The sequence below is a fragment of the Syngnathus typhle genome, linkage group LG5, assembly GCF_033458585.1.
Source record: "Syngnathus typhle isolate RoL2023-S1 ecotype Sweden linkage group LG5, RoL_Styp_1.0, whole genome shotgun sequence".
Classification (NCBI taxonomy): domain Eukaryota; kingdom Metazoa; phylum Chordata; class Actinopteri; order Syngnathiformes; family Syngnathidae; genus Syngnathus; species Syngnathus typhle.
The window spans coordinates 1132213-1420570 of record NC_083742.1 but is presented as its reverse complement, the minus strand read 5'-3'; the positions used below and the strand labels follow the sequence as shown (position 1 = coordinate 1420570).

Here is a 288358-nt window from a genome sequence, read left to right as displayed (position 1 = left end):
AATCAATAAATCCATCAGAATCTTCTTCTTCCGTGTCACTTGAAAAAAAAAACAACAACAGCTGTTTACGCCGGAAATACTACGTGCGCCGCTGATGTCAGACTAGATCAGGGGTGGGCAAACTTTTTGACTTGCGGGCGTCAAATCTGTGATAAAATCACGTGACTGCAAAGCCAGTAAGAGGAGGGGGGGGGCAGAAAGGCCTATAAAAAAGCCACCACAGACAACTGCGAGGCTTCTCTCTCCCAACGAGCAATAATACGTGAAGAAGCCCGCAAGAGTTCCAAGACCTTTTCCAACCTCAGGAATCTTAGTGTAAAACGCAAGATCGCTTGCTTGGATTAACTTGGATCTACTCAAAGAATTGGACTTGACGACATTTCACATGAGGGGGACGGATTTTTCTGTGTTTAAGCCGGGGGGAGGACAGCCATGGGGGCGAACGCCGGTCCCCTCGAGGCAAACTTATTTCCCAAATTTGAATTTTAGAAATAAAAGCGAACTGATCACTCGACTTTATTTCCACCAAAAATAGCATGCAACTTTTAGCTACCGTTTCTTACTCTACTGTTTTTTGTTTTATAATTAAAAGGACTCCGTGACTGAATGATTTTATTTGAACGGGTATCAGTGAGTGAAATTCAAAGTCAAAAAGTCAAAGTCTGCTTTATTGTCAACGTCTTCACATGCCGAGACACACAAACAGATTGAAATTACGTTTTCCCTATCCCACGGTGACAAGACATATTACACGATAGACATATAAAATATAAAATATAAAAAACAAGAAGGCACAAACAATAAATAATAAGAGTAATAATAAATAATAAATAAACAGATAACACAACAAATAAGAGCCAGTGTGCATACAGACAGTAAAAGTACAGGACGCTACGCAGAACGGGGAAGGGAGTTCAGGATCCTGACAGCCTGGAGTATGAAGCTGTTTGAGAGTCAGGTGGTGCGGGAGCGCAGGCTTCTGTACCTCTTCCCAGAGGACAGAAGCTCGAACAAAGAGTGAGCGGGGTGACTCACATCACTCACAATCGTGGTCGCCTTGCGGGTGAGATGGGAGGTGTAAATGTCTTTCAAGGAGGGGAGCGAAGCACCAATAATCTTACCAGCCGTGTTCACTATGCGCTGCAGGGCCTTCAAGTTGTAGTCAGTGCAGCCGCCACCCCAAACAGCAATACAGCTGGAGAGGACGCTCTCAATGGTGCCGCGGTAAAATGTAGTCATGACGGCCGGAGGAGCGCTCGCTCGCCTGAGTTTCCGCAGGAAGTACAGGCGGCGCTGGGCTTTCTTTGTCAGTGATGCGGTGTTGGTGGACCAGGAGAGATCCTCACTGATGTGCACCCCCAGGAACTTGGCGCTGCTCACTCTCTCCACCACAGCACCGTCGATGGTCAGCGGCAGGTGTTGGGTGTGACCCTTCCGGAAGTCCACAACAATCTCCTTGGTCTTGTCGACGTTCAGCAGGAGGTTGTTGTCCCTGCACCACGTGGTCAGAAGGTCAACCTCCAGCCTGTATTGAGTCTCGTCTCCCTTGGTGATGAGACCCACCAGAGTCGTGTCGTCAGCAAACTTCACTATACGGTTGTCGCTGTAGGTTGCAGTGCAGTCATGCGTCAGGAGGGTGAAGAGCAGCGGACTGAGCACACAGCCTTGGGGGGCCCCCGTGCTCAGCGTGATGCTGGCGGAGATTTTGTCGCCAACACGTACTACCTGTGGCCTCTGACAGAGGAAGTCCAGTAGTAATTGTTCAAGTTGTTGGAGGAATTAAGATTTTTAATTCTATTTCATACTTTTTCAATAAATGTGGCTTTGTATAATCATTTAATTCATTGTGCGCTAATTTGTATGGCATATGCGATCGACTGTTTAATTTTGATTTGACAATTCGATTCGGTTACAGGTACTTATGGTATAAAATCGTACCGTGATAAATACAATTAGTACCGTTTTTTTCCGTGTATAATAAGCAAAATGCAACTAATTTATTGTCCTAAAATCTGGAGTGCGCATTATACATGGGTACAATTTAAAAAAATATATATATATATTTATTTTTATTTTTTTTTAAGAAAATCATGGTACAACAAAACCAACAACAGGACTGACCGACAAAGTCGTGGAACAAAAAGACATTACCAAAGACAGGAACAGAAACCAAACAGACATCATGACAGTAACACATGCAATGATCCGACGGTGAGCGAGGGGCAGACAGGACTATAATACAAAACACGTTACATTGATTGAGGTGACACAGGAAGGGAGGGGCGACGCGAACAGAAACTATGGCAACCTAGACACATAGCAAAACTGGGGACGAGACATGACAAATCTCCCTCGAAATAAAACTTGAAATCACCTTTCTTCTTGTTTGTTGTCAATCGCGCATCGCGATCACCTGCTCGTTTGCTGTCACAATGTACCCTACACAAATCCGAAACATTTGTTGCGGCTCCGAGTCACGACGAGGGGCAAGTTTTGGTTTCCAAGGGTGTTTTTATTCCTCTTCAACTTCTCTCCCATATAGAGATCGAAATTACGTTTTCTCTATCCCACGGTGACAAGACATATTACACGATAGACATACAAGTAAACAACGCAATATAAAAAACAAGAAGGCACAAACAATAAATAATAAGAGTAATAATAAATAATAAATAAATTATGTGATAGTTATTTGATATATACTTTATAAATTGTAATATGGGTCTGTGGAATATTTAGACGTCATCGGCGCGGCGCATACGCGGCATCGTTTCCATAAAGGACGATTGATGGATTTAATGAATTGGAGTGACACAGATGGTTTTATAAACGTGTTATTTATGTAATAGTTATTTGAAAAACTCTGAATGTTACATCAGGCCCGTTCTCAGCTCTTCGTTTGTGTTTATGACACGTTAGCATACCTATCGTTTAGCCTGTTGTTGCTACGACCACCAATGGCTCTATTGCGACTGAAACACCAGCACGCGACAAGAATTCTGATATGTCAATATTCAGTTGACAAGTCTAGAAACTTAAACCCTTAAGTTCCAGTAACACTTGGAGAGAATAGTGGTTATATGAAAACATGTACTTATGATGAATCTATCTCTCTCTAAAGCAGTGCTTCTCAATTATTTTCTGTTACGCCCCCCCCTAGCAAGAAGAAAACTATTCGCGCCCCCCCCTCCCCACCGTGACTATCCTAACTTGTCTTGTAAGTCGTAAAATGTTGCACTGTCTCAAACGTCACAGAAGTAACAATGAGAGCGCCACTGCCCCCTGCTGGGAAGATGCGCAATTACACTTTATTCTAGTACTGCAAAACAAAAGCCTGTTCCCCAGGATCACACGCGCCCCCCCAGGTATAGCACGGCGCCCCACTATTTGAGAAGCACTGCTCTAAAGACAATGGGTTGAAAAAGTAGATGTACTGTTCAGTTGTAAAAAGACAAAACGTGTACAACACTTATTTTGTGATGAATATGTTTATTCAATATTGCATTAATGATGCTGTGCATTCGCCATGTAATTAATTTTTCATCTATGTGAATCTTTTGTACATACTGGAAATTTGTGATTTCATCATTTCATCCAACCATCCATTCATTTTCTATACCGCTTGTCCCCACGGGGACGCGGACGTGCTGGACAGCACAGCAGTCATCGGGCAGCAGGTAGGGGACACCCTGAACCGGTTGCCAGCCAATCGCAGGGCACATAGAAACGAACAACTACTCACGCTTAGGGACAATTTGGAGTGCTCAATCGGCCTACCAAGCATGATTTTGGGATGTGGGAGGAAACCGGAATGCCCGGAGAAAACCCAACCTCATAATGTAAACAAGTTAATTGGTTTTGTGATAAAAGATAAGAAGGTAGGGCTGTGTCTGTGTTTTGTTCTGTTGCTTTTCACAAGCGACAATCTTTTTTAGGCGAGCCGAGGTGATGACGCACGCCATCAAGTAAACTCCATCCATCTTCTACCGCTTATCCTGGGTTGGGTTGCGGGGGCAGCAGCTTTAGAAGCGACGCCCAGACCTCCCTCTCCCCAGCCACTTCGTCAAGTTCATCCCGGGGGATCTCAAGGCATTCCCAGGCCAGCTGAGACACAGTCTCTCCACTGCGTCCTGGGTCGTCACCGGGGTCTGCTGCTGGTGAGAGGTGTCAAGGAGGCATCCTAATGAGATGCCTGAGCCATCTCATCTGGCTCCTCTCAACGTCAAGGAGCAGCACGGGAGGCACGGAACGTGGTCCACTTAGACTCAATGTCCCCCCGCCTACCCCAGGATGTGGGAAATGCTCTGTTGGAGGTGGAAGTTAGACCCAGCTCTGTCCGAGTCACGTGTCGTTGGGTCCTTGGGCAGGACACTTAACACACCTTACCTCCAGTGCCACTCAAACTGTTAGATGGAGGTCGGAGGGGCACTGGCAGCCACGCCTCAGCCAGCCTGTCTCAGGACAGCTGTGACTACACATGAAGATTTCCACCACTAGTGTGAATGGGTGTGCTTTGAGTACAATAGTGAAGCGTCTTTTAGTGTTCAATTTATTTATTCTACTAGTGAACATTTGGGCATCAGTAATTAACTAGGTAAATCAAAAGAGCCTTTTGACTACCGTTTTTTTCCATGTATAATGCGCAAAATTTAACTAATTTATTGTCCTAAAATCTGGGGTGCGCATTATACATGGGTACAATTATTATTATTTTTTTTTTTTTTATCCGGATATCATACGGAGACCGCCTGCTGTTCACTTCAAACACGCTCCATACGAACACAATGCTCTCGTATCAAACGCTTGCTCGATCACCTGCTCGTTTGCTGTCACAATGTACCTTACACAAATCCGAAACATTTCTTCGCTATTGAGTTTGCTAGCGCATGCGCAGTGATACTGACCGGCAGAATAACATCCTGTTGTTTCCAAGGATGATCTTTTTTCTGAAATAATTTTACGTTTACGGACTTAAGTAGGAGTCAAAATTTGGGTGCCTATTATACATGGGTACAGGCTTTTTTCCAGCATCAACATGCCATTTATAGGGTGCGTATTATACATGGGGCGCATTATACATGGAAAAAAACGGTATTTTACTAGTGAGCAGGTCGGCAACATGGCTATAACCAAACAGGCGTTAACATGGAACCCACAAGGCAAAAGAAGCAGAGGGAGACCCAAAAACAGCTGGAGAAGGAGCACAGAGCTGGACGTCAAGAAGATGGGACTGTCGTGGAAACAGCTGGAGAAAATGGCACAAGACAGACAAGGGTAGAAACTCTTCATCGATGGCAAATTATGCTAAAGGCCGCTATTGTAGCATCCTGTGCATCCATAACACCTCAGCAATGCCTCAGGCTGATTGCCTCCATGCCACGCTGCATTGATGCAGTAATCCGTGCAAAAGGAATCCCAACCAAGTAATGAGTGCATTAATGGACATTTTCAAATGTTCGATTTTGTTCTGCTGTTTTAAATCTTTTTTTTAACTTGGTCTGAGGAAAAATTATAATATTTTGAGATAGGATATTTGAGTTTTCTTAAACTGTATGCCATAATCAGCAATATTAAAATAATAAAAGGCTTGCGATATTTCAGTTGATTTGTAATGAATCCAGAATGTATGACATTTTTGTTTTTTTAATTGCATTACAGAAAATAAAGAACTTTATCACAATATTCAAATTTTCTGAGACAGTCCTGTATACTGTAGATCCAGAATACGAACGTCTCTTTAGACATCAGGTGACCAACATTTGCACTTATGTGATAGAACTGTATTGAAAAAAATATGTCAGTGCTACAAATCCCTCCTGAAAAAAAACTCAGAAGAGATGTAACGGTATTTTGGAAGATAAAGGCGATACACTTACTGACACCCAGTTTTTGGGCGGAGTATGCTTGATTTTACGCATCAGCCCACATAGTCATTTAAATATCTCAAAAATCAACAAGTAGAAAAAAACCACCCTAAAACAGGCATTCAAGGGTATGCATGAATCAAAACTAACCCAGGTAAATATTAGCTCGTGATAAAACTATGGGTTCTTCCCATTGTCATTTGAATCCCTCAATCAAAACAAATAATTCCATTTCAAACACACTCACACTATTGTTCAGAGAAGTCCAGACTCTTGCCCCCGTTAATAAATTAGACTGCCATCAAATTGACTGAAACAAATTGCACGGCCCAAGGGATACAATGGCATCATAGTGGTTCGTCTATTGTTGAAGTGCCCCTGGTACCAAGATATCAAAAATTCCCCTTGTACGATTGTTAAAGTATGAAAACTAAGTAACTTAAATGTATTTTGTGTTCAGGTTAAAATATCTAAATGCTTCTCCTGTGAGTAAATTGCAAGCATTTCAGACAATTTTGATGAGCAATCCTGCCCAACTCCAGGAAATGAATGATTTCATAGAGATATCACCAGAGGCGTAGCCAAGCCGGGGCGAGCCGGGGCGGCGCCCCGGTTAGGACTCCGTGCGCCCCGGTTGAAAAAAATCGAGCTTTTTCGATTCTTCATTTTCATGCCGTTTTTTTCTTTCGGTCTTGCGCGAATGTGCTTGCGCTATTCTATGTGCGCGATGTTATCCATTCACCGTTTGCTTAGCCGCATCCCTGGAAGCCTAATCGGGCGTAAAAAATTAGGCGGAACGGCCCTGGAGCTCCAGCTGGAGGTCCGCAAAAAGCTCCATAATCGGTTAAAAATGCTTAGCCGGGTCCCTGGAAGCCTAATCGGGCGTAAAAAGTTAGGCGGAACGGCCCTGGAGCTCCTGCTGGAGGTCCGAAAATAGCTCCATAATCTGTTAAAAATGCTTAGCCGCGTACCTGGGAGCCTAATCGGGCGTAAAAAGTTAGGCGGAACGCCCCTGGAGCTCAAGCTGGAAGTCCGCAAAAAGCTCCATAATCGGTTAAAAATGCTTAGCCGCGGCCCTGGAAGCCTAATCGGGCGTAAAAAGTTAGGCGGAGCGGCCCTGGAGCTCCAGCCGGAAGTCCGCAAAAAGCTCCATAATCTGTTAAAAATAATTAGCCGCGGCCCTGGAAGCCCAATCGGGCGTAAAAAGTTAGGCGGAACGGCCCTGGAGCTCCAGCTGGAGGTCTGCAAAAAGCTCCATAATCGGTTAAAAATGCTTAGCCGCGTCCCTGGAAGCCTAATCGGGCGTAAAAAGTTAGGCGGAACGGCCCTGGAGCTCCAGCTGGAGGTCCGCAAAAAGCTCCATAATCAGTTAAAAATGCTTACCCGCGGCCCTGGAAGCCTAATCGGGCGTAAAAAGGTAGGCGGAACGGCCCTGGAGCTCCAGCAGGTAGTCCGGAAAAAGCTCCATAATCGGTTAAAAATGCTTAGCCGCGGCCCTGGAAGCCTAATCGGTCGTAAAAAGTTAGGCGGAACGGCCCTGGAGCTCCAGCTGGAGGTCTGCAAAAAGCTCCATAATCGGTTAAAAATGCTTAGCCGCGGCCCTGGAAGCCTAATCGGTCGTAAAAAGTTAGGCGGAACGGCCCTGGAGCTCCAGCTGGAAGTCCGCAAAAAGCTCCATAATCGGTTAAAAATGCTTAGCCGCGGCCCTTGAAGCCTAATCGGGCGTAAAAAGTTAGGCGGAAAGGCCCTGGAGCTCCAGCTGGAAGTCCGCAAAAAGCTCCATAACCTGTTAAAAATGCTTAGCAGTGGCCCTGGAAGCCTAATCGGGCGTAAAAAGTTAGGCGTAAAAATGGAAGACCAGCGGGCCGTCGAAAATGCTTAGCCGAGGCTCTGGAAGCCTTGCCGGGCATTGCTCGCGGCAGCCGGGGTAGCTCTGAGGTACCAGGGGTACGCGCTTAGGGACCGCTGAGGTACCAGGGGAGAGAGCTGGGGTACCAGGGGAAAGCGCTGAGGTACCAGGGGGAAGCTCTGAGGTACCAGGGGAATGCGTTTAGGTACCAGGGGTAGATGCAGTACCAGCTTTGGTCTGTTGGTGCGCCAGAGTACGATGAGTTGGTCCCCCTAGTTACTGTACTCATCCACTTTACCCCCTAATCGCAAAATATAATCGGCACGTATATGCAGAAGACATTTTCTTCTTTTTGAAAATTTTTCTAAGTGCCAGCGGATGCTGGCACACGAACTGTCCGAGCTACAACGGTTCCCCGGTCGGACAGCGACGGTGAAAAAGCGGTCCTGGAGGTCCGATCAAATTTTGCGAATATTTACTAAGTGTCACCGAGGGCTGACACGCAAGCTGTCCGAGTGGCGACGGTTCCCCGGTCGGATCTGAACGGCGAAGATTCGGCCTCTCCACCACGGAGGTTGGTGAGAATTTCGGAATATTTTCTAAGTGCGAGCGTGGGCTGCCGCACAATCTGTCTGAATTGCGACGGTTCCCCTGTCGGATCCGAATCGCGAAAATTCGGCCTCTCCACCAAGGAAGTCGGTGATAATTGCGGAATATTTTCTAAGTGCGAGCGTGGGCTGCCGCACAAGCTGTCCGAGTGGCGACGGTTCCCCGGTCGGATCCGAATGGCGAAAATTCGGCCTCCCCGCCACGGAGGTCGGTGAGAATTTCGGAATATTTTCTAAGTGCGAGCGTGGGCTGCCACACAATCTGTCCGAATTGCGACGGTTCCCCGGTGGGATCCGAATCGCGAAAATTCGGCCTCTCCACCACGGAAGTTAGTGATAATTTCAGAATATTTTCTAAGTGCGAGCGTGGGCTTCCGCACAAGCTGTCCAAGTGGCGACGGTTCCCCGGTCGTATCCGAATGGCGAAAATTCGGCCTCTCCACCACGGAAGTTGGTGATAATTTCAGAATATTTTCTAATTGCGAGCGTGGGCTGCCGCACAAGCTGTCCGAATTGCGACGGTTCCCCTGTCGGATCCGAATCGCGAAAATTCGGCCTCTCCACCACAGAAGTCGGTGTTAATTTCAGAATATTTTCTAAGTGCGAGCGTGGGCTGCCGCACAAGCTGTCCGAGTGGCGACGGTTTCCCGGTCGGATCCGAATGGCGAAAATTCAGCCTCTCCACCACGGAGGTCGGTGAGAATTTCGGAATATTTTCTAAGTGCGAGCGTGGGCTGCCGCACAAGCTGTCCAAGTGGCGACGGTTCCCCGGTCGGATCCGAATAGCGAAAATTCGGCCTCTCCACCACGGAAGTTGGTGATAATTTCAGAATATTTTCGCTCCGACTCTGGCGAATATTTTCTAAGTGCCAACGGCTCTTGCGCCGTAAAGTGTCCGCTCTGGCCAGTTCCCGCGGTCGGCCGCAAATAGCGAAAAATCAGCCTCTCCCGCTGGAGCTCGCGCCAACCTTGGCGAAAAATTTCTAAGTCCCTTCAGGTACCAGGGGTTGGGATACCAGGGGTAGGTGCAGTACCAGCTTTGGTCTGTTGGTGCGCCAGAGTACGATGAGTTGGTCACCCTAGTCACTGTACTCATTACCTTTACCCCCAAATCGCAAAATATAGTCAGAACGAGTGTGGGGAACACAAGATTTTGCCCTGAGAACCAGGCGGCTGCTGTCTCTAGCGTTGTGTTCCCCCCCAAAAAGTGTCCACCTGCTCGGACAGCGAACCTAGGAGCGAGAGGCAAAGCACTCTGGAAGTGCAAGAGTGAAAATCTTTCTAAGTACAAACACTCTCGAAAATTTTTAAAGTGCTGCCTCCTTAAACACAGGCCGGGGGAACGGTTGGCAGAATCTCGTGGAGGACCGGCCGCCTCCTTAAACACAGGCCGGCGGAACGACGGGGAGGACCGGCCGCCTCCTTAAACACAGGCCGGTGGAACGGTTGGCAGAATCTCGTGGAGGACCGGCCGCCTCCTTAAACACAGGCCGGTGGAACGGTTGGCAGAATCTCGTGGAGGACCGGCCGCCTCCTTAAACACAGGCCGGTGGAACGGTTGGCAGAATCTCGTGGAGGACCGGCCGCCTCCTTAAACACAGGCCGGTGGAACGGTTGGCAGAATCGCGTGACGGCCGCCTACTCCCGGCGTCCGCACGTGAACGAACACCCCCTCCCGGGGACGGCCGTCTGCTCCCGGCCGCCATCCTTCACCCCCTCACCTTCCGGACCCCCGTCTGCCCCCGGCGGGCCTCCGAGTACCCCCCCTTCTCCCGAACTGACCGACAGGCAATGAGACCCGCCTTGGTAGGGCCCCCACCGGCCCCGGCTCGCGCCGGCGTTGGGTGGACGGTTCCTCCCCACTTGCGGGTCGCTCTCTGTGGAGGACCGGCCGCCTCACTAAACACAGGCCGGGGGAAAATCTGCGAATGTTATACATCCAAGGAAGGAGGAACCGGCCGCCTCCTTAAACACAGGCCGGGCGAAAATCTGCGAATGTTATCCATCCAAGGAGGGAGGATCAGATACCGTCGTAGTTCCGACCATAAACGATGCCGACCCGCGATCCGGCGGCGTTATTCCCATGACCCGCCGGGCAGCGCTCGGGAAACCACCAAGTCTTTGGGTTCCGGGGGGAGTATGGTTGCAAAGCTGAAACTTAAAGGAATTGACGGAAGGGCACCACCAGGAGTGGAGCCTGCGGCTTAATTTGACTCAACACGGGAAACCTCACCCGGCCCGGACACGGACAGGATTGACAGATTGACAGCTCTTTCTCGATTCCGTGGGTGGTGGTGCATGGCTGTTCTTAGTTGGTGGAGCGATTTGTCTGGTTAATTCCGATAACGAACAAGATTCCGACATGCTAAATAGTTACGCGGCCCTCGAGCGGTCGGCGGGCAACTTCTTAGAGGGACAAGTTGCGTTCAGCCACACGAGATTGAGCAATAACAGGTCTGTGATGCCCTCAGATGTCCGGGGCTGCACGCGCGCCACACTGAGCGGACCAGTGTGTGCCACATCCCCTGCCCCAAGCGCCAGCCCTGACCGCCACCCCCCGACCGCCACCCCCCGACCGCCACAAGGCGACCGCCACAAGGTGACCGACACAAGGCGACCGCCACAAGGCGACCGCCACCGGCCCCAAGCGCCAGCCCAGACCGCCACCCCCCGACCGCCACAAGGCGACCGCCACAAGGCGACCGCCACAGGGCGACCGCCACAAGGCGACCGGCCACAAGCGCCAGCCCCAACCGCCACAAGGCGACCGCCACAAGGCGACCGCCACAAGGCGACCGCCACAAGGCGACCGCCACAAGGCGACCGCCACAAGGCGACCGCCACAAGGCGACCGCCACCGGCCCCAAGCGCCAGCCCCGACCGCCACCCCCCGACCACCACAAGGCGACCGCCACCGGCCCCAAGCGCCACCGGCCGACTTCCATGCGTGTCGCGGTGTGGGCGAAACCCGAGCGCTGTCCGCCGTCCTCGTACAGGCAGCGAGATCACACGGGCCCCACGGGAGCGCCAGCCCCGACCGCCATCCCCCGACCGCCATCCCCCGACCGCCACAAGGCGACCGCCACAAAGCGACCGCCACCAGCCCCAAGCGCCACCCCCGACCGCCACCGGCCGACTGCCACCGACCGACTTCCATGCGTGTCGCGGTGTGGGCGAAACCCGAGCGCTGTCCGCCGTCCTCGTACAGGCAGCGAGATCACACGGGCCCCACAGGAGGTGGCCGGCCCCTCCGTAGAATAGGCCCGAGCCGTGGCAGCGGGCGCCCAGCAGCCTGGCAGTGCCGCTGGGGGAAAATGCAAAGTGCCAAAGCCCCCGACCGCCACAAGGCGACCGCCACAAGGCGACCGCCACAAGGCGATCGCCACAAGGCGACCGCCACAAGGGACCGCCACCGGCCCCAAGCGCCAGCCCCGAACGCCACCCCCCGACCGCCACAAGGCGACCGCCACAAGGCGACCGCCACAAGGCGACCGCCACAAGGCGACCGCCACCGGCCCCAAGCGCCAGCCTCGACTGCCACAAGGCGACCGCCACCGGCCCCAAGCGCCAGCCCCGACCGCCACCCCCCGACCGCCACAAGGCGACCGCCACAAGGCGACCGCCACAAGGCGACCGCCACAAGGCGACCGCCACAAGGCGACCGCCACCGGCCCCAAGCGCCAGCCCCGACCGCCACCCCCCCGATTGCCACAAGGCGACCGCCACAAGGCGACCGCCACCGGCCCCAAGCGCCAGCCCCGACCGCCAGCCCCGACCGCCACCCCCCGACAGCCACAAGGCGACCACCACAAAGCGACCGCCACAAAGCGACCGCCACCAGCCCCAAGCGCCACCCCCCGACCGCCACCGGCCGACCGCCACCCCCCGACCGCCACAAGGCGACCGCCACAAGGCGACCGCCACAAGGCGACCGCCACAAGGCGACCGCCACAAGGCGACCGCCACAAGGCGACCGCCACAAGGCGACCGCCACAAGGCGACCGCCACAAGGCGACCGCCACCGGCCCCAAGCGCCAGCCCTGACCGCCACCCCCCCCGACCGCCACAAGGCGACCGCCACCGGCCCCAAGCGCCAGCCCCGACCGCCACCCCCCGACCGCCACAAGGCGACCGCCACAAAGCGACCGCCACCAGCCCCAAGCGCCACCCCCCGACCGCCACCGGACGACTTCCATGCGTGTCGCGGTGTGGGCGAAACCCGAGCGCTGTCCGCCGTCCTCGTACAGGCAGCGAGATCACACGGGCCCCACGGGAGGTGGCCGGCCCCTCCGTAGAATAGGCCCGAGCCATGGCAGCGGGCGCCCAGCAGCCTGGCAGTGCCTCTGGGGGAAAATGCAAAGTGCCAAAGCCCATTCATTTACAACGGCCGGCGGTGCTTCCTTGAAAGCCAGTCCGCCCTCCGAGCTGTCCTGCCGGGCTTGAGTAGGAGACCGTGCCCGCCACCCCCCGACCGCCACAAGGCGACCGCCACAAAGCGACCGCCACCAGCCCCAAGTGCCACCCCCCGACCGCCACCGGCTGACTTCCATGCGTGTCGCGGTGTGGGCGAAACCCGAGCGCTGTCCGCCGTCCTCGTACAGGCAGCGAGATCACACGGGCCCCACGGGAGGTGGCCGGCCCCTCCGTAGAATAGGCCCGAGCCGTGGCAGCGGGCGCCCAGCAGCCTGGCAGTGCCGCTGGGGGAAAATGCAAAGTGCCAAAGCCCATTCATTTACAACGGCCGGCGGTGCTTCCTTAAAAGCCAGTCCGCCCTCCGAGCTGTCCTGCCGGGCTTGAGTAGGAGACCACGCCCGGTACTTTATGGAACCCTATTTGGCCCGCGGACCGGCTGGCGGGGCTTCCTTGAAAGCCAGTCCGCCCTCCGAGCTGTCCTGCCGGGCTTGAGTAAGAGACTGCGCCCGGTACTTTATGGAACCCTATTTGGCCCGCGGACCGGCTGTCTGAATTCAGAAACTGATCTATGCTGATCTAGGTTCAATAAACGAGGTTGTACTTCTAAGAAATTCCAAGTTATTACTGATTACTGAGTTGATTTATTACCCTGGAACTATATGTTAAAAATATAAGTTTTCTTTACATTGAAACATCTGGTTGTGGGGTCTGTGGGCGCGCGCCCCTACTGAAAATTCCTGGCTACGGCTCTGGTTATCACATAAAACCTTATTTTCATATTATTGGATGCACAGTTAATAGCCCTTTTAATTACCGTTTTTTTCCGTGTATAGTGCGCAAAATTTAACTAATTTATTGTCCTAAAATCTGGGGTGCGCATTATACATGGGTACAAAAAATTTTTAATTTTTTTTTTTTAATTTCTTTTTTTTTTTTTAAGTCCCAATGATCGTCACACACGCAGGGAGGCAATGGGTCCCATTTTTATAGTCTTTGGTATGGTCTTAACTAGGCTGGATGTAATTTTTTTTGTTGGCGTTGATTTCTCCGACTGCCCGTAAACGCACCACCGCGCTCCGTGCGGACGTGAAAAAGGCGGCTCTGTATGGGAGAGACGTTGAAGAGGAATAAAAACACCCTTGGAAACCAAAATTTGCCCCTCGTCGTGACTCGGAGCCGCAACAAATGTTTCGGATTTGTGTAGGGTACATTGTGACAGACAGCAAACGAGCAGGTGATCGAGCAAGCGTCTGATACGAGAGCATTGCGGTCGCATGGAGCGTGTTTGAAGTGAACAGCAGAGAAGAAAAAAATAAAATAAAAAAAAAATCATAAAAATTGGGTGCGTATTATACATGGGTACAGGCTTTTTTCCAGCATCAGCATGCCATTTTTAGGGTGCGTATTATACATGGGGCGCACTATACACGGAATAAAACGGTATATTTTCCCTGACTGATTTGTACGGGTAAAAAGTGATGCTAAACTTGTGGTCCTTCATAAAGAAGAAGGCTCAGGACTTAGATTTAGTATTGCTGGTCGGAGTGACCTTGAACAGAAGATAATAACTAAGTAAAATTTAAAAAGTATATCTTCAAATACCGTTTTTTTTTTCATGTATAATGCGCCCCCATGTATAATACGCACCCTAAAAATGGCATGTTGATTTATTTTATTTTTATTTTTTTTAAGTCCCAATGATCGTCACACACGCAGGGAGGCAATGGGTCCCATTTTTATAGTCTTTGGTATGGTCTTAACTAGGCTGGATGTATTTTTTTTTGTTGGCGTTGATTTCTCCGACTGCCCATGAAGGCACCACCGCGTTCAGTGCGGACATGTGAAAAAAGCGTGCGGACGTGAAAAAGGCGCCTCTGTATGGGAGAGACGTTGAAGAGGAATAAAAACACCCTTGGAAACCAAAACTTGCCCCTCGTCGTGACTCGGAGCCGCAACAAATGTTTCGGATTTGTGTAGGGTACATTGTGACAGCAAAGGAGCAGGTGATCGAGCAAGCGTCTGATACGAGAACATTGCGGTCGTATGGAGCGTGTTTGAAGTGAACAGCAGAGACGAAAGGAACAAGGCAAAGTGTTGTGAAATAAAATATTACCTGTAATACGCATTTTGTTATTTGCTGATTGAAACTGCTAATTAAACTGTGAATTGAAACTAATAGGAAGAAAACTGAACTCTCGCTCTTTATATAGCTGACGTGTCTTGTGCGTAGTGCGCATGCGCAGTGATACTGCCTCGGTATGATGTCCGGTCCGCGATGGAGATTAAAAAACAAACAATATTTGACAATAACACACCATCAAGGATTGCACCATCGCATCAAACGATGTGTCGTCAATCATGAATTTTACTGACTAAGTGTGTTGGGCAGGATGGCTGAATGCGATGCGCGATTGACAACAAACAAGAAGAAAGGTGATTTCAAGTTTTATTTTGAGGGAGATTTGTCATGTCTCGTCCCCAGTTTTGCTATGTGTCTAGGTTGCCATAGTTTCTGTTCGCGTCGCCCCTCCCTTCCTGTGTCACCTCAATCAATGTAACGTGTTTTGTATTTAAGTCCTGTCTGCCCCTCGCTCACCGTCGGATGATGTCATGATGTCTGTTTGGTTTCTGTTCCTGTCTTTGGTAATGTCACTCTGTCTTTTTTTTCCAAGTCTTTGTCGGTCAGTCCTGTTGTTGGTTTTGTTGTACCATGACTTGAAAAAAAATAATAAAAAAAATTAAAAAAGAAAATAAAAAAAATGTTGTACCCATGTATAATGCGCACCCCAAATTTTAGGACAATAAATTAGTTAAATTTTGCGCATTATACACGGAAAAAACCGGTAGCTTAAGTTGCTAAATTACCACATTCCGACAGACAGTATCAGCGTCAACTGGGTATCCACTCAAGCTCAAGAATATGTTGACATTCAGAAACAACATTAATCCAAAGCAACAGAATTTGTGCCCAGCACACCATGCCTAGTCTGTTTCATCTGATCTTCAAACATCCAGCAACTCTTGTTGTTCCTATGAGTTTAAACATTTTAAAAATATCCAACACTGGATCCTTGAGGTAACATAGGTCACTGACATTGTACTGAAACCTCCTGTGTCTTAATTTGCATAAAATTTGATCTTTACTATTGGTCAGTCCACACTAAATTATTGACCAATTTGCAATGTTAAAACTGACATACGCTTTTGACGATGCAATGTTAATGGGTGAACAAATATGACATTTTAGGGATCTTTTGAAAATTGATTTGTTTGGAGGTATGAGTCTACTGAAAACTGATTAATTTGGAGGTATGAGGATTCTGCCCGACACCAGCGATTTAAAATAAGATGGCCAAAAGTCACCAATATGGCCACCAAACAAGACAAGCATAGACTGCAACGGACAATCAGGACTGCAGAAAAGATAATCGGGACCAACCTCCCATCTATCCAATACTTGTACCTGTCCAGGACCAGGAAACGTGCAAGTAACATCTCTACAGACCCTTCTCACCCAGGTCACAGTCTGTTCGAACTATTCCCCTCCGGACGGCGTTACAGAGCGCTGTACGCCCAAACCAGCAGACACAGACACAGCCTCATCCCTTAGGCCAGGGGTGTCAAACTCATTTTGGTCTGGGGGCCGCATACAACTTAATCGGATCTCAAGGGGGCTAGACCAGATCCGAAATTACATAGAACTAACAATAAGTCCACTTTTTTTCTTTGTATTAGTGCAAAGAAGAAGACGTAAATTATAAAAATCTTTATATTAAATGAATTGTCCCTTTTACTAAATACATTATGAACAAGCTAAGAGTTTTTAAGAAAAGTATGTGCAATTTGAACAACACTTTTACATTTATTCAAGTGCAAAACTCACATAACATATATGGCATGCATAAGAAATAATGCAAAGAAAACTGACAAGAAAACTGACCAGCACTGACTTTCCCAGCAATTACAACAGCAAATATTCAGAGCAGTTTATTTTTATAGTGCAATGTTGAAAGCAGCATTCCATAGGATTTAGTCTTGCTCAGTATTTGCCCCTGAAACTTGGCATCTTTTAGCCTGCACAAGTGCATCAATATCAGGCATCATGTCCTGAGAAGCAGCCAGTTTCAGAATCTCATTTAAGTGCTTATGTGTGAGCTTTGAGAGAAGCTTTGCTTTATTAATGTTCATTACTGAGAAGACCTGCTCACAAAGGTAGGTAGTCCCAAACATGGACAACATTTTTGCAGCCAGTGCTGTCAATTTAGGATAGCCTGGTAGGAGATACTTGTAAAATGTGTCCAAGCCCACACAAGCAAATTTGTCCTTCAATTCTACATCACACTGCAAATCAATGATTTCAAGTTGCATTTCAACGGGCACATCAGGAGCTCTGACTGAATGGTGAGCGAAAAACTGCAAATTCTGTCTCAAGTTTGCTAAAGACCTGAAATTGCTTCTCAAACTCCCTCAGCAACCCTGAAATCTTGTCTTTGTACTGTGTGACTTCAGGATTAACGCTTGCTGCGCACACATCTCTGAGACAGCCAAAATGAGCAGGGTCACCGCTTGCCATCTGCGTCTCCCATAACGCGAGCTTTAACTTGAATGCACGTATGCTTTCATAATACTGTGTTACAATTTTTTTGCGTCCTTGCAACATTTTGTTCAGATTATTCAAGTGCTCTGTAATATCAACCATAGATGCAAGGTCTTGCAGCCAAAGTGGGCACTATAATTCCTTAACAGGTTTCCCTTTTTTCTCCATGAAGTCCGATTTCCCCACGTAGATCAAAGAAGCGCTTCAGCACAGCACCTCTGCTTAACCATCTTACTTCAGTGTGATATGGCAGACCATGGGTAATGTTACAGTCACTGAGAAAGCTGTCAAACTGACGATGATTGAGACCTCGGATGAAATTAACAGTTCGGACAACCACCTCCATGACGTGATCCATTTTTAGCGACTTGCAACATAATGCCTCCTGATGCAAAATACAATGAAATGTCCAAAAATCACCTCTTCCATTTGCGGCTTGTACTTTATCTCTGAACTTTGTCACAACACCTGCCTTTTTCCCGATCATTGACGGTGCACCATCAGTAGCCAGGCTTACGCCGCAGGACCAGTCCGCCCCGACTCTGTCTAGCGCTCCAACAACGGAGCGGAAAATGTCATCAGCTGTTGTGGTGTTGGTAGGCACCAACTCGAGAAACTCTTCTGTGACAGTCAAAGTCTCGTCAACTCCACGAATGAATATGGCCAGTTGAGCGACGTCCGTAATATCAGTACTCTCTTCAATTGCAATGGAAAATGCTAGAAATGCGTTTCAGTTGGCTGTCCAAGTCTGCCGATAGTTCCAAAATTCTGTCTGCCACGGTATTTCTCGTCAAGCAAATATTGGCAAAAACTTGTTGCTTCTCACGACACACAATTTCGGCAGCCTTCAGCATACAGTTTTTGACGAACTCCCCGTCACAGTATGGCTTTGACACTAATGCTATTTCACAATCTGTCCAACTCCCTCCCCCCTTCTGAGGCTTGGCAACGCCCATGCCTCACACCTTGACAAACTTTTGGCGAGGATGTGTTTTTTACTACATATGATTCTATCACCATTTAATTTGACTTTCTTTCCAAAACGCTTCTCGATTTCCCAGTTCGCACATCTTCTGCATGTGTTACTGGTTCTCCAGTTTTTCCTCTAGTTAATTATCAATCCAAGAGCAACGTTTTTTTGTCTTTTAGCATTCAACTTACCGTTTTTTTCCGTGTATAATGCGCGAAATTTAACTAATTTATTGTCCTAAAATTGGGGTGCGCATTATACATGGGTACAATTTTTTTTTTAATTTTTTCTTTTGAAATTTAAAAGAAATTTTTTTTTTTTTTTTTTTAAGAAAATCATGGTACAACAAAACCAACAACAGGACTGACCGACAAAGACGTGGAACAAAAAGACAGGGTGACATTACCAAAGACAGGAACAGAAACCAAACAGACATCATGACAGTAACACATGCAATGATCCTACGGTGAGCGAGGGGCAGACAGGACTAAAATACAAAACACTAGGGGTGTAAATCGCAGGTTTTGTCACGATACGATATCATATCGATACGAAGAACTACGATACGATATTTGCTGATATTTTAAAGCCTGCTGCGATTCATTCACGATATATCGCGATATAGTGCTCTACGATCGATATATATATTTTTTTAATAAAAAATATAGAACAATATCCTGATTTATAACAATTCATACGCAAAATCAACAAGGTACTGCAAACTCTTTATTTATGAAAATACAAGAGTATTGTAGTATACAAAGTGCTTATTTTAACACTGAACTTTGATGTTGTGTTTTTTCTTTAAATGTGCGGCGATATTTGTGGTCCCTGAATATTTGATCACCGCATGGCAGGATTTACAAACTGCACGTGTCTTGTCCGTTGAGCCATCTTTTCTTTGGAATTCAAAGTGCTTCCAAACGAATGACTTGAAGCCTAAAGGGGAGCAAATTTCTTTGTCTTTTTGGACACTAGCCATAGCACCAGCCCAGGAGCCGCGTACTAGTTGTCGACTCCCCTTTCACGTGCCTGCTCTGCTCACAACACAACAACGCCGCACGCACTGCTCCCGGAAAAAGGAAGCGAGCAACAATGACCTGGATTTCAAAATAAAGTCGCGTCTAATGTCCGAGGTCAAACACGGCGATATAAATCGATGTTTACGTTTAGCATCGATGCCAATAAATCGTAGAGCATTATATCGATTAATCGATGTTGTTAGAAAAATGTATATATATGTTATCATGCGTTCTCTAATCAATGCCTTACTGCAATATTACGGCAATATATGCTTGCTGTTTGGCCTTGCTGTTTTTATGATGTACCACAGAAGGACAGTTCCTTTCTAACAAAGACCACTTTGTTAGACAACATGCCTCATTGCTGTCCTGCACCCCAGATGAACCTCCAAGTGACCATTAAAGTCAGGGTTTTTCCTAACTATCTGTATCGTAGGATTAGGTTGGAATGTATATAACCAGTAATAAATAACTTAGCTTGTTGCATCCTACACAATGTCGTAAAACTTCCCTTGCTATGTTTTAACTAGAGGTCAAAGGTTTTTTCTTTTGTATCCAGTCCACTCAAACTCCTTTTCCCAGATGTTCTTATCAGTATATAAACACCTAGTGGTTTTTTGCTTATGAGACAAAGCCCACATGCCTTCCTCCTCCCCTTGGTGGCTCGTGTCTCACACTGTGGGTAGGGCAAATCCAAATAAAAAGAGCGGGAGTGCCTACAGATTTTTAGTGTGTGTAGAGATTGTCTCAAGCTATCTGTACTGTACTCCTCGCGAGAAAATACTTAATATTCTGTCTCACTTGTGGTTTGTTTGCTGTTGCTCTTCTATTCACTTGTTCAGTCAGCGAAATAAACCTGACAGAAATTGGGGGCTCGTTCCGGGATCTCAACACGCCCTGAACGGTTCCAGCGGGCTCTTCGACGCAGGCGAAAATCCTCGGCCGAGGTAAACAAAAGCCCTTTGACGGGACTGTCTCGATCAGTCCGGCTGGACACCGGGAGGGTTGACGAGATCTTCCGAGGAAGAGAATCAGCAGACCGTGAGTAGGAATATTAATTCTACTAAATAGAAACAGTTAAATTCCGCAGGGGCGGATGTGGAGCCCCCTAGCTTTCAAGCTAGTTAAATTCTGCAGCAGGAGGGGCGGACTCCTCTGTTATTAAAAAAACAAAACAAAAAAACCTTGAGAATTCTAGACCCTATCAAGTACAACTAGAAACAGTTCAATTCTGCAGGGGCGGATGTGGAGCCCCCTAACGTTTTATGTTAGTTAAATTCCGCAGCAGGAGGGGCAGACTCCTCTGTTCTTAAAAAAAAAAACGCGCGTGGTATGCTTGTGAACGGTTTGACTGAGAATGATCTCATTTGAGCGCTCCTCTATATAAACACACAGGATTGTAAACGGTGGCTTTGTGTGGGTGCAGAGACATCAACTCTTCCGGGGGAGGTGAAAGGAGACTTACCACACATTGAATTTTTAACCACTGTCCTGTGAATAAAGTTGGTTTTAGGACACTGTAGGTGCCGTTCAAACTACCAACTCCAAAATTTAGAAAAATAAACCATGGGAAACTTAAATAGTAAGCGAAAGTCCCTACCCCGACATGAACTAAAATGCAAGGATTGGAAATTAATGGAATGGGTCGACCCAGAAAATGTAAAATATCTTGACAAATGGATAACCAAAGAATAAGGAGAGTGAAGAAAAATCCAAAGAGAGCTTGTTGTTGCATAGGCAGGAAGATGATGAAACGACATCAGCGCGGCCTCGCTTGAGGGCCGTAGCTGAGGGTGTGATAGATAAAGATGAAAAGGATGATCAAATTACAAAGAAAGGCGTTGTGGGACGCCAAAGCGAACCATCCTTTCCGACTTTGTACCCCAAATTGTCAAGCGCAGATGATCCTCCAAAATATAGTGATTCGACTCATGCCATGGTGACGCGAAGCCGCGTGAAGTCAGAAGCTCCCTCTCCCTCGGCCCCCGCGGCAAGCTGCGGCCCAGGCTACACGGGAGCGGAAGTAACTGACGCTTACCCAATGATTCAAGTAGCAAATCCTCATGATGACGGGGGACCCACAATTTTAGTATACAGAACATGGACACAAGCTGATGTAAAGTCAGCTACAGAAGGAATGGCATTACCTTCTGAAGACGTTGAACAATACTGCACTGAAATAATTCAACTCATTGCTTCCTATAACTTGAGAGGTGATGAGGTGCAGCAGGTTTTTATGGCAACCTTGACCAAAGATTGGGCCAGTGTCAAGGGCGGGTGGAATCCTTTTGATGACCAAGGCCGTCCATTAGAATATAATGGGGTGCCATTGAAAACTCAAATTGACCAACTATTGGGTAGGATCAAAATAAAACTTCAACGTAGAGCAAAATTATACAGATATTGGCCGAACCAAACAAAAAGAGGATGAGTTGTTTGAAGATTATAGACACAGATTGGAGAGGGTGTTCACAGCCAATAGTGGTTTGGAGCCTGGAACTGATGTCTATAACCAACAACTCAAAAATGCTCTACATGCAAATTCACAACCAGCAATCCAAAGCTGGGTTGCTAAACACATGATTACTTCCCCAACCTCTACATTTCCACAATTTATTGATCATGCTGTACACGCTGAAAAGGTTGTCAATTTAAAAAAGGGAAAAGAAAAAGGGAAAGTGGCCGCCATCTTTTTTGCAAATGATGATTCATCTGGGATGTTTTATCAAAACAGAACCTTCGAACCACGCCAGAGAGGGCGCGGTCATGAGAATTTCCGTGGCAGAGGCAGAGGAGGGTATAATCGTGGTGCGCTCGATTATGAGCCAAACGGCCAGCCCGCCCAGGGTCAGTCAAAGCGATATGACTCCCGACCTCCTCTTTGTTGGTCATGTGGCAAAGAGGGCCATACAGCAAAATACTGTCCAAATCCCCATAAGGGTCAGGCTGATCCTCCCTTATGACTAACCGATGGTCAACAGAAAATTGAAAAGACTGTCCTGGCGACAGCTCCACCTGCTGATGTAGATTTGAACATTCAGGACTTGTTGATGAACAATGTAGAGAAACCTGTGATAACTTTGACGGTAAATGGGACTCCCATAACGTTTTTGGGTGACTCAGGCGCGTGTGTGACCACATGTCGCGACATACCCGCTGATGTGTGAGAAGGAGGAAAGACTTTCTGGGTGAGAGCAGCAAATGGTGTGACAACTCCAGTACCCCAGTCTCGTCCAGTCTGGATACGGGACCCAGAAGGGGGAAGCTGTTGCATTCCCATTTTGCTGATGCCCAATTGCCCTGTTAATTTGCTAGGGAGAGATGCTCTCACTGCACTTAGTCTTTCCCTTGTGCCCATTAATGACAAAATCGTTGTCAAAAGGCGACATCAATTACAGATTTTTGCCAGTTTCATTGCTACTATTTCTATTCATTGGATTTGACTGATGCAGAGGTTGTGGAGTTTGGAACCCCTCTTTTAGCCCAGGCAGGCACCCTGTTGCGCTGCCCTCAACAGGCCATGGACCCAACCAACCTGCACGTAACCATGTGGCATAAAAACACGCCTGGTCCAGATCACAACTACAAGAACATGCTTGAGGCTGTTACGCCTGCCTCCTTGAAGACATCTTTCCTCCTGCATGATGGTGAAAGCCGTGCCTGTGTTGTCATAGGGCCGGCTCCCTCTGAGGTGCAGAAATTGCTCATGTCTCCCACTCCGCTCCACATCTCATTGTTTCGGCCTTTTACGGCCACATGGCAGAGTTTGGGATTTATGGCCAGAGATGCACTGGCGGCTTCTGATTGGACTCAAGTTGGGCCTGACTCCTTTTTATAGTCCTTCTACTAAGTTTTTTAAACAAAACATGAACCAGGTCCTGTCATTTGTTAGTGGAGTTCACGTTGACTCCTGTTCTGAGAAAGCATCCTCATTTTGACATTATGTGCTGTCATCAGATGACGAGCAAAAAGGTGTTCTTAGTGCTTCTATGTGTTCTTATATGTTGTGCGTCATCCTTTTGTGCTGGTGTGTGTGTGCGTGTGCGCGTGCGCGCAGAGGATCCTCATGAATGGGTGTGTGTATGAGTGCGAGTGAGATGTGTGTTCTATGGAAGAAATCAGTAATGGAGAATGTTCTGGAGGCTGTTGAGCAATAATAGGGAAATTGAGAAGTGGACGATGATGTGTTTAAGTTGGTTGGAGAAACTAAGACGAGCAGTGTGTGGCAGTAGAGAAAATAAGACGTGTGTGGCAGACAGTGACTAGAATGGTGGCTTGATAGGACGAGAATGAGACAGCAAATGTTGTGTAGAAGACTGAAAGATGTTGAAGGTGAACATGATGAAGGGGGCAACGGCAAAGTTGGCCTGCCCTTTGAGAAGGTGAAACTGATAAGCGTGCCTGCGCTCGCGCGTTGTCGCGGGGCGGGGCTGTCCGCGTGGGCCTCTGCTATGCTCGTGTGGGCGGTGGGCCGGCATCATGGTTGTTGCAGGAAATGGCCAGCCTGTGACCAATCAACATTGATGCTGCGCCTCCACCCCTCGCACGAGGGGTGCTGTGGCTGCAGGCGAAACAGGGAAAGTGTGAGTTTCTCAGAGAATGTTTGACTATTTGAAGCAGGGTGATGCTTAAGGAAGATGTGACAATATTTGCATGAAGGATAAAAGGCACTGATGAGAAAACAAAAGTATAACCAAAACGTCAAAACAGAGGATGACGTTTGCGCAGCGTTCTTTGTTTGTATTGTTTGTGAGCTGTGTCTCTGCTGTAAGTTTTTGTGTTGTCTGTGTGCTGTCAGTGTTATGTGTTAAAATTGGCTAATGTAGGTGCACAAAAGAATTTGCTAGATTGTAGTCTATATGATTTGCACCGCAAAACAAAAGCAATTTTGTGAAAATAAGAAGAAAAGAAAGGCAAGCAATTTTTTGTGGGCAGGAACTGGTCCACACTGCATTAATGCCTATCCCTGATGAAACCAAATTTGAGAGATGGAAAGAACTTGCTTTCTGGAATTGGATGAAGCAAAATTATTAAACATTTCAAAGCTAAATTTAGAAGAAATAGTCGATTGGTTGTGTAAAGACTACACAAGTTTTTATATTTGAGGATAAGAGAGTGATTGAGTTAGTTAAAGCTAAGAAACAACAAGAATTGTCTATTATATTAATTTACTGGCGGTTATTTTGTTAGTTTTTATCTTTATCTTGATTGGTTTGACACCTGGAGGGAGGAAAGATTAGGATGTGGAACACGGGTTGAGACAACCAGTTACACACGCAAAACATGTGTGCACTGGGACACTGAGAAGCATTTTGAAAGGTGTGTCAAAATTAAATGAAGATGAAATCATATGTAGTAATACAACGCTTTACTACATATGGATTCTCTAAATCGTACAATTGAGTAAAATAAAACATACTTTTTGACTTTTGTTCAAATTACTAAGATTCTTGTGATAAACGATGAGAAACTGATTGAAAAGAAACTACAAGAAACTACAACTAAGCTAGTTGTGGAAGCAGTCCAATTGCCACGACAAATAGCTATGTGCACGTGTGCAGGGCACGCACGAGACTGATAAGGTGTCAAGAGGTAACAAGCTTGCAGACGGAACTGCATAGCTGCAGTGCAAAAGACGCTTCAAATTTTATACACACAAGAAGCGGATTGAATTACTGAAACATTTTTAAAGATGTGCAGCGACAAAGTCCATAGATTTAAATTCAATCATGGACAAAAAGAGGGGCAAGAGTAGAGAATGGCATCTATAAATGACCAGAAGACAGACCTATCCTACCAAAGAACCTATACCAATTGGCAGCAATATTGAGCCATAGTGCGTGTCACATGGCTCAAGAGGAGGGATAGTGGGGCAGGTCAGTCAGCTTTATACAACATACGGATTTGATTCATATTCAAAACATTTAAAAAAAAAATGAAAATAAATAAAACAATTGTAGAGCTTGTTTAACATGTGCTAAACACAATCCACAGGGTTATAATGCCTGGTCATAATAGATGCATTCTCAAAATGGTTTGATTTGGTTTAAACAAAAACACTGAATGCCTTAACAGTGGCAAAAACGTTATGTAAAAATAATAATAATAATAATAATACCGAGATATGGGATTTTGAAAATTTATTCTCGTGACAGAACTGGTATAAAGTGTGAAAATGTGCATGGGAAAAATGGAAGATCATGGACAAAATGTTTAGACCTGGTCAAACTGTACATAAATATTACAAGTACTGTGGGTTTAACCCCGTATGAAAAATTGTTTGGGCGACAATATAGATTACCATGTTTTAAAACCAAGTGGGAAACTAAGGATGATTCAAATTTGGCATTTACATTTTATATTTATAATTAATATTTTAAAGGCAAAAAGAACAAAGCACGTTCTCATTAAGAGCATTGAAAACAAAACGCTGGTGTTCTTCCAAGGGGGAAGGGCCACATTGAATATTGATAATTACATCAACTGCCATTAAAATAGCAGAAAGGTCAGTTGAGGTAGTCCATGCAAATTACAAAAGGGTAATTTCTTTTGAGGTAACGTTCAATCGGGAAAAAGTGACCCAAAGGGAGCCTTACCTCTTAGAGAAATGCCGGGAACAAGAAAATGGAACAATGACGTTATTGCATGTAAGGTGGCTATCTTTGTTGCCACTTTGTTAACTTCAGCAATATGGTATTTGTGGGAACTAAGTCATAATGAGTAGGGGAGAGATGAGTGAACAACTTATATTGATCACTCCAAAAAATTTTTTTGTAATTATGCTGCATTGTAGCAATTTAAAAGATCAATTTGACCTTTGCAGGATGATCTGCTGTGTCAGATCTGGATGGTAATATTTTATTTCACAACACTTTGCCTTGTTCCTTTTGTCTCTGCTGTTCACTTCAAACACGCTCCATACGACCGCAATGCTCTCGTATCAGACGCTTGCTCGATCACCTGCTCGTCTGCTGTCACAATGTACCTTACACATTTCCGAAACATTTGTTGCGGCTCCGAGTCACGACGAGGGGCAAGTTTTGGTTTCCAAGGGTGTTGTTGTTCCTCTTCAACGTCTCTCCCATACAGAGCCGCCTTTTTCACGTCCGCACGCCTTTTTCACATGTCCGCACTGATCGCGGTGGTGCCTTTACGGGCACTCGGAGAAATCAACGCCAACAAAAAAATTTACATCCAGCCTAGTCAAGACCATACCAAAGACTATAAAAATAGGACCCATTGCCTCCCTGCGTTTGTGACGATCATTGGGAAAAAAAATAATAATAATAATAATTTGGGTGCGTATTATACATGGGTACAGGCTTTTTTCCAGCATCAACATGCCATTTTTGCGTATTATACATGGGGGCGCATTATACACGGAAAAAAACGGTACTCAAAATCACTCTTTCTTCAAAGTCGCTCTACTAATTTTCTATAGTAGTCTCCAACAACTTCAACCATTCAACCTGTATTTTCCTTTCATTCAGGTCAATCATTCATTTATGCTCATTTGCATCTCACACACAGTCTCCAAAAAGAAGTATTTCCATCACATTGGTCCCAATTTATCCAAGCTCTCCACACAACATTCATATTCCATTTTACACTCCTGATAGAACAATCCACCAATCCAAAAAAAACTAAGCACAAAAAAACTGCTGGCACAATAATCAGAATATTTTTCTTTGTTTTTTAAATTTAAAGAACTCAATCTCTCGGATCTAACTCACATTTAGAAGTTTGTATAATCTTATAACACAACCAATCAATTATTCCTATTAAATGCAGCATTGCAATGTCTTAAATTCATAATTTTGCTTCTTCCAATTCCTGAAAGCATGTCCTGTCGTTTCTTTCCGAATTTCTCATGAGGGCTTGACACTAGTGTGGGTCAGTTTCTGCCCGCAAACAGATTTTTCTCTTTTCCTCTCATTTTTATTTTTCAAAATGGTTTCTGTTTTGCGGTGCAAATTGGATAGACCAAAGTCTAATTGCCCTAAATGTTTAGCCAATTTCATCATTTTAACACATAGGCACACACATGCACAGCTCTCGCACGCAAAGGGTGGGGCCCTGGCACCAATGATTCGTCACAGGCTGGCCATTTCCTGCAGTCGATCATGAGCTGGTTCACGCCCACCCACGCGAGGACAGCACATTCTAGTTCTTTATTTATTTTTAGAAGCAAGTTGTATTTCTTTACCACTTGATTTGCAAATTTTAACTTTAGTGTGGACACACAATTTGATCCCTGGTCATTTGTCATTCCGTAATCTGACAATGAATCTAACCCAAAAGTAACACGTGTTTTTTTCTTTTAATGTGTGGTGAATTTTCTTCGATGTTCTGCTGGTCTCCAAGATCAAACGGTGGATAGGTGGCTGGCTCAGGGAAGGAAAACTTCAGTGACACACGGCTGATTGGGGAAAGATTTTATTCAACTTATGTCAGAATTTTTGACGTCATATGATGGCCCCGCGGATGGCAGCCACGGTGAGTCACTCTCTGTTTCTTTGTCTTATTTTGTGTGTTTTCTGTGTCCATCTCGGATCACTTTTACCTGAGAAGCGCTGTTAAACATCGGACAGTCTTCTTCTGGTATTTTCTCTCCTCTTCTCTCTGATTTAGACTGTTTGTCGGAGATTCTAGCCGGAGCGGCGGTGCTATACAAGCTAGCGCGACGACGGCGCGGAAAACGAGCCGGAGCCCTCGTAAAGCTGAGGCAGAGAGGGTTCCGTTCTGCCCTACCGTCAATTCATCTGGCGAATGTCCGCTCCCTGGCGAACAAGATGGACGAACTGCTGCTCCTCACTTCAAGGAACACGGACTTCAGCAGATCCGCCACGCTGTGTTTTGTTGAAACGTGGCTCAGCGAACGAACCCCCCACCACGCCGTGGGGTTAGCGGGGTTTTCGGCTAACGCATGCAGATTGCAGCGCGGAGCTCTCCGGAAAATCAAAGGGAAGTGGTCTCTGTTTCTACATTAATGAACGTTGGTGTACTGATGTCACGGTGTTGAAAGAGTTTTGCAGCCCTCTCCTAGAAACACTTTTCATAAACTGCCGGCCGTTCTATTCACCACGGGAGTTCTCCTCGATCGTCATGGCGGCTGTTTACATTCCACCACACGCACGTGCGAGTGAAGCCACGCAGATGCTGGCTGACCAGGTAACAGACATGGAGAAACTTCCACCAAATTCACTAATCATTGTTCTAGGAGATCTTAACAGGGTGAACCTCGCACACGAACTCCCCAGATACAGACAGCAGGTAACGTGTCCCACCAGAGGGGCACAGACTCTGGAGCACTGCTACACCGTGATTAAGGATGTAAACCACTCTGTGGCTCGTGCAGCTTTAGGACTCTCAGACCACTGTCTAGTTCATCTGATCCCGGCCTACAGGCAGAAACTAAAAACTTCCAAGCCTGTGGTGAGGACTGTGAGGAAGTGGACAGTGGAGTCAAGGCAGGACCTCCAAGCCTGCTTTGACTGCACCGATTGGGGAGTTTTCGAAGCTGCAACTTCAGACCTGCATGAACTCACTGAGACTGTCACGTCATACATCAGTTTACGTGAGGATCTGTGTGTGCAGACTAAGAGCTTCTGCACGTACAACAACGACAAACCTTGGTTTACACCGAACCTCAGGAGGCTGCGCAAAGTCAAGGAGGAGGCCTACAGGAGCGGCGACCGCGACCTGTTCAAGCAGACTAGAAACACACTGAACCGAGAGGTCAGGAAAGCCAGGAGGTGTTACGGGGAGAGCCTGAAGAGACACCTCTGCCAATCGTGATCCCTCAACAGTCTGGAAAGGTCTGCAGAGCATCACGGGCTTCAAGAAACGAACCGCCCGTCCTGTGGAGAGCCCAAGGCTTGCCTGAATTCAAAGCGACATTGTTAAATGCCATTGACTCTGTGGCGCCGTTATGTCTGAAAACTCGCCGTAGAGTGCCTACTCCGTGGTTCACAGATGAAACGCGTACGCTTAAGCAATTATGTAGAAAGCATCAGCGCAGATGGCGTCTAACCAAACTTGAGGTTTTCCATCAGGCATGGCAGGATAGCCTCCTGAAATATAAAGATGCGCTTATTTTAGTAAAAACTCGGTATTTTTCGCAAGTTTTTAATCTCAATAAAAACAATCCGAAACACCTATTTGATACAGTGGCAAAGCTGACTCTGCGCCAGCCGACCCCCGATAGTTCCTTCCACTCAGCTGACGAGTTCATGAAATTTTTTGCTCAAAAGATTGAATCCATTAGGGATGAGATCAAGAATACCATTCCAATCGCTCGGTCGAGCCCGCCGTTTACCAACGCTGATGATCATGCAACAACCCTCTCAACTTTTAAAAGCGTGTCTCTTGAAAGGCTTACACAATTGGTTAGTGCGGCTAAACAAACAACATGTTTACTCGACCCTCTTCCAGCCAAACTACTTAAAGAATTATTTCAAATTTTAGGACCGTCCGTCTTAAATATAATCAATCTGTCTGTCTCCTCTGGGATAGTGCCAACAGCCTTTAAAACCGCTATCATTAAACCGTTACTTAAGCGACCAAATCTTGACCCGGACTGTCTCAGTAATTATAGGCCAGTTTCAAACCTCCCATTCATAGCAAAACTTCTTGAGAAAGTAGTAGCGCAGCAGCTTATTGATTACATGGTCGCCAATAATCGATATGACACTTTTCAGTCTGGTTTTAGAGCTAATCATTCCACTGAGACAGCACTTGCTAAAGTGACTAACGATCTCCTCGTAGCTATGGATTCGAACACTTTGTCTGTACTGTTACTACTCGATCTTAGTGCCGCCTTCGACACTGTAGACTTCGATATTTTATTAGGGCGTCTTAAAAGTTGTGTTGGTATTTCAGGGTCAGCACTAGGCTGGTTCCATTCCTATCTATCAAACAGGACGCACCGAGTGGTCCATGGCAATGCGTCCTCGGAGCTCTATAATGTTACGTGTGGTGTCCCACAGGGATCGGTTCTCGGACCAATTATTTTTAATATTTATATGATTCCGCTTGGGGACATAATACGTAAATATAATTTTAGTTTTCACTGCTATGCGGATGACACCCAATTATATATGCCGTTATCGATGACAGATCAGCGGGATTGTTGTAATCTTGAGGCGTGCTTTGCGGAGATCAAGCAATGGATGTCTCTCAACTTCCTTCGTCTTAACCCAGATAAAACTGAGATGTTGATAATTGGTCCAACTCGTTATCAACACTTATTCAAGGAAACGGCTATAACTATAGATAACCGTACTATCACTCAAAGCGATACTGTAACTAATCTCGGGGTAATATTTGACCAAACTCTCTCCTTTCAAAAGCACATCAAAAATATAACCAGAATTGCGTTTTTTCACCTTCGTAATATTGCAAAGATTCGTCCGATCCTCTCGACCGGTGATGCGGAAACTATTATACATGCGTTCGTCACGTCGCGCCTGGACTACTGTAATGTACTATTTTCGGGTCTTCCTAAGTCCCGCATCAAAAGTCTGCAGTTAGTACAAAATGCTGCTGCAAGGCTGCTCTCTCGGACAAAAGAAAATTTGATCACATTACCCCAATACTAGCCAACTTACATTGGCTCCCGATCCATTTAAGATGTGACTTCAAGGTTCTTCTATCAACCTATAAATCACTGCATGGCTTAGCGCCTTCATATCTCGTCGACCTAGTTGTTCCTTATGGTCCGTCTCGTAACCTTCGTTCGCAAAACGCTACCCTTTTAGCGACACCGAGGGCCAAGAAAATGTCTGCAGGGTCTAGAGCATTTTCTATTCGGGCTCCAGAGCTTTGGAATGCCCTACCAATGGATATTAGGACTGCTACCTCAGTAGAAACATTTAAGACACGTTTAAAGACACATTTCTATGACATGGCCTTTAACTAACCTGTAGTGGCCGATTCGGCTGGAGTTTGTTTTCTCTCCCTCTCCACCTCGCCCCTCCTCGGCCGGGGAGGTGGTTAGGTGGCACCCATGCTGACAGAGGTTATCTGGATTCTCGTGGGCCAATTCAGGATGGGGGAACTGCAGCTCAACCTCCTCGAAGACACTGCCAGGACAATTGAGGGCTCCTTCGGCAGCCCTCTGCTCTGACATGGACATCCACTTTTTATTTCATTGATTTTCATGTTGTATCATTTGTGCCCTCTCTGCATCCATTTCAACCTGGTGATCCTGAAAGGGGGATCCTTCCATCTGTGGTCCCTTCTCAAGGTTTCTCATTTTCCCCCGGTAGGGGTTTTTAAGTTTTTCCTTGTCCTTTTGGGAGCTTAAGATCAGGGGATGCTTTGAGAATAATTGTCAATTTCTGTCTATGTGAAGCCCTTTGAGACTGCTTGTGATTTAGGGTTATACAAATAAACTTGACTTGACTAACCAGCTAAACAGGTTCTACTGCAGGTTTGATCGGTCCTCCCACACAACGGGACTTCCTGCAGCACAATCTACATACTCACCTCTCCCCACAACTGCTCTGTCCACACCTCTATCAACATTGTCACCCACTCTCTCTCTTGCAGAGGCCACGCCCGCACTCCAGATCCGCGAGGAGGAAGTGCGCCAGATGTTCCGGAGACAAAAGACCAGGAAGGCACCGGGCCCAGACGGCGTGTCACCTTCCTGCTTGAAAATCTGCGCTGAGCAGCTGGCGCCCACCTTTGCACGGATCTTCAGTTCTCTGGAGCTGTGTGAGGTGCCCTCGTGCTTCAAGAGCTCCACCATCGTTCCAGTGGCCAAGAAACCCGCCATCACAGGTTTGAATGACTATAGACCTGTCGCACTGACATCTGTGGTCATGAAATCTTTCGAGAGGTTAGTGCTGACCCACCTGAAGGATGTCAAGGGCCCCCTGCTTGACCCCCTCCAATTTGCCTACCGGGCAAACAGGTATGTGGATGATGCGGTCAACATGGGACTACACTACATCCTGCACCACCTGGACACCCCAGGAACGTACGCCAGGATTCTGTTCGTGGACTTCAGCTCGGCGTTCAACACCATCGCTCCTGACATCCTCCAACAGAAGCTCATCCAGCTTGCGGTGCCTGCCTCCACCTGTCAGTGGATCACCAGCTTCCTGACCAACAGGTGCAGGCGTGTGAGGCTGGGGGGCATCACATCTGACACCCGGACCACCAATACTGGAGCCCCTCAGGGGTGCGTCCTTTCCCCAGTGCTCTTCTCCCTCTACACCAATGATTTCTCCTCAGGTGACTCTCCTGTGAAGCTCCTGAAGTATGCAGACGACACCACTCTCATCGGACTGATCCAGGACGGTGATGAGACTGCGTACAGACAGGAGGTGGAGCGGCTGGTCCACTGGTGCAGCCAAAACCACCTGGAGCTGAACCCGCTCAAGACCGTGGAAACGACAGTGGACTTCAGGCGTGACCCTTCACCACTTTTACCCCTCACTATCCGCAGTAATACTATTCTCTCCACAGACACCTTCAAGTTCCTGGGAACCACAATCTCTGACGACGACACTCTCTTGACCAATGTCCATGTTTCCCACAGTTCCAACAGTTGTCTGAATCTTATGGGGGTTTTGATTTGAATCGTGGCTTGCGACCTTGTTGGCGTCTAACTCTTCCTCTGCCCCTTCAGGAACTTTGGAAGAAGACCGTTGTATCTTCATCCAGATCATTATCTAGATCAGGGATCTCAAACTCCAGTCCTCGGGGGCCGCATTCCTACATGTTTTCCAAGTTTCCCTCGTTAAACACACCTGATTCAAATGATCAGTTCATCCTCACGTTCTGCAGGAGCCTGATAATTGAATCAGGTGTGTTTAACGAGGGAAACTTGGAAAACATGTAGAAATGCGGCGCCCGAGGACTGGAGTTTGAGACCCCTGATCTAGATGAAATACATCAGAACTTTCGCCTTTTTTGATCACTTTGTCAGCGTCTCTGCCCCACTGCATGGTTGTTGTGTAACTTGTAACACAAGCAGTGTCCGCTTCCACCAAGTGTTTCCTCACCCAGTTGCCTAATTCAAGGGGGAAACCAATGAGGAGCGCATTTTTAAGATGTTGCTGATAAGCACTCTCAGCTGCATCATTGAATGGGATGCCACTGTGCAACCTAAATTGTTTTTCAAATCTTAATTGAATGGGGGCCTCATCACTTTTTATCTTTCTATTCTTTGTCTTTTGAATTTGTTCTCTTCTCTCTTGTAAAGCTTTACCACACTCAAGCACATTGCACTTATCTATATATACATATATGTATATATATATATATATATATATATATATATATATATATATATTTTTTTTTTTTCTTTAGATAAATACAAAAGCAACTTAAACAACTTCAGAGCATGTTACGGTATCCCGTCAATATTTTGTCCTTATACATTTTTTTTAAACTTAGGTAAGGTACTACAGTTCTTTAGTTCTTCACTGCTGGTGTTCCATAATTCCACACCTTTAACTGTTATACAATGTAACTTTAAGTTTGTTCTCACCAAATCTCTTTTAAACATAAGTGTTCCTCTTAAATAATAGGTACTTTCCCTCCACTCAAACAACCTCTGGATACTGTTTGGCAATTGGTTATTTTTTATTTTGTACATGAGTTGGATGGTTTTAAAGTCGACTAGGTCGTTGTATTTCAGTGAGTTCAGTTTAATAAAGAGAGGGTTAGATGGTTCTCTATAATCAGCATTATTTACAAGTCGTATTGCTTTTTTTTGAAGAATGAAGAAGCAGTACAAGGAATATAATGATGACTGATTTATAAGGTATTTCACTTTATATAATACTGCTAGTGATTTTGAAATTTTTGATTTGATATACATTATATGTGGTTTCCAACTTAATTTATTATCCATAAGCGCTCCAAGAAATTTTACTTCATTTACTCTTTCTATTTCTATATCATTTATTGTAACAATTTTGTCTATGTTAGTCCGACAGTTTCCAAATACCGTTTTTTTTTCATGTATAATGCGCAAAATTTAACTAATTTATTGTCCTAAAATCTGGGGTGCGCATTATACATGGGTACAAAAAAAACTTTTTTTTTTTTTTTTTTTTTAAATCCGGATATCATACGGAGGCCGCCATTACAGATGCGCTTTCTTCTCTGCTGTTCACTTCAAACACACTCCATACGAACACAATGCTCTCGTATCAGACGCTTGCGAGATCACCTGCTCGTTTGCTGTCACAATGTACCCTACACAAATCCGAAACATTTCTTCGCTATTGAGTATGCTAGCGCAGTGGTCCCCAACCACCGGGCCGCGGACCGGTACCATCCGTGGGTCACTTGGTACTGGGCCGCACAGAAAAAAAAAAAATTATCGACGATCAATTAATTCAGGTCAAGACACTCGTCCCGGTCACGTGACATGTTTCCCCAGTCGAGCCTGCAAAGCTAATATGTGGCGACAGGCTAACTAACCAGGCAATGAAGCATTCAAAACTGCTTCAGCACATGGAGACCAAGCATCCTGCAATAAAAGACAAACCTTAATCACTTCAGGTGTCATTGTCTCCGATTACGTCTAGATGGGACCGGCTCGTTTCTGAGAAACAAACTCAGTGCTCCCACTAATTCAACGTAATGGTGAGTTTTATTTTTGTCATTTGTACTTGTTTTTATGTCAGTCGTATCATTTTATTTCATCGTATTTATATATTTATTATAAATGTATTATTTATATAAATGTATATTTTATTTGTATAAATGCCGGTCCGCGAAGATATTTCTGACATGTAACCGGTCCGTGGCGCAAAAAAGGTTGGGGACCACTGTGCTAGCGCATGCTCAGTGATACTGACCAGCAGAATAACATCCGGTTGTTCCCAAAGATGATCTTTTTTCTGAAATCATTTTACGTTCACGGACTTAAGTAGGAGTCAAAATTTGGGTGCGTATTATACATGGGTACAGGCTTTTTTCCAGCATCAACATGCCATTTTTAGGGTGCGTATTATACATGGGGGGGGGGGCATTATACATGGAGGAAAACAGTATAATATACTTTGTTTTACTTAAATTTAGTGTAAGTTTATTTGTGTCAAACCAACTCTGTAATGTCTCCATTTCAATACCCACAGTATCCAGTAGTTGATCCAGGTCATCCCCACTACAAAGCAGGTTTGTGTCATCTGCAAAAACTACGACCTTGAGTAACCTGGAGACCTTGCACATGTCATTGACATACAAAATAAATAACAAGGGGCCTAATATTGAGCCCTGAGGAACCTCACACTTTACCTGCTTTAGTTTTGATTTACAGTCCATAAGTCACATATTGATTCCTGTTTGATAAATAACTGTTTAACCAAGTGAGTGACATACCTTGTATCCCATATCTTTCAAGTTTTATTAACAGTATTTCATAATTTACAGTATCAAAAGCTTTCTTAAGATCCAAGAAAAGACCTACAACATATCGTTTATTTTCAAAAGCTGTTATTTCAGCTACGAAATCTAACAAAGCTAGTGTGGTGGTCCTATTTTTCCAAAATCCATACTGTTGGTCACACAGAATATTTTGTTTTGTAATAAAATCATCAAGCCTTTTATAAAATATTTTTTCTGATATTTTGGAGAATTGTGGGAGTAGAGATATTGGCCTGTAATTTGAGAATGTGTTTGTCCCCAGCTTTATATATCGGAAAAATTTTAGCAGTTTTCCTTTCACTCGGAAAAACACCATTTGTCAGAGATTGGTTGCAGATATGTGTCAGGGGTTTCACCACACATTCAATAATATTTTTAACAAGTGACATATCTATCCCATTACAGTCAGTTGACTTTTTACCTTTAAATTCTCTAACAATTTCTATTACCGTTTTTTTCCGTGTATAATGCGCGAAATCTAACTAATTTATTGTCCTAAAATCTGGGGTGCGCATTATACATGGGTACGATTTTTTTTAAATTTTATTTTTATTTTTTTATTTTTAAGAAAATCATGGTAAAACAAAACCAACAACAGGACTGACCGACAAAGACGTGGAACAAAAAGACAGGGTGACATTACCAAAGACAGGAACAAAAACCAAACAGACATCATGACAGTAACACATGCAATGATCCGACGGTGAGCGAGGGGCAGACAGGACTTAAATACAAAACACGTTACATTGATTGAGGTGACACAGGAAGGGAGGGGCGACGCGAACAGAAACTATGGCAACCTAGACACATAGCAAAACTGGGGACGAGACATGACAAATCTCCCTCGAAATAAAACTTGAAATCACCTTTCTTCTTGTTTGTTGTCAATCGCGCATCGCATTCAGCCATCCTGCCCAACACACTTAGTCAGTAAAATTCATATATGACGACACATCGTTTGATGCGATGGTGCAATCCTTGATGGTGTGTTATTGTCAAATATTGTTTGTTTTTTAATCTCCATCGCGGACCGGACATCATACCGAGGCAGTATCACTGCGCATGCGCACTATGGATCCGATGCGAATAGTCCTCTTCTCCTCTTGACTGACAATGAATATGATAGTTTAATACAATCAGCAAATAACAAAATGCGTATTACAGGTAATATTTTATTTCACAACACTTGTTCCTTTCGTCTCTGCTGTTCACTTCAAACACACCGCAATGCTCTCATATCAGACGCTTGCTCGATCACCTGCTCGTTTGCTGTCACAATGTACCCTACACAAATCCGAAACATTTGTTGCGGCTCCGAGTAACGACGAGGGGCAAGTTTTGGTTTCCAAGGGTGTTTTTATTCCTCTTCAACGTCTCTCCCATACAGAGCCGCCTTTTTCACGTCCGCACGCCTTTTTCACATGTCAGCACTGATCGCGGTGATGCCTTTACGAGCAGTCGGAGAAATCAACGCCAACAAAAAAAAATTACATCCAGCCTAGTTAAGACCATACCAAAGACTATAAAAATGGGATCCATTGCCTCCCTGAGTGTGTGACGATCATTGGGTCTTTAAAAAAAAAATTGGGTGCGTATTATACATGGGTACAGGCTTTTTTCCAGCATCAACATGCCATTTTTAGGGTGCGTATTATACATGGGGGCGCATTATACACAGAAAAAAAACGGTATTTCCTTCTCATTCGTTCCCCTTAGAACAGGGGTGGGCAAACTACGGCCCGCGGGCCACATCCGGCCCACGGGACCGTTTAATCCGGCCCGCCAACCCTGAACAAATTGTATTATTAAACTTTTTTTTTTTTTTGGTCATTTTGCCTGCAATGACTGCGTTTTCCCAGTAGATGGCGAAGCGCTCGCCTGCGCATTTACTACCGGAAGCCGTGTCAGAAAGCTCGGTGCACACTCACAAGTGCGTGTACGTACGTACTCAGTAGTACGGACTTGGCGCACTCTCGCTCTATTCGTATCAGTCCCGAATTTAGAGCGTGGGCTTTGACGACAGCATTCTTATAATTCGCGCGCTGAGCTTTCGGATGCAGTTTTGCGCTAAAGCCACCCACAAACCTTCCCCTGGAATCCTTCCATTAAAATGAGTTGCCCGAAAAAAAGAAGTGAGTGCCGAATGTTAAAAAAAGAGTGGCCAATTTGGCTCGACGTACGCGGCGTGACGTTCAGCCACATCAACATCAACCCGTCACAGATCAAGGTAAACGGACCAACACCTCGGATCTCGCCTAAGAATTGCCACAACAAAATTTACTCCAGACTTTGACGCACTAGCAAAAAAGGGAGACCAACAACACTGTTCCCACTGAAAATGAACGGGAGGCTCTCAAGTTTATTGTAAAAAAATGCATTTTGAATATGATTTGTACACATAGCAGGGATTGAAACTAGCGACCATTCTCATTTTCAAACAATGCAGGATGCTCAAGGACATTGATGCACCACTTATTTGCGACTAATCTTAACCTGTAAAGTTCTTAAGGCTTACTTTAAGGAGGTGTTTCCCGTTTCCTCACCTCTGTTACCAGGTGTTTGCGAGTTAAAACTCTGCTCTGATTTTCAGATACCCCTCACCGTGTTGCTGTTTTGATTACTTTATTTGGATGTATGCTTTCACCGATTCTTCAAGATGATATATTTGGTCAGAATGTTTGCCGTTTGATGTGATCTCATAAGATAAACCTCTTTCATTAATCTGACCTGCAGGCACTGAAGTGATGGCGATTGTTATTCATAATGACAGTGTCGTATTTTATGAGAATCACTGATAGCAGTTTTTTAGTGAATTATTATTTTTTTAATGCTGTTAATAAATGCATTTGTTTTCAAAAAAACTTGTTTGGAATATCCATGCTTTACTACCTACTAAAGGCCAAGATCTTTTATGCAATGACCTTTACAGGTCGCTTATATGACTTCACACAACGCCTACGTCCATCTGCTCCTGGTCCGGGCCTCCGGCCCAAATTTAGAACCCAGTTCGGCCCCCGAGTCAAAAAGTTTGCCCACCCCTGCGCTATGATCTTTAGTTTTGAATTTGTAGCATGTGTTTTCTCTACATGCTTCTCTACTTTCTCTAGACCTCCCCCTTCTTCTCTAGCTCTCTGTAAATTTTGGTTTTCTCTTGCCTGCCTACTGTTAGGCCCAGTCTCATCATCTTCCTACCTGCAATACAGTGCTTTCTGAGCTCTCTCTCTCTCTCTCTCCTACATCATCAGATGCCTTCTTTAATTTCTTTAAGATTTCTTTTTGTTGTTTCGTTTATGGCACCTCTAAGTCCTAATAATTCGGTTGTTTTTAATTGTCCCTCAAATTTATATTTTTTAACCCCTTTATCGAAATTTTTTAAGTCGGTCGGGATCCTGCCTTTCAATTATTTTCCAATCTTTACATTTTAGAGTATCTCAGATATTAGTTTTACTCTTCCCGTTCCCCATTTTAATCAATTTGGTCCCAACTGTAAAACCATAGGGGTTTCTAAAGTCGGGTGTTTCCAGTGGGATAACGAAAAGATCCTGCGGTGATTCTCACTTCTACCAGCGTTCTGGTGGAGAATCCTTGCCTATTGCGTCCACAGAACCACGTTATGTGTTCCCCACTGCTTTAATATGGAATACTATATCTAGTGATACGTATTCCCATTCACAGTCTCAATCATACAGTATTGCGTGACTTTCGGTTTAACTTCCTGTTTCCCGCGGACTACGCTAACCCTTTTAAACGGACTTCTCCGCCGGACACCTTTGTCCTTTTATTTAAATGGACCTTTCCGTTTAGTTACTTCTCCGTTGAGTAACTTTTATTTAAACGGACCTTTCCGTTTTGGTACCTTTAGAACGGACCTTTCCGTTCTGTCCTAGGACTTTTATAGGGCACGACGAGCCCTCGGCCGCTCATTCTTTTAAAAAACAAAACAAAACAAACTCACCCTCTGGTTCTCCTCACCTCTGCAGCTCTGTTTGCCTTCAACCTTTGGGTCCCAGCTGACGGAGCAGACAGCCAGCCCTTGAAAAGGATTCTAGGAACCCACCTAGGGAGGTCCTGCCACGCGCAGTCTTTCTGGATCTCCGCTGCCGCCCGCTGGAATCCTCAGGTGTATTGGCATCCGGCTCGAAGGACCAAATAAATGTCAGGTCTAAATACCATCAGACCACACGCTGGCAGGAAGAGGAGAAAAGAACCAGAACAGGTTTACTCGCGAGGAGAACGATAGAGAGAGGAAACTCAGTTACAATCTCCATCAATTCTGAGTTCTCCCTCCACGTGCTCCTCTATTTAATGTTTTGGTTGCCCTGGTTACAGAGGCGTTGCTACACTAAAGGGAGGGGAGATTGTGTCTGTAGCAACGCTGATTAGCAAAAGAATGTAGTGTGGTGTGATTTAGCACTTCATTGTCGGCCCGTGACCCCCGCAGAGTTTGTCCATCTGTTCTTCTCCAGTTGTTGGCCGAGTCGTCCGCGAGCGAGATCAGATAACTTCAATTGCCGCTTTCCTGTGGAACAATGCAACTAAACCTTGGCTAGACTTTATCTACTTAGTAAATTAACACGCAATAAGAATGAGTGACTTGTCCTAAACACTTGAACAAACATTGAGTAAATATGGGATAACTTGTAACCATCTATGAACCAAACCTACAGTTAACTAAAAGGAATGAAGTTTCTTTCAACCAAATAAGAACATTTCGCCTATGCAAATAAGCTCTGCTCATTGTTAGTGAAGGTTTCTTACAGGAACAAAAACACACAGATAACATAAGGACAGGAAGGATACAATCCACAGGGATCAAAAGAAATCCCTGTCACTAAAGAGAAAGAACCTAGATGAAAGGAAAGCCATAAACTCATAAATGACAAGGCTTTACTTAAATTATTCCAACAGAAGTAATATTTTATTTCACAACACTTTGCCTTGTTCCTTTCGTCTCTGCTGTTCACTTCAAACACATTCCATACGAACGCAATGCTCTTGTATCAGACGCTTGCTCGGTCACCTGCTCGTTTGCTGTCACAATGTACCCTACACAAATCCGAAACATTTGTTGCGGCTCCGAGTCACGACGAGGGGCAAGTTTTGGTTTCCAAGGGTGTTTTTATTCCTCTTCAACTTCTCTCCCATACAGAGCCGCCTTTTTCACATGTCTGCACGCCTTTTTCACATGTCCGCACTTTTCATTTTAACTTAACTGATCGCGGTGGTGCCTTTACGGGCAGTAGGAGAAATCAACGCCAACAAAAAGAAAATACATCCAGCCTAGTTAAGACCATACCAAAGACTATAAAAATGGGACCCATTGCCTCCCTGCTTGGCAGTCAGCATTAAGGGTTGAAATTGGGGGGTTAGATCACCAAATGATTCCCGAGCGCGGTGCCGCTGCTGCTCACTGCTCCCCTCTCCCCCAGGGGATGGATCAAAATCACACGAGGATGGGTCAAATGTAGAGGACAAATTTCACCACTCCCAGATGCGTGTGTGACGATTATTGGGACTTAAAAAAATAAATAAATAAAATTTGGATGCGTATTATACATGGGTACAGGCTTTTTCCCAGCATTGACATGCCATTTTTAGGGCGCATTATACATGGCAAAAAACGGTGTTTGGTACTCCAGCTGCACTGCTGCTCAGAGTAAAACAATCCAAGGGGTCATCAACACAGCACAGAAGATCATTGGCTGACCTCTCCCCACACTGGAAGACCTACACAGAACCCTCTGTCTCAAAAAAACACAGAACATTCTGAAGGACACTTCCCACCCTGGCCACTCCCTTTTTGAACTGTTGCCATCAGGCAGACGCTACAGGGCAATTAGGTCAAGGACTAGCAGATTCGCCAACAGTTTTTACCCTACAGCGGTAGTTGCATTGAATGCAGCTAAACGTAAATGATTATGTCTGTGTATGTTTTTCTGTGGGTTTTAGCTTGTATTTTATTTATTTTTTTATCTTTTTATTCTATTTATTTTTTATCTCATGCGCGGATCGGTTGGCATTTTTTAAATTTCGTTGTACATGTGACAATGATAAATAAAGATCTATTCTATTCTATTCAATTCTATTCTATTCTAAATAATTCTTTAAGTACCGTATTGGCCTGAATATAAGACGACCTTGATTATAAGACGACCCCCTCTTTTTCAAGACTCAAGTTTGTAAAAATACTTTTTGAACACCAATTTTCATACAGAAAATAATTACAGTACATCTGAAGCAAATGATAACAATATATTCGAGAGAAAAAGCATGTTATTTTCCCTCATTCAAATTGTGCAAAAATTGTGTATCACATCTTAATATCTGAACATTTAAATATGTAAATTAAACTGCAATCACATGTGTAAATGAATGGCTTCTGGTTTTTGAAATGTAAATTAACCTACGGTTTCTGTTGGGGAGCCTGAGGACTGTATATGGTTATGCTCTTTTTGCTCCCGGGTGAACACAGGAGGGAAGACGTGGTTCAGTTTTGATTGCTTTACTGAATTATTGGCAAAAAAGTAACCGGCACTGTGGCTCATACAGGCAAACAGGCAAACTGGCAAAAGGATATAGGCACATGTTTGGTCGTTAGGATGTGAGAGCAGGTGTGTGTAGTGTACATGGGTGAGTCTTTGGGTGTGTGAATGTGATTCTTGTGTGTGATTATTACATGAAGCGTGTGAAGGGTGTGTGGTGTGTGTGTGTGTGTGCGTGTGGTTCTGCAACAGACAGAAATACAGCACGTAAGTCAACGCTCAACTTCTGATGTCACACAACAGTAGTAGACGGCACACATTAACGTTACTAACTGCGTGTAACGGTTCCGCTATACTAAATAACCATATAAATGAAATACTCTCAACAACACACCAAACATAAGTCATCGAGACAACAAAATACATTTGCTGGTGACCGTGAGTCACCGTGCCGCTGCGTAACGGCTACTCATATGATGCAAGGCAAACTTATAGGAGCGTGCCGGACCTGTCCATCAAATGGCGCGCACACCAAGCAAACCGCGATCGGACAAACGGCACAAGATTCAAGAGTTTGCCATGTTTGAGCGTGCCAAACAAGGAATTTGACTTCGGTAAATCACAGTTCAACATTTAGGTGACTAACAACACTCAGGACATGTGAAAAATGGCAAATATTCTCAAACATCCCCTGATCTTAAACTCCCAAAAGGGCAAGGAAAAACCCAAAACTCACAACAGTGGATAGTGGTACAAATGAAATGTATGTACTCATCTTGTGTCAAAGATGCACACGATCACAGCAACATACGCAGTCGATACCAGCAACCTTTGACTTACCGCTGCGCACAAGCTCCAACAATCGTGATAAGCTGAGGTAACTCACGCAAGACTTAAGGCAGGGTGATGTAATGTTCCAACATTTTAACATCAACATAGGAACCTTTCTAACAGCTATTTTATTTTATTTTTCTTCTTTGTGACAGGGGTTCGCTTTGGCCTGGGGAGTTAAGTTCAGCATTCGCTTTAAAGATATCTGGCGCGTCTAGCGTTGTGAATGGGTATAATATCTAGACCTCGAATGTAAGACAACCCCCACTTTTCAGTCTTATTTCAATGACAAAAACATCATCTTATATTTGCGCCAATACGGTACTCACTCATTAACGAGTACTGCTTTCGTGTGAAGTGATCTAATATTCATAAAACCGAGTTTGAGTCTAATTGGTAGATCAGAGTTCGTATTCAAGGATTTTTAAACGAAATAAGAGTAAGATTGTGTTGTCTTGGCCCGGCATTATAGTCAAACCTTGGTTTTCGACCACAATCCGTTCCAGAAGGCGGTTCGAGAAGTGAATCGTTCGAATTCCGAATCTATTTTTCCCATTACAAATAATGGAAAAAATGTAATCCGTTTCAAGACTAAAAAAACATCAAGCATTTTTTCATTAAGTATTTTTGTCTGATTGCGCAACTGCAGTGCACCGCCGACCGGGCAACCGTAGCGCGCCGCCGACCGCGCAATCGTACCGCGCTGGTTGCATTATTGTGACAGAGCCGTCGCTGAAATTTAGAAAATATTTTTAAAATCCTGATGTACTTTCCAAAATCTCAGTGGACCTCAGTGCGCAGGGAGCTTAATTTGGTCCGATCGCGCAACTGCACCGCGCCGGGCGCTCACTGTCTCATTGCTTCAAGAGCATCTTTGTATTTTAGGATGGCTTTACTGCTCCCACTTGCTTTCTTTGGAGGCATGATTAGGGGTCAATACATTCCTCAATGTAACGAAAATACAATAACAACGAACGGAGTCAGTCGGCATCCGGGTCGCGTGGTCGAGTTTTTTCGGGTCCTCTCGGTTCATCTCATGAGGTTCGACCTACGAGTTTTTGTTCGACAACCGAAGCAAAAAAAAAAAAACGCAATTTTTTTCGTCGATTTCCGATTTGTTCGAGAACCTGGACGTTCGAAAACCGAGGTTTGACTTTATCTCTAAAATGTTTATTAGCGCGGCGGGAAGATACGACCATAGGAATTTGATAGTTAATACTCGAGCAAATTTTTTTCATTTTCCTGTTGAAAAAATGGATAAACTGGGCTAAATAGTGACAAATGGACCTGTTTCGCTTTTATGTCCTTTTAATGATGGAAAACCTTTGTTACTTATGCCCCAGCTCTCTGCAGGTCATTGGCCAGTTTAGTTCTGGGTTTTTTGCTCACTGTTCTAATGATAATTTCATTGCACAGGGTTATCTTGCATGGACCCCAAGCCCTTTTATGTAATACATATATTTCACTATATTTTGCAAATTCAAGCTCTGAAAATCCTAAAATGTGATTTTTTTCCATTCTGTCTCTCACAGTTAGTGTACTCTGTGGTGCAAATTGCAGAACTCTCTCCTCATTTTAAGTGGGAGAACTTGGACATCTTGTCTCTTGCAGTTGATATGTAGCTATGATGAAAATTACAGACCTTTGTCAGAATTTTAAGTGGTAAACATTACACAATCGGTGGCTGAATTAATACTATTTTACCCCACTGTACACGTTACTAAATGAGTAGGAAGAAGTATTGACACCTTTAATGTTCCCCACACGCTGAGCACGGGGGCCCCACAAGGCTGCGTGCTCAGTCCGCTGCTCTTCACCCTACTGACGCATGACTGCACTGCGACCTACAGCACCAACCGCATGGTGAAATTTGCTGAATACACGACTCTGGTGGGTCTCATCACCAAGGGCGATGAGACTCTATACAGGTTGGAGGTTGACCTTCTGACCACGTGGTGCAAGGACAACAACCTCCTGCTGAACGTCAACAAGACCAAGGAGATTGTTGTTGACTTCCGAAAGGGTCACACCCAACACCTGCTGCTGACCATCGACGGTGCTGTGGTGGAGAGAGTGAGCAGCAGTTCCTGGGGGTGGACATCAGTGAGGATGTCTCCTGGTCCACCAACACCGCATCACTGGCGAAGAAGGCCCAGCGCCACCTGTACTTCCTGCGGAAACTCAGGCGAGCGTGCGCCCTTCCGGTTGTCATGACTACATTTTACCGTGGCACCATTGAGAGCGTCCTCTCCAGTTGTATTGCTGTTTGGGGTGGTAGCTGCACTGACTACAACATGAAGGCCCTCCAGCGCGTAGTGAACACGGCTGGTAAGATTATTGGTGCTTCACTCTCCTCCTTGAAAGACATTTACACCTCCCATCTCACCCGCAAGGCGACCACGATTGAAACACGACGGGACGATGGCCTGCTGCAGGGAAGTGTTAAAGATGTCTGTGAAGACACCCGTCAGCTCCCCAGCGTGGTCCTTCAGCGCTCGACCCGGGATGTTGTCAAGGCCCGCCGCCTTACGGATGTTGATGCAGGCAAGCGCCCTCGTCACGCTGTCGGCAGAGAGGCACAGGGGCAGCTCGTGTGAAGGGGGAGTGGCCTTCAGCGGGCAAGTGCTGTTCTGAGCGTCGAAACGAGCAAAGAAGCAGTTAAGGTCATTGAGCAGACTGACGTCGCCTTCACAGCTCTGCGGCGCGGGCTTGTAGTTCGTGATGGTCTGAATGCCCTGCCAAAGGCTCCGTGCTTCCCTGCTGTCCTTGAAGTGGGTGGAAATTTTGCAAAAGAACGCCCTCTTCGCTTCCTTGATGCCCCGGGACAGGTCGGCCCTCGCAGTCCTCAAGCCAGCCTCATCCCCCGCTCTAAAGGCTTTGTCCCGGGCCCTCAGCAGCCTGAAGACAGCCCGTCAGCCATGGCTCCTGGTTAGCCCGAGTGACGATGGATTTCGAGAGTCACATCATCAATGCACTTCGTGATGTAGGAGGAAACAGAGTCAGTATACTCCTCAATGTCTGTCCGATCGTCGCAAGTGGCAGCCCTCCTAAACATGTCCCAGTCAGTAGAGCCAAAGCAGTCACGAAGCGCATCAGTGGCACCCTCAGGCCACACCCGTACCCGCTTGCGAACCGGTCTGGATGCTCTAACCATTTGTCTGTATGCGGGCAAAAGCATAACAGTGATATGGTCAGAAAGTCCAAGATGGGGGAGGGGGGCGGCTTCGAAAGCTCCTTTATGCGAAGAGTAGACCAGGTCCAGGAAGCTGTCGTCACGTGTGGGAAAATTAACATGCTGGTGAAGCCTCGGAAAAACAGACTTCAGGTTAGCATGATTAAAATCCCCAGCGAAGATGGTGAAACCGTCAGGGTGCGCTGTCTGTTGTTCACTGACAGCCTGGAGCAGTTCAATAAGAGCCGCGATCCTGTCGCCTTCGATGTTGGAAGGCGGGATGTAAACCGCAATTAGCAGAATCGCGGTAAATTCCCTTGGCAGGTAAAAAGGACGGCACTTAATGATCACAAACTCCGGCAGTGGCGAGCAGTGCTTGCATACCACTACAGAGTCCCGGCACCATTCGTCACGGATGTAGACGCATATTCCACCTCCACGAGATTTTCCCCCTTGTACAATGGCCCGGTCCGCCCGATAGCACGCTAGCCGCTCCAGATGTACAGCAGAGTCTGGAATGTTGACGGTCAACCAAGTCTCAGTGAACACGAGTACACAGCAGTCACGCACTGTCCGGTTTGTAGATCGCAGCAGGCGAATGTAATCCATTTTGTTGTCCAGCGATCGAACATTCGCCAGAAGAATGGAAGGCACGGCCGGGCGAGCTGGGTTGGCCGCCAGCCTGGCCCGGACGCCCCCGCGCTTGCCCCTCTTCAGCCTCCTCGCACACCGCTTCCGACGCTTCCCAACTGGGGGATGAATAGCAGACGAGTCTGGCGACGCTGCAGGACGTAGCAGACCGAGCTCCTTTAATGTCCCCGCATCAAAGTCCAGAACTCAACAAAACTCGCTTTCGCCAATGTCGAGCAGAACCTGCCTGCCGTACTTGTAGCACGACTCAGTACGACGAGACGAACATGTATGTGAAGTGATCAACTATACTAAGAATAACAATAACATGTGAAGTGGTCAACTATACTTTTAAGTAAGAAATGTGTTAATGATCAAGTAAAAATTTGTGAAAAAAACATATATAAGTCGCCCCCCCACCCAAACTAGGAAAAAAACTGCGACTTATAGTCCGGAAAGTACGGTATTTCAGAAAAAATATCATCTTTGGGAACAACCGGATGTTATTCTGCCGGTCAGTATCACTGCGCATGCGCTAGCAAACTCGATAGCGAAGAAATGTTTCGGATTTGTGTAGGGTACATTGTGACAGCAAACGAGCAGGTGATCGAGCAAGCGTCTGATACGAGAGCATTTGTGTTCGTATGGAGCGTGTTTGAAGTAAACAGCAGAGAAGAAAGGAACAAGGCAAAGTGTTGTGAAATAAAATATTACCTGTAATACCCATTGTTATTTGCTGATTGAAACTGCTAATTAAACTGTGAATTGAAACTACCGTATTTTCCGGACTATAAGGCCCACCTAAAAACCTAAAATCTTCTCAAAAGCTGACAGTGCGCCTTATAGTCCGGTGCGCCTTATATATGGACCAAATTCCTAAATTTAAACTGCCCCGAAGCATTGTGTCATGAAATCAAGCATAAGTGGCCTGCTGAAGACTATGAATCATGAATCAAAAAGACTATGGATCATTATTTTATGATTATAAAGTAATTTGTTGCATCTGAAGTTGAAATAAGAAAGATAAAATGGAGAATGATTTGATTTGGATTCAAAATCTGACATGATGCATTAATGGTGCGCCTTATATAAGGATTAAGTTTTAAAATGGGCCATTCATTGAAGGTGCGCCTTATAGTCCGGTGCGCCTTATAGTCCGGAAAATACAGTAATAGGTAGAGAACTGAACTCTAGCTCTTTATATAGCTGACGTGTCTTGCGCATCCGTTCTGCACATACTGTCATGGCGGCCTCCGTATGATATCCAGTCTGCGATGGAGATTAAAAAACAAACAATATTTGACAATAACACACCATCAAGGATTGCATCATCGCATCAAACGATGTGTCGTCAGTTATGAATTTTACTGACTAAGTGTGTTGGGCAGGATGGCTGAATGCGATGCGCGATTGACAACAAACAAGAAGAAAGGTGTGATTTCAAGTTTTATTTCGAGGGAGATTTTCTTAAAAAATTGTTGTACCCATGCATAATGCGGACCCCAGATTTTAGGACACTAAATTAGTTACATTTTGCGCATTATGCATTGTTGGAATAATTTAAGTAAAGCCTTGTCATTTACGAGTTTATGGCTTTCCTTTTATCTAGGTTCTTTCTCTTTAGTGACAGGGATGTCTTTTGATCCCTGTCAGCCATATGTATCCTTCCTGTCCTTATGTTATCTGTGTGTTTTTGTTCCTGTAAGAGGCCTTCACTAACAATGAGCAGAGCATATTTGCATAGGCGAATTGTTCTTATTTGGTTGAAAGAAACTTCATTCCTTTTAGTTAACTGTAGGTTTGGTTCATAGATTGTTGTTGATCAGAACTGTTTGTCTTTATTAAGTGTTAAACAGGTTGAAGTGGTTGCGTACAAGTTATCCCATATTTACTCAATGTTTGTTCAAGTGTTTAGGACAAGTCACTCATTGTTATTGCGTGTTAATTTACTAAGTAGATAAAGTCTAGCAAAGGTCTAGTTGCATTGTTCCACAGGAAAGCGGCAATTGAAGTTATCTGATCTCACTCGCGGACGACTCGGCCAACAACTGGAGAAGAACAGATGGACAAACTCTGCGGGGGTCACGGGCCGACAATGAAGTGCTAATTCACACCACACTACATTCTTTTGCTAATCAGCGTTGCTACAGACACAATCTCCCCTCCCTTTAGTGTAGCAACGCCTCTGTAACCAGGGCAACCAAAACATTAAATAGAGGAGCATGTGGAGGGAGAACTCAGAATTGATGGAGATTGTAACTGAGTTTCCGCTCTCTATCGTTCTCCTCGCGAGTAAACCTGTTCTGGTTCTTTTCTCCTCTTCCTTCCAGCGTGTGGTTAAATGACTGATGGTATTTAGACCTGACATGCATGGAAAATAACGGTATATTATGCATGTATATATTATGCAATGTACAAAAAACTATTGCATTTATGAAAATGAAATCAACGAACTGCTGCAGAGAACACAGAATTTTATTTCTGCATGTAACAAAAAGCATTTTATACTTGGTTGATGCTTAATTTCAAATACAATACCCGGTGTCTATTTGAGTCCTCGTATTTAAGAAATAAAAATCCAAACTTACCCAACCCACTGAACAAAAAATGCAAACAGCCTGCAGTCCTCTTATTTATGAGATAAAAATCCAAATTTATCCAAATATTATCCACCAGCACTGAACGAACAATGCAAACCAAAAAAATGCGCAGTCTGCTTCTGTCCCATCGCGTGTACTGTAGTGTGCAGCCAGTTGTCCTCCTGAATAAAAAAAAAGGACTACTTCCCTTAATATATAGTTATCACGCTGGTAGTGTGCTGGAAAAACGCCGGCTGCCAGACGTGAGGGACGCCAGGAATTCGATTGTCGCACATCGGCGGATGTGACGCATATTTCGGCGGTAGAAATATTGAAAACGTTTAATTTTAATGTTACAAGTTTACCATAATCTTCAAATTCAGAATTATATTTTAAAATTAACAAACACAAATAAAATTACATTTTTATAAAATACTCATTGTTAGGGTTTGCAGAATATCTTCATCGTATGATTATGTTGGAATGTAACCTGTAATAATTTAATTAGTTTGTCCTGTCTAGACAAAATTAGTTTACCACTGATTGACTAAACGCAGAGGAAGCAATCAAAGTTGCTTTGTTTACAGAAAGTCGTAAAAGGCCCCCTGCTATGCTTTGATCAGCAGCCCAACCTGTGTATTCCCAAACCCCCACTTTCAACCCCACTCTGTTTCTCTCAATAAATAAGCACCTGACGAGGCCTGAGTCAGACTTCATTCGACCATCGCTGTAAGCACAGCGACGAGTGAACTCTCCGCCTGCAGGTGCCTAAAACGACTAACTTGACTCCAGTGTGGTTCTTGCAAAATAAGTTAGAGTGAGCAACACCCTAACATTTTGGTGCCGAAACCCGGGACCCTCATACCCGCCATCTGGCTGACGGAGGAGGACGTGCTGCATTGTCGACAAGCCAGCGCCCTTTAGGGGGATCTGGAAAAGAAAGTCCTGGGAAGAGAATTTCTTCGCTGGGCCAGCATCTTAGGTCTGCCTTCGTCTGCCAGTGGTGGATTGACGGGTCCAAATTAAGATGGGAAATAAGAACGGTAGATCTTTAGCTCTTGAAGAAGATGAGAAGTTCATGGCGAGTAAATGTCTTAATTGTATGCAATACATGCCGAAGTGGAAGAAAAAGTATGGAGTAGAAGGGAAGTTGAAAGTTGAAGTGTGGAAGATAGTGGCCGATGTTTTGGAGGAGAGTGTGAATAGGAAGTCAAAGGGACTGAAAAAGAAAAGTAAAGAGTAAGAATTGATTTGTGCTAGAATGTGGTTGAATGCTTCACAAGAGAGAAGAGAACAAATCCAAAAGACAGGAGATGGAAAGATAAAAAGTGATGAGACCACCATTCAATTAAGACTTGGAAAAGAATTCTGGGTGCACAGTGGCATCCCATTCAATGATGCAGCTGAGAGTGCTTATCAGCAACATCTTAGAAATGCGCTCCTCACTGTTTCACCCCCCGACTTAGGCAACTGGGTGAGGAAACACTTGGTGGAAGCAGACCCTGCTTGTGTTGTGACGATCGAGAAAGGCAAATGTTCTGATGTATTTCATCTAGATGATGATAATGATCTAAATGAAGATGCAAAGATCTTCTTCCGAAGCTCCCAAAGGGGCAGAGGAAGAGGTAGAGGCCAGCAAGGTCGCAGGCCACCATATAATTCGAAACCCCCATCGGGTTCTGACAACTGTTGGAACTGTGGGAGACGAGGACACTTGGCAAGAGCGTGTCGTTTTGCAAGACAAAACCAATCAAGGGGTGGGGGAAGGGGCAGAGGAAAAGTCACATTTACAGCATGACAAGCTTCCTCCACTTTGACCCCTCATGCTCATGCAGAGAAAGAAGTAACAGATGTCCATATGACAGCAGAACATGTCATTGTCAGATTATTAGAACGTATTTTAGATTATTAGAGCTCTTGTCCATACGAGAAGTATGGCAATGCTGTTGTATGCCCAATGACAAATGACCAGAGATCAAATTGTGTGTGTACACTGAAGTTAAAATTTGCAAATCAAATTGTGTGTGTACACTGAAGTTAAAATTTGCAAATCGAGTGGTAAATAAATGCAACTTGCTTCGAGAAGATAAATGAAAAATTAGAATGTGCTGTCCTCGCGTGCGTGGGAGGGACTAGCTCATGATCGACCACAGGAAATGGCCAGCCTGTGACGAATCATTGGTGCTGGGATCTACCTTACGGGCGCGAGAGCTGTGCATGTGTGTTAAAATGATGAAAATTGGCTAAACTTTTAGTATAAAGAAATTTGCTAGACTGTGGTCTATCCAATTTGCACCGCAGAACAGAAACAATTGAAGGATAAGAATGAGAGGAAAAGTGAGAAATCTGTTTGCGAGCAGAAATTGATCCACACTAGTGCGTGTTAAGTAAGAAATGACAGAACATGCTTTCAGGACTTGGAAGAATCAAAATTGTGAATTTAAGACATTGACATTTAGTAGAAATAGTTGACTGGTTGTGTTATAAGATTATACAAACTTCTACATGCGAGCTGAACCTGAGAGATTGAGTTCTTCAAATTTAAAAACAAAGAAAGAAATCCTGATTAATTTGCCAGCAGTTTTTTTTGTGTTGAGTTTGTTTTTGGATCGGTGTATTGTTCTATCAGGAACCTTGAGTTGAAAATGGTATGTGAATGTTGTGTGGAGTGCTTGGATGAATTGGGACCAATGTGACGGAAAGACTCCTTTTTGGAGACTGTGTGTGAGATGCAAATGAGCATTGATGACTGAATGCCTGACTGAAAGGAAAATACAGCTTGAGTGGTTGAAGTTGTTGGAGGCTACCATGGAAAATTAGTCGAGCGACTTTGAAGGAAGAGTGATTTTGAGTAGATAGGTAGATCTTTATTTGTCATTGTAACACGTGCAACGAAATCTAAGTTAAATGCTAAAAAAAAAAAAACTGGAGAACCAGTAACACATGCAGAAGATGTGTGAAGTGGGATATTGAGAAGCGTTTTGGAAAGGAAGTCAAATTAAATGATGGACTCATATGTAGTAAAGAACACATTCTCCCAAAAAGGTTTGTCAAGGTGTGAGGCATGGGCGATGCCAAGCCTCAGAAGGGGGGAGTGAGTAGGACAGATAGTGAAAGATAGTAAAAATACAACACTTTACGACATATGGATTCTCTAACACATTTGGCGTCATGCTATTACGTTAAAATTTTCTCGAGCTTTTCTAACTTGTGCTGTAAACAATTGGAAGATGATTGAAAAATGACTAAAGAAGCTATGAGGAAGTGCTGTACGTGTTTGGAAGGGCACGCGCTTAGGCTAATCAACATTTGTTTGACTGATCAAAGGAACCATTTGCTACAGGACTTAACATCCATTCCCCCAGCCCAGATCCGACAAAGACCAGAGAATCTCCTCTAAAACAGGAGGCAATAAATGGGATAACCCCTGTCATAAATGGTCTTTGGTTAGGGGGAATCATTAGGAAGTGCTCAAACTCTTCTCGCAAACACCCCTATCTACCCAGTTCAAAAGGGCAATAGAATTGACTACAAGAGTTGCAAAGAACAGGCGAAGAACAGTCCTTGACCCGGCATTTGCGTTTGGCGGTCGTCGATGTGGTTCCAGGACCTGCGTCGCGTCTTGAGGTTTGTCATTTGTAAAATTTGGCCGTTGTAATCCTCCCAAATGGAAATAAATGATTTGGGCTTTTGTTGTAATTGGTTTGTGGAAGGATTGCAGGAGCTTGCGACTCCGGTGTCTCACCTGTGCCTTCCTGCCTTCCATTGTCTCCACTGAGGCTGGACTGTAGCAGGGGGAGTGTGGTATTGTGGTGTGAAAAGGCTGTGGGAGACGGCTCCTGTGGTGTTGCACATGGACCGTTCTGTTCCATTGTCTCCACGGATGTTGGAAGGTGGGACAGAGGTTGAGATGTGATGGTGAATGAATGGGTGCCTTTGTGTCTGTTAGTTTGTACGTGTGTGCGCGCATATGAATGGCCTAGGTAGGTTGATGTGGAGGCGACGTGATCACAATTGAAGATAAGATCCCTCTCGCCTGTAAGTGTAGTACAAATCGAGATGAATAGGATTTGATGATTACTCAGGGGCACCATTGACGTCAAATGGTTCAATGGAGAAGGCCCGTTTCCTGTGGCTGGACAAGACAGGACCATCTAGTCCAGCTGGGATGGGTATGATAATGTGTCCGAGACACCTTGCTGGTCCTTTTCGCTCCCCAACGACGCTACTGACACATTACGTGAATGTGTCAAAACGGTGGGGTAGTAGAATGATTTCATCTACTGTAAGATTCAATGTTTTGTCAAATGTAATTGTTTTTGGAGTCTTAACAGGACACGTAAGAATTCAACACACAGTGATGGGAGGAGCGGAAGAAACATCTCGAATGAGCCCATCTCACATGCCGTCCGGCTGGCCGGCAAAGGAGGATCGTGGTATCATCTGTCCCAGTGCGCCCCAGTGAAGGGTTCCTGCAAGGAACCAGATCAGCCATCGACAGTCCCCGCCCCAGTTCATACAGAGGCAGAATAATCCTCTTCCCCCTTGGTGGCCAGGTAGTCCACCCTGAGCCACTGAAGACAACTACCACGCAGCAGACATTCCCAAATTCTCCCCGGACGGAGCAGATCTGCGAAGGGGGTGAGAATCGTGCTCACCCTCCACCAGTGGGCGTGCCAAGCCCCCAACGGCTGAACAATCACGAGCAGTTTTTTATCTTGATTGATAACAGTCTGGTCGCCTAAGGCAGAGGGACCGTGTAACTCTTTTCCTGCACATAATCTGGCCGCAGGTTTTTTGAGTTGCACATACTTTGGACTGGAGTATTGAGGAAAAACCTCATCTTCACTGGAAGTTATTGCTTTCATTGTATTTTCTTACTTATGTTTGATTGATCGAGGTTGACATAATCATATGATAAAACAGGAGGGATATGTTAGGGTTTGCAGAATATCTTCATCGTATGATTATGTTGGAATGTAACCTGTAATAATTTAATTAGTTTGTCCTGTCTAGACAAAATTAGTTTACCACTGATTGACTAAACGCAGAGGAAGCAATCAAAGTTGCTTTGTTTACAGAAAGTCGTAAAAGGCCCCCTGCTATGCTTTGATCAGCAGCCCAACCTGTGTATTCCCAAACCCCCACTTTCAACCCCACTCTGTTTCTCTCAATAAATAAGCACCTGACGAGGCCTGAGTCAGACTTCATTCGACCATCGCTGTAAGCACAGCGACGAGTGAACTCTCCGCCTGCAGGTGCCTAAAACGACTAACTTGACTCCAGTGTGGTTATTGCAAAAAAAGTTAGAGTGAGCAACACCCTAACATTCATTACCGTAATTTTCTGACTATAAGTCGCCCCGGAGTATAAATCGCACCAGCCATAAAATGCCCAAAAAAGTGAAAAAAAACATACAAGTCGCTCCGGAGTATAAGTCTCATTTTGGGGGGCAATTTATTTGACAAAATCCAACACCAAGAACAGTCATGAACAAGCAACAACAGGCTAAACGATAGGTATGCTAACGTGACATAAACACAAATTAAGAGCTGAGAACGGCCCTGACGTAAAATTCAGAGTTATTCAAAAAACTATTACATAAATAACACGTTTATAAAACCATCTGCGGCACTCCAATTCATTAAATCCATCAATCGTCCTTTGTCAACAATGCGTTCGGCCGCTGACGGCTCTTGCACTTCAAAATATTCCACAGGCCCATATAACGATATATAAATTATATATCAAACAACTATTATATAAGCAATAATGTTATCAAACCATCTGTGCACTCTAAATCATTAAATCCATCGATCAAATTCCTCGTCCTTTGTCAACATTGCCGCGCGTGCGCCCTGACGTCAGCCTCGTCGTTATTCCACAGATCTACTATACAACTATATTGTAGCGTTAACAAAGTTCAAGGAAAGACGTGGGTTTGGTAAACGGCTGTTTATTTAACAAAACAAACTTACAGGCGTGTGGCGGCGTGGACTTTCAGCCACGGAAGTGGAAGAGAGCTCCATAGAATAGGACCGGGCGTGCGTAAAAGCCATGACCGAGCCCCATCCACCGTCCTCGGACAGCCACCCGGCTGAGCACCGGCCCTCGATTTCCATCCACGGTGGTGAAAGACAGCTCGGTAGAGTAGGAGCGGGCGTGCGTAAAAGCATTGTCCGAGCCTGATCCACCGTCCCTGGACTGCAACCCGGCCGAGCGCCGGCCCCCGACTTCAATCCACGGAAGTGAAAGAGAGTTCCGTCGAGTCAATCTTTGTCCTTTATGTAAACAACCGCCGCGCTGCTGACGCGCCGTCGCGCAGCTGACGTCAGCTGATGTCAGATGGTCAGATGGTTTTGGCTGCACCAGTGGACCAGCCGCTCCACCTTCTGTCTGTACGCCGTCTCATCACCATCCTGGATCAGTCTGATGTGAGTGGTGTCGTCTGCATACTTCAGGAGCTTCACAGGAGAGTCACCTGAGAAGAAATAATTGGTGTAGAGAGAGAAGAGCAGTGGGGATAGGACGCACCCCTGAGGGGCTCCAGTATTGATGGTCCGGGTGTCAGATGTGATGCCCTCAAAGCCTCACACGCTCTCTCCTGTTGGTCAGGAAGCTGGTGATCCACTGACAGGTGGAGGCAGGCACCGCAAGCTGGATGAGCTTCTGTTGGAGGATGTCAGGAGCGATTGTGTTGAACGTCGAGCTGAAGTCCACGAACAGGATCCTTGCGTACGTTCCTGGGGTGTCCAGGTGGTGCAGGATGTAGTGCCGTCCCAGGCCCGTGACCTCCTTCAGGTGGTTCAGCACTAACCTCTCGAAACATTTCATGACCACATATGTCAGTGCGACGGGTCTATAGTCATTCAAACCTGTGATGGCGGGCTTCTTGGCCACTAGAACGATGGTGGAGCTCTTGAAGCACGAGGGCACCTCACACAGCTCCAGAGAACGGTTGAAGATCCATGCAAAGGTGGGCGCCAGCTGCTCAGCGCAGACTTTCAAGCTGGAAGGTGACACGGCGTCTGGGCCCGGTGCCTTCCTGGTCTTTTGTCTCCGGAACATCTGGCGCACTTCCTCCTCGCGGATATGGAGTGCGGGCGCGGCCTCTGCAAGAGAGAGAGTATGTGACAACGATGATAGAGGTGTGGACAGAGCAGTTGTGGGGAGAGGTGAGTATGTAGATTGTGCTGCAGGAAGTCCCGTTGTGTGGAAGGACCGATCAAACCTGCGGTAGAACTTGTTTAGCTGGTTAGCAAGCCTTGGGCTCTCCACAGGACGGGGGGTTCGTTTCTTGTAGCCCGTGATGCTCTGCAGACCTTTCCACACTGTTGAGGGATCAGGATTGGCAGAGAGGTGTCTCTTCAGGTTCTCCCCGTAACACCTCCTGGCTTTCCTGACCTCTCGGTTCAGTGTGTTTCTGGTCTGCCTGAACAGGTCGCGGTCGCCACTCCTGTAGGCCTCCTCCTTGACTTTGCGCAGCCTCCTGAGGTTCGGTGTAAACCAAGGTTTGTCGTTGTTGTACGTGGAGAAGGTCTTAGTCTGCACACAGATCCTCACAAAAACTGATGTATGATGCGACAGTGTCAGTGAGTTCATGCAAGTCTGAAGTTGCAGCTTCGAAAACTCCCCAATCGGTGCAGTCAAAGCAGGCTTGGAGGTCCTGCCTTGACTCCACTGTCCACTTCCTCACAGTCCTCACCACAGGCTTAGAAGTTTTTAGTTTCTGCCTGTAGGCCGGGATCAGATGAACTAGACAGTGGTCCGAGAGTCCTAAAGCTGCACGAGCCGCAGAGTGGTATGCATCCTTGATCACGGTGTAGCAGTGGTCCAGAGTCTGTGCCCCTCTGGTGGGACACGTTACGTGCTGTCTGTATCCGGGGAGTTCGTGTGCGAGATTCGCCCTGTTGAGATTACCCAGAACAATTAGTGAATTTGGTAGAAGTTTCTCCATGTCTGTTACCTGGTGAACGAGCATCTGCGGGGCTTCACTCGCACATGCGTGTGGTGAAATGTAAACAGCCGCCATGACGACCGAGGAAAACTCCCGTGGTGAATAGAATGGCCGGCAGTTTATGAAAAGTGTTTCTAGGAGAGGGCTGCAAAACTCTTTCAACACCGTGACATCAGTACACCAACGTTCATAAATGTAGAAACAGAGACCACCTCCCTTTGATTTTTTGGAGAGATCCGCGCTGCGATCTGCCCGCGTTAGCCGAAACCCCGCTAGCTCCACGGCGTGGTGGGGGGTTCATTCGCTGAGCCACGTTTCCACAAAGCACAGCGCGGCGGATCTGCTGAAGTCTGTGTTCCTTGAAGTGAGGAGCAGCAGTTTGTCCATCTTGTTCGCCAGGGAGCGGACATTCGCCAGATGAATTGACGGTAGGGCAGAACGGAACCCTCTCTGCCTCAGCCTTACGAGTGCTCCGGCTTGCTTTCTGCGCCGCCGTCGTCGCGCTAGCTTGTACAGCACCGCCGCTCCGGCTAGAATCTCCGACAAACAGTCTGAATCGGAGAGAACAGGAGCGAAAATACCAGAAGAAGACTGTCCGATGTTTAACAGCGCTTCTCTGGTAAAAGTAATCCGGGATGGACAGCAGAGGACACAGAAAACACACAAAATAAGACAAAGAAACAGAGAGCGACTCACCGTGGCTGCCATCCGCGGCACCCTCATATGACGTCTTTTTATAAAACGATAAATAAACTAACTATAATATAAACTACCGTTTTTTTCCGTGTATAGTGCGCCCCCATGTATAGTACGCACCCTAAGAATGGCATGCTGATGCTGGAAAAAAGCTTGTACCCATGTATAATACGCACCCAATTTTTATTAATTTTTTTAAATTTCTTTTTTGATTTTTATTTTTTTTTTTTAAGTCCCAATGATCGTCACACACGCAGGGAGGCAATGGGTCCCATTTTTATAGTCTTTGGTATGGTCTTAACTAGGCTGGATGTAATTTTTTTTGTTGGCGTTGATTTCTCCGACTGCCCGTAAACGCACCACCGCGCTCCGTGCGCGCACGGGAAAGAGGCGGCTCTGTATGGGAGAGACGTTGAAGAGGAATAAAAACACCCTTGGAAACCAAAACTTGCCCCTCGTCGTGACTCGGAGCCGCAACAAATGTTTCGGATTTGCGTAGGGTACATTGTGACAGACAGCAAACTAGCAGGTGATCGAGCGAGCGTCTGATACAAGAGCAGTGCGGTCGTATGGAGCGTGTTTGAAATGAACAGCAGAGACGAAAGAAACAAGGCAAAGTGTTGTGAAATAAAATATTACCTGTAATACGCATTTTGTTATTTGCTGATTGAAACTGCTACTTAAACTGTGAATTGAAACTAATAGGAAGAAAACATATCTCGCTCTTAATATAGCTGACGTGTCTTGCGCATACGTTCTGCGCATCTGTAATGGCGGCCTCCGTATGACGTCCGGTCCGCGATGGAGATTAAAAACAAACAATATTTGACAATTACACACCATCAAGGATTGCACCATCGCATCAAACGATGTGTCGTCAATTATGGATTTTTTTGACTAAGTGTGTTGGGCAGGATGGCTGAATGCGATGCGCGATTGACAACAAACAAGAAGAAAGGTGAGTTTTATTTCGGGGGAGATTTGTCATGTCTCGTCCCCAGTTTTGCTATGTGTCTAGGTTGCCATAGTTTCTGTTCGCGTCGCCCCTCTCTTCCTGTGTCACCTCAATCGATGTAACGTGTTTTGTATTTAAGTCCTGTCTGCCCCTCGCTCACCGTTGGATCATTGCATGTGTTACTGTCATTCTGTTCCTGTCTTTGGTAATGTCACCCTGTCTTTTTGTTCCACGACTTTGTCGGTCAATCCTGTTGTTGGTTTTGTTGTACCATGACTTTCTTTTTAAAAAAAAAAAAAAAAAAAAATTTTTTTTTTGTACCCATGTATAATACGCACCCCAGATTTTAGGACAATAAATTAGTTAAATTTTGCGCACTATACACGGAAAAAAACGGTAATAATAAAAATACTATAATATATCCATCCATCCATCTATTGTCTGAACCGCTTCGTCGCCACGGGGGTCGCGGGTGTGCTGGAGCCTATCCCAGCCCTCATCGGGCAGTAGGCGGGGGACACCCTGAACCGGTTGCCAGCCAATCGCAGGGCACACAGAGACAAACAACCATTTGCACTCGCACTCACACCTAGGGACAATTTGGAGTCTTCAATCGGCCTACTAAGCATGTTTTTGGGATGTGGGAGGAAACCGGAGAAAACCCACGCGGGCCCGGGGAGAACATGCAAACTCCACACAGGGAGGGCCGGAGGTGGAATCGAACCCGCACCCTCCTAACTGTGAGGCGGACGTGCTACAACTATAATATAAACAAAAATTTGATCAAACTCTCTGCATCACTCCAAATCATTAAATCCATCGATCGAATTGTTCGTCCTTAATGTAAACAACGGCGTGTGGCGCGCCGCTGACGTTGGACTTGTCGTCAGTTGCAGCTCAAATTATTCCACAGGCCCATATAACAATATGTAAACTATATGAAATAACAATAATATAAACAACAATTTTATCGAACCATCCATGTCACTCCAAATCATTAAATCCATCGGAATCTTCGTTTTGTGTCACTTAAATAAATAAAAAAAACAGCTGTTGACGTAAGACTAGATATATCAAATAAATGTAATATAAACAACAATTTTAACGAACCAATCCGTGTCACTCCAAATCATTAAATCCATCGGAATCTTCATCCGCTGTGTAGCAAAAAAACCAGCTGTTGACGTCAGTTGCGGCTCCAATTATTCCACAGATCTACGTTATTGCAGCATTACCAAAGTACCAGGCAACACGTGGGTTTGGTAACCGGCTCTTTATTTTACAAAACAAGAGCTCAACATATGAGCCAACACAGTGCTATGAGCAAGCGCCCTGGATCGCGCTTCCCGTCCCCCCCCCCCTTCACGGCCTTGCTAGATAATCGGAAACTACGGAAATATAACAACATAAACGTTCCTACTCTAAATATATATCAAATAACTATAACATAAATAACAAGTTTATCGAACCATCTGTGTCACTCCAAATCATAAAATCTCCTGACTCCGGAAGTCAGTAAATGGAACTCATTGTCAGTGAGGCTCCAGTTATTCCACAGCCATCATGTGATTTAAAGTGAAAATAACATGTGAAGTGATCAACTATCCTAGTAAGTAAGTAAAGTGTTAATGATCAAGTAAAATGTGAATTATTACACATATAAGTCGCCCCTGAGTATAAGTCGCCTCCCCACCCAAACCATGAAAAAAAACGCAATTTATAGTCCGAAAAATACGGTATATTGTGGAAATCATACGACATATCTGCAAAAAATACTTTTCCTTTCATTTAAAGTTACCATTTATAACAGAATAAACGGCTACAATAAGTACAAAGACGAATTTTCAGCTTTTCAGAGGTTTCTTTACTGTATAATTGACATCAATGTGCAATGCTCTCATAGACTTCAAATCTGTACTGGATACCATTTTCTTCTTGCAGGCCATGTGGCACTCCTGGAAACCTGTAAGAAAAATAAAACTTACTGCACTTAGGATTTCATATCGATTTTAAAATCCAACTAATCTTTATAACTATGAATCAGAACTTGTGTAAAAATATCTAGAAATACTATATTTTATTCTACATTTTATGTACTATATTGAGAAATAGTTTCAACTTCCGTCTGACTGCAGAGGCTTCATATAAGAAATCAAATTTTATTGCAGTTCCATGTTTTTACTGAATGTTTCCGTGTTTTTACTGAACATGACATGCAAAAGTCAATTGCAGTGTGGAAAAATTTAAATGTTTGTCTTTAAACTGCTTGAGCCACTTGGCAGCTATGACCTCAGAAAAATGCTTCCTGTAGTTGCAGACTAGACCTCGGTTCTTTTCAGAAAGCATGGTCAAGCCAAATAGTAAAACGCTGACCAACTTTGAGAGTCAGTATTTTCTTCCATTTACAATAGGTTACCAGATTTCACTGCTTACAATGTTGCAGACAAACTGCAGAGATAAAATAAATTGACTAAATTGACTTTTTTAAATAAACTTTGCTTTACTGTACCATAAACACATTCAGAAATACTAAGTCTAGACTGAAATTCATATTTGTTTGAAATTGTTCCACTGAAAAATGGCCAGGTCATTCTTGGAAACAAGATTTTTAATCTCAATGAGTTTTTTATCTGGTTAAATAAATGAAGGAAATTCATTTTTTCTACATACAAATAATAATATGGAGTGTTTTAGAAGTCTTGGCCACATTGAAGATGTAAAAAACTATTAAGAATACAAAAATGCTTGTGAGAAATTTTGAACGCTTGCAATCTCTAGTACTTTATGGAATGTTTAAAGCTGTTCAATGTGAGCACCATTGGCCAGATGCAAAATGCGTGTTCTGGTTGAGTGAATGCCATAACTGGATGTTAACGTCATATGATGGCGCCGCGGATGGCAGCCACGGTGAGTCGCTCTCTGTTTATTTGTCTTATTTTGTGTGTTTTCTGTGTCTTCTGCTGTCCATCCCGGATTACTTTTACCAGAGAAGCTCTGTTAAACATCGGACAGACTTCTTCTGGTATTTTCTCTCCTGTTCTCTCCGATTCAGACTGTCTGTCGGAGATTCTAGCCGGAGCGGCGGTGCTGTACAAGCTAGCGCGACGACGGCGGCGCGGTAAGCGAGCCGGCGCACTCGTAAGGCTGAGGCAGAAAGGGTTCCGTTCTGCCCTACCGTCAATTCATCTGGCGAATGTTCGCTCCCTGGCGAACAAGATGGATGAACTGCTGCTCCTCACTTCAAGGAACACGGACTTCAGCAGATCCGCTGCGCTGTGCTTTGTGGAAACGTGGCTTAGTGAACGAACCCCCCACCACGCCGCGGAGCTAGCCGGGTTCAGGCTAATGCGAGCAGATCGCAGCGCGGAGCTCTCCGGAAAAATCAAAGGGAGGTGGTGTCTGTTTCTACATTAATGAACGTTGGTGTACTGATGTCACGGTGTTGAAAGAGTTTTGCAGCCCTCTCCTAGAAACACTTTTCATAAACTGCGGGCCGTTCTATTCACCACGGGAGTTCTCCTCGATCGTCATGGCGGCTGTTTACATCCCACCACACGCACGTGCGAGTGAAGCCACGCAGATGCTGGCTGACCAGGTAAGCGTCCTGCGTACAGACAGGAGGTGGAGCGGCTGGTCCACTGGTGCAGTCGAAACCATCTGGAGCTGAACCCGCTCAAGACCGTGGAGATGACAGTGGATTTCAGGCAAGACCCTTCACCACTTTTACCCGTCACTATCCGCGGTAATACTATTCTCTCCACAGACACCTTCAAGTTCCTGGGAACCACAATCTCTCGGGACCTGAAATGGACCGGCCACATAGACTCTGTCCGGAAGAAGGCCCAGCAGAGGCTGTACTTCCTGAGACAGCTCAAGAAGTTCAACCTGCCGCGAGAGCTTCTGAAGACCTTCTACACTGCCATCATCCAGTCTGTCCTCTGCACCTCCATCACTGTCTGGTTTGGATCGGCCTCCAAATCAATCAGAACTGCAGAAAAGATCATTGGAATCAACCTCCCATCTATCCAAGACTTGTAACTGTCCAGGACCAGGAATCGGGCAAGGAACATCTCTACAGATCCTTCTCACCCAGGTTGCAGTCTGTTTGAACTACTCCCCTCCGGACGGCGTTATAGAGCTCGGTACGCCAAAACCAGCAGACACAGAGACAGCTTCTTCCCCTAGGCTGTTGCTCTGATGAACTCACACCACTCAGAGTGTCAGAGACATTACTGTGGAATAACATCCTGCTCTTCACACCTTTTTGAATTTGTCTACACTGTTTTTGCCATTATTCACATGTCCTGAATGTTGTTAGTCACCTAAATCAGGGGTGGGCAAACTACGGCCCGCGGGCCACATCCGGCCCACGGGACCGTTTAATCCGGCCCGCCAACCCTGAACAAATTGTATTACTAAACTTTTTTTTTGCATTTTGCCTGCAATGACTGCGTTTCCCCAGTAGATGGCGAAGCGCTCGCCTGCGCATTTACTACCGGAAGCCGTGTCAGAAAGCTCGGTGCACACTCACAAGTGCGTGTACGTACTCAGTAGTACGGACATGGCGCACTCTCGCTCTATTCTTATCAGTCCCGAATTTAGAGCGTGGGCTGTGACGACAGCATTCTTGTAATTCGCGCGCTGAGCTTTCAGATGCAGTTTTGCGCTAAAGCCACCCACAAACCTTCCCCTGGAATCCTTCCATTAAAATGAGTGGCCCGAAGAAAAGAAGTGAGTGCCGAATGTTAAAAGAGAGTGGCCAATTTGGCCCGACGTACGCGACGTGACGTTCAGCCACATCAACATCAACCCGTCACAGATCGAGGTAAACGGACCAACACCTCGCATCTCTCCTAAGAATTTCCACAACAAATTTTACTCCAGACTATGACGCACTAGCAAAAAAGGGACACCAACAACACTGTTCCCACTGAAAATGAACGGGAGGCTCTCAAGTTTATTGTAAAAAAAATGCATTTTGAATATGATTTGTACACATAGCAGGGATTGAAACTAGCGACCATTCTCATTTTCAAACAATGCAGGATGCTCAAGGACATTGATGCACCACCTATTTGCGACTAATCTTAACCTGTAAAGTTCTTAAGGCTTACTTTAAGGAAGTGTTTCCCGTTTCCTCAGCTCTGTTACCAGGTGTTTGTGAGTTAAAACTCTGCTCTGATTTTCAGATACCCCTCACCGTGTTGCTGTTTTGATTACTTTATTTAGATGTATGCTTTCACCGATTCTTCAAGAATTCAAGAATATTTGGTCAGAATGTTTGCCGTTTGATGTGATCTCATAAGATAAACATCTTTCATTAATCTGACCTGCAGGCACTGAATTGATGGAGACTGTTATTCATAATAACGTGTCGTATTTTATGAGAATCACTGATAGCAGTTTTTTAGTGAATTATTATTATTATTATTTTTAATGCTGTTAATAAATGCATTTTTTTCAAAAAACTTGTTTGGAATATCCATGCTTTACTACCTACTAAAGGCCAAAATCTTTTATGCAATGACCTTTGCAGGTCGCTTATATGACTTCAAACAAAGCCTACGTCCATCTGCTCCTGGTTCGGCCCTCCGGTCCAAATTTAGAACCCAGTTCGGCCCGCGAGTCAAAAAGTTTGCCCACCCCTGACCTAAATGTTGAACAGAGGGTGTTTTTTTACCAAAGTCAAATTCCTTGTTTGGCACGCTCAGGCATGGCGAATAAAAAACTCTTGAATCTTGAATCTTAAAAATAAGAAAATCATTGGCATTACAAAAAATAGCTTTAAAATGGTACCAGTTGTATCTTATTACCATTCTTAGTTCAGCAGATACGAGTACATGAATGGAACACCCCATATATTGCTGCTATACACAATATGAATTTAAGAAGTAAAAATAGTTAAAAAAAAAAATCATTCGTTACACTGATGTTTGTTTGTTTTATTTAGGATCCTCATTAGCTCTGGCAATGCCAGCACTACTCTTCCTGGGGTCCTTAAACCATTCTTCAGATAGTCAAATACAACACAGTCCCATTCATAACTTAACAATACTAAAATAAAAATACATAGTTACACAACACACTTAACAGACAACACAGAGCTCCCTCAGTCAATTTACATAATACATTTGTTACTCATTCAATAGTTTTTTTTTCTTTCTTTCACATACCTTACACGCCTCAACAGCCCAATAGTATATACCGTTTTTTTCCATGTATAATGCGCCCCCATGTCTAATACGCACCCTAAAGATGGCATGTCGATGCTGGAAAAAAGCCTGTACCCATGTACGTATAATACGCACCCAAATTTTGACTTTTTTTTTTTTTTTTTTTTTTTTTTAAAGTCCCAGTGATCGTCACACACGCATCTGGGTGTGGTGAAATTTGTTCTCTGCATTTGACCCATCCCCGTGTGATTTTGATCCATCCCCTGGGGGAGAGGGGAGCAGTGAGCCGCAGCGGCGCCGCGCTCGGGAATCATTTGGTGATCTAACCCCCCAATTCCAACCCTCAATGCTGAGTGCCAAGCAGGGAGGTAATGGGTCCCATTTTTATAATCTTTGGTATGACCCGGCCGGGTTACTTAAGTCCGTAAAAGTAAAATTATTTCAGAAAAAAAATCATCTTTGGGAACAACCGGATGTTATTCTGCCAGTCAGTATCACTGCGCATGCAGTAGCAAACTCGATAGCGAAGAAATATGTGAGACTCAACGAGATCACCAATATTTGATTGATGTTCCAGTTATTTATCACAATTATTTATTATTATAATAATAATATATATAATAATTATTTATTTATTATTCACAATTGTCATGGTGATCTTTCTGGTGATTTCTTAACTGGGCTGGATGTATTTGACTTTTGTTGCCGTTGATTTCTCTGACTGCCCAGAAAGGCACCACCGCGATCAGTTAGGTTTAAATGAAAAGAGAGGAAAGTGACGTCGTAAAGAACCATCCGTGACAGGATTTTCTTCAAAAATTGTTGTACCATGGTTTTCTTAAAAAGAAAAAAAAACATTTTTTTTTGTACCCATGTATAATGCGCACCTCAGATTTTAGGACAATAAATTAGTTAAATTTTGCGCATTATACATGGGAAAAAAACTGTATACTTTACCATCATAATTTCCAGATCAATCTGGGCCAGAACAAATACAGACTTGACAACAACATTATAATTTACAAAGAACTGTTTCTGTTCTAAGATGTTATACGCTTATACTTATCCTTCATTATATTTCCATAGCAAACAGATACTCTTTAATTAACTTTTTAAACACGATTTTACAATTTTTCTGTTATACTATGTGGTAATTTGTTCCATTGATTCATCGCTCTATAGGTTACTATTCGTTTAATTGCATTTGTTTTTGCTGTTGGTAGTGTAAACTTACCTCTCATAGCATGTCTAGTTTCATGGCTATTGTTAGGGTTTGCAGAATATCTTCACCGTATGATTATGTTGGAATATAACCTGTAATAATTTAACTAGGTTGTCCTGTCTAGACAAAATTAGTTTACCAAAGTGCTAAGATCTTTTCAACTTATTGACTAGCTGCAGAGGAAGCAATCAAAGTTACTTTGTTTACAGAACGTCGTAAAAGGTCCCCTGCTATGCTTTGATCAGCAGGGGACAGTCTTCACCTTATCCTGGGTGTTCACACACCCCCACTTTCAACCCCACTCTGTTTCTCTCAATAAATAAGCGCCTGACGAGGCCTGAGTCAGACTTCATTCGACCATCGCTGTAAGCACAGCGACGAGTGAACTCTCCGCCTCCAGGTGTCTAAAATGACTTGCTTGACTCCAGTGTGGTTCTTGCAAAATAAGTTAGAGTGAGCACCACCATAACATTTTGGTGCCGAAACCCGGGACCCTCATACCCGCCATCTGGCTGACGGAGGAGGACGTGCTGCATTGTCGACAAGCCAGCGTCCTTTAGGGGGACCTGGAAAAGAAAGTCCTGGGAAGAGAATTTCTTCGCTGGGCCAGCATCTTAGGTCTGCCTTCGTCTGCCAGAGGTGGATTGACGGGGTTCCGGCAATGCAACGGACCAGGGGTCAGGTAAGTTAAAAAATTGTGTGGTTGTGAAAAGGGTGCACGGGAGACAGCTTGGGTTCAAGTCCCAGTGGAAGGAACGGGCTAAGAAAAAACAGCTTCTTTTTCTTAATTGAAGGAGGGCGTAGATTCTTTTTTTTTGTCCGTTCTTCCAAGCTGTGTTAGAGGGTTTTTTACCCATACGGGAGACAGCTTGGGTTCAAGTCCCAGAGGAAGGAACAGGCTAAGAAAAGCAGAGCTTCTTTTTCGTTCATCAAAGAAGTGTGTAGATTCTTTTTTGTCTGTTTTTCCAAGCTGAGGGATCTGGCTTGGAAGAGTCCCAGTGGAAGGAACGTGCTAAGAAACACGGAGCTTCTTTTTTGTTAGTCAAAGAAGAGTGTAGATTTTTCTTTGTACGTTTTTCCGGCCAAAGAACAGCTTGGGTTAGAGTCCCAGTGGAAGGAACGGGCTAAGAAAAAAACGGAGCTTCTTTTTCTTAATTGAAGGAGGGCGTAGATTCTTTTTTTTTTTTTTGTCCGTTCTTCCAAGCTGTGTTGGAGGGTTTTACACCCATCTTGGATAGGCCTAGAAATAAAAAGCGTTGGTGTTTGTGTGGTTGAGAGAGTGCGACTGGTAGGATAAATTGACTGCAGAGAGAATTTGGTGAGAGGTCAATTTAAACCTGCATTGAGGATCCTCAAAGAAAAGAAAGACAGAATGTAAAAAAATTGTATAAACCTAAAATACCAAATTAAGATGGGAAATAGGAACGGTAGATCTCTAGCTCTTGAAGAGGATGAGAAGTTCATGGCGAGTAAATGTCTTAATTGTATGCAATACATGCCGAAGTGGAAGAAAAAGTATGGAGTAGAAGGGAAGTTGAAAGTTGAAGTGTGGAAGATAGTGGTTGATGTTTTGGAGGAGAGTGTAGATAGGATGACAAAGGGACAGAAAAAGAAAAGGAAAGAGAGAGAGTTGGATTGTGCTAGAATATGGTTGAAAGCTTCAGAAGAGAGAAGAGAACAAATTCAAGAGACAAAAAATGGAAAGATAAATAGTGATGAGACCACCATTCAATTAAGATTTGGAAAAGAATTCTGGGTGCATAGTGGCACCCCATTCGATGATGCAGCTGAGAGTTCTTATCTTCAACATCTTGGAAATGCGCTCCTCACTGTTTCACCCCCCCCCCCCCCCCGACTTAGGCAACTGGGTGAGGAAACACTTGGTGGAAGCAGACACTGCTTGTGTTGTAACGATTGAGAAAGGCAAATGTTCTGATGTATTTCATCTAGATGATGATAATGATCTAAATGGAGATGCAACGATCTTCTTCCCAAGCTCCCAAAGGGGCAGAGGAAGAGTTAGAGACCAACATGGTCGCAAGCCGCCATATAATTCAAAACCCCCATCAGGTTCTGACAACTGTTGGAATTGTGGGAAATGTGGACACTGGTCAAAAGAGTGTCGTCGTGCAAAACAGTACCAATCAAAGGGTGGAGGAAGAGGCAGAGGAAAAGCCATGTCAAGCTCCCCCCCCCCCCCTTTTTGACCGCTCATGCTAGTACGGAGACATTGTATGCTACATTTAGTGGAAATTATTGATTGGTTGTGTGGTAAGATTATGCAAACTTCTATATGTAAGCTAAATCTGAGAGATTGAGTTCTTTGAATATGAAAACAAAGAGAAAATCCTGATTAATTTGCCAGCAGTTTTTTTTTGTGTTGATTTTTTTTGGATTGGTGGATTGTTCTATCAGGAACCTTGAGTTGAAAATGGTATGTGAATGTTGTGTGGAGTGCTTGGATGAATTGGGACCAATGTGATAGAAAGACTCCTTTTTGGAAACTGTGTGTGAGATGCAAATGAGCATTGATGACTGAATGCCCGACTGAAGGGAAAATACAGGTTGAATGGTTGAAGTTGTTGGAGAATACTATGGAAAATGAGTTGAGCGACTTTGAGTAAGTTAGATGCTGGAAAAAAAAAAAAAAAAAAAAACAAATACAAACAAAAGAAAAATAAAGGTTGCTTTTGACAAGAGTTGCAAAGAACAGACGAAGAACAGTCCTTGACCCGGCATTTGCGTTTGGCGGTCGTCAATGTGGTTCCAAGACCTGCGTCTTGTGGTTTGTCATTTGTAACGTTTGGCTGTTGTGATCCTCCCAAACAGACATAAGTGATTTGTGCTTTTGTTGTTTGTTGTAATTGGTTAGTGGGAGGACTGCTGGAGCTTGCTCCTACGGTGTCTCACCTGTGCCTTCCTGCCTTCCATTGTCTCCACTTAGACTGGACTGTGGAGGGGGGAGTGTGGTATTGTGGTGTGAAAAGGGTGTAGGAGTCTGTGGTGATTGATATTGTAATTTGATTGTGGGGGAGACTGATGTAGGTGTGGGGCTCTGGACTCTGCGGGTAGCTGTTTGCTGGGTTGGCGGGGGATGGGGGACAACGTCATTGGTTTGTCCCAGTACTGGCCAGGCTGGGATAAATCAGTATTGGCAAAGGTCTAGTTGCATTGTTCCACAGGAAACCGGCAATTGAAGTTATCTGATCTCACTCGCGGACGACTCGGCCAACAACTGGAAAAGAACAGATGGACAAACTCTGCGGGGGTCACGGGCCGACAATGAAGTGCTAGTTCACACCACACTACATTCCTTAGCTAATCAACGTTGCTACAGACACAATCTTCCCACCCTTTGGTGTAGCAACGCCTCTGTAACCAGGGCAACCAAAACAGTGATGAGAGGAACAGAAGAAACATCTCAAATGACTAATGCAAAGGTTGCAGAAAAGGTGCTGTTTTTTGCTGTTTTCCGGACGTGCTGCTGTCCTTTTGGTGGCGGATCCAGGTCCAGATCACCCCAACATTCTGGCTGAAGGTTCCAAGAAGGAGGGGGACGGAGCCTGCGTCGACTGGACCCTATAAATTGGTGGAGCGCATCTCGCATGCCGTCCGGCTGGCCGGCAAAGGAGGATCGTGGTATCATCTGTCCCAGTGCGCCCCAGTGAAGAGTTCCTGCAAGGAACCAGACCAGCCATCGACAGTCCCTGCCCCAGTTCATACAGAGGCAGAATAATCCTCTTCCCCCTTGGTGGCCAGGTAGTCCACCCTGAGCCACTGAAGACAACGACCACGCAGAAGACATTCCCAAGTTCTCCCTGGACGGAGCAGATCTGCGAAGGGGGTGAGAATCGTGCTCACCCTCCACCAGTGGGCGTGCCAAGCCCCCAACGACTGAACAATCGCGAGCAATTTTTATCTTGATCGATAACATTCTGGTCGCCTAAGGCAGAGGGACCGTGTAACTCTTTTCCTGCATTTAATCTGGCCGCAGGTTTTTTAAATTACACACACAATTTGGACTGGAGTATTGAGGAAAAACCTCATCTTCACTGGAGGTTGTTGCTTTCATTGTATTTTCTTACTTATGTTTGATTGATCGAGGTTGACATAATCATATGATAAAACAGGAGGGATATGTTAGGGTTTGCAGAATATCTTCATCGTATGATTATGTTGGAATATAACCTGTAATAATTTAACTAGGTTGTCCTGTCTAGACAAAATTAGTTTACCAAAGTGCTAAGATCTTTTCAACTTATTGACTAGCTGCAGAGGAAGCAATCAAAGTTGCTTTGTTTACAGAACGTCGTAAAAGGTCCCCTGCTATGCCTTGATCAGCAGGGGACCGTCTTCACCTTATCCTGGGTGTTCACACACCCCCACTTTCAACCCCACTCTGTTTCTCTCAATAAATAAGCGCCTGACGAGGCCTGAGTCAGACTTCATTCGACCATCGCTGTAAGCACAGCGACGAGTGAACTCTCCGCCTGCAGGTGTCTAAAATGACTTGCTTGACTCCAGTGTGGTTCTTGCAAAATAAGTTAGAGTGAGCACCACCCTAACAGCTATGTCTATCGGAACTATAATATAACTTATTGTATATGATTGATGGCTTTTTTAGAATGTTTTTAAAGAAAACCATCAGTGAATAAAGTAATCTATTCTTAACCAATAGCCAGCCAAAATTATCATGCATAACTATTATGTTTGTTCTATAATTGCAATGCACGGCTGTTCTTGCTGTTCTGTTTTGCACAATTTGAAATTTTTTTATGTTTTCTTGTGATGTGTTAGACCATACCATTGGACATTAATTTAAAACCGACAAAGCTAGAAACGGTACCACTATCCTAGCTAACCTTAATGACCAGCTTAGTGACCTAGTGGTAGAGTGTCCGCTCTGAGACTGGAAGGTTGTAGGTTTAAACCCTGGCCGGCTCATACCAAAGACTATAAAAATGGGACCCATTGCCTCCCTGCTTGGCACTCAGCATTAAGGGTTGGAATTGGGGGGTTAGATCACCAAATGATTCCCGAGCGCGGTACCGCTGCTGCTCATTGCTCCCCTCTCCCCCAGGGGATGGATCAAAATCACATGGGTTAAATGCAGAGGACAAATTTCACCACACTCAGATGTGTGTGTGACGATCATTGGGACAAGTAGTTTTGTTTCTTGTACTTGTTTCACACCTACGTTATTTATTATGAGATTTACCGTAAATTTTCGGACTATAAGTCGCGTTTTTTTCATAGTTTGGGTGGGGGGCGACTTATGAGGAGCGACTTATAATGAGGAGCGACTTATATGTGAACTTTTTCAAAAATTTTCAAAAAAAAAAACAAAAGTTGATGTTTGCGTCCCATCGCTTCTCATTGTTATTCTAGTTGGTTTATTTACTACCTGTGTGAGTCCACACGCACTTGCCATAGCCTGAAGCTTATTTCTCATTGGGCACATCCCCTGCCAATCTATGTTCAAATCCCCCAGGAAATACATTTCAACACCTAAGTTGCATGCTTTTTCTTACATTTCACATACATTTTCAAGATATGAAATATTAGCGCTCGGTGGTCTATAGCAGCATCCTACTAACACGGGTTTTAGATGACGTAATTGTATTTGTATCCATAACGCTTCTACTTCTAACGGCATTAAGTAATTTCTGATTTTCATAGGCAGGTGATCCTGTATATAAAAAGCGACTCCTCCTCCAAAGGCATCTCTTCTAAATATGTTATATCCTTGTATTGTCAATGCTGAATCATCAAATGTTGAATCTAAATGTGTTTCGGATATTGTTTCTATCTTGTTTCTAACTCAGGGGTGGGCAAACTTTTTGACTCGCGGGCCGAACTGGGTTCTAAATTTGGACCGGAGGGCCGAACCAGGAGCAGATGGACGTAGTGTTTGTGTGAAGTAATATAAACGACCTGTGAAGGTCATTGCATAAAATATTTTGGCCTTTAGTAGGTAGTAAAGCATGGATATTCCAAACAGGTTTTTGGAAAACAAATGCATTTATGAACAGCATTAAAAAAAAATATGATAATTCACTAAAAAACTGCTATCAGTGATTCTCATAAAATACGACACTGTTATTATGAATAACAGTCTCCATCACTTCAGTGCCTGCAGGTCAGATTAATGAAAGATCTTATGAATGAAACTCGGACATTACTATATTTACGATCATGTGCTTCCAACTTTTCAGCCTTTTCTTCAAGTTTCTCCACTATCTTTCAGCTTCTCATTCTCTCTTTGAAGTTGCTCCTGTGAGGTCTCAAGCGTGCAATGCGCTCCTCAGCGTGAGTGAGCCTTTCGTTACATTGCTTCACTTCTGCTTTCACTGCTGCAATTTGCGGCTGGATGACATTAATTGCAGCAGTAATTTCGTCCCGTATGATCGCTCTCATAGAAATCTCCATTTTACTTCGAGTTTCGCTGAAACTATTTTCTGATGTTGCCATTGTTACCTGTAGGCACTGATTAGTCACAGGTGTGTCCTCAGATGCACAAGACCAGTCCATCGGATTTTCATTCTTTTTATTCTTCCTTCCTTTTGTCATTGTGCTACTTCAAGTCACTTTAGTTGCTATACTATTCCATGTTCTATTCCATCTTTTCTCACATCAAAATTGTTTCTATGCCAAGAATTAGTATTAGTAAAATGTATGTGGAGCTCCGCTTTTCGTGCCTCACCTGCCGCAACCGGACATGTTCTTAGTATTGTATTTTATTTACGGTTTAATAAATTAAACAGTATTTTATTTACTTTTTAATAAAGACCTTTGTTTCAGGTTCTTGGGATTAACCTACAAGAAATAACGCTCTCAAAAATTAGAAACTTGCTTCAAATGAAGTCATTGATTTGCAAAACTGCCCTGCAAAGAAAAATAATGTTTTAAGCCTTGTGTTGGAATTTATCACAACTGAAAAATGAAGTGACCAACCGCATCTTTCACATTCAAAATACATATATAACACATTTAATTTATAATGCCCTTTACAGTTCAAAGAAATCTCGAAGTGCTGACTACCATGCTCATCTTACCCAGGTAGAAGATTGTACTTGTCTGAGCAGAATTCAGGGAAGAATGTGTCACATGGAAACTGTTTCAGGACTTGCGTGACAAATAACCTTTTGGTGCCTTGGCTCAGCATCAACTCCTACAACATCATCATAAAAAGCAACAATAGCGAGTGAGACAACTTTTTACAGGTCTATTTAATACATGACATTCCACAGTGCACCACCAATAGTATTCCTAAAAAGTGAGCTGCTTGAATTAAAAAAGGTTTTCAAATTTTGACATTATTTTGGCTGTCTTATCCAATCTTCAAATCAGACAATCAACACAGTTGCATTAGAAAGACAGCTACCACTGAAGCTGGGAAATATTTGCCGGATTTAAACAAGATCTTAGAGATCTCTTAGAGAGATTGTCCCTGCTAGAGAGGACGTGTCCGCCAGCTAGAGCAGAATAGTGCGATAACCGTAGATGTGGCGGACACAGATGCGTGCTCTAGTCAGCCTGCTAGTCCAGTTAGCATTAGCCCAAAGCGGTTTGCTAACTGCGATGAGACAGTTAAAAAGCATAGTCGTCCTAAGCCATCTCGGTCCACTGGCTCTCGCACCTTGGTCATAGGTGACTCCATTACCCGAAACATCACGCTTACAAATCCAGCCACGGTAATGTGTATCCCTGGAGCCACATAGCACCAGACATAGAAGCTAATCTTGTGGGAGCTTGTTCGCAATAGGTCTAGTCAACAGCGTAGGTCCAACAACACTAGCTACTCAGTTATAGTGATACACGTTGGCTTCAATGATGCTAGGATGCGGCAATCAGAGATCACAAAGAAAAACATAGCGAGGACTTGTGATCTCGCCAGAAAGATGAGTCGGCATCGAGTATTTGTCTCTGGCCCCCTGCCTGCGAGAGGCACTGATGAGAGATTTAGTAGATTAGTCTCCCTTAATCGATGGATGGCTGGTTTCTGTAAGAAGCAGGGACTGCTGAGTGCCAAGCAGGGAGGCAATGGGTCCCATTTTTATAGTCTTTGGTATGGTCTTAACTAGGCTGGATGTAATTTTTTTTGTCGGCGTTGATTTCTCCGACTGCCCATAAACGCACCACCGCGCTTCGTGCGCGCACGGGACAGCAAACGAGCAGGTGATCGAGCAAGCGTCTGATACGAGAGCACTGCGGTCGCATGGAGCGTGTTTGAAGTGAACAGCAGAGAAGAAAGGCAAAGTGTTGTGAAATAAAATGCACAGAACGGATGCGCAAGACACGTCAGCTATATAAAGAGCGAGAGTTGTTTTCTTCCTATTAGTTTCAATTCACAGTTTAATTAGCAGTTTCAATCAGCAAATAACAAAATGCGTATTACAGGTAATATTTTATTTCACAACACTTTGCCTTGTTCCTTTGGTCTCTGCTGTTCATCCTAAAACACAAAGGCGCTCTTTAAGCAATGCGACAGTGAGCGCCCGGCGCGCTGCGGTTGCGCGACCGCACCAAATTAAGCTCCCTGCGCAGTGCGCACTGAGGTCCACTTAAATTTTAGAAAGTACATCAGGACTTTAAAAATATCTTCTAAATTTCAGCGACGGCTCTGTCACAACAATCGACCAGCCCGGTGCAGTTGGGCGGTCGGCGGCGCGCTACGGTTGAGCGTTCTCTCGCACGCTCTCTCTCTCGCTCTCTCTCGCTCTCGCACACACGCAAACCGGATATCATACGGAGGCCGCCATAACAGATGCGCAGAACGGATGAGCAAGACACGTCAGCTATATAAAGAGCGAGAGTTCAGTTCTCTACCTAAATCCGTATTACAGGTAATATTTTATTTCACAACACTTTGCCTTGTTCCTTTCTTCTCTGCTGTTCACTTCAAACACGCTCCATGCGCACGGAGCGCGGTGGTGCGTTTATGGGCAGTCGGAGAAATCAACGCCAACAAAAAAAATTACATCCAGCCTAGTTAAGACCATACCAAAGACTATAAAAATGGGACCCATTGTCTCCCTGCGTGTGTGACGATCATTGGGACTTAAAAAAAAAAAAAAAAAATTAAATTTTTTTTTTTAAAAATTCATAAAAATTGGGTGCGTATTATACATGGGTACAAGCTTTTTTCCAGCATCAGCATGCCATTTTTAGGGGTGCGTACTATACATGGGGGCGCACTATACACGGAAAAAAACGGTACATGTTTCCCGAATATTAACTATCAAATTTCTATGGTCGTATCTACCCGCCGTGCTAACAAATATTTTAGAGGTAATGTTGGGCCTAGACAACACAATCTTACTTGTATTCCGTTTAAAAATCCTCCAATAGATACGAACCCTGATGTAACGATTAGACTCAAACTCGGCTTTATGAATATTAGATCACTTCATTAAAAAGCAGTACTCGTTAATGACCTTATCCCAGAACACAATCTAAACATTTTTGATCTTTGCGAGACCTGGTTAAAACCTAATGAACTGCTGCCGCTAAATGAGGCCTCGCCTCCAAATTTTGTGAGCTCACATGTGGCGCGTCCTCGAAAAAAGGATGGGGATGTCGCCCTCATCTCTATTTCCGATCTTAGATTTAGGCCTCGTTCGATTAATGTATTTAAAACATTTGAAGTTCTCACTGTCCGATCCATAGCTTTACCGTCATTTTATCTTGCTGTTATTTACCGTCCACCAGGGGCTTACTCTGGCTTCCTGAATGAATTTTCAGAATCCGTGGCGGATCTAGTGACGAATGCGGAGACTATAATAATTATGGGCGATTTCAATATACGTATGAATTTACAGTCAGAGCTACTTACTTCGGCGTTTCAGACTTTAACTGATACGTTTGGTTTTACGCAAGCCATACAGGCAGCAACGCATAAGAATGGAAATACCTTAGATATAGTATTATCCCGAGGACTGGCAACAGTACTGCCATACACTACTGTTATGTCTGGTCATTACTTAAGAAAATTTGAAATTTCAGTTTTTTGTCAAAGACAAGAGTTCAATCAGAATTACAGCAGCCGTAATAACTCCGTAACTGCGACTGCGCTATCCGAGTTACTGTCGCCGGCAACTGCCATATTTCCCGCATATATCGGCTCTATTGATAATCTTACAAATGGATTCAATGAGACGTTGTTAAATGCCATCGACTCTGTAGCGCCACTACGTCTGAAAAAATTATGTAGAAAGCATGAGCGCAAATGGCGTTTAACCAAACTTGAGGTTTTCCATCAGGCATGGCGTGACCGCCTCCTGCAATATAAAGATGTGCTAATCTTAGCAAAATCTAATTATTTCTCGCAAGTACTGATCTCAATAAAAACAATCCTAAATAATTATTTGATACAATGGCTACCGCCCCGTGGCACTGACGCCCATCATCATGAAGTGCTTTGAGCGGCTTGTCATGGAGCACATCAGATCCATGTTGGCGACAAGATCTCCGCTAACATCACGCTGAGCACGGGGGCCCCCCAAGGCTCCGTGCTCAGTCCGCTGCTCTTCACCCTGCTGATGCATGACTGCGCTGGGACCTACAGCACCAACCGCATGGTGAAATTTGCTGACGACACGACTCTGGTGGGTCTCATCACCAAGGGCGACGAGACTCTATACAGGTTGGAGGTTGACCTTCTGACCACGTGGTGCAAGGACAACAACGTCAACAAGACCAAGGAGATTGTTGTTGACTTCCGGAAGGGTCACACCCAACACCTGCCGCTGACCATCGACGGTGCTGTGGAGGAGAGAGTGAGCAGCACCAGGTTCCTGGGGGTGCACATCAGTGAGGATCTCTCCTGGTCCACCAACACCGCATCACTGGCGAAGAAGGCCCAGCGCCGCCTGTACTTCCTGCGGAAACTCAGGCGAGCGTGTGCTCCTCCGGCCGTCATGACTAAATTTTACCGTGGCACCATTGAGAGCGTCCTCTCTAGTTGTATTGCTGTTTGGGGTGGTAGCTGCACTGACTACAACATGAAGGCCCTCCAGCGCGTAGTGAACACGGCTGGTAAGATTATTGGTGCTTCGCTCCCCTCCTTGAAAGACATTTACACCTCCCATCTCACCCGCAAGGCGACCACGATTGTGAGTGATGTGAGTCACCCTGCTCACTCTTTGTTCGATCTTCTGCCCTCTGGGAAGAGGTACAGGAGCCTGCGCTCCCGCACCACAAGACTCACCAACAGGTTCATACACCAGGCTGTTAGGATCCTGAACTCTCTCCCCCCTTCTGCGTTGCTTGTATGTATGTCGTGTACTATGTCTTGTCACCGTGGGATGGTGGAAACGTAATCTCGATTTCTTTGTGTGTCTTGGCATGTGAAGAGATTGACAATAAATCAAACTTTGACTTTGAAAGCTAACACTCCGACCCCCGATAGCTCCTTCCACTAGGGTGACGAGTTTATGAGATTTTTCGCTCAAAAGATTGAAACCATTAGGGATGACATCAAGCTGACCATTCCAATCGCTCAGTCGAGACCGCTGCTGATGATCATGCAATAACCCTCTCAAATTTTAAAAGAGTGTTCCTTGAAAGGCTTCGCAATTGGTTAGTGCGGCTAAACAAACAAGTTTACTCTACCCACTTCCACACAAACTAAAGAATTATTTCAAATCTTAGGGCCGTCCGTCTTAAATATAATTAATCTGTCTGTCTCCTCTAGGATAGTGCCAACAGCCTTTAAAACCGCTATCATTAAACCCCTACTTAAGCGACCAAATCTCGACCCGGACTGTCTCAGTAATTATAGGCCAGTTTCAAATCTCCCATTCATAGCAAAACTTCTTGAAAAAATAGAAGCGCAGCAGCTTATTGATTACATGGTCGCCAATAACTGATATGAATCTTTTCATTCTGGTTTTAGAGCTAATCATTCCACCGAGACAGCACTTGCTAAAGGGACTAATGATTTCATAGCTATGGATTCAAACACTTCATCTGTATTGTTATTACTCGATCTTAGTGCTGCTTTTGACACTGTAGACTTCGATATTTTATTAGAGCGCCTTAAAAGCTGTGTTGGTATTTCAGGGTCAGCACTAGGCTGGTTCTATTTCTATCTATCAGACAGGATGCACCGCGTGGTCCATGGCAATGGGACCTCTGAGCTCTATAATGGCACGTGTGGTGTCCCACAGGGATTGGTACTCGGACCAATTCTATTTAATAGTTATATGATTCCGCTTGGGGACATAATACGAAAATATAACATTAGTTTTCAATGTTACGCGGATGACACTCAATATGCCGTTATCGATGACAAATCCTTGGGACTGTTGTAATCTTGAGGGGTGCCTTGCGGAGCTCAAGCAATGGATGTCTCAAATTCCTTCGTCTTAACCCAGCTTGTTATCTCCTTATTTAAGGAAACCAATATAACTATGGATAACTACTATAAGTATACTACAAGTACGGCAGGCAGGTTCTGCTTGACATCGGCTAAAGCGAGTTTTGTCGAGTTCTGGACTTTGATGCGGGAACATTAAAGGAGCTCCGACTGCTACGTCCTGAAGAGTCGCCGGGCTCGTCTGCTATTCCTCCCCCGGTTGGGAAGCGTTGAAAGCGGTGTGCGAGGAGGCGAAAGAGGGGCAAACGCGGGGGCGTCCGGGCCAGGCTGGCGGCCAACCCTGCTCGCCCGGCCGTGCCTTCCATTCTTCTGGCGAATGTTCGATCGCTGGACAACAAAATGGATTACATTCGCTTGCTGCGATCTACAAACCGGACAGTGCGGGACTGCTGTGTGCTCGTGTTCACTGAGACTTGGTTGACTGTCAACATTCCGGACTCTGCTGTACATCTGGAGCGGCTAGCGTGCTATCGGGCGGACCGGGCCATTGTACAAGGGGGGAAATCTCGTGGAGGTGGAATATGAGTCTACATCCGTGACGAATGGTGCCGGGACTCTGTAGTGGTATGCAAGCACTGCTCGCCACTGGCGCAGTTCGTGATCATTAAGTGCCGTCCTTTTTACCTGCCAAGGGAATCTATCGCGATTCTGCTCGTCGCGGTTTACATCCCGCCTTCTAACATCGAAGGCGACAGGATCGCGGCTCTTAGTGAACTGTACCAGGCTGTCAGTGAACAAGAGACAGCGCACCCTGACGGTTTCACCATCTTGCTGGGGATTTTAATCATGCTAACCTGAAGTCTGTTTTTCCGAGGCTTCACCAGCATGTTAATTTTCCTACGCATGGCGACAGCTTCCTGGACCTGGTCTACTCTTTGCATAAAGGAGCTTTCAAAGCCGCCCCCATCTTGGACTTTCTGACCATATCACTGTTATGCTTTTGCCCGCATACAGACAAATGGTGAGAGCGTCCAGGCCAGTTCGCAAGCAGGTACGGGTGTGGCCTGAGGGTGCCTCTGATGCACTACGTGACTGCTTGGCTCTACTGACTGGGACATGTTTAGGGGGGCTGCCACTTGCGACGATCGGACAGACATTGAGGAATATACTGACTCTGTTTCCTTCTACATCAGGAAGTGCATTGATTATGTGACTCACTCAAAATCCTTCGTCACTCGGGCTAACCGGAAGCCATGGCTGACGGGGGCTGTCTTCAGGCTGCTGAGGGCCAGGGACAAAACCTTTAGAGCGGGGGATGAGGCTGGCTTGAGGACTGCGAGGGCTGACCTGTCCCGGGGCATCAAAGATGCAAAGAGGGCGTTCTCGTGCAAAATTACCGCCCACTTCAAGGACAGCAGGGACGCACGGAGCCTTTGGCAGGGCATTCAGACCATCACGGATTACAAGCCCGCGCCGCAGAGCTGTGAAGGTGATGTCCGTCTGCTCAATGACCTCAATCGCTTCTTTGCTCGCTTCGACGCTCAGAACAGCACTTGCCCGCTGAAGGCCACTCCCCCTTCACACGAGCTGCCCCTGTGCCTCTCCGCCGACAGCGTGAGGAGGGCGCTTGCCGCTATCAACATCCGTAAGGCGGCGGGCCCTGACAACATCCCGGGTCGAGCGCTGAAGGACTGCGCTGGTGAGCTGACGGATGTCTTCACAGACATCTTTAACACTTCCTTGCAGCAGGCCATCGTCCCGTCGTGTTTCAAAGCTGCCACCATCGTACCTGTGCCGAAGAAACCCGCTCCGTCCTGCTTCAATGACTACCGCCCCGTGGCACTTACGCCCATCATCATGAAGTGCTTTGAGCGGCTTGTCATGGAGCACATCCGATCCGTTCTCCCCCCCACCATTGACCCCTTCCAGTTTGCGTACCGAGCCAAACGGTCCTCTGAGAATGCCATCTGCTCTGCCCTCCAATCGGCCCTCACCCACCTGAAGAGAAGGGACTTGTATGTGAGATTGCTGTTTGTGGACTTCAGTTCTGCCTTCAACACCATTGTGCCACAACGCCTCATCAGCAAACTTGACACGCTGGGCCTCAGTACCTTCCTCTGCAACTGGCTACTGGACTTCCTCTGTCAGAGGCCACAGGTAGTACGTGTTGGCGACAAAATCTCCGCCAGCATCACGCTGAGCACGGGGGCCCCCCAAGGTTGCGTGCTCAGTCCGCTTCTCTTCACCCTCCTGACGCATGACTGCACTGCAACCTACAGCGACAACCGTATAGTGAAGTTTGCTGACGACACGACTCTGGTGGGTCAAGGGAGACGAGACTCAATACAGGCTGGAGGTTGACCTTCTGACCACGTGGTGCAGGGACAACAACCTCCTGCTGAACGTCGACAAGACCAAGGAGATTGTTGTGGACTTCCGGAAGGGTCACACCCAACACCTGCCGCTGACCATCGACGGTGCTGTGGTGGAGAGAGTGAGCAGCGCCAAGTTCCTGAGGGTGCACATCAGTGAGGATCTCTCCTGGTCCACCAACACCGCATCACTGGCAAAGAAAGCCCAGCACCGCCTGTACTTCCTGCGGTAACTCAGGCGAGCGAGCGCTCCTCCGGCCGTCATGACTACATTTTACCGCGCCACCATTGAGAGCGTCCTCTCCAGCTGTATTGCTGTTTGGGGTGGCAGCTGCACTGACTACAACTTGAAGGCCTTGCAGCGTGTAGTGAACACGGCTGGTAAGATTATTGGTGCTTCACTCCCCTCCTTGAAGGACATTTACACCTTCCATCTCACCCGCAAGGCGACCACGATTGTGAGTGATGTGAGTCACCCCGCTCACTCTTTGTTCGAGCTTCTGCCCTCTGGGAAGAAGTACGGAAGCCTGCGCTCCCGCACCACCAGACTCTCAAACAGCTTCATACTCCAGGCTGTTAGGACCCTGAACTCGCTTCCCCGTTCTGCGTAGCGTCCTGTACTTTTACTGTCTGTATGCACACTGGCTCTTATTTGTTGTGTTATCTGTTTATTTATTATTTATTATCACTCTTATTATTTATTGTTTGTGCCTTCTTGTTTTTTTATATTGCGTCGTTTACTTGTATGTCTATCGTGTAATATGTCTTGTCACCGTGGGATAGAGAAAACGTAATTTCGATCTCTTTGTGTGTCTCGGCATGTGAAGACGTTGACAATAAAGCAGACTTTGACTTTGACTTTTGACTTTCTATAATATGGCCTTTAACTTGTAGCGACCGATTCGTCTGGAGTTTGTGTTTTCGCTCCCTCCCCCCATCCCCCCACCCCTCCCCGGCCATCTGGATTCTCGTAGACCAATCAAGATGAGGGAACTGCAGCGGATTACCCTCCTCACAGACACTGCCATGATAATCGAGGGCACCTCCTACAGCTCTTTTCTTTGACTTGGACGTCCACTTTTTCTTAGATTTTTTTTTTATATTATGTATTTTATGTGTCCTCTCTGCATCCATTGCACCCCATTGCAGCCTAGTGATCCTCCCATCTGTGGTCCCTTCTCAAGGTTTCGCATTTTTCCCCTAGTAGTTTTTTTTTTTTTAAGTTTTTTATTGCCCTCTTGGGAGCTTAAGATCAGGGGGTGCTTTGAGAATAATTGTCAATTTGTTTTGTATATGTGAAGCCCTTTGAGACTGCTTGTGATTTAGGGCTATATAAATAAACTTGACTTGAATCTTCAACTTGTATTATAATGCTGACTTGCATGGGTCAGTATTAGGGGTGTAACGATTCATCGATACAAATCGATTAATCGATATAATGCTCTACGATTTGTTGGCATCGATGCTAAACGTAAACATCGATCTATATCGCCCGTTTTTGACCTCGGACATTAGACGTGACTTTATTTTGAAATCCAGTTCATTGTTGCTTGCTTCCTCTTTCCGGGAGCAGTGCGCGGCGTGTTGTGTTGTGAGCAGAGCAGGCACGTGAAAGGGGAGCCGACAACTACGCGGCTCCTGGGCTGGTGCTATGGCTAGTGTCCAAGAAGACGAGGAAATTCGCTCCCCTTTGGGCTTCAAGTCATTCGTTTGGAAGCACTTTGTTGATTTTGCGTATGAATTGTTATAAATCAGGATATTGTTCTATATCGATCGTGGAGCACTATATCGTGATGTATCGTGAATGAATCACAGCAGGCTTTAAGATATCGGCAAATATCGTATCGTGCTTCTTTGTATCGATATGATATCGTATCGTGTCAAAACCCGCAATTTACACCCCTAGTCAGTATCAGATTCTGATGGTATGATAACCGTGAGCAAAAAATGTTTGGTGTTTAATTTTGATACCTTTCTGTAAAAAAAACATAATTGAAGCCACAGCAATAAGAAAAATAGGATAAGTAAATTAAACCTTAGTGCAACAGTAACAGTGATTATTTCTCAGAAAATTTCAATGCTAGTTATTTGCTTCATTATAGAGTCTATAGTATTTTTTTGACACATTAATGCTTGATGGTTGCAAATCTTCATATTAAGACAGGGTTATAATATATTAACATCACTTTGAGTTAGAGTAATGAGCAGTGCGATGCCAAGCCTATGTACCCTTCATTGACTTCTCGCACCAATGACGAGAGGGAGAGAGCGTATCACTTTGCCTGCACCGAGACCCACACCGGAAAGACAGTAAAAAAAATTGAACCCATCAAATAAATATGGTTACCTTGTACAGTGAGCTACCTCCTATAACCCAGACCTGATCAGCCTGGTCTGACAGTTCAGTGTCAATCAGCCTGAGAGCTGAGCAGAAATCAGGAGCCAGATGATGGGCGCCAGTAGGGGGAACCCTGACGGTCAAGAAACATTATTGTTGAAACTGAGAAAGGTTAATTACATTTAAATGTACTATATTAAACCAAATCATTGCAATTAATCATTGCATAATTGGAGCAGCTACTTAACCCTAAACTCCTAACGCAAGGGTCACCAACATGCCACCACAGAATAAACTCCAAGGACCACGGGAATAGCTCGCTGACCTGTTCTAAAACTACTTACCCAGTGATGGGACATTGTGATTGTGACAAATTAGTTTTTGTTACAACCCAAGTCGATATCATTAATTATCGACAACATAATGATCGATCACAATTTCCTTACTGGAAATTGATGTACAGACTATAGCTAAAATTTCCAAAAACACAAAAGTGTCAGCCAGCTCAAGGCTCACCCCATACTGCGTCACAATCCCCAGTTGTTGGCTGGGAAAGACTGGGAGCACGTGACTTCCAACTAGGACGCCGACCCTTCAGATGAGTGTGGCCGTTTATAGCGCCTCCTTTTCGGATAGGCAGTGGAGGTGGTACCCCATATGCGGACTTCTCATTTCTTGCTCTTAAATCAGTCACGAAGGGGCTAATCCATGTGATATGTTAAAGTAGTCATAATTTGAGATGTTTATGTAAATTTTGGTGCCAATTGATAGCTGTTTTAGGACATTTTAAATGATAGTCCAATGAGGAAGCTGTGATCGCTTCCTTCTGTGACGTCATCAACCAAAACATGGGATGGGGTGTGTGGCCCTATTCATCATAAAAGTGGGCTTTTCTAATTATTTGTTCAAAATAAATGGATAAAATGGAAAATGCTAACCTATTAAATTTTCCTGATAAAGAAAATACAGAAATTGAGCTTGTTAATGAAAATATGAACCATCTTGACTTTACCATCACTTAAAGCAGGGGTCTCAAACTCGAGGGGCCGCTAGAGGTAGAGTCTGGGTGAGGCTGGGCCGTTTTTTCCATGTATTATGCGCCCCCATGTAAAATATGCACCCTAAAAATGGCATGTCAATGCTGGAAAAAAGCCTGTACCCATGTATAATACGCACCCAAATTTTGACTCCTACTTAAGTCCGTAAACGTAGAATTATTTCAGAAAAAGGATCATCTTTGGGAACAACCGGATGTTATTCTGTCGGTCAGTATCACTGCGCATGCAGTAGCATTCGCAATAGCGAAGAAATATGTGAGACTCTCAATGGGATCACCAATATTTGAGTAATGTTACAGTTATTTATCACAATTATTGTTAGAAAAATGTATATATATATATATATATATGTTATCATGCGTTCTCTAATCAATGCCTTACCGCAATATTACTGCAATATATGCTTGCTGTTTGGCCTTGCTGTTTTTATGATGTACCACAGAAGGACAGTTCCTTTCCAACAAAGACCACTTTGTTAGACAACATGCCTCATTGCTGTCCTGCACCCCAGATGAACCTCCAAGTGACCATTAAAGTCAGGGTTTCCCAACTATCTTGATCGTAGGATTAGGTTGGAATGTATATAACCAGTAATAAATAACTTAGCTTGTTGCATCCTACACAATGTCGTAAAACTTCTAACTTCTAAACTTGCTATGTTTTAACTAGAGGTCAAAGGTTTTTTCTTCTGTATCCAGTCCACTCAAACTCCTCTTCCCAGATGTTCTTATCAGTATGTAAACACCTAGTGATTTTTCCTTACGAGACAAAGCCCACATGCTTTCCTCCTCCCCTTTAGTGGCTTATGTCTCACACTCTGGGTAGGGCAAATCGAAATAAAAAGAGCGGGAGTGCCTACAGATATTCAGTGTGTGTAGAGATTGTTGTAAACTATCTGTACTGCACTCCTCGCGAGAAAATACTTAATATTCTTTCTCACTTGTGGTTTGTTTGCTGTTGCTCTTCTTAATAGTTATTCAGTCAGCGAAATAAACCAGTCAGCGAAATAAACCTGACAATTATTTATGATTATAATGATAATATATATAATATATATAATAATTATTTATTTATTATTCACAATTGTCAAGGTGATCGTTCTGGTGATTTCTTAACTAGGCTGGATGTATTTTTTTTTGGTGCCGTTGATTTCTCCGACTCCCCATAAAGGCACTACCGCGATCAGTTAGGTTAAAATGAAAAGAGAGGAAAGTGACGTGCGGACATGTGAAAAAGGCGGTATGGGAGAGAAGTTGAAGAGGAATAAAAACACCCTTGGAAACCAAAACTTGCCCGTCGTCGTGACTCGGAGCCGCAACAAATGTTTCGGATTTGTGTAGGGTACATTGTGACAGCAAACGAGCAGGTGATCGAGCAAGCGTCTGATACGAGAGCATTGCGTTCGTATGGAGCGTTTGAAGTGAACAGCAGAGACGAAAGGAACAAGGCAAAGTGTTGTGAAATAAAATATTACCTGTAATACTCATTTTGTTATTTGCTGATTGAAACTGACTATACTTGCAGCCTGTAACATGCACTGTTTGATGAACTCGCCGTCTTTGAATGGCTTCCCTTCTTTCGCAATCATCTCACTCACCACGTAGCTAGCTTTGATAGCAGCTTCACTCTCTTTGCTCGCTTTTTTGAAAAAATCTTGTTGCCTCTGTAGACATGTTTTAAGTTTGGCGACTCGGTCCTCTCGCTCATCCCCCAGGTATTTTCCATACTCCTTAGCATGTTTAGTTGAGTAATGACGTCTGATGTTATACTCCTTGTGCACCGCAACTTTATCCTTGCATATTAGACATGTTGGGATGCTTCTGTGTTCAACAAAAAAATATTCCGTCTCCCACTTCTCCTGAAATTGTCTGTGCTCATCGCCAATTTTTCTCTTCAGGACAGGTTTTGAAAAAGACATGACTGGGGCTGACAAAAACCGTATTGCACTAGGTGAACTGATATATTTTCCCTCCACTTGTTCATCCAAACATGTTAAAGTGACCAATTGCTATTTCGCGCTGTTGTCACGAGCCTGAGCTACAGGAGCCCACAGGTGTTAAAAAATATAAAACCCCCAGATGCATGTGAGAATAAATCCGCGGGCCGCATTAACACAAAGATTTTATTTCAGGCAGGGGGCCACAAAACATTGTCCTGAGGGCCGCAATTGGCCCGCGGGCCGCGAGTTTGAGACCCCCTGACTTAAAGGTACTGGAAAAAAAAAAAAAAAAAAAAGAGTACCGTATTTTTTGGCGTATAAGTCGCAGCTTTGTTCATAGTTTGGGTGCGGGGATACTTATACTCAGGAGCAATTTATATGTGAAATTGTTCACAAATTTTCAAAATTCAGAAATCCGCGATGTAGTGAAACCGCGCTAAACGAACCGCAATGTAGCGAAGGATTACTTGCGAATTTCAACTGCAACTGACGACGTCAGCGGTGTAGCCATTTAATGATTTGGAGTGACACAGATGGTTTGATAAAATTGTTGTTTATATTATAGCTATTTGATATATAGTTCATATCTCGTTATATGGGCCTGTGGAATAATTTGAACTGCAAGTGACGAGTCCGACGTCAGCGGCGCGGCACACACGCGGCGTTGTTTACATAAAGGACGAAGAATTAATAATCCCCTCCGTGAGTCGCCACCTTATCGTGGTGGAAGGGTTTGCGCGCCCCAATGATCCTAGGAGCCATGTTGTCTGGGGCTTCATGCCCTGGTATGGTCATCCATAGCAAAAGGGTCCTATGTGAAGGGCCAGGCAAAGCACGGCTCACAGAAGCCCCTTATGAAGAAAAACATAAATGGACTTCGTTTTCCCTTGCCCAGACGCGGGTCACCGGGGCCCCCCTCTGGAGCCAGGCCTGGAGGCGGGGCTCGAAGGCGAGCGTCTGGTGGCCGGAGCTTCGCCCATGGGGCCCGGCCGGGCACAGTCCGAAAAGGAAACGTGGGTCCCCCTTCGCATGGGCTCACCACCTGTGAGAGGGGCCAAAGGGTTTGGGTGCAGTGTAAGCTGGGCAGCCGCCAAAGGCAGGGACCTTGGCAGTCCAATCCCCGGCTGCAGAAGCTGGCTCTTGGGACATGGAATGTCACCTCTCTGGCTGGAAAGGAGCCTGAGCTGGTGTGGAAGGCAGAAAAGTTCCGACTAGATATCGTCGGACTTGCCTCCAAACAGAATTTGGGTTCCGGTACAAGCCCTCTCGAGAGGGGCTGGACTCTCTTCCACTCTGGAGTTGCTCACGGTGAGAGGCGTCAAGCAGGTGTGGGTATACTTATTGCCCCCCGGCTGGGCGCCTGCACATTGGGGTTCACCGGGGTGAACGAGAGGGTAGCCTCCCTCCGCCTTCGGGTTGGGGGTCGGGTCATGACTGTTGTTTGTGTCTATGCACCAAACAGCAGCTCAGAGCCGCATGTTTTGGACACTCGGGTGAAGAGAGGGGCGGAGCTGTCAACTGATTACCACCTGGTGGTGGGTTGGCTCCGATGGTGGGGGTAGATGCCGGTCCGACCTGGCAGGCCCAAACGTATTGTGAGGGTCTGCTGGGAATGTCTGGCAGAATCCCCTGTCAGGAAGAGCTTCATCTCTCACCTCCGGCAGAGCTTTTCCCGCATTCCGGAGGAGGCGGGGGACGATGTTCTGTGCCTCCAATGTTGAGGCAGCCGACCAGAGCTGTGGCCGTAAGGTGATTGGTGCCTGTCGTGGCGGCAATTCCCGAACCCGCTGGTGGACACCGGCGGGTAAGGGATGCCGTCAAGCTGAAGAAGGCGTCCCATCAGGCCGTTTTGGCCTGCGGGACTCCGGAGGCAGCTGACAGGTACTGGATGGCCAAGCGGAACGCGGCTTCGGCGGTTGGTGAGTTTGGCGAGGTCATGGAAAACGACTTCCGGACGGCTTCGAGGGAATTCTGGTCCACCATCCGGCGTCTCAGGAGGGGGAAGCAGTGCACCGTCAACACTGTGAACAGTGGCGATGGCGTGCTGCTGACCTTGACTCGGGACGTCGTGAGTAGGTGGGGAGAGTACTTTGAAGACCTCCTCAATTCCACAGACACACCTTCTGTTGTGGAAGCAGGGCCTGGAGACTCGAGGTGGACTCTCCAATCTCTGGGGTCGAAGTCACTGAGGTAGTTAAAACCACGGCTGTGGACTCAGTTCAGACTCGGGGACTCGGACTCGGTCGTTTTTGCCGGACTCGGTGCTGATTTTGACCGAGTCCACCGAGTCCGACAATAAAAAAAAGAGGCAAGACGCAGCCAGAGAGTGTCAGGTTACAGTCAGCGCGGTAGGAGTTGGAAGAAGCAGTAAAAACTCCACCAAACTCGCCGTAATGATCCGTGATATATGTTATATCCTTACTATTTTCCAGGTTCTTAGATAGCAAGAATAGGTCGGACAACGACGTGAATGATAACTGCTTTATTCCTTACTCACAGTGCGTTCACAGGGCATACACAGAATGCCAATTCCGGGGTTTTTCTACTACGGAATTTGAGTTAGCCCAAAATACACAACATCTCGTCCCCTCTTACAATGATCGTGCTTAGGGGTGTAAATCGCGGGTTTTGTCACAATACGATATAATATCTATACAAAGAACTACGATACGATATTTGCCGATATCTTAAAGCCTGCTGCGATTCATTCACAATATATCGCGATATAGTGCTCTACGATCAATATTTTTTTTTTTAAATAAAAAATATAGAACAATATCCTGATTTATAACAATTCATACTCAAAATCAACAAGGTACTGAAAACTCTTCATGTAGGAAATTACAAGAGTATTGCAGTATACAACGTGCTTATTTTAACATAGTGCTGACGCCGTACGACATCGGTTTTTTGCTTTCCAAATAAGGGGTCGTCACTAATTATTTGTGTTTAGATAAATGTCTGAGCTATAATGGTGCAATTAATGATTAAAACTTGAAAGTATCTGTTTATTGTATTCGTTTATGTTTAATAAAGACAAAGCCATCACAAAACTGTTGTAATTATTTAGATTTTGATCTAAATTAGCCTTGAATAAAGACTAAGCAGTCACATGAATTAACAGAAAAAATGGACAGCCGGACTCTGACTCATGGTCAAGAGGCCGGACTCGGAGCAAAAATCCGACCGAGTCCACAGCCCTGGTTAAAACAGTCCTCGGGGGCAAGGCCACAGGGGTGGATGAAATCCGCCCAGAGTTTTTAAAGGCTCTGGATGTGGGGTTGTCATGACTGACACGCCTCTACAGCATTGCGTGGACATCAGGGACGGTGCATCTGGATTGGCAGACTGGGGTAGTGGTTCCCCTCTTTAAGAAGGGGGACCAAAGGGTGTGTTTCAACTATAGGGGAATCACACTCCTCAGCCTCCCTGGTAAGGTCTATTCAGGGATGCTGGAGAGGAGGGTCCGTCAGGAGGTCGAACCTCAGATTCAGGGGGAGCAGTGTGGCTTTCGTCCTGGCCGTGGAAGAGTGGACCAGCTCTACACCCTCGGCAGGATCCTCGAGGGGGCATGGGAGTTCGCTCAACCAGTCCACATGTGTTTTGTGGACTTGGAGAAGGCGTTCGACCGTGTCCCTCGGGAAGTTCTGTGGAGGGTGCTTCGGGAGTACGGGGTGCCGAGCCAACTGATAAGGGCGGTTCGGTCCCTGTATCACCGATGCCAGAGTTTGGTCCGCATTTCCGGCAGTAAGTCGGATTTGTTCCCAGTGAGGCTTGGACTCCGCCAAAGCTGCCTTTTGTCAACGATTCTGTTCATAACTTTTATGGACAGAATTTCTAGGCGCAGTCGAGGCGTTGGGGGTGTCCTGATTGGGGACCTCAGCATTGCTTCTCTTCTTTTTGCAGACGATGTGGCTGTTAGCTTCTTCAAGTCGTGATCTCCAGCTCTCACTGGGGTGGTTCGCAGCAAAGTGTGAAGCGGTCGGGATGAGGGTCAGCAACTCCAAATCCGATGCCATGGTCCTCGGTTAAAAAAGGGTGGAATGCCCTCTCTGGATCAAGGATGAGATCCTGCCCCAAGTGAAGGAGTTCAAGTATCTTGGGGTCTTGTTCACGTGTGAGGGCAGGATGGATCGCGAGATCGACAGGCGGATCGGTGCAGCGTCGGCAGTAATGCGGACTATGTACCGGTCCGTCGTGGTGAGGAGAGAGCTGAGCCAAAAGGCAAAGCTCTCAATTTACCAGTCGATCTATGCTCCCACTCTCACCTATGGTCACGTGCTATGGGTCGTGACCGAAAGAACAAGATCCCGGATACAAGCGGCCGAAATGAGCTTTCCTCCGCACGGTGTCCGGGCTCTCCCTTAGAGATGAGGTGAGAAGCTCGGTCATCCGGGAGAGACTTGGAGTAGAGCCGCTGCTCCTCCACATTGAGAGGAGCCAGATGAAGTGGCTCGGACATCTCATCAGGATGCCTCCTGGACGCCTCCCTGGGTAGGTGTTCCGGGCATGTCCCACCGGCAGGAGACCCGTGGACGACCCAGGATGCGCTGGAGAGACTATGTCTCTCGACTGGCCTGGGAACACCTTGGGATCCCCCGGGATGAGCTGGATGAAGTGGCTGGGGAGAGTCTGGGAGTCCCTCCTAAAGCTGCTGCCCCCGTGACCCAACCCCGGATAAGCGGAAGAGGATGGATGGATGGATTTAATGATTTGGAGTGACACAGATTGTTTGATAATGTTTATATAATAGCTATTTGATATTTAGTATCTATATTGTTATATGGGACTGTGAAATAATTTGAACAGCAACTGACGACAAGTTCGACGTCAGCGGCGAGGCGCACACGCGGTGTTGTTTACATAAAAGACGAAGAATTTGAGCGATGCATTTAATGATTTGAAGTGACACAGATGGTTCGATAAAGGTGTTATTTATGTTATAATTATTTGGATAACTGTTAATGTTACATCAGGCCCGCTCTCAGTTCCTTGTTTGTGTTTATGTCACGTTAGCATACCGTATGGTTTAGCCTGTTGTTGCTGGTTCATGTCTGTTCTTGGTGTTTGATTTTGTCAAATAAATTTCCCCCAAAATGCGACTTAAACTCCGGTACGACATATATGTTTTTTTCCTTTTTATTTTGCATTTTATGGCTGAGCGGAGCGACTTTTGGTCCGAAAAATACGGTAAATATGTGCGAGTGTGTGTGCGTGCAAAACATACTTCAGTTGTCGACTGAGGACGATGTTGATCCTTTTGTTTAAAGGTCTGTTTTTTTCTGGGATGGAAAACCATGTCTTCCTGCCCATTATCACCACATTTTTCTTAGCTGCAGTAGACAACAGATTATGAAAAGACACTTCAACACAGCACTGTCTGTCATTCATAAACCTTCAAAATATTTTTAGAATTCTGTGGCATGACTTCAAATATCATTGTAATTACACTGCGTCCGTAGTTATAATACAAACTGTGTTCATAAAAGGTAAAATCTTGTCAGTTACACTTTGGTCTACTGAAATCAATCTCAGACACCTGAGCGAATTATTTTGCCAGGTGAGTACAAATGAAGGAATAAGTACTTTAGAAGAGTGCCCTGTTGAGAGGCTAAAATCAGAGGATTTGGAAAATTTAAAAATAAACTATGGATCTAAAGTTAAGAGTCTAAACCAGGGGTGGGCAAACTACGGCCCGCGGGCCACATCCGGCCCTGAATAAATTGTATTAAACATTTTTTTGGGTCATTATGCCTGCAATGACTGCGTTTCCCCAGTAGATGGGGAACCGCTCGCCTGCGCACTTACTACCGGAAGCCGTGTCAGCTCGGTGCACACTCACAAGTACGTACTCAGTAGTACGGACATGGCGCACTCGCGCTCTATTTGTATCAGTCCCGAATTAGAGCGTGGGCTGTGACGACAACATTCTTGTAATTTGCGCGCTGAGCTTTCAGATACAGTTTTACGCTAAAGCCACCCACAAACCTTTCCCTGGAATCCTTCTATTAAAATGAGTCGCCCAAGGAAAAGCAAGGTGGACACAGTGCCGAGTGTTTAAAAAAAGAGTGGCCAATTTGGCTCGACGTACGCGACGTGACGTTCAGCCACATCAACATCGACCCGTCACAGATTGCGGTAAAAGGACCAACACCTCGGATCTCTCCTAAGAATTGCCACAACAAATTTTACTCCAGACTATGACGCACTAGCAAAAAAGGGAGACCAACAACACTGTTCCCACTGAAAATGAAGGGGAGGCTCTCAAGTTTGTTGTAAAAAAATGCATTTTGAATATGATTTGTACACATAGCAGGGATTGAAACTAGCGACCATTCTCATTTTCAAACAATACAGGATGCTCAAGGACATTGATGCACCACCTGTTTGCGACTAATCTTAACCTGTAAAGTTCTTAAGGCTTACTTTAAGGAAATGTTTCCCGTTTCCTCACCTCTGTTACCAGGTGTTTGTGAGTTAAAACTCTGCTCTGATTTTCAGATACCCCTCACCGTGTTGCCGTTTTGATTACTTTATTTGGATGTATGCTTTCACCGATTCTTCAAGATGATATATTTGGTCAGAATGTTTGCCATTTGATGTGATCTCATAAGCTAAACATCTTTCATTAATCTGACCTGCAGGCACTGAAGTCTTGGAGACTGCTATTCATAATAACAGTGTCGTATTTTATGAGAATCACTGATAGCAGTTTTTTAGTGTTTTTTTTTTTTTAATGCTGTTAATAAATGCATTTGTTTTCAAAAAAAACATGTTTGGAATATCCATGCTTTACTACCTACTAAAGGCCAAAATCTTTTATGCAATGACATTTACAGGTCGCTTATATTATTTCATACAAACACTACGTCTATCTGCTCCTGGTTCGGCCCTCCGGTCCAAATTTAGAACCCAGTTCGGCCCGCGAGTCAAAAAGTTTGCCCACTCCTGGTCTAAACCATTACTCAAATAGTTAAATGGTTCTCAATTAATTTGATAATAGATTAGTTGTTGATTCATTCATTCATTTAGACACCTCTGGTATACAATCTCTAGCTTTGCCACTTTCATTGTATTCACACAGAAAACACAAATAATAATATATGATACAATTATATTGTATGTACAATGTAGTTACTTCTGCTGTTACGTCAGCCTGATTCAGAAAATATTTAAAGAGACCTCGGCTGCTATAATGCACCGAGCGCCTCTCTCTTTGTTCTCTGCTTCTACGTGTTCATATCCCTTGGGCCATCCCTTACACTTGAAGACTTTGATAGTTACCTTCCACAGATGCCGTGGCAGTCATCTTCCGAAAGTATTTGAATTCATCACTGGAAGAGAAAAGCATTTATTGGAGACATACATTAATTCAAACACATTTTTTTTAAAACAAAGTGCATAGCTTGCACCAGCTTATGCATACAAACCACATGTTTTCCTTCATAATTTCTAAAGCATCTTATTGATAAAAGGGTTTCGGGTTTAGTTTTTCTTATTTTAAAAAGCAATAATAAAAGGCAGCCCTGGTAACATTGGGCTATTGGTACGATGGGACACTGATACAATGGAAGTGGATTTTTTTCTAATGAACATCAGAAAGTCACAAAGAATCGAAGCGTGTTCTATCAAGGTATAAGTGTACTAGTAAAATTTACATCCATCCATCCATCTTCTTCCGCTTATCTGGGGTCGGGTCGCGGGGGCCGCAGCTTCAGGAGGGACTCCCAGACTTCCCTCTCCCCAGCCACTTCATCTAGCTCATCCCGGGGGATCCCAAGGCGTTCCCAGGCCAGCTGAGAGACATAGTCTCTCCAGCGCGTCCTGGGTCATCCCCGGGGTCTCCTACCGGTGGGACATGCCCGGAACACCTCCCCAGGGAGGCGTCCAGGAGGCATCTTGATGAGATGCCCGAGCCACCTCATCTGGCTCCTCTCTACATGGAGGAGCAGCGACTCTACTCCGAGTCTCTACCGGATGACCGAACTTCTCACCCTATCTCTAAGGGAGAGCCCGGACATCCTGCAGAGAAAACTCATTTCGGCCGCTTGTATCCGGGATCTCGTTCTTTCGGTCACGACCCATAGCTCGTGACCATAGGTGAGGGTAGGAGCGTAAATCGACCGGTAAATTGAGAGCTTTGCCTTTTGGCTCAGCTCTCTCTTTACCACGACGGACCGGTACAAAGTCCGCATTACTGCCGACGCTGCACCGATCCGCCTGTCGATCTCGCGCTCCATCCTCCCCTCACTCGTGAACAAGACCCCAAGATACTTAAACTCCTCCACTTGGGGCAGGATCTCATCCCCGATCCGGAGAGGGCATTCCACCCTTTTCCGATCGAGGACCATGGACTCGGATTTGGAGGTGCTGACCCTCATCCCGACCGCTTCATACTCGGCTGCGAACCGCTTCAGTGAGAGCTGGAGATCACGGCCTGAAGAAGCCAACAGCACCACGTCGTCTGCAAAAAGCAGAGACGCGATGCTGAGGTCCCCAAACCGGACACCCTCAACGCCTCGGCTGCGCCTAGAAATTCTGTCCATAAAAACTATGAACAGAATCGGTGACAAAGGGCAGCCTTGGCGGAGTCCAACCCTCACTGAGAACGAATCCGACTTACTGCCGGAAATGCGGACCAAACTCTGGCATCGGTGATACAGGGACCGAACCGCCCTTATCAGTTGGCTCGGTACCCCATACTCCCGAAGCACCCCCCACAGAACCTCCCGAGGGACACGGTCGAACGCCTTCTCCAAGTCCACAAAACACATGTGGACTGGTTGGGCGAACTCCCATGCACCCTCGAGGATCCTGCTGAGAGTGAAGATCTGGTCCACTGTTCCACGGCCAGGACGAAAGCCACACTGTTCCTCCTGAATCCGAGGTTCGACCTCCCGACGGACCCTCCTCTCCAGCACCCCTGAATAGACCTTACCAGGGAGGCTGAGGAGTGTAATTCCCCTGTAATTGGAACACACCCTCTAGTCCCCCTTCTTAAAGAGGGGAACCACCACCCTAATCTGCCAAAATTTACAATGTTACACAAAAGACAACCTGTACAAGGACACTCATCAAACATATCCAATCAGAGTTACCGTAATTTCACAACCAAAGGGTGCACCGTACTAAAAGGCGCAGTGACAGTTATGTGTGGCATTACTGTATTTCACACACATAGGGCGCACCAATTTCCCTTGTCATTATCTCATCGTTGTCACGTTGCTCTTTGGCAATGATGATCCTGGCTTTCCAGGAAGCTTGAATTGTGCCTCGTAACCATGTCTCTGTCTATGTAGAGGTACGTATTCCTCTACGTGTCACGTCCAGTCCTCTGATTGTGCCTCGTAAGCAAACCGTAAGCAAACGGGTGCCTGTATACCACGTCTCTGTAAAGCAAAGGCCAATGGCGGCAGAGGTATGTACTCCTCTACGTGTTACATCCAGTCGTCTGATTGGTTTACCGCCCCGACCGACGTAAAACGAAATGTCCTCTGATTGGTTCATCGGATGCCTGTATATTATGACTCTGTGTGGCGGAAGCCACACTAAACAATGGCGGCAAAGGTACGTACTCCTCCACGTGTTACGTCTAGTCCTCTGATAGGTTTTTTTGTCCCGATCTACGTCTACGCTTGTATATTACGGAAGCCACACAAAACAACTTTTTTAATTTGGTCCATTCAAAAGGCGCACCTTCTTAAAAGGCGCACCTTCATTTTTTGAGAAAATTAAAGGTGTGCGCCCTATGGTTGTGAAATTACAGTAATTGTAAACTGGAGCCTGAAAACCATCCCATTCACAAAAAGCAAAGGGTTAGCATTAACACATTTTTACAGACATGATACAAAATCCTCCCAGACAGCAATCATCAACCTGCAAAGTAAATACAAGATTTGCAAACAACTCAATCTGCTCCCTGGACTGCGGTTGGGGCTCCAATAAAATTATTTAAAACAACAAAACAAAGCAAATCGTCAGTTTTGTCTCCATGGTTCCAGTCGGAAGCAAATGCAAGCGTTAAACAATTGCTCACTGTCCAAGTAGGTGAGTAAATGGAATGTCTTTGGAATGTGTGTAGTGTGTGTGTGTGTGTGTGTGTGTGTGTGTGTGTGTGTGTGTGTGTGTGTGTGTGTGTGTGTGTGTGTGTGTGTGTGTGTGTGTGTGTGTGTGTCGCCCTCATTTGAAACAGAGCCGTTGTTAGAAGGCAAGCACCTTTTCATCTTGAATAGTTATATCACAAAAAATATGAAGAAAAGTAGCATTAAGGCTGGGAGATTCACTCCTTCCCTATTCCTCAATAAGTATATTTGTATCTACTTTTGTATCATGGATTTTATGCAAGTCACCCATCAAGCAAACGAAACATGGTTTTCCAAGAGTGCTCGGATGCAGGTTGTATTATACCCGATAAATAAATTTTAATAAAATGAACTTGATTAAACGTGTTACGTTTACTATTACGGCACTAGGTGAAATATTTCATTTGTCTCTCTGAAAATCATTCATGGAGCGGACACTCATTTTCCGATGGGAACAAAGTGCATCGAGCTTGCAAAAAAAGAGGGGGGGAGCGGTCGGCTAGTTCACGTGCCTCGTGAAAACGTTCTTGTTAAAACGGCTATTTTCTTTCTTTCTTTGTCTTTTGTTGTCGATTCGAAATCATTTTTATACATTCATCAAACCAACCATCATTCCTCGCGTTCACTCAATCTGTGAACACGTTTTTAATACTGCAAAGATCCGCTGGTTTTTTTTCTTCTTCACTTTAGTCTTGTGGGGTGACATGGGAACACATTTTTAACACGACAAAGATCTGCACATAGTTTTTTTCCCACTTACTTTAGTCTTGTGGGGTGCCATGGGAGATGTCCGTCTCTGCCTATTCCCAAATCTGGACACATTGCCACAATACCGTTCAATATTAGAGGCATATTATTGTAGCGACAGTTCTTCTTCTTCTGCTGCTGCTGCTGCTGCTGCTGCTGCTTCTTCTTCTTTCCTGTTTTTTGGCAGTATACCTCCGGATCTAGGGGGCGTTGCTGGGTCGAAGGTTATGACAAGATATACGGCAGTTACAGACTAAATGCTTAATGATAATAATAATGATGATGAATAAATAAAAAACGATATCCTTATATTAGCCCGTTTCTCTCGAGGAACTCAAATAACTGGCCCTGAACTTTTCCTATCACAGGCTCACATTTGCCATCAACATTTTTGCCCATTGTATGCAGCGTCTCATTCAAACAGCTGATGACCCGTCTTCTGTGAAAAGCAACGGCGGTCTGGCACCCAGCATTTAGCCACATCACCGCCACCGTGAGGATTGGTGGATTATAGGGTGAGGCCATTGTGAGTCCCTCCAAACTCGGCCCACCCAAGTTTGCTTCATGTTTTTGATGCCCTTCTAAAATGACATTGCATGTCATTGTGTGAAGGCGATGGCCTTCACACATATGTTATTCTACTCCATTCTCTATTATTATTATTACTGTTTTTCCAAGGCTTCACCAGCATGTTAATTTTCCAACACCAATTTTCCAGCTACCTGGACCTGGTCTACTCTACACATAAAGGAGCTTTCAAAGCCGACCCCCTCCCCCATCTAGGACTTTCTGACCATCTCACTGTTATGCTTTTGCCCGCATACAGACAAATGGTGAAAGCATCCAGGCCGGTTCACAAGCGGGTGCAGGTGTGGCCTGAGGGTGCCTCGGATGCGCTTCGTGACTGCTTTGGCACTACTGATTGGGACATGTTTAAGTGGGCGGCCACCTGCAACGATCGGACAGACATAGAGGAGTATACTCACTCTGTTTCCTCTTACATCACGAAGTGCATTGATGAGGTGACTCACTCGAAATCCATCGTCACTCGGGCTAACTGGAAGCCAGGACGTCCTGAAGCGTTGCCGGGCTCGTCTGCTATTCCTCCGCCGGTTGGGAAGCGTCGAAAGCGGTGTGCGAGGAGGCTGAAGAGGGGCAAACGCGGGGGCGTCCGGGCCAGGCTGGCGGCCAACCCTGCTGGCGGCCTCTTCGCATAAAGGAGCTTTCATAGCCGCCCTCCCCCCCATCTTGGCCTTTCTGACCATATCACTGTTATGCTTTTGCCCGTATACAGACAAATTGTGAGAGCATCCAGACCGGTTCAAAAGCGGGTACGGGTGTGGCCTGAGGGTGCCTCTGATGCGCTTCGTGACTGCTTTGGCTCTACTGACTGGGACATGTTTAGGAGGGCTGCCACTTACGACGATCAGACAGACATTGAGGAGTATACTGACTCTGTTTCCTTCTACATCAGGAAGTGCATTGATGATGTGACTCACTCGAAATCCATCGTCACTCGGGCTAACCGGAAGCCATGGCTGACGGGGGCTGTCTTCAGGCTGCTGAGGGCCAGGGACAAAGCCTTTAGAGCGGGGGATGAGGCTGGCTTCAGGACTGCGAGGGCTGACCTGTCCCGGGGCATCAAAGATGCAAAGAGGGCGTTCTCGTGCAAAATTACCGCCCACTTCAAGGACAGCAGGGACGCACGGAGCCTTTGGCAGGGCCTTCAGACCATCACGGATTACAAGCCCGCGCCGCAGAGCTGTGAGGGCGACGTCCGTCTGCTCAATGACCTCAACCGCTTCTTTGCTCGCTTCGACGCTCAGAACAGCACTTGCCCGCTGAAGGCCACTCCCCCTTCACACGAGCTGCCCCTGTGCCTCTCCGCCGACAGCGTGAGGAGGGCGCTTGCCGCTATCAACATCCGTAAGGCAGCGGGCCCTGACAACATCCCGGGTCGTGCGCTGAAGGACTGCGCTGGTGAGCTGACGGATGACTTCACAGACATCTTTAACACTTCCCTGCAGCAGGCCATCGTCCCGTCATGTTTCAAAGCTGCCACCATCGTACCTGTGCCGAAGAAACCTGCTCCGTCCTGCTTCAATGACTACCGCCCCGTGGCACTTACGCCCATCATCATGAAGTACTTTGAGCGGCTTGTCATGGAGCACATCCGATCCGTTCTCCCCCCACCATTGACCCCTTCCAGTTTGCGTACCGAGCCAAACGGTCCTCTGAGGATGCCATCTGTTCTGCCCTCCACTCGGCCCTCACCCACCTGGAGAGAAGGGACTCGTATGTGAGATTGCTGTTTGTGGACTTCAGTTATGCCTTTCAACACCATTGTGCCACAACGTCTCATCAGCAAACTTGACAAGCTGGGCCTCAGTACCTACCTCTGCAACTGGCTTCTGGACTTCCTCTGTCAGAGGCCACAGGTAGTACGTGTTGGCGACAAAATCTCTGCCAGCATCACGCTGAGCACAGGGGCCCCCCAAGGCTGCATGCTCAGTCTGCTGCTCTTCACCCTCCTGACGCATGACTGCACTGCAACCTACAGCGACAACCGCATTGTGAAGTTTGCTGACGACACGACTCTGGTGGGTCTCATCACCAAAGGAGACGAGACTCAATACAGGCTGGAGGCTGACCTTCTGACCATGTGGTGCAGGGACAACAACCTCCTGCTGAACGTCGACAAGACCAAGGAGATTGTAGGAATCGTGAATTAGGAATTCACTGGGGAGCCAAGGGGGCCAGCCTGCAAAAGTTTGGGAACCATTGCTGTAGACTAATCAAACTATATATAAGTGCTGTAGTAATTATGTCTCTTCTGATCAGTTATTATTTTCATTTTCTTTTTTTCAGAATGGAAAACTTCTGGACGCTCCATCAACTGCCAGCGGCGGTCACGGCCAAAGTGGTGGCCTTAAAAACCACACAAAATATTCAAAATGGGCCCAAAAAGAGGATGGCATGGTGGAGGCTGGGGCCTCCTACTGTAATACAGTGGTGGCCCTCTGTGATGGCCAATTTATTCTTTTTGAAAATGTTGCCTCCGATGTCTCTGTTGGAGGCACTTTTCAATTTATTAATTTTGGCCGGGGAAAAGAAAAAGGGGTACAACACTACCATTTATGTGCCTGGGGGATAGAGGTGATGCCAGATTTGGAGGTGAAGGGGACATCTCTGCTGTACCCTTCAAGCATTGGCAGAGCCTTGAAGGACATCCGCCACGAGGAGGGTCTCCTTTTCACGACAGACGGCATTGTCTCTGCTGTAAGATCAGTCTCTCTCTTTTCGCTCCCTCTCTTTCATGAAGTAGTGATGTTTAATCTGTCTTTCTTTTTTAGATCCGCCCCATCAGGATGGTGCTGTCACGTGGGTCGACGGTCCCATTAGGTATCTTTTATTTCCAAAAAAGTAAACTGATTGTTCTCTCTCTCTCTCTCTGTCACACTATGTGTGTGTGTGTGTGTGTGTATGTGTGTGCGTGTGTATGTGTGCGTGTGTGCGCGTGCATGCGTGTGCGTGCGTGTGCATGTGCATGTGCATGTGTGGGCGTGTGTATCTAATATTGATATAGACAAGCACAGACTGCAACGGACAATCAGGACTGCAGAAAAGATCATTGAAATCAACCTCCCATCTATCCAAGACTTGTACCTGTCCAGGACCAGGAAACGTGCAAGGAACCTCTACAGACCCTTCTCACCCAGGTTTCAGTCTGTTTGAACTACTCCCCTCCGGACGGCGTTACAGAGCTCGGTACGCCAAAACCAGCAGACACAGAGACAGCTTCTTCCCCCAGGCTGTTGCTCTGATGAACTCACACCACTCTTAGAGTCTCAGAGTCATTACTGTGCAATAACATCCTGCTCTCCACACCTTTTTTGAATTTGTCTACACTGTACTATGTGTCCTCTCTGCATCCATTGCAGCCTGGTCATCCTGCAAGAGGGACCTTCCCATCTGTGGTCTCTTCTCAAGGTTTCTTATTTCCCCTAGCTGGAGTTTTGAGTTTTTCCTTGCCCTTTTGGGAGTTTAAGATCAGGGGATGTTTGAGAATATTTGCCATTTTTCACATGTCCTGAGTGTTGTTAGTCACCTAAATGTTGAACAGAGGGTGTGATTTGCCGAAGTCAAATTCCTTGTTTGGCACGCTCAAACATGGCAAATAAAAACTCTTGAATCTTGAATATATCACACACAATCACATTTCACCTGAGTAAGGCGCCTTAGGGCATCTAGGCCTGATACCTTCCAAGCTTTTGATAGCTCACTTAATATCACCCGTGCAGAATTTGCTGACGATCATGCATATTAGAGGAGGGAAACGTCTAAACATGCAAGACACTGGTTTTGTAGGACAGGAATTTGACACCAGCTTCTTGAGTATTTCTCTAGCTTTATTGCCTTAGTAATTGTAGCTTAGATTTACATTTCAACAGCTAGTACTAATTTGACATTTTCATTATAGGATCAAATGGAAATAAAGGTTGTCAGGTGACGAGAGACCAACATTTTTCATCTAACAGTTGGACAGCGGGTGTCCCTGACGCACCTGAAAACATCGTGTTCCGGTGGCCTGGAGCTCCACTCCACGGAAAATACTGTGATAAAGGTACCTAAAGCAAGCAGTTTTTTCCCATGTGTATAAACAGAGGTATTCTAAATTGAATCAAAACTGTTATTTACTTGGGATGTATTGCTATCAGTGGCTCATCATCATCATTAAGGTTGAAGTCAGATTCATGCTTTAGGAGTTTTCTCAAAATCTGGATCACCAACTTTATAAGATTTTGTCTCAGATACAGCCCTATCAGGAAGACATACAATTTCACTTGCTTCCTTGACTGTATAAAATCATAGTGATTATGTTCATGAAATTAATCAATTTGTTTTAGGTTTTAAGTTTTCTATCTATTTTGTGGACAGACACAATGTAAATAAATGCATCACATTCCACCCACAGTTATAATGATTTTATGAGTAATTTACTGACGTTACACTTCTAAAAATTCGTAAAAATATTCTTTTTATATAATGTTTCGATGTGCGCTAACAACCTTTTTTTAATCCAAATACTAATTCTCCCCCACAAATGAAATCAATCTATCTATCTATCTATCTATCTATCTAATCTATCTATCTATCTATCTATCTATCTATCTATCTATCTATCTATCTATCTATCTATCTATCTATCTATCTATCTATCTATCTATCTATCTATCTATCTATCTATCTATCTATCTATCTATCTATCTATCTATCTATCTATCTATCTATCTATCTATCTATCTATCTATCTATCTATCTATCTATCTATCTATCTATCTATCTATCTATCTATCTATCTAGGTGGGCTCTTGTGACAGACCCCCGCACAGTAATATCAGTGTGATAGAGGACAACTTACCAACAACGTTTACAGCCGGAGTGCCTGAGAGAGCGGAGGCTTCGTGGCCGTTTGTCTACCGTCGATCATCGGACACAAAGTATGGCTGCGGATCGAGAGGTTTGTACGGCTTCGTGCACCAACCTCACCCTTCTCTTAGAGAGGTTGTCCCTGCTAGAGTGACGTATCCGCCAGTTAGAGCAGAATTGCGCGATAACAGTAGATGTGGCGGACACAGACGCGGACTGTAGTCAGCCCGCTAGCCCAGTTAGCATTAGCCCCAAGCGGCTTGCTAAGGTAAGACGCATAGCCGTCCAAAGTCATCTCGGTCTACTGGCCCTCACACTTTGGTCATAGGTGACTCCATTACCCGAAATATTACGCTTAAAAATCCAGCCACGGTAATGTATTGTTAGGGTGGTGCTCACTCTAACTTATTTTGCAAGAACCACACTGGAGACAAGTTAGTCGTTTAAGACACCTGCAGGCAGAGAGTTCACTCGTCGCTGTGCTTACAGCGATGGTCGAATGAAGTCTGACTCAGGCCTCGTCAGGTGCTTATTTATTGAGAAAAACAGTAGGGGGTTGAAAGTGGGGGGGGTGGGAACACACAGGATAGGGTGAGGCCGGTCCCCTGCTAATCAAAGCATAGCAGGGGGCCTTTTACGACTTTCTGTAAACAAAGCAACTTTGATTGCTTCCTCTGCATCTAGTCAATCAGTTGAAAAGATCTTAGCACTTTGGTCAACTACTTTTGTCTAGACAGTGTTAGGGTGGTGCTCACTCTAACTTATTTTGCAAGAACCACACAGGAGTCAAGCAAGTCATTTTAGACACCTGCAGGCGGAGAGTTCACTCGTCGCTGTGCTTACAGCGATGGTCGAATGAAGTCTGACTCAGGCCTCGTCAGGTGCTTATTTATTGAGAGAAACAGAGTGGGGTTGAAAGTGGGGGTGTGGGAACACACAGGTTGGGTGAGGCCGGTCCCCTGCTGATCAAAGCATAGCAGGGGGCCTTTTACGACTTTCTGTAAACAAAGCAACTTTGATTGCTTCCTCTGCGTCTGGTCAATCAGTTGAAAAGATCTTAGCACTTTGGTCAACTACTTTTGTCTAGCCAGGACAAGCTAGTTAAATTATTACAGGTTATATTCCAACATAATCATACGATGAAGATATTCTGCAAACCCTAACATGTATATTCCTGGGGGCAGAGCACCCGACATAGAAGCTAATCTTAGGGAGCTGACTCGCAATAGGTCTAGTCAACAGCGTAGTTCCAACACTAGCTACTCGGACATAGTGATACACGTCGGCTCCAATGATGTTAGGATGAGACAATGAGAGATCACAAAGAAAAACATTGCAAGGACTTGTGATCTCGCCAGAAAGATGAGTCGGCATCGAGTATTTGTCTCTGGCCCCCTGCCTGGGAGAGGCACTGATGAGAGGTTTAGTAGATTAGTCTCCCTTAATCGATGGATGGCTGGGTTCTGTAAAAAGCAGGGACTGTATTTTATAGATAACTGGCCCTCCTTCTGGGGCCGCCCCGACCTGCTGAGGAAGGACGGCCTTCACCCTAACCGTGAACGCGCCTTCACTCTTTCTAGGAATATAGATTATTGTTTGAGCCACTCATGACAGGTCACTTTAGAGCAGGTCGGGGCACAGGTGATTAGACCACCTGTCAGGATGGGTTTGGAGTCTGTTAAGCTAACGTTAACTAGCGCTAGGCTAGACTTCCAGCATGGACCTAGCCCCTCGTGTACACTAGAGCGTGACAGTTTGAATAGTGCTACAGTACACATAAACACACTTTCTACTGGGGTAGTAGACAAATCGAATCACTCCACCCCGACCGGTTTTGCTGATGAAACGGTGCCTGTTTCAGATAATTTTACATGTGTAACAAATATTTACTATCAAATTCCCACGGTCGTATCGTCCCACCGCGCTAACAAACATTTGAGAGGTGATGTCAGGCCTAGAGAACACAATCTTACTCGCATCTCGTTTGGAAATCCTTTGACAGATACGCACCCTGATTGACCGATTACACTTAAACTTGGTTTTACGAACATTAGATCGCTTCATACGAAAGCAGTTCTCGTTAATGACCTCATCACGGAATATAATCTAAACGTTTTTGATCTCTGCGAGACCTGGTTAAAACCTAATGAACTGCTGCCGCTTAACGAGGCCTCTTCTCCATATTTTGTGAGCTCGCATGTGGCGCGTCCTCGAAAAAAGGGTGGGTGTGTCGCCCTCATCTCAAATTCCGAGCTTAGATTTAGGCCTCGTTCGATCAACGTATTTAAAACATTTGAAGTTGTCACTGTCAGATCCACCGCTTTACCGTCATTTTATCTTGCTGTTATTTACCGTCCACCCCAGTGGCGTAGCCAGAAATCTTTCCAGTAGGGGTACGCACCCACAGGAAAAAAAATCGAACATCACCCACGCCGTTTGCTGATCGCTAAAACAACGGGAGGCAAACGGTAAATGGATAACATCGCGCACATAGAATAGCGCAAGCACATTCGCGCAAGACCGAAAGAAAAAAACGGCATGACAATGAAGAATCGAAAAAGCTCGAGTTTTTTCGACCGGGGCGCAGGGAGTCCTAACCGGGGCGCCGCCCCGGCTCGCCCCGGCTTGGCTACGCCACTGGTCCACCCGGGGCTTACTCTGGCTTCCTGGATGAATTTTCAGAATTCGTGGCTGATCTAATGACCAATGCGGATAATATAATTATCATGGGCGATTTCAACATCCACATGAGTTTATCGTCAGAGCCACTTACTTCGGCGTTTCACTTTAAGCGATACGTTTGGTTTTACGCAAGCCGTACAGGCAGCAACACATAAGAATGGAAATACCTTAGATCTGGTATTATCCCGAGGACTTGCAACCTCAAATCTAGAAGTACTGCAATACACTACTGTTTTGTCTGATCATTACTTAATAACATTTGAAATTTTAGTTCCTTGTCAAAGACAAGAGAGCAATCAGAATTATAGGAGCCGTAATGTTAACTCCATGACTGCAACTGCGCTATCTGAGTTACTGTCGCCAGCAACTGCCATATTTCCCGCATACATCAGCTCTATTGATAATCTTACAAATGAATTCAATGCGACTTTGTTAAATGCCATTGACTGGCGCCGCTACGTCTGAAAACTCGCCGTAGATTGCAACTCCGTGGTTCACAGATGAAACACGTACGCTTAAGCAATTATGTAGAAAGCATGAGCGCAGACTGCAATTAACCAAACTTGAGGTTTTTCATCACGCATGGCAGGACAGCCTCCTGAAATACTATAAAGATGCTGTCAGGTCTAAATACCATCAGACATTTATTTACACGCTGGAAACAAAGAGGAGAAGACAACCAGTATTCTTTTTGCTCGCGAGGAGAATTAGGTAGAAGGCCCAGTTCACAGTCCTCCACCAATTCTGACCTGCCCTACCATCATCTCCTCTTTTTATATTGGGTTGCCCTGGTTACAAGAGGCGTTGCTACACTAAAGGGAGGCGAGAGTGTGGCTGTAGCAACGCTGTTCAGCTAGCTAATAATGTTGTGTGGTGCGAGGCCGCATGGCCTTGGCCGATCCGTGACGCCAGGAATGCAGAGTCTGTTCTTAGATGGTTGGCAGCCTCGTTCCCGGCTGCAATCTCCAAACCTGGATGCCGTGTCCCTGTAAAACAATGCTCTCGACTTTCTTGCTACATTTCACACAATAATAATAATGAGTAAATAATCAGATACCTCTCGTGCATACACTCCAACAAACGTTAAGTAGATATGAGATAACTTGCATGAAGTCTACTTAAACAAACATTGAGTAAATATGGGATAACTAAAAAACTGTCTCGGACAAAAACAATTAACAGAGAAAGGACTTCTCTTGAACTAACAAAGAACAAAGAACAAAGGTGTTCTGTTCCTAACTAGTGAGGGGCTCTCACAGGTAAGAAAAGGAAGGGAGTATAAGGACTCCCCAAGGCTAGCTGGCAGATATGTTGACTTGAGCGAAGATATGTGACCTCCGGTTTCAGGTCGACCAGCGCTTCAGCAAAACTAATTATTCTAACATTTCCCTCCTGTTTATCACACATTTGCTCAAATCCTCACATCACCGTAAACAACCACTTCTCTCAATTTTCAGTTGTCGGATCACATTTATGAAAACAAATATGTTTACACTCAAAGGATAATGTCGCGTCGTCATCATTCAGAATCGCATGGATCGGGGAAAAGGTCCTCTAGCGCCAGTGTACGAATCCCGTCATCAACATCATTATCATCTTGTCACTCAGACATTAGGTACATCCGAGCCATCTTGTCCTCCATGGGCAATATTGCTGTAGTGATGAGACGGTTAAACAGAGCATGCAGGCAAGGAACACAACAACATCCACACAAGGTGAGTATAGCAGCAAATACTGCAACTAATATCAAAATCGAGGACACAAGGGCTTTATACTTCCCAAAAACATCCATCCATTTGTCCCACACAGATGTGTCCACACCAGACTGCTCTTTCATCCTCGCATTGAGGGGGTTGCAGGCCTGCAATCGCCCTCGTCAGGCTCCCATCAGGGGCGGTGTTGTTGGGGATAAAGTTGCAGCATTGTTCTCCGAACATTGCGCAGACCCCTCCTTTCTCAGACAACAACATATCAAGAGCAATACGGTTCTGGAATGCCATTTGGGAGGTTGTGGCTAGCTGTTCATGCACTGCCTCAAGCCCCACTTGTGTCCAATTACCCAATTTTTGGACATTGTAGTGGTCCACTACAATGTCCAAAAATTGGGCAATCCACTACTAGTGGATGTAATTTATTCTGTCTACGTTCTTGTTCACCGTTCACCAGTAGCAAATTCTTATTAATCAGGAACTCCTCTAGGGACTCCAATTGCATCAATTCCGGTCAGATCATCGTCGCCTCTCAAATTTAAAAATATTTTGGTTTTTACCAGCTTTTTTTCCAGATCTTGGCATGTTGATGCATATACAATTTCGCTTGACTACATTCTCTGAAAGCAATAGCTTCTTCTTTTTTTTTTTCTTAATGGATGTTCTATAGAATGCTCTGTCACACATTTCACAATCCAGTAGACGTGATGGATTTCACACAATCTTTGGTCAATGGTGACGGTACAACATAAAGAAATGGTCGCAAACCCATACATATGACGTATTCATTTTTTGTTTCTGTCTTTGCAGCTTGTTTTGCATTAGCAATCAATTGTTTCATACTTTCATGGCAGTCCAGATCCGACACAGCAGATCATCCTGCAAAGGTCAAATTGATCTTTTAAATTGATACAATGCAGCATAATTTTTTTTTGGGAGTGATCAATATAAGTTGCTCACTCATCTCTCCCCTTCTCATTATGACTTAGTTCCCACAAATACCATATTGCTGAAGTTAACAAAATGGCAACAAAGATAGCCACCTTACATGCAATAACGTCATTGTTGTCATGCCTCGTCCCCAGTTTTGGTTGTGTCATCGTTTCTGTGTCCGTGTGCTCGCCCCTCCCTTCCTGTGTGCCCTTGTGTAGAGTAATCACACGCACCTGCCTCTCGTTACCTGTGTTGTATTTAAGTTCTGTTTGAGTGTCACTCCCCGTCGGAGCATTGTGTGTCTGTGTGTGTCTGTGTGTAACACGTGGACCATGCATGTCTCACGGTCACGGTCACGGTCACGGTCACGGTCACGGTCACGGTCACGGTCACGGTCACGGTCACGGTCACGGTCACGGTCACGGTCACGGTCACGGTCACGGTCACGGTCACGGTCACGGTCACGGTCACGGTCACGGTCACGGTTGGTTTTGTTCCTGTCTTTTGTTTCCCAATTTAGTCTGTTAGTCTTGTTAGTTTGTTGGTTAGTCACGTCAGTTTGCCTAGTCTTTTTGAGTTTGTTGCAATAAACCTTGGTCCAAGCTGCACTTGGTCGCCCTGCTCCATTTCTCCACTCCGAAGCCGTGACAGAATGCTCCGACCATCACAGCGACCAGCGCTTGGACCTTCCAGGATCAGCTCCCGTCCGCGACCTGCAATCCACGCCCGTCGTTCGAGCAGGTTCCAGCGCCATGGGCTTCGCGGCCGCCATCAGAGTTCCTCCCGGTGCGACCGGATCCGCCGCTGCCATCGGACTTTGCTCCAGCGACGCTGGACCCACGGCCGCCGTTGGTCTTTGTGCCAGCAGCGCCAGAACCTGCGATCATCACCCGACATCTAGGAAGGCAACATGCTTGACTCGTGCCGCTGCGCACAACTCCGCCTCCCCGAATCCCGCCGATTGCGGCATGGACTCCCCGAATGCCGCCGATTGCGGATCTGTTTCCCCGAGTTGCCGCCGATTGCGGATCTGTTTTCCCGAGTGTCCGCCGATTGCGGTTTTGTTTCCCCGGGTGTCCGCCGATTGCGGTTTTGTTTCCCCGGGTGTCCGCCGATAGCGGTTTTGTTTCCCCGGGTGTCCGCCGATTGCGGCTCTGTTTCTCCGGGTGTCTGCCGATTGCGGCTCTGTTTCCCCGGGTGTCCGCCGATTGCGGCTCTGTTTCCCCGGGTGTCCGCCGATTGCGGCTCCGTTTGCCCTAGTCGCCGCCCGACTGCGGCTCTCTGCCCCTAGTCGCCGCCCCCCGAGTGCGGCTCTCTGCACCTAGTCGTCGCCCGAGTGCGGCTGTCTTTTGTTTCCCAATTTAGTCTGTTAGTCTTGTTAGTTTGTTGGTTAGTCACGTCAGTTTGCCTAGTCTTTTTGAGTTTGTTGCAATAAACCTTGGTCCAAGCTGCACTTGGTCGCCCTGCTCCATTTCTCCACTCCGAAGCCGTGACAATTGTTCCATTTTCTTGTTCCCGGCATTTCTCTAAGAGGTAAGGCTTCCTTTGGGTCACCTTTTCCGATTGAACGTTACCTCAAAAGAAATTACCCTTTTGTAATTTGCTAGGACCACCTCAACTGACCTTTCTGCTATTTTAATAGCAGTTGATGTAATTATCAATATTCGATGTAGCCCTTCCCCCTTGGAAGAACACCAGTGTTTCGTTTTCAATGCTCTTAGTGAGAACGTGCTTTGTTCTTTTTGCCTTTAAAATATTAATTATAAATATAAAATGTAAATGCCAAATTTGAATCATCCTTAGTTTCCCACTTGGTTTTAAAACATGGTAATCTATATTGTTGCCCAAACAATTTTACATACGGGGTTAAACCCACAGTACTTGTAATATTTATGTACAGTTTGACCAGGTCTAAACATTTTGTCCATTATCTTCCAGTTTCTTCCATGCACTTCTTCACACTTTATACTAATCCTGCGTTTCGGCGATGGTGTGCACAATGATTTTTAAGTCTTTATGGAACATTGTGCTTATTCTCCTCATTACTTGATTTACAAAGTGTCTCCCGTTATCATGAGAATTTATCTCCAAAATCCCATATCTCTGTATTATTTCTTTACATAACGTTTTTGCCACTGTTAAGGCATCTAGTGTTTTTGTTGTAACCAATTCAAACCATTTTGAGAATGCATCTATTATGACCAGGCAGTATAACCCTGTGGATTGTGTTTAGCGGATGTTAAACAAGCTCTACAATTTTTTTTTGTTTTTAAAATGTTTTGAATATGAATCAAATCCGTATGTTGTATAAAGCTGACTGACCTTGAACCATGTGACACGCACTATGGCTCAATATTGCTGCCCATTTGTATAGGTTCTTTGGTAGGATAGGTCTGTCTTCTGGTCATTTATAGATGCCATTCTCTACTCTTGCCCCTCTTTTCGTCCATGATTGAATTTCAGTTTATGGACTTTGTCGCTGCACATCTTTAAAAATGTGTCTGATTTAATCTGCTTCTTGCGTGTATAAAATTTGAAGTGTCTTTTGCGCTTTTGTTTTGCGTTTCTGTCCACAAGCTTGACACCTTATCAATCTCGTGTGTGTGCACTGCACACGTGCATATAGCTACTTTTTGTGGCAATTGGACTGTTTCCACAACTAGCTTAGGAAGTAAATGGATGGCCTCCCCGAATGTGGAGCAACTCAGCTAGCAAATAAGTTAAGTTAAAGTTAAAGTCCCAATAATCGTCACACACACATCTGGGTGTGGTGAAATTTGTCCTCTGCATTTAACCCATCCCTGTGTGATTTTAATCCATCCCCTGGGGGAGAGGGGAGCAGTGAGCAGCAGCGGTGCCGCGCTCGGGAATCATTTGGTGATCTAACCCCCCAATTCCAACCCTTAATGCTGAGTGCCAAGAGGGGAGGCAATGGGTCCCATTTTTATAGTCTTTGGTATGACCCGGCCGGGGTTTGAACCCACAACCTTCCAGTCTCAGGGCGGACACTCTACCACTAGGCCACTGAGCTGGAAATGATTAGACATTTTCACTTTCTTGTAGTTTCTTTAGTTACTTTTCAATCATTTTCTCATCGTTTATCACAAGAATCTTAGAAATTTGAATAAAACATAAATTTAGGTTTTATTATACTCAATTGTATGATTTAGAGCAAGGATCTCAAACTCATTTTTTTGGCAGGCCGCATTGCAGTCATAGCTTCTTTTGGAGGGCCATTATGACTGTCAACCCAAATAAATGTATGAGCACCTCATATTATATACAGTAAAAGCTACAAAACAAACTGACAAATAACTCGTTTTCAAATCAGACGAGTAAAAACTGGTCAAATATTTAAAAAAAAAGATATTAAAGGTGAAGACAATTTACAATTCTAGTAATGACACACGAATTTGATGCACAATTTGTCTTCGCGGGCCACGCAAAATAATGTGGCGGGCCGTATCTGGCCCCCGGGCCTTGAGTTTGACACCTGTGATTTAGAGAATCTATATGTAGTAAAGTGTTGTATTACTACATATGATTTCATCATCATTTAATTTGACACCCCTTTTTTAAAATGCTTTTCAGTGTCCCAGTGCACACGTTCTGCGTGTGTAACTGGTTGTCTCAACTCGTATTCCCCATCCTAATTGTTAGGGTTTGCAGAATATCTTCATCGTATGATTATGTTGGAATGTAACCTGTAATAATTTAACTAGCTTGTCCTGTCTAGACAAAAGTAGTTGACCAAAGTGCTAAGATCTTTTCAACTTATTGACTAGCTGCAGAGGAAGCAATCAAAGTTGCTTTGTTTACAGAACGTCGTAAAAGGTCCCCTGCTATGCTTTGATCAGCAGGGGACCGTCTTCACCTTATCCTGTGTGTTCCCACACACCCACTTTCAACCCCACTCTGTTTCTCTCAATAAATAAGCACCTGACGAGGCCTGAGTCAGACTTCATTCGACCATCGCTGTAAGCACAGCGACGAGTGAACTCTCCGCCTGCAGGTGTCTAAAATGACTTGCTTGACTCCAGTGTGGTTCTTGCAAAATAAGTTAGAGTGAGCACCACCCTAACATTTTGGTGCCGAAACCCGGGACCCTCATACCCGCCATCTGGCTGACGGAGGAGGACGTGCTGCATTGTCGACAAACCAGCGTCCTTTAGGGGGACCTGGAAAAGAAAGTCCTGGGAAGAGAATTTCTTCGCTGGGCCAGCATCTTAGGTTAGCCTTCGTCTGCCAGAGGTGGATTGACGGGGTTCCGGCAATGCAACGGACCAGGGGTCAGGTAAGTTAAAAATAGTGTGGTTGTGAAACGCGTAAAAGTAAAAGTGCACAAGAATAAAAATAGGCAAGACAGAAGATAAGAAGTCTTGTGGAAGGAGGGGGTGTTGTAGAGTCCCCCTCCGGATGAAGTGGCTCTTTCAAACTGTTTTATATATTTTTGTAAAATCTCACGTACCTCCGTGTACCCTCATTTGACAACCACTGTTCTAAGGGGACAACTTCGCGTTGGCAGGGCTGGGTAACTGGACAGTTGTCTTCAGTTCCCAGGGAAGGAAGGGGTGTTGTAGAGTCCCCCATCCGGATGAAGCAGCTCTTTTATTTTTAAAAGAGGAGTTCGCGTAGGCAGGGATAAGAAATTTGTGTGGTTGAGTGTGCGACTGGTAGGATAAATTGACTGCAAAGAGAATTTGGTGGGAGGTCAATTTAAACCTGCATTGAGGATCCTCAAAGAAAATAAAAAAAAGAAATAAAAAAAAATTGTATAAACCTAAAATACCAAATTAAGATGGGAAGCAAAACCGGTAAATCCCTAGCTCTTGAAGAGGATGAGAAGTTCATGGCGAGTAAATGTCTTAATTGTAGGCAATACATGCCAAAGTGGAAGAAAAAGTATGGAGTAGAAGGGAAGTTGGAAGTTGAAGTGTGGAAGATAGTGGTTGATGTTTTGGAGGAGAGTGTAGATAGGATGACAAAGGGACAGAAAAAGAAAAGGGAAGAGAGAGAGTTGAATTGTGCTAGAATGGGGTTGAAAGCTTCACAAGAGAGAAGAGAACAAATTCAAGAGACAAAAAATGGAAAGATAAAAAGTGACCACCATTCAATTAAGATTTGGAAAAGAATTCTGGGTGCATAGTGGCACCCCATTCAATGATGCAGCTGAGAGTGCTTATCTTCAACATCTTGGAAATGGGCTCCTCACTGTTTCACCCCCCGACTTAGGCAACTGGGTGAGGAAACACTTGGTGGAAGCAGGCACTGCTTGTGTTGTGACGATTGAGAAAGGCAAATGTTCTGATGTATTTCATCTAGATGATGATAATGATCTAAATGAAGATGCAACGATCTTCTTCCGAAGCTCCCAAAAGGGAAGAGGAAGAGTTAGAGACCAACAAGGCCGCAGGCCGCCATTCAATTCAAACTCCAGCTCAAATTTGGACAGTTGGAACTGTGGGAAACGGGGCCACTTGGCGAGAGCGTGTCGTCGTGCAAAACAGTACCAATCAAAGGGTGGAGGAAGAGGCAGAGGAAAAGCCAAATTTTCAACATGTCAAGCTCCCCCCCCCCCCCTTTTTGACCGTGAATGCTAATACAGAGACATTGTATGCTACATTTAATGGAAATTATTGATTGGTTGTGTTGTGAGACTATACAAACTTCTATATGCAAGCTGAATCTGAGAGATTGAGTTCTTTGAATTTGAAATCAAGGAGAAAATTCTGATTAATTTGCAAGCAGTTTTTTTTGTGTGGAGTTTTTTGGATTGGTGGATTGTTCTATCAGGAACCTTGAGGTGAAAATGGTATGTGAATGTTGTGTGGAGTGCTTGGAGGAATTGGGACCAATGTGATAGAAAGACTCCTTTTTGGAGACTGTGTGTGAGATGCAAATGAGCATTGATGACTGAATGCCCGACTGAAGGGAAAATACAGGTTGAATGGTTGAAGTTGTCGGAGACCGCTATGGACAAGTAGTTGAGTGACTTTGAAGGAAGAATGATTTTGAGTAAGTTAGATGCTAGAAAGGAAAGAAGAAAAAAACAAAACAAAAAAAAACCCAAATACAAACAAAAGAAAAATAAAGGTTGCTTTTGACAAGAGTTGCAAAGAACAGACGAAGAACAGTCCTTGACCCGGCATTTGCGTTTGGCGGTCGTTGATGTGGTTCCAAGACCTGCGTCTTGTCACAAGACTCTTGTGGTTTGTCATTTGTAACGTTTGGCTGTTGTGATCCTCCCAAACAGACATAAGTGATTTGTGCTTTTGTTGTTTGTTGTAATTGGTTAGTAGGAGGACTGCTGGAGCTTGCTCCTACGGTGATTCACCTGTGCCTTCCTGTCTTCCATTGTCTCCACTTAGACTAGACTGTGGAGGGGGGAGTGTGGTATTGTGGTGTGAAAAGGGTGTAGGAGCCGGCTCCTATGGTGATTGATATTGTAATTTGATTGTGGGGGAGACTGGTGTAGGTGTGGGGCTCTGGACTCTGCGGGTAGCTGTTTGCTGGGTTGGCGGGGGATGGGGGACGACGGCATTGGTTGTCCCAGTACTGGCCAGGCTGGAATAAATCAGTATGAAAATGCCGGGCCCCCCCCTCTTGCTTCCCTTGCTGTGGCTGCGCGCGGAGTGGGGTCGTACCCACTCCAGGGGTGGGCTGAGTGCGTGGTGGCAAGTGATATTGAAGCAGGGTGATGCTTAGGGAAGGTGTAACAATAGTTGCACGAAGGAGAAAAAGTACAACCAAAACGCCAAAAAAGAGGATGGCGTTTGCGCAGCGTTAATTGTTGGTATTGTTTGTGAGCTGTGTCTCTGCTGTTTTTGTGTTGTCTGAGTGTTGTGTTATGTGTTAAAAGAATGAAATTCGCTAATATAGGTTCACTAAGGAATTTTTGTATCTGTAGTCTATCTGATTTGCACCGCAAAACAAAACCGATTTTGTTAAGATAGGAAGGAAAAATAAAAAAGCGAGCAATTTGTTTATGGGCAGAAACTGGTCCACGCTCCTTTAATGCCTAGACTTGGTTAGACAAAATTTGAGAGATGGGAAGAACTTGCTTTCTGGAATTAGATAATGTACAATTATGAAATACCGACATTTCAAAGCTAAATTTAAAATTTGAGAATAAGAGAGCGATTGGGTTAGTTAAAGTTATGAAACTACAACAGTTAACTATTATATTATTTTACCAGCAGTTTATTTATTTATTTATTTTTTTTTGTTATTCGATTGGTGGATTGGGTTGTTACGTTGAGAAAGGAAAGGAAACGATACAAATGGGCAGCTGTATTGAGCCATGGTGTTGTCACGTGCCGTTGACACCTGGCTCAACAGGGGGGATGGAAGGGCAGTTCAGTCAGCTTTATACAACATGTGAATTTGATTCATATTCAAAACGTTTATAAAAAAAAAAATTTTTAGAGCTTGTTTAACATGTGCTTAACACAATCCACAGGGTTATAATGCCTGGTCATAATAGATGCATTCTAAAAATGGATTGAATTGGCTTCAAAATAAACACTGAATGCCTTAACAGTGGCAGAAAGGTTATGTAAAGAAATAATAGTTTGTCAACAACTGCTGTAGATGTTAAAGAATTGAATCAATATCTCGAAAATGAATGTGCATAGTTTGTCTACTGATTGTGAAATGTGCGACAGTGTTCTAAATAATATCCGTTGAAAAGAAAAAAAAAGAAAAAAGAAAAGGAACCATTGCTTTTAGAGACTGTAGTCAACCAAAATTATATATGTACCGACATGCCAAGATCTGGGAAAAAGCTGGAAAAAACAAAAACACAATATCTTTAAATTTGAGAGGCGGCGATGATCTGACTGAAATTGATGCAATTAGAGTCCCCCAGAGGAGTTCCTGATTAATAAGAATTAATTGACCAAATTGAAGCGGGATGGGAGTCCTCCATTTGCTGCTGGTGGACGATGAACAAGAACGTTGACAGGATAAATTACATCCATTGCAACATGCAGAAATTGGGCAAACGGACACAAGCGGGACTTGAGGCAGTGCACGAACAGCTAGCCATGCCTTCCCTAATGTCAATCCAGAACCGCAATGCTCTTGTTATGTTGTTGTCTGGGAAAGGAAGGGTCTGCGCAATGTTCAGGGAACAATGCTGCACCTTCATCCGGAATGACACCGCCCCTGATGGGAGCCTGACGAAGGTGATTGCAAGCTTGCAATCCCTCAACACGAGGATGAAAGAGCACAACAAGTGGATGACTGCTTTTGGGAAGTATAAAGCCCTTGTGTCCTCAATTACTGCTATACTCACCTTGTGTGGATGTTGTTGTATTCCATGTCTCTGTGCTCTGTTTAATCGTCTTATCACTACAGCAATCTCGCCCATGGACGACGAGATGGCCCGGGTATGCCTAATGTCTGAACGGCAGCATGTTGATGATAACGATGATGATGATGCAGTTTTTGCACTTGAGTTTACAGACTTTTTCCCAGATCTGTGTGTTTCCGAATAATGATGTCGCAACATTTATCCTCTTTGGTGGAAATATTTGTGCGCATACTTGTGATCCGACAACTGAAAATCAAGAGAAGTGGTTGTTTTTGGTAATGTAAAGATTTAGCAAATGTGTGATAAACAGGAGGGAAATGTTGGAATAATTTAAGTGAAGACTTGGCCTGCCAGACCTGTAGGCCTTGTCTTTACGAGTTTATGGCTTTCCTTTTATCTACGTTCTTCCTCTGTAGTGACAGGGATGTCTTTTGATCCCTGTCAGCCATATGTATCCTTCCTGTCCTTATGTTATCTGTGTGTTTTTATTCCTGTAAGAGGCCTTCACTAACAATGAGCAGATCTTATTTGCATAGGCGAAAAGTTCTTATTTGGTTGAAAGAAACTTCATTCCTTTTAGTTAACTGTAGGTTTGGTTCATAGATTGTTGTTGATCAGAACTGTTTTTCTTTGTTAAGTGTTAAGCACAGTTTGAAGTAGTTGCGTACAATTTATCCTATATTTACTCAATGTTTGTTTAAGGAACTGCATACCAGTTACCTTACATTTACTTAACATTTGTTTTAGCGTTTAGGACAAGTTACTTATTGTTATTGAGTGTTAATTTACTAAGTAGATAAAGTCTAGCAAAGGTCTAGTTGCATTGTTCCACAGGAAAACGGCAAATGAAGTTATCTGATCTCACTCGCGGACGACTCGGCCAACAACTGGAGAAGAACAGATGGACAAACTCTGCGGGGGTCACGGGCCGACAATGAAGTGCTAGTTCACACCACACTACATTCCTTAGCTAATCAACGTTGCTACAGACACAATCTTCCCTCCCTTTGGTGTAGCAACGCCTCTGTAACCAGGGCAACCAAAACAGTGATAAAAGTAGCAGAAGAAACATCTCGAATGACTAATGCAAAGGTTGCAGAAAAGGTGCTGTTTTTTGCTGTTTTCCGGACGTGCTGCTGTTCTTTCGGTGGCGGATCCAGATCGTGATTTGGTCAGCAAACTACTGCGGATACGGAAGCAAAGACCGAGGTCCAGATCACCCCAACATTCTGGCTGAAGGTGCCAAGAAGGAGGGGGACGGAGCCTGCGTCGACTGGACCCTATAAATTGGTGGAGCGCATCTCACATGCCGTCCGGCAAAGGAGATTCGTCGTCTGTCCCAGTGTGTCCCAGTGAAGGGTTCCTGCAAGGAACCAGATCAGCCATCAACAGTCCCCGCCCCCAGTTCATACAGAGGCAGAATAATCCTCTTCCCCCTTGGTGGCCAGGTAGTCCACCCTGAGCCACTGAAGACAACGACCACGCAGCAGACATTCCCAAGTTCTCCCCAGACGGAGCAGATCTGCGAAGGGGGTGAGAATCGTGCTCACCCTCCACCAGTGGGCATGCCAAGTCCCCAACGACTGAACAATCGCGAGCAATTTTCATCTTGATTGATAACATTCTGGTCGCCTAAGGCAGAGGGACCGTGTAACTCTTTTCCTTTATTTAATCTGGCCGCAGGTTTTTTAAATTACACACACAATTTGGACTGGAGTATTGAGGAAAAACCTCATCTTCACTGGAAGTTATTGCTTTCATTGTATTTTCTTACTTATGTTTGATTGATCGAGGTTGACATAATCATGTGATAAAACAGGAGGGATATGTTAGGGTTTGCAGAATATCTTCATCGTATGATTATGTTGGAATGTAACCTGTAATAATTTAACTAGCTTGTCCTGTCTAGACAAAAGTAGTTGACCAAAGTGCTAAGATCTTTTCAACTTATTGACTAGCTGCAGAGGAAGCAATCAAAGTTGCTTTGTTTACAGAACGTCGTAAAAGGTCCCCTGCTATGCTTTGATCAGCAGGGGACCGTCTTCACCTTATCCTGTGTGTTCCCACACACCCACTTTCAACCCCACTCTGTTTCTCTCAATAAATAAGCACCTGACGAGGCCTGAGTCAGACTTCATTCGACCATCGCTGTAAGCACAGCGACGAGTGAACTCACCGCCTGCAGGTGTCTAAAATGACTTGCTTGACTCCAGTGTGGTTCCTGCAAAATAAGTTAGTGAGCACCACCCTAACACTAATTTTTCTTTTCTCAAGGTGACAACCCAATCCTCTAATTGAGAAAGAAAAATCAATAAATACAACTCAACAAAATAACTGCCAATAAATTAATATAATAGTTAATAGTTGTTGTTTCTTAACTTCAACTAACTAAATCGCTCTCTTATTCTCAAATGTAAAAACTTGTATAGTCTTGACTAGAGATGCACCGATCCGATATCTGGGTTGACATAATTCACCCGGAACCTAAGTTCACGTTACATAGTTCCGGTGGGACAGTTTACACGTGTAAGACTTTCCTGTTTAGTTTAGTGTGTGTTAGGATCTCAAAGGGAAAAGAGTCTGCCCGTTGTTGAATGAGAATAATTATAAATGTCATTAAAACAACTGCCGTTGCCACCGTCGTTTGTCACTCCGCCCCGGACTCCAGTCCTTGCACACCACAATACCCTTTTTTTTTTTTTTTAATCTCATCAGTGCCTTTTATCCTTCATCCAAATGTCACATCTTCCGCATCACTCTCTGAGAAACTCACACTGTCCCTGCCCCGCCCGCAGCCATAGCACCCCCCGCGCGAGGAGGGGGCGCGGCATCAATGTTGATTGGTCACAGGCTGGCCATTTCCTGCAACAAACATGCCCGCACGAGCAAAGCACAGGCCCACGCGCACAGCCCCGCGACAACGCGCGAGCGCAGGCACGCTTATCAGTCTCACCCTCTCAAAGGGCAGGCAAACTTTGCTGTTGTGCCCTTCGCCATGTTCACATTCAACATCTTTTCAATGTCTTCTACACAACATTTGTTGTCTCTTATTCCCATCCTATCAAGCCACCGTTCTCGTAACTTTCTGCCACACACGCCTTATTTTCTCTATTGCACACACCTTGCTCATCTCAGTTTCTCAAACCAACTTAAACACATCATTGTCCACTTCTCAATTTCCCTATTATCGCTCAACAGCCTCCTGAACATTCTTCATGACTAATTTCTTTCATAGAACACACATCACAGACACCCATTCATGAGGATTCTCTGCACGCACACGCACACACACACCAGCAAAAAAGGATGACGCACATTTAAAACCACATAGATTCCACTAACACACCTTTTTGTTCGTCTTACTTTTCTGATTTATTCTTTATTTCACTTTTAGAAGCTATTTGTAATTCTTTTCCATTTATTTAGCAAATTTTAACTTCAGTGTTTCTTTATCTTACTTTATCCTTTCAACATAAATATCTCCTGTATATTTAACCTAATTTCTTTTTAATCTTGACAGCCAGGTTCCCACTTCATTACATGGAAATCTGATTTGATTTGATTTTGGCCTAGTCATAACTGTCTTTGTTCATTTGTGCAGTCACGTGCCATGTGACCATTTACCCCGCAACTCCAGCATTCTATTGGAGGTTGCACAACTCCTCTTCCTCTGCCTCTAAAGCCTTCTCTGTTGGACTATCCTCGCCCTCTCTGGCCTTTCTGTCCACTGCTTTCATTTTGGTAAAAAGTGTCACTATCCTGGTCTACCAGAAAAGTGTCTTTTGAAGCTTTCATTTGTTTTCGTTTTTGTTTGTCTATTACTACTCTTTCTGCATGGAGGGCGTGATTGATGTATTCCTCCCGCTATGATCTTCCTACCTGCAATACAGCATTTCTGGGCTTTGTCTTTCTCCCTTCACTTTCTCTCACTCCCTCTCTCTCTCTGCCTCTCTCTCTCTTACCCAAAACACTACATCATCAGATGCCTTCTTTAATTTCTTTAAGATTTCTTTTTGTTGTTTTGTTTATGGCACCTCTAAGTCCTAATAATTTGTTTGTTTCTAGTTGACCCTCAAATTTATATTTTTTAACGCATTTATCAAGACTTTTAAGTCGGTCAGGATCCTGCCTTTCAATTAATTCCAATCCTTACATTTAAGTGCATCTCGGATCTTATTTTTGGTCTGCAAGTTCCCCATTTTAATCAATTTGGTCCCAACTGTAAAACCTGTCAGGTTTATTTCGCTGACTGAATACGTGAATAGAAGAGCAACAGCAAACAAACCACAAGTGAGACAGAAATATTAAGTCTTTTCTCGCGAGGAGTGCAGTACAGATCCTTCACAACAATCTCACTACACTAAAATATCTGTATGCACTCCCGCTCTTTTTATTTGGATTTGCCCTACCCACAGTGTGAGACAAGAGCCAACTAAGGGGAGGGGGGAGGCATGTGGGCCTTGTCTCGTAAGCTTTTTTTGCTTACGAGACCAAGGCCCACATGCTCCCCCCCTCCCCCTTAGTTGGCTCTTGTCTACACACTGAGAGGTAGGGCAAATCGAAACTTACTAAAAACATAGCAAGGAAGTTTTACGACATTGTGTAGGATGCAACAAGCTAAGTTATTTATTACTGGTTATATACATTCCAACCTAATCCTACAATAAAGATAGTTAGGAAAAACCCTGACTTTAATGGTCACTTGGAGGTTCATCTGGGGTGCAAGACAGCAATGAGGCATGTTGTCTAACAAAGTGGTCATTGTCAGAAAGGAACGGTAGATGTCTTCCTTTTTGTTGAGTTGTCACTGAGTTGCCAGCTACGTCCTGTCTGACCCAGCTGTAATCTCTCTTCTATGGTACATCATAAAAACAGCAAGGCCAAACAGCGAGCATCTCTTGCAGGACTATTGGGGTAAAGCATTGATTAGAGAACGCATGATAACATATATATACATTTTTCTAACAATTCCCCCCTGTTTATCATAAGTTCTCAGAGACCATCTCATCACCTAAAATCGGCCACTTCAAAAAGATTTTCAGCCGTAGGATCATAATTCATAAGAACAAATTTACACCCGGGAGGAGATTGAGCCTTAATAATCAACGTCAGAGTCGGGAAACAAATCGGACAGGTTTACCACAGGAGCTTCAAAGATGGAGCCATCGCCAGAGCGACAACCCTCGTCAGACGCAAAGTCTTCCCCTTGGAGCAACGGAAAAGTCTCAGCCGCTGGAGAGATAGCAGTTGTAATTAACCTGTTAATTAGAGACCGGAGACACGGAATACAACAACATCCACACAAGGTCAAAACAGCAGAAAAAACGGCAAGGGAGACTAGGACCGAGGACACCAGGGTACGGTACTTTCCGAACACGTTTAGCCAGTCGTTCCAAACCTCCGTGTTCACTCCACTGTGTTCCTTCATTTTCCCATTCAAGGTCCTCAGGCCCTCAAGGGCCTGGGACAGGCTTCCATCAGCGGCAGTATTATTTGGAATAAACGTGCAGCACTGCTCACCAAACATGGCGCAGACACCACCCTCCTTTGAGAGCAGCATGTCAAGGGCCATTCGGTTCTGGAAAGCCATGAGGGAAGTTGCAGCCAGTTGGGAGTGGACCGCCCTGAAACCCGCCTCGGTCCAATTTCCAAGCCTCTGCACGTTGTAATGGATGTAGTTGATCCTGTCGACATTTTTGTTAAGAGTACACCACCAACACAGGGCGGATTCAAAACCAGCTGCTATCTGATTCACCAGCTTATACTCATCCGGTACTCCCCTGGGAACACCAATGGCATCTATGTATGTTGGATCTGTTGCGCCCAGCCATTCAGCGCTTCGCTTCGTCCTTAACCAGAATTTGGGTACCATGGATTTAACAAAAGATCCCAGATCATAAGGAGTCATGGGAATCAATTGAACAGGAAGCAAAAGGGTCACCAAAGCGCAAATTCCAGAGCTATTGAAAGGCAACCTATCATAAAGTTCGTTACTATTACACCAAAACCAAATATCACTACGAGCAATGGGTAAAAAAGGGGCAGTAACATTAATCAGGGAAGCACACATTGGTGCGGCTAGAGCACCCAGCTTCACACCGGTACCAGGCAGCTTGAAGCACGTGAAATTACCCTTAGCTACAGTGGAAGAAAAAAGGGGTTTATTTTTTGTTATGGGGGAAACGGGATAAATCCTATCCCATATAAAACAATCATGAGCAGGTGGTATGGATGAGTTCAACATTAAAACAACAGCACACTTTGGAACAACGTTTGCAGGTATAATTCTTAAAAGGGGTCTTGGTCCCATACACACAACGCAACTGGTGTTAGCCATCTTAGCGGCTTGTTCAGTCATAAGGAGCCAGTTGTTAGTCTGACCACTTATACCTGTGGAGGCCATGAAATAGCTGTCTATATCAGTGAGGCGCACACTCGTGATCTTCACCCCAACTGTTTCAGTATAATTATTCATACCGGGACGGTCGGCCACCGACATAGTTTTGTTAATGCAGATTACGACAGGGAAATGAGGATCAACACCGGAGGACCAAGCCCACAACTGAAACCCCCAACAGGAAGTGTTAAACAAAGTGGCATTTGGAGGCCGAATTTGGCCATCAGGGAGTGCAAAGGTCAAAAGGAGGCTTGTGCCTTGGTTTTTTAAAGTTACTCGCCTAGCAAAAAACACAGCCTCTTCACTGGATCCAGAGGGCCAATATTCTAACGCTTGTGTGGTGACAAGGGTGCTCCAGTCAGTGCTAACTGGATGACCAGTTAAATACCACCAATATCCGAGCCATTTGTCCCCAGTAGTGGGGTGGCCATTTTGAAAACCCTTTAAACTCTTCATAGGTAAGGTAATAGTGGAAGATGTGTTAGGAGCCACAGTGAACATTAATGAGTTATTGTAAGTCCAAGACAAAAGCCACGGTACGCAAGTCGGAGTGTGGATAATGTGAGGCGTGCAGACAACATGATCAAAAGGGGGTTGGGCGTCACGCTTACGTCTAGCAGTCTCATCCCATGAACTATATTGGTTAGTATGAGCGCTAGCCAGGTTAGTGTTTTTCTGATGAAAAGAGGTTAGAGGCCGATAGCACACAACCCATGCTACTACAGCAACACACGTGAGAACAGTCATCCAGAAGGCGCAGGCCCGCACTCTCTCAAAGGATTTATACAGTAACATCCTAATTCTAATTTTTAATCCTAACCTTTATTTTTAGATCTCCCCAGAGTCAACGCCCTGAGCTTCAGGTTGGTGTCTTGGAATTCTTCTGCTAGCTTTCGTGTCAACCCTGGATCTTGACACCAGGATCAGGCACTATTACCAGACTTTGCTCACCTTCCGTACTTAGGTTGGATCTGTGGAGATCACCTTTTTACAATGAGATAAATGAATCCACGTGTTGCGTTCAGCTATTTTCAAGGCATGAGGCGTTGTGAGCAATACCAAAAAGGGACCTTCCCACTTGGGTGAATGCCAATTCTTCTTCTTGATACTCTTGATCAAGACCCAGTCTCCCGGTACCACTTTGGGGTCTTCCTGCGGAGAAATGGGGTCATTATCAGTGTTAATGGTCTGGTTCTTGTGACGTTCTAGCATTTTCCTCATGTAATCGGCTAATGTGGCTTCTTCAGGGATGTCCCATGTGTTTTTAAACTGAGGAAGCCTATAAGGTTTTCCAAAAACGATTTCGTAGGGAGTTAGCCCCGTTGTACTTGTTATATTAATGTACATTTTGACCAAGTCTAAACACTGAGTCCATGGCCGTTTGGTTTCTTCCATACATTTCTTTAGCCTGTTTTTTATAGTTCCATTAAATCTCTCAACCAGGCCTGCAGATTGTGGTCGGTATGAGCAATGATTTTTTATATTTATGTGGAACATTCTCCCAATATTTTGTACTACCTGATTAACAAAATGTTGACCATTGTCACTATAAATTGTTTCTGGAATACCATATCTTGGAATGATATCTTTGCATAAGGCTTTTGCCACTGTGAGTGCATCAGCATGTTTGGTAGGAAAAATTTCTACCCATTTAGAAAACGCATCTATTATGACCAGACAATATTCTTTTCCTTCGCTTTTATTTAATTGGATATAATCCATATGTATTGTCTGAAACGGATATAATGGAGTCGGGAACTTCCCTCTCCGAGGTCTTAAATTACCTTGTGGATTATGTTTAGCACAGATCAAACATGCTCTACAAAATTGCTGTGAAAAACCCGCAAATCCGTATGCTGTGTAAATAGCTTCAACTTGTTTGACCATACCCCCCGTCGAGACATGGGTGACTCCATGACTCGAAATAGCAGCCCACTTAAACAAGTTCCGAGGCAAAACCGGCTTGCCCAGAGGTCACACAAAAAGGCCATCGTTGTTTTTTATTGCCCCTCGCCTCTCCCAAGAGAGCCGCTCCTGAGAGGGGCTCTGAGACTGCATGTCAAGCAGCACGTCAGAGGAGACGTGTGACATCGAACCACAATCAGTGGAAGACGAGAGGACATGGAGCAGGCCCTCTGCGGCAGCCTTGGCAGATTTATCAGCAAAAGCATTACCAAGTGAAACAGGATCAGTCCTGGTAGTGTGAGCAGCACATTTGCAGACTGCCACCCTAGCGGGCAACTGCACAGCGACCAAAAGTTGAGGCAGCAATGTAGAATGGGTAACGGGCTTGCCCGTAGAAGTTATCATGCCACGGTTGCTCCATTGTTGAGCAAAAACGTGCACCGTAGCAAAGGCATACTGGCTATCAGTCCAAATAGTGACAGACTTGTTGGCAAACATTTTGCAAGCCTCAGTGAGAGCAATGAGTTCAGCGGCCTGTGCTGACATATGGGATGGCAGTTTGACAGCTCTTAAAACCTCAGTAGCAGAGACAACGGCATACCCAGAGAGGGTCACGCCAAGTTCACTTTTCTTTGACGACCCATCAACGAAAACCACATGACTGTCAGGTAAAGGTGTGTCTTCCAGATCGGGTCGAGCCTTCGCAACTTGCTGAGCAGCATCAACACAATCATGGAATTCGCCATCGTCAGGAAGGGGAATAAGAGTAGCAGGATTGAGTGTCGTGCACCTTTCAATAGTCAAATGCGGCTGAGAAAGCAACGTAGCCATGCACGACAGATGACGTGCAGGCGACAAGAAGGTCATATTTGTTTGCAGCAAAAGAGCCGAGACCGCATGGGGAACCTTCAGAGTCAAAGGATGAAATAACACAACACTAGCACTGCTTTCCACAGCCATGGAGGCCGCCACCACGGCCCTCACACATGGCGGGAGAGCACAAGCAACACTATCCAATTTCGAAGAATAAAAGGCAATAGGTCGAAACTTTGAGCCATGCGATTGAAGCAAAACAGAGGTCATATAATGACCTTTGCAATCAACAGTTTGAACAAACGCTTTATCATAGTTAGGTAGGGCCAGAGTGGAGCTGGAGACCAGAGCCTGCTTGATTAGCACAAAAGCATCCTCAGCTTCGGGAGTCCATTTTAATTGAGTGGACATTGAGATGTTCTCTTCATACATCAATTTGGACAGAGGAGCAACAATTTGTGCATAGTCAGGTATCCAGCTTCTACAATAACCCGTGAGCCCCAAAAAAGACATCATTTGTTTCTTTGCGAGTGGTTTAGGAGCTAGCAAAATAGAGGTCTTCCTACTTTCAACTATAGTCCGACCTTGGGAACTCAGATTGTGGCCTAAATATTTTATTTCAGTTGACCACAACTGGAGTTTATTTTTGCTGACTTTGTGGCCTTCTTTTGCCAAGTGATGCAGCACTGCAAGCGTGTCTGTCTGACAAGAGGCATAATCAGGGGACGCCACCAAAATGTCATCAACATAGAGCAAAATCTGACTCCCCATTGGTGGGACAAATTTTGCCATGCTGGCTGCCATCACCTGCGAGTAAATTGTAGGGCTTTCACAGTACCCCTGAGGCAATCGGGTAAAGGTGTACCTCAAACCAGCATATGTGAAAGCAAACCAAAACTGACTTTCTTCAGCAATAGGGACAGAGAAAAAGGCATTGCTAATGTCAATTACTGAAAATATCTTCGCATCAGGTGTTAACGAATTCAACAGGGTATGCGGGTCAGGGACACAAGGTGCTCTTTGAATGACAGCATTGTTCACAGCTTGCAAATCTTGCACCAATCTCCACCCGACAGAAGGTAGTGCCTTTTTCACAGGGAAAATTGGAGTATTGCAAGGAGAATCAGGGCAAGGAATGATGACACCTGCCCTTAATAAATCAGAAATAACAGGTGCAATACCCTGCAAGGCATCGGGTTTCAATGGGTACTGTCTCACACAAGGGCGGTATTCATTTTTAGGTCTAATAACAACAGGAAGTGCTCCTTTCACTAAACCTACATCAGAGGGACCTGTCGACCAAAGTTCACTTGGAATCCCAGCGAGGATCTGCTCGTCATCGGACGACAGCACAAAATGTCAAAATGAGGATGCTTTCTCAGAACAGGAGTCAACGTGAACTCCACTAACAAATGACAGGACCTGGTTCATGTTTTGTTTAAAAAACTTAGTAGAAGGACTATAAAAGGAGTCAGGCCCAACTTGAGTCCAATCAGAAGCCACCAGTGCATCTCTGGCCATAAATCCCAAACTCTGCCATGTGGCCGTAAAAGGCCGAAACAATGAGATGTGGAGCGGAGTGGGAGACATGTGTAATTTCTGCACTTCAGAGGGAGCCGGCCCTATGACAACACAGGCACGGCTTTCACCATCATGCAGGAGGAAAGATGTCTTCAAGGAGGCAGGCGTAACAGCCTCAAGCATGTTCTCGTAGTTGTGATCAGGACCAGGCGTGTCTTTATGCCACATGGTTACGTGCAGGTTGGTTGGGTCCATCGCCTGTTCAGGGCAGCGCAACAGGGTGCCTGCCTGGGCTAAAAGAGGGGTTCCAAACTGCACAACTTCTGCATCAGTCAAATCCAATGAATAGAAATAATAGCAATGAAACTGACCAAAAATCTGTAATTGATGTCGCCTTTTGACAACGATTTTGTCATTAATGGGCACAAGGGAAAGACTAAGTGCAGTGAGAGCATCTCTTCCTAGCAAATTAACAGGGCAATTGGGCATCAGCAAAATGGGAATGCAACAACTTTCCCCTTCTGGGTCCCGTATCCAGACTGGACGAGACTGGGGTACTGGGGTTGTCACACCATTTGCCGCTCTCACCCAGAAAGTCTTTCCTCCTTCTCGCACATCAGCAGGTATGTCGCGACATGTGGTCACACACGCGCCTGAGTCACACAAAAACGTTATGGGAGTCCCATTTACCATCAAAGTTATCAAAGGTTTCTCTACATTGTTCATCAACAAGTCCTGAATGTTCAAATCTACATCAGCAGGAGGAGCTGTCGCCAGGACAGCCTTTTCAATTTTCTGTTGGCCATCGGTTAGTCATAAGGGAGGATCAGCCTGACCCTTATGGGGATTTGGACAGTATTTTGCTATATGGCCCTCTTTGCCACATGACCAACAAAGAGGAGGTCGGGAGTCATATCGCTTTGACTGACCCTGGGCGGGCTGGCAGTTTGGGTCATAATCGAGCGCACCACGATTATACCCTCCTCTGCCTCTGCCACGGAAATTCTCACGACCGCGCCCTCTCCGGCGTGGTTCGAAGGTTCTGTTTTGATAAAACACCTCAGATGAATCATCATTTGCAAAAAAGATGGCGGCCACTTTCCCCTTTTCTTTTCCCTTTTTTAAATTGACAACCTTTTCAGCGTGTATAGCATGATCAATAAATTGTGGCAATGTAGAGGTTGGGAAAGTGATCATGTGTTTAGCAACCCAGCTTTGGATTGCCGGTCGTGAATTTGCATGTAGAGCATTTTTGAGTTGTTGGTTATAGACATCAGTACCAGGCTCCAAACCACTATTGGCTTTGAACACCTACTCCAATCTGTGTCTATAATCTTCAAACAACTCATCCTCTTTTTGTTTGGTTCGGCCAATATCTGTATAATTTGCTCTACGTTGAAATTTTATTTTTATCCTACCCAATAGTTGGTCAATTTGAGTTTTCAATGCCACCCCATTATATTCTAATGGACGGCCTTGGTCATCAAAAGGATTCCACCCGCCCTTGACACTGGCCCAATCTTTGGTCAAGGTTGCCATAAAAACCTGCTGCACCTCATCACCTCTCAAGTTATAGGAAGCAATGAGTTGTATTATGTCGGTGCAGTATTGTTCAACGTCTTCAGAAGGCAATGCCATTCCTTCTGTAGCTGATTTTACATCGGCTTGTGTCCATGTTCTGTATACTAAAATTGTGGGGCCCCCGTCATCATGAGGATTTGCTACTTGAATCATTGGGTAAGCGTCAGCTACTTCCGCTCCCATGTAGCCTGGGCCGCAGCTTGCCGCGGGGGCTGAGGGAGAGGGAGCTTCTGACTTCACGCGGCTCCGCGTCACCATGGCATGAGCAGAATCACTATATTTTGGAGGATCATCTGCGCTTGACAATTTGGGGTACAAAGTTGGAAAGGATGGTTCGCTTTGGCGTCCCACAACTTCTTTCTTTGTAATTTGATCATCCTTTTCATCTTCATTTATCACACCCTCAGCTACGGCCCTCAAGCGAGGCCGCGCTGATGTTGTTTCATCATCTTCCTGCCTATGCAACAACAAGCTCTCTTTGGATTTTTCTTCACTCCCCTTATTCTTCAATTTTTCTTTCAATTGTCCACATTTTCTTTTCTCAGCTTCCAATTCCCATTGTACTATTAAATGATACCCGTCTTTATTCTTTTTATCCGCGCCACACTTGGCTTTAATTGATTGCTTTAGGTCATTTAATGATTTTGAGCTCAGCTGGCCATCAAAGTTGTAATCGGTTATCCATTTGTCAAGATATTTTACATTTTCTGGGTCGACCCATTCCATTAATTTCCAATCCTTGCATTTTAGTTTATGTCGGGGTAGGGACTTTCGCTTACTATTTAAGTTTCCCATAGTTTATTTTTCTAAATTTTGGAGTTGGTAGTTTAAATGGCACCTACAGTGTCCTAAAACCAACTTTATTCACAGGACAGTGGTAAAAAATTCAATGTGTGGTAAGTCTCCTTTCACCTCCCCCGAAAGAGTTGATGCCTCTGCACCTACACAAAGCCACCGTTTACAATCCTGTGTGTTTATATAGAGGAGCGCTCAAATGAGATCACTCTCAGTCAAACCGTACACAAGCATACCACGCGCGATTTTTGTTAATAACAGAGGAGTCTGCCCCTCCTGCTGCGGAATTTAACTAACATAAAACGTTAGGGGGCTCCACATCCGCCCCTGCAGAATTTAACTGTTTTTAGTTGTACTTGATAGGGTCTAGAATTCTCAAGGGTTTTTTTGGTTTTGTTTTTTTAATAACAGAGGAGTCCGCCCCTCCTGCTGCAGAATTTAACTAGCTTGAAAGCTAGGGGGCTCCACATCCGCCCCTGCGGAATTTAACTGTTTCTATTTAGTAGAATTAATATTCCTACTCACGGTCTGCTGATTCTCTTCCTCGGAAGATCTCGTCAACCCTCCCGGTATCCAGCCGGACTGATCGAGACAGTCCCGTCAAAGGGTTTTTGTTTACCTCGGCCGAGGATTTTCGCCTGCGTCGAAGAGTCCGCTGGACCCGCCAGGTGTGTCGAGATCCCGGAACGAGCCCCCAATTTCTGTCAGGTTTATTTCGCTGACTGAATACGTGAATAGAAGAGCAACAGCAAACAAACCACAAGTGAGACAGAAATATTAAGTCTTTTCTCGCGAGGAGTGCAGTACAGATCCTTCACAACAATCTCACTACACTAAAATATCTGTATGCACTCCCGCTCTTTTTATTTGGATTTGCCCTACCCACAGTGTGAGACAAGAGCCAACTAAGGGGAGGGGGGAGGCATGTGGGCCTTGTCTCGTAAGCAAAAAAATCACTAGGTGTTTACATACTGATAAGAACATCTGGGAAGACGAGTTTGAGTGGACTGGATACAGAAGAAAAAAACCTTTGACCTCTAGTAAAAACATAGCAAGGGAAGTTTTACGACATTGTGTAGGATGCAACAAGCTAAGTTATTTATTACTGGTTATATACATTCCAACCTAATCCTACAATAAAGATAGTTAGGAAAAACCCTGACTTTAATGGTCACTTGGAGGTTCATCTGGGGTGCAAGACAGCAATGAGGCATGTTGTCTAACAAAGTGGTCATTGTCAGAAAGGAACGGTAGATGTCTTCCTTTTTGTTGAGTTGTCACTGAGTTGCCAGCTACGTCCTGTCTGACCCAGCTGTAATCTCTCTTCTATGGTACATCATAAAAACAGCAAGGCCAAACAGCGAGCATCTCTTGCAGGACTATTGGGGTAAAGCATTGATTAGAGAACGCATGATAACATATATATACATTTTTCTAACAAAACCATAGGGGTTTCTAAAGTCGGGTGTTTCCAGTGGGATAACGAAAAGATCCTGTGGTGATTCTCACTTCTACCAGCGTTCTGGTGGAGAATCCTTGCCTATTGCGTCCACAGAACGACGTTATGTGTTCCCCACTGCTTTAATATGGAATACTATATCTAGTGATATCATCATCATCATCGGCGGTCACTCGGAACGAGTATGACGGTCTTCTTTTCAGGGTCGTCTACTTGTGGGTCCGCAGGTGGGCGTAGAGGCCGATCCGGGATCCACATATTTTTGTGCAGTGTGGGCAGGGGAAAGTGGTGGTGGGTTGTGGTCGTGCTGGAGCCAGTTTTTGTCTTTCCTTTCGGAGTTGTCGTTTGGTTTCTGCGACACGGCGGAGTTCCTTTTCGTGATGTGCTGCACCTTCTTGCACCGCTGCTCTCCAGCAGTTCCTGTTCAAGGCGATGCGCTCCCAGTCCCGAGATGTTATTTGGAATTTCTTGAGATTGGTCTTGAGGTTGTCCTTAAAACGTTTCTTTTGCCCGCCCGGGGCTCGCGGACCTCTCTCCAGCTGGGAGTATAACATCTGTTTGGGGAGGCGGGTGTCAGCCATGCGGATGAGATGTCCTGTCCATCGGAGTTGGTGCTGCATTATTAAGGTGGTGATGCTCGGTATCCTGGCTTCCTCCAGAACGCTGATGTTTGTGCGTCTGTCCTCCCATTTGATCCGGAGTATTTTCCTCAAGGTTCTCTGGTGGTGTTGTTCAAGAGCTCTTAGGTGCCTGCTGTAGGTTGTCCATGACTCTGCCCCGTAAAGTAAGGTGGGGAGAACCACAGCTTTGTAAACCAGGAGCTTGGTGTCAACCCGGAGGTCTCGGTCTTCGAAGACTCTTTTCCGGAGTCTGGCATACGCTCCACTGGCACAGCTCAGGCGATGGTTGACCTCAGAGTCAATGTCCGCTTTGGAGGAGAGAAAACAGCCGAGGTAGGGGAAATGGTGAACATATTCAAGTGCAGTGTTGTCCACATTTATGATGGGCGGAGTAGATGGCTGGTTGGGTGGGGGTTGATGTAGCACCTGGGTCTTCTTGATGTTCACGGTCAGACCCAGGGCTCTGTATGCCTTAGCAAAGGAGTTCAGGATGCCCTGGAGGTCTTCTGCAGAGTGTGCTGCTATGGCATTATCGTCTGCATACTGGAGCTCCACGACCGTGGTGGTTCTGATCTTGGTTTTGGCTTTGAACCTGTTAAGGTTGAAGAGCCTGCCATCAGTCCTGTACCATATTGGGATTCCGTGTGGTAGTTCTTTGTTGATGAGGTAGAGTATGGCGGCAATGAAGACAGAGAACAGGGTGGGTGCAATAATGCATCCCTGTTTGACCCCTGTCTCTACAGTGAAAGGCTCAGTCAAGGAGCTGTTATTGAGCACTATAGCTGTCATTCCGTCATGTAATAAACGCAGTATTCTGACGTATTTGTCCGGGCAACCATACCTCAGAAGGATGCTCCATAGGGCCTGGCGATCCACCGTGTCAAAGGCTTTTGTAAGGTCTATGAAAGCCATGAACAAAGGCTGTTTATGCTCACGGCATTTCTCCTGGAGTTGGCGTGCTGTAAAAATCATGTCTGCAGTGCCTCTAGATGGGCGAAAACCGCACTGGGATTCTGGGAGAATTTCCTCAGACAGTGGCAGTAGGCGATTGGCAAGAACACGAGCAAGTACTTTGCCAACTGTTGAAAGGAGCGAGATGCCCCTATAGTTTCCGCAATCCGCTTTGTCCCCTTTCTTGAAAATGGTCACTATCAGAGCATCCCTGTGCTCCGAGGGGAGTACTTCTTTTTCCCAGACCTTCAGAAAGAGGGAATGGAGGTTCCCATTCACACTCTCATTTACACAGTTTTACGGAATTTTCGGCTTCACGTGGACTCCGCTGACCTTTTTAGACGGACCTCTCCGTCTGACACTTCTGTCCTTTGATTTAAACGGACCTCTCCATTTTGTTACCTTTAGACGGACGTCTTCGTTCTGTAACTTTTCTTGGACACCTCTGTCCTTTTATTTCAACGGACCTCTCCGTTTTGTTACTTTAGACGGACATCTCCGTTTTATAACTTTTCTTGGACACCTCTGTCCTTTTATTTCAACGGACCTCTCCGTTTTGGTACCTTTAGAACGGACCTTTCTGTTCTGTCCTAGGACTTTTATAGGGCACGACGAGCCTTCGGCCGCACCACTCTTTTAAAAAAAAAAAAAACTCACCCTCTGGTTCTCTTCACCACTGCACCTTGGAATGCCTTCAACCTTTAGATCCCAGCTGACGAGCAGACAGCCAGCCTTTGAAAAGGATTCTAGGACCCCACCTAGCGCGGTCCTGCCGCGCGCGGTCTTTCTGGATCTCTGCTGACGCCCGCTGGAATCTTCAGGTGTATTGGCATCCGACTCGAAGGACCAATAAAATGTCAGGTCTAAATACCATCAGACATTTATTTACACGCTGGAAACAAAGAGGAGAAGACAACCAGTATTCTTTTTGCTCGCGAGGAGAATTAGGTAGAAGGCCCAGTTCACAGTCCTCCGCCAATTCTGACCTGCCCTACCATCATCTCCTCTTTCTATATTGGGTTGCCCTGGTTACAAGAGGCGTTGCTACACTAAAGGGAGGGGAGAGTGTGGCTGTAGCAACGCTGTTCAGCTAGCTAATAATGTTGTGTGGTGCGAGGCCGCATGGCCTTGGCCGATCCGTGACCCCAGGAATGCAGAGTCTGTTCTTAGATGGTTGGCAGCCTCGTTCCCGGCTGCAATCTCCAAACCTGGATGCCGTGTCCCTGTAAAACAATCCTCTCGACTTTCTTGCTACATTTCACACAATAATAATAATGAGTAAATAATCAAATGCAAGCACTGCTCGCCTCTGGCGAAGTTTGTGATCTCCAGGCTGTTGGGGTCCTGAACTCTCTCCCCCGTTGTTTACTTGTATGTTACTCGTGTACTCTGTCTCGTTACCGTGGGATGGAGGAAACGTAATTTCGATTTCTTTGTGTGTCTTTGCATGAAGGAATTGACAATAAGGCTGACTCTGACTCTGAGATACCTCTCGTGCATACAATCCAACAAACGTTAAGTAGATATGAGATAACTTGCATGAAGTCTACTTAAACAAACATTGAGTAAATATGGGATAACTAAAAAACTGTCTCGGACAAAAACAATGAACAGAGAAAGGACTTCTCTTGAACTAACAAAGAACAAAGAACAAAGGTGTTCTGTTCCTAACTAGTGAGGGCCTCTCACAGATAAGACAAGGAAGGGAGTATAAGGACTCCCCAAGGCTAGCTGGCAGATATGTTGACTTGAGCGAAGATATGTGACCTCCGGTTTCAGGTCGACCAGCGCTTCAGCAAAACTAATTATTCTAACACCGAGTTCAGCGAAGAGGGTTTGTTGGAGGTCAAATTGTGTGATAAACGCAAACTAAAATCCCTTTGAATCAGCCGACTTTGTTTGTTTTCGACATTCGCCTTAAAGGAAAATGTACTTTCGGCAGTTTGCAAACACATTTGATTAAGGCTCCGTTAGACACATATAATCATATCAATATAATTTCTAGTAGTAGTGTGGTCGCTTAATAAGTGGAAAGGAATGTGCAGGCTACATGAATTTGTTTTCTTCAAAGTATTGTGGAACAGGATGTCCAGAAAGGGAGGATATCTCAAGGCCGATGGGGAACGCGAAAAACAACTCGTCTTTGTGGTCCAGACACCTGTGCTGAGCAGGGGAAAACCCAAACGAGGAGGAGATGACCATCGACCATCGACCAATCACCACACAATCTTCTGCATGTTTGAATATTCATATTGTGTTTCTTTAAAACTAGGCAACCCGGAAGAATGTGTCGTCTTTTCTGGTCACGAAGGCACACGAGTTTTTGTGTTAAGGACCCAAGACCCAGGCGCCTGTATTAGCTTGCTTTGTCAGGATTAAACAATTGGTAAATTCGGTCTGATTGATCTACTGGTCTTCTCTTTGACAGAACGAACTCGCAAAATTGTTAGGTGCGCCAGTGTGTGGATTAGAACATAGCAATTCTTGTGTTAAGTGTTGATCACAATTTGGAGTCAGATCAATAGCTAAAATCCGTATCCTAACAGCCTCGAACACTTTGAGGTCAAAATTTGGAAAATCCCGACTTCCGACTTTCTTCCTTGAATGCAGCAATCGTCCAGCCCTTCGAGAATGAAGAACCACACGTGTTTATGACCCAGCCAATCAGTGACGATAACCCTACGTCATGGCAACGCTGTAAAATCTGACCAATCCGTGGGGTTTTAAATACGTGTCGCACTTCCTTGTTTGTTCAACACCGAAAACACGACGTTGCACTGGAATGTCTAACATTTGCGTAATATTTTAATCAGCCATGGTAAGTGGACAACGCTCACATATTTTATGTCTGAATACCTAGATTAAGTTGTAATTTAAGTGTTGCTGGAATTTTTATACGTTTTTATTTCTTTTTCTGGGAGCAAGTTCCCTGCCTTTACATACAGTTTGTGTCTGTGTGCCAATACCAATACCCAGTGGAACCTCATGTTACAAATCTGTCTCAGTGACCCCGTTTATAATCTGAAACGAGGTAATGTTTCCATTTAAATGAATGGAAATGCAATTAAAACGTTCCAGACCCCAAATAATGTTATACTTACAAAAAACACTTAAACACGTGGTGAATAAATTCAGTATCAGTGTAATGCAAATTAGAAACGAAAGAAAACACACTATTATGAAGAAAATTAAATACTTAAATTAACTGCTTATTGTTCCTTAACTTCAATCTCATTATTCTGGTCATTTCTACCCTAAAACACACAAAAAAAAGCACACCCTCAAAGTAAATTTGAACCTGCTCTTTTTTATCTTTTATATTTTCTTTTAAGTAAATTTGAACCTGCTCTTTTTTATCTTTTATATTTTCTTTTATGTATATAGCTTTAATAATGCTCTAATAACTTCATGTAAAATATTTGAATTATACTTTTGTTTTTATTTAACATAAAAATGGTAATGATGTGATCGACAAAACGGTGGCAGGCGGGCGGGGATGCTCCACTGGCACAGAATCACTGCAGTTACTTCTAGTGACTTTTGTGGTAGCATAAAAATGCTAATATTGTCCACAGAGACCATTGAAAATAATTAAATAATTATAAATCCTACATGTATGGATAGGTCTGATGCCACTGAACATTCTGAATGGTTGAAAGTAAAAAGATATTCAGAAATGACAACATATCACATTTAAAAGGCACTGCCCAACTTGGAACAAATTTTAGTATGTAAATTAAAATGTATTAAGTAAAAATAAATAAATAATATACATGTCAAGTCAAACTCAAAGTCAGCTTTATTGTCAATCTCTTCACATGTCAAGACACACAAAGAAACCGAAATTACGTTTTCTTTATCCCACGGTGACGAGACATATTACCCGATAGACATACAAGTAAACGACACAATATAAAAACAAGAAGGCACAAACAATAAATAATAAGAGTGATGAATAAATAATAAATAAACAGATAATACAATAAATAAGAGGAGCAAAACGGAGCCAGTGTGCATACAGCAGACAGTAAGCATAGCGCAAAAGTACAGGACGCTACGCAGAAAGGGGAAGCGAGTTCAGGATCCTAACAGCCTGGAGTATGAAGCTGTTGTTGAGTCTGGTGGTGCGGGAGCGCAGGCACCTATACCTCTTCCCAGAGGGCTGAAGATCAAACAAAGAGTGAGCGGAGTGACTCACATCACTCACAATCGTGGTCGCCTTGCGGGTGAGATGGGAGATGTAAATGTCTTTCAAGGAGGGGAGTGAAGCACCAATAATCTTACCAGCCATGTTCACTATGTGCTGCAGGGCCTTCAAGTTGTAGTCAGTGCAGCCGCCACCCCAAACAGCAATACAGCTGGAGAGGACGCTCTCAATGGTGCCACGGTAAAATGTAGTCAATACGGCCGGAGGAGCGCTCGCTCGCCTGAGTTTCCGCAGGAAGTACAGGCGGCGCTGGGCCTTCTTCGCCAGTGATGCGGTGTTGGTGGACCAGGAAAGATCCTCACTGATGTGCACCCCCAGGAACCTGGCGCTGCTCACTCTCTCCACCACAGCACCGTCGATGGTCAGCGGCAGGTGTTGGGTGTGACCCTTCCGGAAGTCATCAACAATCTCCTTGGTCTTGTCAACGTTCAGCAGGAGGTTGTTGTCCCTGCACCACGTGATCGGAAGGTCAACCTCCAGCCTGTATTGAGTCTCGTCTCCCTTGGTGATGAGACCCACCAGAGTCGTGTCGTGAGCAAATTTCACTATGCGGTTGTCGCTGTGAGTTGCAGTGCAGTCATGCGTCAGGAGGGTGAAGAGTAGCGGACTGAGCACGCAGCCTTGGGGGGCCTCTGTGCTCAGCGTGATGCTGGCGGAGATTTTGTCACCAACACGTACCACCTGTGGCCTCTGACAGAGGAAGTCCAGTAGCCAGTTGGAGAGGTAGGTACTGAGGTCCAGCTTGTCAAGTTTGCTGATGAGACGTTGTGGCACAATGGTGTTGAAGGCAGAACTGAAGTCCACAAACAGCAATCTCACATACGAGTCCCTTCTCTCCAGGTGGGTGAGGGCTGAGTGGAGGGCAGAGAAGATGGCATCCTCAGAGGACCGTTTGGCTCGGTACGCAAACTGGAAGGGGTCAATGGTGGGGGGGAGAACGGATCGGATGTGCTCCATGACAAGCCGTTCAAAGCACTTCATGATGATGGGCGTAAGTGCCACGGGGCGGTAGTCATTGAAGCAGGACGGAGCAGGTTTCCTTGGCACAGGTACAATGGTGGCAGCTTTGAAACACGACGGGACGATGGCCTGTTGCAGGGAAGTGTTAAAGATGTCCGTGAAGACATCCGTCAGCTCACCAGCGCAGTCCTTCAGCGCTCGACCCGGGATGTTGTCAGGGCCCGCCGCCTTACGGATGTTGATAGCGGCAAGTGCCCTCCTCACGCTGTCGGCGGAGAGGCACAAGGGCAGCTCGTGTGAAGGGGGAGTGGCCTTCAGCGGGCAAGTGCTCTTCTGAGCGTCGAAGCGAGCAAAGAAGCGGTTAAGGTCATTGAGCAGACGGACGTCTCCTTCACAGCTCTGCGGCGCGGGCTTGTAGTCCATGATGGTCTGAATGGCCTGCCAAAGGCTCCGTGCGTCCCTGCTGTCCTTGAAGTGGGCGGTAATTTTGCAAGAGAACGCCCTCTTCGCTTCTTTGATGCCCCGGGACAGGTCGGTATGTATTAGGGGTGTAATGATTCATCGATACACATCGAATAATCGATATAATGCTCTACAATTTATTGCCATCGATGCTAAACGTAAACATCGATTTATATCGCCGTGTTTGACCTCGGACATTAGACGTGACTTTATTTTGAAATCCAGTTCATTGTTGCTTGCTTCCTCTTTCCGGGCGCAGTGCACGGCGTGTTGCGTTGTGAGCAGAGCAGGCACGTGAAAGGGGAGTCGACAACTAGTATCCGGCTCCTGGGCTGGTGCTATGGCTAGTGTCCAAAAATACGAGGAAATTTGCTCCCCTTTAGGCTTCGAGTCATTCGTTTGGAAGCACTTTGGATTCCAAAGAAAAGATGGCTCAACGGACAAGACACGTGCAGTTTGTAAATCCTGCCATCCGGTGATCAAATATTCAGGGACCACAAATCTCGCCGCACATTTAAAGGAAAAACACGACATCAAAGTTCAGTGTTAAAATAAGCACAGTGTGTACTACAATACTCTTGTAATTTCCTAAATAAAGAGTTTGCAGTACCTTGTTGATTTTGCGTATGAATTGTTATAAATCAGGATATTGTTCTATATTTAAAAAAATAAAATAAAAAAATCGATCGTAGAGCACTATCGTGATGTATCGTGAATGAATCACAGCAGGCGTTAAGATATCGGCAAATATCGTATATATCGTGCTTCTTTGTATCGATGTTATTGTATCGTGACAAAACCCGCGATTTACACCCCTAGTATGTATAGGTCTGATGCCAACTGAATATTTTGAGTGGTTGAAAGTAAAAAGATATTTAGAAATTACAAAGTTATCACACTTCCAAGGCACTGCCCAACTCGGGACACGGTTTGCGCTTAAGTATTACTTTAATTGTATTTCACGAGATGAAGAAAATAGGGGTCCTTGACCAAACCGCATTAGGCAGAAAGTTGCATAGAATCGAAGCGTCTAAAATCGAGGCTTAGCTGTAGTTACTAATCCAAATGCTATTATTTTCCTTCTGCAACTTTTGATTATACTTATACTTATTTATTCAATTATTAATTTCATATGCATACTCCAGCAGGTTTGGCTACAGGAGTATGCTACCACTTTGAGCCCAAATTCAATTTAATTCTGATTCAATTCTCATTTACTCTGTGATGATTATTTTCATGCCATTTGGTAATTTGGTTTCATTCTAAATGGAAAATAAGGTTCCATGTAAACTTAATACCGTTTTTTTCCATGTATAGTGCGCCCCCATGTATAATACGCACCCTAAAAATGCCATACTGATGCTGGAAAAAAGCCTGTACCCATGTATAATACGCACCCAATTTTTATGAATTTTTTTTTTAATTTTTTTTTTTTTTTTAGTCTTTGGTATGGTCTTAACTAGGATGGATGTAATTTTTTTTGTTGGCGTTGATTTCTCCGACTGCCCGTAAACGCACCACCGCGCTCCGTGCGCGCACGGGAAAGACGCGTGCGGACGTGAAAAAGGCGGCTCTGTATGGGAGAGACGTTTAAGAGGAATAAAAACACCCTTGGAAACCAAAACTTGGCCCTCGTCGTGACTCGGAGCCGCAACAAATGTTTCGGATTTGTGTAGGGTACATTGTGACAGACAGCAAACGAGCAGGTGATCGAGCAAGCCTTGTCTGATACCAGAGCATTGCGGTCGCATGGAGCGTGTTTGAAGTGAACAGCAAAGAAAGGAACAAGGCAAAGTGTTGTGAAATAAAATATTACCTGTAATACGGATTTAGGTAGAGAACTGAACTCTCGCTCTTTATATAGCTGACGTGTCTTGCGCATCTGTAATGGCGGCCTCCGTATAATATCCGGTTTGCGTGTGTGCGCGTGTGCGTGTGTGCGAGAGAGAGCGCGAGAGAGAACGCTCAACCGTAGCGCGCCGCCGACCGCCCAACTGCACCGCGCTGGTCGCATTATTGTGACAGAGCCGTCGCTGAAATTTAGAAGATATTTTTAAAGTCCTGATGTACTTTCTAAAATTTAAGTGGACCTCAGTGCGCACTGCGCCGGGCGCTCACTGTCGCATTGCTTAAAGAGCGCCTTTGTGTTTTAGGATGAACAGCAGAGACCAAAGGAACAAGGCAGTGTTGTGAAATAAAATATTACCTGTAATACGCATTTTGTTATTTGCTGATTGAAACTGCTAATTAAACTGTGAATTGAAACTAATAGGAAGAAAACAACTCTCGCTCTTTATATAGCTGACGTGTCTTGCGCAGCCGTTCTGTGCATTTTATTTCACAACACTTTGCCTTGTTCCTTTCTTCTCTGCTGTTCACTTCAAACACGCTCCATGCGACCGCAATGCTCTCGTGTCAGACGCTTGCTCGATCACCTGCTCGTTTGCTGTCTGTCACAATGTACCCTACACAAATCCGAAACATTTGTCGCGGCTCCGAGTCACGACGAGGGGCGAGTTTTGGTTTCCAAGGGTGTTTTTATTCCTCTTCAACGTCTCTCCCATACAGAGCCGCCTTTTTCCCGTGCGCGCACGGAGCGCGGTGGTGCGTTTACGGGCAGTCGGAGAAATCAACGCCAACATAAGAAATTACATCCAGCCTAGTTAAGACCATACCAAAGACTATAAAAATGGGACCCATTGCCTCCCTGCGTGTGTGACGATCATTGGGACTATAAAAAAAAAATAAAAAAATAAAATAAAAAAAAAATTAAAAAGTTTTTTTGTACCCATGTATAATGTGCACCCCAGATTTTAGGACAATAAATTAGTTAAATTTTGCGCACTATACACGGAAAAAAACGGTATTCAATCCATATCGGACATTTGCAAAGACTTGCTTTTACTGGGGAAAAAAATAACAAGCCACATTTCCCTCTATTTTCTCACATACATGAATTGGAGTTGTCAGTCGCAACTACGGATTTCCGTCAATGAGAAAAATGAGAGAGGGGGGTTAATTTAAAAAAGGCTACACATGTATTTGTTGTGGTCTCGTTGAGGTTATCCAATTAAATCATCAGGGATTAAATTCTCAACCAATAAAGCTAGCCAGAGTCATGGTGCTAGCCAATCAGAAGTAAATCAGGGTGGGTCAGAAATATTGCCGACAATGGTCCTGTCACCTGTATGACTGAGGCCTGATCAAGTTTTTGCCTGGATGGTCTGACACAAAGGTCGGGAACCCAAAATTCTCAAAAAGCCATATTGGCCCAAAAAAACCAAAATCATACCCGTCTGGAGCCGCAAAAATCCAAAAGCCTTTTATAAGGCAACATAGACTGTCAATACATAAGCTGTATGCCTACTATTAAAATAACAAAGTAGGCTACAAATACGAAATGAACATTCATGATTAAATTATTATTATTAAATTATAGAGAGAATTACGCACCACGTGACTACTGATGTACGATAGGCCTGTTACGGCTTCAAGTTTAGCCGAACTTCCATGACAATATTAATGTGTTATGTTTTGTTGCGGCCCATTAGAGTTCACTAACCTGCATAACAGAGCTGTCTGTTCGATATCGGTCACGTCACACGACTCATCAGAGGCCATTGAGAAAGCTAGAGCTGAATTGATGTCCTTGATTTGCTGATCGGTGATATTGTTTGCCATTTTAATTACCCTTTTCTTCACTGTTTTTGCGGAGAGAGTCATGTCTTAAATTTTCTGAATGATCTGTTTTGTTTTTGAAGTCCGAAAATAGGCACTCCTGATATTTTAATGAATTAATCCTTTATGTACTCGCCATTGGTGAATGGTTTTCCGCGCTTTATCTCCCGGGCTGCAACAGAACTTGCAGTAGTAGAGTTTGGAGAGGCAATCCACTTCTTAAAACAGTTTTTTCGGTCCTCAAATTTCTCCACCAGCACTGCAATTGCACCTTTCCTCTCAGTTCCCACTGGGTGATCGGCAACAAATTTAGGATGCTTTAGCTGAAAATGTCGCTCCAAATTGCTCTTCTTGTTATATGACAATTTCTCATTGCAAATCAAACATGCAGGCAATCCTTCAGCATTGGCAATGAAAGCAAATATTTCAGTCCATTCTTTCTTAAACCCTCTGTTCTCATCAACAATCTTTCTCTTTTTGCCTTTTGAATCCATGGCCCATCACTCACACACCTGTTTGTTTACAACTTGCCTGTGCTGTGTCGCAGGCAATGTTGCAATTTTGCTATTTGGCACCATTCTGAATTTCGGTATCTTTGATATATTTAAACCATATTTGAAATAACAAAATAACAACATATTTTTCCATTTACACGCATGATTGCAAAAACCCCAGGGAGCCGCTAGGGGGGTGCTAAAGCTCCGCATGCGGCCCTGGACCTGAGGGTTGCCGACCCCTTGGCTAAGGGCATGTACACATTACAGTGATCACTTGTTTTTCGCGGGAGATGTTCCAAAACCACCCGCGAATAATGAAAATCCACAAAGTAGAAAAGATATGTATTATTTAGGAATTTAAACACCATTGTATTGAAATTTCCAACACGTGGTGTTTCTTGTTGGCCACTAGAGGGCCTGGATATATTGCGAGTCAATTAGAAGAGTGTTTTTTTTTCCCTTGCCAAGCCATGCAACGTGTCCACCTTCAGAATTACCACACTTCACTGAACCAGAGGAATCATGCATAGCGAAACCAAAGTGATTCACGGTGTCTTATGAATCTCCTGTTGCATTGTGGTGTAGTACACAATATTAAAGCTTTTTAAACCCTCCCCAATACTTTCACGCGACATAAACCTTTCCCATTCCCTTAATAACCATTTCCACACTGTTCTGTGCATGTATTGTACCTTTACAGTAAATAGAAAAACTAACACGCGTCTCGACTCCTTCTGGACCGGTTGGTGCAACTTCCCTCGTGTGTGCCAGGCTGCCGCCTCCTGCACTTGAACTCCGGCACATCCACAGTGATGAACATTGCTCATAGGCACGCCCTGCGCTGTCCCAACTCTTGGACACGGTAGTGTTTTTTTTTTCCCCATGTGCACGGCAGCCAGCCGCGCACCCTGTATTTGTCCTCAGTGAAACACATTGCTCAAAGGCATGCCCGCTCATTGTCGCTGTCCTGACTCTTTCTGCATGGAGGTGCATTTTTACTTTGTCACGTCTCCACTCTCGCCCTGCTGGCCGGCTGACGCACCGTCCGCCGCAGACCTCAGGGGCGCGCGTTGCCAGCACGGAAATATGCGTGCTAATCGGCTCTGATCACCACCCCCTGTCCCGTGTTACCCGCTAGTAGTGCGCGTATATAGACGCCGATCATCACCGGTCAGTTGCTGTTTAGTCTGCTTTGACACACACACGCCTGCCACTTGAATCTCGTTTGCCTGAGTCGCTACACAACGAGATGCCACCACGACGCATGACGCAAGCTTGCTGACCGACTCATTGATCGTCTGGTGCATCCGCTCTACTGGCATTCTAGCCTCCCTTTTCATTCTTCATTCCCTGAACAAACAGTCCATATTGCACGTTTGTCCTGCCTCATTTGTGACAGGCTGGCTGCCATGTTTCCCACGCTTGTCTTTGCTCAGAGGCATGCCCTGCACTATCAGTATGTATTTAAACCCCGTTTACCCGTCACTTTGCATTCGCAAAAGGTGAAGCATGAAGTAGTGAAGGATCACTGTACCTCTAAAATCTAAAATTTTAGACTGAAGTCATGTTATTGGCATCGGCCGATCACACTCGTGGACTATTGGCAGTGTAAAACCCTGCTTGGGACATCCCTAGTTATTATAGTAATAAGTGTCTTTTATTGCTATTACCATAATTTTAATGCTACTTAGGTTTTGGCATTCTGGGCACAGAATCAACACGGAGCGGACTCCGACACGAAACGTACACCAGGTTGCCGGGAAAACACGGAGTGGAATTTGTCAACACGGAATGGACTCACTCCAACACGGAGCGGACCCCGGGTGGCAAGGACAACACAAAGTGGATTTCACTCCAACACAGAGTGGACTGCACTTCATGTGGCACAGAAAACGCCCCCTACCTAAACACAGCCCCACAGCCACAATCAAAATGGATCTCCTCAAAATCCAAGCACTCACCCGTAAATCATCATTTATTCACGACCTCACCCTGGACAAAGGCTTAAGCACAATGTGCCTGATTGAGACCTGGCAACCACCGGATGTCTATCAATCCCTCAATGAAGCCTGTCCCTCTGGTTATAAATACATACGTAACTGCATAACATACAGCTGCAGAGGCCGTGAGAGAGCGGAGGCTTCGTGGTCGTTTGTATACCGTCGATCATCAGACACAAAGTATAGCTGCGGATCAAGAGGTTTGTACGGCTTCGTGCACCAACTACACCCTTCTCTTAGAGAGGTTGTCCCTGCTAGAGGGACGTGTCCGCCAGCGAGAGCAGAATAGTGCGATAACAGTAGATGTGGCGGACGCAGATTGTAGTCCGCCCGCTAGCCCAGTTAGCATTAGCCCCAAGCGGCTTGCTAAGGTAAGACTCATACCCGTCCAAAGTCATCTCAGTCTACTGGCCCTCGCACTTTGGTCATGGGTGACTCCATCACCCGAAATATTACGCTTAAAAATCCAGCCACGGTAATGTGTATTCCTGGGGGCAGAGCACCCGACATAGAAGACAATCTCAGGGAGCTGACTCGCAATAGGTCGAGTCAACAGCGTAGTTCCAACTAGCTACTCGGACATAGTGATACACGTCGATGCCAATGATGTTAGGATGGGACAATCAGAGATCACAAAAAAACATAGCGAGGACTTGTGATCTCGCCAGAAAGATGAGTCGGCATCGAGTATTTGTTTCTGGCCCCCTGCCTGGGAGAGGCACTGATGAGAAGTTTAGTAGATTAGTCTCCCTTAATCGATGGATGGCTGGGTTCTGTAAAAACCAGGGACTGTATTTTATAGCTAACTGACCCTCCTTCTGGGGCCGCGCCGACCTGCTGAGGAAGGACGGCCTTCATCCTAACCGTGAAGGCACCTTCACTCTTTCTAGGAATATAGATTACTGTTGAGCCACTCAAGACAGGTCACTTAAGAGCAGGCCGGGGCACAGGTGATTAGACTACCTGTTAGGATGGGTTTGCAGTCTGTTAAGTTAAAGTTAACCAGCGCTAGGCTAGACTTCCAGCATGCACATAGCTCCTTGTGTAGAGCATCACAGTTTGAATAGTGCTACAGTACACGTGAACACACTTTCTACTGGGGTAGTAGACAAATCCAATCACTCCAGCCCGACCGGTATCGCTGATGAAACAGTGCCTGTTTCATGTTTCAGATAATTTTACATGTGTAACAAATATTTACTATCAAATTCCCACGGTCGTATCGTCCCACCGTGCTAATAAACATATGAGAGGTGATGTCAGGCCTAGAGAACACAATCTTACTCGCATTTCGTTTAAAAATACTTCGATAGATACAAACCCTGATCGACCGATTACACTTAAACTCGAATGAATATTAGATCGCTTCACACGAAAGCAGTTCTCGTTAATGATCTCATCACGGAACATAATCTAAACGTTTTTGGTCTTTGCGAGACCTGGTTAAAACCTAATTAAATGCTGCCGCTTAATGAGGCCTCTCCTCCAAAATCTTGTGAGCTCGCATGTGGCGCGTCCTCGAAAAAAGGGTGGGGGTGTCGCCCTAATCTCAAATTCCGAGCTTAGATTTAGGCCTCGTTCGATTAACGTATTTAAAACATTTGAAGTTCTCACTGTCCGATCCACCGCTTTACTGTCGCTGTTATTTACCGTCCACCCAGGGCTTACTCTAGCTTCCTGGATGAATTTTCAGAATTCATGGCTGATCTAGCGACAAATGCGGATAATATAATAATCATGGGCGATTTCAATATCCACATGAATTTACCGTCAGAGCCACTTACTTCCGTTTGGTTTTACCCAAGCGGTCCAGGCAGCAATGCGTAAGAATGGAAATACCGTAGATCTGGCATTATCCCGAGGACTTGCAACCTCAAATATGACAGTACTGCCATACACTACTATTTTGTCTAATCATTACTTAACAAAATTTGAAATTTTAGTTCTTTGTCGAAGACAAGAGAGCAATCAGAATTATAGCAGCCGTAATATTAACTCCATGACTGCAACTGCGGTAGTGGACTTCAGGTGTGACCCTTCACCACTTTTACCCCTCACTATCCGCAGTAATACTATTCTCTCCACAGACACCTTCAAGTTCCTGGGAACCACAATCTCTCGGGACCTGAAATGGACCGGCCACATAGACTCTGTCCGGAAGAAGGCCCAGCAGAGGCTGTACTTCCTGAGACAGCTAAAGAAGTTCAACCTGCCGCGAGAGCTTCTGAAGACCTTCTACACTGCCATCATCCAGTCTGTCCTCTCCACCTCCATCACTGCCTAGTTTGGATCGGCCTCCAAACAAGACAAGCACAGACTGCAACGGACAATCAGGACTGCAGAAAAGATAATTAGAATCAACTTCCCATCTATCCAAGACTTGTACCTGTCCAGGACCAGGAAACGTGCAAGGAACATCTCTACAGACCCTTCTCACCCAGGTTGCAGTCTCGGTACGCCAAAACCAGCAGACACATGTGTCCTCTCTGCATCCATTGCAGCCTGGTCATCCTGGATAAGGGACCTTCCCATCTGCGGTCTCTTCTCAAGGTTTCTCATTTCCCCTAGCTGGAGTTTTGAGTTTTTCCTTGCCCTTTTGGGAGTTTAAGATCTTGGGATGTTTGAGAATACCTGTCATTTTTCAAATGTCCTGAGTGTTGTTAGTCACCTAAATGTTGAACAGAGGGTGTGATTTACCAAAGTCAAATTCCTTGTTTGGCACGCTCAAACATGGCGAATAAAAAAACTCTTGAATCTTGAATCTGAGTTACTGTCGCCGGCAACTGCCATATTTCCCGCATATATCGGCTCTATTGATAATCTTACAAATGAATTCAATGTGACATTGTTAAATGCCATCGACTCTGTGACGCCGCTACGTCTGAAAACTCGCTGTAGATTGCCTACTCCGTGGTTCACAGATGAAACGCGTACGCTTAAGCAATTATGTAGAAAGCATGAGCGCAGATGGCGTTTAACTAAACTTGAGGTTTTCCATGAGGCATGGCAGGACAGCCTCTTGAAATATAAAGATGCGCTTATCTAAGCAAAAACTCGTTATTTTTCGCAAGTCATTAATCTCAATAAAAACAATCCCAAATACCTATTTGATACAGTGGCAAAGCTAACACTACGCCAGCCGACCCCCGATAGCTCCTTCCACTCAGCTGAAGAGTTCATTAAATATTTTGCTCGAAAGATTGAATCCATTAGGGATGAGATCAAGAATACTAGGTGATGTTAACATTCATGTCGACACCCCCTGCCGCCCCCCTGCCTCTGACCTGCTGCAACTATTGGACTGCTTACACCTCACTCAACATGTAAATGTCCCCACTCACGACAAAGGGCATACACTTGACCTTGTCATCTCCTCATCGGCCATAAGCAACCTACAAGTTCACGAGGTCGGTGTGTCTGACCACAAACTTATTCAAATTCAAACGGCATTTCCCACGCCCCCACTCCAAACCCAAGCGGCAAATCTCATTCAGAAATATCAGAAACATCAACCAAGACACTATAGCACAGGACCTCCAGCTTCTCTCCTCCTCCTCTGCAACCTCTCCATCAGTCAGCAAGGCAGTGGACTATTACAATAACTTTTTAGCCAAACTTCTATGTATCCATGCCCCCATAAAAAAATTAAACAGTCACTTTTTCACGCTCAGTTCCCTGGTACAGTGAGCTGCGTCTGATGAAGTCAATTGGACGCATCCTGGAGCATTGCCTCAAAGCCTCAGGACTGACCGGGCACAAACAGGCCTTCAAAGAACATCAGAAGGCCTACTCAAAAGCCTTTGGGATTGCACGTGCTCAGTTCTACTCCAATATCATAAAAATTACCCCTGGAAATTCAAAACAGCTCTTTTCATCCATCAACCACTTTCTCAAACCCCAACTCACCACTCCAACAGAATCTTCAGAGGTAGTGTGCAATAATTTGATGACCTTCTTCACCGCTAAGGTTGACAACAGCCGCTCCCAGCTCCTCCCCTCTTCTGGCCCCTCCACTTCACCTCCACCCCCCTTCCTTCCACCCGGGACAGTCCGGTTTTCGCTCTGGCCACAGCACTGAAACAGCCCTTGTTAGGGTCACCAACGACCTTCTCATGGCTGCCGATGGAGGCTCCCCGTCACTCCTCATTCTGTTGGATCTGTCCGCTGCGTTTGACACTGTCCACCACAATATCCTCCTTAATCAATTTCCCTCCACTGGATTCTCTGGCACTGCTCTACCCTGGCTTCAGTCCTATCTCTCGAACCGGACCGAGTAAGTTTCCCTGGGAGTGAAAAAAATCCAACACACACATTGTCACCTCCGGTGTCGCCAAAGAGATTAAGTTACCATCTTAAGTCCATGGTTCTTCGTCAATTCTTTGAGCTTTGACATGGATGATGCTACTCCGAGCACATTGTAAAAAAAATTTGTAAATTAAACAGTTTAAACAGGACTTTGAATGTGTGACTGAAGCCAGGTAGTGTCAACAGAACTTCAGCAAAGCAAAGTTTGTCGGCGACTACAGATGATAAATTGCACACACTGAGGACAAACTATCAAACTGCAATTCATCGTCGTGCTCTGGAGCGAAAGAATATGTGCACCATCACTGGAAGGTCATATCCAAGAAAACCAACTTTCTTGCCATTGTGGGACTTATGGTCCTGCGCCAAGAGAGGTGTTGAAGCTCATTAGTTGTAAACGTAAAACAGGAGTATGTGCTTATAAACCGCAGGTATCAAAGTCAAGGCCTGCGGCCAGATCATTTTATTTGGCCCGTAAAAGTTAATCATGTGACAGTTTCCATGTCATCACTAAAATCTGTACTAAAATGTTTGCCATGTGTGATAAATGATATTGAGGTTTTGCAAGGTTTGTACTTTTACCATTTTTTTCAGTAACAAACAGTAATTGAACAAACTTCTATCCTTAACATCTGATTTCAAAGCTCGTAATCTATCATTTTTGAGTGTAGTATGTGATAATATGATGAGACAAACGTTTGGTTTCTTTGACAACGGTTACATGCAGTCAATAAAATAATCCTTTTAACCCTCATGGCATACATGGTTCCTTTCATAACTCTTTGAGGTTTTTCTGCTGTTCCATTATAGTTTGTCCCAGTTTTTTTATCTTTAATGCTCGCTATGCTAATAGTAATTACCAGGAGGTTGACCTCTCACTTTAACCATTTAATGTATGCCAGAAAGATTCAGACGGAACTGCGGAGCCTTCTCTGCAAGATTGCGGAAGGTCTAACAGTAGGGATGGGCGATACCAATGATTTTGGAATCGATCCGATACCAAGTATTTCCTACCCAAAATACCCGATATTTGATCCGATATCGATACCTGAAGTGTAATTTCCTGCCAAAAAAACAATTTAAATGCAGTGGCATTCTTGCTCTTGGAGAGTCATCTATTGAATTTTGTAGAAAAAAGTATTACGTCATGTACATGAATTATTAACCTTTTTAGACATTAGTGCATTAGTGGAAGATGCATATTAATAGTATAACTTTAATAAAAAGGGGCTATTCTTTACTTTTTTCTCTCTCTCTCTCTCCCTGTTGTTGGGAAAAAGTTTTGTCTTTTAGTATAATCTAAAAAGAGACATGGTACCAACAGAGATGCAGGGCTTAATCGTCATGAGCAGCAAAACTATCAATTTGTAAAGCCACTGGATACTTACATTTAATATTGTAATACTTTAATGTTTATAGGAAGTGGAGTTACAAATAAAACGTATGGCGTTCGACCACAAATTGAAAAGGGGAAAACTTTATTTATAAATGACTGACTAAAGCGTAGTAATTATTGCTTCAAATAGCACATCAACCACAAATGCTTACGATTTTTGGTTAGCACCTGATACCTGGATATGTCTTGCCTTTCTGAAACGCTGCTTCTAAGGTACTTTGGTACCTTAGCCTCGGTGTGGCTGCAGGGTTTTCCGTCGCTGCCTTAGTGTCTGCGGCACGTTTCAACTGCAGCTCTTCATGAACCGTGGGGTGAATTTTGCTTAAATGTTTTGTCAAGTTTGTGGTGTTGCCACAATATTTGTTTTGTGACATATTTCACATTTAGCCTCGTTGTTATTAAGTAAAATATAATATCCCCAAACCAGACTTCTCTTGCGTTCGGACTGGGCCGCCGCCGTGGCCATGCTTGTTTGTGTTTGTTTGGATTGGAACGGGGGGCGGAGGAGGAGGGCTTGGCTTGTGAGAAAAGGGGGCGGGAGCAGAGCAGGACACGCCGGTGCAGCAGGCGGAAGGAAAAGTAGTGCTAGCATGAGTGCAAGTCGTCAAATTGGAGCAGAAAAAAATGAGGAAAAATATAATTAAATAATTGTAAGTATCGATATTTTAGCTAGGGAGATCGATACTCAAAAATGAGCAGCCTGGATCGATATATCGATATTTTGGTATCGATCCGCCCATCCCTATCTAACAGCCACCTTCAGAATCCCTACTCTTACGTTGTTAGAAAACTAACGTATAGAATGCTAGGGCCTTCCGCCTTACATCAACCATTGATAATCACCTGTGTCGAACTTCTTTAACGCGTGTTTGTTTTTCTTCTAAGAACAAAGATATTCACACAAATCAGACTCACACCAGATCAGTTCAATTTCAACCGATCATATTAAGTCTGCGTTCGGGAGAATGCAGTACGGCACCGGGCGTTCTCCCCAAGACATGGAAAAACCGCACCCCTCCAAACAACCCACACATTTTTATACACATCACTTGGTTTCGTAACAAAAGGTGGAGACTATTAGTCTTGTCCTCTTGCGGATCTCAAAGTCAAGTTCTCCCCTCACCCAAATGGGCTGCTACATCTTGTCCAATCCTTGTTTGAATATTTTGAAAGTCCAGTTACGTCTTGTCCCATCCTTGGCAGCCCCTGGACTTCTGCTGACATCAATTTGTGTAGACAGTCTCATTTGTTCATCTCCTCGGTCCTGGTGAACTGTCTTGTGCGACGATGAACTATTGTTTTGTTGCTATGTTATCATTTTTCCATGCCAATGGCATCTGTCCACATTTCCATCCTCCATGCTTCAGAATAACACATTCATTATCAAAACATCTTCCCTATTGAACAAGTTTTTACTGCTGGTGTGTAATCTTTACACGTGCCATGTGTGTATATGCCTACTTCTGAATACTTAATAGTTACTGATCATTGTTTGACCTATATGAATTTAAGATAAATTGGACATTTTTTTAATCCAGATCTTCAACGTCTAATTCACATTGGGTGCAAAATGGCTACAGTGTGTTTTTTTCCGGAACGCCGCAAGGAAGAGAAAGTATTGGAGTCAACGAGTCACTTCACAATGGCTGCGGAACCTCGTTGGCTAGAATTTTATCTGGAGGACGCATGCATATTTTCATGACGCTGAAGAAATTACACGGCTCAGACAGAAAATCGGGTGTCAAAGAACGAGGTTGATCGGGTATATTTCAAAATGAAACTGTTTCTGTGAACTCTTTTTTTCCACATATCTACAACCTACAGTCCTAACCAGGTCTGTGGACTCGGGGACTCGGACTGGGTCGAATTCGGTCATTTTTGCGGGACTCTGACTCGGTGCTGATTTTGACCGAGTCCACCGAGTCCGACAAAAAAACATTTGTGTTTATTTTTCGTGCGTATTTGCTTCGCTTGAGTTCAATATGGTTTTTGGTCAAACGCGCATGCGTGTGAGGGGAAATCCCGCAAAGGAGGAGGGACAAACAGAGCGATTGGTTTTGCTGGCTTTTTAATGAATGGCTGTGACTAGGGGGGCCTATTAGGTCCAGAAAAGCTGACAAGATGCTTGCCAAAATGGCAAAGAGAAAATGCACAGCTAAACGAATATATGACGATGAACACAGGACGTTTTTAACAGAGTTAAAGTTGTTTTTTGTTGAACGCTATGGCAAGCCATTCTGCCTGATATGTCGGACGTCATTGGCGCATTTAAAAGCTTCAAATGGTCAGCGCCACTTCAGCTCACTTCATGCCAATATCGATAAGGACTTTGCAAAAGGGACTGAATTTCGCAAGCACAAGTTTGGAGACTTTGAAAAGTCAGGCAGAAAAATAGGTACAGTTTTTCAAAAAAATTACGAAGCACTCAGAGACTGTCACACTTGCATTGTTTCAACTGGCTTGGAACATTGCACGGGCTAAAAAGCCATACAATGAAGTGGAGTTCGTTAAAATATGCCTCAGTGAAGTTATTGAATTTTATTTTCATCATGCTGCTGAGAATGCGCGTAGGAATACTGTCCACAGCCCTGTTTGCTTGTTATGAAGACAAATTGTTGCGTGCGTCCGCGCCTGCCTGCCTGCGTGCACGTACAAGACCCACAATGCCCCGCGCGCAGCCAAGATGGACGAACCCTGGAGCAGCGAGAGAACAATGTTTTGCCTCTAGATTTGGGGGGGGAAACGGAGCGTAAGTTACGATCAATGCGGCCACGTTGAGTTGCACTTAGGCTAATGTTTACATTATGTACCAATGTCAAGGATGATTACGTCACCCAGCTTATATCATTGATGTGTTTCGATAGTTGTAGGGTCGTCACTAATTACTTGTGTTTAGATAAATGTCTGAGCTATAATGGTGTAATTAATGATTAAAACTTGAAAGTATCTTTTTATTGTATTCGTTAATTTGTTTAATAAAGACAAAGCCATCACAAAACTGTAATTATTTAGATTTTGATCTAAATTAGCCTTGAATAAAGACTAAGCAGTCACATGAATTAACAGAAAAAATGGACAGCTGGACTCCGACTCTGACTCATGCTCAAGAGGCCGGAGTCGGACTCGGTGCAAAAATTCGACTGAGTCCACAGCCCTGGTCCTAACATTTCAGCTAAGTGCATAGCTTGGCATGAATCGGACAATTAAAATGCAAAAAAGACGAGCTCAAAATAAATTATACATGACAAAACAACACTATATGAACACAAAACATACTTGTAGAAGAGCCAAAACCTTGGAAATAATGTTCCAAAAGTGTATCAATGAACAAAAGGATGGCTTTTGTTTACCAATTTACACTGTTATTGCGTGAACTCAACTCGGTACAAAAAATATAACATGCACATGAAAAGTAAGTAAGGTCTTGATTTAACAACACTGGCATGTCAAGACGCCTCGCTCACCGGGTGGCCTGGTAGGGCGGGTGGCCTGGTTTTTGAATAATTTCACATATAAGTCGCTCCTGAGTGCAAGTCTCCCCCCCACCCAAACAATGAAAAAAAACAGCGACTTATAGGCCGAAAAATACGGTAGATGTAATATGTACTTTGCGCGGGAAAGCATTTTTATTACTTTTCACACGTCCCACAAATTGAGACATTGTCCCGCATTGTTCGTGATAAGTGTAAGTTATAATCTGCCATTTATCAAATAGGGGGCGGTGCGGGCGGTTCGATCATAGAATAGAATAGAACGCCGTTAATTGTCATTTTACAACTTAGTTGTACAACGAAATTTAGATAGCTGCTCCCTTCCAAGTGACAACATACAAAATGTATAAAAGTATAAAAGGAAGTCTGAAAATAAAAGTGAAAGATCTTATTTACAGTATAGCTATTAGTGTATGAAAGAAGGTTAAAAAATCGTATTTACAGTTTGTTCAATGTGGGTATATGTATTAACATGAGGTTTGTACAGAAAGTAAATAATAAATAGTAAATACTTATTGCACCTAGTTTTTAAATGAGTGTCGGTGTTGTATTATAGCTGGTGTTTTCTCTCAGAGTTCAGAGCGGTGATGGCTCTTGGGAATAAACTGTTTTTCAGTCTGGTAGTCCTTGTTCGAATGCCTCTGTAGCGCCATTGCCTCCCTGCTTGGCACTCAGCATTAAGGGTTGAAATTGGGGGTTAGATAACCAAATGATTCCCGAGCGCGGCACCGCTGCTGCTCACTGCTCCCCTCTCCCCCGGGTGGTGGATCAAAATCACATGGGGATGGGTTAAATGCAGAGGACAAATTTCACCACACCCAGATGTGTGTGTGACTCTGATCATTGGGACTTTAGCTTTGGGACTTTTTTATTTATTAGCTTTTACAGGACTGTCTCAGAAAATTAGAATATTGTGATAAAGTTCTTTATTTTCTGTAGTGCAACTATCCATCCATCCATTTTCTGAACCGCTTATGGCATACAGCTTAAAAAAACTCAAATATCCGATCTCAAAATATTAGAATATCATGAAAAAATATACTAGTAGGGTATTCAACTAATCACTTGAATCATCTAATTAACTCAACACCGGCAAGGGTTTCCTGAGCCTTGAAAGACACTCAGCTTGGTTCAGTAAACTCAATCACAAGTATGGGGAAGACTACTGATCTGACTGCTGTACAGAGGACCATCATTGACACCCTCCATCAGGAGGGTAAGACACAAAAAGAAATTTCTCAAAGAGCAAGCTGTTCACAGAGTGCAGTCTCAAAGCACATCCACAAAAGGTCCGTTGGAAGGGGGAAATGTGGCAGGAAACGCTGCACACCCAAGAGAGATGACTGCAGCCTTAACAGCATTGTGAAGAAGAGTCGCTTCCAGAATTTGGGGGAGTTTGAAAGACAGTGGACTGAAGCTGGAGTCCTGGTATCAAAACAGACGTGTCCAGGAAATGGCCTACAATAGCCGTATTCCCATGGTCAAGCCACTTCTGAACTCAAGCCAACGGAAGAAGCGTCTGACTTGGGCTAAGGAAAAGAAGCACTGGACAGTTGCAGAGTGGTCCAAAGTCCTCTTTTCAGACGAAAGCAAGTTTTGTATTTCATTTGGAAGTCAAAGCGCCAAAGTCTGGAGAAAAGCTGGAGAGGAGAAAAATCCAAATTGCTTGAAATCCAGTGTGAAGTTCCCACAGTCAGCGATGGTTTGAGGAGCCATGTCAGCTGCTGGATTTGGTCCACTGTGTTTCATCAAGTCCAGAGTAAATGTAGATTTTAGAGCACTACATGCTTCCGTCTGCTGAAAAGCTCTATGGAGATGATGATTTCATTTTCCAGCATGATCTGGCACCTGCCCACAGTGCCAAAACCACCAGTAAATGGTGTACTGACCATGGCATTACTGTCCTCGATTGGCCTGCCAATTCCCCTGACCTGAACCCCATTAGAGAATTTGTGGGGTATTATGACGAAGAAGCTGAAAGACACCAGACCCAACAATGCAAATGAGCTCAAGGGAGCTATTGAAGCATCCTGGGCATCCATAACACCTCAGCAGTGCCACAGGCTGATTGCCTCCGTGCCACACTGCATTGGTTGCAGTAATCCGTGCAAAAGGATTCCCAACCAAGTACTGAGTGCATTAATGGACATTCTCAAATGTTTGATCTTGTTTTGCTGTTTTAAATCTTTTTTTTTTTTACTTGGTCTGAGGAAATATTCTAATATTTTGAGATAGGATGTTTGAGTTTTCTTAAGCTGTATGCCATAATCAGCAATATTAAAAAGCTTGCAATATTTCAGTTGATTTGTAATGAATCCAGAATGTATGACATTTTTGGTTTTTTAATTGCATTACAGAAAATAAGGAACTTTATCACAATATTCAAATTTTCTGAGACAGTCCTGTATATGTAGCTAAAGTATAGATACTGTAAATATGTTTTTAGAACTCTTTTGATATATGTAACAACCTTTTTATAACAAGGTACAAGTGTACATACTGTAAAAATGTTTTTAGAACTCTTTTTTATTAAGATTATTATTTTATTATAACAATTTTCTATAACAAGGTACAATACTGCAAATATGTTTTCAGGACTTTTATTATTATACATTTTTTTTTATATAAAGGTACAAATGTACCGTTTTTTCACATGTACAATGCGCAAAATTTAACTAATTTATTGTCCTAAAATCTGGGGTGCGCATTATACATGGGTACAGTTTTTTTATATATATTTTTTTTATCCGGATATCATACGGAGGCCGCCATTACAGATGCGCTTTCTTCTCTGCTGTTCACTTCAAACACGCTCCATACGAACACAATGTTCTCGTATCAGACGCTTGCTCGATCACCTGCTCGTTTGCTGTCACAATGTACCCTACACAAATCCGAAACATTTCTTCGTTATTGAGTTTGCTAGCGCATGCGCAGTGATACTGACCGGCAGAATAATATCCGGTTGTTCCCAAAGATGATCTTTTTTCTGAAATAATTTTACGTTTACGGACTTAAGTAGGAGTCAAAATTTGGGTGCGTATTATACATGGGTAAAGGCTTTTTTCCAGCATCAACATGCCAATTTTAGGGTGCGTATTATACATGTGGGCACATTATACATGGAAAGAAACCGTACGTACTGCAATTGTGTGGACACTCCTTGCCTTCTGCTGGCGTGTGGGCAACTTTTGTGCCATAATTCCTCAATTTAGATTTATTTTGAATCTGTGAATTTAAAAAAAAAATCTTTTTTGAAAAAAATCCGCGATGTATTGAATCCGCGATAATCGAACCGCGATGTAGCAAGGGATTATTGTATATTCATGTTCATAAATTTGAATACTTGCACGTTATATGAATTGTGTATATCACAGGTGTCAAACTCAAGGCCAGTGGGCCAGATATGGCCCGCCACATAATTTTATTTGGCCCGCGAAGACAAATTGTGCATCAAATTAGTGTATCATTATTAGAATTGCAAATTGTCTCCACTTTTAATACCGTACGTACTGCGATTGTGTGGACACTCCTTACCTTCTGCTGGCGTGTGGGCAACTTTTGTGCCATAATTCCTCAATTTAGAAGATTTATTTTGAATCTGTGAATTTAAAAAAAAAATCTTTTTTGAAAAAAATCCGCGATGTATTGAATCCGCGATAATCGAACCGCGATGTAGCAAGGGATTATTGTATATTCATGTTCATAAATTTGAATACTTGCACGTTATATGAATTGTGTATATCACAGGTGTCAAACTCAAGGCCAGTGGGCCAGATATGGCCCGCCACATAATTTTATTTGGCCCGCGAAGACAAATTGTGCATCAAATTAGTGTATCATTATTAGAATTGCAAATTGTCTCCACTTTTAATATCTTTTTTTGTAAATGTTTGACCAGTTTTTACTTGTCTGATTTGAAAACGAGTTATTTGTCAGTTTGTTTTGTAGCTTTTACTGTATATAATATGAAGTTTCTCATGCATTTATTTGGGTTGACCGTCATAATGGCCCTTCGAAAGCAGCTATGACTACAATGCGGCCTGCAAGAAAAAAAGAGTTTGACACCCCTGGTGTATATGAATATATGAACATATAAACTTTAATCAATGCAGTTTATGTGCATTTTTATTTTGGCTGACAGGGACATTTTGACTCTATATCCAAAGTACTTTATGCAGGATTAGTATCAAAGTCAATAATTTGGTATTGTGACAAGACTATTTGATACTCTCTCACTGCCAAAATATGACTATATCATATTGTTAGTAACTCTGTGATTCCCACTTCAACTTTCACAATAGTGTAATCTTTGTTCTTATTGTATCCATCTGTTGTCCACAGTAACACGCAACAATGCCGCAGCCCAGGATTTTGCTGGTGGTAACCGGGGATGATTTTGGTTATTGTCCCAAGAGGAATCAGGGGATTGTCGACTGCTTCAAGGCTGGAGGCATTTCCTCTGTGTCACTGCTGGTTAATGCATCTGCTGCCAAAGATGCAGCAGATTTGGCCAAAAGGTAATTTGACAGCTGCTGTAGCACTTTGGAGTTTTTTACTCAAATTATCATTAGACCTGTTTCAAATACCTAAAGCTTGATTTTACGCAGACTTTGAAGTCTAGAATTTGGGTATCGCGAACGCACGTTGTATAGAAAGAGTTGTTTTTTTAGAGGCATGTTTTAGCCGGCCTTTGTTACTATAATATAGGTCAGGCAGCCGAAGGGGTTCGTTTCCTGTCCATCACTGAGTTCTCCACACACATCAAAGCCTGTTAACATTTTATGAAAAGATAAGCAATATGCAGATGACAATATCAGGTGGATTGAGTAAGTCATTTTGATGCTATGTGAATTGGATAGAAGAGAGAATAAAGCAGCCACTACTATGTCTAGCCATGCTCTTTGATTTGTGAGTGACTATGTGGATGAGGTGCTTCCACGAACTTCCCACTTTCCGGATCAAAAACAATCCTAAATATCACTCACTGTAATAAAGGAGTCATAAAGCTCAAACAGCCGAACTACTTCTTATCAAACGCCTTTCAATTGGTCACAAAAATCCATCAATCACTATCGCTAAGGTTTGCACTCGTGTAGCTTCGTACGGTCCTGACGTCATTCATTTAAAAATCCTTGAAACTGTATTTACCATTACCATGAGCACACCGTGTCAGACAGAGAGTCAGGTGGAATTGAATCATGTCAAATCGAGGTTCAGGTGTTGTATCAAAGGTTGATAAACATTAAAATGCTATGTGAATAAAAATACATTTAAAATGTTATAAATTGATCATGGGATTTGAAACAGTAGGTCAATCTTTAAAGGCTTCGTCCAATTTATTATGGATTCCACAAATAAGAGATTTGAGTGTTATTAAAGTTATCCAAGAGGTCAAGGTGAGTCTGCAATTCACCCAAAAAGAGGTGGATGACCTGAAATCTTGCAACGACAAACAAACTGGAAAAGCCAACACAATGCAGACTGACATATTTAAAGTATGTGAAAGTTTGCTATCTATGACTGACAAACTGGAATACCTGGCAAGCTGTTAAAGATTACCGTTTTTTTCCGTGTATAGTGCGCAAAATTTAACTAGTTTATTGTCCTAAAATCTGGGGTGCGCATTATACATGGGTACAAAAAGTTTTTTAATTTTTTTTTTTTTTAATTTTTTTTTTCTTTGTTTTCTTTTTTTTAAGTCCCAATGATCGTCACACACGTAGGGAGGCAATGGGTCCCATTTTTATAGTCTTTGGTATGGTCTTAACTAGGCTGGATGTAATTTTTTTTGTTGGCGTTGATTTCTCCGACTGCCCGTAAACGCACCACCGCGCTCCGTGCGCGCACGGGACAGCAAACGAGCAGGTGATCAAGCAAGCGTCTGATACGAGAGCATTGCGGTCGCATGGAGCGTGTTTGAAGTGAACAGCAGAGAAGAAAGGCAAAGTGTTGTGAAATAAAATGCACAGAACGGATCCGCAAGACACGTCAGCTATATAAAGAGCGAGAGTTGTTTTCTTCCTATTAGTTTCAATTCACAGTTTAATTAGCAGTTTCAATCAGCAAATAACAAAATGCGTATTACAGGTAATATTTTATTTCACAACACTTTGCCTTGTTCCTTTGGTCTCTGCTGTTCATCCTAAAACACAAAGGCGCTCTTTAAGCAATGCGACAGTGAGCGCCCGGCGCGCTGCGGTTGCGCGACCGCACCAAATTAAGCTCCCTGCGCAGTGCGCACTCAGGTCCACTTAAATTTTAGAAAGTACATCAGGACTTTAAAAATATCTTCTAAATTTCAGCGACGGCTCTGTCACAATAATCAACCAGCGCGGTGCAGTTGGGCGGTCGGCGGCGCGCTACGGTTGAGCGTTCTCTCGCGCGCTCTCTCTCTCGCTCTCTCTCGCTCTCGCACACACGCAAACCGGATATCATACGGAGGCCGCCATTACAGATGCGCAGAACGGATGCGCAAGACACGTCGGCTATATAAAGAGCGAGAGTTCAGTTCTCTACCTAAATCCGTATTACAGGTAATATTTTATTTCACAACACTTTGCCTTGTTCCTTTCTTCTCTGCTGTTCACTTCAAACACGCTCCATGCGACCGCAATGCTCTCGTATCAGACGCTTGCTCGATCACCTGCTCGTTTGCTGTCCCGTGCGCGCACGGAGTGCGGTGGTGCGTTTACGGGCAGTCGGAGAAATCAACGCCAACAAAAGAAATTACATCCAGCCTAGTTAAGACCATACCAAAGACTATAAAAATGGGACCCATTGCCTCCCTGCGCGTGTGACGATCATTGGGACTTAAAAAAAAAAAAAAAATTAAATTTTTTTTTAAAAAAATTCATAAAAATTGGGTGCGTATTATACATGGGTACAAGCTTTTTTCCAGCATCAGCATGCCATTTTTAGGGGTGCGTACTATACATGGGGGCGCACTATACACGGAAAAAAACGGTATATTATGGTGAAGCAAAGTACCAAAAATAGTAATCCGAAATTGTGTGTTGCTATGTGTAATTCATGGTGTTTCTCTAGTCACTAACAATTTTGTTATTGATCTCTAGTTCCCATCAGGTCAAGCTTTAACACTATCTCCTGGTGAAATTTGGAATTGCTACATGTTTTAGCATAGCCAATTTGCCTGGGCCAAATCCAATACCCAATTACGCACCATCAGAACTATCATGCCACTTGAGACCGTGTACTGACCGACCAAGCCTGAACGCCACCAGCCCTGACCAAGCGCCCATACAACGACCGAGCCTGAATGTCGCCAGCCCGGACCAAGTGCCTGCCCAACGACCAAGCCTGAACACAGCCAGCCCTGACCGAACGACCAATTACTGACCACGAGTCCGTCTTGCTCTTGGAATTCCACGCCCGAACCCCCCATTTCCCCAATAAACAGTGTGTCGCATTTGGTTGTCTAGCTCGTTTTTTTTCTGTCACAGAATGAACTGACCAAATCACGACCACCACGCCCGGAACCTCGGGTGGGAAATCCAGAGCGATTTGACGGCGACCCACAGCCAAGGTGGGATTTACCATCATGCACCTCACCGGTAAGGCCCTCCTGTGGTGGACGTCCGAGTTCGACCAGCAAACGCCCACCTGCGCTTCCTTTGAGGCATTCACACGGAAAATGATCAGTCTTTGATGTCAGCTCCTCCGTCGCAGAGGCATCGCGGGAGCTGCTCGATTGGAGTTTGTGTAGTGCCCTCGATAGTTGATATTTTTTTATGAGAGTCTGGATGACTATCTAAAAGATGAGCTCATGTCATACGAGTTTCCCGCGTGGCTAGATGAAGCCACGGCGCTGACGACGCGCATTCAACGCCGCATCCAGAGGTGGCGAAAGTCAAGTCAAGTTTATTTGTATAGCCCTAAATAACAAGCAGTCTCATAGGTCTTCACATAGACAGAAATTGACAATTATTCTCAAAGCATCCCCTGATCTTAAGCTCCCAAAAGGGCAAGGAAAAACTTAAAAACTCCTACCGGGGGAAAATGAGAAACCTTGAGAAGGGACCACAGATGGAAGGATCCCCCTTTCAGGATCACCAGGTTGAAATGGATGCAGAGAGGGCACAAATGATACAACATGAAAATCAATGAAATAAAAAGTGGATGTCCATGTCAGAGCAGAGGGCTGCCGAAGGAGCCCTCAATTGTCCTGGCAGTGTCTTCGAGGAGGTTGAGCTGCAGTTCCCCCATCCTGAATTGGCCCACGAGAATCCAGATAACCTCTGTCAGCATGGGTGCCACCTAACCACCTCCCCGGCCGAGGAGGGGCGAGGTGGAGAGGGAGAGAAAACAAACTCCAGCCGAATCGGCCACTACAGGTTAGTTAAAGGCCATGTCATAGAAATGTGTCTTTAAACGTGTCTTAAATGTTTCTACTGAGGTAGCAGTCCTAATATCCATTGGTAGGGCATTCCAAAGCTCTGGAGCCCGAATAGAAAATGCTCTAGAGCCTGCAGACATTTTCTTGGCCCTCGGTGTCGCTAAAAGGGTAGCGTTTTGCGAACGAAGGATACCAGAAGGAACATAAGGAACAACTAGGTCGACGAGATATGAAGGCGGTAAGCCATGCAGTGATTTATAGGTTAATAGAAGAACCTAGAAGTCACATCTTAAATGGACCGGGAGCCAATGTAAGTTGGCAAGTATTGGGGTAATGTGATCAAATTTTCTTTTGTCCGAGAGAGCAGCCTTGCAGCAGCATTTTGTACTAACTGTAGACTTTTGATGCGGGACTTGGGAAGACCCGAAAATAGTACATTACAGTAGTCCAGGCGCAACGTGACGAACGCATGTATAATAGTTTCCGCATCACCGGTCGAGAGGATCGGACGAATCTTTGCAATATTACGAAGGTGAAAAAACGCAATTCTGGTTATATTCTTAATGTGCTTTTGAAAGGAGAGAGTTTGGTCAAATATTACCCCGAGATTAGTTACAGTATCGCTCTGAGTGATAGTACGGTTATCTATAGTTATAGCGGTTTCCTTGAAGTCAAAGTCAAAGTCTGCTTTATTGTCAACATCTTCACATGCCGAGACACACAGAGATCTAAATTACGTTTTCCCTATCCCACGGTGACAAGACATATTACACGATAGACATACAAGTAAACTACGCAATATAAAAAACAAGAAGGCACAAAGAGTAATAAGAGTAACAATAAATAATAAATAAATAGATAACACAACGAATAAAAGCCAGTGTGCATAGAGACAGTAAAAGTACAGGACGCTACGCAGAACGGGGAAGCGAGTTCAGGATCCTGACAGCCTGGAGTATGAAGCTGTTTGAGAGTCTGGTGGTGCGAGAGCGCAGGGTTCTGTACCTCTTCCCAGAGGGCAGAAGCTCGAACAAAGAGTGAGCTGGGTGACTCACATCACTCACATCACTGGCTTTCTTTGTCAGTGATGCGGTGTTGGTGGACCAGGAGAGATCCTCACTGATGTGCACCCCTAGGAACTTGGCGCTGCTCACTCTCTCCACCACAGCACCGTCGATGGTCAGCGGCAGGTGTTGGGTGTGACCCTTCCGGAAGTCCACAACAATATCCTTGGTCTTGTCGACGTTCAGCAGGAGGTTGTTGTCCCTGCACCACGTGGTCAGAAGGTCAACCTCCAGCCTGTATTGAGTCTCGTCTCCCTTGGTGATGAGACCTACCAGAGTCGTGTCGTCAGCAAACTTCACTATACGGTTGTCGCTGTAGGTTGCAGTGCAGTCATGCGTCAGGAGGGTGAAGAGCAGCGGATTGAGCACACAGCCTTGGGGGGCCCCCGTGCTCAGCGTGATGCTGGCGGAGATTTTGTCGCCAACACGTACTACCTGTGGCCTCTGACAGAGGAAGTCCAGTAGCCAGTTGCAGAGGTAGGTACTGAGGCCCAGCGTGTCAAGTTTGCTGATGAGGCGTTGTGGCACAATGGTGTTGAAGGCAGAACTGAAGTCCACAAACAGCAATCTCACATACGAGTCCCTTCTCTCCAGGTGGGTGAGGGCAGAGTGGAGGGCAGAGCAGTTGGCATCCTCAGAGGACCGTTTGGCTCGGTACGCAAACTGGAAGGGGTCAATGGTGGGGGGGAGAACGGATCGGATGTGCTCCATGACAAGCCGCTCAAAGCACTTCATGATGATGGGCGTAAGTGCCACGGGGCGGTAGTCATTGAAGCAGGACGGAGCGGGTTTCTTCGGCGCAGGTACGATGGTGGCAGCTTTGAAACATGACGGGACGATGGCCCGCTGCAGGGAAATGTTAAAGATGTCTGTGAAGACATCCGTCAGCTCACCAGCGCAGTCCTTCAGCGCTCGACCCGGGATGTTGTCAGGGCCCGCCGCCTTACGGATGTTGATAGCGGCAAGCGCCCTCCTCACGCTGTCGGCGGAGAGGCACAGGGGCAGCTCGTGTGAAGGGGGAGTGGCCTTCAGCGGGCAAGTGCTGTTCTGAGTGTCGAAGCGAGCAAAGAAGCGGTTGAGGTCATTGAGCAGACGGACGTCGCCTTCACAGCTCTGCGGCGCGGGCTTGTAATCCGTGATGGTCTGAATGACCTGCCAAAGGCTCCGTGCGTCCCTGCTGTCCCTGAAGTGGGCGGTAATTTTGCACGAGAACGCCTTCTTTGCATCTTTGATGCCCCGGGACAGGTCAGCCCTCGCAGTCCTCAAGCCAGCCTCATCTCCCGCTCTAAAGGCTTTGTCCCTGGCCCTCAGCAGCCTGAAGACAGCCTCCGTCAGCCATGGCTTCCGGTTAGCCCAAGTGACGATGGATTTTGAGTGAGTCACATCATCAATGCACTTCCTGATGTAGAAGGAAACAGAGTCAGTATACTCCTCAATGTCTGTCCGATCGTCGCAAGTGGCAGCCCTCCTAAATATGTCCCAGTCAGTAGAGCCAAAGCAGTCACGCAGTGCATCAGAGGCACCCTCAGGCCACACCCGTACCTGCTTGCGAACTGGCCTGGACACTCTCACCATTTGTCTGTATGCAGGCAAAAGCATAACAGTGATATGGTCAGAAAGTCCAAAATGGGGGAGGGGGGCAGCTTTGAAAGCTCCTTTATGCGAAGAGTAGACCAGGTCCAGGAAGCTGTCGCCACGCGTAGGAAAATTAACATGCTGGTGAAGCCTCGGAAAAACAGACTTCAGGTTAGCATGATTAAAATCCCCAGCGAAGATGGTGAAACCGTCAGGGTGCGCTGTCTCTTGTTCACTGACAGCCTGGTACAGTTCACTTAGAGCCGCCATCCTGTCGCCTTCGATGTTGGAAGGCGGGATGTAAACCGCGACGAGCAGAATCGCGGTAAATTCCCTTGGCAGGTAAAAAGGACGGCACTTAATGATCACGAACTCCGCCAGTGGCGAGCAGTGCTTGCATACCACTACAGAGTCCCGGCACCATTCGTCACGGATGTAGACGCATATTCCACCTCCACGAGATTTCCCCCCTTGTACAATGGCCCGGTCCGCCCGATAGCACGCTAGCCGCTCCAGATTTACAGCAGAGTCCGGAATGTTGACAGTCAACCAAGTCTCCGTGAACACCAGCACACATCAGTCCCGCACTGTCCAGTTTGTAGATCGCACTAAGCGAATGTAATCCATTTTGTTGTCCAGCGATCGAACATTCGCCAGAAGAATGGAAGGCACGGCCAGGCGAGCAGGGTTGGCCGCCAGCCTGGCCCGGACGCCCCCGCGTTTGCCCCTCTTCAGCCTCCTCGCACACCGCTTTCGACGCTTCCCAACCGGGGAGGAATAGCAGACGAGCCCGGCGACGCTTCAGGACGTAGCAGGCCGAGCTCCTTTAATGTTCCCGCATCAAAGTCTAGAACTCGACAAAACTCGCTTTGGCCGATGTCAAGCAGAACCTGCCTGCCGTACTTGTAGCACGACTCAGTACGATGAGACGAACAAAAAAAACTGCCGGACAAACACTCATTAGACGGACAAAACACCGTTTGGGCGGTACAGAGAGAGGTCGCTGCGTATGCACGCGCCGCCATCTTGAAAAAAAATAAGTGTTGATAACGAGTTGGACCAATTATCAACATCTGTTCTATCTGGGTTAAGACGAAGGAAGTTGAGAGACATCCATTGCTTGATCTCCGCAAGGCACGCCTCAAGATTACAACAATCCCGCGGATCTGTCATCGATAACGGCATATATAATTGGGTGTCATCCGCGTAGCATTGAAAACTAATATTATATTTACGTATTATGTCCCCAAGCGGAATCATATAAATATTAAAAAGAATTGATCCGAGAACCGATCCCTGTGGGACACCACACGTAACATTATAGAGCTCCGAGGACGCATTGCCATGGACCACTCGGTGCGTCCTGTTTGATAGATAGGAATGGAACCAGCCTAGTGCTGACCCTGAAATACCAACACAACTTTTAAGACGCCCTAATAAAATATCGAAGTCTACAGTGTCGAAGGCAGCACTAAGACCGAGTAGTAACAGTACAGACGAAGTGTTTGAATCCATAGCTATGAGGAGATCGTTAGTCACTTTAGCAAGTGCTGTCTCAGTGGAATGATTAGCTCTAAAACCAGACTGAAAAGTGTTATATCGATTATTGGCGACCATGTAATCAATAAGCTGCTGCGCTACTACTTTTTCAAGAAGTTTTGCTATGAATGGGAAGTTTGAAACTGGCCTATAATTACTGAGACAGTCCGGGTCGAGATTTGGTCGTTTAAGTAACGGTTTAATGATAGCGGTTTTAAAGGCTGTTGGCACTATCCCAGAGGAGACAGACAGATTGATTATATTTAAGACAGACGGTCCTAAAATTTGAAATAATTCTTTAAGTAGTTTGGCTGGACAACTTGAAGGCCCTGCAGCGCATAGTGAACACTGCTGGTAAGATTGCTGGTGCTTCGCTCCCCTCCTTGAAGGACATTTACACCTCCCATCTCACCCGCAAGGTGACCATTGTGAGTGATGCGAGTCACCCCGCTCACTCTTTGTTCGAGCTTCTGCCCTCTGGGAAGAGGTACAGAAGCCTGCGCTCCCGCACCACCAGACTCTCAAACAGCTTCATACTCCAGGCTGTTAGGATCCTGAACTCGCTCCCCCGTTCTGCGTAGCGTCCTGTACGTTTACTGTCTGTACTGTCTGTATGCACACTGGCTCTTATTTGTTGTGTTATCTGTTTATTTATTAGTGTGAAGGTGAAGACCTTCACACTATTGTTATTCCTGTCCTTTATTGTGTGAAGGCGAAGGCCTTCACACATATGTTATTCTACACCATTCTCTATTATTGTGTGAAGGCGAAGGCCTTCACACATATGTTATTCTACTCCATTTACTTTATTGTGTGAAGGCGAAGGCCTTCACACATATGTTATTCTACACCATTCTCTATTATTATTGTGTGAAGGCGAAGGCCTTCACACATATGTTATTCTACACCATTCTCTATTATTATTATTATTATTCTTCTATTTTATTCTCCACACTTTTTTGACACGTTTCATCTTCCACATAATTCATCCGATTCACTCCATTCCACTTTTCACGTATTCCAAATATTCACGACATGAGCGCTTATATTTTTCTCGTTCCGAAAATTTTCCGATTCCGCAAAATTCCCAAAATTCCGACAAATTTTTCCCCATTCATTCTTAATGGCACATTCGACATTTCACATTTACGTCGTTCCAATTTGAAATTCACATCATTCAGCACATTCTAATCACATTCGGAAGGATTCTCGACATTCCCAAAATTCCCAAATTCGAAAATTTCTCGTTTTCACGTTAAAAATTCCGACAAATTTTCACAAAATTTCGTTTTTCACCTCTAACTTCTACATTTTTCAACCGATTCAACTCGTTCCAACTTTCAACTGTTCATCTTTTGCCTACCTATTCCACAACGTCCCACTTACCAAAAACTTCACATCTTTTATTTTGAAATTCAACCAAAATTCTCTAAAATTTCGTTTTTCTACTCTAATTTCTACATTTTTCAACCGATTCAACCCATTCCAACTTTCAACTGTTCATCATTTTTCTACCGATTCCACAACTTCCCACTTACCAAAAGCTTCACATCTTTTATTTTGAAATTCACACCCAATTCCTTTTCCCTTCTCATTTCTACATTTTTCAACCGATTCAACCCATTCCAACTTTCAACTGTTCATCATTTTTCTACCTATTCCACAACTTCCCACTTACCAAAAACTTCACATCTTTTATTTTGAAATTCACACCCAATTTCCTTTTCCCTTCTCATTTCTACATTTTTCAACCGATTCAACCCATTCCAACTTTCAACTGTTCATCATTTTTCTACCTATTCCACAACTTCCCACTTACCAAAAACTTCACATATTTTATTTTGAAATTCAACCAAAATTCTCTCAAATTCCGTTTTTGTACTCTAATTTCTACATTTTTCAACCGATTCAACCCATTCCAACTTTCAACTGTTCATCATTTTTCTACCTATTCCACAACTTCCCAAATACTTCACATCTTTTATTTTGAAATTCACACCCAATTCCTTTTTCCCTTCTCATTTCTACATTTTTCAACCGATTCAACCCATTCCAACTTTCAACTGTTCATCTTTTGCCTACCTATTCCACAACTTCCCACTTACCAAAAATTCCACATTTTCAAATTTGAAATTCAACCAAATTCTCAAAAATTCAGTTTTTCTACTCTCATTTCTACATTTTTCGACCGATTCAACCCATTCCAAATTTATTCACCTTATGCTTCCCACATTCACTCCCATTCACCCCCACTTCCACTACGCTTACACATTCAACCCTTGACCCCCAATTCCAGTGTGGCGGCCATCTTGGATGACCCTCAAGTGCCCCCAATGAACCCAAAATGAACCGGAAGTGCCCCAAATCAAACCGAAAGTGACCCCAAATAGACCGGAAGTGACCTCAGGTAAACCGGAAGTGACCCCAAATCAAACCGGAAGTGACCCCAAATGTACCGGAAGTGACCTTTTTAGACCGGAAATGACCCCTAATAAACCGGAAGTGACCTCAGACGAACCGGAAGTGACCCAAATTAAACCGGAAGTGACCCAAATAAACCGGAAGTGACCCAATCAAACCGGAAGTGACCCCTTATAGACCGGAAGTGACCTCTGGTAAACCGGAAGTGACCCCAAATCAAACCGGAAGTGACCCCAAATGAACCGGAAGTGACCTTTTTAGACCGGAAATGACCCCAAATAAACCGGAAGTGACCTCAGCTAAACCGGAAGTGACCTGTTTTAAACCGGAAGTGACCCAAATAAACCGGAAGTGACCCAAACTAGACCGGAAGTGACCCGAATCAAACCGGAAGTGACCTTATTTCAACACTGAGTGGCCCAAATAGCTACATTTGCGCTAACTTTTTCGTTTTTTGTCTGATTTAACCCCTTTCAACATTTTTACCCCAAAAGTGAATCTCCTGAGGCCGTTTTTTTTGTTTTGTTCCAAACTTAGAACGATTTTGGCGCAATTGCTTTTTTTTATTTTCCCATTTATTCTCTATGGGGATTCAACATTTGCTCTAACTTCTACATTTTTTAACTGATTCAACCCGTTCCAACTTTCAACTGTAAATCTTTTGCCTACCTATTCCACAACTTCCCACTTACCAAAAATTCGAAATTCGAAATTCAACCAAATTCTCCAAAATTTCGTTTTTCTACTCTAATTTCTACATTTTCCAACCGATTCAACCCATTCCAACTTTCAACTGTTCATCTTTTGCCTACCTATTCCACAACTTCCCGCTTACCAAAAACTTCACATCTTTTATTTTGAAATTCGCCACAAATTCTCCAAATAGTCTACATTTCTCAAGTAATTCAACACGTTTCAACATCGTTCGGCAGCATTCCCCGAAGAAGTTATTCATACATTTCGCCTTCACACGCAATTTCTCCAGAAATTGCAAAATTCTAGTTATTATTATTATTCTCTACGTTTCTCCACACTTTTTTGACACGTTTCATCTTCCACATAATTCATCCGATTCACTCCATTCCACTTTTCACGTATTCCAAATATTCACGCGACGAGCGCTTGTATTTTGCTCGTTCCGAAAATTTTCCGATTCCGCAAAATTCCCAAAATTCCGACAAATTTTTCCCCATTCATTCTTAATGGCACATTCGACATTTCACATTTACGTCGTTCCAATTTGAAATTCACATCATTCAGCACATTCTAATCACATTCGGAAGGATTCTCGACATTCCCAAAATTCCCAAATTCGAAAATTTCACGTTTTCACGTTAAAAATTCCGACAAATTTTCACAAAATTTCGTTTTTCACCTCTAACTTCTACATTTTTCAACCGATTCAACTCGTTCCAACTTTCAACTGTTCATCTTTTGCCTACCTATTCCACAACGTCCCACTTACCAAAAACTTCACATCTTTTATTTTGAAATTCAACCAAAATTCTCTAAAATTTCGTTTTTCTACTCTAATTTCTACATTTTTCAACCGATTCAACCCATTCCAACTTTCAACTGTTCATTATTTTTCTACTGATTCCACAACTTCCCACTTACCAAAAGCTTCACATCTTTTATTTTGAAATTCACACCCAATTCCTTTTCCCTTCTCATTTCTACATTTTTCAACCGATTCAACCCATTCCAACTTTCAACTGTTCATCATTTTTCTACCTATTCCACAACTTCCCACTTACCAAAAACTTCACATCTTTTATTTTGAAATTCACACCCAATTCTCCAATATTTCCGTTTCTCCTTCTCATTTCTACATTTTTCAACCGATTCAACCCATTCCAACTTTCAACTGTTCATCATTTTTCTACCTATTCCACAACTTCCCACTTACCAAAAACTTCACATCTTTTATTTTGAAATTCACACCCAATTCCTTTTTCCCTTCTCATTTCTACATTTTTCAACAGATTCAACCCATTCCAAATTTATTCACTTAATTCACCTTATTCTTCCCACATTCACTCCCATTCACCCCCACTTCCACTATGCTTACACAATTCAACCCTTGACCCCCAATTCCAGTGTGGCGGCCATCTTGGATGACCCTGAAGTGCCACCAATGAACCCAGAATGAACCGGAAGTGGCCCAAATCCAACCGAAAGTGACCCCAAATAGACCGGAAGTGACCTCAGGTAAACCGGAAGTGACCCCAAATCAAACCGGAAGTTACCCCAAATGTACCGGAAGTGACCTTTTTAGACCGGAAATGACCCCTAATAAACCGGAAGTGACCTCAGACGAACCGGAAGTGACCCAAATTAAACCGGAAGTGACCCAAATAAACCGGAAGTGACCCCAAATAGACCGGAAGTGACCCCAAATAGACCGGAAGTGACCTCTGGTAAACCGGAAGTGACCCCAAATCAAACCGGAAGTGACCCCAAATGAACCGGAAGTGACCTTTTTAGACCAGAAATGACCCCAAATAAACCGGAAGTGACCTCAGCTAAACCGGAAGTGACCTGTTTTAAACCGGAAGTGACCCAAATAAACCGGAAGTGACCCAAATTAGACCGGAAATGACCCGAATCAAGCCGGAAGTGACCTTATTTCAACACTAAGTTCCCCAAATAGCTACATTTGCGCTAACGTCTTCGTTTTTTGTCCGATTTAACCCGTTTCAACATTTTTACCCCAAAAGTGAACCTCCTGAGGCCGTTTTTTTTGTTTTGTTCCAAATTTAGAAAGATTTTGGCGCAATTGCTTTTTTTTATTTTCCCATTCATTCTCTCTATGGTGATTCAACATTTGCTCTAACTTCTACATTTTTTAACTGATTCAACCCGTTCCAACTTTCAACTGTACATCTTTTGCCTACCTATTCCACAACTTCCCACTTACCAAAAATTCCAAATTCGAAATTCAACCAAATTCTCCAAAATTTCGTTTTTCTACTCTAATTTCTGCATTTTTCAACAGATTCAACCCATTTCAACTTTCAACTGTTCATATTTTGCCTACCTATTCCACAACTTCCCACTTACCAAATATTCCAAACTTCCAATTTTGAAATTCACCACAAATTCTCCAAATATTCTACATTTCTCAAGTAATTCAACACGTTTCAACATCGTTCGGCAGCATTCCCCGAAAAAGTTATTCATACATTTCGCCTTCACACGCAATTTCTCCAGAAATTGCAAAATTCTAGTTATTATTATTCTTCTATTTTATTCTCCTCACTTTTTTGTCCCGTTTCATCTTTCACATAATTCATCCGATTCACTCCATTCCACTTTTCACGTATTCCAAATATTCAGGAAAGGGGTGCTTGTATTTTTCTCATTCCGAAAATTTTCCGATTCCGCAAAATTCCCAAAATTCCGACAAATTTTTCCCCATCCATTCTTAATGGCACATTCGACATTTCACAAAATTTCGTTTTTCACCTCTAACTTCTACATTTTTCAACCGATTCAACCCATTCCAACTTTCAACTGTTCATCTTTTGCCTACCTATTCCACAACTTCCCACTTACCAAAAATTCCAAATTTTCAAATTTGAAATTCAACCAAAATTCTCTCAAATTCCGTTATTCCACTCTAATTTCTACATTTTTCAACCGATTCAACCCGTTCCAACTTTCAACTGTTCATCTTTTGCTTACCTATTCCACAACTTCCCACTTACCAAAAATTCCAAATTCTCAAATTTGAAATTCAACCAAAATTCTTCTTTTTCTACTCTAATTTCTACATTTTTCGACCGATTCAACCCATTCCACATTTATTCCCCTTATTCACCTTATGCTTACCACATTCACTCCCATTCACCCCCACTTCCACTATGATTCCCACATTCACTCCCATTCACCCCCACTTCCACTACGCTTACACAATTCAACCCTTGACCCCCAATTCCAGTGTGGCGGCCATCTTGGATTGACCCTCAAGTGCCCCCAATGAACCCAAAATGAACCGGAAGTGCCCCAAATCAAACCGAAAGTGACCCCAAATAGACCGGAAGTGACCTCAGGTAAACCGGAAGTGACCCCAAATCAAACCGGAAGTGACCCCAAATGTACCGGAAGTGACCTTTTTAGACCGGAAATGACCCCTAATAAACCGGAAGTGACCTTAGACGAACCGGAAGTGACCCAAATTAAACCGGAAGTGACCCAAATAAACCGGAAGTGACCCCAAGTAGACCGGAAGTGACCCCAAATAGACCGGAAGTGACCTCTGGTAAACCGGAAGTGACCCCAAATCAAACCGGAAGTGACCCCAAATGTACCGGAAGTGACCTTTTTAGACCGGAAATGACCCCTAATAAACCGGAAGTGACCTTAGACGAACCGGAAGTGACCCAAATTAAACCGGAAGTGACCCAAATAAACCGGAAGTGACCCCAAGTAGACCGGAAGTGACCCTAAATAGACCGGAAGTGACCTCTGGTAAACCGGAAGTGACCCCAAATCAAACCGGAAGTGACCCCAAATGTACCGGAAGTTACCTTTTTAGACCGGAAATGACCCCAAATAAACCGGAAGTGACCTCAGCTAAACCGGAAGTGACCTGTTTTAAACCGGAAGTGACCCAAATAAACCGGAAGTGACCCAAATTAGACCGGAAATGACCCGAATCAAGCCGGAAGTGACCTTATTTCAACACTAAGTGCCCCAAATAGCTACATTTGCGCTAACGTCTTCGTTTTTTGTCCGATTTAACCCGTTTCAACATTTTTACCCCAAAAGTGAACCTCCTGAGGCCGTTTTTTTTGGTTTTGTTCCAAATTTAGAAAGATTTTGGCGCAATTGCTTTTTTTTATTTTCCCATTCATTCTCTATGGGGATTCAACATTTGCTCTAACTTCTACATTTTTTAACTGATTCAACCCGTTCCAACTTTCAACTGTTCATCTTTTGCCTACCTATTCCACAACTTCCCACTTACCAACAATTCCAAATTTAAAATCCAACCAAATTCTCCAAAATTTCGTTTTTCTACTCTAACTTCTACATTTTTCTACCGACTCAACCCATTCCAACTTTCAACTGTTCATCTTTTGCCTACCTATTCCACAACTTCCCACTTACCAAATATTCCAAACTTTCAATTTTGAAATTCACCACAAATTCTCCAAATATTCTACATTTCTCAAGTAATTCAACACGTTTCAACATCGTTCGGCAGCATTCCCCGAAAAAGTTATTCATACATTTCGCCTTCACACGCAATTTCTCCAGAAATTGCAAAATTCTAGTTATTGTGTGAAGGCGAAGGCCTTCACACATATGTTATTCTACACCATTCTCTATTATTATTATTGTGTGAAGGCGAAGGCCTTCACACATATGTTATTCTACTCCATTCACTTTATTATTATTATTTTTATATTTTATTCTCCTCACTTTTTTGACACGTTTCATCTTCCACATAATTCATCCGATTCACTCCATTCCACTTTTCACGTATTCCAAATATTCACGCGACGAGCGCTTCCATTTTTCTCGTTCCGAAAATTTACCGATTCCGCAAAATTCCCAAAATTCCGACAAATTTTTCCCCATTCATTCTTAATGGCACATTCGACATTTCACATTTACGTCGTTCCAATTTGAAATTCACATCATTCAGCACATTCTAACCACATTCGGAAGGATTCTCGACATTCCCAAAATTCCCAAATTCGAAAATTTCACGTTTTCACGTTAAAAATTCCGACAAATTTTCACAAAATTTCGTTTTTCACCTCTAACTTCTACATTTTTCAACCGATTCAACTCGTTCCAACTTTCAACTGTTCATCTTTTGCCTACCTATTCCACAACGTCCCACTTACCAAAAACTTCACATCTTTTATTTTGAAATTCAACCAAAATTCTCTAAAATTTCGTTTTTCTACTCTAATTTCTACATTTTTCAACCGATTCAACCCATTCCAACTTTCAACTGTTCATTATTTTTCTACCGATTCCACAACTTCCCACTTACCAAAAGCTTCACATCTTTTATTTTGAAATTCACACCCACTTCCTTTTCCCTTCTCATTTCTACATTTTTCAACCGATTCAACCCATTCCAACTTTCAACTGTTCATCATTTTTCTACCTATTCCACAACTTCCCACTTACCAAAAACTTCACATCTTTTATTTTGAAATTCACACCCAATTTCCTTTTCCCTTCTCATTTCTACATTTTTCAACCGATTCAACCCATTCCAACTTTCAACTGTTCATCATTTTTCTACCTATTCCACAACTTCCCACTCACCAAAAACTTCACATCTTTTATTTTGAAATTCACACCCAATTTCCTTTTCCCTTCTCATTTCTACATTTTTCAACCGATTCAACCCATTCCAACTTTCAACTGTTCATCATTTTTCTACCTATTCCACAACTTCCCACTTACCAAAAACTTCACATATTTTATTTTGAAATTCAACCAAAATTCTCTCAAATTCTGTTTTTGTACTCTAATTTCTACATTTTTCAACCGATTCAACCCATTCCAACTTTCAACTGTTCATCATTTTTCTACCTATTCCACAACTTCCCAAATACCTCACATCTTTTATTTTGAAATTCACACCCGATTCCTTTTTCCCTTCTCATTTCTACATTTTTCAACCGATTCAACCCATTCCAACTTTCAACTGTTCATCATTTTTCTACCTATTCCACAACTTCCCACTTACCAAAAACTTCACATCTTTTATTTTGAAATTCACACCCAATTCCCTTTTCCCTTCTCATTTCTACATTTTTCAACCGATTCAACCCATTCCAACTTTCAACTGTTCATCATTTTTCTACCTATTCCACAACTTCCCACTTACCAAAAACTTCACATCTTTTATTTTGAAATTCACACTCAATTCCCTTTTCCCTTCTCATTTCTACATTTTTCAACCGATTCAACCCATTCCAACTTTCAACTGTTTATCATTTTTCTACCTATTTCAACACTTCCCACTTACCAAAAACTTCACATCTTTTATTTTGAAATTCACACCCAATTCCCTTTTCCTTTCTCATTTCTACATTTTTCAACCGATTCAACCCATTCCAACTTTTAACTGTTCATCATTTTTCGACCTATTCCACAACTTCCCAAAATCTTCACATCTTTTATTTTGAAATTCACACCCAATTCCTTTTTCCCTTCTCATTTCTACATTTTTCAACCGATTCAACCCATTCCAACTTTCAACTGTTCATCATTTTTCGACCTATTCCACAACTTCCCGCTTACCAAAAACTTCACATCTTTTATTTTGAAATTTGCCACAAATTCTCCAAATATTCTACATTTCTCAAGTAATTCAACACGTTTCAACATCGTTCGGCAGCATTCCCCGAAGAAGTTATTCATACATTTCGCCTTCACACGCAATTTCTCCAGAAATTGCAAAATTCTAGTTATTATTATTATTCTATTTTATTCTCCACACTTTTTTGACACGTTTCAGCTTCCACATAATTCATCCGATTCACTCCATTCCACTTTTCACGTATTCCAAATATTCACGCGACGAGCGCTTCCATTTTTCTCGTTCCGAAAATTTACCGATTCCGCAAAATTCCCCAAATTCCGACAAATTTTTCCCCATTCATTCTTAATGGCACATTCGACATTTCACATTTACGTCGTTCCAATTTGAAATTCACATCATTCAGCACATTCTAATCACATTCGGAAGGATTCTCGACATTCCCAAAATTCCCAAATTCGAAAATTTCACGTTTTCACGTTAAAAATTCCGACAAATTTCCACAAAATTTCGTTTTTCAGCTCTAACTTCTACATTTTTCAACCGATTCAACTCGTTCCAACTTTCAACTGTTCATCTTTTGCCTACCTATTCCACAACGTCCCACTTACCAAAAACTTCACATCTTTTATTTTGAAATTCAACCAAAATTCTCTAAAATTTCGTTTTTCTACTCTAATTTCTACATTTTTCAACCGATTCAACCCATTCCAACTTTCAACTGTTCATTATTTTTCTACCGATTCCACAACTTCCCACTTACCAAAAGCTTCACATCTTTTATTTTGAAATTCACACCCAATTCCTTTTCCCTTCTCATTTCTACATTTTTCAACCGATTCAACCCATTCCAACTTTCAACTGTTCATAATTTTTCTACCTATTCCACAACTTCCCACTTACCAAAAACTTCACATCTTTTATTTTGAAATTCACACCCAATTTCCTTTTCCCTTCTCATTTCTACATTTTTCAACCGATTCAACCCATTCCAACTTTCAACTGTTCATCATTTTTCTACCTATTCCACAACTTCCCACTTACCAAAAACTTCACATCTTTTATTTTGAAATTCAACCAAAATTCTCTCAAATTCCGTTTTTGTACTCTAATTTCTACATTTTTCAACCAATTCAACCCATTCCAACTTTCAACTGTTCATCATTTTTCTACCTATTCCACAACTTCCCAAAAACTTCACATCTTTTATTTTGAAATTCACACCCAATTCCTTTTTCCCTTCTCATTTCTACATTTTTCAACCGATTCAACCCATTCCAACTTTCAACTGTTCATCATTTTTCTACCTATTCCACAACTTCCCACTTACCAAAAACTTCACATCTTTTATTTTGAAATTCACACCCAATTCCCTTTTCCCTTCTCATTTCTACATTTTTCAACCGATTCAACCCATTCCAACTTTCAACTGTTCATCATTTTTCTACCTATTCCACAACTTCCCACTTACCAAAAACTTCACGTCTTTTATTTTGAAATTCACACCCAATTCCCTTTTCCCTTCTCATTTCTACATTTTTCAACCGATTCAACCCATTCCAACTTTCAACTGTTCATCATTTTTCTACCTATTCCACAACTTCCCACTTACCAAAAACTTCACATCTTTTATTTTGAAATTCACACCCAATTCCCTTTTCCCTTCTCATTTCTACATTTTTCAACCGATTCGACCCATTCCAACTTTCAACTGTTCATCATTTTTCGACCTATTCCACAACTTCCCACTTACCAAAAACTTCACATCTTTTATTTTGAAATTCGCCACAAATTCTCCAAATATTCTACATTTCTCAAGTAATTCAACACGTTTCAACATCGTTCGGCAGCATTCCCCGAAGAAGTTATTCATACATTTCGCCTTCACACGCAATTTCTCCAGAAATTGCAAAATTCTAGTTATTGTGTGAAGGCGAAGGCCTTCACACATATGTTATTCTACACCATTCTCTATTATTATTATTATTATTCTTCTATTTTATTCTCCACACTTTTTTGACACGTTTCATCTTCCACATAATTCATCCGATTCACTCCATTCCACTTTTCACGTATTCCAAATATTCACGACATGAGCGCTTATATTTTTCTCGTTCCGAAAATTTTCCGATTCCGCAAAATTCCCAAAATTCCGACAAATTTTTCCCCATTCATTCTTAATGGCACATTCGACATTTCACATTTACGTCGTTCCAATTTGAAATTCACATCATTCAGCACATTCTAATCACATTCGGAAGGATTCTCGACATTCCCAAAATTCCCAAATTCGAAAATTTCTCGTTTTCACGTTAAAAATTCCGACAAATTTTCACAAAATTTCGTTTTTCACCTCTAACTTCTACATTTTTCAACCGATTCAACTCGTTCCAACTTTCAACTGTTCATCTTTTGCCTACCTATTCCACAACGTCCCACTTACCAAAAACTTCACATCTTTTATTTTGAAATTCAACCAAAATTCTCTAAAATTTCGTTTTTCTACTCTAATTTCTACATTTTTCAACCGATTCAACCCATTCCAACTTTCAACTGTTCATCATTTTTCTACCGATTCCACAACTTCCCACTTACCAAAAGCTTCACATCTTTTATTTTGAAATTCACACCCAATTCCTTTTCCCTTCTCATTTCTACATTTTTCAACCGATTCAACCCATTCCAACTTTCAACTGTTCATCATTTTTCTACCTATTCCACAACTTCCCACTTACCAAAAACTTCACATCTTTTATTTTGAAATTCACACCCAATTTCCTTTTCCCTTCTCATTTCTACATTTTTCAACCGATTCAACCCATTCCAACTTTCAACTGTTCATCATTTTTCTACCTATTCCACAACTTCCCACTTACCAAAAACTTCACATATTTTATTTTGAAATTCAACCAAAATTCTCTCAAATTCCGTTTTTGTACTCTAATTTCTACATTTTTCAACCGATTCAACCCATTCCAACTTTCAACTGTTCATCATTTTTCTACCTATTCCACAACTTCCCAAATACTTCACATCTTTTATTTTGAAATTCACACCCAATTCCTTTTTCCCTTCTCATTTCTACATTTTTCAACCGATTCAACCCATTCCAACTTTCAACTGTTCATCTTTTGCCTACCTATTCCATAACTTCCCACTTACCAAAAATTCCACATTTTCAAATTTGAAATTCAACCAAATTCTCAAAAATTCAGTTTTTCTACTCTCATTTCTACATTTTTCGACCGATTCAACCCATTCCAAATTTATTCACCTTATGCTTCCCACATTCACTCCCATTCACCCCCACTTCCACTACGCTTACACATTCAACCCTTGACCCCCAATTCCAGTGTGGCGGCCATCTTGGATGACCCTCAAGTGCCCCCAATGAACCCAAAATGAACCGGAAGTGCCCCAAATCAAACCGAAAGTGACCCCAAATAGACCGGAAGTGACCTCAGGTAAACCGGAAGTGACCCCAAATCAAACCGGAAGTGACCCCAAATGTACCGGAAGTGACCTTTTTAGACCGGAAATGACCCCTAATAAACCGGAAGTGACCTCAGACGAACCGGAAGTGACCCAAATTAAACCGGAAGTGACCCAAATAAACCGGAAGTGACCCAATCAAACCGGAAGTGACCCCTTATAGACCGGAAGTGACCTCTGGTAAACCGGAAGTGACCCCAAATCAAACCGGAAGTGACCCCAAATGAACCGGAAGTGACCTTTTTAGACCGGAAATGACCCCAAATAAACCGGAAGTGACCTCAGCTAAACCGGAAGTGACCTGTTTTAAACCGGAAGTGACCCAAATAAACCGGAAGTGACCCAAACTAGACCGGAAGTGACCCGAATCAAACCGGAAGTGACCTTATTTCAACACTGAGTGGCCCAAATAGCTACATTTGCGCTAACTTTTTCGTTTTTTGTCTGATTTAACCCCTTTCAACATTTTTACCCCAAAAGTGAATCTCCTGAGGCCGTTTTTTTTGTTTTGTTCCAAACTTAGAACGATTTTGGCGCAATTGCTTTTTTTTATTTTCCCATTTATTCTCTATGGGGATTCAACATTTGCTCTAACTTCTACATTTTTTAACTGATTCAACCCGTTCCAACTTTCAACTGTAAATCTTTTGCCTACCTATTCCACAACTTCCCACTTACCAAAAATTCGAAATTCGAAATTCAACCAAATTCTCCAAAATTTCGTTTTTCTACTCTAATTTCTACATTTTCCAACCGATTCAACCCATTCCAACTTTCAACTGTTCATCTTTTGCCTACCTATTCCACAACTTCCCGCTTACCAAAAACTTCACATCTTTTATTTTGAAATTCGCCACAAATTCTCCAAATAGTCTACATTTCTCAAGTAATTCAACACGTTTCAACATCGTTCGGCAGCATTCCCCGAAGAAGTTATTCATACATTTCGCCTTCACACGCAATTTCTCCAGAAATTGCAAAATTCTAGTTATTATTATTATTCTTCTATTTTATTCTCCACACTTTTTCGACACGTTTCATCTTCCACATAATTCATCCGATTCACTCCATTCCACTTTTCACGTATTCCAAATATTCACGCGACGAGCGCTTCCATTTTTCTCGTTCCGAAAATTTACCGATTCCGCAAAATTCCCAAAATTCCGACAAATTTTTCCCCATTCATTCTTAATGGCACATTCTACATTTCACATTTACGTCGTTCCAATTTCAAATTCACATCATTCAACACATTCTAATCACATTCGGAAGGATTCTCGACATTCCCAAAATTCCCAAATTCGAAAATTTCACGTTTTCACGTTAAAAATTCCGACAAATTTTCACAAAATTTCGTTTTTCACCTCTAACTTCTACATTTTTCAACCGATTCAACTCGTTCAAACTTTCAACTGTTCATCCTTTGCCTACCTATTCCACAACGTCCCACTTACCAAAAACTTCACATCTTTTATTTTGAAATTCAACCAAAATTCTCTAAAATTTCGTTTTTCTACTCTAATTTCTACATTTTTCAACCGATTCAACCCATTCCAACTTTCAACTGTTCATTATTTTTCTACCGATTCCACAACTTCCCACTTACCAAAAGCTTCACATCTTTTATTTTGAAATTCACACCCAATTCCCTTTCCCTTCTCATTTCTACATTTTTCAACCGATTCAACCCATTCCAACTTTCAACTGTTCATCATTTTTCGACCTATTCCACAACTTCCCATTTACCAAAAACTTCACATCTTTTATTTTGAAATTCACACCCAATTCCCTTTTCCCTTCTCATTTCTACATTTTTCAACCGATTCAACCCATTCCAACTTTCAACTGTTCATCATTTTTCTACCTATTCCACAACTTCCCACTTACCAAAAATTTCACATCTTTTATTTTGAAATTCAACCAAGATTCTCTCAAATTCCGTTTTTGTACTCTAATTTCTACATTTTTCAACCGATTCAACCCATTCCAACTTTCAACTGTTCATCATGTTTCTACCTATTCCACAACTTCCCAAAAACTTCACATCTTTTATTTTGAAATTCACACCCAATTCCTTTTTCCCTTCTCATTTCTACATTTTTCAACCGATTCAACCCATTCCAACTTTCAACTGTTCATCATTTTTCTACCTATTCCACAACTTCCCACTTACCAAAAACTTCAATTCTTTTATTTTGAAATTCACACCTAATTCCCTTTTCCCTTCTCATTTCTACATTTTTCAACCGATTCAACCCATTCCAACTTTCAACTGTTCATCATTTTTCTACCTATTCCACAACTTCCCACTTACCAAAAACTTCACATCTTTTATTTTGAAATTCACACCCAATTCCCTTTTCCCTTCTCATTTCTACATTTTTCAACCGATTCAACCCATTCCAACTTTCAACTGTTCATCATTTTTCGACCTATTCCACAACTTCCCACTTACCAAAAACTTCACATCTTTTATTTTGAAATTCACACCCAATTCCCTTTTCCCTTCTCATTTCTACATTTTTCAACCGATTCAACCCATTCCAACTTTCAACTGTTCATCATTTTTCGACCTATTCCACAACTTCCCAAAACCTTCACATCTTTTATTTTGAAATTCACACCCAATTCCTTTTTCCCTTCTCATTTCTACATTTTTCAACCAATTCAACCCATTCCAACTTTCAACTGTTCATCATTTTTCGACCTATTCCACAACTTCCCACTTACCAAAAACTTCACATCTTTTATTTTGAAATTCGCCACAAATTCTCCAAATATTCTACATTTCTCAAGTAATTCAACACGTTTCAACATCGTTCGGCAGCATTCCCCGAAGAAGTTATTCATACATTTCGCCTTCACACGCAATTTCTCCAGAAATTGCAAAATTCTAGTTATTGTGTGAAGGCGAAGGCCTTCACACATATGTTATTCTACACCATTCTCTATTATTATTGTGTGAAGGCGAAGGCCTTCACACATATGTTATTCTACACCATTCTCTATTATTATTATTATTATTATTATTATTCTTCTATTTTATTCTCCACACTTTTTTGACACGTTTCATCTTCCACATAATTCATCCGATTCACTCCATTCCACTTTTCACGTATTCCAAATATTCACGACATGAGCGCTTATATTTTTCTCGTTCCGAAAATTTTCCGATTCCGCAAAATTCCCAAAATTCCGACAAATTTTTCCCCATTCATTCTTAATGGCACATTCGACATTTCACATTTACGTCGTTCCAATTTGAAATTCACATCATTCAGCACATTCTAATCACATTCGGAAGGATTCTCAACATTCCCAAAATTCCCAAATTCGAAAATTTCTCGTTTTCACGTTAAAAATTCCGACAAATTTTCACAAAATTTCGTTTTTCACCTCTAACTTCTACATTTTTCAACCGATTCAACTCGTTCCAACTTTCAACTGTTCATCTTTTGCCTACCTATTCCACAACGTCCCACTTACCAAAAACTTCACATCTTTTATTTTGAAATTCAACCAAAATTCTCTAAAATTTCATTTTTCTACTCTAATTTCTACATTTTTCAACCGATTCAACCCATTCCAACTTTCAACTGTTCATCATTTTTCTACCGATTCCACAACTTCCCACTTACCAAAAGCTTCACATCTTTTATTTTGAAATTCACACCCAATTCCTTTTCCCTTCTCATTTCTACATTTTTCAACCGATTCAACCCATTCCAACTTTCAACTGTTCATCATTTTTCTACCTATTCCACAACTTTCCACTTACCAAAAACTTCACATCTTTTATTTTGAAATTCACACCCAATTTCCTTTTCCCTTCTCATTTCTACATTTTTCAACCGATTCAACCCATTCCAACTTTCAACTGTTCATCATTTTTCTACCGATTCCACAACTTCCCACTTACCAAAAGCTTCACATCTTTTATTTTGAAATTCACACCCAATTCCTTTTCCCTTCTCATTTCTACATTTTTCAACCGATTCAACCCATTCCAACTTTCAACTGTTCATCATTTTTCTACCTATTCCACAACTTCCCACTTACCAAAAACTTCACATCTTTTATTTTGAAATTCACACCCAATTCTCCAATATTTCCTTTTCTCCTTCTCATTTCTACATTTTTCAACCGATTCAACCCATTCCAACTTTCAACTGTTCATCATTTTTCTACCTATTCCACAACTTCCCACGTCCCAAAAACTTAACATCTTTTATTTTGAAATTCCCACCCAATTCCTTTTTCCCTTCTCATTTCTACATTTTTCAACCGATTCAACCCATTCCAACTTTCAACTGTTCATCATTTTTCTACCTATTCCACAACTTCCCACTTACCAAAAACTTCACATCTTTTATTTTGAAATTCACACCCAATTCCTTTTTCCCTTCTCATTTCTACATTTTTCAACCGATTCTTCTCATTTCTACATTTTTCAACCGATTCAACCCATTCCAACTTTCAACTGTTCATCATTTTTCTACCTATTCCACAACTTCCCACGTCCCAAAAACTTCACATCTTTTATTTTGAAATTCCCACCCAATTCCTTTTTCCCTTCTCATTTCTACATTTTTCAACCGATTCAACCCATTCCAACTTTCAACTGTTCATCATTTTTCTACCTATTCCACAACTTCCCACTTACCAAAAACTTCACATCTTTTATTTTGAAATTCACACCCAATTCCTTTTTCCCTTCTCATTTCTACATTTTTCAACCGATTCAACCCATTCCAAATTTATTCACTTAATTCACCTTATTCTTCCCACATTCACTCCCATTCACCCCCACTTCCACTATGCTTACACAATTCAACCCTTGACCCCCAATTCCAGTGTGGCGGCCATCTTGGATGACCCTGAAGTGCCACCAATGAACCCAGAATGAACCGGAAGTGCCCAAAATCAAACCGAAAGTGACCCCAAATAGACCGGAAGTGACCTCAGGTAAACCGGAAGTGACCCCAAATCAAACCGGAAGTGACCCCAAATGTACCGGAAGTGACCTTTTTAGACCGGAAATGACCCCTAATAAACCGGAAGTGACCTCAGACGAACCGGAAGTGACCCAAATTAAACCGGAAGTGACCCAAATAAACCGGAAGTGACCCCAAATAGACCGGAAGTGACCCCAAATAGACCGGAAGTGACCTCTGGTAAACCGGAAGTGACCCCAAATCAAACCGGAAGTGACCACAAATGAACCGGAAGTGACCTTTTTAGACCGGAAGTGACCCCAAATAAACCGGAAGTGACCTCAGCTAAACCGGAAGTGGCCTGTTTTAAACCGGAAGTGACCCAAATAAACCGGAAGTGACCCAAATTAGACCGGAAATGACCCGAATCAAGCCGGAAGTGACCTTATTTCAACACTAAGTGCCCCAAATAGCTACATTTGCGCTAACGTCTTCATTTATTGTCCGATTTAACCCGTTTCAACATTTTTACCCCAAAAGTGAACCTCCTGAGGCCGTTTTTTTTGTTTTGTTCCAAATTTAGAAAGATTTTGGCGCAATTGCTTTTTCTTATTTTCCCATTCATTCTCTATGGGGATTCAACATTTGCTCTAACTTCTACATTTTTTAACTGATTCAACCCGTTCCAACTTTCAACTGTACATCTTTTGCCTACCTATTCCACAATTTCCCACTTACCAAAAATTCGAAATTTGAAATTCAACCAAATTCTCCCAAATTTCGTTTTTTACTCTAATTTCTACATTTTTCAACCCATTCCAACTTTCAGCTGTTCATCTTTTGCCTACCTATTCCACAACTTCCCACTTACCAAATATTCCAAACTTTCAATTTTGAAATTCACCACAAATTCTCCAAATATTCTACATTTCTCAAGTAATTCAACACGTTTCAACATCGTTCGGCAGCATTCCCCGAAAAAGTTATTCATACATTTCGCCTTCACACGCAATTTCTCCAGAAATTGCAAAATTCTAGTTATTATTATTATTCTTCTATTTTATTCTCCACACTTTTTCGACACGTTTCATCTTCCACATAATTCATCCGATTCACTCCATTCCACTTTTCACGTATTCCAAATATTCACGCGACGAGCGCTTCCATTTTTCTCATTCCGAAAATTTACCGATTCCGCAAAATTCCCAAAATTCCGACAAATTTTTCCCCATTCATTCTTAATGGCACATTCTACATTTCACATTTACGTCGTTCCAATTTCAAATTCACATCATTCAACACATTCTAATCACATTCGGAAGGATTCTCGACATTCCCAAAATTCCCAAATTCGAAAATTTCAAGTTTTCACGTTAAAAATTCCGACAAATTTTCACAAAATTTCGTTTTTCACCTCTAACTTCTACATTTTTCAACCGATTCAACTCGTTCAAACTTTCAACTGTTCATCCTTTGCCTACCTATTCCACAACGTCCCACTTACCAAAAACTTCACATCTTTTATTTTGAAATTCAACCAAAATTCTCTAAAATTTCGTTTTTCTACTCTAATTTCTACATTTTTCAACCGATTCAACCCATTCCAACTTTCAACTGTTCATTATTTTTCTACCGATTCCACAACTTCCCACTTACCAAAAGCTTCACATCTTTTATTTTGAAATTCACACCCAATTCCCTTTCCCTTCTCATTTCTACATTTTTCAACCGATTCAACCCATTCCAACTTTCAACTGTTCATCATTTTTCGACCTATTCCACAACTTCCCATTTACCAAAAACTTCACATCTTTTATTTTGAAATTCACACCCAATTCCCTTTTCCCTTCTCATTTCTACATTTTTCAACCGATTCAACCCATTCCAACTTTCAACTGTTCATCATTTTTCTACCTATTCCACAACTTCCCACTTACCAAAAACTTCACATCTTTTATTTTGAAATTCACACCCAATTTCCTTTTCCCTTCTCATTTCTACATTTTTCAACCGATTCAACCCATTCCAACTTTCAACTGTTCATCATTTTTCTACCTATTCCACAACTTCCCACTTACCAAAAACTTCACATCTTTTATTTTGAAATTCAACCAAAATTCTCTCAAATTCCGTTTTTGTACTCTAATTTCTACATTTTTCAACCGATTCAACCCATTCCAACTTTCAACTGTTCATCATTTTTCTACCTATTCCACAACTTCCCACTTACCAAAAACTTCACATCTTTTATTTTGAAATTCACACTCAATTTCCTTTTCCCTTCTCATTTCTACATTTTTCAACCGATTCAACCCATTCCAACTTTCAACTGTTCATCATTTTTCTACCTATTCCACAACTTCCCACTTACCAAAAACTTCACATCTTTTATTTTGAAATTCACACCCAATTCACTTTTCCCTTCTCATTTCTACATTTTTCAACCGATTCAACCCATTCCAACTTTCAACTGTTCATCATTTTTCTACCTATTCCACAACTTCCCACTTACCAAAAACTTCACATCTTTTATTTTGAAATTCACACCCAATTCCCTTTTCCCTTCTCATTTCTACATTTTTCAACCGATTCAACCCATTCCAACTTTCAACTGTTCATCATTTTTCGACCTATTCCACAACTTCCCAAAACCTTCACATCTTTTATTTTGAAATTCACACCCAATTCCTTTTTCCCTTCTCATTTCTACATTTTTCAACCGATTCAACCCATTCCAACTTTCAACTGTTCATCATTTTTCGACCTATTCCACAACTTCCCACTTACCAAAAACTTCACATCTTTTATTTTGAAATTCGCCACAAATTCTCCAAATATTCTACATTTCTCAAGTAATTCAACACGTTTCAACATCGTTCGGCAGCATTCCCCGAAGAAGTTATTCATACATTTCGCCTTCACACGCAATTTCTCCAGAAATTGCAAAATTCTAGTTGTGTGAAGGCGAAGGCCTTCACACATATGTTATTCTACACCATTCTCTATTATTATTATTATTATTATTCTCTACGTTTCTCCACACTTTTTTGACACGTTTCATCTTCCACATAATTCATCCGATTCACTCCATTCCACTTTTCACGTATTCCAAATATTCACGCGACGAGCGCTTGTATTTTGCTCGTTCCGAAAATTTTCCGATTCCGCAAAATTCCCAAAATTCCGACAAATTTTTCCCCATTCATTCTTAATGGCACATTCGACATTTCACATTTACGTCGTTCCAATTTGAAATTCACATCATTCAGCACATTCTAATCACATTCGGAAGGATTCTCGACATTCCCAAAATTCCCAAATTCGAAAATTTCACGTTTTCACGTTAAAAATTCCGACAAATTTTCACAAAATTTCGTTTTTCACCTCTAACTTCTACATTTTTCAACCGATTCAACTCGTTCCAACTTTCAACTGTTCATCTTTTGCCTACCTATTCCACAACGTCCCACTTACCAAAAACTTCACATCTTTTATTTTGAAATTCAACCAAAATTCTCTAAAATTTCGTTTTTCTACTCTAATTTCTACATTTTTCAACCGATTCAACCCATTCCAACTTTCAACTGTTCATTATTTTTCTACTGATTCCACAACTTCCCACTTACCAAAAGCTTCACATCTTTTATTTTGAAATTCACACCCAATTCCTTTTCCCTTCTCATTTCTACATTTTTCAACCGATTCAACCCATTCCAACTTTCAACTGTTCATCATTTTTCTACCTATTCCACAACTTCCCACTTACCAAAAACTTCACATCTTTTATTTTGAAATTCACACCCAATTCTCCAATATTTCCGTTTCTCCTTCTCATTTCTACATTTTTCAACCGATTCAACCCATTCCAACTTTCAACTGTTCATCATTTTTCTACCTATTCCACAACTTCCCACTTACCAAAAACTTCACATCTTTTATTTTGAAATTCACACCCAATTCCTTTTTCCCTTCTCATTTCTACATTTTTCAACAGATTCAACCCATTCCAAATTTATTCACTTAATTCACCTTATTCTTCCCACATTCACTCCCATTCACCCCCACTTCCACTATGCTTACACAATTCAACCCTTGACCCCCAATTCCAGTGTGGCGGCCATCTTGGATGACCCTGAAGTGCCACCAATGAACCCAGAATGAACCGGAAGTGGCCCAAATCAAACCGAAAGTGACCCCAAATAGACCGGAAGTGACCTCAGGTAAACCGGAAGTGACCCCAAATCAAACCGGAAGTGACCCCAAATGTACCGGAAGTGACCTTTTTAGACCGGAAATGACCCCTAATAAACCGGAAGTGACCTCAGACGAACCGGAAGTGACCCAAATTAAACCGGAAGTGACCCCAAATAGACCGGAAGTGACCTCAGGTAAACCGGAAGTGACCCCAAATCAAACCGGAAGTGACCCCAAATGTACCGGAAGTGACCTTTTTAGACCGGAAATGACCCCTTATAAACCGGAAGTGACCTCAGACGAACCGGAAGTGACCCAAATTAAACCGGAAGTGACCCAAATAAACCGGAAGTGACCCCAAATAGACCGGAAGTGACCTCTGGTAAACCGGAAGTGACCCCAAATCAAACCGGAAGTGACCCAAAATGAACCGGAAGTGACCTTTTTAGACCGGAAATGACCCCAAATAAACCGGAAGTGACCTCAGCTAAACCGGAAGTGACCTGTTTTAAACCGGAAGTGACCCAAATAAACCGGAAGTGACCCAAATTAGACCGGAAATGACCCGAATCAAGCCGGAAGTGACCTTATTTCAACACTAAGTGCCCCAAATAGCTACATTTGCGCTTACGTCTTCGTTTTTTGTCCGATATAACCCGTTTCAACATTTTTACCCCAAAAGTGAACCTCCTGAGGCCGTTTTTTTTGGTTTTGTTCCAAATCTAGAAAGATTTTGGCGCAATTGCTTTTTTTTATTTTCCCATTCATTCTCTATGGGGATTCAACATTTGCTCTAACTTCTACATTTTTTAACTGATTCAACCCGTTCCAACTTTCAACTGTTCATCTTTTGCCTACCTATTCCACAACTTCCCACTTACCAACAATTCCAAATTTAAAATTCAACCAAATTCTCCAAAATTTCGTTTTTCTACTCTAACTTCTAAATTTTTCTACCGATTCAACCCATTCCAACTTTCAACTGTTCATCTTTTGCCTACCTATTCCACAACTTCCCACTTACCAAATATTCCAAACTTTCAATTTTGAAATTCACCACAAATTCTCCAAATATTCTACATTTCTCAAGTAATTCAACACGTTTCAACATCGTTCGGCAGCATTCCCCGAAAAAGTTATTCATACATTTCGCCTTCACACGCAATTTCTCCAGAAATTGCAAAATTCTAGTTATTATTATTATTATTCTCTACGTTTCTCCACACTTTTTTGACACGTTTCATCTTCCACATAATTCATCCGATTCACTCCATTCCACTTTTCACGTATTCCAAATATTCACGCGACGAGCGCTTGTATTTTGCTCGTTCCGAAAATTTTCCGATTCCGCAAAATTCCCAAAATTCCGACAAATTTTTCCCCATTCATTCTTAATGGCACATTCGACATTTCACATTTACGTCGTTCCAATTTGAAATTCACATCATTCAGCACATTCTAATCACATTCGGAAGGATTCTCGACATTCCCAAAATTCCCAAATTCGAAAATTTCACGTTTTCACGTTAAAAATTCCGACAAATTTTCACAAAATTTCGTTTTTCACCTCTAACTTCTACATTTTTCAACCGATTCAACTCGTTCCAACTTTCAACTGTTCATCTTTTGCCTACCTATTCCACAACGTCCCACTTACCAAAAACTTCACATCTTTTATTTTGAAATTCAACCAAAATTCTCTAAAATTTCGTTTTTCTACTCTAATTTCTACATTTTTCAACCGATTCAACCCATTCCAACTTTCAACTGTTCATTATTTTTCTACTGATTCCACAACTTCCCACTTACCAAAAGCTTCACATCTTTTATTTTGAAATTCACACCCAATTCCTTTTCCCTTCTCATTTCTACATTTTTCAACCGATTCAACCCATTCCAACTTTCAACTGTTCATCATTTTTCTACCTATTCCACAACTTCCCACTTACCAAAAACTTCACATCTTTTATTTTGAAATTCACACCCAATTCTCCAATATTTCCGTTTCTCCTTCTCATTTCTACATTTTTCAACCGATTCAACCCATTCCAACTTTCAACTGTTCATCATTTTTCTACCTATTCCACAACTTCCCACTTACCAAAAACTTCACATCTTTTATTTTGAAATTCACACCCAATTCCTTTTTCCCTTCTCATTTCTACATTTTTCAACCGATTCAACCCATTCCAACTTTCAACTGTTCATCATTTTTCTACCTATTCCACAACTTCCCACTTACCAAAAACTTCACATCTTTTATTTTGAAATTCACACCCAATTCCTTTTTCCCTTCTCATTTCTACATTTTTCAACCGATTCAACCCATTCCAAATTTATTCACTTAATTCACCTTATTCTTCCCACATTCACTCCCATTCACCCCCACTTCCACTATGCTTACACAATTCAACCCTTGACCCCCAATTCCAGTGTGGCGGCCATCTTGGATGACCCTGAAGTGCCACCAATGAACCCAGAATGAACCGGAAGTGGCCCAAATCAAACCGAAAGTGACCCCAAATAGACCGGAAGTGACCTCAGGTAAACCGGAAGTGACCCCAAATCAAACCGGAAGTGACCCCAAATGTACCGGAAGTGACCTTTTTAGACCGGAAATGACCCCTAATAAACCGGAAGTGACCTCAGACGAACCGGAAGTGACCCAAATTAAACCGGAAGTGACCCAAATAAACCGGAAGTGACCCCAAATAGACCGGAAGTGACCTCTGGTAAACCGGAAGTGACCCCAAATCAAACCGGAAGTGACCCCAAATGAACCGGAAGTGACCTTTTTAGACCGGAAGTGACCCCAAATAAACCGGAAGTGACCTCAGCTAAACCGGAAGTGACCTGTATTAAACCGGAAGTGTCCCAAATAAACCGGAAGTGGCCCAAATTAGACCGGAAATGACCCGAATCAAGCCGGAAAGGACCTTATTTCAACACTAAGTGCCCCAAATAGCTACATTTGCTCTAATGTCTTCGTTTTTTGTCCGATTTAACCCGTTTCAACATTTTTACCCCAAAAGTGAACCTCCTGAGGCTGTTTTTTTTTGTTTTGTTCCAAATTTAGAAAGATTTTGGCGCAATTGCTTTTTTTTATTTTCCCATTCATTCTCTATGGGGATTCAACATTTGCTCTAACTTCTACATTTTTTAACTGATTCAACCCGTTCCAACTTTCAACTGTACATCTTTTGCCTACCTATTCCACAACTTCCCACTTACCAAAAATTCGAAATTCAACCAATTTCTCCAAAATTTCGTTTTTCTACTCTAATTTCTACATTTTTCAACCGATTCAACCCATTCCAACTTTCAACTGTTCATCTTTTGCCTACCTATTCCACAACTTCCCACTTACCAAATATTCCAAACTTTCAATTTTGAAATTCACCACAAATTCTCCAAATATTCTACATTTCTCAAGTAATTCAACACGTTTCAACATCGTTCGGCAGCATTCCCCGAAAAAGTTATTCATACATTTCGCCTTCACACGCAATTTCTCCAGAAATTGCAAAATTCTAGTTATTATTATTATTCTCTACGTTTCTCCACACTTTTTTGACACGTTTCATCTTCCACATAATTCATCCGATTCACTCCATTCCACTTTTCACGTATTCCAAATATTCACGCGACGAGCGCTTGTATTTTGCTCGTTCCGAAAATTTTCCGATTCCGCAAAATTCCCAAAATTCCGACAAATTTTTCCCCATTCATTCTTAATGGCACATTCGACATTTCACATTTACGTCGTTCCAATTTGAAATTCACATCATTCAGCACATTCTAATCACATTCGGAAGGATTCTCGACATTCCCAAAATTCCCAAATTCGAAAATTTCACGTTTTCACGTTAAAAATTCCGACAAATTTTCACAAAATTTCGTTTTTCACCTCTAACTTCTACATTTTTCAACCGATTCAACTCGTTCCAACTTTCAACTGTTCATCTTTTGCCTACCTATTCCACAACGTCCCACTTACCAAAAACTTCACATCTTTTATTTTGAAATTCAACCAAAATTCTCTAAAATTTCGTTTTTCTACTCTAATTTCTACATTTTTCAACCGATTCAACCCATTCCAACTTTCAACTGTTCATTATTTTTCTACTGATTCCACAACTTCCCACTTACCAAAAGCTTCACATCTTTTATTTTGAAATTCACACCCAATTCCTTTTCCCTTCTCATTTCTACATTTTTCAACCGATTCAACCCATTCCAACTTTCAACTGTTCATCATTTTTCTACCTATTCCACAACTTCCCACTTACCAAAAACTTCACATCTTTTATTTTGAAATTCACACCCAATTCTCCAATATTTCCGTTTCTCCTTCTCATTTCTACATTTTTCAACCGATTCAACCCATTCCAACTTTCAACTGTTCATCATTTTTCTACCTATTCCACAACTTCCCACTTACCAAAAACTTCACATCTTTTATTTTGAAATTCACACCCAATTCCTTTTTCCCTTCTCATTTCTACATTTTTCAACAGATTCAACCCATTCCAAATTTATTCACTTAATTCACCTTATTCTTCCCACATTCACTCCCATTCACCCCCACTTCCACTATGCTTACACAATTCAACCCTTGACCCCCAATTCCAGTGTGGCGGCCATCTTGGATGACCCTGAAGTGCCACCAATGAACCCAGAATGAACCGGAAGTGGCCCAAATCAAACCGAAAGTGACCCCAAATAGACCGGAAGTGACCTCAGGTAAACCGGAAGTGACCCCAAATCAAACCGGAAGTGACCCCAAATGTACCGGAAGTGACCTTTTTAGACCGGAAATGACCCCTTATAAACCGGAAGTGACCTCAGACGAACCGGAAGTGACCCAAATTAAACCGGAAGTGACCCAAATAAACCGGAAGTGACCCCAAATAGACCGGAAGTGACCTCTGGTAAACCGGAAGTGACCCCAAATCAAACCGGAAGTGACCCCAAATGAACCGGAAGTGACCCTTTTGGACCGGAAGTGACCCCAAATAAACCGGAAGTGACCTCAGCTAAACCGGAAGTGACCTGTTTTAAACCGGAAGTGACCCAAATAAACCGGAAGTGACCCAAATTAGACCGGAAATGACCCGAATCAAGCCGGAAGTGACCTTATTTCAACACTAAGTGCCCCAAATAGCTACATTTGCGCTAACGTCTTCGTTTTTTGTCCGATTTAACCCGTTTCAACATTTTTACCCCAAAAGTGAACCTCCTGAGGCCGTTTTTTTTGTTTTGTTCCAAATTTAGAAAGATTTTGGCGCAATTGCTTTTTTTTATTTTCCCATTCATTCTCTCTATGGTGATTCAACATTTGCTCTAACTTCTACATTTTTTAACTGATTCAACCCGTTCCAACTTTCAACTGTACATCTTTTGCCTACCTATTCCACAACTTCCCACTTACCAAAAATTCCAAATTCGAAATTCAACCAAATTCTCCAAAATTTCGTTTTTCTACTCTAATTTCTGCATTTTTCAACAGATTCAACCCATTTCAACTTTCAACTGTTCATATTTTGCCTACCTATTCCACAACTTCCCACTTACCAAATATTCCAAACTTCCAATTTTGAAATTCACCACAAATTCTCCAAATATTCTACATTTCTCAAGTAATTCAACACGTTTCAACATCGTTCGGCAGCATTCCCCGAAAAAGTTATTCATACATTTCGCCTTCACACGCAATTTCTCCAGAAATTGCAAAATTCTAGTTATTCTACTTATTCCGCTCACTTTTTTGACGCTTAACTAGTTCCACATACTTCAACCGATTCACTCCGTTCCACTTTTCACTTATTCCAAATATTCATGGCACGACTGCTCACATTTTTCTCGTTCCAAAAATTTTCCGTTTTCGCATAATTCATAAATTTATGGCGATTTTTGCCCCATTCATTCTTAATGGCAGATTCAACATTTCACATTTACGTTGTTCCAGTTTGAAATTCACAACATTCAACACATTCAAATCACATTGGGGACATTCCCAAACTTGCCAAATTCAAAATTTTCACGTTTTCACTTTTAGAATTTGCATAAAATTTTGCAAAATTTCATAAAATTTCGTTTTTCACTTCTAACTTCTACATTTCTCCACCGATTCAACTCGTTCAAACTTTCAACTATTCATCTTTTGCCTACCTATTCCACAACTTCCCACTTACCAAAAACTTCACATCTTTTATTTTGAAATTCAACCAAAATTCTCTAAAATTTAATTTTTCTACTCTAATTTCTACATTTTTCAACCGATTCAACCCATTCCAACTTTCAACTGTTCATCATTTTTATACCTATTCCACAACTTCCCAAAAACTTCACATCTTTTATTTTGAAATTCACACCCAATTCCTTTTTCCCTTCTCATTTCTACATTTTTCAACCGATTCAACTCGTTTCAACATCATTCTTCAACATTCCTTAAATATTTATTCAACTTCTTCACCTTCACACGCAATTCCTTCAGGAATTGCAAATTCTAGTTATTCTATTTTATTCTCCACACTTTTTTGACACGTTTCATCTTCCACATAATTCATCCGATTCACTCCATTCCACTTTTCACGTATTCCAAATATTCACGCGACGAGCGCTTGTATTTTTCTCGTTCCGAAAATTTTCCGATTCCGCAAAATTCCCCAAATTCCGACTAAGCTTTCCCCATTCATTCTTAATGGCACATTCGACATTTCACATTTACGTCGTTATATTTGAAATTCACATCATTCAGCACATTCTAATCACATTCGGAAGGATTCTCGACATTCCCAAAATTCCCAAATTCGAAAATTTCACGTTTTCACGTTAAAAATTCCGACAAATTTTCACAAAATTTCGTTTTTCACCTCTAACTTCTACATTTTTCAACCGATTCAACTCGTTCCAACTTTCAACTGTTCATCTTTTGCCTACCTATTCCACAACGTCCCACTTACCAAAAACTTCACATCTTTTATTTTGAAATTCAACCAAAATTCTCTAAAATTTCGTTTTTCTACTCTAATTTCTACATTTTTCAACCGATTCAACCCATTCCAACTTTCAACTGTTCATCATTTTTCTACCGATTCCACAACTTCCCACTTACCAAAAGCTTCACATCTTTTATTTTGAAATTCACACCCAATTCCTTTTCCCTTCTCATTTCTACATTTTTCAACCGATTCAACCCATTCCAACTTTCAACTGTTCATCATTTTTCTACCTATTCCACAACTTCCCACTTACCAAAAACTTCACATCTTTTATTTTGAAATTCACACCCAATTCTCCAATATTTCCTTTTCTCCTTCTCATTTCTACATTTTTCAACCGATTCAACCCATTCCAACTTTCAACTGTTCATCATTTTTCTACCTATTCCACAACTTCCCACGTCCCAAAAACTTCACATCTTTTATTTTGAAATTCACACCCAATTCCTTTTTCCCTTCTCATTTCTACATTTTTCAACCGATTCAACCCATTCCAACTTTCAACTGTTCATCATTTTTCTACCTATTCCACAACTTCCCACTTACCAAAAACTTCACATCTTTTATTTTGAAATTCACACCCAATTCCTTTTTCCCTTCTCATTTCTACATTTTTCAACCGATTCAACCCATTCCAACTTTCAACTGTTCATCATTTTTCTACCTATTCCACAACTTCCCACTTACCAAAAACTTCACATCTTTTATTTTGAAATTCACACCCAATTCCTTTTTCCCTTCTCATTTCTACATTTTTCAACCGATTCAACCCATTCCAAATTTATTCACTTAATTCACCTTATGCTTCCCACATTCACTCCCATTCACCCCCACTTCCACTATGCTTACACAATTCAACCCTTGACCCCCAAGTCCAGTGTGGCGGCCATCTTGGATGACCCTGAAGTGCCACCAATGAACCCAGAATGAACCGGAAGTGCCCCAAATCAAACCGAAAGTGACCCCAAATAGACCGGAAGTGACCTCAGGTAAACCGGAAGTGACCCCAAATCAAACCGGAAGTGACCCCAAATGTACCAGAAGTGACCTTTTTAGACCGGAAATGACCGCTAATAAACCGGAAGTGTTCTCCGACGAACCGGAAGTGACCCAAATTAAACCGGGAGTGACCCAAATGAACCGGAAGTGACCCAAATCAAACCGGAAGTGACCCCTAATAGACCGGAAGTGACCTCAGGTAAACCGGAAGTGACCCCAAATAAACCGGAAGTGACCTTTTTTAGCCAGAAATGACTCCAAATAAACCGGAAGTGACCATAGCTAAACCGGAAGTGACCTATATAAAACCGGAAGTGACCCAAATAAACCGGAATGGACCCAAATTAGACCGGAAATGACCCGAGGCTGTTTTATTTTGTTTTGTTCCAAATTTAGAAAGATTTTGGCGCAATTGCTTTTTTTTTATTTTCCCATTCATTCTCTATGGGGATTCAACATTTGCTCTAACTTCTACATTTTTTAACTGATTCAACCCGTTCCAATTTTCAACTGTACATCTTTTGCCTACCTATTCCACAACTTCCCACTTACCAAAAATTCCAAATTCGAAATTCAACCAAATTCTCCAAAATTTCGTTTTTCTACTCTAATTTCTACATTTTTCAACCGATTCAACCCATTCCAACTTTCAACTGTTCATTTTTTGCCTACCTATTCCACAACTTCCCACTTACCAAATATTCCAAACTTTCAATTTTGAAATTCACCACAAATTCTCCAAATATTCGACATTTCTCAAGTAATTCAACACGTTTCAACATCGTTCGGCAGCATTCCCCGAAAAAGTTATTCATACATTTGGCCTTCACACGCAATTTCTCCAGAAATTGCAAAATTCTAGTTTTTATTGAGATTAATAACTTGCGAAAAATACCGAGTTTTTTGCTAAAATAAGCGCATCTTTATATTTCAGGAGGCTATCCTGCCATGCCTGATGGAAAACCTCAAGTTTGGTTAGACGCCATCTGCGCTGATGCTTTCTACATAATTGCTTAAGCGTACGCGTTTCATCTGTGAACCACGGAGTAGGCACTCTACGGCGAGTTTTCAGACGTAACGGCGCCACAGAGTCAATGGCATTTAACAATGTCGCATTGAATTCATTTGTAAGATTATCAATAGAGCCGGCGTATGTGGGAGATATAGCGGTTGCCGGCGACAGTATCTCAGATAGCGCAGTTGCAGTCATGGAGTTGAAATTATAAATTATGATAATTATATTATCCGCATTGGTTACTAGATCAGTCACAAATTCTGAAAATTCATCCAGGAAGCCAGAGTAAGCCCCGGGTGGACGGTAAATACCAACAAGATAAAATGACGATAAAGCGGTGGATCGGACAGTAAGAAGCGCAAATGTTTTAAATACGTTGATCGAACGAGGCCTAAAACTAAGCTTGGAATTCGAGATGAGGGCGACACTCCCACCCTTTTTTCGAGGACGCGCCACATGCGAGCTCACAAAATTTGGAGGCGAGGCCTCATTAAGCGGCATCAGTTCATTAGGTTTTAACCAGGTCTCGCAGAGACCAAAAACGTTTAGATTATGTTCTGTGATGAGATCATTAACGAGAATGGCTTTCGTATGAAGCGATCTAATATTCATAAAACCAAGTTTAAGTGTAATTGGTCGATCCGGGTGCGTATCTATCGAAGGATATTTATACGAGATGCGAGTAAGAGTGTTCTCTAGGCCTGACATCACCTCTCAAATGTTTGTTAGCGTGGTGGGATGATACGACCGTGGGAATCTGATGGTAAATATTTGTTACACGTGTAGAATTATCTGAAACCGGCACCGTTTCATCAGCAAAACCGGTCGGGGTGGAGTGATTGGATTTGTCTACTATCCCAGTACAAAGTGTGTTTATGTGTACTGTAGCACTATTCAAACTATCACGCTCTAGTCTACACAAGGAGCTATGTGCATGCTGGGAGTCTAGCCTAGCGCTAGTTAACTTTATCTTAACAGACTCCAAACCCATCCTGACAGGTGGTCTAATCACCTGTGAAAGGAGCGGGGTCCACGTCACTCAACGTGGGTTCAGGACAGAACCCGGAGGCTGGGTGACCGCACCGTTCAGGGTCCTCCCCGAGCAGATTGGCTGGACCGAGCAGAGCCGTTGGAGCTTTGTAAGGCTTCCCTCCCTTCCCTGAGTAGCACCAGCAGCAACTGCACGCCAGCTTCTGCCTCTATTGTGGAGACGAGGGGCACCAAGAAACGGAAGGAGCTCAGGCGAGGTCAGGGAGATAGATCCACGTGAGTTCGACCACGGCCTCCGTTCCCGCAAGACATTATTGCCAACTCGTCTGCTGATCAGTGACGAAGCACACAATCTGTCCGCATTGGTGGACTCCTGAGCAGAGGCCAACATTATGGACATCAACCTCGCTCGGAAGCTGCGGATCGGCGAACTGTCCCTGCCTGAACCCATTCCTGCGGCGCACTCGACGGATGCATCATAGTCAGCCACATCACCTTTCCAGTGATGATGTTCTTTTCCGGTAATCATCAAGAAACCATCCAGGTTTACCTATTACATTTTTTTCCGTGTATAATGTGCCCCCATGTATAATACGCACCCTAAAAATGGCATGTTGATACTGGAAAAAAGCCTGTACCCATGTAAAATACGCAACCAATTTTTATTTTATTTCCCAATGATCGTCACACTTGCAGGGAGGCAATGGGTCCCATTTTTATAGTCTTTGGTATGGTCTTAACTAGGCTGGATGTTTGTTTTCTTGTTGCCGTTGATTTCTCCGACTGCCCGTAAAGGCACCACCGCGATCAGATGAAAAGAGAGGAAAGTGACGTGCGGACATGTGAAAAAGGCGGCTCTGTATGGGAGAGACGTTGAAGAGGAATAAAAACACCCTTGGAAACCAAAACTTGCCCCTCGTCGTGACTCGGAACAGTAACAAATGTTTCGGATTTGTGTAGGGTACATTGTGACAGCAAACGAGCAAGTGATCGAGCAAGCGTCTGATACGAGAGCATTGCGTTCGTATGGAGCGTGTTTGAAGTGAACAGCAGAGAAGAAAGGAACAAGGCAAAGTGTTGTGAAATAAAATATTACCTGTAATACGCATTTTGTTATTTGCTGATTGAAACTGCTAATTAAATTGTGAATTGAAACTAATGGGAAGAAAACTGATTTCTCACTCTTGATATAGCTGACGTGTCTTGCGCATCCGTTCTGCGCATCTGTAATGGCGGCCTCCGTATGATATCCGGTTTGCGATGGAGATTAAAAACCAAACAATATTTGACAATAACACACCATCAAGGATTGCACCATCGCGTCAAACGATGTGTCGTCAATTATGAATTTTACTGACTAAGTGTGTTGGGCAGGATGGCTGAATGCAATGCGCGATTGACAATAAACAAGAAGAAAGGTGATTTCAAGCTTTATTTCGACGGAGATTTGTCATGTCTCGTCGCCAGTTTTGCTATGTGTCTAGGTTGCCATAGTTTCTGTTCGCGTCGCCCCTCCCTTCTTGTGTCACCTCAATCAATGTAACGTGTTTTGTATTTAAGTCCTGTCTGCCCCTCGCTCACCGTCGGATCATTGCATGTGTTACTGTCATGATGTCTGTTTGGTTTCTGTTCCTGTCTTTGGTAATGTCACCCTGTCTTTTTTTCTCACGTCTTTGTCGGTCAGTCCTGTTGTTGGTTTTGTTGTACCATGATTTTCTTAAAAAAATAAATTAATTAATTAAAAAAATTAAAAAAAAAAAATTAATAAGAAATTCTACCCATGTATAATGCACACCCCAAATTTTAGGACAATAAATTAGTTAAATTTTGCGCATTATACACAAAAAAAACTGTAGCTGTCCTGGCCTAACCCGTCGTCCTCGCTCATCCCTGGCTGAGGCAACATAATCTCCACATCGACTGGGAGACTGGGGTTGTGCGGGAGTGGAGCTCAAAGTGCCATTTAAGCTGCCTGAAAGGAGCCATCGTAGCAATGGACTCTCGCTCTACCTGTTCGCCTCCCGACCTCTCTGGTGTTCCCTCTTGCTACCAGGACCTCAGAGAGGTGTTCAGTAAAGCCTAGGCCACCTCTCTGCCACCTCATCGGCCTTACGATTGTGCAATTTATCTCCTGCCAGGCCCGACCCCCCCCAAGGTGTCGCCTGTACTCTCTGTCGGTCCCCGAGAGGCAAGCAATGGATGCCTACATCAAGGACTACTTGGCGGGCGGTATTATCCGACACTCCTCGCCAGCGAGAGCCAGGTTTTTCTTCGTGGAAAAGACCTGGGAAGGAATCATTGGGAAGCATGGCATCGGAAAATGCAACAGCATTGGTTCACTGCTGCTCAAGTTGTGCGCTGCGCATGACCTTGTCATCACCAACAACATGGTCCGCCTACCCACCCGTAACAAGATGTCATGGATGCACCCTAACTCTAAGCATTGGCATCTCATCAATTAAATCATCACCAGGAAGAGTGATAGGCAGGATGTCAGAGTGACCAAGGCTATGTGTGGTGCTGACTGCTAGACTGATCACACTCGTGTCCAGGCTCAAACTCCGCATCCTGCCCATTAGAAGACCCCAATGCCAAAAGCCTATGATAAAACTGAACATCTCCAAGTTGAAGAGCTGCAAAATTGCAGATGACTTCTCCAAGGACCTTGAGAATAAACTAACTGATACAATGCACAATGATGGGGCCAGCATAGAGGAAAATCTTCAGAGACGTCGTATACTCAACTGCCTCTGAACACATTGGACCTGCTGCCTGGAGTAACAAAACTGGTTTGATGAAAACGAGGAAGGGATACAGGTGCTGCTCTCAGAGAAACAACAACTCCTTCAAATGCATCAGAACGACCTATCCTCGCGACCCAAGAAGGATGCCTTCACCAATGCAAAAATGAAAATCCAGAAGCTACACAAGATGCAGAACAACTGGTTCAGCAACAACGCAGATGAAATCCAGGGCTATGCTGACAGCCACAATTCCAAGCGTTTTTATGACGTGCTGAAGCAGATACTGGAGAGATGGGCTGAAAATTTCAACAGCGTCCTCAAGAGCCCAGCCTCAGTCAACGACAAAGCCATAGAGCGCCTGCCCCAAGTAGAACCCAACCTTGACCTGGACAACCTACCCGCTGAAGAAGTCAGGAAAACTGTCAAGCAACTCTCCTTTGGCAAAGCAACTGGATCCGACGCTATCCCTGCTGAAATGTAAAAGGCAGGAGGCAGGCTATGATACAGAAGCTGACTCTACTATTCCGGTCCATGTGGCATGAGGAAAAGGTCCCACAGCAGTTCAGGGAATGCCAGTGTCGTCCACAACTTAGTGTATTGTGCGCGTTTTGCAATAATGACTAGCAAATGCGCTACTTTGCAGGTTTATAAGTGACGGGTGAATGGCGTTTAAATACATACTGATAGCGCGGCGCGTGCCTCTGAGCAATATGCGTCACTGCGGACAAGCGTGGAAAGCGTGGAAGCCAGCCTGTCATGCACGAGGCAGGACAACCAGGTGGAATACGGAGTGTTTATTTTAGGAATGTGAAAAGGGGTAAAGGGAGGCTGGAACGCAGCAGAGCAGGTACACGAGGCGACTGACGGCGAGCTCGCGTCATGCGTTGTGGTGGCATCTCGTTACAGGAATCAGGTGTCAAGCCAAGACAACCAACCAGGTGTAACGCTAACCAGCGAATCAGGCAAATGTGAATCAGGTGGCAAGTGTACGTGTGTCAAACCGAAACGGCGAGGATGGACCAGCGAATGGCATCTATTTCCACGCCCAAATCAGCGGGTACGACGGGACAAGTGGTGCCAATCAGCGTCATTAGCACACGTGTTCTGTATTGGCGCGCTCCTGAGGTTAAGCACAGAGGGCGTGTTAGCTGCCCAGCAGGGCGAGAGCGAAGACGTGACACAACCTTCCTGTGTACACTGTCAAACCCGAAAACCACAACAAGCTGGAAATAAAAAAATAAAGAAATAAATTACAAATAAATAATAAAAAGGGTTTTTTATTTTATTCTTTTATTTTCATTTTCACTGTACCTCAGAGATTCATGTTTTCTGTAACTTAAAATAACTTACAGTATGGGAACTTCAAATTAACTTACTCTATTTTTTTTTTTTTATTCAACTTATGTAACCTTAACTTAAAACTAACTTAGCTTATTTATTTTTTATATATTTTTTACGTTATTCTTTAACTTTTGTCTTCACCCTCTTTACTTCCACTCAATTCAGGCTTTCTTTGCTTAACTTTCCTCTTCACATCACTCAACTTTGCAGATCATATATGCAATAGAACTCTTCCGCTGGATAAAACAAAAGTTAACTTTTTATGCGCTATTCTGCGGGGCTGCCACTCGGCTTTGGGAATGCACAAGGTCACACACCACAGACTGTGTGGAGAAGGAGCGAACCAAATGCAGGAAGACTTCAGAAAATGCAGGAAAAGATAATTTGTGACACATCAGCCTGACTACGTCACGGAAAGAAGTGATCACAATTTCCCCATATCTCCTCCTAAATTTTAACGAGGCCCACTCCATCATTAGCTTGATAATTAGCGTTAGCCTCAGCATCCCGCGTCAGATCGCTGTTCTTTGCATTTACATTGGTTGGAGGGTCTTCTGCAGTGCCTTTCTTTGTAGTACCCTTTCTCCCCTAATCACCCTTCTATCTCAACTGTTTGTTTTTTCATTTTATCCATGCATCCATCCATCGTCTTCCGCTGATCCAGCGTCGAGTCGCGGGGGCAGCAGCTTTCGGAGGGACTCCCAGACTTCCCTCTCCCGAGCTACTTCGTCCAGCTCATCCCGGGGATCCCAAGACGTTCCCAGGCCAGCGGAGAGACATAGTCTCTCCAGCGCGTCCTGGGTCGTCCACGGGGTCTCCTCCCAGTGGTACATTCCCGGAACACCTCCCCAGGGAAGCGTCCAGGAGGTATCCTGGTGAGATGCCCGAGCCACCTCGTCTGGCTCCTCTCAACATGGGGGAGCAGCGGCTCTACTCCTAGTCTCTCCCGGATGACCGAGCTTCTCACTCTCTCTCTAAGGGAGAGCCCGGACACCCTGCGGAGGAAACTCATTTCGGCCGCTTGTATCCGGTATCTCATTCTTTCGGTCACGACCCATAGCTCGTGACCATAGGTGAGAGTGGGAGCATAGATCGACTGGTAAATTGAGAGCTTTGCCTTTTGGCTCAGCTCTCTCTTCACCATGACGGACTGGTACAGGGTCCGGATTACAGCCGACGCTGCACTGATCCTCCTGTCAATCTCATGTTCCATCCTGCCCTCACTCGTGAACAAGACCCCAAGATACTTGAACTCCTCCACTTGGGGCAGAATCTCATCCCCGATCCGGAGCGGGCATTCCACCCTTTTCCGAATGAGGACCATGGACTCAGATTTGAATGTACTGATCCTCATCCCGCCCGCTTCACACTGCTGTGAATCGCTCCCATGAGAGCTGGAGATCATGGCTAGAAGAAGCTAACAGCACCACGTCGCCTGCAAAAAGCAGAGATGCAATGCTGAGGTCCCCAAACCGGACATCCTCAACACTTCAGCTCCGCCTAGAAATTCTGTCCATAAAAGTTATAAACAGAATCGGTGACAAAGGGCAGCCGTGGCGGAGTCCAACCCTCACTGGGAACGAATCCGACTAACTGTTGGAAATGCGGATCAAACTTTGGCATCGATCATACAGGGACCGAACCGCCCTTATTAGTTGGTTCGGCACCCCGTACTCCCAAAGCACCCTCCACAGAACTTCTCGAGGGACACGGTCGAATGCGTTCTGCAAGTCCACAAAACACGTGAACTGGTTGGGCGAACTCCCATGAACCCTCGAGGATCCTGCCAAGGTTATAGAGCTGGTCCACTGTTCCATTGCCAGGACCAAAACTACACTGCTCCTCCTGAATCCGAGACTCGACGTCCCAACGGACCCTCCTCTCCAGCACCCCTGAATAGACCTTACCAGGGAGGCTGAGGAGTGTGATTTCACTGTAATTGGAACACACCCTCCGGTCCCCCTTCTTAAAGAGGGGAACTACCACCCCAGTCTACCAATCCAGAGGCACCATCCCCTATGTCCACGCAATGCTGTAGAGGCGTGTCAGCCAAGACAGCCCCAAAACATCCAGAGCCTTTCAAAACTCTGGGCGGATCTCATCCACCCCTGGGGCCTTGCCCTTGATGAGTACCTCAGTGACTTCGACCGCAGAAATTGGAGAGTCCACCAAAGAGTCTCCAGGCCCTGCTTCCACAATGGATGTCGTGTCGGTAGAATTGAGGAGGTCTTTGAAGTATTCTCCCCACCGACTCACGGCGTCCCGAGTTGAGGTCAGCAGCACCCCATCTCCACTGTAAACATTGTTGACAGTGCACTGCTTCCCCCGCCTGAGACGCCGGATGGTGGACCAGAATTTCCTCGAAGGCGTCCGGAAGTCATTCTCCATGGCCTCGCCAAACTCCTCCCACGCCCAGTTTTTGCCTCAACAACCGCCGAAGCCGTGTTCCGCTTGGGCATCCGGTACCCGTCGGCTGCCTCTGGAGTCCCACAGGCTAAAACGGCCCAATAGGACTCCTTCTTCAGCTTGACGGCATCCCTTACCGCTGGTGTCCACCAGCGGGTTCGGGGATCGCCGCCACGACAGGCACCGACCACCTTACGGCCACAGCTCCGGTCGGCTGCTTCAACAATGGAGGCACGGAACATGGTCCACTCAGACTCAATGTCCCCCGCCTCCTCCTGGACATGGGAAAAGGTCTGCTGGACGTGGGAATTGAAGCTCTTCCTGTCAGGGGATTCTGCCAGACGTTCCCAGACTACCCTCACAGTACGTTTGTGTCTGGCAGGTTGGACTGGCATCTTTCCCCACCATCGGAGCAAACCCACCACCAGGTGGTGATCAGTTGACTGCTCTGCCCCTCTTTTCACCCGAGTGTCCAAAACATGCAGCTGCAAATCCGGTGACACGACTACAAAGTCAAGACTATCAAAGTCGAACTGCGGCCTAGGACAGATATGGGCAAACTACGGCCACACTCCATCCGCGACAAGATTTTCTTCAAAAATTGTTGTACCATGATTTTCTTACAAAAAAAATAATAATATTTTTTTTTTTTTTAAATTGTTCCCATGTATAATGCTCACCCCAGATTTTAGGACAGTAAATTAGTTAAATTTTGCGCATTATACATGGGAAAAACGGTAGTTAAATTTTGTGGGAATATACATGGAAAAAAACGGTAATTAGAGAATGGAATTTCTGGAGAGAGCGCATGTGAAAACTAATACCGTTTTTTTCCGTGTATAGTGCGCCCCCATGTATAGTACGCACCCCTACAAATGGCATGCTGATGCTGGAAAAAAGCTTGTACCCATGTATAATACGCACCCAATTTTTATGAATTTTTAAAAAAAAAAAATGTATTTTTTTTTTTTTTTTTTTTAAGTCCCAATGATCGTCACACACGCAGGGAGGCAATGGGTCCCATTTTTATAGTCTTTGGTATAGTCTTAACTAGGCTGGATGTAATTTTTTTTGTTGGCGTTGATTTCTCCGACTGCCCGTAAACGCACCACCGCGCTCCGTGCGCATGGAGCGTGTTTGAAGTGAACAGCAGAGAAGAAAGGAACAAGGCAAAGTGTTGTGAAATAAAATATTACCTGTAATACGGATTTAGGTAGAGAACTGAACTCTCGCTCTTTATATAGCTGACGTGTCTTGCTCATCCGTTCTGCGCATCTGTAATGGCGGCCTCCGTATGATATCCGGTTTGCGTGTGTGCGAGAGCGAGAGAGAGCGAGAGAGAGAGCGTGCGAGAGAACGCTCAACCGTAGCGCGCCGCCGACCGCCCAACTGCACCGGGCTGGCCGATTATTGTGACAGAGCCGTCGCTGAAATTTAGAAGATATTTTTAAAGTCCTGATGTACTTTCTAAAATTTAAGTGGACCTCAGTGCGCACTGCGCAGGGAGCTTAATTGGTGCGGTCGCGCAACCGCAGCGCGCCGGGCGCTCACTGTCGCATTGCTTAAAGAGCGCCTTTGTGTTTTAGGATGAACAGCAGAGACGAAAGGAACAAGGCAAAGTGTTGTGAAATAAAATATTACCTGTAATACGCATTTTGTTATTTGCTGATTGAAACTGCTAATTAAACTGTGAATTGAAACTAATAGGAAGAAAACAACTCTCGCTCTTTATATAGCTGACGTGTCTTGCGCATCCGTTCTGTGCATTTTATTTCACAACACTTTGCCTTTCTTTTCTGCTGTTCACTTCAAACACGCTCCATGCGACCGCAATGCTCTCGTATCAGACGCTTGCTCGATCACCTGCTCGTTTGCTGTCCCGTGCGCGCACGAAGCGCGGTGGTGCGTTTACGGGCAGTCGGAGAAATCAACGCCAACAAAAAAAATTACATCCAGCCTAGTTAAGACCATACCAAAGACTATAAAAATGGGACCCATTGCCTCCCTGCGTGTGTGACGATCATTGGGACTTAAAAAAAAAAAAAAAAAAAAATTAAAAAAAAAAAAATTTTTTTTTTTTTTTTTTTTGTACCCATGTATAATGCGCACCCCGGATTTTAGGACAATAAATTAGTAAAATTTTGCGCACTATACACGGAAAAAAACGGTAGTCAGAATTAAAACTTTTTTTGGAAGATATTGTGGAAGATTAGGAGGCATGAGCTGAATAGTTTAAATTTGGACCAGCATGAATCAGCCACGAAATGTAGAAATTAGATGGGAAAACCTGAATAAGTCCAAATATTTGTGGGTCTTGTAATGGGGACAATGTATAATCTTTGGTGAGGGTGAATTATTGGAATCAGTAGGGATAAACTGTATAGTATGAGAGAATGAGAAGTGAAATTTTGGCTAAAATTGTACGGCAATAAAGTGCAAGAAATGAAATAGATGGAAAAAGTCAATGGCTTAGAATAACGTGTGTGAAGGCAGAAAGTTAGGAAAAAAACCCTGAAAGTTTAGTCTGAATTGAGACTGAGGTTGAAAAAGAATTAATGGACTTTTTCTATCAGACACAGCATCCCAATTGGGCTCCATGCCAACCTATCAGAAGGTATACCTGTGTGTCAGAGCCTCCGAGCAGCCTCTACACTCGTCAACGAGCGTGGTTTCTTCCATGGAAAGATGGGCTTCCGTCAGGCACTGGAACGACATCAGCTAAGCATGGAACAGGTACTAAGAGAAGCCTCACAATTTTTTTTCTTATTCATTCAGCTAATTGTTTAACTAATGGTTGTTTAAATTCCAGCCATTCGTGGCAGAGCCAGTACCACTACCAGCCATTTTGAGGATTTTTATCCATTTTCGAAGGCCTGCAAAATATTGTGTTCTATGGCCACATAAAATAAACTTACACAGGAATCCTATTTTACTGGCTGTGGTAGGATAGAAGCACACACAGAATAAGTAACATATTATTCAACAATCAAATACATGGTAAGATATTTTTTTATATGGTTTTTGTTTATGTAGTTGATCGGCCAGTCAGTCTGTCACACACAAATGTCTGTGGGGGATCGGCGGAACCCCCATTTTGCCCACAAAGCGGCATAGTGTGTGTGTGTGTTGTGTGGGTCTTGGAAACGGCATGATGCTCCAAATATATTTGGAAATTCACACACAGGATTGAATGTTTACTAAAAATAAATCCACACAAGAAAAAAAAACTTGATAATCACAAATGTAATTTGTAGATCGGAAAAAACATGCGAAACTCACAATTATATTTGTTGATCCAAACACATAAAAATTGCGATTGTATTTGTGTGAATAATTTTGACACAAATCTCTTCCCATAATTTTAGTTATGATAGAAATTAACAAGCAGATACGACGTCTATTTGCACCATGACATCGATTTGCTTCATCGTTTCGGTCGGGCCATTTAAATGAGCAAGGACCTCTGTCCATTAAGGCAGTGGTCCCCAACCTTTTTTGCGACACGGACCGGTTACATGTCAGAAATATTTTCGCGGACCGGCATTTATATAAATAAATAATACATTTATTTATATAAATAAATAATACATTTATAATAAATATATAAATACGATGAAATAAAATGATACGACTGACCTAAAAACAAGTACAAATGACAAAAATAAAACTCACCATGACGTTAGTTAGTTAGTTTATTGTTTAGCACATATTATTATATCAATAACTGTGCAAGGAGGGAGACGAAGCCTAGGGCTTGTAAAGAGCTCCACTCCTTCTTCTTCTTCGTTGAATTAGTGGGAGCACTGAGTTTGTTTCTCAGAAACGAGCCGGTCCCATCTAGACGTAATTGGAGACAATGACACCCGAAGTGATTAAGGTTTGTCTTTTATTGCAGGATGCTTGGTCTCCATGTGTTGAAGCAGTTTCGAATGCTTCATTGCCTGGTTAGTTAGCCTGTCGCCACATATTAGCTTTGCGGGCTCGACTAGGGAAACATGTCACGTGACCGGGACGAGTGTCTTGACCTGAATTAATCGATCGTCGATAAAAAAATTGTTTTCTTCTGTGCGGCTTGGCGGCCCGGTACCAAGTGACCCACGGACCGGTACCGGTCCGCGCCCAGGTGGTTGGGGACCTCTACATTAAGGCATGTTTCAATAATTCCAATTGTTTCAGAGACACGAATTCTGGCATTAACTCAAATATTGACTGCATATAAACGTATTGTCTAAGTGAAGAATGCATAAAAATGTGGTCCTGGTTCTTCAACAGGCAATCACTTCTTGCTCCTCTACCATCTATGTCAGGGATTGTCAACCGGTGGTCCCCGCGGACCACCGGTTGACAATCCCTGTAGGTTGACCATGAGTGGTCTGTGGAGGTATTGAAGGTGGTTCGTGAAATTGGAAATGGAAAATCCATCTATTTTCTGTACCGCTTGTCACCAAGGGGTCGCAGGCATGCTGGAGCCTGTCCCAGCAGTCATCCGGCAGTAGGCGGGGGACAACCGGGAGTGGTTGCCAGCCAATCGCAGGGCACACCGAAAAACCGTCCGCACTCGCACTTATGGGCAAATTGGAGTGCTCAATCGGCCTACCAAGCATGTTTTTTGGATGTGGGAGGAAACCGGAGTACCCAGAGAACTCCACAAAGGGAGGGCCAGAGGTGAAATCAAACCCACACCCTCTGACCTGTGCGGCAGAGGTGCTAACCAGCGCGTCACCGTGCCGCTACAAATGGAAAATAATTGTGACGGTTTTAAAAATAAAATAGATTCATTATTTAGACTTGATTTATTTTCCAGCATTTCTTTTTTAATCGTTTACCCATCCAAATTATGTCAAATGTTGCTGAGATTCCCAAAGTAAATGCAAATAAAAAGCCTGTATAGGTCTATCCACCTTCGGTGCAAAATAAAATAATATTTCGCCAAAGCAGTGATCCCCAAGTTGCTTCTTGGTTATAAGGGTGGTCCCTTGAACAAAACCAGTTGAAAACCCCTGATCTATGTGATTAACTGGGGTGTATTATGTTTCCCACTTAAGTTTTCTTTTTTGTGTTAAGGTGGAGCTAGAGCTGAAGGACCAGATCAGGCTTTTCAGAGAACTGACAGGTCACCTGCCTTATCATATGGATGGACATCAACATGTTCATATATTGCAAGGTAAGTCAAGTATTGACTTTGTTCTCATCTGTCTCGAGATCCCTTTTTGGATTTCAAATTTAAAGTTGCATGCTCTGCGACTACTAGCTGCGACCAGTTCAGGGTGGTCTGCCTTCCAACCGAAGTTAGCTGGAGTAGGTTCCAGCAACCCCCTGACCCTGAGCTGGATAAGCACTGTTGAAAATGGATGAAATTAAAAGTTGCCTCTGTCACTTAAGTTTTAGGAGAGGATTAATACTATTGTATACCTGTTGCCGTCTCGCTCCCTTCATGGGGTCCCGTTGCAGATACACAAACGTACAGACTGTACGGTTATTCTAGCATCTGCTCTACAACAAAATAAATATACCAAATAACATCGTAAAATCCGGACTATTAGCCACACCGGATTATAAGCCGCACCAGCTAAAATTGGGGGATATTTTAGTTTTTTTCTTATATACGCTGCACCGGACTATAAGCCGCACGTGCACACGCGTTTTTTTTTTTTACAAAGAAAGACTTTTTAAAGTTTTAATAACATACTTTAACATGTCTTTCTAAACATTGCCTGTGACACAGCAGTAGTACCGCAGCAACAAGGAAGTGTGCACGCGAGTTATTAACAAAGAAAGACTGGACACAGAAAGCTTTTTTAAAGTTTTAATAACATACCTTAACATTTCTTTCCAACGCGAGTTATTAACAAAGAAAGACTGGACACAGAAAGCTTTTTTAATGTTTTAATAACATACCTTAACATTTAACACAAGACTAACAGGGCTGGATTAAAAAAAAACATACCCGGTAAAAGTCGCGGCGGTAACACAGCAGCAACACGGTAGTACAGCACCAACAGGGCTCGTTAAAAAACATACCAGTAAATGTAAAAAAAGAGCTTCATCGTCTTCATCTTCCTCCTGTGCAATGGCGAAGCCTTCCTCCTCAGCGTCCGATTGGAATAGCGTTAGATATCCTTCGCCTCACTCAGTCTCTCTTTCGTCGTCGCTTTTATGGATTTCTTCGAGTGTGATGAGGGTCTGTTCATGGTAATTTTATTCATGCACGAAGCGCTAAATTACATTAAACTAGCGAGCGACACGTTTCGCTCCAGAGTCGACGGGACCACGAAATAAAGACAAGGGTGACGCAACCGTGTTGACAAACTAGCAAGTATTCTTCGGCGCATTATCTCTTCTTCGTCTGTCTCACTCTTGCTTCCTGCTAGAGCGCCCCGGAGGCCGTAAAAAACTATTTTCCCTTTACGATCCTAACACACCCTACTCTAAACAGGAAAGTCCCACACGTGTAAACTGTCCCACCGGAACTCTATAACGTGAATTTAGGTTCCGGGTGAATTAACGGCGCCATTTAAGCCTCGGGGTTCAAATTAACCTTCTGAATAAAATGCATTAAATGTTCACGTTCATTACAACTTGGTTTTGGTGAGCAAAATGTCAGAAGAATTGAATTTAAATGCTGATTGATTGGGTTTTAATGGTCCAAACAGCGCCACTGCTTTGTGTAATCTCTGAATCACATGGGAGAGTAAGAGAAAGGGTTTAGAGCCCTAGCGTGCATTCCTACTAAAGCTCATAATAGTCACAAGCAACACAGCCAGAATAAGCAGCAGCCATAGTAGTGTTTCAAAATAGTATTTTTGTTGTTGTTGTTTTTTTCTTCAAGATACCGCAGTGTATAAAAGTGAAAAAGTTTTAAAACCCTAAGTTTTAAAATAAAAGTTTTTTATTGCCATTCTTCACGTCCTGAGTGTTGTTAGTCACCTAAATGTTGAACAGAGGGTGTGTTTTATCGAAGTCAAATAACTTGTTTGGCACGCTCAAACATCCATCCATCCATTTTCTGAACCGCTTAGTCCCCACAGGGGTCGCGGGCGTGCTGGAGCCTATCCCAGCCGTCATCGGGCAGTAGGCGGGGGACACCCTGAACCGGTTGCCAGCCAATCGCAGGGCACACAGAGACAAACAACCATTTGCACTCGCACTCATACCTAGGGACAATTTGGAGTCTTCAATCGGCCTACCAAGCATGTTTTTGGGATGTGGGAGGAAACCGGAGTGCCTGGTGAAAACCCACGCGGGCCCGGGGAGAACATGCAAACTCCACACAGGGACGTTCTACCCAGTGCGCCACCGAGCCGCCACGCTCAAACATGGCGAATAAAAAACTCTTGAATCTTGAATCTTTAAGTGATCAAGTCATCACAAAAATCACGAAGAAATCCTTATATAAGCCGCACCTGAGTATAAGCCGCAGGGTTCAAAATTTTGGAAAAAAATCGCGGCTTATAGTCCGGAATTTACGGTAATGACTTAACATGAAGCTGAGATACATTGATCTCAGTATATACAAGTACTATGTAAGTAAGATGGTAATGTTGCATCTTTTTTTCTTCCAAACAGCTCTTCAGATTTTTTGTTTCTTAAATCAAAATAAAATTGCCTAATTTATTGATTGTAAAAGGTAAGATCATGTGTGTACCAATGCAAAAACAACTAGAGCTGTGAGCACCAATAGACACTTTTGTACCCACTCATTTGCACCCACCCACGTGTTAAATGCTACCATATAATATATTGACTCAGCGCCATCTACGGGTTAACTCGAATACTGCGTTTTTTTAATGCATTGGATAGTAGATGTTTTATGCAATTGCTCACAAAATATCAAGCTTGGGAATGATTTTATTGAGGCATAATTGCCAGCAGATGTCAACAGTGCCTTGTATCAGAGCCAACAGTTCGGTTAAGCCCACATTGCAGGATGTAGTCTAGTTATGGGAAGTTATAGAATAAATTATACAGTGCGATTACAAAATTGCACATAAGAGGCAGAGCCATTCTTCTGACTTAAAGCTTCCATATCACGTCTATAAATTCTTCCGTTTTACATTTTACTCATTCAGTTGTGGTCTATATAAAGTGGAACAGCGAAGCTTTTGTCTGAATTTCTCGTTTTGATAACATCACAGGTCCCTCTGAGGTGTGGCTCAGAGCAAGCCATTTTGGTGCGGTCTCTTTAAATCTAAATGAGATACTTCACTTCACACTCCCTTCAGGCCGCGAGATATACACCCCCCTTTCCGGTTGGACGTATTTGTAGTTTTTTAGCCGAGGTAGTGTTTACTTGCTCCACAAACTGATTGATTTGATTGATTCAAGATTCAAGAGTTTTTTATTTGCCATGTTTGAGCGTGCCAAACAAGGAATTTGACTTCGGTAAATCACACCCTCTGTTCAACATTTAGGTGACTAACAACACTCAGGACATGTGAAAAATGGCAATTATTCTCAAACATCCCCTGATCTTAAACTCCCAAAAGGGCAAGATTAAAAGATGTCAACGACAGAAGACTTGTCCATACATACATAACACGTCACAAAATAAATCCCCTCACAATATTTATCAACACATGTAAACAAGCACCGCAGTCAAGTTAACCAGTAAGCTAATGCTAGCATTTATTTATTTTATCTGTTTATTGTTATTCTATATGTGGTATAACTGGATCTACTACATTTTGCTCAGAAGACTGTTTATGCCATCATGTTGCAAAAGCATGACTTCCATGAGTTCTGAATACAATGTTTTGCAAATCAGTCATTAACACATATTGATATTTTGACATTTATACTGTATTACATATTACGGAAAGAAAAGGAAGGAAAAAGTCATTCATGGCTCTTCTGGGGTTCAAAAAAGTTTACCGTTTCTTTCCGTGTATAGTGCGCCCCAATGTATAATACGCACCCTAAAAATGGCATGCTGATGCTGGAAAAAAGCCTGTACCCATGTATAATACGCACCCAATTTTATTTTTATTTTTTTTTTTTTTTTAAGTCCCAATGATCGTCACACACGCAGGGAGGCAATGGGTCCCATTTTTATAGTCTTTGGTATGGTCTTAACTAGGCTGGATGTAATTTTTTTGTCGGCGTGATTTCTCCGAGTGCCCGTAAACGCACCACCGCGCTCCGTGCGCGCATGTGAAAAAGGGGTGCGGACGTGAAAAAGGCGGCTCTGTATGGGAGAGACGTTGAAGAGGAATAAAAACACCCTTGGAAACCAAAACTTGCCCCTCGTCGTGACTCGGAGCCGCAACAAATGTTTCGGATTTGTGTAGGGTACATTGTGACAGACCGCAAACGAGCAGGTGATCGAGCAAGCGTCTGATACGAGAGCATTGCGGTCGTATGGAGCGTGTTTGAAGTGAACAGCAGAGACGAAAGGAACAAGGCAAAGTGTTGTGAAATAAAATATTACCTGTAATACGCATTTTGTTATTTGCTAATTGAAACTGCAAATTAAACTGTAAATTGAAACTAATAGGTGGAGAACTGAACTCTTGCTCTTTATATAGCTGACGTGTCTTGCGCATCTGTTCTGCGCATCTGTAATGGCGGCTTCCGTATGACGTCCGGTCCGCGATGCAGATTAAACAACAAACAATATTTGACAATAACACACCATCAAGGATTGCACCATCGCATCAAACGATGTGTCATCAATTATGAATTTTACTAAGTGTGTTGGGCAGGATGGCTGAATGCGATGCGCGATTGACAACAAGAAGAAAGGTGATTTCAAGTTTTATTTCGAGGGAGATTTGTCATGTCTCGTCCCCAGTTTTGCTATGTGTCTAGGTTGCCATAGTTTCTGTTCGCGTCGCCCCTCTCTTCCTGTGTCACCTCAATCGATGTAACGTGTTTTGTATTTAAGTCCTGTCTGCCCCTCGCTCACCGTCGGATCATTGCATGTGTTACTGTCATGATGTCTGTTTGGTTTCTGTTCCTGTCTTTGGTAATGTCACCCTGTCTTTTTGTTCCACGACTTTGTCGGTCAGTCCTGTTGTTGGTTTTGTTGTACCATGACTTTCTTTAAACAAAAAATAAATAAATAAATAAATAAAAATTAAAAAAAAATTGTACCCATGTATAATGCGCACCCCAGATTTTAGGACAATAAATTAGTTATATTTTGCACACTATACACGGAAAAAAACGGTATTTCGGAACTCTGATTTGAAAATTAATAAATATCTATCTTTTCACATACCCGTTACATATTTTGGTAGAACAGTCGTAATTTCTGGCTATTTTCTCTGGTGGTTTTAGGAACAATCTTCCAACTTTTTCGGTGCCCTCTGTTGACATATGTGCACAATCAAACTTTTCACCTAGCAGGTGCAATCCCATTCATATAAAAGTTGTCATGATGACAGAAGTTTTAGAAACAAAGGCAACCCAAAATTAGGTGACCGCTTTTTTTGAGTTGAGTTTGAGTTTATTCACGCAATATCCAAGACATACAACATGATACAACAAACAGTATTACACAGTCGGATGGGTGAAATGTCACCCCAAGCAAGCTATTTAAAGGTTTTAATAGGGGGCCCGGTTTCCCATAAGTATCAGATAGTGGCCAGATATCCTAACATTATGGACAACATACAGATATATAATAGACAATAACAATAAACACACAATAAGGTACAACACACAATAAACATACGACAAGTAATAGAAATCAGTATTCTGGTTACACTGGATTTGATGTGAAGTACATTAGCAATTAATAAATTAACAACAGGACACAGGTGTTCATGCGATTAATAATCAGCACATTAAACATACATTGATAGGAGTTGATTTTTTAGATTTGCCTTGAAGATGGATTGAAACATTTTTAGTGTTTCGTCAAGCTCGTTCTAAATTTGTGGCCCTCTGCACACAATGCTAAAGCTTGTAGATTTTAGTTTCCGTTTTTTCCCAATGATTAGATTGCTATTCCTGATGGTGTGGGTGTGGCTGGGAGTACAGATTGGGATAACTTGACAGAGTTTATGGTTCCGTTTATGGACAGTCTGATACATAACGCTAGCATTCTGGAAATAGTTGTGTTCAACAAGCCTCAGAAGATTGTGTCGGTGGAAGATTGTTTTAGTGGGGGCGTTAAACTCAGACCATGTTACGGCACATACGACCTTTTCTGAAGTATCTCAAGCTTTTTAAAATGGGTTGGAGATGTTTTACACCATATAATATTGCAATATTTTAAATGAGTTTCAAATAAGGATTTGTACAGAATAAGAAGGGCAGTGAGTGGGAGATAAGTCAAAGTCAAAGTCTGCTTTATTGTCAACATCTTCACATGCCGAGACACACAAAGACATCGAAATTACGTTTTCTCTATCCCACGGTGACAAGACATATTACACGATAGACACACAAGTAAACAACGCAATATAAAAAACAAGAAGGCACGAACAATAAATAAGAGTAACAATAAATAATAAATGAATAGATAACACAACGAATAAAAGCCAGTGTGCATACAGACAGTAAAAGTACAGGACGCTACGCAGAACGGGGAAGCAAGTTCAGGATCCTGACTGCCTGGAGTATGAAGCTGTTTGAGAGTCTGGTGGTGCGGGAGCGCAGGCTTCTGTACCTCTTCCCAGAGGGCAGAAGCTCGAACAAAGAGTGAGCGGGGTGACTCACATCACTCACAATCGTGGTCGCCTTGCGGGTGAGATGGGAGGTGTAAATGTCCTTCAAGGAGGGGAACGAAGCACCAATAATCTTACCAGCCGTGTTCACTATGCGCTGCAGGGCCTTCAAGTTGTAGTCAGTGCAGCCGCCACCCCAAACAGCAATACAGCTGGAGAGGACGCTCTCAATGGTGCCGCGGTAAAATGTAGTCATGACGGCCGGAGGGGCGCTCGCTCGCCTGAGTTTCTGCAGGAAGTACAGGCGGCGCTGGGCTTTCTTTGTCAGTGATGCGGTGTTGGTGGACCAGGAGAGATCCTCACTGATGTGCACCCCCAGGAACTTGGCGCTGCTCACTCTCTCCACCACAGCACCGTCGATGGTCAGCGGCAGGTGTTGGGTGTGACCCTTCCGGAAGTCCACAACAATCTCCTTGGTCTTGTCGACGTTCAGCAGGAGGTTGTTGTCCCTGCACCACGTGGTCAGAAGGTCAACCTCCAGCCTGTATTGAGTCTCGTCTCCCTTGGTGATGATACCATCAGTCGTGTCGTCAGCACACTTCACTATACGGTTGTCGCTGTAGGTTGCAGTGCAGTCATGCGTCAGGAGGGTGAAGAGCAGCGGATTGAGCACACAGCCTTGGGGGGCCCCCGTGCTCAGCGTGATGCTGGCGGAGATTTTGTCGCCAACACGTACTACTTGTGGCCTCTGACAGAGGAAGTCCAGTAGCCAGTTGCAGAGGCAGGTACTGAGGCCCAGCTTGTCAAGTTTGCTGATGAGACGTTGTGGCACAATGGTGTTGAAGGCATAACTGAAGTCCACAAACAGCAATCTCACATACGAGTCCCTTCTCTCCAGGTGGGTGAGGGCCGAGTGGAGGGCAGAACAGATGGCATCCTCAGAGGACCGTTTGGCTCGGTACGCAAACTGGAAGGGGTCAATGGTGGGGGGAGAACGGATCGGATGTGCTCCATGACAAGCCGCTCAAAGTACTTCATGATGATGGGCGTAAGTGCCACGGGGCGGTAGTCATTGAAGCAGGACGGAGCAGGTTTCTTCGGCACAGGTACGATGGTGGCAGCTTTGAAACATGACGGGACGATGGCCTGCTGCAGGGAAGTGTTAAAGATGTCTGTGAAGTCATCCGTCAGCTCACCAGCGCAGTCCTTCAGCGCACGACCCGGGATGTTGTCAGGGCCCGCCGCCTTACGGATGTTGATAGCGGCAAGCGCCCTCCTCACGCTGTCGGCGGAGAGGCACAGGGGCAGCTCGTGTGAAGGGGGAGTGGCCTTCAGCGGGCAAGTGCTGTTCTGAGCGTCGAAGCGAGCAAAGAAGCGGTTGAGGTCATTGAGCAGACGGACATCGCCCTCACAGCTCTGCGGCGCGGGCTTGTAATCCGTGATGGTCTGAAGGCCCTGCCAAAGGCTCCGTGCGTCCCTGCTGTCCTTGAAGTGGGCGGTAATTTTGCACGAGAACGCCCTCTTTGCATCTTTGATGCCCCGGGACAGGTCAGCCCTCACAGTCCTGAAGCCAGCCTCATCCCCCGCTCTAAAGGCTTTGTCCCTGGCCCTCAGCAGCCTGAAGACAGCCCCCGTCAGCCATGGCTTCCGGTTAGCCCGAGTGACGATGGATTTCGAGTGAGTCACATCATCAATGCACTTCCTGATGTAGAAGGAAACAGAGTCAGTATACTCCTCAATGTCTGTCTGATCGTCGTAAGTGGCAGCCCTCCTAAACATGTCCCAGTCAGTAGAGCCAAAGCAGTCACGAAGCGCATCAGAGGCACCCTCAGGCCACACCCGTACCCGCTTTTGAACCGGTCTGGATGCTCTCACAATTTGTCTGTATGCGGGCAAAAGCATAACAGTGATATGGTCAGAAAGGCCAAGATGGGGGGGAGGGCGGCTTTGAAAGCTCCTTTATGCGAAGAGTAGACCAGGTCCAGGAAGCTGTTGCCACGCGTAGGAAAATTAACATGCTGGTGAAGCCTCGGAAAAACAGACTTCAGGTTAGCATGATTAAAATCCCCAGCGAAGATGGTGAAACCGTCAGGGTGCGCTGTCTCTTGTTCACTGACAGCCTGGTACAGTTCACTAAGAGCCGCGATCCTGTCGCCTTCGATGTTGGAAGGCGGGATGTAAACCGCGACGAGCAGAATCGCGGTAAATTCCCTTGGCAGGTAAAAAGGATGGCACTTAATGATCACGAACTCCGCCAGTGGCGAGCAGTGCTTGCATACCACTACAGAGTCCCGGCACCATTCGTCACGGATGTAGACGCAAATTCCACCTCCACGAGATTTCCCCCATTGTACAATGGCCCGGTCCGCCCGATAGCACGCTAGCCGCTCCAGATGTACAGCAGAGTCCGGAGTGTTGACAGTCAACCAAGTCTCCGTGAACACGAGCACACAGCAGTCCCGCACTGTCCGGTTTGCAGATCGCAGCAAGCGAATGTAATCCATTTTGTTGTCCAGCGATCGAACATTCGCCAGAAGAATGGAGGGCACAGCAGGGTTGGCCGCCAGCCTGGCCCGGACGCCCCCGCGTTTGCCCCTCTTCAGCCTCCTCGCACACCGCTTTCGACGCTTCCCAACCGGGGGAGGAATAGCAGACGAGCCCGGCGACGCTTCAGGACGTATCAGGCCGAGCTCCTTTAATAGTCCCGCATCACAGTCCAGAACTCGACAAAACTCGCTTTGGCCGATGTCAAGCAGAACCTGCCTGCCGTACTTGTAGTACGACTCAGTACGACGAGACGAACAAAAAAAACTGCCTGACAAACACTCATTAGACGGATAAAACACCGTTTGGGCGGGACAGAGAGAGGTCGCTGCGTATGCACGCGCCGCCATCTTGAAAAGTTTCAATGTCTCAATTTGAAGAACAAAGCAGCATATTTAGACAGTTTGATTGTGAGATCATCAATATCTCTTTTAAAGTTCAAGAACTCGTCAATGTGGATCCCCAGGAATTTAGTAGAGCTGACTCTTTCGATGTTGTGTCCGTTGATTTTTATGCAAATTTGGTCAATGTCCTTTTTTTTATGGGAGCGAAATACGATGTGGTTTGTTTTATTGACATTTAGGGAGAGTTTGTTGCATTTAAACCATATGTTTATTTTTTCTAACTCACTAGTATTTATAATTTGTTCGTGTATTTGGATTTTTGTGGGAAAAAAACAAGTTTGTATCGTCAGCAAATACTGTTATTTTCGGACTATAAGTCGCGTTTTTTTTCATAGTTTGGGTGGGGGGGCGACTTATAATAAGGAGCGACTTACCGTTTTTTTCTGTGTATAGTGCGCCCCCATGTATAATACGCACCCTAAAAATGGCATGCTGATGCTGGAAAAAAGCCTGTACCCATGTATAATACGCACCCAATTTTTCTTTTTTTTTTTTTATGGAATTTTTCTTTTTTTTTTTTTTTTTTTTTTTAAGTTCCAATGATCGTCACACACGCAGGGAGGCAATGGGTCCCATTTTTATAGTCTTTGGTATGGTCTTAACTAGGCTGGATGTAATTTTTTTTTGTTGGCGTTGATTTCTCCGACTGCCCATGAAGGCACCACCGCGTTCAGTGCAGACATGTGAAAAAAGCGTGCGGACGTGAAAAAGGCGCCTCTGTATGGGAGACGTTGAAGAGGAATAAAAACACCCTTGGAAACCAAAACTTGCCCCTCGTCGTGACTCGGAGCCGCAACAAATGTTTCGGATTTGTGTAGGGTACATTGTGACAGACAGCAAACGAGCAGGTGATCGAGCAAGCCTTGTCTGATACGAGAGCATTGCGCTCGTATGGAGCGTGTTTGAAGTGAACAGCAGAGACGAAAGGAACAAGGCAAAGTGTTGTGAAATAAAATATGACCGACCTGTAATACGCATTTTGTTATTTGCTGATTGTATTAAACTATCACATTCATTGTCAGTCAAAAAGAGAAGAGGACTATATTGCTGAAGCCTTCGCTGTATCAAATTGATTTTTAGTCTTATGTTTGACTCATTGACGTCAAATTGGCGCGCAGCTGCCCTATTGCCTAATTCTTCTGCCACTTCGATGACTTTCTTTCGAAATGCTACAGTATAACTTGCTCTCTTATCCATTCTGATGAAACTGCTAATTAAACCGAACTCTCGCTAATTAGTAAATAGCTGACGTGTCTTGCGCATCGGTTCTGCGCAGCTGACCCATAGTGCGCATGCGCAGTCATACCGCTTCCGCATGATGTCCGGTCCGCGATGGAGATTAAAAAACAAACAATATTTGACAATAACACACCATCAAGGATTGCACCATCGCATCAAACGATGTGTCATCAATTATGGATTTTTTTGACAAAGTGTGTTGGGACAGGATGGCTGAATGCGATGCGCGATTGACAACAAACAAGAAGAAAGGCGATTACAAGTTTTATTTCGGGGGAGATTTGTCATGTCTCGTCCCCAGTTTTGCTATGTGTCTAGGTTGCCATAGTTTCTGTTCGCGTCGCCCCTCTCTTCCTGTGTCACCTCAATCGATGTAACGTGTTTTGTATTTACTAAGTCCTGTCTGCCCCTCGCTCACCGTCGGATCATTGCATGTGTTACTGTCATGATGTATGTTTGCTTTCTGTTCCTGTCTTTGGTAATGTCACCCTGTCTTTTTGTTCCACAACTTTGTCGGTCAGTCCTGTTGTTGGTTTTGTTTTCTAAAAAAAAAAAAAAAAAAAAAAAAATTAAAAAGAAAAAAAATTTAAAACATTTTTGTACCCATGTATAATGCGCACCCCAGATTTTAGGACAATAAATTCGTTAAATTTTGCGCACTATACACGGAAAAAAACGGTATGTGTTTTTTTTTCAAAAGATTTCCCCCCCAAAAAAGAAGTGAAACAGCGATGTAGCAAGGGATTACTGTAATTTGAATTTCAAGTGACGTCAGCAACGCGACGCGGCGGTTGTTTACGTAAAGGACAGAGATTGATCACGGGATGACCAAGGGCCCCACGTACTACCGGCATCATTAGCGGCTTTGTTTCCAAGTAACACGGCGGACAAAGAGTTTGAAGGATTTAAGGATTTGGAGTGACACAGAAGGTTTGAAAAAATATTATGGCTTTTACCCACGCCCGGTCCTACCCGGAGCTCTCTTTCACCTCGGTGGATTGAAGTCGGGGGCCGGCGCTCGGATGGGTGGCTGTCCAGGGACGGTGGATGGGGCTCGGACATGGCTTTTACGCACGCCCGGTCCTACTCTACCGAGCTCTCTTTCACCTCCGTGGATGGAAGTCGAGGGCCGGCGCTCCGCCCGGTGGCTGTCCGGGGACGGTGGATGGGGCTCGGTCATGGCTTTTACGCACGCCCGGTCCTATTCTATGGATCTCTCTTCCACTTCCGTGGCTGGAAATCCACGCCGCCACACGCCTGGAAGTTTGTTTTGTTAAATAAAGAGCCGTTTACCAAACCCACGTCTTTCCTTGAACTTTGTTAACACGACAATATAGTTATATGGTAGATCAGTGGAATAACGACAAGGATGACGTCAGGGCGCACGCGCGGCGTTATTGACGAAAGACGAGGAATTTCAACGATGGATTTAATGATTTAGAGTTCACAGATGGCTTGATAATACTATTGCTTATATAATAGTTATTTGATATCTAATTTTTATATCGTTATATGGGCCTGTGCAAGCGCCGTCAGCTTGGTTGTCGACAAAGGACGATCGATGGATTTTGTCAGATTTAATTCGCTGACTAAATAACTGTTAAGAGAAGAGCAACAGCAAACAAACCAAAGTGAGACAGAATATTAAGTCTTTTCTCGCGAGGAGTGCAGTACAGATAGCTTACAACAATCTCACTACACTAAATATCTATATGCACTCCCGCTCTTTTTATTTGGATTTGCCCTACCCACAATCGTGAGACAAAAGCCCCTAAAAGGGAGGGGGAAAGCATGTGGGCTTTGCCTCGTAAGGAAAAATCACTAGGTGTTTACATACTGATAAGAACATCTGGGAAGAGGAGTTTGAGTGGACTGGATATAGAAGAGAAAACCTTTGACCTCTAGTTAAAACATAGCAGGGGAAGTTTTACGACATTGTGTAGGATGGGACAAGCTAGGTTATTTAATACTGGTTATATACATTCCAACCTAATCCTACGATCAAGATTGTTAGGAAAACCCTGACAATGATGGTCACTTGTAAGTTCACTGGGGGTGCAAGACAGCGATGAGGCATGTTGATTCTCAAAATGGTCTTTGTTAAAAAGGAACTGTCTCGGTAGATGTCTTCTGACGAGACATAGTACACAATAGACATACAAGTAAACGACACAATATAACAACAAGAAGGCACAAACAATAAATAATAAGAGTGATGAATAAATAATAAATAAACAAATAACACAATAAATAAGAGGAGCAAAACGGAGCCAGTGTGCATACAATTATTTCTTTACATAACGTTTCTGCCACTGTTAAGGCATTCAGTGTTTTTGGTGAAGCCAATTCAAACCATTTTGAGAATGCATCTATTATGACCAGGCATTATAACCCTGTGGATTGTGTTTAGCACATGTTAAACAAGCTCTAAAATTTTTTTTTTTTATAAATGTTTTGAATCTGAATCAAATTCATATGTTGTATAAAGCTGACTGAACTGCCCCGTTGTATTACTACATATGATTTCATCTTCATTTAATTTGACACACCATTCAAAATGCTTCACAGTGTCCCAGTGCACACATGTTTTGCGTGTGTAACTGGTTGTCTCAACCCGTGTTCCTCATCCTAATTTTTCCTCCTTCAAGGTGTCAAACCAATCAAAATAAAAGATAAAAACCAACAAAATAACCGCCAGTAAATTAATATAATAGTCAATTGTTGTTGTTTCTTAACTTTAACTAACTCTGTTAGAAAAATGTATATATATGTTGTCATGCGTTCTTTAATCAATGCCTTACTGCAATATTACTGCAATATATGCTTGCTGTTTGGCCTTGCTGTTTTTATGATGTACCACAGAAGGACAGTTCCTTTCTAACAAAGACCACTTTGTTAGACAACATGCCTCATTGCTGTCCTGCACCCCAGATGAACCTCCAAGTGACCATTAAAGTCAGGGTTTTTCCTAACTATCTTTATCGTAGGATTAGGTTGGAATGTATATAACCAGTAATAAATAACTTAGCTTGTTGCATCCTACACAATGTCGTAAAACTTCCCTTGCTATGTTTTAACTAAAGGTCAAAGGTTTTTTCTTTTGTATCCAGTCCACTCAAACTCCTCTTCCCAGATGTTCTTATCAGTATGTAAACACCTAGTGTCTCACACTGTGGGTAGGGCAAATCCAAATAAAAAGAGCAGGAGTGCCTACAGATTTTTAGTGTGTGTAGAGATTGTCTCAAGCTATCTGTACTGCACTCCTCGCGAGAAAAGACTTAATATTCTGTCTCACTTGTTGTTTGTTTGCTGTTTCTCTTCTATTCACTTATTCAGTCAGCAAAATAAACCTGACAGAAATTGGGGGCTCGTTCCGGGATCTCAACACGCCCTGAACGGTTCCAGCGGGCTCTTCGACGCAGGTGACAATCCTCAGCCGAGGTAAACAAAAGCCCTTTGACGGGACTGTCTCGATCAGTCCGGCTGGACACCGGGAGGGTTGACGAGATCTTCAGAGGAAGAGAATCAGCAGACCGTGAGTAGGAATATTAATTATACTAAATAGAAACAGTTAAATTCCGCAGGGGCGGATGTGGAGCTCCCTAACGTTTTATGTTAGTTAAATTCCGCAGCAGGAGGGGCAGACTCCTCTGTTCTTAAAAAAAAACGCGCGTGGTATGCTTGTGAACGGTTTGACTGAGAGTGATCTCATTTGAGCTCTCCTCTTAAATAGTAAGCAAAAGTCCCTACCCCGACATGAACTAAAATGCAAAGATTGGAAAATAATTGAAAGGCAGGATCCCAACCGATTAAAAAAAGATTTCGATAAATGGGTTAAAAAATATAAATTTGAGGGACAACCAAATTATTAGGACTTAGAGGTGCCATAAACGAAACAACATAAATAAATCTTAAAGAAATTAAAGAAGGCATCTGATGATGTAGTGTTTTGGGAGAGAGAGAGAAAGAGAGAGAGAAAGAGAGAGAGAAAGAGAGAGAGACAGAGAGAGAGACAGAGAGAGAGACAGAGAGAGAGAGAAAGAGAGAAGGAAAGAGAGAGAGCTCAGAAAGCACTGTATTGCAGGTAGGAAGATGATGAGACTGGGCCTAACAGTAGGCAGGCAAGAGAAAACCAAAATTTACAGAGTTAGAGAAGAAGGGAGAAGTCTAGAGAAAGTAGAGAAGCACGTAGAGAAAACACATGCTACAAATTCAAAACTAAAGATCATAGCGGGAGGAATACATAAATCACGCCCTCCATGCAGAAAGAGTAGTAATAGACAAACAAAAACGAAAACAAATGAAAGCTTCAAAAAACACTTTTTTGGTAGACCAGGATAGTGACACTTTTTACCAAAATGCAGGCAGAGGACAGAAAGGCCAGAGAGGGCGAGCAATACCCAACAGAGAAGGCTTTAGCGGCTGAGGAAGAGGAGTTGTGCAACCTCCAATAGAATGCTGGAGTTGCGGAGAAAACGGTCACATGGCACGTGACTGCACAAATTAACAGAAACGCTATGACTAGGCCAAAATCAAATCAGATCAGGTTTCCATGTAATGAAGTGGGATCCTGGCTGCCAAAATTAAGGAGAAATTAGCTTAAATATAAGGAGATATTTATGTTAAAATGATAAAGTAAGATAAAGAAACATTGAAGTTAAAATTTGCTAAATAAATAGAAAAGAATTACAAATAGCTTCTAAAAGTGAAATAGAGAATAAATCAGACAAGTAATACGAGCAAAAAGGTGTTCTTAGTGCTTCAATGTGTTCTTATATGTTGTGCGTCATCCTTTTGTGCTGGTGTGTGTGTGCGTGTGCGCGCAGAGGATCCTCATGAATGGGTGTGTGTATGAGTGCGAGTGAGATGTGTGTTCTATGGAAGAAATCAGTAATGGAGAATGTTCTGGAGGCTGTTGAGCAATACTAGGGAAATTGAGAAGTGGATGATGGTGTGTTTATGTTGGTTGGAGAAACTGAGATGAGCAAGGTGTGTGCAATAGAGAAAATAAGGCGTGTGTGGCAGAGAGTTACAAGAACGGTGGCTTGATAGGATGGGAATAAGAGACAGCAAATGTTGTGTAGAAGACTGAAAGATGTTGAAGGTGAACATGATGGGGGAGGGCAACAGCAAAGTTGGCCTGCCCTTTGAGAAGGTGAAACTGATAAGCGTGCCTGCGCTCGCGCGTTGTCGCGGGGCGGGGCTGTCCGCGTGGGCCTTTGCTATGCTCGTGTGGGCGGTGGGCCGACATCATGGTTGTTGCAGGAAATGGCCAGCCTGTGACCAATCAACATTGATGCTGCCCCCCCCCCCCCCCCCTTCGCACGAGGGGTGCTATGGCTGCGGGCAGGGCAGGGACAGTGTGATTTTCTCAGAGTGATGCTTGAGGAAGATGTGACAATACATATTTGCATGAAGGATAAAAGTCACTGATGAGAAAACAAAAGTATAACCAAAACGTCAAAATAGAGGATGACGTTTGCGCAGCGTTGTTTGTTTGTATTGTTTGTGAGCTGTGTCTCTCCTGTAAGTTTTTGTGTTGTCTGTGTGCTGTCAGTGTTATGTGTTAAAATTGGCTAATGTAGGTGCACAAAAGAATTTGCTAGATTGTAGTCTATATGATTTGCACCGCAAAACAAAAGCAATTTTGTGAAAATAAGAAGAAAAGAAAGGCAAGCAATTTTTTGTGGGCAGGAACTGGTCCACACTGCATTAATGCCTATCCCTGATGAAACCAAATTTGAGAGATGGAAAGAACTTGCTTTCTGGAATTGGATGAAGCAAAATTATTAAATAACAACATTTCAAAGCTAAATTTAGAAGAAATAGTCAATTGGTTGTGTAAAGACTACACAAGCTTTTACATTTGAGGATAAGAGAGTGATTGAGTTAGTTAAAGTTAAGAAACAACAAGAATTGTCTATTATATTAATTTACTGGCGGTTATTTTGTTAGTTTTTATCTTTATCTTGATTGGTTTGACACCTGGAGGGAGGAAAGATTAGGATGTGGAACACGGGTTGAGACAACCAGTTACACACGCAAAACATGTGTGCACTGGGACACTGAGAAGCATTTTGAAAGGTGTGTCAAAATTAAATGAAGATGAAATCATATGTAGTAATACAACGCTTTACTACATATGGATTCTCTAAATCGTACAATTGAGTAAAATAAAACATACTTTTTGACTTTTGTTCAAATTACTAAGATTCTTGGGATAAACGATGAGAACCTGATTGAAAAGAAACTACAAGAAACTACAACTAAGCTAGTTGTGGAAGGACTCCAATTGCCACGACAAATAGCTATGTGCACGTGTGCAGGGCACGCACGAGACTGATAAGGTGTCAAGAGGTAACAAGCTTGCAGACGGAACCGCATAGCTGCAGTGCAAAAGACTCTTCGAATTTTATACACACAAGAAGCGGATTGAATTACTGAAACATTTTTAAAGATGTGCAGCGACAAAGTCCATAGATTGAAATTCAATCATGGACAAAAAGAGGGGCAAGAGTAGAGAATGGCATCTATAAATGACCAGAAGACAGACCTATCCTACCAAAGAACCTATACCAATTGGCAGCAATATTGAGCCATAGTGCGTGTCACATGGCTCAAGAGGAGGGATAGTGGGGCAGGTCAGTCAGCTTTATACAACATACGGATTTGATTCATATTCAAAACATTTAAAATAAAAATAAATAAAACAATTGTAGAGCTTGTTTAACATGTGCTAAACACAATCCACAGGGTTATAATGCCTGGTCATAATAGATGCATTCTCAAACTGGTTTGATTTGGTTTAAACAAAAACACTGAATGCCTTAACAGTGGCAAAACCGTTATGTAAAAATAATAATAATACCGAGATATGGGATTTTGAAAATTAATCCTCGTGACAGAACTGGTATAAAGTGTGCATGGGAAAAATGGAAGATCATGGACAAAATGTTTAGATCTGGTCAAACTGTACATAAATATTACAAGTACTGTGGGTTTAACCCCGTATGAAAAATTGTTTGGGCGATATAGATTACCATGTTTTAAAACCAAGTGGGAAACTAAGGATGATTTAAATTTGGCATTTACATTTTATATTTATAATTAATATTTTAAAGGCAAAAAGAACAAAGCACGTTCTCATTAAGAGCAGTGAAAACAAAACACTGGTGTTCTTCCAAGGGGGAAGGGCCACATTGAATATTGATAATTACGTCAACTGCCATTAAAATAGCAGAAAGGCCAGTTGAGGTGGTCCTAGCAAATTAAAAAAGGGTAATTTCTTTTGAGGTAACGTTCAATCGGGAAAAAGTGACCCAAAGGGAGCCTTACCTCTTAGAGAAATGCCGGGAACAAGAAAATGGAACAATGACGTTATTGCATGTAAGGTGGCTATCTTTGTTGCCACTTTGTTAACTTCAGCAATATGGTATTTGTGGGAACTAAGTCATAATGAGTAGGGTAGAGATGAGTGAACAACTTATATTGATCACTCCAAAAATTATTTTTAATTATGCTGCATTGTAGCAATTTAAAAGATCAATTTGACCTTTGCAGGATGATCTGCTGTGTCAGATCTGGACTGCCATGAGAGTATGATGTTTATATGTATACTTTGTCAACAACCGCTGTAGATGTTAACGAATGGGATGAATATATCTAAAGTGAATGTGGATAATTTGTTTCAGGTAACTAGTATAAGAATTAACTGCTAAACGAAACAATTGATTGCTAATGGCAAAACAAGCTGTAAAGACAATTGAATACGTCATGTGTATGGGTTTGCGACCATTGCTTTATGTTCTACCGTCACCATTGATCAAAGATCGTGTGAAGTCTATCACGTCGATTGGATTGTAAGATGTGTGACAGAGCATTCTATATAGTAATATCCATTGAAGAAAGAAAAAAGAAGCCATTGCTTTCATAGAATGTAGTTAAGCTAAATTGTATATGTATCAACATCCCAAGATCTGAAAAAAGAAAAGAAAAAAAAGCTGGTAAAAACCAAAATATCTTTGAATTTGACAGACCGATGATGATCTGACCGAAATTGATGCAATTGGTGTTCCCGGAGGAGTGCCGGATAAGTGTAAGCTGGTGAATCAGATAGCTGGTTTTGAATCCACCCTGTGTTGGTGGTGTACTCTTAACAAAAATGTTGACAGGATCAACTACATCCATTACAACGTGCAGAGGCTTGGAAATTGGACCGAGGCGGGTTTCAGGGCGGTCCACTCCCAACTGGCCGCTACTTCCCTCATGGCTTTCCAGAACCGAATGGCCCTTGACATGCTACTCTCAAAAGAGGGTGGTGTCTGCGCCATGTTTGGTGAGCAATGCTGCACATTTATTCCAAATGGTACTGCCGCTGATGGAAGCCTGTCCCAGGCCCTTGAGGGCCTGAGGACCTTGAGGGCCTGAGGACCTGGAATGGGAAAATGAAGGAACACAGTGGAGTGAACACGGAGGTTTGGAACGACTGGCTAAACGTGTTCGGAAAGTAGCGTACCCTGGTGTCCTCGGTCCTAGTCTCCCTTGCCGTTTTTTTCTGCTGTTTTGACCTTGTGTGGATGTTGTTGTATTCCGTGTCTACGGTCTCTAATTAACAGGTTAATTACAACTGCTATCTCTCCAGCAGCTGAGACTTTTCCGTTGCTCCAAGGGGAAGACTTTGCGACTGACGAGGGTTGTCGCTCTGGCGATGGCCCCATCTGTGAAGCTCCTGTGGTAAACCTGTCCGATTTGTTTCCCGACTCTGACATTGATTATTAAGGTTCAATCTCCTCCCGGGTTTAAATTTGTTCTTATGAATCGTGATCCTACGACTGAAATTTTTTTTGAAATGGCCGCTTTTAGGTGATAAGATGGTCTCTGAGAACTTATGATAAACAGGAGGGAATTGTTAGAAAAATGTATATATATGTTATCATGCGTTCTCTAATCAATGCCTTACTGCAATATTACTGCGATATATGCTTGCTGTTTGGCCTTGCTGTTTTTATGATGTACCACAGAAGGACAGTTCCTTTCTAACAAAGACCACTTTGTTAGACAACATGCCTCATTGCTGTCCTGCACCCCAGATGAACCTCCAAGTGACCATTAAAGTCAGGATTTTTCCTAACTATCTTTATCGTAGGATTAGGTTGGAATGTATATAACCAGTAATAAATAACTTAGCTTGTTGCATCCTACACAATGTCGTAAAACTTCCCTTGCTATGTTTTAACTAAAGGTCAAAGGTTTTTTCTTTTGTATCCAGTCCACTCAAACTCCTCTTCAGAGATTTTCTTATCAGTATGTAAACACCTAGTGTCTCACACTGTGGGTAGGGCAAATCCAAATAAAAAGAGCGGGAGTGCCTACAGATTTTTAGTATGTGTAGAGATTGTCTCAAGCTATCTGTACTGCACTCCTCGCGAGAAAAGACTTAATATTCTGTCTCACTTTTGGTTTGTTTGCTGTTGCTCTTCTATTCACTTATTCAGTCAGCAAAATAAACCTGACAAACTCAATCACTCTCTTATTCTCAAATGTAAAAACTTGTGTAGTCTTGACACAACCAATCGACTATTTCTTCTAAATTTAGCTTTGAAATGTTATTTAATAATTTTGCTTCATCCAATTCCAGAAAGCAAGTTCTCTCCATCTCTTAAATTTTGTTTCATTAGGGCTAGGCATTAATGCAGTGTGGACTTTCTGCCCACAAAAAAAATTGCTTGCCTTTCTTTTCTTCTTATTTTCACAAAATTGCTTTTGTTTTGCGGTGCAAAATCTTTTGTGCGCCTACATTAGCCAATTTTAACACATAACACTGATAGCACACAGACAACACAAAAACTTACAGCAGAGACACAGTTCACAAACAATACCAACACACAACGCTGCGCAAACGTCATCCTCTGTTTTGACGTTTTGGTTATACTTTCTTTTTTCATCAGTGCCTTTTATCCTTCATGCAAATATTGCCACGTCTTCCTTAAGCATCACCTTGCTTCAAATATTCAAACATTCTCTGAGAAACTCACACTTTCCCTGCTTCGCCCGCAGCCATAGCACCCCTCGTGCGAGGGGGGGCGCAGCATCAATGTTGATTGGTCACAGGCTGGCCATTTCCTGCAACAACCATGATGCCGGCCCACCGCCCACACGAGCATAGCAAAGGCCCACGCGCACAGCCCCGCCCCGCGACAACGCGCGAGCGCAGGCACGCTTATCAGTCCCACCTTCTCAAAGGGCAGGCCAACTTTGCTGTTGCACCCTTCATCATTATCACATTCTTTCACTGTCTTCTACACAACATTTGCCGTCTCTTATTCTCGTCCTATCAAGCCACCGTTCTAGTCAGTTCCTGCCACACACGTCTTATTTTCTCTATTGCCACCCACTGCTCATCTCAGTTTCTCCAACCAACTTAAACACATCATCGTCCACTTCTCAATTTCCCTATTATCGCTTCAACAGCCCCCTGAACATTCTCCATTACTGATTTCTTCCATAGGACACACACCTCACTCGCACTCATACACACACCCATTCATGAGGATCCTCTGCGCGCACACGCACACACACTAGGACAAAAGGATGACGCACAACATATAGAACACACATCAATCCCACTAACACACCTTTTTGTTCGTCTTACTTTTCTGATTTATTCTCTATTTCACTTTTAGAAGCTATTTGTAATTCTTTTCCATTTATTTTTCTAAATTTTGGAGTTGGTAGTTTGAATGGCACCTACAGTGTCCTAAAACCAACTTTATTCACAGGACAGTGGTTAAAAATTCGATGTGTGGTAAGTCTCCTTTCACCTCCCCGAAGGAGAGTTCTTGCCTCTGCACCCACACAAAGCCACTGTTCACAATCCTGTGTGTTTATATAGAGGAGCGTTCAAATGAGAGTACTCTCAGTTAAACCATACACAAGCATACCACGCGCGTTTTTTAGGAATAACTGAAGAGTCCGCACTCCTGCTGCGGAATTTAACTAACTTAAAGGTTAGGGGGCTCCACACCGGCCCTGCGGAATTTAACTGTTTCAAATTGCACTTGATAGGGTCTAGAATTCTCAAGGTTTTAAGTGACCTCTTGTCACTGCTCGTTTTAAGTGACCTCTTGTCACAGCTCATTCATTCCTTTTTAGTAGAATTAATATTTTTACTCATGGTCTGCTGATTCTCCTCCTCGGAAGATCTCGTCAACCCTCCCGGTGTCCAGCCGGACTGATCGAGACAGTCCCGTCAAAGGGCGTTTGTTTACCTCGGCCGAGGATTTTCGCCTGCGTCGAAGAGCCCGCTGGACCCGCCAGGTGTGTCGAGATCACGGACGAGCCCCCGATTTCTGTCAGGTTTAATTTGCTGACTGTAACTGTTAAGAGAAGAGCAACAGCAAACAAACCACAAGTGAGACAGAATATTAGGTCTTTTCTCGCGAGGAGTGCAGTACAGATAGCTTACAACAATCTCACTACACTAAATATCTGTATGCACTCCCGCTCTTTTTATTTGGATTTGCCCTATCCACAATCGTGAGACAAAAGCCCCTAAAAGGGAGGGGGAAAGCATGTGGGCTTTGCCTCGTAAGGAAAAATCACTAGGTGTTTACATACTGATAAGAACATCTGGGAAGAGGAGTTTGAGTGGACTGGATACAGAAGAGAAAACCTTTGACCTCTAGTTAAAACATAGCAGGGGAAGTTTTACGACATTGTGTAGGATGGGACAAGCTAGGTTATTTATTACTGGTTATATACATTCCAACGTAATCCTACGATCAAGATAGTTAGGAAAACCCTGACAATGATGGTCACTTGTAGGTTCACTGGAGGGCCAAGACAGCCATGAGGCATGTTGATTCTCAAAATGGTCTTTGTTAAAAAGGAACTGTCTCGGTAGATGTCTTCTTTAAGCTCTCCTGACCCAGCCGTAACCTTTCTCTTCTGTGGTACATCATAAAAACAGCAAGGCCAAACAGCAAGCATATATTGCAGTAATATTGCGGTAAAGCATTGATTAGAGAACGCATGATAACATATGTATACATTTTTCACACAGATTTAATGATTTGGAGTGACACAGATGGTTTGATAACATTATTGCTTATATAATAGTTATTTGATATATTATTTATGTTTCGTTATATGGGCCTGTGGAATATTTTGAAGTGCAAGCGCCGTCAGCGGCGCGCACGCATTGTTGACAAAGGACGATCGATGGATTTAATGAATTGGAGTGACAGATGGTTTTATTAACGTGTTATTTATGTAATAGTTTTTTGAATAACTCTGAATTTTACGTCAGGCCGTTCTCAGCTCTTCGTTTGTGTTTATGTCACGTTAGCATACCTATTGTTTAGCCTATTGTTGCTCGTTCATGACTGTTCTTGGTGTTGGATTTTGTCGAACAAATTGCCCCCCAAAATGCGATTTATACTCCGGAGCGACTTATATATGTTTTTTTTTCACATTTTTGGGCATTTTATGGCTGATGCGACTTGTACTCGGGAGCGACATAGTCCGAAAATTACGGTAATACTTTATGTAGTATGGATGAAGTATTAACAATGTCATTTATGTACAAGATGAAGAGGAGCGGCCCTAAGATGGACCCTTGGGGAACTCCATGATTGATGGGTTTGTATGAAGATTTATGGTTGTTAATAGAAACATATTGATGTCTTCCAAACAAGTAGCTGCGGAACCAGTCTAACGCCAGGCCTCTAATACCATAGTGTTGTAATTTATTTACAAGAATGTCAATCATAATGGTATCAAAAGTTTTAGACAAGTCCAGAAAAATCCCAATACCATATTCACTTTTGTCAAGTCAAGTACTGCCATATATAAAGTGTTTTCCTTTCTGAATCCATACTGGGATGGGGCAATGATGTTTAGTTTGTTTAGATAGCTGTTAAGTTTATTGTAAACTACTCTTTCCAAAACCTTGGAAAGAGTAGGCAAAATTGATATTGATCTGTAAGATCGTTTTTGTCTCCCGATTTAAAGACCGGTGTGATACGTGCTATTTTTGCCATTTGTGGCACTACTCCAGAGGGTAGACAGATTGATGCAATGTGTAAGAGGTGCAGTTATTACTAAATTGGAGATGCGTTTCAGAAATTTACTTGATATACCATCTGCTCCAGCTGAGTTTGAATTCTTCATATTCATGATTATTTTATACACTTCATCGCAGTTAGTTGGATTCAGGAAGAAAGAACCCAGGTAATTACCTGATAGGTAGTCTTTAAACGAGGCATCCTGAGGCTGACTGATTTTACTGGATATGTTGCTGCCAATGGAGACAAAGTAATTATTGAATTCATCGGCAAGACTGCTGTTTTTGGTGATGTTGCTTGTATTATTATCATGGTCAGGGAATACAGGAGTTTTTTGGCTTCTGTTCAAGACCTTGTTCAGTACAAGAAATCTTGGAATCACCATGTCATTTGTTTATCAAGTCGGCAAAATGATTACTCTTCCGCTTTCTGATAATATGTGTAAGTTTATTTCTATAATATATGCATTTTTATTATTATGGTTAGGTTTATTTATGTATCTTTTATATAATTTATTTTTATGCTTAATAGACTTTAATATGTATGCCCTTAGTGATCCATGGATTTTGAGTACCGTAATTTCGGACTATAAGTCGCTCCGGAGTATCAGTCGCATCAGCCATAAAATGCCCAAAAATGTGAAAAAAGACATATATAAGTCGCTCCGGAGTATAAGTCGCATTTTGGGGGGCAATTTATTCAACAAAATTCAACACCAAGAACAGACATGAACGAGCAATAACAGGCTAAACGATACGGTATGCTAACGTGACAAACACAAACGAGGAGCTGAGAACGGGCCTGGTGTAACATTCAGTTATTTTAAAAAAATTATTACATAACTAACACGTTTATAAAACCATCTGTGTCACTCCAATTCATTAAATCCATCGATCGTCCTTTGTCAACAATGCCGTGTGCCGCGCCGCAGTTCAAATTATTCCACAGGCCCATACAACGATATATAAACTATATTTTAAAAAACTATCACATAAACAACAATATTATCAAACCATTTGTGTCACTCCAGATCATTAAATCCATCGATCACATTTCTCATCCTTTATGTCATCCTGATGACAGAGGACATGTCCAGAGGATATAGCGCTTTAAAGTGTTAATTATTTGATTTGATTTTTTCTCTCTATTTTTCATGTTTTGAATATGTTCAAGATAAAGATATCAAAGCATGTGAAGTGATCAACTATACTAAAAGTAACATGTGAAGTGGTCAACTATACTTGTAAGTAAGTGATGTGCCTAGCAGGGAGGTCAATGAATAATACAATAGGGAAATGATCAGAAATCTCAGAGAGTACAGTTCCAGAAGTGTGGCGTTTTGAAGATTTGTGGTGAAATTACCAATAATTGACTTACCCCATGTATAATACGCACCCTAAAAATGGCATGTCGATGCTGGAAAGAAGCCTGTACCCATGTATAATACGCACCCAATTTCTTTTTATTTTTTTAAATATTTTTTTTAAGTCCCAATGATCGTCACACACGCATCTGGGTGTGGTGAAATTCGTCCTCTGCATTTGAGCCATCCCCGTGTGATTTTGATCCATCCCCTGGGAGAGCGGGGAGCAGTGAGCAGCAGCGGCGCCGCGCTCGGTAATCATTTGGTGATCTAACCCCCCAATTCCAACCCTTAATGCTGAGTGCCAAGCAGGGAGGCAATGGGTCCCATTTTTATAGTCTTTGGCGGGGTCTTAACTAGGCTGGATGTATTTTTTTGTTGATTTTTTCGTTGATTTCTCCGACTGCCCGTAAAGGCACCACCGCGATCAGTTCGTTTAAAATGAAAGGAGGAAAGTGACGTGCGGACATGTGAAAAAGGCGGCTCTGTATGGGAGAGAAGTTGAAGAGGAATAGAAACACCCTTGGAAACCAAAACTTGTCCCTCGTCGTGGCTCGGAGCCGCAACAAATGTTTCAGATTTGTGTAGGGTACATTGTGACAGCAAACGAGCAGGTGATCGAGCAAGCGTCTGATACGAGAGCATTGCGTTCGTATGGAATGTGTTTGAAGTGAACAGCAGAGACGAAAGGAACAAGGCAAAGTGTTGTGAAATAAAATATTACCTGTAATACGCATTTTGTTATTTGCTGATTGTATTAAACTATCACATTCATTGTCAGTCAAGAAGAGGACTATTCGCATCGGATCCATAGTGCGCATGCGCAGTGTAGGGGTGTAACGATTAGGGGTGTAAATCGCGGGTTTTGTCACGATACGATCGATACAAAGAACTACAATACGATATTTGCCGATATCTTAAAGCCTGCTGCGATTCATTCACGATATATCGCGATATAGTGCTCTATGATCGATTTATTTATTTTTTTAATAAAAAATATAGAACAATATCCTGATTCATAACAATTCATACGCAAAATCAACAAGGTACTGCAAACTCTTTATTTAGGAAATTACAAGAGTATTGTAGTACCGTTTTTTTCCGTGTATAGTGCGCCCCCATGTATAGTACGCACCCCTACAAATGGCATGCTGATGCTGGAAAAAAGCTTGTACCCATGTATAATACGCACCCAATTTTTATGAATTTTTTTAAAAAAAAAAATGTATTTTTTTTTTTTTTTTTTTTTTAAGTCCCAATGATCGTCACACACGCAGGGAGGCAATGGGTCCCATTTTTATAGTCTTTGGTATGGTCTTAACTAGGCTGGATGTAATTTTTTTTGTTGGCGTTGATTTCTCCGACTGCCCGTAAACGCACCACCGCGCTCCGTGCGCATGGAGCGTGTTTGAAGTGAACAGCAGAGAAGAAAGGAACAAGGCAAAGTGTTGTGAAATAAAATATTACCTGTAATACGGATTTAGGTAGAGAACTGAACTCTCGCTCTTTATATAGCTGACGTGTCTTGCTCATCCGTTCTGCGCATCTGTAATGGCGGCCTCCGTATGATATCCGGTTTGCGTGTGTGCGAGAGCGAGAGAGAGCGAGAGAGAGAGCGCGCGAGAGAACGCTCAACCGTAGTGCGCCGCCGACCGCCCAACTGCACCGGGCTGGTCGATTATTGTGACAGAGCCGTCGCTGAAATTTAGAAGATATTTTCAAAGTCCTGATGTACTTTCTAAAATTTAAGTGGACCTCAGTGCGCACTGCGCAGGGAGCTTAATTTGGTGCGGTCGCGCAACCGCAGCGCGCCGGGCGCTCACTGTCGCATTGCTTAAAGAGCGCCTTTGTGTTTTAGGATGAACAGCAGAGACCAAAGGAACAAGGCAAAGTGTTGTGAAATAAAATATTACCTGTAATACGCATTTTGTTATTTGCTGATTGAAACTGCTAATTAAACTGTGAATTGAAACTAATAGGAAGAAAACAACTCTCGCTCTTTATATAGCTGACGTGTCTTGCGCATCCGTTCTGTGCATTTTATTTCACAACACTTTGCCTTGTTCCTTTCTTCTCTGCTGTTCACTTCAAACACGCTCCATGCGACCGCAATGCTCTCGTATCAGACGCTTGCTCGATCACCTGCTCGTTTGCTGTCCCGTGCGCGCACGAAGCGCGGTGGTGCGTTTACGGGCAGTCGGAGAAATCAACGCCAACAAAAAAAATTACATCCAGCCTAGTTAAGACCATACCAAAGACTATAAAAATGGGACCCATTGCCTCCCTGCGTGTGTGACGATCATTGGGACTTAAAAAAAAAAAAAAAAAAAAAAATTAAAAAAAAAATTTTTTTTTTTTTTTTTTTTGTACCCATGTATAATGCGCACCCCAGATTTTAGGACAATAAATTAGTTAAATTTTGCGCACTATACACGGAAAAAAACGGTATACAAATTGCTTACTTTAACACTGAACTTTGATGTCGTGTTTTTTCTTTAAATGTGCGGCGAGATTTGTGCTCCCTGAATATTTGATCACCGCATGGCAGGAGTTACAAACTGCACGTGTCTTGTCCGTTGAGCCGTCTTTTCTTTGGAATCCAAAGTGCTTCCAAACGAATGACTTGAAGCCTAAAGGGGAGCAAATTTCCTCGTATTTTTGGACACTAGCCATAGCACCAGCCCAGGAGCCGCGTACTAGTTGTCGCCTCCCCTTTCACGTGCGTGCTCTGCTCACAACACAACAACGCCGGGCGCACTGCTCCCGGAAAGAGGAAGCAAGCAACAATGAACTGGATTTCAAAATAAAGTCGCGTCTAATGTCCGAGGTCAAACACGGCGATATAAATCGATGTTTACCTTTAGCATCGATGCCAATAAATCGTAGAGCATTATATCGATTAATCGATGTGTATCGATGTATCGTTACACCCCTATTTATTACTCTTGTAATTTCCTAAATAAAGAGTTTGCAGTACCTTGTTGATTTTGCGTATGAATTGTTATAAATCAGGATATTGTTCTATATTTTTTATTTTAAAAAAATCCATCGTAGAGCACTATATCGTGATATATCGTGAATGAATCGCAGTAGGCTTTAAGATATCGGCAAATATCGTATCGTAGTTCTTTGTATCGATATGATATCGTATCGTGGCAAAACCCGCGATTTACACCCCTAGTACATACGTACACTCACCCATACCAAAGCTGGCCTGACAGACATACACCCACACACTCAAACACACAAGAACACTCTGTCGACATTACCCGCTGTATTATCACAGAGCAGACGATTGCCTCGTCCTACTTAGTCAGTAGTATTTGTAGTGTTGTGATAATTAGACGCTACCCCTTTAAGAGACTGAGGAAGTGAGAGGGTGTTGAACAGTGGGAGAGAGAGTTGTTGCGGTACAGGCCAAGTGAGGAGTCAATATTATACTACCTGTAACTGTGAATGAAGGTTATTAAAGCTTCAACTTAAAAGATCTAAACTGAGAGGACATTCAGTTTCTACAGTATTCTTTTTTTTTTTTTTAAACGTTTATTTCGAACATTAAAAAATACAGGAAAAAAATTAAAATACAGAAAAATGATAACTCCATAGCCATTTTCTTTCTTTAGATAAATACAAAAGCAACTTAAACAACTTCACAGCATGTTACGGTATCCCGTCAATATTTTTTTTAAACTTAGGTAAGGTACTACCTATTCAGGCCAGTTCCCAAGCCAAAAATGAGAAAATAAATGTAAGAGAGAGGAAAATAGAAAAAGAGGGGGGCGAGTGGTGAGATGGGGAGAGAAAGAGAGAAATAAGCCATTCACCGTCTCCAGGGTCAGTGGTTGTCATGACGATATGGACGCTGTTTTTGATGACATCATCATCACGCGCCTGTGTTTACAGTTGGGGGGAGGCGGCATTTTGCAAGTTGGCAGACAGTTCTTTTTGGAGTTCAGAATTAATGTCTCCATCTCCTCCACTCAGCCAATAAGTTGTTCGGGGGTTCCTGTACAGTTTGCCGTCGATCTAAAGCTTGTCAATGAACAGTCGAGCGGTCTTTTTGGCTTTCCTTGCCTCCGCCATGATCGGGTGAAGCTGCCTCCGTCTGTTCATGATCTCCGGAGGGAACTGATCGCTGATAGAGTAGGTAGAGCCTTTTAGCTCTCTGCCCCTCGACACGACGGCAGACTTCATCTTTGAGTCAACGACTTTAGCCACAATGGGACGGGGCCTCCTCTGTTGGTCGGTTCTGGTCCTCCCGAGGCGATGTACTCTGGAGAAGCGAACAGCTCCGACGTCCTCAGGCTTCATTTTCAATTCGTTGATAAGAAATGTTTTGACAAGTTCTTCTGATCTCCGGTGAGTTTCATCTTTTGTTTCTGTAAGTCCGTGTATAATGTTATCCCTCATACTTCGGCACTGCAGATCAAGAATGGAGTTTGCCATGTTGACTTTGTCTCTTTGTAGTTCGGCTGTCAAATGTTTGAGGTGGTTTACTTCAGTCCGAAGTGACGCATTGTCAGCCTTTAACACCTCGATGAGTGAGTTGTTAAATTCCACAGAGTGCTTCAGTTCTTTTACATCAGTAGTCAGTTGCTCGAGTAGATCAAGCTTCTTGAGTTGTAGTTTTATAGATGTTATAGGCTCACTGATGTGAGAGATTTCCTTTTCGCTTGGGTTCGACTTGGCTCGGGTATTCATGGCCTCGGGTTTGTTGTTAGGCGCATTTACAATAAAATGCGTCGATATAGGCTTCCAAGTCCTCTAACGACTCATCAACAGGCAAGTTTGATTAAATTCTGATCACTGGTCAAATTAGATGCAATGGCATAATTGGGAAGTTTTCTGGCATAGCGTACCAAGTCTTCTAGGTCTTAATTGAGGGAAACCCCTGAATACTGTACAGAATCTTTAGATCAGCACAACCAGAAGTACTTCAATGCCTGTTTAGTTAATTGTAGATGCTTGCCTGTGAAACAATATTGTCTATTGATATTAATTTATGATCTTGTGTTGCAGAGGTGCGCGAGGTGTTTGCACAGGTCCTGTCAGATCACAGAATTCCATATACTCGTGTTCCAGTGGAGCCAGGTTTACACAGCTGCCAATGGCTGCCAGCACATCTTAAAAGTTTCTACGCACAGGTGGAGAAAGACGCTCTTGACTCCATCCCTGTTTTCAAGCGTTATGGAATAAGGTGTGTGTGAGGGTTTTATTTGGGTGGTGCATGACTCCAGGGGTCACCGACACGGTGCCCGCGGGCACCAGGTAGCCCGTGAGGACCGCATGAGTCGCCCGCAGGACTGTTCTAAAATTAGCTCAAATAGCGGCACTGGTCAGTGAGCTGCATCTACGTATTTATTTTACAGTCAAACCTCGGTTTTCGAACGTCCCGGTTCTCGAAATAATCGGAATTCGAGCAAAAAATTCAAGATTTTTTTTTGCTTCGGTTGTCAAACAAAATTCGGAGGTCGAACCTCGCGAGATCAGCCGGGAGGACTCGAGAAAACCCGACCGCGCGGCTCGGATGCCGTTTTTATTGTATTTTAGTTACTTTGAGGATTGTATTAACCCCTAATCATGCCTCCAAAGAAAGCAAGTGGGAGCAGTAAAGCGATCCTAAAACACAAAGACGCTCTTAAAGCAATGCGACAGTGAGCGCCCGGCGCGCTGCGGTTGCGCAATCGGACCAAATTAAACTTCCTGCGCACTGAGGTCCACTTAAATTTTGGAAAGTACATCAGGACTTTAAAAATATTTTCTAAATTTTAGCGAAGTCTCTGTCACAATAATGCGACCAGCGCAGTGCAGTTGCGCGGTTAGCGACGCGCTACTGTTGCGCGTTCGGCGGTGCGCTGCGGTTGCGCGATCGGATCAAATTAAGCTCCCTGCGCACTGAGGTCCACTTACATTTTGGAAAGTACATCAGGACTTTAAAAATATTTTCTAAATTTTAGCGACGTCTCTGTCACAATAATGCGACCAGCGCGGTGCAGTTGCGCGGTCGGCGACGCGCTGCTGTTCCGCCGTCGGCGGTGCGCTGCAGTTGCGCGATTGGACAAAATTAAGCTCCCTGCGCACTTAGGTCCATTTAAATTTTGGATAGTACAGCAGGACTTTAAAAATATTTTCTAAATTTCAGCGACGGCTCAGTCACAATAATGCGACCTTCGCGGTGGGCGACGCGCTACGGTTGCGCGTTCGGCGGTGCGCTGCAGTTGCGCGATCTGACAAATTTGCGCAAATAAAAAAATGCTTAAAAAAGGCGGGGGGGTTTTGTCTTGAAACGGATTTTAAAAATTTCCATTATTTGTAATGGGAAATATAGATTCGGACTTTGACCGATTCGCTTCTCGTACCGCCTTCTGGAACGGATTGTGGTCAAAAACCAAGGTTTGACTGTATTTTTGCTATTCTTGTTAAAATCACACATGTGAACTGGAAATGACAATAATAACACATGGTGAAAGCCAAATTGAGCAAATTTGCTATTTCAGAGTCAGAGTCAACTTTATTGTCAATTCCTTCATGCCAAGACACACAAAGAAATCGAAATTACGTTTCCTCCATCCCACGGTGACGAGACACAAGACACGAGTAACATACAAGTAAACAACGGGGGAGAGAGTCCAGGACCCCAAAAGCCTGGAGATCACAAACTTCGCCAGAGGCGAGCAGTGCTTGCATCCCACCACAGAGTCCCGGCACCATTCGTCACGGATGTAGACGCGCATTCCACCCCCTCGCGATGTTCCCCCTCGTACAATGGCCCGGTCCGCCCGATAGCACGCTAGCCGCTCCAGATTGCACAGCAGTTACGCACTGTCCGGTTCGTAGATCTCAGCAGGCATGTTGATGCCCAGCGATTGAACGTTCGCCAGAAGAACGGAAGGCACGGCCGGGCGAGCTGGGTTGGCCGCCAACCTGGCCTGGACGCCCCCGCTCTCGCCCCTCTTCAGCCTCCTCGCACACCGCTTCCGACGCTTCAGGACGGAGCAGACCGAGCGCCTTTAATGTCCCCGCTTCAAAGTCCAGATCGCCACAAAACTCGCTTTCGCCGATGTCGAGCAGAGCCAGCCAGTACTTGTAGCACAACCCGGTGCAACGAGACGAACACACAAAACTGTCGGACAAACCCACATTAAACAACAAAACAAAACACCGTTCGGGACAGAGAGAGGCCGCTGCGTGTGCTCGTGCCGCCATCTTACTTCCGGTAACTTCAGAAGTGTGTGTCAAACTGGTAGCCCTTTGCCTTAATCAGTACCCAGAAAGTAGCCTTCGGTTTAAGAAAGGTTGGTGACCCCTGACCTATACCAACCTTAAATAAATATTCATTCATGTCTATGTTCTTTGTTCACCATAAACTCTCATCTTACATAAACCCCACTACCCGATACCCATAGCTTTCCTAAAAAAATAATTAATCCATCCTTTTTCTGGACTGCGCTTGTTAGTATTTTCTAACAGGGATGGTACCATTTCACAATTGGACAGGTACACTATTGATACCAGGTACCTGAGTATCGATACTAGTACATTTGTTTTTGCGTGCGTGCAGTTGTGTGTGTGTGTGTGTGTGTGTGTGTGTGTGTGCGTGTGCGCGTGTGTGTGTGCGTGTGTACGTGCGTGCGTGCCTTTCTGGCTGCCTGTGTAAGCACACAACCCAAATTGGCATTGGTGAAGTGACAACTTTTGCTTGATTTATTTCATATTCAAAATCTACGAACTTGTCCATTTCCATAGGGGTGGGTGATATTACAAAAACAGAATATCATGTTTTTTTTTTAATTATAAAGAAACCTTTTTGATTTTATCATTGTTTTTTCTTAAGCAATAAAAATGAAATTACACATGAAGTAATAGAACTATTACCGTTTTTTTCCGTGTATAATGCGCCCCCATGTATAATACGCACCCTAAAAATGGCATGCTGACGCTGGAAAAAAAGCCTGTACCCATGTATAATACGCACCCAATTTTTATGAATTTATTTTAATTATTTTTTTTTTAAGTCCCAATAATCGTCACACACGCAGGGAGGCAATGGGTCCCATTTTTATAGTCTTTGGTATGGTCTTAACTAGGCTGGATGTAATTTTTTTTGTTGGCGTTGATTTCTCCGACTGCCTGTAAACGCACCACCGCGCTCCGTGCGCGCATGTGAAAAAGGCGTGCGGACGTGAAAAAGGAGGCTCTGTATGGGAGAGACGTTGAAGAGGAATAAAAACACCCTTGGAAACCAAAACTTGCCCCTCGTCGTGACTCGGAGCCGCAACAAATGTTTCGGATTTGTGTAGGGTACATTGTGACAGACAGCAAACGAGCAGGTGATCGAGCAAGTCTTGTCTGATACAAGAGCATTGCGGTCGTATGGAGCGTGTTTGAAGTGAACAGCAGAGACGAAAGGAACAAGGCAAAGTGTTGTGAAATAAAATATTACATGTAATACGCATTTTGTTATTTGCTGATTTAAACTGCTAATTAAACTGTGAATTGAAACTAATAGGAAGAAAACAACTCTCGCTCTTTATATAGCTGACGTGTCTTGCGCATCCGTTCTGCGCATCTGTAATGGCGGCCTCCGTATGACGTCCGGTCCGCGATGGAGATTAAAAAACAAACAATATTTGACAATAACACACCATCAAGGATTGCACCATCGCATCAAACGATGTGTCGTCAATTATGAATTTTACTAAGTGTGTTGGGCAGGATGGCTGAATGCGATGCGCGATTGACAACAAACAAGAAGAAAGGTGATTTCAAGTTTTATTTCGGGGGAGATTTGTCATGTCTCGTCCCCAGTTTTGCTATGTGTCTAGGTTGCCATAGTTTCTGTTCGCGTCGCCCCTCTCTTCCTGTGTCACCTCAATCGATGTAACGTGTTTTGTATTTAAGTCCTGTCTGCCCCTCGCTCACCGTCGGATCATTGCATGTGTTACTGTCATGATGTGGTTTCTGTTCCTGTCTTTGGTAATGTCACCCTGTCTTTTTGTTCCACGACTTTGTCGGTCAGTCCTGTTGTTGGTTTTGTTGTACCGTGACTTTCTTTAAAAAAAATAAAAATAAATAAATAAAAAATTAAAAAAAAATTGTACCCATGTGTAATGCGCACCCCAGATTTTAGGACAATAAATTAGTTAAATTTTGCGCACTATACACGGAAAAAAACGGTAAACAAATACATGTACTGATCATTATCCATCCATTTTCTTAACTGCTTTCTTCTCACGAGGGTCGCGGGCTTGCTGGAGCCTATCCCTGCTGACTTTGAACAGTAGGCGGGGGACACTCTGAACTTGTTACCAGCCAATCACAGGGCACACAGAGACAACAACCATCTGCTTTCACTCACACCTACGGGCAATTTGAAGTGATCAATTAGCCTACCATCCATCCATTCATCCATCCATCCATTCACCCATCCAGTTTTAGGAGGGACTCCCAGACTTCCCTCTCCCCAGCCACTTCATCCAGCTCATCCCGGGGGATCCCAAGGCATTCCCAGGCCAGCTGAGAAACATAGTCTCTCCAGCGCGTCCTGGGTCGTCCACAGGGTCTCCTGCCGGTGGGACATGCCCGGAACACCTCCCCAGGGAGGCGTCCAGGAGGCATTCTGATGAGATGCCCGAGCCACCTCATCTGGCTCTTCTCAACGTGGAGGAGCAGCGGCTCTACTCCGACCCATAGCTCGTGACCATAGGTGAGGGTAGGAGCGTAGATCGACCGGTAAATTGAGAGCTTTGCCTTTTGGCCGACAGACCGGTACAGAGTCCGCATAACTGCCGACGCTGCACTGATCCGCCTGATACCATGTATGTTTTTGGAATGTGGAAGGAAACTGGAACACTGTGAATTGCATATTTACATGCAAACTCAACGCAGGGAGGCCAGAGTCGGAATCGCACCCGCAAGCTCTGCACTGTGAGGCAGATGTGCTAACCAGTGCTTCTCTGTGCCGCCGCATTCATTGTTAATTTGTGATAATGAATACAGTAATAAATACCTTTTGTGTAGAAAAATACAAATTATAAAGCAGCTAGATATCTGAGAAAGTTTTGTTTTCAAGAAGTCTAATACAATCAAAATAGCAAATATCATGTGTACATACCTTGGCTGATAAAAACAGCTCCTGGGAGCCAAAAAAGCACTTTTATAAATAAAGATCACGATATACTATATTGTAAAAAATTAAAACTTATTAGTGAAGAATTACAAAGGTCACCACCGGTCTGTCTTAAAGATGTCTAATACAATCAAAATAGCATCTGTCCTAAAATGCACACAGCTTTTAAAGTCATGATTAAAAAAAGCAGCCTACATATAAACACATTGTGTAAAAGTTAAAGGAACTGCTGCTGCTGCTGGTAGTTAGAGTGAGCTATATTGAAATATGCAGTACCTTGCGAACGTGTACTCCCCCCTTGAACTTTTTGACCTTTTCTTACAATTCAGGTTTCAAACAAAGATATGTTTTTTGTGAAGAATCCACATCAAGTGGGACACAATCATGAAGTGGAATGAAATTTTTTTGGCTATTTTAAACTTTAACAAATAAAATAGCTGAAAAATTTTGCGTTCAAAATTATTTAGCCCCATTGAGTAAATTAATTCTTGGTAGCGCCACCTTTTGCTGTGATTACAGCTGCAAGTCACTTTTGGTGTATCTCTATCAGTGATGCACATCAAGAGACTGACTTTTTTCCCATTCTGCAAAACAGCTCGAGCTCAGTGAGGTTGAATGGAGAGTGTTTGTGAACTTCAGTTTTCAGTTTTTTCCAGAGATTCTTAATTGGATTCAGGTCTAGACTTTGACCCAAACACACAGAATTCACTCTTGAATTCTGTATGTTGTCATGCCCGTGCCAGAGCACGTGCGGCCGGACACTTCCCTCAGTCACAGTCCGTCGAATCCTCCCTCTTCCGTGTCTGAATGTAAGTTTTTTTGAACAGTTGAACGATATACAAAACAAACCTTGCACAATAACACGACGTTTACATATCGTGTCCACGAATACATCGAATTCTTCCTCTTCCGTGTCCAAATCGAAGTTTTTTTGAACAGTTGAACAATATACAACAGAAACATTGCACAAAAACACAACGTTGTTAAAACAATGTGCATATTTACATATCCCTGTCCACGAATCTGTTGAATTCTTCCTCTTCTGTGTCCAAATTGAAGTTTTTCTGAACAGTGGAACGGTATACAGTACAAACATTGCACAATAACATGACGTTGTTCAAACATCAATGTGCATATTTACATATCCCTGTCCACAAATCCATCGAATTCTTCCTCTTCCGTGTCTGAATTGAAGATTATTTTTAACAGTTGAACGATACACAATACATTCATTGCATAATAACACGACGTTGTTCAAATGTTAATGTACATATTTACATAACCCCGTCCACAAAATCGTCAAATTCTTCCTCTTCCGTGTCTGAATTGAACAGTTGGGCGACTGCGGCATTCATTATGCCCGGGCTCCCTCTCATCTTTATCCGTGTCAGTGTCTCTGCTATTCCCTGGCAGTTCAGTCAGTTATTATTCCTGTACCACTGTTGAGACTGATTTATCGGCCCAGGAATCCACAAGCCATTGGCAGATAGTGGCATGCGTGTCATTTTGGCGTCTTTATACACACAAGTGGTGTTGTTGGACTAGGAGTGAGCACAGCATGAGACTCATACTATGAGTGTTTACCGCTATTACTTCAGTGACGCCCCTGACTACGGTTGTCATAATGCTGAAAGCGATGCGACCTTGTAATTTACTAGTTGTACTGAAACATTTTGGTAGAGCGCTGTGTACAACCAGTATGGATCAACAAATTCACCAGTTGATCCATATATAAGGTGGCCCGGATTATAAGGCGCACTGTGTTTTTTTGAGTAAATTAAAGGCTTTTAAGTGCGCCTTATAGTGCAGAAAATACGGTACTTTGCAATTTGTTGTTCATGTGCTTTGAATTTTTCGTTGGTTTCTCATGGCTCATGCTTTCCAGGTGATCTCAGCGTTGACTTTTGTCAGGTGTTCGTTCACATACACGTTAGTTCCTTTTAACATTCTACGTTGTTTTTATACGGTGGTCTTGTGTTTTCTGTTGGCAAAACTCATAATTACAGCTTGTTTTCTATTTGTATTCCTTTTGGTTAACAAGTGGCAGACCTCACTGCTGTCGTAGACCACAGAAATGCCTTTGGAGTTAAGAAAGGCAACTACTTGATGCATTAGCTTCCTGTTCCATGTCCTCACCTCCGTTTTTATCGGGCGGCACGGGTATAGAACTGGGGTTTGATGTAAATCCTCGTAACGATTGTTCATCCTCGTGTACTGCTAGAGGTCCGCCACCCTGCACTCCTGGTGAGAACTGCACTTCTTCTCGCACAGTAAGGACAGCGACGAGAATACTCGCCGACGGTATCCTGCGTCATTAATGTCAGTGACAAGTATTCTCGTCGCCGACATACAAAGAGATAATAAATTAAATTTAAATTAAATATACAATAAAAATTGTTTCAATTTTTCATATATACTGTGATTACAGAAATTCTAAATATGATATACCGTATTTTCCGCCCTATAAGGCGCACCTAAAAACCTACATTTTTATCAAAAGTCGACAGTGCGCCTTATAGTTCGGTGCGCCTTATATATGGATCAAGTGATGAATTTGTTGATCCATACTGGTTGTACACAGTGCTCTGCCAAGTCAAGTCAAGTTTATTTGTATAGCCCTAAATCACAAGCAGTCTCAAAGGGCTTCACATAGACAGAAATTGACAATTATTCTCAAAGCATCCCCTGATCTTAAGCTCCCAAAAGGGCAAGGAAAAACTTAAAAAACCCTACCGGGGGAAAATGAGAAACCTTGAGAAGGGACCACAGATGGAAGGATCCCCCTTTCAGGATCACCAGGTTGAAATGGATGCAGAGAGGGCACAAATGATACAACATGAAAATCAATTAAATAAAAAGTGGATGTCCATGTCATAGCAGAGGGCTGCCGAAGGAGCCCTCAATTGTCCTGGCAGTGTCTTCGAGGAGGTTGGGCTGCAGTTCCCCCATCCTGAATTGGCCCACGAGAATCCAGATAGCCGCTGTCAGCATGGGTGCCACCTAACCACCTCCCCGGCCGGGGAGGGGGGAGGGAGGGGGTGGAGAGGGAGAGAAAACAAACTCCAGCCGAATCGGCCACTACAGGTTAGTTAAAGGCCATGTCATAGAAATGTGTCTTTAAACGTGTCTTAAATGTTTCTACTGAAACATGCCAAAATGTTTTAGTACGTTTTAGTACGACTAGTAAATTACAAGGTCGCATCGCTTCCCAACATTACGGTAACTGTAGTCAGGGGGGGGCACCGAATAGCTGTTGTACCAGCGAGGCTATTTCATTTCAAAATAGGCTGCTCCGTTAATGTTTCGAGTAAATCTACGGTTCGATATGGAAGGGAAACATAGGTAAGTAGTATCAATGCGTTAGATCGAACTTTAGTCAGTTCTGATCATTTTATAGGAGATCGTTTGAGAAACGCGATTGTTTACAGAGGGCTCGTTGGTTATTGGCTAGTGGGTGCATACGGCAACCCTAGTCAACCTCAGTTTGTTGCAGTAAAGCTTCTATTTTATGCGCCTTATAATCCGATGCGACTTAATTTAACGAATTTATTGTCCTAAAATCTGGGGTGCGCATTATACATGGGTACAAAAGATTTTTTTTTTTTTTTTTTTTTTTAATATTTTTTTTAGAAAACAAAACCAACAACAGGACTGACCGACAAAGTCGTGGAACAAAAAGACAGGGTGACATTACCAAAGACAGGAACAGAAAGCAAACAGACATCATGACAGTAACACATGCAATGATCCGACGGTGAGCGAGGGGCAGACAGGACTTAAATACAAAACACGTTACATCGATTGAGGTGACACAGGAAGAGAGGGGCGACGCGAACAGAAACTATGGCAACCTAGACACATAGCAAAACTGGGGACGAGACGTGACAAATGTCCCTCGAAATGAAACTTGAAATCACCAAGTTTTGGTTTCCAAGGGTGTTTTTATTCTTCTTCAACGTCTCTCCCATACAGAGCCGTCTTTTTCACGTCCGCACGCCTCTTTCCCGTGCGCGCACGGAGCGCGGTGGTGCGTTTATGGGCAGTCGGAGAAATCAACGGCAACAAAAAAAATTACATCCAGCCTAGTTAAGATCATACCAAAGACTATAAAAATGGGACCCATTGCCTCCCTGCGTGTGTGACGATCATTGGGACTTAAAAATTTTTTTAAAAAAAATAAATAAATAAAAATTTCATAAAAGAAAATTCATAAAAATTGGGTGCGTATTATACATGGGTACAGGCTTTTTTCCAGCATCAGCATGCCATTTTTAGGGTGCGTATTATACATGGGGGCGCACTATACACGGAAAAAAACGGTAGTTTTAAAATAAGCCGTTCATTGAAGGTGCGCCTTATACCCCGGTGCGCCTAATAGGGGGGCAAAATACGGTACACATAAATATTTTCATAATGGTTCTGTTTTTTCTGTCCGTTTCTCCATTGTTTTCCGCTCGTGCGTTAGCTCATTGGGCTTTAACCAGGTCTCATAAATACCAATCATGTTAAGATTATGGTCTCTGAGGTTATTAACTACCGTAATTTTCGGACTATAATTGCGTTTTTTTTTTTCATAGTTTGGGTGGGGGGCGACTTATACTCAGGAGCGACTATGTTTTTTTTCACAAATTTTTACTTGATCATTAACACATCACTTACAAGTATAGTTGACCACTTCACATGTTATGTTTAGTATAGTTGATTACTTCACATGCTTTGATATCTTTATCTTGAACACATTCAAAACATGGAAAATAGAGAGAAAAAATCAGGAAGTAATTAACACTTTAAAGCGCCATATCCTCTGGACATGTCCTCTGTCACCAGGATGACAAAAAGGATGAGAAATTTGATCGATGGATTTCATGATTTGGAGTGACACAAATGGTTTGATAATATTGTTGTTTATGTATCGTTGTATGGGCCTGTGGAATAATTTGAACTGCGGCGCAGCACACGGCATTGTTGACAAAGGACGATCAATAAAAGACGAGAAATTTGATCGATGAATTTAATGATTTGGAGTGACACAAATGGTTTGATAATATTGTTGTTTATGTGATAGTTAAAAATATAGTTTATATATCGTTGTATGGGCCTGTGGAATAATTTGAACTACGGCACGGTACGCGGCATTGTTGACAAAGGACGATCGATGGATTTAATGAATTGGAGTGACACAGATGGTTTTATAAACGTGTTATTTATGTGATAATTTTTTTAAATAAGTGAATGTTACGTCAGGCCCGTTCTCAGCTCCTCGTTTGTGTTTGTCACGTTAGCATACCGTATCGTTTAGCCCGTTGTTGCTCGTTCATGTCTGTTCTTGGTGTTGGATTTTGTCGAATAAATTGCCCCCCAAAATGCGACTTATATTCCGGAGAGACTTATACCTATATGTTTTTTTTCACATTTTTGGGCATTTTATGGCTGGTGCGACTTATACTCCGGTGCGACTTATAGTCCGAAAATTACGGTAGTCGTGTTTTCGAAGAAAGTGATCTAATATTTATAAAGCTAAGTTTCATTCTAGTAAGCGGATCTAGGTTATTTCCCATCAGAGGATTTCTAAATGAAATATATTGTCGTCTAAGTCCCAATTTGCATTTGAAGTGACTATTTATGCGGCAACAGATGATGATAGTAGGAATCTGACAGCTGTTTGTCGGCAACTATAAGTACTCTTATTGGGAGCTAGCACTGTGTCATAAGACTGGCCAGGGAAGAAGGCCTCAACTCGTGTCGCATTATTCAAGATTCAAGATTCTGTATTTTTATTGGCCATGTTTGAGCATACCAAACAAGGAATTTGACTTCGGTACATCTCAGCCTCTGTTCAACATTTAGGTGACTAACAACACTCAGGACATGTGCGAAAATTGACAAATATTCTCAAACATCCCCTGATCTTAAACTCCCAGGAGGGCAAGGAAACACTTAAAACTCCTACTAGGGGAAATGAGGAACCTCAAGAAGAGACCACAGATGGGAAGATCCCTCTCCCAGGATGACCAGGCTGCAATGGATGCAGAGTGGACACATAGGACACATAATATAGACAATTCAAAGATAAAGCGTTGAGAGCAGGATGTTATTGCACAGCAATGTCACTGAAACTCTAAGAGTAGTGCGAGTTCATCGGAGCGACAGCCTGGGGGAAGAAGCTGCCTCTGTGTCTGCTGGTTTTGGCATACAGTACTCTGTAACGCTCTCCTCACAGTCCTCACTACAGGCTTATTTTTATTTTATTTCTGCCTGTAGGCTGGGATCAGATGAACTAGACAGTGATCCGAGAGTCCTAAAGCTGCACGAGGCACAGAGCGGTATGCATCCTTTATTACGGTGATGCAGTGGTCCAGTGTCTGTGCCCCTCTGGTGGGACATGTTATGTACTGTCTGTATTTGGGGAGTTTGTGTGTGAGGTTCCCCCTGTTAAAATCACCCAGAACAATGATTAGTGAGCTTGGTAGTATTTTCTCCATGTCTGTTACCTGATCAGCCAGCAGCTGCGTGGCTTTGATCGCACGTGCGTGTGGTGGAATGTAAACAGCCGCCATGACGATCGAGGAGAACTCCCGTGGTGAATAAAATGGCCGGTAATTTATGAAAAGTGTTTCTAGGAGAGGGCTGCAAGACTCTTTCAACACCGTGACGTCAGTACACCAACGTTCATTAAGATAGAAACACAGACCACCTCCCTTTGCTTTTCCCGAGAGCCCCGTGCTCCGATCGGCGCGGATTAGTCTAGATCCACGTAGCTGCACAACATGATCGGGGACGAGTTCGGAGAGCCACGATTCAGTGAAGCACAAGGCAGCAGAACCGCTAACGTCCGGGTTCCGTGAGATGAGAAGCAGCAGTTCGTGCATCTTGTTCGCCAGGGAGCGGACATTCGCCAGATGAATTGATGGTAGGGGAGAACGGAACCCTCTCTGCGTCAGCTTCACGAGGGCTCCGGCGCGCTTGCCACTCCGCCGTCTTCGGCATGCTAGCTTGTATAGCGCCGCCGCTCCGGCTAAAATCTCCGTCAAACAGTCTGGGTCAGAGAAAACTGGAGAAAAAGTACCAGGAGAATACTGTCCGATGTTTAACAGTTCTTCTCTGGTAAAAGTGATCCGGGATGGGCAGCAGAAGACGCAGAAAACACACAACCTCTCTCTGTCCCGCCCAAACGGTGTTTTCTCCGTCTAATGAGTGTTTGTCCGGCAGTTTTTTTTGTTTGTCTCGTCGTACTGAGTCGTGTTACAAGTACGGCAGGCAGGTTCTGCTTGACATCGGCGAAAGCGAGTTTTGTCGAGTTCTGGACTTTGATGCGGGGACATTAAAGGAGCTCGGACTGCTACGTCCTGAAGCGTCGCCGGGCTCGTCTGCTATTCCTCCCCCGGTTGGGAAGCGTCGAAAGCGGTGTGCGAGGAGGCTTAAGAGGGGCAAGCGCGGGGGCGTCCGGGCCAGGCTGGAGGCCAACCCTGCTCGCCCGGCCGTGCCTTCCATTCTTCTGGCGAATGTTCGATCGCTGGACAACAAAATGGATTACATTCGCTTGCTGCGATCTACGGGACAGTGCGGGACTGCTGTGTGCTCGTGTTCACTGAGACTTAGTTGACCGTCAACATTCCGGACTCTGCCGTACATCTGGAGCGGCTAGCGTGCTATCGGGCGGACCGGGCCATTGTACAAGGGGGAAAATCTCGTGGAGGTGGAATATGCGTCTACATCCGTGACGAATGGTGCCGGGACTCTGTAGTGGTATGCAAGCACTGCTCGCCACTGGTAGAGTTTGTGATCATTAAGTGCCGTCGTTTTTACCTGCCAAGGGAATTTACCGCGATTCTGCTCGTCGCGGTTTACATCCCGCCTTCCAACATCGAAGGCGACAGGATTGCGGCTCTTAGTGAACTGTACCAGGCTGTCAGTGAACAACAGACAGCGCACCCTGACTGTTTCACCATCTTCGCTGGGGATTTTAATCATGCTAATCTGAAGTTTGTTTTTCCGAGGCTTCACCAGCATGTTAATTTTCCTACGCGTGGCAACAGCTTCCTGGACCTGGTCTACTCTTCGCATAAAGGAGCTTTCAAAGCCGCCCCCTCCCCCATCTTGGCCTTTCTGACCATATCACTGTTATGCTTTTGCCCGCATACAGACAAATTGTGAGAGCATCCAGACCGGTTCAAAAGCGGGTACGGGTGTGGCCTGAGGGTGCCTCTGATGCGCTTCGTGACTGCTTTGGCTCTACTGACTGGGACATGTTTAGGAGGGCTGCCACTTACGACGATCGGACAGACATTGAGGAGTATACTGACTCTGTTTCCTTCTACATCAGGAAGTGCATTGATGATGTGACTCACTCGAAATCCATCGTCACTCGGGCTAACCGGAAGCCATGGCTGACGGGGGCTGTCTTCAGGCTGCTGAGGGCCAGGGACAAAGCCTTTAGAGCGGGGGATGAGGCTGGCTTGAGGACTGCGAGGGCCGACCTGTCCCGGAGCATCAAAAAAGCAAAGAGCGCGTTCTCTTGCAAAATTACCGCCCACTTCAAGGACAGCAGGGACGCATGGAGCCTTTGGCAGGGCATTCAGACCATCACGGACTACAAGCCCATACCGCAGAGCTGTGAAAGGGACGTCCGTCTGCTCAATGACCTTAACCGCTTCTTTGCTCGCTTCGACGCTCAGAGCAGCACTTGCCCGCTGAAGGCCATTCCCCCTTCACACGAGCTGCCCCTGTGCCTCTCCGCCGACAGCGTGAGGAGGGCGCTTGCCGCTATCAACATCTGTAAGGCGGCGGGCCCTGACAACATCCCGGGTCGTGCGCTGAAGGACTGCGCTGGTGAGCTGACGGATGTCTTCACGGACATCTTTAACACTTCCCTGCAGCAGGCCATCGTCCCGTCGTGTTTCAAAGCTGCCACCATCGTACCTGTGCCGAAGAAAACCCCTCCGTCCTGCTTCAATGACTGCCGCCCCGTGGCATTTACGCCCATCATCATGAAGTGCTTTGAGCGGCTTGTCTTGGAGCACATCCGATCCGTTCTCCCCCCCACCATTGACCCCTTCCAGTTTGCGTACCGAGCCAAACGGCCCTCTTAGGATGCCATCTGCTCTGCCCTCCACTCAGCCCTCACCTACCTGGAGAAAAGGGACTCGTATGTGAGATTGCTGTTTGTGGACTTCAATTCTGCCTTCAACACCATTGTGCCACAACGCCTCATCAGCAAACTTGACACGCTGGGCCTCAGTACCTACCTCTGCAACTGGCTACTGGACTTCCTCTGTCAGAGGCCACAGGTGGTACGTGTTGGCGACAAAATCTCCGCCAACATCACGCTGAGCACGGGGGCCCCCCAAGGCTGCGTGCTCAGTCCGCTGCTCTTCACCCTCATGACGCACGACAGCACTGCAACCTACAGCGACAACCGCATAGTGAAGTTTGCTGACGACACGACTCTGGTGGGTCTCATCACCAAGGGAGACGGGACTCAATACAGGCTGGAGGTTGACCTTCTGACCACGTGGTGCAGGGACAACAACCTCCTGCTGAATGTCGACAAGACCAAGGAGATTGTTGTGCATTTCCGGAAGGGTCACACCCAACACCTGCCGCTGAACATCGACGGTGCTGTGGTGGAGAGAGTAAGCTGCGGCAAGTTCCTGGGGGTGCACATCAGTGAGGATCTCTCCTGGTCCACCAACACCGCATCACTGGCAGAGAAAGCCCAGCGCCGCCTGTACTTCCTGCGGAAACTCAGGCGAGCGAGCGCTCCTCCGGCCGTCATGACTACATTTTACCTCGGCACCATTGAGAGCGTCCTCTCCAGCTGTATTGCTGTTTGGGGTGGCGGCTGCACTGACTACATCTTGAAGGCCCTGCAGCGCATAGTGAACACGGCTGGTAAGATTATTGGTGCTTCGCTCCCCTCCTTGAAGGACATTTACACCTCACCCGGCAAGGCGACCACGATTGTGAGTGATGTGAGTCACCCCGCTCACTCTTTGTTTGAGCTTCTGCCCTCTGGGAAGAGGTACAGGAGCCTGCGCTCCCGCACCACCAGACTCTCCAACAGCTTCATACTCCAGGCTGTTAGGATCCTGAACTCGCCCCCTCTTTCTGCGTAGCGTCCTGTACTTTGCGCTATGCTTACTGTCTGCTGTACGCACACTGGCTCAGTTTTGCTCCTCTTATTTATTGGGTTATTGGTTTATTATTTATTCATCACTCATTTTATTTATTTATTATTTATTAGTTATTGTTTGTGCCTTGTTTTTATTTTGTGTCGTCTACTTTTATGTTCATCGTGTACTGTGTCTCGTCACCGTGGGATGGAGGAAACGGAATTTCGTTTTTTTTGTGTGTCTTGATATATGAAGGGATTGACAATAAAGCTAACTTTGAATTTGAACTTTGAAAAGTAGCAGAGAGCGAGTCACCGATGCTGCCATCCGCAGTGTCATCTCCATAGAAAACATATCAGTATATAGTGTTGCACTATGTATGTGTACTAAGTTTATCGGTCTTATCTCCATACAGCATTGTAAGCATCCAGTATAGCGCTAGTTACCGCAAGCTTTCACACTCCATACCCATTCTAGTAGTAAGTGAGCTAGCCACCTGTAACTCAGCCTGCTCTCATGTCCTGGAAGGCTCAAACAGTAATGTTTCTGGAAAGAATGAGACCTGGTTAGGGTTGAAGGCTGTCCATCCTCAAACAGCCCCAAAAAGGCAGATTATTTACAAACGAGTCTTTTCTCTCTTCAGAAGATGGCCAGCCTTTGGTTAAACGATAATAATCTGCTCAAGATTTGCTGAACTGTCAATTACAGTAATAAAAATGACAGTCAATCCCTTTCCATATTCACAGATGGCCAGACGTGTACCTGGGACTGACCACAGTAGGCCGGAACATGTCTGTCTTCAACCTTCGGCTGGCCCTGAGCCATACCTTCAGTATGTCCTCCTGTGTTGCGTCAAGTCCTGAAGAACGGGTGGTCACAGCAGAACTCATGGTACACCCAGGTTACCCCAGTCATTCACAAAAAGGTGGCTGTGGAGAAGGACCAGATGAGTTCTCCCAGTCAGATGATAGGCAACATGAGCTCAGTGTGCTTACTGACTTGTCACTGCTTGATATGTACCGCAAGGAAAGAGTACAACTCTGTTCTTTTAAAGATTTTTGAGAATATGCCTTCAGTATGCATTTGTGAATTTGTGATCCACACCAGTTGAATTTGCTGGCAAAATTAACCTTTAACTTTTTCGTTCCAAATTACATTGACAGTTGTTACTCTTAATAGTATATTAAAAATTTCTTACAACCTTAAAACTACAATGTCAATTTTTGGAGAAATCTCTAAATTGGTATTACCAATGTTAGAGATACAATATGACAATGTTTTTGAAGACAACATGGCTTACCACCACTGGACTACGAATTGAGTGTGTGTATGTAATAATGCATCTACTGTGAGCGTTTTGAGAATAGGCTCCTATAGAATAGTGCAATATAAATACATCCATCCATTTTCTGCACCGCTTTGTCCCCACGGGGGTCGCGAGTGTGCTGGAGCCTATCCCAGCCGTCATCGGGGGACACCCTGAACCGGTTGCCAGCCAATCGCAGGGCACATGCAGGGACAAACAACCATACACACTCGCACTCACACCTAGGGACAATTTGGAGTGCTCAATCGGCCTACCAAGCATGTTTTTGGGTTGTGGGAGGAAACCGGAGTGCCCGGAGAAAACCCACGCGGGCCCGGGGAGAACATGCAAACTCCACACGGGGAGGGCCGGAGGTGGAATCGAACCCGCACCCTCCTAACTGCGAGGCGGACGTGCTACCCAGTGCCCCACGAGCCGCCTCCATGAAATTCAAAGTTAATTAATTATTATTTGGCAAAAAACAATTAAGTTTATCAGTTTGAACATTAAATATGTTGTCTTTGTAGTGTATTCAATTGAATATGGGTTGAGAAGGATTTTCAAATCGTATTTTGTTTTTAATTACATTTTACAAACTTGCCCAACTTCAACCGAATCTGCTTTGTATATTTTAAAATGTGTTTAAAATTATGTGATAGCATAAAGGTGAATGTAAATGAGGTAAACGTTCTCTTCAATACATTTAACCTGTGATCTTTACCTTTGTGATATGGCAGGGTGTGAAAATTTACATCGTTTTTTTTTATATAAAAATAGGTTTTATTAACAGTCATACATACAGTGTTTGCAGCTATAAATACACCTTTTGATGTTAAAATTAACCAAAATTACAATTGAACCTAAATAAAAATATTTATACATTATCCAACCATCCCAAATATAAATGTGCAATGTATTTAATCATATCTGTTTAAAAAATGTAAAAATATACATACAATATTAAAAAATGGGAGCTATTTTAATAGAACAAAACTACTGTTACAAAATAAATATATACATATTTTATGTAGGACATCTCTCGGCAAAACACAAGGGGAAACAATAATAAACATCACTCTCTTGTGGGGTTTTGATAGCCCCCTTTACTACTCAGCGCTGGAGCCTGTTTTAATTTCAAAGCCATTGTGGTCCTTGTTTCATCATCCGTGGCCTCTGTGCGTGTCGTCAACAGCTTCTACAAAGATGAACTCGATGGATATCAGACACCACCCATTGTAGACCTTTGGATTACTCTGTAAAAGAAAAATGAATATGGAAAAAAAAAAAACTACCTTTAAAATTATTTTTCCTTGATGTATGTCATGTCAGTCGCACATTTCAAACATAAAGCAATCGCACAAAAACGAGCAGACAAGTTTTTTTTATTTACCAGCGCTATCAGAGCAATCTTCTTGTGCGCCCTCTTTGCACGAGTTTCACCCCCACGCATATTGTCATTTGTGTAAAATCTACAACAGAAAAAAAATTTCAACATTGCGAGCAGCCACCACATCGTAAGCCTTCACTGTTGTCTTTTCTAATTTACAGTACAGATGTCAAACTAATCATACCTGTCCATGGTCTTTCTGGAAAGAAAAGACCATGGACAGGTATGATTAATCGGTCTTCAAATCAGCCCCTCCCAACACAAGACTGCTTTGCAATCAGTATACAAGGAATTATGAACATTGTCGCAGAAGAGTGGAATTAAGAGTGGACAAAATTGAATTGAGTACTTTTTTTCTTGTAAATCAAGCAAAAAAATAACTGAAAAGTTAGTGACTTTGATAGTACAGCAATTAAATCAAATGGAACCCATTTCAAAGCTGTTTGGAGCAGGAACGCACAAACGGTGACAACCGTCAGACAAACGGCACAACAGTAGACAGTAGTAACGATGAAATGTGTATTTTGTTGCCACAGACTGTCTATTCCTGTGCAGTTTTTGTTGTTACTTTGTTGCCACAGGCGGTCCATTCCTGTGCAGTTTTTGTTGTTACTTTGTAGCCACAGACGGTCCATTCCTGTGCAGTTTATGTTGTTACGTTGTTGCCACAGACGAGCCATTCCTGTGCTGTTTATTTCTCAACTTTGTTCCGCTGCGCTGCAGCGAGGATTTGTGTTGTAGTATTTTTTCCAGTGATTATTAAACCTTGGTTCCAACTTTTCCAACTCCACCAAGGCTTTCAAGAGTGAAAGAAACGAATGCGGAGAGGAATTTACAAAACCAAGGATCTCAAGAGTGAAAGGAAATATAAGAAAACTTCACCAATCTAAGCAGATCGTGAACCGGCGAGTGTTAGCAGACAGCATTTCCCAGACACGTCTGTGAACAGTGGCTTTTGATACCTGGACTCCAGCTTCAGTCCACGGTCTTTGAAGCGCCCCCAAATTCTGGAAGCGACTCTTCTTCACAATGCTGTTAAGGCTGCGGTCATCTCTCTTGGTTGTGCAGCGTTTCCTGCCACATTTCCCCCTTCCAACAGACTTTTTGTGGATGTGCTTTGAAACTGCACTCTGTGAACAGCTTGCTCTTTGAGAAATTTGTTTTTGTGTCTTACTCTCTTGATTTAGGATGTCAATGATTGTCCTCTGGACAGCAGTCAGATCAGCAGTCTTCCCCATACTTGTGATTTAGTTTACTGAACCAAGCTGAGTGTTTTTCAAGGCTCAGGATACCCTTGCAGGTGTTTCGAGTTAATTAGACCATTCAAGTGATTAGTTGAATACCCTACTAGTATACTACTTTTTCATGATATTCTAATATTTTGAGATAGGATATTTGAGTTTTCTTAAGATGTATGCCATAATCAGCAATATTAAAATAACAAAAGGCTTGCAATATTTCAGTTGATTTGTAATGAATCCAGAATGTATGACATTTTTGGTTTTATAATTGCATTACAGAAAAAAAAGAACCTCATCACAATATTCAAATTTTCTGAGACAATCCTGTACAAGAATAAATGAAATTGTCATCACTGGAATAGCAATTAAACCTATATCTTATGCAAGGGCAGTGACGGCAGGCAGCGATGGCTGTGAGCAACATGCAAGCTCAGCCGAGCAACAGGTAGCTGCATTTCTGCAAACAAAAGGAATAACTACGGACACCAACCAGGTTGAAGCCTGTCATCCGCTGCCCAGACGAAACAGTAACGACAAGCCAGCAGTCATTCTGGAACTTGTCGACAGGAAGCACAAAACTGCACTTCTAAAACGGGGTAAATTGCTCAAAGGCACAGACATCTACATAAATGAACATTTGACAAAGACCAACGCGGACATTGCAAAGAAAGCACGTCACCTGAGAAGAATGAAAAAAATACAGTACATGAACCAGAAATTTCAAGGTATACATTAAGCTTAATGGATCACCAGTAGAGGCCAAGATACTGATGGTGAGGAATATTGAGGAACTGGAAAAGCTTGAATAAGTATCATCAATAGAAAATCAACTGGATTGGACTTGGACTGAATGGAGGTAACAACACAAAGCGCAAATATAATGCTCAGGGACACTACTCAACCTACATCAAGCAACAATGGACAAGTAATACAGTGGATACAGGAACATGAACAACTCCAATTTACGTTTGATTACAGTGAAAGCAGCACTCTGGACATAGATCAGGGCATGGACCCAGACAATAACTTCTCCTCCACCGTAAACAACACATGCTATTACTACAGCAATGATCAGTATAATAGGGACATCTTAAAGGTTAAGATATCTCTTATCCATTTCAATAGCAGAAGTCTATATAAGAAATTTAGTAGCATTAGGGATTATTTAAACACATTCAAACAACCATTTAATATAATTACTATTTCTGAGACCTGGATTACGACTGAGAAGGGAATGCATTTTGAGATGGAAGGCTTTGAATTCATTCATAACAGACAGAGTAAAGGTGGGGGTGGTGTTGCAATCTATGTTGATTTGAATATGGAATTCAAGATTGTAGAGGCTGACACAGGTGGTGAACAACCTTCTTGAATGTTTCACAATACAGATTTGTGTTGAAAAGGAAAAATATATTATGGGCTGTGTCTATAGAGCTCCTGGTTCTAGCATTGACACATTCACAGAATGGATAGAAAGTGTGATAATACAAAACGGCAACAAAAATATCTTTATTTGCAGGGATTATAACATTGATATATTAATTCCAAATAAGCAACGAAATATTGATTTTTTTTAAATTTAATGCATAGCTTGAGTCTCTTTCCTACAATCACTAGACCCATTAGAGTAACATCACAGAGTGCTAACATATTCACCAATATAATAGAAAACAGAACAACAAGCGGGTTATTAATTACTGATATTACTGACCGCCTTCCAGTATTCACAGTATATGACAATAATTTTAAAATTGAAATAGGGGAGTATAAACAACAAAGGAAAATTAGGACAGATGAGACAATTGCAACTCTAAAACATGAATTAATGGAGCAGAACTGGAATACAATAAATAAAGAAAAAGATGTAAACAATGCATACAATAAATTAATGACTATATTCATTTCATTATATAATAAGCATTGTCCGATCAAGCAATATAATAATAATAAAAAAAAGAAGCTAAATATAAGAACAGTCCATAGTTGACTAAAAATTATAATGTGGAAGAGGTGTCAAACAGTTTGAATCAGTTCTTTGTAAATGTTGGGCCTGAAATAGCAAAAATCATAACAAATCCAGCACCGAATGTAGAAAACAGAGATAAATTAATAGAAAGGAATCCCCACTCAATGTTTTTGAAGGCAGTTGAGGCAAATGAAATTATTAACATTGTAAAACAATGCAAAAACAAAACATCTACCGACTGCAATGGGATTGCTATGATGTTAGTTAAGCAAATCATTGAGGGGATTTCAAAGCCACTTGTGTCCATCTGTAATTTGTGGTACATTCCCAAAGGAGATGAAAATTGCTAAGGTAGTTCCGCTTCATAAAACTGGGAACAAACACAACTTTACAAACTACAGACCTATCTCAATATTGCCACAACTCTAAAAAATATTGGAAAAGCTTTTTAACAGTAGAATGGATGTATTTTGGGAAAAACATAAATTATTTGCAGAGAACCAATATGGCTTTAGGGTTAACAGCACAGGCATTAATGGAATCAATCGAGGAATTCGCAGATGCAATAAACAACACAGAACACAGGGGGTCATGAAAGGAGCGTCCACGTCACGGCCCCGCGAGAATTGACGAGATCAACTAGTAGATCGACTAGATACTGCTAATCCTTTCACCACTACAAGCAAAAGTTACAAGCTACAACGCAGCTACAAGCTACGCTACAAGCTACACCGAAAACTGCAAGCTACAAGCCACAAAGCTACAGAACAGAAAACAACATCATGCCTGGAGATAGACACAAAGGTCGACCTTGAAAACGAGGAACCTCCTCACGACCAGCATTGACGGTCCTACAGAAATGTGTTCAGCTGTGGCTGAACCACATCTAGCCAAGCCTGTAACTAACTGCCTTGTAGCCACGATAAAAAGAATAAACAACAAAAGACATGCAATAGGAGTATACATTGACCTCAAAAAAGCTTTTGACACAATTAATCATAACATACTATTCAATAAACTAGAAAAATATGGGATAAGGAGATAAGTATTAGACTGGATAAAGGATTAACTGAGAGAACGGCAACCGTTTGTAAAGTAGGGTGATCACTGCTCTGGATATTTGGACATAGCTCCCACAAGGGTCAGTATTAGGCCCTAAATTGTTTATTTTGTATAGAAATTATATGTGCAAAGTCTCTAAAGAACTAAAACTCGTCAATTTTGCAGATTACACCTGTTAGGGTTTGCAGAATATCTTCATCGTATGATTATGTTGGAATATAACCTGTAATAATTTAACTAGTTTGTCCTGTCTAGACAAAATTAGTTTACCAAAGTGCTAAGATCTTTTCAACTTATTGACTAGCTGCAGAGGAAGCAATCAAAGTTGCTTTGTTTACAGAACGTCGTAAAAGGTCCCCTGCTATGCTTTGATCAGCAGGGGACCGTCTTCACCTTATCCTGGGTGTTCACACACCCCCACTTTCAACCCCACTCTGTTTCTCTCAATAAATAAGCACCTGACGAGGCCTGAGTCAGACTTCATTCGACCATCGCTGTAAGCACAGCGACGAGTGAACTCTCCGCCTGCAGGTGTCTAAAATGACTTGCTTGACTCCTGTGTGGTTCTTGCAAAATAAGTTAGAGTGAGCACCACCCTAACATTTTGGTGCCGAAACCCGGGACCCTCATACCCGCCATCTGGCTGACGGAGGAGGACGTGCTGCATTGTCGACAAGCCAGCGTCCTTTATGGGGACCTGGAAAAGAAAGTCCTGGGAAGAGAATTTCTTCGCTGGGCCAGCATCTTAGGTCAGCCTTCGTCTGCCAGAGGTGGATTGACGGGGTTCCGGCAATGCAGCGGACCGAGGAGACAAGTCATGGAAAAAAGCGCAGATACGGCTTTGGTTTGTCCGAGCTATGAGATACGGCTTTGGTTTGTCCGAGCTATGAGATGCGGCTTTGGTTTGTCCTAGCTATGAGATACGGCTTTGGTTTGTCCGGGCTATGAGATACGGCTTTGGTGTTTCCAAGCTATGAAACAGCTGGGGTTCAAGTCCCAGTGGAAGGAACGGGCTAAGAAAAAGAACAGAGCTTCTTTTTCTTAAATGAAGAAGGGCGTAGATTCTTTTTTTTTGTCCGTTGTTCCAAGCTGTTTGCATGAATGTTGTGTGGTTGAGAGAGTGCGACTGGTAGGATAAATTGACTGCAAAGAGAATTTGGTGGAAGGTCAATTTAAACCTGCATCCTCAAAGAAAGGAAAAAGAAATTTGTAAAAATTGTATAAACCTAAAATACCAAATTGAGATAGGAAATAAGAACGGTAGATCTCTAGCTCTTGAAGAAGATGAGGAGTTCATGGCGAGTAAATGTCTTAATTGTATGCAATACATGCCGAAGTGGAAGAAAAAGTATGGTGTAGAAGGGAAGTTGAAAGTTGAAGTGTGGAAGATAGTGGTTGATGTTTTGGAGGAGAGTGTAGATAGGATGACAAAGGGACAGAAAAAGAAAAGGAAAGAGAGAGAGTTGAATTGTGCTAGAATGTGGTTGAAAGCTTTGCAAGAGAGAAGAGAACAAATTCAAGAGACAAAAAATGGAAAGATAAAAAGTGATAAGACCACCATTCAATTAAGATTTGGAAAAGAATTCTGGGTGCACAGTGGCATCCCATTTGATGATGCAGCTGAGAGTGCTTATCAGCAACATCTTAAAAATGCGCTCCTTACTAATTTCCGCCCTGAAATCGGCAACTGGGTGAGGAAACATTTGGTGGAAGTAGATGTTGCAAGTGTGACAACAACTATGCAATGGGCCAGACATGCTGAAAAGGTGATCAAAAGAGGCAAAAGTTCTGATGTATTTCATCTAGGCAACGATGATGATGATGACCTAGATGAAGATACAACAGTGTTCTTCCATGGGTCCCAGCGGGCCAGAGGAAGAGGTAGAGGCCAGCAAGGTCGCAGGCCACCATATAATAATATAATAGAAACCCCCATCAGATTCTGACAACTGTTGGAACTGTGGGAGACGAGGACACTTGGCAAGAGCATGTCGTTTTGCAAGACAAAACCAATCAAGGGGTGGGGGAAGGGGCGGAGGAAAAGTCTCATTTACAGCATGACAAGCTTCCTCCACTTCGACCCCTCATGCTCATGCAGAGAAAGAAGTAACAGATGTCCATATGACAGCAGAACACGTCATTGTCAGATTATTAGAACGTTTTTTAGATTATTAGAGCTCCTGTCCATACGAGAAGTATGGCAATGCTGTTGTATGCCCAATGACAAATGACCAGAGATCAAATTGTGCGTGTACACTGAAGTTAAAATTTGCAAATCAAGTGGTAAATAAATGTAACTTGCTTCGAGAAGATAAATGAAAAATTAGAATGTGCTGTCCTCGCGTGCGTGGGAGGGACTAGCTCATGATCGACCACAGGAAATGGCCAGCCTGTGACGAATCATTGGTGCTGGGATCTACCTTACGCGCGCGAGAGCTGTGCATGTGTGTTAAAATGATGAAAATTGGCTAAACTCTTAGTATAAAGAAATTTGCTAGACTGTGGTCCATCCAATTTGCACCGCAGAACAGAAACCATTGAAAGATAAGAATGAGAGGAAAAGAGAGAAATCTGTTTGCGAGCAGAAAATTGATCCACACTAGTGCATGTTAAGTAAGAAACGACAGAACATGCTTTCAGGAATTGGAAAATTCAAAATTGTGAATTTAAGACATAGACATTTAGTAGAAATAGTTGACTGGTTGTGTTATAAGATTATACAAACTTCTATATGCGAGCTGAACCTGAGAGATTGAGTTCTTCAAATTTAAAAACAATGAAAAAATCCTGATTATTTTACCAGCAGTTATTTTGTTTATTTTTTTAATTTTTTTATTCGATTGGTGGATTGGGTTGTTACGTTGAGAGAGGAAAGGAAACGATACAAATGGGCAGCTGTATTGAGCCATGGTGTTGTCACGTGCCGTTGACACCTGGCTCGACAGGGGGGATGGAAGGGCAGTTCAGTCAGCTTTATACAACATATGAATTTGATTCATATTCAAAACGTTTATAAAAAAAGAAAACAATTGTAGAGCTTGTTTAACATGTGCTTAACACAATCCACAGGGTTATAATGCCTGGTCATAATAGATGCATTCTAAAAATGGATTGAATTGGCTTCAAAATATACACTGAAGGCCTTAACAGTAGCAAAAACGTTATGTCAAGAAATAATAGTTTGTCAACAACTGCTGTAGATGTTAAAGAATGGAATCAATATCTCGAAAATGAATGTGGATAGTTTGTTTACTGATTGTGAAATGTGCGACAGAGTGTTCTATATAATATCCGTTGAATGGAAGAAAAAGAAAAGAAACCATTGCTTTTAGAGACTGTAGTCAACCAAAATTATATATGTACCGACATGCCAAGATCTGGGAAAAAGCTGGAAAAAACAAAAACATAATGTCTTTAAATTTGAGAGGCGACGATGATCTGACTTAAATTGATGCAATTAGAGTCCCCAGAGGAGTTCCTGATTAATAAGAATTAATTGACCAAATTGAAGCGGGATGGGAGTCCTCCATTTGCTGCTGGTGGACGATGAACAAGAACGTTGACAGGATAAATTACATCCATTGCAACATGCAGAAATTGGGCAAACGGACACAAGCGGGACTTGAGGCAGTGCACGAACAGCTAGCCATGCCTTCCCTAATGTCAATCCAGAACCGCAATGCTCTTGTTATGTTGTTGTCTGGGAAAGGAAGGGTCTGCGCAATGTTCAGGGAACAATGCTGCACCTTCATCCAGAATGACACCGCCCCTGATGGGAGCCTGACGAAGGTGATTGCAAACAAACTTGCAATCTCTCAACACGAAGATGAAAGAGCACAAGTGGATGACTGCTTTTGGGAAGTATAAAGCCCTTGTGTCCTCAATTACTGCTATACTCACCTTGTGTGGATGTTGTTGTATTCCATGTCTCCGTGCTCTGTTTAATCGTCTTATCTCTACAGCAATCTCGCCCATGTACGACGAGATGGCCCGGGTATGCCTAATGTCTGAACGGCAGCATGTTGATGATAACGATGATGATGATGCAGTTTTTGCACTTGAGTTTACAGACTTTTTCCCAGATCTGTGTGTTTCCGAATAATGATGTCGCAACATTTATCCTCTTTGGTGGAAATATTTGTGCGCATACTTGTGATCCGACAACTGAAAATCGAGAGAAGTGGTTGTTTTTGGTGATGTAAAAATTGAGCAAATATGTGATAAACAGGAGGGAAATGTTGGAATAATTTAAGTGAAGCCTTGGCCTGCCAGACCTGTAGGCCTTGTCTTTACGAGTTTATGGCTTTCCTTTTATCTACGTTCTTCCTCTTTAGTGACAGGGATGTCTTTTGATCCCTGTCAGCCATATGTATCCTTCCTGTCCTTATGTTAGCTGTGTGTTTTTGTTCCTGTAAGAGGCCTTCACTAACAATGAGCAGAGCTTATTTGCATAGGCAAAATGTTCTTATTTGGTTGAAAGAAACTTCATTCCTTTTAGTTAACTGTAGGTTTGGTTCATAGATTGTTGTTGATCAGAACTGTTTTTCTTTGTTAAGTGTTAAGCACAGTTTGAAGTAGTTGCGTACAAGTTATCCTATATTTACTCAATGTTTGTTTAAGGAACTGCATACCAGTTACCTTACATTTATTTAACATTTGTTTTAGTGTTTAGGACAAGTTACGTATTGTTATTGAGTGTTAATTTACTAAGTAGATAAAGTCTAGCAAAGGTCTAGTTGCATTGTTCCACAGGAAAGCGGCAACTGAAGTTATCTGATCTCACTCGCGGACGACTCGGCCAACAACTGGAGAAGAACAGATGGACAAACTCTGCGGGGGTCACGGGCCGACAATGAAGTGCTAGTTCACACCACACTACATTCCTTAGCTAATCAACGTTGCTACAGACACAATCTTCCCTCCCTTTGGTGTAGCAACGCCTCTGTAACCAGGGCAACCAAAACAGTGATAAAAGGAGCAGAAGAAACAGCTCAAATGACTAATGCAAAGGTTGCAGAAAAGGTGCTGTTTTTTGTTGTTTTCCGGACGTGCTGCTGTTCTTTCGGTGGCGGATCCAGATCGGGATTTGGTCAGCAAACTACTGCGGATACGGAAGCAAAGACTGAGGTCCAGATCACCCCAACATTCTGGCTGAAGGTCTCAAGAAGGAGGGGGACGGAGCCTGCGTCGACTGGACCCTATAAATTGGTGGAGCGCATCTCACATGCCGTCCGGCTGGCCGGCAAAGGAGATTCGTCGTCTGTCCCAGTGTGTCCCAGTGAAGGGTTCCTGCAAGGAACCAGATCAGCCATCGACAGTCCCCGCCCCAGTTCATACAGAGGCAGAATAATCCTCTTCCCCCTTGGTGGCCAGGTAGTCCACCCTGAGCCACTGAAGACAACGACCACGCAGCAGACATTCCCAAGTTCTCCCCGGACGGAACAGATCTGCGAAGGGGGTGAGAATCGTGCTCACCCTCCACCAGTGGGCGTGCCAAGCCCCCGACGACTGAACAATCGCGAGCAATTTTTATCTTGATTGATAACATTCTGGTCGCCTAAGCCAGAGGGACCGTGTAACTCTTTTCCTGCATTTAATCTGGCCGCAGGTTTTTTTCAAATTGCACACACAATTTGGACTGGAGTATTGAGGAAAAACCTCATCTTCACTGGAAGTTATTGCTTTCATTGTATTTTCTTACTTATGTTTGATTGATCGAGGTTGACATAATCATATGATAAAACAGGAGGGATATGTTAGGGTTTGCAGAATATCTTCATCGTATGATTATGTTGGAATATAACCTATAATAATTTAACTAGTTTGTCCTGTCTAGACAAAATTAGTTCACCAAAGTGCTAAGATCTTTTCAACTTATTGACTAGCTGCAGAGGAAGCAATCAAAGTTGCTTTGTTTACAGAACGTCGTAAAAGGTCCCCTGCTATGCTTTGATCAGCAGGGGACCGTCTTCACCTTATCCTGGGTGTTCACACACCCCCACTTTCAACCCCACTCTGTTTCTCTCAATAAATAAGCACCTGACGAGGCCTGAGTCAGACTTCATTCGACCATCGCTGTAAGCACAGCGACGAGTGAACTCTCCGCCTGCAGGTGTCTAAAATGACTTGCTTGACTCCTGTGTGGTTCTTGCAAAATAAGTTAGAGCAGTGGTTCCCAAACTTTTGCAGGCTGGCGCCCCCTTTGGCTCCCCAGTGAATTCCTAGCGCCCCCCTCCTACCCCCCCCCCCCCCCCAAAACAAAAACAAAAAAATAAAACCATGTAAAATACAGCATTTTATCGCATTTCATAAATAGGCCTACTTAAGGACAAAAATGACAACATTGAAGGTATGAAAAGCAAGTTTACCCTCTCATGTATTCATTTTCTTCCATTTATTCACAGAAAATGGTGGCGGACGTGATCTAAGGCAGTGGTCCCCAACCTTTTTTGCGCCACGGACCGGTTACATGTCAGAAATATTTTCGCGGACCGGCATTTATATAAATAAATAATACATTTATATAAATAAATAAATAAATAATACATTTATAATATCATTACCATTACGTTGAATTAGTGGGAGCACTGAGTTTGTTTCTCAGAAACGAGCCGGTCCCATCTAGACGTAATCGGAGACAATGACACCCGAAGTGATTTAAGGTTTGTCTTTTATTGCAGGATGCTTGGTCTCCATGTGTTGAAGCAGTTTTGAATGCTTCACTGCCTGGTTAGTTAGCCTGTCGCCACATATTAGCTTTGCGGGCTCGACTGGGGAAACATGTCACGTGACCGGGACGAGCGTCTTGACCTGAATTAATTGATCGTCGATAAAAAAAAAAATTCTGTGCGGCTTGGCGGCCCGGTACCAAGTGACCCACGGACCGGTACCGGGCCGCGGCCCGGTGGTTGGGGACCATTGCCCTAACCAGCTCAACACAACACAACACGGCGCGTTCTGGCGAGTCCCCAATTTCATGTTGACTTGAACTCAAGATGATGTTGACCGCCAGAATGCGGTTTTTATTATAAGATAAAATTCTGAACATTACAAGCTTGAAATTACAAACCTGAGCTTTTGCTTTTGTAGCTATGCTGTCGTATCTGACTGGGCCAGAGCGGCGTGCGTGTTGTGTACAAATCGACTGCCGCCCCCCTACCGCCCCCCTACCGCCCCTTTCTTCCTCACCGCCCCCCCAGAGCTTTCCACCGCCCCCAGGGGGGCGGTACCGCCCACTTTGGGAACCACTGAGTTAGAGTGAGCACCACCCTAACAACACCAATATCTTTTGTTCAGGTCGTAAGATCCAACACGTGGAATCAGTGTTAAATGAGGAAATGAAAAAAATAAAAATATGGTTTGACTGGAGATAATTATCATTAAATGTATGTAAGACCACGTTTATGTTATTTGGCAAAGGCACAGCGAACATAACGGTACGAATAGAAATAGATGGGACTGAAATTTAAAGGGTGTTGGAAAACAAATTTCTTGGGGTTATAATAGATGACAGGCTGAGTTGGAAGCCGCATATCAAACATGTACAGTCCAAAATTTCCAGAAGCATTGCAATCATATACAAAGCAAAATAATTACTGGATTATCATTCACTTCGGACACTTTATTGTTCACTTGTCTTGGCCTATTTGCATTATTGTGCTGAGGTTTGGGGGAATACTTACAAAACTTCACTACAGCCACTACAACCACAGCAGAAAAGAGCAATAAGGACTATTCATAAAGTCAACTACTTGGAACACACCAACCCACTTTCCATACAATCCAAACTATTGAAATTCACTGACATAGTATCTTATCAAACAGCAATCATCATGTATAGGGCAAAAGCAAAACAACTACCAGAAAATATCCAGAATTTATTCAGGAATCGGGAGGGAGGTTATAAGTTAAGGGGGAATCACAACTTCAAAATCTTAAACATAAGAACAACCTTAAAAAGTTTCTGTATAACTACAACCGGGGTCAAACTATGGAACAGTCTAAGTGAGGAACTCAAGCAAAGACTAAAAATGCCAAATGCCTACACAAAAATGAAACAGAAAAATAAATTGAAAGTGTGTCTATTTGTGTTCTGTTGTAGATGTCTTTGTTGAATCATTAGTTAATGGATAAAGTGAGAAAGGGGTAGGATTCTAAAAGCTATGCTTCTTCCTACTCCTTTTCGAGCATTCTTTGTTTTGTTTTTTTCAGTTTGTTGTTTTATTGATTGTTTGTTTGTTGTACGGACTTACATATGACACTTTGGAGTGTTATTTGTTTTATTTTTCATCTTTTTATGTTTTAAATATGTTAAAAATAAAGATATCAATCAATCAAACAATCTATCAATCGGGCACTACAACATCCACATTTTTGACTAGCCAATTCCAAGCTTAATTATTATGTCATTCAGTATTGCATCCTGTTTGTCTTTTATTTCCTTAGACATCATGTCAAAGGCCTCCAGATCAGTCATGCGCAACCGTCCACTCTCCCCGTCACATTATGAACGAGAGTTGAGGCTCCTCAGCCCAGGGATTGCCAGATGGGGCTCCACGATGATCTTCAAAAACTCTGAGAATAAAGAGAAATAGAAATAAAATACTCACTTAAATTACTGCAGCTATGACCTATTTTTAGATGATTAATGCCTACAGGAAAAAAAGTTCTTACTTTTCCCTGTCATGGACATTTCACACTCACTTCCTAGCTGTTGAAGAATGAAGCAAATGTTAGCTGCAAGATTCAAGTGAACTGTTTTTCAATTATTAACTTTGCCCTGTTTGAAAAAAATGATGGCATTCTGTCTGTACCTTCGAATGTGCTGCAATTTAATTTGGCTGTTGTACATATCAAATAACGTTATTTTAAAATAGTACTGTGTAGAAATAAAATTGCTTGTTCTACAAGTTGTTATCCGAATGATGAAAATGTACAGGGTAAACCTGGGTTTTATTTTGCACCTTGACATCCGCCCCGGTTTCCGGAGTGTGAAAGTCAAGGCAATGACATGTCATAAATGCAAGTTCGATATTGGCGATTGCAATCACAACATACGCTTTTTGCATATGCTCGACAGTAGCTAAGCATACACCAGTATATTCAAACCATCAATGACATATCAATTTCCAAAGATAATGCAAGGCTGTTGTGATTACTTCTACAATCAAGAATAAGTCAAAAATCAATCTGTACCTTGTGGAGTCTGGTCAGATTTTTTTTACAAATGCTCCTCCTTTCTCCAGGCTTGGAGTCTGGGTTGTTAAAGGGGGAAGAAACATGTCTGATTTGAAAAGTTACCTAATAACCGCTGTCAAGTGGCATGGTGGTACAAGATGGTGTATAATTGGGTATCGAATTTGGCCCAGGCACATTGGCTATCCTAAAACATGTAGTAGTTCCAAAATCTCACCAGGAGATGGTGTTAAAGTTTGACATAGGGGTGACCTGATGGAAACTAACAAATCTAATAAATTAAATTGTTAAAAATTGGGAGGACACGACCTGTTCAAACACGTAACAACACACAATTTTAGAATATGATTTTGCTATGCCATAATTTTAATCTGTAACAGCTTGAACAATATCAATATATATGTTAATGTTAGTAGAACCCATTATTATGGCTAAGTATGATTATGTGTTAAGTTGATCATTACTAGACAAGATATACGTGTTATTAATGTTGCAATGTGTTATCCAACCTGTATTTAACATCGTTGTTCCATCTACACATGAATGTATTGAGTTGAGAGGAGACATCAAGGGTTAATAGTGATATTAAGTGGTGGAAGACTGCGATCCCACGCATGAGCCTGACCCAGAAGTCCCCTCATCCGGTCGAGGATGCAGCTGCAGTCTATTTTTAGTAAAAAACATAGGTGTAGGACCTTTGGGGACCTATAGAGAAAATTCCCGTCATGTGCAGGGAGACGTATAGGGGAAGTCACGTGCAAGGAAAGCCTATAAATATGTCGTCCTGACACAGAGCGAGGCTGCTCTTCCTGGTCAGGGCGATGGCCCTGTTGCTGCCCGAAGTAAAGAACGCTGTTTAGACGAAGATGGATTTTTCGTGCTTTTTGAGATTCTACCAAAATCTACTCAGATGAATTTCCAGTCTTTGAATTGGACTGTCAAATATTAAGCTTCGAATTGGACTTCATCAAATTGTAAGCTTCGAGGAAGGCAGAGGAGACAGCCGCTTCTGGCAGAAAGGAGAAGACGCCAATGTAACGGCGTTGGCTACCGTTTTTTTCCATGTATAATGCGCCCCCATGTATAATACGCACTCTAAAAATGGCATGTCGATGCTAGAAAAAAGCCTGTACCCATGTATAATACGCACCCCAATTTTATCTATTTATTTATTTATTTTTAAGTCCTAATGATCGTCACACACGCATCTGGGTCTGGTGAAATTTGTCCTCTGCATTTGACCCATCCCCGTGTGATTCTGATCCATCCCCTGGGGGAGAGGGGAGCAGTGAGCAGCAGCGGCGCCGCACTCGGGAATCATTTGGTGATTTAACCCCCCAATTCCAACCCTTAATGCTGAGTGCCAAGCAGGGAGGCAATGGGTCCCATTTTTATAGTCTTTGGTATGGTCTTAACTAGGCTGGATGTATTTTTTTTGTTGGCGTTGATTTCTCCGACTGCCTGTAAAGGCACCACCGCGATCAGTTCGGTTAAAATGAAAAGAGAAAAGTGACGTGCGGACATGTGAAAAAGGCGGCTCTGTATGGGAGAGAAGTTGAAGAAGCGTGTTTGAAGTGAACAGCAGCCACGAAAGGAACAAGGCAAAGTGTTGTGAAATAAAATATTACCTGTAATACACATTTTGTTATTTGCTGATTGTATTAAACTATCACGTTCATTGTCAGTCAAGAAGAGAAGAGGACTATTCGCATCGGATCCATAGTGCGCATGCGCAGTTATACTGCCTCCGTATGACGTCCAGTCCGCGATGGAGATTAAAAAACAAACAATATTTGACAATAACACAGGTTTCTGTTCCTGTCTTTGGTAATGTCACCCTGTCTTTTTGTTCCACGTCTTTGTCGGTCAGTCCTGTTGTTAGTTTTGTTAGAGAGTTGTTAGTTTACCAAGTCTGTGTTTTGAGTTCCTCCAATGAACCCTGCACTTGGTCGCCCTGCTCCTTTCCACACTCCATCCGTGACAAGATTTTCTTCAAAAATTGGTGTGCCATGATCTTCTTAAAAAAAAAAAAAAAATTTAAAAAAAAAAGAAAAAAAATTGTACCCATGTATAATGCGCACCCCAGATTTTAGGACAATAAATTAGTTAAATTTTGCGCATTATACATGGCAAAAAACGGTAATCTCCTCATTGGCAGACCTTTTCTCTTTTTAAACTGAATTCGGATTTTGGAACAAAGGAGAGCTGATCACTCGACTTGTTCAACCAAATAGCATTTTAGACCTTTTAACTTCTCTTTTGTTCTCAGATTGGTGAGTGGAATTATTGTTCTTTGTTCGACTTGTAATTCTTTTTCTTGCTTATTCATTAAATGTTTTCTTAATCCTTAATCCGGTTATCGATTATTTCTTATTAACTATTTCGAGCATGGTGTTATATGGAGTAATTAGAATTTTGAATTTTCTTTATTTACCTATCATATTCTTTAAATCCGTTTAATTATTTTTAAAGTGATGACAGCTTTAATCCTTAACCTCAAGTATTAAGATCTAGTTCGAAATAGTTATCTTAGCTGCATTCAACACCATTGTACCACAGCGACTCATCTGCAAACTCGACAAGCTGGGCCTCAGTACCTAACTCTGCAACTGGCTACTGGACGTCCTCTGTCAGAGGGCTCAGGTGGTACGTGTTGGCGACAAAATCTCCGGCAGCATCACGCTGAGCACAGGGGCCCCCCAAGGCTGCATGCTCAGTTCGCTGCTCTTCACCCTGCTGACGCATGACTGCACTGCAACTTACAGTAGCAACCGCGTGCTGAAATATGCCGACGACACGACTCTGGTGGGTCTCATCACCGGGGGCGACGAGACTCAATACAGGTCGGAGGTCGACCTTCTGGCCACGTGGTGCAGGGACAACAACCTCCTGCTGAACGTCAACAAGGCCAAGGAGATTGTTGTTGATTTCCGGAAGGGTCACACCCAACAACTGCCACTGACCATCGACGGTGCTGTGGTGGAGAGAGTGAGCAGCAGCAGATTCCTGGGGGTGCACATCAGTGAGTGTTAGGGTGGTGCTCACTAACTTATTTTGCAAGAACCACACTGGAGTCAAGCAAGTCATTTCAAACACCTGCAGGCGGAGAGTCCATTCATAGCTGTGCTTACAGCAATGGTCGAATGGAGGTCTGACTCAGGCCTCATCAGGTGCTTATTTATTGAGAGAAACAGAGTGGGGTTGAAAGTGGGGGTGTGCGAACACACAGGATAGGATGAAGACGGTCCCCTGCTGATCAAAGCATAGCAGGGGGCCTTTTACGACTTTCTGTAAACAAAGCAACTTTGATTGCTTCCTCTGCGTCTAGTCAATCAGTTGAAAAGATCTTAGCACTTTGGTCAACTACTTCTGTCTAGACAGGACAAGCTAGTTAAATTATTACAGGTTATATTCCAACATAATCATACGATGAAGATATTCTGCAAACCCTAACATATCCCTCCTGTTTTATCATATGATTATGTCAACCCCGATCAGTCAAACATAAGTAAGAAAATACAATGAAAGCAATAACTTCCAGTGAAGATGAAGTTTTTCCTCAATACTCCAGTCCAAATTGTGTGTGTAATTTAAAAACCTGCGGCCAGATTAAATGCAGGAAAAGAGTTACACGGTCCCTCTGCCTTAGGCGACCAGAATGTTATCAATCAAGATAAAAATTGCTCGTGATTGTTCAGCCGTTGGGGGCTTGGCACGCCCACTGGTGGAGGGTGAGCACGATTCTCACCCCCTTCGCAGATCTGCTCCGTCCGGGGAGAACTTGGAAATATCTGCTGCGTGGTCGTTGTCTTCAGTGGCTCAGGGTGGACTACCTGGCCACCAAGGGGGAAGGGGATTATTCTGCCCCTGTTTGTACTGGGGGCGGGGACTGTCGATGGCTGATCTGGTTCCTTGCAGGAACCCTTTACTGGGACAGATGATACCACGAATCTCCTTTGTCGGCCAGCCGGACGGCATGTGAGATGCACTCCACCAATTTATAGGGTCCAGTCGACGCAGACTCCGTCCCCCTCCTTCTTGGGACCTTCAGCCAGAACGTTGAGGTGATCTGGACCTCGGTCTTTGCTTCCGTATCCGCAGTAGTTTGCTGACCAAATCCCGATCTGGATCCGCCACCGAAAGAACAGCAGCACGTCCGGAAAACAGCAAAAAACAGCACCTTTTCTGCAACCTTTGCATTAGTCATTTGTGATGTTTCTTCTGCTCCTCTCATCACTGTTTTTGTTGCCCTGGTTACAGAGGCGTTGCTACACCAAAGGGAGGGAAGATTGTGTCTGTAGCAACGTTGATTAGCTAAGGAATGTAGTGTGGTGTGAACTAGCACTTCATTGTCGGCCCGTGACCCCCGCAGAGTTTGTCCATCTGTTCTTCTCCAGTTGTTGGCCGAGTCGTCCGCGAGTGAGATCAGATAACTTCAATTGCCGCTTTCCCGTGGAACAATGCAACTAGACCTTTGCTAGACTTTATCTACTTAGTAAATTAACACTCAATAACAATAAGTAACTTGTCCTAAACACTAAAACAAATGTTAAGTAAATGTAAGGTAACTGGTATGCAGTTCCTTAAACAAACATTGAGTAAATATAGGATAACTTGTACGCAACTACTTCAAACTGTGCTTAACACTTAACAAAGAAAAACAGTTCTGATCAACAACAATCTATGAACCAAACCTACAGTTAACTAAAAGGAATGAAGTTTCTTTCAACCAAATAAGAACTTTTCGCCTATGCAAATAAGCTCTGCTCATTGTTAGTGAAGGCCTCTTACAGGAATAAAAACACACAGATAACATAAGGACAGGAAGGATACATATGGCTGACAGGGATCAAAAGACATCCCTGTCACTACAGAGGAAGAACGTAGATAAAAGGAAAGCCATAAACTCGTAAAGACAAGGCCTACAGGTCTGGCAGGCCAAGGCTTCACTTAAATTATTCCAACATTTCCCTCCTGTTTATCACACATTTGCTAAATTTTTACATTACCAAAAATAACCACTTCTGTTAGGGTGGTGCTCACTCTAACTTATTTTGCAAGAACCACTCGGAGACAAGTTAGTCGTTTTGGGCACCTGCAGGTGGAGAGTTCACTCGTCGCTGTTGTCACAGCGATGGTCGAATGAAGTCTGACTCTCCCTTCCCACAAGAGCATCTTTATTAAGAGGAAAAGGGTGGGGGTGACAGTAGACTGGATAAACAAGTTAAAGCTCTTGACCTCTAGGTAAACAGAGCAGGGGATGTTTTACGACATTGTTTAGGATGGGACAGAGTTAGGTGGTTTATTACCGGTTACATACCAACGTAAGCATAAAACTAATCTACCTAAGTTATTTATTACCGGTTATATACATTCCAACATAATCATAGATCAAGATAGTTTGGAAAACCCTGACATATCCCTCCTGTTTTATCATATGATTATGTGAACCCGATCAATCAAACATAAGTAAGTAAGTATAAAGAAGAATACTAAAAATAAGAAAAACAACAATAAAAAGGATCAATAAAAAACCTGAGATGACAGCGGACGGGTTGGGGAACGCTTAGGGTAAAACATGACAAAAACAACAAACAATGATAGCAATAACTTCCAGTGGAGATGAGGTTTTTCCTCAATACTCCAATCCAAACTTATTGTGTGATCTAAAAACCTGCTGGCCGATGTTAATACGCAGGAAAAGTCTCACACGGTCCCTCTGCCTTAGGCGACCAGAATGCTATCAACAAAAAAATAAAAAGAAAAACACAGAAACAGTACATCATTGTATCCATCACTTGCGAAGCATTTTCGATGGTCAAATCATCAAGTTTCTGTAAAACACGTCCAGCATAATAGCACCTACGCAATCCGCGTTTCATCATGGTCATCACATCCGTCACGACTAAGAAGTTGTATATTTACGTGTGCTACGGTAGAAGAGACAACCCTCGTCACAGCAGACTTCAAACATGGGATAACACAGGTCGTAAACAAGCACAACAACACCAGCACAACAAGCACAGGAGACACTAGTTTCAAAAGCAGTTGCCACCAGTTGCCAGAGAATAGCCATGAAAAGAAACCCCACTGTTGTGGAACTTTGTCATTTGACATGGCCTGCTGTAAGTTCTTCAGTGAAGCCATGGCGTCGTAGATGTGTGTGTCATTTTCTCCAGGAATGTATGTGCAACAGGAAGTCCCAATGATGTGGCACACACCACCTTGTGCTGCCGTCAACAAGTCCAGAACCATCCTGTTTTGCAAGACCATCAGCCTAATAGCCTGAATCTCTCTATTTTGTCCATCGTTGACTTGTAGTGAGAGATTCGCAAAGGATTGAAAACGATAGTTCAGTGTCTCGATGAAGAGTGATTGTTTTCCAATTCTGACCCAGGGAAAAAGCGCATGAACAACTTTGTCTCCAACGGACCATACTTTATGGTCGTCTGGAACATTCGCACCCCAGATGGGGTCATGAGGGTCAAAGGTTGCAACCGCTCTGCGTTGACGTCCAGAAGAGTGGCTTGCTGTCGTCAGCTGTCGATGTCGTATCCTGTAGGTGTGGTCTGTCACCCACACTGGTGCACACACTCCTGTCCAGTTGGCGGGCAGCATTGGATAAACCTTGTGACCACAAAGCCACCAGCCATTCTGTATGAAGTACCGTTTTTTTCCGTGTATAGTGTGCAATATTTTACTAATTTATTGTCCTAAAATCTGGGGTGCGTATTATACATGGGTACAAAGAAAAAAATTTTTAATTTTTTTTTTTTTTTAATTTTTTTTTTTTTTTTTTTTAAATAAAGTCATGGTACAACAAAACCAACAACAGGACTGACCGACAAAGTCGTGGAACAAAAAGACAGGGTGACATTACCAAAGACAGGAACAGAATGACAGTAACACATGCAATGATCCAACGGTGAGCGAGGGGCAGACAGGACTTAAATACAAAACACGTTACATCGATTGAGGTGACACAGGAAGAGCGGGGTGACACGAACAGAAACTATGGCAACCTAGACACATAGCAAAACTGGGGACGAGACATGACAAATCTCCCCCGAAATAAAACTCACCTTTCTTCTTGTTTGTTGTCAATCGCGCATCGCATTCAGCCATCCTGCCCAACACACTTAGTAAAATTCATAATTGATGACACACCGTTTGATGCGATGGTGCAATCCTCGATGGTGTGTTATTGTCAAATGTTGTTTGTTTTTTAATCTCCATCGCGGACCGGACGTCATACGGAGGCCGCCATTACAGATGCGCAGAACGGTTGCGCAAGACACGTCAGCTATATAAAGAGCGAGAGTTCAGTTCTCCACCTATTACCGTTTTTTTCCGTGTATAGTGCGCAAAATTTTACTAATTTATTGTCCTAAAATCCGGGGTGCGCATTATACATGGGTACAAAAAAAAAAAAAAAAAAATATTTTCTTTTTTTAATTTTTTTTTTTTTTTTTTTTTTTAAGTCCCAATGATCGTCACACACGCAGGGAGGCAATGGGTCCCATTTTTATAGTCTTTGGTATGGTCTTAACTAGGCTGGATGTAATTTTTTTTGTTGGCGTTGATTTCTCCGACTGCCCGTAAACGCACCACCGTGCTTCGTGCGCGCACGGGACAGCAAACGAGCAGGTGATCGAGCAAGCGTCTGATACGAGAGCATTGCGGTCGCATGGAGCGTGTTTGAAGTGAACAGCAGAGAAGAAAGGCAAAGTGTTGTGAAATAAAATGCACAGAACGGATGCGCAAGACACGTCAGCTATATAAAGAGCGAGAGTTGTTTTCTTCCTATTAGTTTCAATTCACAGTTTAATTAGCAGTTTCAATCAGCAAATAACAAAATGCGTATTACAGGTAATATTTTATTTCACAACACTTTGCCTTGTTCCTTTGGTCTCTGCTGTTCATCCTAAAACACAAAGGCGCTCTTTAAGCAATGCCACAGTGAGCGCCCGGCGCGCTGCACCAAATTAAGCTCCCTGCGCAGTGCGCACTGAGGTCCACTTAAATTTTAGAAAGTACATCAGGACTTTAAAAATATCTTCTAAATTTCAGCGACGGCTCTGTCACAATAATCAACCAGCGCGGTGCAGTTGGGCGGTCGGCGGCGCGCTACGGTTGAGCGTTCTCTCGCGCGCTCTCTCTCTCGCTCTCTCTCGCTCTCGCACACACGCAAACTGGATATCATACGGAGGCCGCCATTACAGATGCGCAGAACGGATGCGCAAGACACGTCAGCTATATAAAGAGCGAGAGTTCAGTTCTCTACCTAAATCCGTATTACAGGTAATATTTTATTTCACAACACTTTGCCTTGTTCCTTTCTTCTCTGCTGTTCACTTCAAACACGCTCCATGCGCACGGAGCGCGGTGGTGCGTTTACGGGCAGTCGGAGAAATCAACGCCAACAAAAAAAATTACATCCAGCCTAGTTAAGACTATACCAAAGACTATAAAAATGGGACCCATTGCCTCCCTGCGTGTGTGACGATCATTGGGACTTAAAAAAAAAAAAAATAATAAAAAAATTAAAAAAATTTTTAAAAAAAAATCATAAAAATTCGGTGCGTATTATACATGGGTACAAGCTTTTTTTCCAGCATCAGCATGCCATTTTTAGGGGTGCGTACTATACATGGGGGCGCACTATACACGGAAAAAAACGGTAGTTTCAATTCACAGTTTAATTAGCAGTTTCAATCAGCAAATAACAAAATGCGTATTACAGGTAGTATTTTATTTCACAACACTTTGCCTTGTTCCTTTCGTCTCTGCTGTTCATTTCAAACACGCTCCATACGACCGCAATGCTCTTGTATCAGACGCTCGCTCGATCACCTGCTAGTTTGCAGTCTGTCACAATGTACCCTACACAAATCCGAAACATTTGTTGCGGCTCCGAGTCACGACGAGGGGCAAGTTTTGGTTTCCAAGGTTGTTTTTATTCCTCTTCAACGTATCTCCCATACAGAGCCGCCTCATTCCCCTGCGCACGGAGCGCGGTGGTGCGTTTAGGGGCAGTCGGAGAAATCAACGCCAAAAAAAAAAATGACATCCAGCCTAGTTAAGACCATACCAAAGACTTTAAAAATGGGACCCATTGCCTCCCTGCGTGTGTGACGATCTTTGGGACTTAAAATGAAAAAAAAAAATTTAAAAAAAAATTAAAAAAATTCATAAAAATTGGGTGCGTATTATACATGGGTACAAGCTTTTTTCCAGCATCAGCATGCCATTGTTAGGGGTGCGTACTATACATGGGGGCGCACTATACACGGAAAAAAACGGTATGTTCCGTTTGATGGTGCAGACATGTTAGTCGGAGAGCCCTCCCCAACTGAAATGGCTCTCCTATCTTGACATTCAGCGGCGATGTCCAAAGCTCCCATCCAGTTTCCTCCTGGAGAGCAGTCACTGTCAATGCATTTGTGGGTCTTACTTCCTTGGATGTAACACGTATAGTTCACTCCAGGTCGCCGCTCTGTGTAGGCCACCTGCGGTAATGTTCGTCCTTTAACAGTCACATTGAGATTTGTCCAGAAAAGCTTATCACAGGTGCCTTCCACAAGTCCAGGGCGGAAGGGGTCGTCATCACTCACTTTGACGGCAGGGTGTTGATATCCAACTCCTCCCATGGATGCCATACATTTTGCTTCAGTGACATTCATTGCTCTGGCCTCTAAGTGATTTTGCGTGGAGGAAGGGGGGAGTTTTGAACACACATAACATCCCTCCTGTGTGTGGGCTCTCACAGTGAACTTAACGTACCGGTACCACGTGTTGGTTTCGTATGGGTTTTTGGGGTCCCATGACCAGTCCTCAAAGTTCTCATCGTGTGACCATCGTTTTCCACGGTCAACATTGTCACTTGGTCTGTTCAAATGAGTCCATAGACCATAGCACGCTCCAACCACAACGCAGCAGAGGATCCATCTGGCATATGGAGCCCCGTTGCTACTAGGATGGCAGAGACACCGGGACATCCCCTCGCCTAGCGGAGTGGGGATCGTTGTTTTCTTCACCAACATTGAGACGTCCCACCCTAAACGATAGGACTCCTTTGAAGTTAGTCTTCCCCACCACTCCGAATTAGGGGTCCAGCACTCTCTGCAACTTGCAGTGGCTGAGGTGAATCCAGCTGGGCCGTTCAGCAATCTTCACTGCGGTGGGGGTAGTCAGCAAGACTTGGAATGGTCCCTCCCACCGTGGGCTGAGCCAGTTCTTTCTTTTAATGATCTTGATGTAGACCCAGTCTCCTGGATTGATGGGGTTGTCGACCTGTGAGGAGGAAAGATCAGGCGGCAGTAAATTTGCATTTGACACATCTTTCAGTTTGAGCGTCCTTATCATATAGTCTGCCAAGGACTGTTCTTCATCTGCTTTTTGCAAATCTGCAGGGAACACAGGTAGTCTATATGGTCTCCCATGGATGATTTCAAAAGGTGTTAGCCCTTCTGAAGTGGGAGTAATTCTCATATAGAGCTTCACTAAGTCTAGGCACTCTGGCCAAGATCTGCCTGTTGTTTCCATGCATTTTTTCAACCTGCTTTTGATAGTGGAGTTTGCTCGTTCAACCAGGCCAGCGCTCGCAGGATGCCAAGCGCAGTGGTTTTTTAATGTTATCCCAAGGTGTACAGCCATGTTCTGTACAACTTGGTTCACAAAGTGTGGACCATTGTCACTGTAAATGGTTTGGGGGATGCCATGAGTCGGTATGATGGCTTTGCAGATGGCTTTTGCCACTGTTAAGGCATCTGCTCGTTTAGATGGAACTATTTCCACCCATTTGGAAAATGCATCAATCATCACTAAGCAGTATTTGTGAGGTCCACTTTGTGTGAGCTCAATAAAATCCATGTGCATGATTTGAAATGGGTAAAACGGTTTTGGAAATGAGCCTCTCTTGGGTCTCATATTTCCTTGTGGATTATGTTTCACACAAACAGGACATGCTTTACAAAATTTTTTTAAGTAAGCATCTAAACCAAAGGTAGTGAATTGTTGATGTATGATAGACTTCATCCCTCCTGTCGACACATGGCAAGGCCCATGTGTCGCAATTGCTGCTGCCTTAAAAAGTGATCTTGGTAAAACAGGTTTGTCATCGATGCGGTGGATATTATCCGTATCCATCATTGCACCTTTTGTCGTCCACATTCGTTTTTCCACCATTGGAGCATTGCCCTGCATATCTGTCAGTATAGTTTTATCTATGAGTTGCGTGTCCTCTGAATCTATTAAAAAGAATTCATGACCATGTTTCCCTGCTGCTGCTTCTTTAGCAATTTTGTCTGCTAATCTGTTTCCATTTGAGACTTCATCTGTGCCAGTGGTGTGAGCAGCACATTTACACACAGCTAGTTTAGCAGGCAAATGAATGGCCTGCAACAAGTCTTTTAACAAGGAGGCATGGGTAACCGGCTTACCGGTCGATGTTGTCATCCCTCTGCGCTCCCATTGTTTCGCAAAATAGAACAGAGTAGAAAACGCATACTGACTGTCTGTGTATACAGTGACTTCCTTATCTTCCGCTAATTGACAAGCTCTTGTTAGCGCAATTAGCTCAGCAGCCTGCGCTGACCTGTTGTATGGAAGCTTCTCTGCTTCAACAATCTGGTTTGGCAATCTCACAATTGCATACCCACTTTGATTGTTCCCTCTAGGATCCTTTGAACATGATCCATCCACAAACCACTTTTCCCCTTTGTCAAGTGGCGTGTCACGTAAATCTTCTCTGGGCAGCTGTAGATGTTCTGTGGCATCCAAACAGTTATGTGGGGTACCATCCCCTGGCAACGGGATCAACGTTGCTGGGTTAAGGACTGTGCACCTCTTTATCACAATGTGTGGTTGTGACAGAAGTGTAGCAGTGTAAGACAGGTGTCTGGCTGGCGACAAAAAGTTCATTTTACTTTGTAGTAGCAACACATCTACAGCATGTGGAACTAGCAGCTCCATTTTGTGAAAAAGCACCACATCTGCAGCCTGTCTCACTGCAAGCGCTGCCGCGCACACTGCTTGGACACAGTCTGGCAAAGATTGAGCCACTGGATCCAATTTTTTGGAATAAAATGCAATTGGTCTTAGTTTGCTACCATGACTCTGCAGCAACACTGAGGTCATAAAACCATTCCTGCAGTCTGCTGTTTGCACAAAGGTTTTATTGTAGTCTGGCAAGATAAGAGTTGTAGTTTCTATCAGAGCCTGTTTCAGCACCACAAAAGCATCATCTGCCACTGGTGTCCACATAATTTTTTCTGTCATTGCCATGGGGACTCCATGCACAATGTTCAGCAGCGGTTGTGTCTTTTCCGCATAATGTGCTCTACAGTAATTGCAGAGTCCCAAAAATGACATCATTTGTTTTTTTGTTTCAGGTTTCGGTGCATCTGCAATGATCTGCTTTCTGGTTCTCTGTATCTGTCTTCCAGAAGCTGACAAAGTGTGACCTAAATAGTTCACTTCCTGTCTGACCCATTGTAGCTTGTTCTTGCTCACTTTATTCCCTGTTTTGCAGAGAAAGCGTAACAATGCTAAGGAGTCTTCCTTGCAAGCAGCTTCAGTTTCAGAGGCTATCAGGAGATCATCTACATAAACTAGAAGTTGGCTTTTGTTTGACATCTGAAAATCAGCCAGACAGGCCATGATAGCGTGAATGAAAATAGTTGGACTATCAGCAAATCCCTGTGGCAATCTGGTGTACGTATAGCTTTGTCCTTTAAAGGTAAACGCAAACCAAAACTGTGAGTCTGGGTGAATTGGCACTGAGAAAATGCATTGCTAAGATCAATTACTGTGAAAAACTTCTGGTTAGGTTTCAAAGTGTTCAGAAGTGTGTGTGGGTCAGGCACATTAGGTGCTCTTGTCTGCACTGCATCATTCACTGCTCGTAAATCTTGTATCATTCGCCAATCAATTTTATTGGCCTTTTGGACTGGAAAAATAGGAGTGTTGCAAGGAGAATCCGAGCACTTCCTAATGATTCCTCCTGTCAAAAGATCATTTATAACAGGGGCAATCCCGTTTATTGCCTCCTGTTTTAAAGGATATTGCTTAACTCTTGGACGCCACTCTGATCTTGGTTTGATCTGGACCGGTGGAATGGATGTTAAAAGTCCTACATCAGATGGCCCCTTTGTCCACAGTTTTTCAGGAAGCCCAGCCAATTCCTCCTCCTCCTTTTCATTCAAACAAATGTCAACTAGTCAGGTTAGCGCACAAGCGCATGCCCTACCAACAGCTACTTCACACACTGTTTGCTTCCACATGTCACAACTGGTACTGTAGCTCCACCCATCACCTTTGTCCTCATAATCAGTGACAGATCTAGCAAGTTTAATTCGGCAACCCACATCTGCCCATGTTATACTGTGAGGTTTGAACAATGAAATGTGGGGTACAGCTGACAACTTGTATTTGTCTTTCTGAGGAGCGGGCAGGAGCACAGCAGCAGCTGCAAATGACCCGCGATCTGTGTACAGAGCAGTGATTGTTAAAGTTACTTCTGTGTCACTGAGAAAACTTTCAATATAGTCATCATGTGGATCAGTGAGGATATTCATGGTGACATGTAATTGATTACAAGTCATTTCTGATTCAGGTCGGGACAATTGTTTTCGAGCTTCACTCAGCAATCTGCTTGGTAGCTTGGGATTCCGTTCGGGAGTGATGTCATAGGAGCAGGAAATCTGTTCACCTGCTTGTGCAGCATATGAGTCTACATCTCTCACTCTACATGCTCGCATGCCATCCTTTACTGGAATTATTGCAATTCCCAACCGAGTCATCAGATCTCGTCCCAGCAGGTTTATGGGACATTTTGGGGATAGAACAATCGAGACTGAAGCTATGACTCCTGTTTCATCATCTCTCACTACAACTGGATTGGAGATACTCTCCTTGTGTACCTGCCCATCAGCAGATTTCACCCAAACTGTATTTTGGGAGGCCTTCAGATTAGGGACTTTAGTTTTTATTACGGTTTTACAAGCTCCGGTATCACACAAAAACTCAACTTCACTTCCTCCAATGTTTAAGGTAACATATGGTTTTTCTTTTAATGCACTCAGAATGTCCCATGCTGTATGGACATCTACTATTTCTTCCTCTGTAGGAGCACAAGAGGTCATAGGGGGGCAATCTAGTCATGCTGAGAATTTGGCTTTCCCTCTGCCCCTTCCTCCACCCCTTGATTGGTTTTGAATTGTATGGTGGCCTTCGACCTTGTAAGCACTCTCAGCTGCATCATTGAATGGGATGCCACTATGCACCCTGAACTCTTTTTCAAATCTTAAGCGAAAATCATCAGTATCTTCCCCAGGCTTCTGTTTTATTCCTGCCAAATGACCATAATTCGCTCGTCTTTGAAATATTGTTCGCACTCTTTGCACAAGATCATTCCATTGTGCTGCATACTCCCCTCCCAATCGATTTCCCTCAATGGGATAGGGAAAAGGCCCTTGATTATTTCTACCTGTGTAATTTCCTCTAACCTTTGCCCAGTCTTTTCCCAAGGAAGACATTGCAGCTTCTCCTGCCTCATGTCCATTCAGTCTATAGGAATGTATGATGCCAGCCATGTCTTCTGCCCATTTTTCTGGGTCTTCAGCAACAGGGGTAACCCCTTCAACTGCTTTCCTTGCCTCTTCCAAAGTCCATGGCCGAAAAACATATGTATGTGGAGGTTGGCCTTCCCCTACAATAGGGTTTGGCACTTGGATCATTGGGCACACATCAACATTGTCTAAATTTTGGGAAAATCTAGCAGCAGTGGTCAAACTTCTTGTTTGTACAGGGCTTCTAATCATTTGACCCTGACCTTTTTTGCTGTTATATGGGGGAGGGCGCAGGTCTGTTAAGCTTGGATACAAGTTTTGCGCACAAGCGGACAGCCTCTCTTGCTCCTCTGCTTGCGCTGTATCTGGGACAGTGCGCCTGCGCACTGTGGCCTCATTGTCTTCCGGCCTGACAAACATGGTCGCAGCCTCATCACTTTTCATCTTTCTATCTTTTGTCTTTTGGAGTTGTTCTCTTCTCTCTTGTGAAGCATTCAACCATATTTTAGCACAAATCAATTCTTTCTCTTTTCTTTTCTTTTTCAGTCCCTCTGACTTCCTGTTCACACTCTCCTCCAAGACATCAACCACTATCTTCCACACTTCAACTTTCAACCTCCCTTCTACTCCATACTTTTTCTTCCACTTCGGCATGTATTGCATACAATTAACAAATTTACTCGCCATGTACTTCTCATCTCCGTCAAGAGCTAGGGATTTACAGTTTTTATTTCCCATCTTAATTTGGTATTTTAGGTTTATACAATTTTTTTTCTTAAAAATTTATTCTTTTTCTTTGAGGATCCTCAATGCAAGTTTAAATTGACCTTTGAACAATTACTAGCCTGTATTATTTTCGTGGATCAATGCTAGAACTGCTATTTAGTCAATTTATCCTACCAGTCACACTTTCTCAACCACACAAATTTCTTATCCCTGCCTACGCGAAGTCCTCTTTTAAAAATAAAAGAGCTGCTTCATCCGGATGGGGGACTCTACAACACCCCTTCCTTCCCTGGGAACTAAAGACAACCGTCCAGTTACCCAGCCCTGCCAACGCGAAGTTGTCCCCTTAGAACAGCGGTTGTCAAATCAGGGTACACGGAGGTACGTGAGATTTGACAAAAATATTTTGAAAACCACTGCTCCAGAAGAGCCACTTCATCCAGAGGGGGACTCTACAACACCCCCTCCTTCCACAAGACTTCTTATCTTCTGTCTTGCCTATTTGTATTCCTGTGCACTTTTACGCGTTTCACAACAACACAATCCCACAACTTTAGGGCTTTAACTTACTTGTCTCCTTGGTTCGCTGTTCAGCCGGATCCCGTCAATCCACATCTGTCAGACGAAGGCAGACCTAAGATGCTGGCCCAGCGAAGAATTTCCTTCCTAGGTCTTTCTTTACCAGGTCCGGCTAAATGGACGCTGGCCCGTCGACGGTGTGCAGCGTGTCGTCCTCCGTCAGCCAGATGGCGGGTATGAGGGATCCCGGGTTTCGGCACCAAAATGTTAGGGTGGTGCTCACTCTAACTTATTTTGCAAGAACCACTCGGAGACAAGTTAGTCGTTTTGGGCACCTGCAGGTGGAGAGTTCACTCGTCGCTGTTGTCACAGCGATGGTCGAATGAAGTCTGACTCTCCCTTCCCACAAGAGCATCTTTATTAAGAGGAAAAGGGTGGGGGTGACAGTAGACTGAATAAACAAGTTAAAGCTCTTGACCTCTAGGTAAACAGAGCAGGGGATGTTTTACGACATTGTTTAGGATGGGACAGAGTTAGATGGTTTATTACCGGTTACATACCAACGTAAGCATAAAACTAATCTACCTAAGTTATTTATTACCGGTTATATACATTCCAACATAATCATAGATCAAGATAGTTTGGAAAACCCTGACAACTTCTCTTGAGTTTCAGTTGTCGGATCACAAGTATGCGCACAAATATCTCCACCAAAGAGGATAAATGTTGCGACATCATTATTCAGAAACACACAGATCTGGGAAAAAGTCTGTAAACTCAAGTGCAAAATCTATCTCATCATCATCGTTATCATCAACATGCTGCCGTTCAGACATTAGGCATACCCGGGCCATCTCGTCGTCCATGGGCGAGATTGCTGTAGTGATAAGACGATTAAACAGAGCACGGAGACATGGAATACAACAACATCCACACAAGGTGAGTATAGCAGTAATTGAGGACACAAGGGCTTTACACTTCCCAAAAGCAGTCATCCACTTGTTGTGCTCTTTCATCCTCGTGTTGAGGGATTGCAAGCTTGCAATCACCTTCGTCAGGCTCCCATCAGGGGCGGTGTCATTCCGGATGAAGGTGCAGCATTGTTCCCTGAACATTGCGCAGACCCTTCCTTTCCCAGACATCAACATAACAAGAGCATTGCGGTTCTGGATTGA

The 288358-nt window shown here is 43.6% G+C and overlaps 3 protein-coding genes and 1 long non-coding RNA gene across 28 annotated transcripts in view; 1 reads left to right on the top strand and 3 right to left on the bottom strand.

The window, feature by feature from the left end:
* LOC133154557 (uncharacterized) overlaps positions 1-31368 on the bottom strand; it is a 71261-nt gene extending 39893 nt beyond the window's left edge. For both annotated transcript variants that reach the window (XM_061279372.1, XM_061279374.1), the window contains exon 1: positions 31245-31368. The gene's annotated coding sequence lies outside the window, so the exon portion shown is untranslated. The remainder of the gene's footprint in view (positions 1-31244) is intronic.
* A 20766-nt stretch (positions 31369-52134) lies between these two features.
* dhfr (dihydrofolate reductase) lies at positions 52135-97700 on the bottom strand. 13 transcript variants are annotated; one of them, XR_009714516.1, is made up of 8 exons: positions 97281-97638; positions 93723-93772; positions 91666-91771; positions 83451-83574; positions 73468-73583; positions 56814-57316; positions 56641-56740; positions 52135-56521 (listed from the first exon to the last, which is right to left on the bottom strand). XR_009714516.1 is itself a non-coding variant. In XM_061279726.1 (6 exons), exons 1-6 carry the CDS (start codon positions 97370-97372, stop codon positions 56950-56952), a joined length of 855 nt encoding a protein of 284 aa, XP_061135710.1. In that variant the 5' UTR covers positions 97373-97638; the 3' UTR covers positions 52135-56949. The 13 variants fall into 13 exon arrangements, 6 of the variants coding, with proteins under 6 accessions (XP_061135710.1, XP_061135711.1, XP_061135712.1 ...); XR_009714513.1 differs by having other exon boundaries at positions 52135-55890; positions 56004-57316; XR_009714518.1 differs by having other exon boundaries at positions 52135-56226; positions 56346-57316.
* A 37393-nt stretch (positions 97701-135093) lies between these two features.
* ydjc (YdjC chitooligosaccharide deacetylase homolog) lies at positions 135094-256419 on the top strand. Of its 12 annotated transcripts, XM_061279715.1 has the most exons (12): positions 135125-135195; positions 136687-136764; positions 136903-137307; positions 137425-137484; positions 142882-143043; positions 143894-144381; positions 146269-146634; positions 157718-157893; positions 207318-207477; positions 209809-209908; positions 239990-240167; positions 255958-256419. In XM_061279715.1, the coding sequence occupies exons 8-12, from the start codon at positions 157730-157732 to the stop codon at positions 256271-256273; spliced, it is 918 nt and encodes a 305-aa protein (XP_061135699.1). In that variant the 5' UTR covers positions 135125-135195; positions 136687-136764; positions 136903-137307; positions 137425-137484; positions 142882-143043; positions 143894-144381; positions 146269-146634; positions 157718-157729; the 3' UTR covers positions 256274-256419. The 12 variants fall into 12 exon arrangements, with proteins under 12 accessions (XP_061135698.1, XP_061135708.1, XP_061135704.1 ...); XM_061279717.1 differs by lacking the exons at positions 143894-144381; positions 146269-146634; XM_061279718.1 differs by lacking the exons at positions 142882-143043; positions 143894-144381; positions 146269-146634.
* Positions 256420-257283: 864 nt separating this feature from the next.
* On the bottom strand, positions 257284-259276 carry LOC133154752 (uncharacterized). Its single transcript, XR_009714520.1, has 3 exons — positions 258867-259276; positions 257908-257986; positions 257284-257770 (listed from the first exon to the last, which is right to left on the bottom strand). It is a non-coding gene; the product is annotated as an uncharacterized LOC133154752 (long non-coding RNA).
* Between the last annotated feature and the right edge of the window lie 29082 nt (positions 259277-288358).

Coding starts and splice junctions, on each gene's coding strand:
- dhfr (XM_061279726.1), bottom strand. CDS start 97,372: ATGCCTCTAATATTGAACGGTATTGTGGCAATGTGTCCAGATTTGGGA. Junction 93,773..97,280: donor TGGCACCCCACAAGACTAAA/GTAAGTGGGAAA, acceptor TTTCTCTTCCAG/TGATGAATTCAAATACTTTC. Junction 73,584..83,450: donor GAGGTAGCTCACTGTACAAG/GTAACCATATTT, acceptor ATGATGTTGTAG/GAGTTGATGCTGAGCCAAGG.
- ydjc (XM_061279712.1), top strand. Junction 207,478..209,808: donor ATCAGCTAAGCATGGAACAG/GTACTAAGAGAA, acceptor TTTTGTGTTAAG/GTGGAGCTAGAGCTGAAGGA. Junction 209,909..239,989: donor ACATGTTCATATATTGCAAG/GTAAGTCAAGTA, acceptor CTTGTGTTGCAG/AGGTGCGCGAGGTGTTTGCA.